At 37.6% G+C, this 279,257-nt stretch overlaps 2 protein-coding genes and 1 pseudogene across 4 annotated transcripts; 2 read left to right on the top strand and 1 right to left on the bottom strand.

The window, feature by feature from the left end:
* Window positions 1-72,484: 72,484 nt before the first annotated feature.
* On the top strand, window positions 72,485-167,586 carry ITGAV (integrin subunit alpha V). 3 transcript variants are annotated; one of them, XM_028122404.2, is made up of 30 exons: window positions 72,485-72,953; window positions 84,274-84,404; window positions 112,979-113,070; window positions 115,553-115,667; window positions 120,801-120,862; window positions 122,831-122,876; window positions 125,578-125,703; window positions 127,524-127,568; window positions 128,403-128,446; window positions 128,536-128,592; window positions 130,850-130,902; window positions 131,308-131,510; window positions 136,202-136,393; window positions 138,790-138,835; window positions 140,191-140,298; window positions 142,186-142,244; window positions 143,734-143,888; window positions 151,807-151,944; window positions 153,583-153,650; window positions 154,304-154,451; window positions 154,977-155,069; window positions 157,330-157,409; window positions 158,368-158,448; window positions 158,940-159,045; window positions 159,635-159,793; window positions 161,070-161,180; window positions 162,677-162,790; window positions 162,888-162,995; window positions 163,552-163,674; window positions 163,927-167,586. In XM_028122404.2, the coding sequence occupies exons 1-30, from the start codon at window positions 72,769-72,771 to the stop codon at window positions 164,020-164,022; spliced, it is 3,144 nt and encodes a 1,047-aa protein (XP_027978205.1). In that variant the 5' UTR covers window positions 72,485-72,768; the 3' UTR covers window positions 164,023-167,586. The 3 variants fall into 3 exon arrangements, with proteins under 3 accessions (XP_027978205.1, XP_027978199.1, XP_087877747.1); XM_028122398.2 differs by having other exon boundaries at window positions 72,731-72,953; window positions 84,277-84,404; XM_088021621.1 differs by lacking the exons at window positions 72,485-72,953; window positions 84,274-84,404; window positions 120,801-120,862 and having other exon boundaries at window positions 112,983-113,070.
* A 4,499-nt stretch (window positions 167,587-172,085) lies between these two features.
* LOC114225092 (tRNA selenocysteine 1-associated protein 1 pseudogene) lies at window positions 172,086-181,564 on the bottom strand (annotated as a pseudogene).
* A 209-nt stretch (window positions 181,565-181,773) lies between these two features.
* FAM171B (family with sequence similarity 171 member B) lies at window positions 181,774-240,935 on the top strand. The gene is made up of 8 exons (XM_028124672.2): window positions 181,774-181,996; window positions 218,298-218,531; window positions 224,246-224,338; window positions 227,187-227,345; window positions 230,942-231,112; window positions 233,654-233,770; window positions 238,353-238,476; window positions 238,724-240,935. The coding sequence occupies exons 1-8, from the start codon at window positions 181,774-181,776 to the stop codon at window positions 240,066-240,068; spliced, it is 2,466 nt and encodes an 821-aa protein (XP_027980473.1). The 3' UTR covers window positions 240,069-240,935.
* The last annotated feature ends 38,322 nt before the right edge of the window (window positions 240,936-279,257 follow it).

Raw genomic sequence — 279,257 nt, 5'->3', positions numbered from 1 at the left:
TTTGTGCTAGCACCTTTTTGTCATTTTATTTTCAAATATTAGTACCGTGTTTCTTTTGTTACCTGCAAATATAAATGGATTTTAAATGGATTTTAAAGCATTAGACTAAGTATGAACAAGTCAGGTAACCTGGGCCCTAATTTCATTTCTACCTCAGGTAAATTGATTTTTAAATCTGAATCTTAGTTTCTTCATCTGCATATAGCAGTTGAAGTGCTTCACAGTTGTAAAACCTAAGAAAACATGATTGTAAATCTTGTCAAATGATAATATCAAAGTTGATAAATCAGCTCGACTTCCTATCTACTCATACTTGTACTGTAATTGACACTTTTCAGATGTAGAACATGAACCAAGTTTATTTCCCACATGCAATGAAAGTATACTTATATAAAAAGATTGAGTTTCAAAATTTTGATCTATGAAAGATTTGTTCCATTCTTTATAAAAAGTTTAAAATGTTAGGAATTAGGGGCGCCTGGGTGGCTCAGTCGTTAAGCGTCTGCCTTCGGCTCAGGTCATGATCCCAGGGTCCTGGGATCGAACCCTGCATAGGGCTCCCTGCTTGGCGGGAAGCCTGCTTCTCCCTCCTCCACTCTCTCTGCTTGTGTTCCCTCCCTCGCTGTCTCTCTCTCTCTGTCAAATAAATAAAAATAAAATCTTTAAAAAAAAAATTCTATAAAATGTTAGTAACTTATATATTTTATAATGAAACATTTTCAGAATAATCCAAAGAGTTTAAATCTTTCTAAAGCTATAACCCAAGCAATATTTTTCTTTTTCACTTTTGAAACCATCTAAAACTTTACCAAATAATTGTATTTACTTTAGACCGTAAGTTGTGTGTGTGTGTTTAAATGTATATGGAAGGCCTATTTAAACAGAAGTATGCCTAAGGCTTTTAGTTCTTTAGTTCTTAAATTTAAAGTATTACTACCTTACAGCAAATATGTGATTTTGAAAACCCAAATTTTCTTTAATAAGTGAGTCAAAGGGAAATGCTACAGTGGAGGTAATTTTTGGTACCTACAATTCTTTAAGATGGCCTTCACCTATCTTGCCCTTAGGTTTCTTCCATTATAAATACAAATCAATATATGCTCAGAGAATGCAAAAGTATGAGATGAGAATATATAATATGAGAAAATAAAAATGTAAAATTAAATCTTCTAAAATAACATAGTATATTTCAGAGGCCATTCGATATAGTTTTGTATTGTTCACAGTACAGTTATCATATATTAGTACAGTAAATCTGAAAATGGCTCCTCTTCAAACCTGTTTACACATAATTCCATAGTTTTTTCTTACAAATTGTTCTTTTATATAAATCCCATTGTTAACATATTTCTGTAATCTAATTTCAGTTATGTTACTTACCTTCATTTTAAAAGGTTTGTGGTTTGGACATTCAGAAACTTACAGTGTAAGCCTTCCACAGGAGGGGAACTATGGTTTTGCACTTATTTCCTTATGGTCTATTAAATGAGATTATTTTCCCAAATGTAAAGAACTTTTCATTTTCCCCTTAATAGCTAGGAGATTTCATCAGCCTGTGCTCTTTTTATCCTATTTACCACTTTTTTGGGTAGTTAATCTCTAGGTTATACCAGTGTTCTCAAAGGAACGTATATCAGTTTATTCTACCTGTGAATCCTTGAAGCTATTTTTATCTAAGTCTTAAGGTTCTATGTATTTCAGTGACAAAGGTCATCAGTACCACTTTCACTACTCTACATATTTTAAGAATTTTGTGATGTTTCCATATTTAATTGATAATTACTAATTTTGAGTAATCCTGTTTATAGTATGTATAGAAATAGAGTAAGAATGTATAATTGAAAGTACTTGAGTTAATGGAAACCTCAATTTAAAAGTAGAGTGTGTAATACACTAATTGTGTGGATTACTTCATAATTGTGATTATTGTATATATTGTATGTATTTCACTTAGAAAAGTTCAATATAGGAGTAGAATTCACTGCATTAGTAGTAATGTTCATCCTTGAATTTAGTAACTAAATCCTTTTGATAATTTGTGAATTAACGTGTCTGAGAAGCCAGTTAATTTCTGCAGATAAGGCATAACTATACCAGCTGCTACCCATTCAGTTGTATTCAAGCTAATTAACTAACTACATTGGTGGTTCACTCCATAGATCTTTTTCTTCTACTATGCTAAGAATTATTAGGTATTCCAACACCTCTTGCATTGATTACCACCATAGAAGGAAAAGTAAATAATCTCTTTTATACTCCAGAACTATCTTCCACTCCTATTGGGGGGTGGGGCGATTAATTGCTAATAGCTTCAGCCAATTTTATCTTCAAGCAGGACTAAAAAGAATTATGATACCATCTAGTTAGAGCAAATCATTGCCATTTTTTAGTTACTTGGTCTTTTTAATTTTTTTCCCCAGTGCAGTCTTTTAATGGGAGGGGTGAAGACTCAGCTAGCTAATATGCAGCCTTCAAGGACCCTTAGATATGTGAAATGGCTTATATACAGGAGACCCCATTCATCCTTGACACTCATGCCCCCCCCCAAGATTTTTGACAGCAAAGAATACTTTTTAATTATTTATCATCCAATATTAGCGATAACTAAGATTATTTAATTGGTAGGTTTATTACACAGGTGGTTTCTGATGGATGATATCTTTAAAAGTCAAAACTATGAAGGATGAAAGTTGATACTCTATTTAAAACAGTAAGAATCACTATTAGAAGTGACAGAATTATCAACACAGATGAGTTGTCTGAAAGAAAACAGTGTTTAGAAGGCTGGGAAGGCATTCACTGGGACAGTAGTTTTATGCTAATCATAGAACCCTATGTCCATATACAGCATGCTACTGTACAAACATAATACTCTTTAAAAATACAGAAATGCAAGAACAAATGAACTGGTTTAGGATCAATTTTCTTGATAATTCATTTGCATAAAATCAAAAGGTTTCATCTGGGCAGAAACATAAATCTCTTCATCCTTTACATGTGTCATGCATATATAAAAGGAAGAAAGAAAGAAATTTCTTAATTTCCTAAATTATTTTAGGGGGGGAGGGTGCAGAGGGGGAGAGAGAGAATCTCAAACAGACTCTCCCCACTCAGCGCAGAGCCTGACCACAGGGCTGGATCTCAGGACCCTGAGATCATGACCGTAGCCGAAATCAAGAGTTGGAAGTTTTAACCAGCTGAGCCACCCAGGCACCTTGCACCTATTATAATTTAATACGAACTTTATATGCTGCCTAGAACTCTGCCAGTTTATTTCAAGTCAGATGAAAATAAGTGCAGATTTTTTTTAAGTTTTAGCAAGATTCTTAAATGCATAACGCATATCACTCGCTGCTCATTCTGAACAGAGTTGAATGGTGCTAACAGTTTTCAAAAGCCTGTCCATCTTTTTCATTTTCTCTTCTCTTTGATAGTTGAAGATCAGAAGACCAAGTGCAAAATTGATTGTCAGAACTTGTCCAGAGGCAAACAATAAAAGCACAGGAAAAAATTAAAGTGAGCCAATATTTCAGAGGCTTTGACAACAAACTTAGGCTGCTAACAGGTTTATTCTTGTACTTATGTTTTTGTATCTGATTTAATTTCATACATAAGTAAGAATCATCATACTTGTCTGTAGAACTAAGAATGAGCTTTTCTATGAGAAATAGAATAACACATTGGAATTTGCTGTGCAATGGCCTTCACATGGAGATTTTTGCCACAGCCTTAAATGGAATTTATTTTTCTAAACTGTGAGCTTAATACAGTGAGTTACTAACATTTAAAGGTGTAAAATAAGCCAAATTTCAGAGGTAAATTGATAGAAATTTCTGAATTCCTCTGATAAAAATAAACGCCTTTTCAGGGCGCCTGGATGGCTCAGTCGGTTAAGCGTCTGTCTTCGGCTCAGGTCATGATCTCAGGGTCCTGGGATCGAGCCCCACGTTGGGCTCCCTGCTCCATGGGGAGTCTGCTTCTCCCTCTGCCCCTCCCTCCACTCATTCTCCCTCTCTCAAATAAATAAATCTTTTAAGAAAAACTAAATGGCTTTTCATTAATCTTCTAAACAGATTTATTGAGGTATAATTGACACAATAAACTATGCGTATTTAAAGTATACAATCTTATGTTTGACAAATGTATGTACCTATGAAATCATAATCACAATTAGGATATATTGTACATATTCATCCGCACCAGAATATTCCTCTTGCCTTTGGTAGTCCTTCCCTCTCCAAGCAAGCACTCATCACCATAGTTTCATTTGCATTTTATATAACTTTATGTAAATAGAATCATATGTATTTTTTTAACTCAGCATAATTATTTGGAGATATATCCATGATGTTGGAGGTATCAATAGTGCATTCTTTTTTGTTGCTGAGTAGTATTTTCTTGTATGGATATAACAACTTGTTTATCTATTAATCTGTTGGTACACATTAAGGTTATTTCCAGTTTGAGGTTATTATAAAGTTACTGCAAATATTCACATGCAAGTCTTTGTATGAACGTACAGTTTCATTTCTTTTGGATAAATACATAAAAGTGGAATGTCTAGTTCATATTAACTTTTTAAGAAATTTCTACAGTGTTTTCCAAAGTGGTTGTACTGTTTTATTTTTCCATCAGCAGTTTATAAGAGTTCTATTTGCTCCACATTCTCACTAACACTTGATGTGATCAGTTTTATAGGTCTGTTATCCATTTAGTGTTAATTTTTTATCTGGTCCAAAGTATGGATATAAGTTAATTTTTTTGCACATGGTGAAAACCTGATTATTCCAGCACCATTTTTTGGAAGACTGTTCTACACTGAATTGCCTTTGCATCTTTGTTGAAAATCAACTAATCATCAATTGACAATTCAACTTTTTTTTTTAAGTATTTTGATTCATTTATCTCTTTGACTCTTTGACTATCATATCAATACCATACTTTCTTCATGGTTGTAGCTTTATACTAATAGAGTCTTGAAATCAGGTAGAATAATTCCTCCAACTTTGTTAATCTTTTCCAAAGTTCCTTTCGCTATTCTAGATTCTATGCATTTCCACATGCGTTTTAGAATAATGAGCTTGCCGATTTTTAACAAAAACAAAAAATACTGCTAGAATTCTGATCAGGCTTGCATTAAATCTGTAGATCAGATTTGCAAGGAATTGATATCTCAGTATTGAATCTTATGATTCTGATGAATATGATATATATCTCCATTTTACTTAGGTCTTTTTGAATTACAGTGTTTTATAGTTTTTAGTATATAGTTCTTACACATCTCATTTATCCTTAAGTATTTCATATTTTTTGATGTTATTGTAAGTGGTATTTCTTAAAATTTCACTTTACAATTATTGGTTAATATACAGAAAATTGATTTTGCATTTTGATTGTATTCTGCAACCTTGCTAAACTCACTTATTCTAGTAGCTCCTTTTGTAGATTTCACAGTCTTCCACATAGATGATCATCTAAGAGTCATCTGTGAATAAAGACAGTTTTCTTCCTTTCCAATCTGGATATGTTTTATTTCTTTTTCTTGCATAATTGCATTATTGTGCATGAGTCGGCAAACCTGTTTTTGTAAATGAAGTTCTATTCAAATACATTTGTTTATGTATTGTCTTCCCTGCTTTCATGCTACAATGATAGAGTTTAGTAGTTACTACAAAGATGAAATGGCCCCACAAAGCCTGACTTATTTACTACTTGACCCTTTATTTAAAAATTTAAAAAAATTAATTTTTAGAAAGGCCAAACTGCCTTATTGCACTGGCTAGAACCTTTAGTATGGTATTGAGTAGAAGTGGTAAAAGCAAACATTCTTACTTTGTTCATGATTTTAGGTGAAAAATATTCAGTCTTTCACCAGTAAGTAATGTTAGTTGTAGATTTTTCACAGATTCCTTATATAAGATTGAGCAAGTTCCCTTCTCTTTCTAACTTACTGAGAGGTGGAGGGGTTTTTGTTTTGTTTTAATCAAGAACAGGTGTTGGCTTTTGAATCCTCTGAAGTGATCATATGGCTTTTTTTAATTGTAACATATTAATATGGTGAAGCCAACTTTGAATTCCTGAGATAAACTCTTCTTGATCCTAATGTATTTTTTAATACATTGTTAAATTTGATTTGATAAAATTATATTTAGAATATTTATGGTTATGTTTGTAATTGATGAGTTAGTCTATAGTTTTCTTACAATTTCTTTGGTTTTGGGATCAGGGTAATATTGTTCTTATAGAATGAATTGGGAAATATTTCATCTCCTTGATTTTCTGGAAGGTGCTGTGTATTATATCTTCCCTACATATATGGTAGAATTTACCAGTGAAACCACGTCTTTGTGGAAAGGTTTTCAAATACAAATTCAATATCTTTTAATAGATATAGGAGTGTTTAGATTATTTCTTCTTGTGTGAGCTTTGTTAGTTTGTGTCTCTCAAGGAATTTGGCCATTTCATATGTTTTCAGTGTATTAGCATACATTACTTATTTCCCTCTAGTTACTGCTTTGGCTGCATCTCATAAGTTTTGATACATTATATCCCATAAATTGGCGTTTTTATTCAGATCAAAATACTTTCTAGTTTCCTTTGACCAGTGAGATATTTAGAAATGTGTTATTTCACAAATATGTGGAAATTTTCCAAGAATCATGTTACTGATTCCTAATTCTTTTGTGACTGGAGAACATACTTTTTTGACTTGGATCTTTTTAAAATCATTGAGATTTATTTTATGACCCAGAGTATGATTAATCTGGGTGAATGTCCCATGTGCATTTCTGCTGTTGTTGGTTGTTACGTTCTATAAATGTTTATTAGGTCAAGTTGGTCAATAGTGTTTTTTGGTCCTTTTGTGTCATTACAGTTAAGTGCTAGCATGACATATCTTTTCCATCCTTTTACATTTATCTTATTTATGTCTTTATATTTAAAGTGGGTTTCTTTTAGACAACATGTAATTGTTTCTTTTTTATCTAATCTGTGCCTTTTAATTGGGGTGCTTAGGTCATTTACATGTAATATGATTACACATCTGATTGGGTTAAAGTCTACCATCTTGCTCTTATTTCTGTTCTTTGTGTCCCTTTTTCCTTTTACTACCTTGTTTTTAGATTGAATATATGATTTCATTTTATTTCTTTTCACTTATTAGCTGTAATCTGTGTTAATTTTGATTCGTTGAGTCTTTTTCTCATTATGGGTTATATTTTCCTGCTTCTTTCACCTGATAATTTTCAATTGGATGATTAGACATTTTGAACTGTTCTTTGTTGTGTGCTGGATATTTTTGTATTTCTGTAAATATACTTGAGTTTTGTATGTAGTTAAGTTACTTAGGAACAGATTTAGTCTAGTTGTAATTTTCTTCACACGTGAGGCAAAACCTTTCTGAGTACTGTGCCAGATGTCCCATGAATTATGAGATCTTCCTCTCTGATTGGTGAGAGCAGGAACTATTCTGACTCTGTGTGAGCTTTGAGTATTATTCTAAAACTTGTAGGTGTTTTTTTCCTCCAGCCTTGGATAATTTCCTGAAATGCATGGGTTTGTCAGTAGCACTCAGTTGAAGCCACCCTCTAAATATCTCTAGAGTGGCTGTGTGTGTGACTTTCTTCTCTCTGGTGCTCTGTCCTGCAGACTCTAGTTGCCTTGGCCCTCCCAGGCTCCTCTCCTGGGTTTCCCCTTCCTGCCCTGTGGCCTGGAAACTCCACGCAGTTAGCTGGGAGCAATCACGGGGCCCACCTTTGTTTTCCATCTGTTAGGGACCACTACCTATTGTCTGATATTCAGTACCTTGAAAACCATTGTTTTATATATTAGATCATTTTTAATTGTTTCAAGCAGGAGGTAAATCTGATTTGTTGTGACTCCTTGGCCAAAAGTGGAAGTGAAGTCTAAATTTAGATTTGCATTACTTCTTTAATACAGGAAATATTCGACTGAACCTTCAAAATCTTGCAGAAGTGTGGGGGTTCACAAAGTACCAACCCCCCCATTAATTCTTCACCACAGATCCTTATGTTTACCGAGGTAGCTTATGTTTTTAGTCAGTACTAGTAAAATCTACTTGACAGAAATAGCTTTGTAAATATTAGGAATGTTCATATTCAAGAAAGAACAATTTGCTTCATTCTGTTAAGATTCTTTTTAATGGTTAAACATTTGAGTAGAAATTCTCTGTGATTATAGTGTGAAATATTAAAATCTCATGAAAACTCAGATATAAGTAAATGTCAAAAACTTCAAGGGAAAATTAATAAAGAGGTCTACTGGAGTGGCTGAAAGAATGATCTTGTTACATCTTTTAAATTCACTGTTAAAAAGATGTATCTGTATTTAAATGATTATGTGAAACAAAAGTTTCCCCCAAATTACTGCTTTCTCTTTCCTAAGACTTTTTATGTAAAAGCCACAATAACTAACAAATTCTTTAAAACTATATAAATTTATAGAAGCTGAAATATTCAATGGATTACCTTCTCAGAGAAGATACATATATATCTTTATGCTTTGTTTTTATTTCCATATAGTTAGGTTAAAAGCTGTTGCTTTAAATTGGATCTCAAGAAACATTTTGGACCACTTTTGGCTTCTTGGTTCATTTACTTGCCTATATGTTAATGATGAAGACTGAAGTTAACACCATCCTAAAAATGGGGAAAACATTTGAAGTGGTAGTAACAACCTGTTCAAGATCTCCACTTTAAAACTTAGGCTCCAGGGGCGCCTGGGTGGCTCAGATGGTTAGGCGTCTGCCTTTGGCTCGGGTCATGACCCCAGGGTTCTGGGATCGGGCCCCACGTCAGGCTCCTGGCTTGGCGGGGAGCCTGCTTCTTCCTCTCTCCCTGCTCATGCTCTCTCTCTCTCTCTGTATCTCTGTGTCTCAAATGAACAAATAAAATCTTTAAAAAATAAAAAAAATAAAAATAAAAATTAGGCTCTGGAAATTCAGGGAACACTACAACAGTTTATTTTGCTTCATCCTCTGAACATATCATGGATATAATAGTTTAGCTGTATAATCCTGAGAAAGAAAACTTCTCAGCCTCTGCATAGGCTATTCTTTACTAAACATATAACCAAAAATGTTTTACAGATTTTTTTTCTTAATGTGACTATTGTAGTCCTTTTTCAAAAAAAATCAAAGATGAAGCCATTAATGATTGTCAAACAACACAGCGTCTGGCTAGATTCTAGCCATTAATTGGCTGTTTACAACTTATTACTGAATGTGTTTTACCATCAAGCACAAGCTTCCCATGATGATCATATTAAAAATTTTCAGTTTTACGTGTGAAAGTCCTAATACCAACCTGGAAAAATTGGTTGCATTGATGAGTAATGAACTCTGCATATGGTAGATTACCATACTGCCTGAACTCATTTACAATATTGCCAAAGAATCTGAATTCTTAACTGGATACATACATTTTTTTTCCCCCAAGCAGGTATTAAAAACACATTGCTTTTCAGAGAGGCTTAGCAGAGTTGCTGCACTATTTGTCTTTTTGACAGTAGGTTAAGGTTTGGAATGTACTGAAATTGCTTGGAAAGATTCATTATACTCCCCTATTTTCTTCCTCATAAATTAACTCCAGTTGCCTGTGCCATTTGTTTTCAGATATATGGGAAAATATGTGGTTTACTTTAAAACTGTTTTTACTCCAAAAAGTGAATTTTGTTAAATGAAGGAAAAGAGCATAGTGGTTGCAAAGTCTCTGCTTTCAGTTAGACTTGTAGTTAATTGTAAATGTTGTTGGTACTTGCTGAAACATCGAAGTTTGTTTTTTTTTTAGAGACAAGCTAAAACCCATGGGGGTACTCATGTTTAATTTCAGCTTCCTGCACAGTACATGAAGTTTTGCATTTGAAGTGCTTTAAGGGCAAAAGAATATGAAATTGCCCTATAAAATGTAAACATTTTTAAGGCACCTTTTTCTCAATTTTCAAAGTGGTCTTAAAATTAAATTTAGGGTGCCTGGGTGGCTCAGTCGTTAAGCGTCTGCCTTCGGCTCAGGTCATGATCCCAGGGTCCTGGGATCGAGCCCCACCTCGGGCTCCCTGCTCGGCAGGAAGCCTGCTTCTCCTTCTCCCACTCCCCCACTTGTGTTCCCTCTCTCGCTGTCTCTCTCTCTCTGTCAAATAAATAAATAAAATCTTTAAAAAAATAAATCCTTAAAAAAATCAAATCTCTTTTTATCAGTGTTTATCAATTCTATATAGTAATTTTAAGGTGTACCTGGTCTTTCCTGGATGAGATTTACATCTCTAGATATAAATCAAACAGTAAGTTATGGGCTTTTACATATGAATGCTAAACGATTTGCCAATATACCCTGTAGTTCTGAAGGCACTGATAATACAGAGATGAATTCTGTTTTTTTGTCATGTACAGGAAAGTGAGTGACAGAGAATGTAGACACTTAAGTGACCCACATCTCCTACTGCAATATTTACCTTCTTATATCTGAAGGGGAGCAAAATATGCCCCTTCGGCATATTGATTATTTTGAATTAAAATTACTTAAGAAATAGCCAGGGGAAAAAGGACACTCTGGGGGCGCCTGGGTGGCTAAGTTGGTTAAGCGACTGCCTTCGGCTCAGGTCATGATCCCGGACTCCTGGGATCGAGTCCCGCATCGGGCTCCCCGCTCAGCGGGGAGTCTGCTTCTCCCTCTGACCCTCCCCCCTCATGTGCTCTCTCTCTCATTCTCTCTCTCAAATAAATAAAATCTTAAAAAAAAAAAAAAGAAAAAGACATTCTGATCCTTCTTTGTCCCCCTGAAAGCAGGAAATAAATCTCCCATGTGAAGGTATCCTTCCTATACCAGGAAGGTAGAAAGCATCTTTATTGCCAGAGATAGGGAATTCAAGGCCAAGAAGGCTGGATAAGCAAACTTTGTTACTTCTTCATTAATTTGTTACCTCAAGCCCAAACCTCTTTGCTTTGTCAGATCTTCACAAATATTGTTTCTTTGAAAGCTGTAAAGCTGCCTGCTTTGGTCACTTTTTGAAGTCTCTTATCTTTGGGACTCCCATAAGTATGAAATTAAATTTGTTTTTCTCCTGTTAATCTGTTTTATGCCAATTTAATTATAAGACCAGCCAAAGAACCTAGAAGGGAAGAAGGGAAACCTTTTCTTCCTCTGCATCTTCATCAATCACTCGAGTCCTGGGCTAAGAATATGTGTTATGGTTATAATACTTGGGAGGAATTCACATTCACAAGAAAAATGTTGATGCAAATGTCACAAAGTGATAACAAGCGGGAAAGTTTGTGAAGTTGCCCTTTGGTTTCTTGACCAGCTACTTTCAGACTCATTTTTCCACGCGGGGAGTTGTTGATCATTTTGACTAGGCTCAAGATGATCAAGCAATTGCAGAATTATCTATTAACTCTCTATTAACTTCATTTAGTATTTACAATTTGAGAGTTTTTCTAAATAGGCCTTCCTTGAGGTCCTCCAGGCCTCTTTGTCATCTTTAATTATTCCCTGTTCTTTGGCAATCTCATTCACTTTCATAATTTCAATAATCACTATCATATGGGCAACTGTATCTCCAGCCTCACATTTCTAATAAGCTACAGCATGGCTCAACATGAATATCCTGCCACTGCATCAGATTCTAAGTTAAAGTCATCATTTTTCTCTCCTTAAACGTTTCTTCTTTCTTTTCTTCTTTTTCTCCTTTTTCTCCTTGTTATTGAGATTTTATTGTCCATCTACTTGAACTAAGAAAATACCTATTGATTATTCTACCACACCAAGATTCTCTCACATCCATCCTCCTTTCTATTTACTATCCTCTGTTACTATTCTGTATTACTCAGGCTCCCAACTGCCTTCATAATTATATTATTTATCTTCCAAACTGGGACCTTTTTGTGAAAAAGACATTATGGGGAGTGAAGAAAGTCAATACTTATACTAGTACAACTGATATACATTGAAACTGCCCCTTACAAACCTGGGCATATGGTCACTGTGCTCTAATTAATCTATTTCCTTTCCTTCCTATAACTAATCATCCAAAGCACTACCAGACTTACCCTTCTCAAAGCCTTGCTTTAATCATGAGGTTTCCATCTTCCTAATTCTTCAATGACTCTAAATTGTCTAACAAAAAAAAATCTAAACATTCAGGCGGTATCTTCCAAGTCTACTTTGGTCTGGTTCCAACTTCCCTCTCCTACATTATCATTTCTTTTTTTCCCCCAGTTTTATTGAGGTATAACTGACATACAGCACTAAGTTTAAGGTCTACAGCATAATTACCTCACTTAAATATATTGTGAAATTATTACCACAATAAGTTAACATCCATCATCTTATATATATAACCGAAATTTTTTAATGTTTTTTTTTTCTGTAATGAGAACTCTTAGGACCTACTCTCTTAAAACCCTCTTTTTAAAGTTTTTATTCAAATTCCAGTAGTTAACATACAGTATAATATTAGTTTCAGGTGTACAATATAGTGATTCAACACTTCATGTAACACCCAGTGCTCATCACAAGTATACTCAATACCCATCACCTACTTAACCTACCCCCCCCCACCTCCCCTCTGGTAACTGTCAGTTCTCTATAGTTAAGAGTCTGTTTCTTGATTTCTCTCTCTCTCTCTCTCTCTCTCTCTCCCTCTCCCTCCCTCTCTGTCTCTTTTTCTCTTTCCCTTTGCTCATTTGTTTTGTTTCTTAAGTTCCACGTATGGGGGCGCCTGGGTGGGTCAGTCGGTTAAGCATCTGCCTTTGGCTCAGGTAATGATCCTAGAGCCCTGGGATGGAGCCCCACATTGAGCTCCCCCTCAGCAGAGAGTCTGCTTCTCCCTCTCCCTCTGCTACTCCTCCTGCTCATTCTCTCTCAATCTTTCAAATAAATAAATAAATAAAATCTTTGAGGAAAGAAAAAGGTTCCACGTATAAATGAAATCATATGGTATTTGTCTTTCTCTGAATTATTTTGTTTAGTGTAATATTCTTTAGCTCCATCCATGTCATTGCAAATGGCAGGATTTCGTCTCTTTTTTTTGTGGCTGAGTAATATTCCTCTGTGTGTGTGTGTGTGTGTGTGTGTGTGTCTCACTTCTTTTTTTTTTTTTAAGATTTTATTTATTTGACACCGAGAGAGAGAGAGAGAGAGCACAAGCAGGGGGAAAGCAGGCAGAGGCAGAAGGAGAAGCAGGCTCCTGGCTCAGCAGGGAGCCCGATGCGGGGCTTGATCCCAGGACCCTGGGATCATGACCTGAGCCGAAGGCAGACGCCTCACGATGAGCCACCCAGGCGCCCCCTGTATCTCACTTCTTTATCCATTCATCAGTCAAGGGACATTTGGGCTCTTTCCATAATTTGGCTATTGGTGATAATGCTGCTATAAACAATGAGGTGCATGTATCCCTTTGAATTAGTATTTTTGTATTCTTTGGGTAAATACCTAGTAGTAAAATTGCTGGATCATAGGGTAGCTCTGTTTTTAACTTTTTGTGGAACCTCAATACTGTTTTCCAGAGTGGCTGCACCCGTTTGCATTCGCACCAACAGTGCAAGAGGGTTTCTTTTTCTCCACACTCTCACCAACACCTGTTTCCTGTGTTGTTGATTTTAACCATTCTGACAGGTGTAAGGTGATATTTCATTGTTGCTTTGATTTGTATTTCCCCAGTGATCAGTAATGTTGAGCATCTTTTCATGTGTCTATTGGCCATCTGTATGTCTTCTTTGGAGAAATGTCTAGCCATGTCTTCTGCCCATTTTTTAAGTGGATTATTCACTTTTGGAGTGTTTAGTTTTATAAGATCTTTATAGATTTTGAATACTAACCCTTTATCAGATATGTCATTTGCAAATATTTTCTCTCATTCTGTAGGTTGCCTTTTAGTTTTGTTGATTGTTTCCTTCACTGTGCAGAAGCTTTTTTATTTTAGTATGGTCCCAATAGTTTATTTTTGTTTTTGTTTCCCTTGCCTCAGGAGACATATCTAGAAGGAAGTTGCTATGGCTGATGTCAAAGAGGTTACTGCCTATGTTCTCCTCTAGGATATTTATGATTTCTTGTCTCACATTTGGTTCTTTCATCCATTTTGAATTTATTTTTGTGTATGGTGTAAGAAAACTGGTCTAGTTTCATTCTTTTGCATGTTGCTGTCTATCTTATAACTTTCAAATATAATACACAGCAGTATTAACTATGGTCACCATGTTGTTACATTAAATCCCTAGTACTTATTTATCTTCTACTGGAAATTTGTACTTTTTAACCACTTTTATCCAATCTCTCCATCCCCATCTTCACATCTGGTAACAGGACATCTGACGACCTCTTTTTCAATGAGTTGGGGTTTGTTTGTTTGTTTGTTTGTTTGTTTTTAGATACCACATATAAGTGAGATCATACAGTATTTGTCTTCCTCCGACTTATTTCTCTTACCATAATGCCCCCAAGGTCCATCCATGTTGTCACAACATTATCATTTCTTTAGTCAAATAACTCAAAATGTTAATTCTTACCTTTCCTGATCCTGAGTTAAAATAGTAAAATAGGAATAAAATAGTCCTCAGTTGTGAGGCTAAAATATGGTATTATATGTAAAGAATGTAGCTTGGTACATAGGTACTTAGTACTTGCTAGCAAGTACTTAGTACGTAAGTGCTGAGGAATTGGTAGCTATTATGTTATTGTATTGTAATTTTGTATGTCTTATCTACCTGTTCCTACTTTGTGAAGTATTCTCTTGCTCTTCTCTAGTCTCCCAATCTCCACATTCCTAAATCCTTCCTAACCTTGAATATTCTGAAGACACATTCCCTTGAAATCACCTTTGATTCCCCCAAATTGGTGGTCTAAAATTCACATTCCAATCTTTCTACTTTGTTTATTAATGTATATATCTTTGCTTCCATAATAGAGTATTATTTGTTGGAGGACAGGAACTCTCATTAATTTTAGTGCTCCCCCCCAGTGCTGTGCTTTTAGGCAATGAATATTTATTCATTATTAAAATTTTTATCATTAAAGTGCTCATTCCTTTGTTAATAGTCTCTGAGACCTCTGGTTCTACATTTGTCAAATATGGCACATCCATACAATGAAGTACTATGCAGCTGTTTAAAAGAATGAGGTAGAGGGGCACCAGGCTGGCTCATTCAATAGAGAGTCTTGAGTTCAAGCCCCATGATGGGTGTAGAGATTACTTAAAAATAAAATCTTAAAAAAAAAAAAAAAGAAGTAGATTTTTCCACGTACTGACATGGAAAGAGGACCATGATACTCTGTTGACTATTAAAAAAGAAAGGCAAGTATGAGAACTCTATTGAAAAGTGTGTATAAGTGTAGTGTGTGTGTGTGTGTGTGTGTATCTTGTTAAAAAGAAAAGGTGTTGAAGCTATATACTTGTTAACAGTAGTTGTCTTTGTATTATGGTATTTATGTAGTATAATCATAGTAGGGAGAAAGTATAGTTACAGAGACCCTTGACTTTCAGATTTGTGTCTGTGTGTATATAGCAAAAAAAACCCCACATAACGTTAAATTTACCATCTTAACCATTTTTAAGTGTAACAGCTCAGTGATATTAATTATATTCACATTGTTGTTCAACAAATCTCTGGAACTTTTTCGTCTTGCAAAACTGAAACACTAATTTCCCCTTTCTCCTTTTCCCTGACCCAAACCTTGGGAAGCTGCCTTTCTACTTTCTGTTTCTATGATTTTGGCTACTTCTGATACTTCTTATGAGTGGAATTATACAGTAAATGATTTTTTTGTGACTGGCTTATTTCTCTTAGCTTAACGTCCTCCAGATTCATCACTGTTGTAGCATGGGACAGTATTTTCTTCTCTTTAAAGGCTGTATCATATTCCATTGTATGTATATACCATTACTGTTGCTCTGTAGTATATTTTGAAGTAAGGAGGTGTGACTACTCTAACTTTGTTCTTTTAGATTGTTTCGGCTAGTTAGGGTCCCCTGGGATTACATGTGAATTTTAGGGTTTTTTTCTATTTCTTCAAAGGATATTGTTGGGATTTTGATAAGGATTTCCTAAATCTGCAGATTCTTTGGGTAGTATGGACATTTTAACAATGGTAAGTCTTCCAAAGTTTTCCACTTTTTTGCTATCTCCTTCAATTTATTTTAGCAATGTTTTATAGTTTTTCGTTATATAAGGCTTTCTCCCCCTTAATTAAGTTTATTCCTAAGATTTTATCCTTTTCGATGCTCTTATAAATGGGGCTTTTTCTTAATTTCCTCTTCAGATTGGTCATCATTAGTGTATAGAAATGCAACTGAATTTTGCATGTTGATTTTGTATCCTACAACTTTGCTAAAATAGTTTTTAGTTTTAACAATTTTTTGTGTGAAATATTTAGGATTTTCTACATATACATGCATTTCTACATGTCATCTGAGAACAGAGATACTTCATGCTTTACAATTTTACAAATTTACAATTTGGATGCTTTTTATTTATTTTACTTGTCTAATTGCCCTGGCTAGACATCCAGTACTATATTGAATAGTAGTGTCAAGAGTGGGCATCTTTGCCTTGTTCTTTTTAGAAGAAAAGTTTTTAGTCTTTCATGTTTGAGTATGATGTTAACTGTGAATCTTTCATATATGGCTTTTAACATGTTGAAATACTTTCCTTTTATTCCTCATTTTTATCATGAAAGGGTATTGATTTATGTCAAATGCTTATTCTGCATCAATTGAAATAAGTATTTTCTTGTCTTAAAAACTATTTTCAGGGTGCTTGACTGGCTCAGTCAGAAAAGTATGTGACTCGGGGCGCCTGGGTGGCTCATTTGGTTAAGCGACTGCCTTCGGCTCAGGTCATGATCCCGGAGTCCCGGGATCGAGTCCCGCATCGGGCTCCCTGCTCAGCGGGGAGTCTGCTTCTACCCCTCCCCCCTCTCATGTGCTCTCTCTCTCTCATTCTCACTCTCTCAAATAAATAAATAAATCTTTAAAAAAAAAAAGAAAAGAAAAGTATGTGACTCTTGATCCCGGAGTCATGAGTTTGAGTCCCATGTTGGGTATAGAGATTACCAAAAAAAAAAAAAAACAACAACCACCCTATTTTCACATCATATCAATAGGTTAAGTGGGACAAAGTTTCCTTTTTATGAGACTATGCCTAAATTCCTAAAATATTTACAAAGTATGTATATAAATGAATATTTAGATTTATATTTTATTATAAATACATTATAATTATAAAAACAAGATATTAGAATTGTTTACTGGATACTTAAAGGTACTGTGAAGGATTTTTTTAACCTATTTGAATTTTTTTAATTACTAAATTTAGATGTGATTTTCCTCTACTTGGGATTCAAACCCTATAGACTTGAAAAGGAACAACACTCACATGATAACAATCACACATAGAAGCAGCAGTAGTGATGATGATGATAGCACTTTATATCTATGGAGTACTTACTGTATACCAGGCATTCTGCTTAATTCTTTGCATGCTAATCTCATGTATTCCTCACAAAAACTCTGTGAGCTGAGTACTCTTATCCCTCTGTTCCATAAAAAGCAAATGAGTTCCAGAGAAGTTAAGAAAATATCCCTGGGACACCTGGGTAGCAGAGTCAGTTGAGCATCCAACTCCTGGTTTCAGCTGAGGTTGTGATCTCAGGGTCCTGAGATGGAGCCCCGTGCTCAGTGGGGAGTCTGCTTGAGATTCTCTCTCCCTGTCCCTCTACCGCTCCCAATCATGCTCTCTCTCTCTCAAATAAATAAATAAATCTTAAAAAAAAAGAAGAAGAAAATTTCCCAAGGTCAAATAGCCACTAATGTCAGAGGCAGAATTAAATCTCATTCAGTCTTTTGGACATTATTTTATGAATAGTTCTTTATTTTTAACCTCAGCTAGTATACTATGGGGCTATTGTGATTATCAGGATAAAAATCAACATTACTGTGATTTAATTAGAAGAATATCTGAGTCTATTCAACTACTCACTTCTGGACAGTGGATCTGCAAGATGAATTAATTGGGCCAAAGCACAGCAGATCCATTCAGAATGAATACTGAACCCTGGAACCCAAATGATTATGCAATGATACCAGTGAACTTCGAAGGCAAAATCTTAGCCATTTAATGAATCCATTCGTTCCATTTTTTGGATCTAGTCATTCCCTTCTTTTCAGTGTAACATTATCCTCACAATCATCTTTATAACTAGAACTTTTTAATCAGAATGACCAAAACATCCCCATTAATAACGTGCTATTGTTATATATAGCATTAACTACTCAGTAATTCACTTGAAATCATTAGAGGAGGAGGAATCAGTATAGAAACTGACCATCTGGGTGCTGTGTTTACTTAGCAATGACTAGTTCAGTCAAGCTTGGAGGAAAAAAAATAGTCACATCCCCACAATTTTGTTCCTTTGTTAAGCATCCCAACTTTTTCCTTTATTCAACCAACACTGGCTGTTCAGGTACCATGTGCAAGCACTTCACTAGGCTTTAGGGATAACAGAAGTTAAATTAAACAGAACGAAACTCTTCACAAAGCACCAGTCCACTGGGGAAGATGGAAAATAAATGGATGAATTTAATAATAGTGTCACAGAGATATGCACGTGTGCTCTGAGAGTGTGTGAAAGGAACACCTAACTCAAAACAGGGAGGATCAAGAAGGTATCCCACAGAAAATAATACTTTAACTAAATCTTGTAGTGCAGAGGGACAGAAACATGAGTAAGTAGGGCTCATAGTTCGGTTTAATTGGAGGAGAGGTGGAGTCATGAGAGATCTCTGATTTCATGGCTGGAAACATTCTAGGCATAAGAAAATCATAGGTTAAAAAAAAACAAAAACAAAAAAAAAACCACATAGTTAAGACGTAGGGACTTAAAAATCCAAAAGCAAGTTTTCACAGTCAAATGACATTGCCAAAAGTAAAAGAATATTCTAGGTTTGGTATTTTTTCCAAAATAATCAAATTCTTGGATTCTTCTAAGGCTTTTAATGACTTAAGTCAATCGAGTACTGCTGACCTTTAGTTAAGGCCACAAAGTAAGATTTGAAGTCCTGAGGTAGCTTGTGCAGGAGAATGAAGATTGCAGAAAGCTCGTTCCTGAGATGGTTTGAGAAGGAGCACACACAGCAAAGAGTTAATCAGCTCGTTTTTTAAAATGGCTAAAAAGGCCTTGCTGCCTACTGAGTCCTGAATGTGACCCAGAGATGGTGACCTTTAGCAGTCAATTTCATCAAACCCAAGTAGTAGGCCTGTTAATTCTACTTGACTGTATTACACCATCGAAAAGGGTCAGATTCTGATCTCCAAAATGAGGACTTTTCCCCTTCCTTCCATATCCCGCCCACTCTAGCTTCCTCCAATCCTTAATGAATTACTCAGCAATAGCTTTTAAGCATAGTTGTTATTAATGTTTCAGTCTAATATGTTATAATTCAGTAGACATTAACCCATTTATAAAGCATAAATTAGATTTGATTTAACTACATTGATCAAATTCTCTTATATTTATTGAATTAGGTGACCCAGAAAAAAGAATTAAACAGAACTGTCCAATTAACTTGATAAATGAAAATTTTCAAACAATGGATTGTTATTCATGTCCGGTGTGAGAATACAAAATTTATTCTTGAGTTATTTCATATATTCAACATTACAATGAAAAAATTCTTATTTCCAGAGTTGACTTCAATTTCAAGTTAATTTCTAGCAACTGTGAAGGTCTTTCAACCTTTACCTTAGGTTTTTCTTTCTAAAAAAATAGTAAAGTGACATGTGAGAGCTTCATATTTCCCACTAAATTGGAAGGTATTATTATAAATATGTTTTGGAGTCGCATGTTTGAACATAAAAGAACATGTTTCTCTCTCCTTACATTCCTCCACCTTGTCCACCATATTTATGCACAGACCACAAACTGACAAAGTTGTATATACCATAACTGAATAAAGAAGAAAGAATAAGATTACCTGGTAGTCATGATTTCTCACTTCTTAGGGTCCCTGAAAACTGCCTCATGCCTGAAGACATTCACAACAATCATAGGTGCCTCACCCAATCTCCAGAAACCATATAAGCAAGGCATGGTAACCCCCACTAATAAGGGTTTCTTGAATCTGGGCCCTCAGAAGCCCAGAGTGGATTGAAGAATACAAAAGGGCAGGCATAAGGGCCCTCTTGGCTTCCGAAGTGAAAATTCATAGCCAGTGTGTCATCCCTCTCCTCCCCCAGCTGTTTTGTAGTTTTATTTGCCAAGTGGTTTTCCCATCCATGTACAGACACTGCTGCATATGTGTATTAAAAGGTGTGGCTAATTTGGACTTGAATACACTTTTTCTTGGAATATCTTAACCGTATGATATAACACCATGAACAACTTCCTTGTTATATAAAAGGAAAGCATGGTAGCACACTGGTGGCCCCAAATGGAGATTGTCTGCTATTGCAAATTCTTGAGAGAGCACACAAAAAAATGTTATATAGATTAAAAACTTGTTTTAATTGGCACAGCACAAAATGTTAATGGGAGTGAGGACATTTTCAACAACAGATGAATTAAACACTGGATCTAACAGGAAAAGTAGATACCAAACTGACATGGCTAGAGTATCAACAATAAACCTTGTAGGGCAGCTCTCCCAGTGAAAACCCCAAATGATGATTTTTTAAAAATATATGTTTTCATAAGAATTATTGGAAAATTTTTGTGTCCATTTGTCCATATCTCTGTACCGGGAATATGTAAAGTATTTTGGCATAGAGTCAAAGAATAGCAATAAAAGTAATTTATGTGCAAGGCAGATTAATTGAGAAGACACTTAAAGGATTAATTGTAGGTTGGTTATGCAAAGGATTTTGAAAGAATACCCTGCCCTTATTTCAGGTCTCCTACTCCATGAAGGAGGTGAGCTGGCCAATTTAAATGCCTGCTTTGTGCCCAGGATATAGCTCATCCCAAACAGCCTTTGCATTGCCTGGGAACTCACAAAAGAAGGGGCCCCTCGAGGATTTCTAGAGGCTATGGACTAGTTTGAGTACACCATGCTCTTTTTGTACATAGTATCCAACAGAGTTCAAAGCACAAATAGGCACTTAATAAATAATGTTACTTGAGTGAATTAACCTGATATCTTACGGTAGTTTGAAGTTAATTTCTCCTGGGACAGATATCAAATTATCCTCCTCTAAATGTTTCTCATGTGATACACTTTAAGCCACAATATAACAGTGAATAATCATAATTTCTTAGACATACACTATTCAAAAATTTTTGCTCACTAAAAAGCCAGTTCAGGGGGACTCTTAAACCAACTCTTTCCCTAGATACTAAATTTGACTGCATCTGATAAAAAACAGATGAGCTGATTTTTCTATTTGTGGTTAATTCTTATCTTTCTCCCTCATGAAATGTGTTCCAAGAAATAGGTGGATTATTGTCCCTATATGCAGTAACATTTTACCAATCTTTAATTCATTAAAAGTGCTGACGGAAAATTTCTTCTGTTCCTCATATTTTTACAAAAGGCTGAGTTACAAGATTTTAAGCTCAATGGTAAGAACACAGCCACATATTATCACCCTTGACATTTGCAGACTGAAAAGAATTTTTTTCTCCACTTGGTTTTTGGCTTCACTCACTGACTCGATAAACAGTACTTATTTATTGTAGAAAGATTTAAAGACCAAACCCAGCATGGTGAAAATGGCAAAAGGATAGGTTTTGGAGTAACACAGCCCTAGTCACAAGTGCTCACTACTCCTCTTAATAGCCAGATGACCTTAACCTTCTCCCCCTCCTCATCTATAGAGTGTGAAGGAAAATGTTTGCTCTGGGGATGCTGAGTTTTGAAGAAGAAAATGCATGTGAAGCACTTAGCACAAGGCCTAACAGTTTATAACTGTCAGCTCCCTTCCCTTTGTCTCCTTCCCCTGTCTTTTCTCTTTTCTCTTCATGTTGTACAACATAACAATGTCTTAGAAGAAAAGATTAAGCAATACATTTCTCCATCCTTTATTTACACAAATTCAATTTTCTTTTTGCTAATACTCATCATTATGCAATTCTACCACATTAAAATATGAACAATAATAAATTACAATTAAACTATACTAATGATAATGATATTTTTCACATCCAATGCCTTCCAAGTTGTTTGCCAGAAATGGTAATAATCTCTAAAGGGCATGGTTGCCTCATATAGCAGTCCAAGGTTACGGCTGTCATTAGGCAAGGCTTGATCTAGATTCTCAAAAGATATCATCAAGATGATGGTTTTGAAGTTTTAGCTTAAACTACAGGCTAGGTCCTCTCCTGGTGGCCATGATACTGCAAGAAAGAGGAAAATTTTTTGAGGGAGATACTACAGAAGGCAAGAAGGGATGAGCAGAGACATTTGAGCAGATTATCTGGAGGAAGGATATTCCAGGCAGAGGGAAATCAAATGCAAAAGTAATGGAGGGAGGAATATATTCGGTATAGCTGGGAAACAGCAAGGAGGCTAATGTGCTGAAGTATAGAGTGAACTACACAGAGAGTGATGAGATGAAATCAGAGGAGCACAAGGCCAATTAATCTAATCTTTTGCCCTGAATAAGATGTACAGCCCTTGGAGGATTTAGAACAAAAGAGAGACATGATCTGACTTACATTTTAAGAGGAGCACTTTGGTTGCTGTTTTGAACTAGACCAAAGGGAAATAAGAGAAAGCAGGGAGACTAGTCAGTAAATTTGCAGTAGAGTAGGTGGAAGGTGATGATTGTACCTTGGGCAAGGATATAGTGATGAGAATGGGAAGAGTTGGGTCCTGAATATATTTTGAAGCTAGAACCACCAAAATTTTCTCATAGACTAGATGACGAATATGATAGGAAGTAATTGATGTTTGGAAAAGTCTACAGGAGGGGGAAGCCAAAAGAGAAAAATTGGAAATTTGGTTTTGAACATGTAACATTTATGATGCCTATTAGACAGCTAGCAGCTTTCTAGCTGATTATATAAAAAGTTCTTACTCTGTTCCAGACACAGATTTAAGTGCCTTGTAGATATTAACTTACTTAATCTTCCCCATAGCCCCATAAATTGGGTGTTTTGAATTGAGGCATTCTCAGTTATCCATGGTAATTAAAACCATTAGTCTTGATGAAATCACCAAGACAGTAAGTGTAGATACAGAAAAGAATACCAAAGAATGAGCTCAGTCCACTCCAGTGATTAGCATTTAGGAATAGGAGGGAAAACTAGCAAAGGAGATTAAGAAAGAGTGGCCCATAAGGAAGGAGGAGAATATTAAACCCAGGAGCCAAGTGAAGTAAGTCTATCAAAAAAACAAATGATCACTGTGTCAAAAGCTACTCATATTTCAAGGAAGGTGAGGACTGAGAACTGATCACATTTTGGTGCAGTAGTGAGGGCAAAAGCTTGGTGCGAATAGATTCCAGAGAAGGGAAGAGGGGAAATAGAGAGTAAGCACAGGCAGCTTTTTTAAGACATTTTCCTTTAAAAGGGAGCAGATAAGTGAGGTGACAGCTGGAAGGGAATGTGAGGTCCAGGGAGGTTCTTTGTTTTGTTTCTATTTGTTTTGTTTTTGTTTTGCTTTGTTTTTAAATTAACTTTATTTTTTAGATGAGCTTCCAATTATGGCAAAATTGAGCAGAAGGGTCAGAGGTTTCCCACATACCCATTGGGCACACACATGTAGAGCCCTCCCAACTATCAAAACCCCACATCAGATTGGTACATTTATTACAGTTGATGAACCTATATTAACATTTCATTATCACTCTAAGTTCATAGTTTACATTGGGGTTACTCTTGGTATTGTACATTGTATGGGCTTAGACAGATATCCACCATTATAGCATCCTACCTAATAGATTCACTGACCTAAACATCCTGCGCTCCCCTTGTCCATCTTCTTCTCCCCCAAACCCTAGCAACCATTGATCCTTTTACTTTCTCCATAGTTTGACTTTTCCAGAACCAAATTCTCTAAAAATCCTCTGTACTCTGCCTATGCATATCCCCAACCTCCACCCCACCTCCCCACCCCAAACAACTGATCTTTTTATTGTCTCCATAGTTTTGCCTTTTCTTAGAAGGTCACATAGAATCATACAGTATGTAGCCTTTCCCAGTTGGCTTCTTTCACTTAGTAATATGTACTTCAAGTTCCTCCGTGCCTTTTCATGGCTCAATAACTCATTTCTTTGTAGCGCTGAGTAATATTCCATTGTCTGGATGTACCACTGAAGGACATCTTGATTGCTTCCACATTTGGGCCATTATGAATAAAGCTGCTATAAACATCTTTTTTTTTTTTAAAGATTTTATTTATTTATTCATGAGAGACAGAGGGAGAGAGAGAAGCAGAGGGAGAAGCAGGCTCCCAAGGAGCAGGGAGCCCGATGCGGGACTCGATCCCAAGACACTGGGATCATGACCTGAGCTGAAGGCAGACGCTTAACGACTGAGCCACCCAGGCGCCCGCTGCTATAAACATCTTTATGTGCAAGTTTTTGTGTGGGTATAACTTTTCCATTTATTTGAGTAAATACCAAGGAGTATAATTGCTGGATCTTATGATAAGATATGTTTAGTGTGGTAAGAAATAGTCAAACTGTCTTCCAAAGTAGCATTTTGTCCTACCAGCAATGACAATTCCTATTCCTCCACATCCTTACCAGCTTTTGGTATTTGTTCTGGATTTTGACCATTCTATGAGGTGTATAGTGGCTTCTTATTATTTCAATTCACAATTCCCTAGTGACATATGACGTTGAGCATCTTTTTATATGCTTATTTGCCATCTATATTTTCTTTGATCGAGTGTTCAGGTCTTTGACTCCATTTTTAATGCAGTTCTTGATTTTCTTATAGTTGAGTTTTAAGTATTCTTTGTGTATTTTGGAAAACAGTCCTTTATCAGATATGTTTTGGAAATATTTTCTCCTACCCTGAGCCTTGTTTTCTCATTCTCTTGATATTGTCTTTTGTAAAGTAGAAGTGCTTAATTTTAATGAAGTCCACCTTACCGATTTTTTCTTTCACGAGTCGTGCCTTTGGTGTTGTATCTAAAAAATCATCACCATACCTAAGGTCACCCAGGTTTTCTCCTGTGTTATCTTCTAGGAGTTTTATGATTTTGTGTTTTACATTTTGGTCTATAATCCATTTTGAGTTAGTTTTTGTGAAGGGTGTAATTATCCTTTAAATGTCTGTGGAATCTGTAGTGATATTCCCTCTTTCATTTCTCTTTATCTCCTCCTTCTGGTATTCCCATTATGTGTAGAGTCCACCTTTTATAATTGTCCCACAGTTCTTGGATATTCTGTTCTCTGTTTTGTTTTCTTACCTACAGTCTTTTTTTTTTTTTTTCTTTTTCTCTTTGTTTTTCGGTTTTGGAGGTTTCCATTAAGATCTCCTCAAGCTCAGAGATTCTTTTCTCAGCTGTGTCCAGTCTATCAATAAGCACATTGAAGGCATTCTTCATTTCTGTTACAGCTTTTTTGATCTCTAGTATTTCTATTTTTTCTTTCTTAGAATTTCCACCTCTCTGCTTACATTGCCCATCTCTTCTTGCATGCTATCTGCTTTATCCATTAGAGCCCTTAGCATGTTAAACATAATGGCTTTAAGCTCCTGGTCTGATAATTCCCACATCCCTAAGATATCTGAGTCTAGTTCTAATGCATGCTGTCTCTTCAAACAGTATTTTTTTGCCTTTTAATATGCTTTTAAATTTTTCTTTGATGGCCAGACATGATATACTAGGTAAAGTTAACTGTGGTAAATAGGCCTTTAGTAATGTGGTAGTAAGGCGTGGGGGCAGGGAAAGGGTTCTATCGTCCTATTAGGTCTCAGTCTTTTGTAAGTCCCTCTAAATTGCACACTCCACAAATGCATCTCAGTGTTTGCTCCCCCTGCGTGGGACAAGATGGCTAATGGGGGCTGGAGTAGGCTACTTCCCTTCTCCCAGCTCGAGGAGAAGGCTAGAGAGCTAGCTGGAATTGGGTATTTCCCTTCTGATAAAATCTCAGTATTTTAGGTTCTATAAAATAGTTTCTCTTGTGGGCAGGCCTTGTTAAAAAGAGAATACTCTTGCAAAATAGTCTCTTTTCTCTTACCCCTGCCAGAAGCATAAGCAGATTTTTCTCTGATATTCACTGTGAGAACCAAGTCAAGTTTCTAGAGATAAAACTCACAAAACTGTGGGGGGCCTCTGAGGACTGAGTCTCTCTGGAGTTTTTAACTCAGACTTGTCCACACCGAGCCTCCAGTAATTCATCCGTTACAGTTCAGGTTTTCCTATGGCAACAATGGTTCTTATGCAGGTTTCTGCTCCAGTAAGTTGTTACTTTCTATATTTGCCTGTCTGTCTCTCAAATTTGGAGGCAGTGGTTTGCCTGTGACCTTGCTTCTCTGGTGGATCTAAGAAAAGTTGTTGATTTTTCAATTTGTTTAGCTTTTTACTTATTTTTTTGGACAGACTGATAATTACCTACCTCTTTTTTAAAAAAAGACTTTATTTGAGAGAGAGCGAGAGTGAGAGGGCGCACGTGAGCCATGCAGGCACATGATGGAGGGGGCCGGGGAGTAGGGGGGGACCAGAGGGAGAGGGGTAAGCAGACCCCCCCTGAGCAGGGAGCCTGACATTGTGGAGCTGGATCCCAGGACCTCAAGATCACGACCTGAGCTGAAGGCAGATGCTTAACTGACTGAGCCTCCCAGGTGCCCCAGTTACCTACCTCTTTCCGTGCCAGACCTGAAACCCAGAAAGTCTGCTTCTGTTTTTAATATAGGAGGTATTATAGAATATCTATATACTGGTGGGAATAACTTAGGAGGTATGAAAATTGATACAGTAAATAGGATAAATTTGAAAGAAACCAATCCTAGAGAAGGTAAGGAAATGGGGTTCAGTGCACAATAAGAAGCTATTGGATTTAGACAGGAGCATAGACATTCAGCCACCGTAAAATGTCAGGCAGCGTCCGTGGGGCCCAATGCAAGCAGATCAGTAGATGTGTTGGTGGGAGCACCTGGAAGTTCTCTTCTGATTGTTTCTTTCTTCTCAATGAAATGGGAAATAAGTCCTCAGCAGAGTGAAGATTGGAGAAGTGGCAGCAAAGGTTTGAAGAGAGAGAAGATATGACATGATCCACAAATGAACTGATGTGGAAAGTAAAGTAGGCTTTCAGGGCTATGCCAAGGCCTGAATGTGAAGGGAGAACAATCAGCATGATCATTTTTTGTTCAATTATGTTCAACTTCCCAAGGACAGGCGGGGAAAAGTACAGAGTTGAATTTAACCAAGGAGGAGTTTTGCAGTGGTGTGTGAAGGCTAAGAGTTATGGACTCTGCAGTCAGACTGCTGGGATCTGAATCGTGATTCTGCCACTTTGCAGCTATGTGGTCTTGAACAAACTGCTTACTCTCTCTGTGCTTTAGGTTCCTCATCTGTAAAATGAGTATAGTCTGTTTCTCATTTACAGAGAGACTAGAAAGCATTTAGAAGAGATCTTTTATATGCTTCCACTGCGCTGACTTCTAACCTCTCTGCATTTAGACCCATATACTCTGCCATATACTGATAGGGTGTTGTTGAGTTAGTAAGTGTACAGTGCTTAGAACAGTGGTTGGCACATAGAAAATACAACAGAAATGCTTTATTATCTGCCAGGGGGGAGTAAGATCGAGGAAGAAAGTAGCAAGAAAGTGATTAAAGTGATGAGAGGAACTGAAATTCCTGCTTCTTTAGATCTCCACAAAAGTGGAGGAAACTCTTCAACTTCAGGGAAACCCCTTCTTCCAAAAGAACACTGTGGAATTTGATTTGAACCCAAATGAGAGTGAGGCAGACTTGAAACATGTGGCTTCTCATACAGTTTGGTGATGAAAGGAAAAACATATGCCAAGAAAATGACAAATGCTTAATGCAAATCAGAGAAATTCTGCAACTTTATTGAAAATAGCCCTTCTTTTTTCTACTGTAATTACTTTAGTGGTGTAGGATTAACTATAATCCCTGCTCAGAAGCAGGCTTGGAGTTGTTTTCACACTACCAATTTCAGGAATCTAGAGTTACATGGTAGACTGGTGCATATCTTCAGTATTTTATGTTCATTGGCCACAAAATGACTTCCATATTCTCATTTGTTGAAGAAAAGGCAATTTCAGTAGTTGTTCTTACAGAGAGGTCCACCAGATTTTCCCTGTTTTCCTCTTAATTCGGTGACTATATTACGTTTGTCATGAGGATCTTTCTTCCCTAATGTAAATAAGGGAGTCTTTTAGAGAAGGAAGAAGAGAATAATTTTAGGAGGTAGCAAGGCTTTGGCAGTCATGCAAATGAGCAAGTGATGCCTAGTGCTTAAGGGTGTGGCCTTGGAAGACAGACTGCCCTGTGGTGGGATCTGCTCCCACTTCCTATCACTGCTAATAGCTGTACATCTTTGGAGATTTCTCTTGGTTTTCTCATGTGTAAAATGGCCATAATAATAACGTAGGTGTGAAGATTAAATAAACTAGTATTTGAAAGTGTTCAGAACAGTACTTGGTACACTATGCACTCAATAAATACTATACATCACAACTAAATAAATAACATATGAATAGGATGTGGTTTTCAGTAGTTTTCTCCCTAAATCCCATGCCTTGGGACTCAGCATGAGCAAAACACATTTGCATACCCCTATCTTTTTTGTTTGTTTGTTTCTTTTCTCAAATAACCCTGGGCTTGTCCCTACAAAAACTGTCTGCTCTCTTAAGGATAGCTCCGTATACGAGGGGCGGAAAAGGTCTAAGCAGAGGTTTTTCGAGTAGGGTCCTGAATTCGTGTGTTCTACCACATACTCACTGGGCTGTCGTTGAGTCAATACATAGAAAGTGCTGAAACAATGCCTGGGTGAAGTATTCTTTGCTAGGAACGAAAGAGGGAGGAAGAGAGTAGCAAATAATAGGAGAGAACTCTCTCCATTTATCCAAATCATTACCAAGTCCTGTCTGTTTTCTCCTAACTACCTGGGGGGATGATGTACCTCCTTGCCTCCAAGCTCCTGAACACACTGCTTCCTCCTGCTACAGGACCCCTGTGAATGCTTTTGCCCACCCACCTTCTTTCGCTCTGTAACCCCTATTCCTCCTCAGATCTCAGCTCAGGTGTTGGTTCTTCCGGAGAGAAGCTTGTTGTGACTCCTTGGTCAGGTCTTCAGTCCTTTGTTACAAGGAAACTTCCTAGCACTGATCTTTATCTATAGTCATGCTTATGATGACTTGGTTAGTCTGTCTACTTGCGGTTAGTCCAACACATGGTAAGAAATCTGTAAGTATTTATTAAACAGTGAATGAATTGCTCTCATTCTCCCACTTTGAAAGTTTCTCTTTCTTCCTAAGTCCCTCAGTGTTAAAGTTTGAACAGTGACTTAAAGAAGTAGCCAGAGGAGAAAAGGGTCTGGGGGCAATATTATCTGGTAGCTACATAACAGGGGTAAAAGCAAAAAAGGCATAAAGCTCATTAAAAAAGTGTAGGATATAAGAGTTGGGAGTGTTCTTAGAGATCATCTAGTCTCAACTTCTTTGGTATTGACAGCACAGGAAAATCCACCATTTAGGGTTTTAGTTGAGGACTTCAGCCAACTGCCTTCCAAACAACAGCTCTACGTACAAATAAAACATGTGTTTCAAACTATAAGAGCTTAAATCTGACTCATCAACATCTGCTTTCTTTAAATATTTTTCCTCTCAGAGACTAAAACCACTTACAAGGATGGGATAAATTCTTGCATGTGTTAACATGGCAAAAGACAAAGCTTTTATGCCACTTTTTTTGGAGTCCCCTCATTTTCAATCTCAAATGATTTTCTCTATCATAGAACTCTTTTGTGAGGCATATTCAAAAGGATCTATTAAGTCATAATCGTAGAACTGCTTATTTAAGTTTGCTTTAATAAGAGAATAATCAAAATGCCATCTAATTTCAGTGGAAAACTATCACATTTTGATATTGATCAGCAAGTAGCCCAAGTATTAGAAGACAAAAAGAACTTTGGCTAAAGGGAGAAAAAAAAAAATCATAGTTTGTTTTGAGAGTATTCCCTTTTGTCTTTCTCCCTACCTGACAAAGAGAAAATGTGCCCTGAAGCTGCCTCTCGCTATCCAAGCCCTCCATAAAAGTGCTTCAATAACATGGGCCAGGCACTGTGTTTCAGATGTTCTTTACTTTCCCTGTACATCTTGCTCCCTCCAATAAAAATGAATGGCAGAAACTTGTAACCAGAAAACACAATCAATGTTAATATGTTAATAGATTAATATGTCTGAGCAGGATAATATCACCTTTTGCTCAGTTAAAATCCAAGTTCCGAGAAAGTCCCCTGGGAGTGACTCATGGGGGGAATTTTGATGGCATCAGACTCAGGGGTTGAAATACGTTTAAGCAGTTGAGTCTTTCTCTCCTTACCCTTCAAGTAACAATGTGTAGGGAGCTTCCTGGATCGACTTTGGGCAGGGTTGATCCTAAAGGAGAAATAACTAGTTACTGCCAGCAAAACAGCCTACGAACCTAAGAGTGCAAAAAGTTCTGTGCAAATGAAAAGTTGTTTCCTGCCATAGACACCCTCAACAAAGCGAAAAGACAAAAGATAGAAATAGCAATCATGGGTACCTGGGTGGCTCAGCTGGTTAAGCATCCAACTCGATCTCAGTTCAGGTCTTGACCTCGGGGTTGTGAGTTCAAGCGCCATGTTGGGTTCCACATTGGGCTCCATGCTGGGCTCCATGTTGGACTCCACACTGGGCTTCACGTTGGGCATGGAACCTACTTAAAAAAAAAAAGAAATAGCTATCAAAGGATTTCTATGTAGTATCCAGACTATATAAAGTATTTTTTTTTAAGATTTTTATTTATTTATTTAACAGAGATAGAGAAAGAGCACAAGTAGGCAGAGTGGCAGGCAGAGGGAGAGGGAGAAGCAGGCTCTCTGCTGAGCAGGGAGCCCAAAGTGGGGCTCGACCCCAGGACCCTGGGATCATGATCTGAGCCGAAGGCAGTTGCTTAACCAACTGAGCCACCCAGGCGCCCCTATATAAAGTATTTCTATAAATTGAGAAAACATGAACAACCCAACAGAAAAGCAAGTAAAAGTTATTAACAGGAAATTCATAGAAAATTAAGTGCAAATGACCCAGAAAACATTTGAAAGGATGGTCAACTTCATTAGTAACCAGGAAAATGCACACTGAAAGAACAATGTAATACAGTTTCATCTGCCAGATTAGCAAATATCTAAAAGTCTGATTTTATCAAAATTTGGACGAGAAGTATGGAAATTTTTACTTTTCTCTACCACTAATGAGAGTGAAAAGTAAAGCAGTAATGCCGTCTGTGAGATTCAACATTAAAATGTGCCCCCTTTGGGGCTCCTGGGTGGCTCAGTCGGTTAAGCAGCTGCCTTTGGCTCAGGTCATGATTCCAGGGTCCTGGGATCGAGCCCCACATCGGGCTCCCTGCTCAGTGGAGAGTCTGCTTCTCCCTCTCCCTCTGCCTGCCTCTCTGCCTACTTGTGCTCTCTCTCTATCTCTCTGTCAAATAAATAAATACAATCTTATAAAATAACATAAAATGAAATGAAATAAAATAAAATAAAATAAAATGTGCCCTCTTTGGAATACTGTATCTCCCTAATCATCCTAGAAAATACTTCACACATGTAGAATGAGACATCTACAAGGGTGCTCATTGCAGTATCATTTGCATAACAAAATATGTAATGGTGCTTCTCTGTTGTCTTACTCCCCGACCTGAAATCAATAGGTCCTAACCCCCTCACATCCTAAAGAGATCCACTAATGATCCCTCAAATTCATTTCCTAAAGATACCTGAAACCGAAGCTGCCGTTACTGGGTCCATGATGGAAAACAGCCTAAGAAGACTAACAAGAAGAGACAGAATCTAGGTGTTTCAGGATATCATTAAGCCAGTGGCACTAAACTTTGGAGCAGTTCTACCTGGGAATTTCTTGTTTTGGAGTAGTCAATCTCTCTTGTAGAAGGCATTTTTAGTTGGGCTTTCTAACCTTCCTTACCCAATTATCCACTTATCTCTAATACCTGATATTTTCTTCATTGACTTTAGTGCTCAATTCATAGTCTTCCTCTTCACCTTAAGCCATGTCATCCTCCCAAGGATTGACACTGATGTATGCTTCATGACAGTGTAGGAAGGCAACACTAAATATTAATAAAAACTATACTTTGAACCCTTATTAGGTGTCAGATGTGAGACACTTTATATATATTATCCCATTTAGTCCTCACAACAATTCTAAAAGTTGGACACTAATATGACCCCCGTTTTCCAATGAGAAAACAGATGTGGAAAGGCTTATGACTTCCATGGGGTCACCTAACTAGAGAGTAGGTCAGGCTGAGGCCTGGAGCCAGGCCGCTCTCACTGACCTACTGGATCATATTCTTACACTGCCTTTCCTCACTGCTTTCTGGACTTCCTAAAGCAGACTCCCACTCCACAGGGCCTCCCTGGACTTCATTTTACTTGTTGTTGCTCTGCTTCTAAGATCTTAAACCCTGAAAATCCACATTCTAACCTTAACTTCAGGTCCTTCCATTTCTTCATGTTCTTAACTTGTTTTTAATCCTAATGGTATCCATGTGTGTCCTGAACTCTCTCTTTTCTTCAATTTATCCTCTCTTTTCTGTGTTCACTTGTTGTGTCAATAATATACCAAGCCGTGTCAGGAATATACTGTTAGCCACCACATGGTGTCCTTGCCATTTTTATCTTCTCATTCCTGCCTCAGCCTTATCACAATTAACATCATGCAAAACAAGCTTTCTCTGCTCAAACTCCCTGGACACGAAACATTTCTAGGGAAAGTCAGTAGGTTGGGTCTACAGCAATTTAATGTATCTAATTTCAACTAAGCTCTCATTGCTGCCCAGAAATTATTACCTTCAGCTACAGTCAACTCTCCACAGCAGCTCTTCCATATGGTTCCCCTTCTCCCTCAGCTCCCACCTCATTCTTGGCAATCTCTCAGAATATACTAGTCACTTTCTCATTTACCAGTAAAATCCAGGATATCTGGTGTAGACCTCATGCAATTCCATTTGCTATATCTCAGTATTACTTGGCAATTTTAATCTGCCCACTCCTTTCTTTACTCTTGCCTCCAAGAAAGATGTATCTGCCTTTATAAAGCTCTGTTCCCATTCTTCCCTGTTTCCTTTAGGATCTTATTTCGTCAAGGACCTCTCTTGTTGGTGTTTTCAGTTACTTTCCCTGTTTGAATTCCCACATATATTCTCCCTTCTTATAAAGATCTTTCCCTTGACTTTACTACTGCCTAGGTTGCTACCCTGTTTTTTTCCTTCTCTTCTTTCCCAAACATCTTTCAAAATAGGCTACCATTATAGCTTCCATCTTTCCTACTACCCACTCACTCCTCAGTCCCTTGGAATTTGGATTCCACCCTTGATTCTCTTTCCAAAACTGTTCTCTCAACATCGCCAATTACCCCATAATTAGCAAATCCTACAGTTTTTCTCAAGCTTTTATGAACCATTTAGCAGTCTTGGACACCCCTCTCTTTGTGTAATTTTCTCCTTCCTTGGGATTGTAACTAGTAGCATTCTACTTTTGGATCATTAATCTTTCCTTATACGTCTTTTTCTGGCTTCTCTTCTTCGTCCTATGTGCTATAAGCACACACCTAGCGAGGATTAACAGCCCTCCATTCTTCCTGTATTCCCTCTGGATTCTCCCTATATTCCCTCTGGGTATTACCTCTATGCATATTATTCTAAAATTCACACCTTAAGCTCAAACACCCCTGAATTCCTAGTGCACAGAGTAAACTGTCCTCTAGATATATTCAATATATATTTTTAAAATATCTATCTACCTAATTTTGTAAGTAAGATAGGTATTGAGAAAATTCCTTTTTCTTTTTTGATGTCTCCAGATGGAAGTGATTTCTCCCTCCTTTGAATTGCCCATAAAATTTGTTTTTATTATTTTAAGTATTAATCTTGTGTTACAGTTATTTAAAAAAAGTTGTCATTCCTTTTACTAGATTCCAAGTTCCCTAAGGAAGAGAAAGTATCTTAATCATCAATGTATCATCTACAGTAAGCTCCTAGAACCTTACACATGATAGGTTTTGAGAATTTGGGGATCCAGTAAATAATGTTTTATTCTCTCTCTGAGTCAAAACCACCTGAGAAAAAGACATTGAAGTCATATTGGTGGAGAAATATCAGCTTCATTATTGATAAAAACTAGATTAGAAAATATGACCAAATGACATGATATTATATCTCTAAAATAGTAGGCTTATCATGGAAGAGCTAGATAAGTTCAAATCTTCCCCATAAGACCAAGCCTGAGTGGTGGAGAGCCAGACCAGAATGTACCAATTCAGCATATGACAGATGCATGGACCACACAGCCTAGGTCCTTCTCCCAAACCCTCCTGGGAGAGAAATGAATGACAAGGCAGAGACTTGAGATATTTGAGAATTCCCTCCACTTAGGGGCGCCTGGGTGGCTCAGTTGGTTAAGCGACTGCCTTCGGCTCAGGTCATGATCCTGGAGTGCCGGGATCGAGTCCCATATCGGGCTCCCTGCTCGGCAGGGAGTCTGCTTCTCCCTCTGACCCTCTTCCCTCTCGTGCTCTCTATCTCTCATTCTCTCTCTCTCAAATAAATAAATAAAATCTTTAAAAAAAAAAAAAAAAAGAATTCCCTCCACTTAGTAACTTGAGGATTGGCCTTGATGAAGATGATGAAATCTAAAAGGATAGTCTATCTTCAACTAATACCCAATCAGATTCATGAAACAAGGAATAGAAGAAAAATGATTTACATAGAGGAGTTTAGAGATGTATGTGAATGTAATAATAATGATAGTACTCGTGGCAATATACACTGAATTTTACAATGAGTTAGGGCATTGTTCCAAGATTTTTCATTGTATTAATTCAATTATCATCCCAATAACTCTGTGAAACATGAACTAATATTATCTCCACTTTATTTTTTTTTTTAATTTTCATTTATTTATTTGACAGAGACACAGTGAGAGAGGGAACACAAGTAGGGGGAGTGGGAGAGGGAGAGGCAGGCTTCCCGCTGAGCAGGGAGCCCGATGTGGGGCTCGATCCCAGGACCCTGGGATCATGACCTGAGCTGATGGCAGACGCTTAATGACTGAGCCACCCAGACGCTCCTTGTCTCCACTTTATAAAGAAACTGGGATACAGAGAATTTTAAAAATTCATCCAAACTCACACAACTAGTATGTAGTAGAGCTAGAATTCACACACAGCCTCCCTCTAGTACCCAGCTGTTCATAAGCTGAAAAATATTAATGGTCCTTTTCATATTGCTTTGCTATTGAAACCCTCCCAACTCATACTCTACTCTCCCATCCCTAGCAATTTCAACAACTCAGGGTTTCTCTTTGTCACAAATAGGTTATTATCGGTTTGGTAGCCTGCAAATGAAAACTATCTTATTTATTGTGTGATCAAACCATTATATGGTTGCATCAATAATGAAATCCCAGATTACTTTCCAGAATCTAGATGGCCTTCCGGAAGTGGCAAAGAGCATCCTTCAGTTGTTTTATTTTTCATTGACTTGATTTCCACTGTAAAATATGTATTTAAGTGATAGTCTCTTGTCTAGAGATGCCTCTTTTCCCTCACTCCTATTCCCCCAACCCAGGAATGTGTTGTATTTTCTTTCAAAATTTCAGTTTACTACTAAGACACTTTGCTTAGCTAAGGAAACATGATAGAGGCTGTGTGACATGCAGGCATTCGTGTGGAAATAAAAAATTCCTTGCTGCTTAAATGCAGGCCTGGCAGAATAAAGTGATGGTCTCTTGGGACATGCTGAGTTAACACGAATCAAGAGCAATGCAGTATGAGAAGTAGGTATATACAACACTCAGTTATTGAGGACGGTTGCCTCCATTGCTGCTACCCGTACGAAGCTCCAGAAGTACACCCCCACACAAGCCTAATACCAGCCAACAGACTCCACCCAGCATTACTGCAAGCAGAGATGTAGCGCACCCACTTTAGAATTCCCAGAATACCCCGGGATGCATGACTAGGTTGGGGGAGATTAGTGAGGGGAAGCAAGATACAGTAAAAATAAAAGCAACACGGGGACTGATTTTTATGATGTCACGTTCAGTTAGTTGCTTTTTGATGGCTGCTTTAATGAAAATCAAGGTTTAAATTATCTTTGGAACATGGACAAAATCTGGGTAGATTGTGACATGCTCTAACGCGCTTGAACAGTCCCTCCTCAGCCACAACCAAGCCCGGGACACCCTGTAGGAAGAGTCGGCAATTTCAGTTGGAGGCTCCGTGAGTGTCGCTGTATCTGCCCCTGATCCTCCATGCCTTACCCCACTTGTTTTGTTTTGGCAAATCCAGTCTCATTTTATTCAGTAATATTTACTGAGCAAAGGGCCCTACAAAAAATAAACACGTTCTGTACCCTCATTAAACCTGTACCCTAGGGTAGAGAATGTACATTCTTGTGTGAAGCACTTAGGTAGTTCTTCATTTATAGTTATGTGGAATCATACAGCCACTAGTACTGATATATTATGTGTGATACTAGTAGTAGCAGTGGTAGTAGTCGTCTCACTTCCTATTGCCCCTTGCTTGGATTCATCCTCTCTGTTTATTTCTTTTAGAGATTCTTATTTTGGTCAGACTTTGATTTTGCTTCTTAGCACTTTCTTATCTCGCCCTGAACTCCACGTTCCCCAGATGATTGATCAATTTTGATCATTCTCTGTCCCTGTCTCTCTGTCTCTATCTTTCTGTCTCTCAAACACCCCCCCGCCCCGGACACCCCGTAGCCAGGATCAGAGCTCAGGTTCAAATGCCCCAGGTTTAAATAAGTGTTTCAACCTTTAAATTGACTAATTGACCTTTAAATTGACTGACACCTTAGTTACAATTGAAAGGGAAAAAAGTTCATTTTCCTGCTCTAGAAAAATTGTCCATGTTCGAAAGAAAAGTAGCATGGGCCTAATTGCCAAAATCCAATTGGTAAGTGATCCAAATTAATTACTTGAAGTTTTGTTTCCATTTTAAATTGTCACTGTTGAATGAGCAATTGCTCTGTGGAGGGATTGTATACATCTTTCCAGTCAGCAGGATTTTGTTCAAAATGTGTTTCCAAGGAACATGAGTTACGATGATTTCACACTTGCCAAAAATAATTATAATTCCTGTTTTGAAGCCAACAGAAGCTCAAATGCTTCTGACTGTGTCAGATCTGACTGGAAAGAGAACCCTTAAGTCAATGAATCATTGAACAAAATCATGTATTGATACTGACATTACCTAGGGCACTGGGTAGACCCCAGCCTTCTAGAAGCTTGCAGTGAGAGAGGGAGACAAAGCTGTTGGTGAGAAACAGTGGCATCACCATGAAAAAACGGCCTGACTTACATGCCAGTGAGTGGGACAACCCTGCTAAGCATCTCTAAACTGGAGTGTTAAACAATTACTGGTACCCTTTAACTCTTAAGGGAATGTCATACCTAATGCGAAAGCAAGGGTATGTTTTCTCAGGATTCCCACTATATACAATACAGTAGCACTTAACCAATGCCTATGACACATGGCGACGGGTAGTATGGGAAACATTTTTTCTGGCTGCCCAGCAAGCATCTATTTACCCTACTTCTGGTGACCACCCACAAATTATGTTTAGTTAGGGATTGACCCCCTCCCCGTTCTCAGTCCATGTGGTTACCATGCAGCTAATTCCACTTTCAGCTCTGGAGTGCGTCATGTGACCCAGACTTGGCCAGAGCATTATTTTATATGGTGCCCATTACTAATTCACAAGCATGTCAGTCATGCTGAGACTCCCAGACTTGTTGGAGCTGTCAAGTTGGCAGTCTTATTCCATGCTGGACTCTAACCAGAAATGTTGTGAGGCTGGGGCTACTGCAACTCTCTTGTCACCACTAGGAGCCTTAGAATGAAGCATGAGTATGTCACATATGGATCTTCATATGCAGATTAGAGAGAGAGAAGTCAAGAGCTTCTGGGGCACCTCGGTGGCTTAGTCGGTTAAGTGTCTGCCTTTGGTTCATGCCATGATCCCGGGGTCCATGGATGGAGCTCCATGTCAGGCTCCCTGTTCAGCAGGGAGTCTGCTTCTCCCTCTCCCACTGCCCCTCCCCCCAGCTCGTGTTCTCTCCCTCTCTCTTTCTCAAATAAATAAATAAAACCTTAACAACAACAACAACAACAACAACAAAGAATTTCTTACCCCTGGATTTTTCAGTTATGTGCACCAGTGAATTCCTTTCTTCAACTAGTTTGTGTTTGAAAGTTTTATGTGTTTTGTTTTTGCCTACCACAACTTGCAAGTGCAGTATATTTTATCTTAGCCAAACAATGGCTGATTCAGGAGCCAGTCCTTAAGGAAATTCCCTTTCTCTTCAATCCATTGAGTCAGTGCTGTTTTTTTCTCCAGAACCCATGACTCACGTGGTTACAGCCAGGGTTTTTGCTCCCTCTATGAGGAAATTTTTAAGTCAGATTTTCTCTACCTTCCACTTAACCCTGGAAGTTCCCCAAGAGCCATTATGCGTGGGACTCCATCACCCTCTCCCTCCTTCCCACCTCATAGTACTGCCACTTCCTGGCTGTGGGACTTTGGAAAACCCTCTCCCTGCCTGCACCCTCTCCTGCCTTCTCACTGTCCCCTCCGCTACTGTCCTTTCTCTCAGCAGTTCTCTTGTGCAGCCACTGTTGAGAAGGGTCTTGCCTACCCATGGAAAGCGTGAGCGTCATCTCCTACCATTCTGTTTCTTGACCAAGTAGTAATTGTTAACATATGCTGAATGCAAGTGAGGAGACAATTACTGCTAAGAGCTTTACATGGATTACCTCCTATAATTCCTTCAACAATCTGATATGTGGGTTTATTATTCCCACTTTACAGATCAGGAAACAGAGGCATAGATCAGTTAAATAAATTTTCCAAGATCATACAGCCAGTAAGTAGCACTAATGTAAGATGGGAAGGAATATTACATCCTCCCGTGAATCTTGGCAGTGCTGCTTTGGACTCCAGTCAGGTAATGTTAATTTATCTATGTCACAAGACTGGGGCTGGGTAGGAGAGAATAGCCCGGGGTCTGGCAGAGACTAGATGATTCAAATAGAGATAAAGTAAAAGAATACATGTAAGATCTATCTTTTGGTAGAAAAGAACAGAATAATGTATAATTACAAGGAAACTGGCATCTTCCAATTTGCAATTGCTTATAGCAAAGATTATTCTGGAACAATGTGTTGCCTTGCAAATTCATGTATCTTTGATCTTCGAAAGGCACTGTTCCAGACCTTGTCATTATGCGTTCTATCAGCATTCTTTTCCTATCACTCTGTCTTCTACATATTCATTTCATTAATTCAGCAGATGCCTTTTTTTGGGTTTGTGTGTGTGTGTGTTTGTTTTTTGTTTTTTTTTTTTGCTTTTTTATTATGTACCAAGCACTACTCTCGGCATGGGGACATTATCACTGGCAAAAAAGTTCAGTGTGCCTGCTTTAATGAAGCTTATGCCGTCGATTTATACGTTACACAAATAAGTGCTAACTCAGGGTTGAGATAACTATTTCAAAAGAGAGATGATGGTCACCCCCGTGAGAGTCTACAATGGGAGAAGTGGCCGGTGAGGGAGGCTAAGCAAAAGAGAAAGAAAAAAAAAGGATATATTTTTGGAGCACATTTGTTCAGACCCTCAATCTCAGCATTTGTTCCAGTTGAGACCCTTCCCTTTATTCCTTCCTTTCTTATTCTTAACTTCTCAACACTTTTATGAATGCCCAACATACTGCCTAAGCCGGCCTGCCCTCCCTTGCCCTTTTCCCAAGCTCTGGCTCATTCTCCAATCCTAGGTTCTAATCAACATGTATATGCCTTTATGTCTCTGTCTCATTCCACAAGTTGTTTCTGTTTTAGAATCATATAGTTGTGGGGCACCTGGGTGGCTCAGTCGTTAAGCATCTGTCTTGGGCTCAGGTCAGGATCGTAGGGTCCTGGGTCGAGTCCCACATCGGGCTCCCTGCTCCGCGGGAAGCCTGCTTCTCCCTCTCCCGCTCCCCCTGCTTGTGTTCCCTCTCTCGCTGTCTCTCTCTGTAAAAATAAATAAATAAAATCTTTAAAAAATAAATAAAATAAAATCATATAGTTGTGATCATACTGTGTAGATGCGGCAAAGACAGCCAACTGCCTAGCTGATATCTATGGTCCTTTCTTCCACAGCAATAGAATCTTGATTTTATTTGATTTATTAATGCACTTGGCTAAAAATACTGTGTTTCTCCATCTCCTCTGAAGCTAGGTGTGGCCGTATGACTAAGCTCTAACAAATGAGAGATAAGCAGAAAGGTTATATGGGAGTTCCAGAAAACTTCCTGAAAAGGCATGTCGTGTGAGCTGTTTGCCTCTTATTCTTCCATATCTCTTTGTCTTTTCCGCTGGCTAGATTATAGATACGGTATGTAAAGGAAGAAACACTCCTGTCGCTCTTTCTGTGTCTGCTCTCAGTATTCTACCCCCGCTCAGAACACTCCACCTCAAAACACTTCTGACACCAGACGTGTGGGTTTCCCAAATACCAAGCGATTCTGCAACACCGGCTGGGTGTCCTATAATTTAACTCAACTCCGAGACTATCTACCTAGAGATAGTGCCAGATCCCACAGGTTAAGGGCTCGGTCCCCCAAGACTGCCCCCCAGCCCACCCACTTTAGATGGCAGTTGAAAGCTCAGGTTGTCACCTGTGCTTCTGACAGATGGCTATAAATCAGAGGTTCACAAAACACACTCCTTGGGCTTGATTAATTTGCTAGAGTGGCTCAAAGAACTCAGGAAAATAGTGTACTTACTAGATTAGCAGTTTATTATAAAAGGATATAACTCAGGAACAGCCAAATGGAAGAGATGCATAGGGCAAGGTATGGGGGAAGGGGTGTAGACCTTCCATGTTTTCTCTCGGCAGCTACTCTTCCAGCACCTAATTATGGTTGGTTCCTCTGCCAATAAGCCCCTATCTTTATGAGTTTTCAAAAAGTACCTCATTACGTAAACTCTGGTGTAGTTGAAAAGTGTTTGTTAAGAATAACAAAAGACACTTATATGGATCACCTGATCACTTAGGGACTTCCAAGGGTTTTAGGAGTTCTGTCCTAGAAACCATGAAGACCAAATATATATTTCTTAATACAAGTCACAATATCACATGGTGGCTGGAGCTAGAGCAGCTATTTTGATCCATGAGGTGATCCTGGAATGGCAGTCACCAAGAGATAGCCAACAAGACAGAAGGAGCCTGAGTTCCTTAGGGTGTTTTGGAGCAGAGGTGCCATATCGACCCTAGGCTGCCAAACTCCTCAAGGAAATAAACTTTGACTATACTTAAGCCACTGTTGTTCTGAGCATCTGTTACTTTCTGCCCAATTTCATTCTAACTAAAACAGTGAGACTTCTGGGAACACCCATTCAAAAGAGGACATGCCATTAGCATGAACTTTTTTTGCTCTTCTTTTTTTCTGCTTTCTGCCTGTAGCATGGATACAAGGGCCAGAGCATGGGCAACTATTTTAGCCAACTTTGAAGATTATAGAAAGAGATGGGGTGCCTGATGACTACGGAACTGCTTTGCCATAGATTTATTTTGTGTGAGAGAATTGCAACTTCTCTCTTGCTTAAGGACTGGCATTTTAGTTCTTTAGTATTAGCAGCTGAACACAATTACTAACAGATAAAATCTATAATTCTGTAAAGAATCTCCTTATTTGGGGCGCCTGGGTGGCTCAGCCGGTTAAGCGTCTGCCTTTGGCTCAGGTCATGATCTCCGGGTCCTGGGATCGAGTCCCACATCAGGCTCCTTGCACAGCAGGAAGCCTGCTTCTCCCTCTGCCTGCTGTATCCCCTGCGTGTGCTCTGTCTCTCACTCTCTCTGTCAAATAAATAAATAAAATCTTAAAAAAAAACTTAAAGAAAAGAATCTCCTTTATCCATTTGACATAGCAAAGCTTATTCTATGCCAGTCTTAGAACTTTAATTGACAATCAGCTGTTGGCTCTCATCTACATTAACTGTCAGTAGATTTTTGACAGTGGTGAGAGGTACATAGGTACCCAGCTATATAGCTTTCTGTGTGCACCTTCATCGTCATTACACTTCTGGAAAACTGCATTTGGACATGGCATGCAACAGTCTTTATTCCTCTAGCCCAGACAGCTTTGTTGAGCCTTGGTGTCAAAGGGTACCTCTGAAGATGGGTACCCCATCTTCATGGCAAATTTCTGGATCTTTTTGAGTGCCCACGGGGCACGCCTCTCTCTCTCTCTCTTTTTAAGATTTTATTTATTTATTTGACACAGAGAGAGAGAAATAGGGAGAGAGGGAACCCAAGCAGGGGGAGTGGGAGAGGGAGAAGCAGGCTTCCTGCCAAGCAGGGAGCCCGACGCGGGGCTCGATCCTGGCACTCCGGGATCACGACCTGAGCTGAAGGAAGACACTTGACCGACTGAGCCACCCAGGCTCCCCGGGGCACATCTCTTGAAACCCACTTCTTGATGTGCTTGTGGATGTTGGTGGTAGATTCTCCAGTCACTACCTCCTTGATGGCAGAATGGCCTTCTTTTCTCTCCACCCTTCTTTTTCTGATCCGTTCATCAGGGCTCCGGTTGGAAAGGAAGAACTTGAGCTATTGTGGGAGAGGGAAAGCAGCATCGACCAAGAGCATTTTTAGGTTATTAAAACTCTTTGTGATTATATTGTTAATGCCACCATTGTATTCTATTGCCTAGGTGAGCGGTTTTCAGATGTTTACAACCTTGCTTTCATTTAATTGCCATTCTAAGTCATACTTAGAAAGTATTCCACACTCAAGTATGATTATGATACATGTCATTTTCTACCAAGACTCACACTTTTCAGGTTTCTGTTTTCCTCATATCAGGCTATTTTATGAAGAATGTTCAATTGGGTCCGAATAAACTCAATGCTCTTCGAGGTGCCCCCTGTTCTCCCCAAGAGGAGGGCCTAGGTAGCCTTCTCTTCTAATAGCAGTGCAACCTAGCCCTTCATGATCCACCGCCTGTGTGCAATTTCAAACCCTCCGCTCTGACATTCTGGATTTCAAGCTTTCACCGGATGCCTGCATTTTGTCTATGTGTTAACTTTCTCCTGAATGACACCTCAGCGGTACTCTCGGCCTGGATTCTCGTTTTCTTTAGACCCCGTATCTCTGCTGCATTTCCTGTAGCCTGCGTGCCAGACCCAGCCCACTCCTGTGTCCAACCTGGGTCATTCCAGGTATAACGTAGAGTAATCTCCCTGAGGGCTTATGTGGTATGTTTTACTTATTTGGATGAATTTTGCTTGGGTATCTCAGGTGCTTGAAGTTTCCTTGCCCCCAGGCCTCTAACTCTGGTTATGATCTTCTGTGGGGCGTTTCACTGCTTTCCTATTGGCTGGCGATCCATATTTCACTTGTCCTGGTTGATCAGAACTACTTTTCAGAGGCTGGCCAATTTTCACATTCTACTTTGCCTTGTTTCTAGATGAAATTCCTGGAATATTGGGGCTATAGGACACTAATTTATGCTACACTTTGAAAGCTTCTTCCCATGCCTCCATAATATGACCCTACTTTGATTTTGGATTTTCGATAACGAGCCTTCAGTGGACTAAATTTGCAATATCCAAATTTAGCTTCTAGTACTTGGCCCTTTATCCTGGCCACTGAAAAACTGTCCTAGTTTACCACTAATCTTACTGGCCTTTTACTAATCCCCCTCCCTCCGTTAGTGTTAGTTTTCTTACTCTCAACTCTCCACCTTTACGGGGAGAGATACACTGGTAGATCCCAACCCCTCTGGTCTCTCTCGTTGGCTCGGAGCCAACCATGACAACCAAAGATGCTACTGCATCTAGCAGAGAGAGAACCACCAAGGTAATCCGGTGGATGGCAGTAGACCTATCAAAGTGTTGATCTCATCAAGTGTCAACAGTCATGCCAGAGATCAGTCCCAGGTAAGACCTGATGATACCAGCAACAGCATTCAGCCACTAAAAGCTTATATTTATTATGCAGTTACCTATGTACCTGGCACATCCCTAAGCACTTTAATCCTCATCTCATTTAATTTTTACCGAAACCATGCAGGGTACGTGCCATCATTATCCCTATATCTCATACACAGATATCCAGGTTTCAAGAGGTGAGAACACCGTTCTGGTGTTATGGAGGACTAGATAAGAAGAGCCCTCTCTACCAACACCGTAAGACAAAGTAAAATAAATTATTTTTTAAATACCCAGGTAACCTTGTAAAAAAGAATGGGAAACCACCAGGCATTAAGACGAAACTAAAACTTGGTGTGGTAAAGTGAGCTGACACTATGTCTGCACTGAGGTTCTAAGTTTTCAAATGGATCTTATAGGCTAGAGATTTGGACCTCACCATTCAACAGAAACAAGAGACAAGGTAGAGATTTGAAACGCAGATTTCTATATGCACCAAGACCCACCAAGGTTTCCATCCTTGGTGAAAGGAGAACGAGAAAAATTCTGTCAGTAGCCCCCAAAAGGAAACTTATCTCGGCCTAACGATTTGGTTCTGGACCAATGATGGTCAGTGATGTCTGGTAGAAACAAATGAAACAGCATTTTGAGGAGCACTTCCAGAAATAAAGCCACGGGGATTTCCCTAGCAAAAGCCACCCCTGATGAATTCTAGGATATGTGGGAAAATAATTTGTCATGAGTGCGGGTGAGCAGATACTTTAATTGGGGAGATGAGCACCTCCACGAACCTGAGAAAACAGAATAATAAGCAATAGGCTATGAAATAAGTTTCTGGGAAAACAGTAAACAGATGGAGGAGAAACAGAAGGAAAAAAATTACAAGGAAAAAAGGATAGGTGGATTTGAAAAATGACCAGATAGAACAACTAGAAAAGAAAAATAGTCGTGGAGAGGTTAAATAACTTGCCTGAGGTCACTCAGCTAGAAAGTGACAAAACTGGACCTTAAAACCCAGCTTTATGTGTCCCACACTGTGCTCTAAACATCAGACCGCCCTAGCTTCCTACAGGTCAAAATCTAAGCTGTTGAATTCCATAGAAAAACCTCACTCTGATGGCAAAACCTCTTTAGAGTAAGCTTATTACTAAAAATCACATGCAGGAGCTTGAGGTAAAACAAAACTAAACCCTTGCCTTTCTACAGGGATTTAACAAGTTACAACAAAAAAGGTTTTGAACTTAGTAAGGTCCACGGGAAGATTTTTATAAATCACTAAGTGACGAGATTCATCAGTGGCTTTAACCATGAATGACACAACCCATTCACTTTAGGTTTCTGAACTGCTTGTCATTTGTCCTATGTGGTTGTTTCAGTGAGTGGGAGAGGAGTCTGGGGGAGACTGCTGCGTGGAAGTGATACATAACCAAGCTTGAGGCTATTTACTGTTTTGAAAAATACAGATTCTGCTCCAGTGAGCTCTCTTCTCCTCCCTAACTATTCCACCAATCCAGACAAACAGGCAATTTACAGACGTTTACTCCAAACTGAACAACAATGGCAACTGAGGGTTTGCTGAGGTTGATTGCTCTAGAGGCCTGGCAATAACCCAGTTACGGAAACACTGTTACTGTGTCATATCCAGGTCACGGAGCTACAGTTCTTAGAGCCAACTTTTCTTAGGAGGTTTGTTGCATAGGACATTTAACAAATCCTTCACTGTTTTCAAGTAAGATAGTTTCCAGTGCCAGGACCCATAAAGGTTATTGTTAATGAAAAAGTCATTGCTTTGCCCTTCTTGTCAGATTAGCATTATTTTACAGGTATTTATCTCTGTGTTCCCAGGATCTCAATGTAGTTAAGTCTCATTCTGTTCTTTCCACATTTTCCATGATGTCTGGTGAAAGCCATCTCACACATAAAGTGCTCAAAATGTTAGTGAACACAAAGAACAATAGAACGGGAGAATTATGTGGTTGATGCCAAGCGGCAAACTGTAATGACATAAATGTAATGTGTCCCTTTTCCTAACTAATGCCTGATTATAGGGTAGAGTGTGTCTCTTCTCCTCCAAGTATGCTACAACTTTCAAAAAGGTGTGTATTGAAAGTTGAATCGTACAACTAGGGGGTTATGATCTCATACAGCTAACAAGGACTGGTCTTGTGTTTTCTGCCTTTTTGCATTTTCAGGCTGTAATTTGATTTTAGCTTTTGTCAGGCAACCAGAATCCGGCAGATTTAAGGGCACCGACTAAAATTGGGCCATCGAATCCAGAACATGGTCAGCAACTCGCTGAGCTGATCATGCACATAAGCAGCTCTGGAAAAGTGTCTCTCTGCAGTTAGTCATTCAAAAAGAGAAGGCAGTTTGGTCATCCTTTCAGGCGATAATTACATTCTGTCCCGGTGACCAGTGGTAATTAATTGTACTTTGTGCCCAACGTAAAAATAAACAAACACAGGGAAAAGGGCAGTGTCTGGTAAACGCTGCTGGCATTCTCGGAATTTAGGCGAGTTTCTCTGAACGGTGTAAAAAGAGAAAGCCTCACTTCCTCTCAGAATAATACCGGGTTGTAACAGGCAGACAACCTGTAAGAGCACCCTCCTCTCATCTCCAAATGAGCCTTGAAATCTAGTCATTTTTGATAAAAATGGAGGCTTGACAAAATTAAGCATCAACGTTGTCTATATCCTCTCAAAAAACGTAAGTTATTTATAGAGATCTACACAGAGATCCATTAGATAAGCACTTGGAAGGGTTAACCTTAAAAAGAAAACAGTTATTTTACCAGCAAAAATGGTCTCATTTGGGAATAGCATGGAATTGCAATTTGAGACATAAAAGCTATGGCAAAACCATAAGGAAGTCCCACAAACAAAGGAGAGGACTGTCAGGGAGAAGGAAGAAGTTGGGAGGGGTTGTTTTGAATGAAAGTCCGTTGGCGGCTTCTCATTAGCTGAGTTGCTGAAGTAGTGGATTTCTTGTAGAAGATTCAGTGTACAGCTTTGCCTGTTTGCCTGTAACTGGTGATTCTTTCCTGTCAATGACTCTTTCCTTAGAGTCTGTAACTTGACAATTCTTCCTGTAATTGACCGTGGAGTGGAAGAGTTCCCCCTTTCTCCTCTCCCTTTAGTGAGGTTTCCCTTTATTACTTTTTACAGAATAGGGGTGCGTGGGTGGCTCAGTCGGTTAAGCGTCTGCCTTCAGCTCAGTCATGATCCCGGGGTCCTGGGATCGAGTCCTGCATCGGCATCCGGCTCCAGGCTCAGCAGGGAGCTTGCTTCTCCCTCTCCCTCCGCCTGCCTGTCTGCCTACTTTGTGATCTCTCTGTGTCAAATAAATAAATAAAATCTTAAAAAAAAATTTTTTCACAGAAATAAAGGCAAGTATCTCTGCAGATCACTGAAACTACATTGACTGCAGCATCACAGATTAAAAAGCTGGAAGACAATTTTACCATATGTGTTAACTAACTAAAATTTAAATAAAAACTTAATTAAAAAAAAAGTCTAGAAGAAATAATTTAATTTGGGCCTTTATTTCTCGATGGAGAAACTGAATTCAAGGAGGTATTAGGACCTGCCTAAGTTTAGTGGCAGAGCTTAGACCCAACCTGTAGCCTCTGAACATGAGTCAAAAGCTCTTTCTACAATACAATACAGCCTTAGAGCACAGAATGAGAGAGGAATAATGAATTTTTCCATGGCTTAGAACCCTAAGGTCTAGCGACTAGGGGAATTCAAAAGCAGTTAACATTCTGTCTTCTTTAGGGCTAGGAATTAACAAACATTTTCATGCAGCTAGAGGAAATAAGACTGCAGAATCTATTTGTTTTTGTTTTTGTTCTTTTCTTATTTTGTTTAAGTATTCCAGACTTCAGCAGTTGAAGGACGAATGATGTGATTTTTAACAGATCTACATATCCACTCTATTATGTACTTTAAGAAAAAAGGTATTTAAGTTTTATTATAAGAGCATATACAGTCCTGCCATAAATGGAAAACAAAACAAAAGAAAAACATAATCACTTGTCATAAATGGAAGGTAGCCTTAGAATGACTATAAAATAATGTTACTAAATTTTCAATAGATACTATCACCTACTAAGTATCCCTACTCCAAGGCCCCGCCCTTCTTGGTTAAAAAGGAAGAATAGCGGGGCCCCTGGTGGCTCAGTGGACTAAGCATCTGACTTTGGCTCAGGTCTTCATCTTGGAGTCCTGAGATGGAGTCCCTGCCTGGGGTTCTGTGCTCAGCGGGGAGTCTGCTTCCCCCTCGCCCTCGCTCTCTGCCCCTCCCCCTGCTTGTGTTCTCTCTCACTCTCTCAAATAAATAAAGTCTTAAAAAAAAAAAAGGAAGATTAGCAAATGTGAGTGGGGATGTTAATACAAATTAGCACCAATCGGAGACTTGATTTTTGTTATACTCAGAAAAACTGAAAGAAAATCAAAAAGGAAATAAAATTATTACTGTGATTCACTTATATAACACTTCTAATAACCTCTTTAACTACTGGTTCAGTTTGGAGAAAACTACTACAGTTACTGCATTTATTAGCATCAGTACTTAAAGTCCTTGAGGACCCTGTTATTCCCTGAAAGAACTGTAAGAGGTGGTATGGCATAGCAGAGGCCCTGGATATATTCAAATATATGGTAGCTAAACTACACAGGGTTTCTCCTCTAACTTGATTTTTTTTTTTTTTTTTTTTTGATTCACATCCTGGCTTTACTGCCAATCATCTGTGTGACTTTGAGCAAGTAACCATTCTCTTAGTTTCGGTTTCTTCATTATCTATCTATCTATTTATTTGTCCCCTCCCCATAGGCTTATGGTTTTTCCCCCTCCTTTTTATTTAATTTCCAGCTATAGTTAACACACAGTGCAATATTAGTTTCAGGTATAGAAATTAGTGATTCATCAATTACATACAGTACCCCATGCTCATCCTTAATACCCAGCTCCTATTGAACCCATCCCCTCACCTCCCCTCCAGTAACCATCAGTTTGTTCTCTATAGTTGAGTCTGTTTTATGGTTTGCCTCTTTCCCCCTCTGTTCATTTGTTTCTTAAATTCCACATATGAGTGAAATCTTATGGTATTTGTCTTTCTCTCACTGATTTACACCCTGTAGTTCCATCCACGTCATTGCAAATGGCAAGATTTCATTCTTTTTTATGGTTGAGTAATATCGCATTGTGTATATATACCCCCTCTTTATCCATTCATCAGTTGATGGACATTTGGGCTCTTTCCATAATTTGGCTATTGGTGATAATGCTGCTATAAACATCAGGTTGCATGTATTCCTGCAAATCAGTATTTTTGTATCCTTTGGGTAAACACCTAGTAGCACAATTGCTGGATCATAGGGTAGTTCTACTTTTAACTTTTTGAGGAACCTCCATACTGTTTTCCACGGTGGCTGCACTAGTTTGCATTCCCAACAACGGTGCAAGAGGAGGGTTCCCCTTTCTCCACATCCTTGCCAACCCCTGTTGTTTCCTGTGTTGTTCATTTTCGCCATTCTGACAGGTGTGAGGTGATATCTCACTGTAGTTTTGATTTGTATTTCCCTGATGATGAGTGATGTTGAGCATCTTTTCATGTGTCTGTTGGCCATCTGTTTGTCTTCTTTGGAAAAATATCTATTCATGTCTTCTGCTCATTTTTTAACTGGATTATTTGTTTTTTGGGTGTTTAGTTTTACCAGTTATTTATATATTTGTGGATACTAACCCTTTATCAGATGTGGCATTTGCAAATATCTTCTTCTATCCCATAGGTTGCCTTTGAGTTTTGTTGATTTTTTCCCCCACTGCGCAGAAGCCTTTTATTTTGATGAAGTCCCAATGGTTCGTTTTTGCTTTTGTTTCCTTTGCCTCAGGAGACATATCTAGAAAGAAGTTGCTACAGCCAATGTCAAAGAGGTTACTGCCTATGTTCTCCTCTAGGATTTTGATGGTTTCCTGTCTCACAGTTAGGTCACTCATCCATTTCGAATTTATTTTTGTGTGTGGCATAAGAAAGTGGTCCAGTTTCATTCTTTTGCATGTTGTCCAGTTTTCCCCACAGCATTTGTTGGAGAGATATCCCCCCCCCCACTGGATATTCTTTCCTGTTTTGTCAAAGATTAATTGCCTATACAGTTGTGTGTTCATTTCTGGGCTCTCTATTCTGTTCTATTGATCTATGTTTCTGTTTTTGTGCCAGTACCATATTGTCTTGATGACTACAGCTTTGTAATATAACTTGAAGTCCACAAACCTTTAGGTTTGTGTTTCTTTTTCAAGATTTCTTTGGATATTTGGGGTCTTTTGTGGTTCCATATCTATTTATTTATTTAAAGTAGGCTCCATGCCCAACATGGGGCTTAAACTCACAACCCTGATATCAAGAGTCAGTCCCTGACTGAGCCATCAAGGCGCCTCTTCAATTTCTTCATCTTTAAAATCATAGTAGCAACAGTACTTGGGGTTGTTACAAAAATTTAAAGACCCAATGCAGGGGTTCAGTCAGTTAAGTGTCCGACTTTTGATTTTGGTCATGATCTCAGGGTTGTGAAATGGAGTAGGCTCTGCACTGGGAATGGAGCCTGCTTAAGATTCTCTCTCCCTCTCCCTCTGCAATCTCCACCTCCCCCTCTCAAAAAAAAAAAAAAAAGGCCTAATTCATATAAAAACACAATGTGCTTCATATATATTAGCTCAGTTACTATTTTGTTGTATTGTACACTGCTATACTATAGGCCAAGTTTTAAGAAAATGTCTATAAGTCTCTCATGACAGGAAGAATAAACTACCATTATTCAGAACAAAAATATTTTTAGGTGGCTACTTTGTATGAGGACAGATCAGATTAACTTCTTCCTCATGGGAGACTTCTGTTGCCTAAGAGCTGCTCTCCTAGGTTCTCTGAAAGGGCACATTAAGAAGAGAACCCACAGTTAACTGTTTGCAGAACAATATGCCACCCACCCCCTAATGGTCTTGTTGTGCCTCTTCTGAGCCAACTGTTCATGTTGGCAGCCTTTCAACCGGCTGCTCAGGCCACCCAGGGTCAGGGACATGTGTGAGCTTCTTAAGGTTGTTTCCCAGGGCATGATAACTTCCGGGGCTGGTGAGGGAGGCTGGTAAAGTGAAAAGTCTAGTCACAGACTCTAGAATGTTCGGACACAAGGTAGGAAATTGAGTAGAGAAGTGATGGAGGGTGTAGGTTAGGCATGAACACAAGAAAAAAATAATGCATGAGGAATGACATGGACAAAAATCCTCAAACAGGATAAAGTAAAAAAAACCCCAAAAACCAAAAAACAAAAACCTGTGGGATAAGACTCCAGTGTAAAGTACAGGAAACCCCAAAAGCATTCCTCAAGCTAGCAATACTGCAGAAAAGATTGTCATTTAAGGGAAGATGGGATAAAAAATGGATGACACTAACATGACAAAACTAGAAGATAAAAGAGGGAGGTATTTGGCTAAGAAGCCTTTTATAATAATTTCCCACAGCTAACTTTATGTTAGCACCTAGTTTGTGTAAATATGTGTTATATACATGCTACATTATTTTTTAAGATTTTATTTATTCATTCAAGACACAGAGATACAGAGAGAGAGAGAGAGAGAGAGCATGAGCAGGGGGAGAGGGAGAAGCAGACTCCCTGCTGAGCCAGGAGCCAGATGTGGGGCTCTATCCCAGGACCCTGGCATCATGACCTGAGCAGAAGGCAGACGCTTAACCATCTGAGCCACCCAGGCACCCCTACATGCTACATTTTTTATCAGCAACTTTGAAGGCACATTTTTATTTTTGCTGCCATGTCTTTATGTAAAAAACAACAAGAATGTAAAGATTTGATTTTCTTCCTTAAGTCACATTCCTTGATTCTAGCCAAGCCTCACGAAGAGTAACAGATGATAAATTCCAGTGTTTTCCAAGCCAGCCTGACTCTGAGGTGGTGGCTGTTTGGTTTTTATTAGAAATATTAAGAGAAATAAATTATTTTAGACTCACAGAAAAATGTGTGTTACAGACATAAAATTTCCAAATTTGGAAAATATTTAGTGATCTAACAGTTAATAAAATCTATTGCTTTTCTCAATTGCTTAGAAAGCACAACTCTAAGTGGACGCATTGAAAAGACAGTGGTGGCAATTCTTCGCATTTCAGTTTCTCAAGATTACAGTTAATGGGTAATAACCACCATGCAGATTTTTTTTTGAAAGGCTTCGCTTCCCAGGCAAGTGATAGTAAACATTAACCTGCGCAAAGTGGATTCATCAAAGACAGTGGTTCTCAACTTTAACTGGATGCTGGAGGCAACTGAGGAGCTTTTAAAAATACGGACACCTGGCTCCCACCTCTAGCAATTTGGATTTAACTTGGATGTGATGCAGTTTGGGTATCAGGTCATGATCTCAGGGTCCTGGGGTCAAGCCCCGCATCAGGTTCTCTGCTCAGCGGGAAGCCTGCTTCACCCTCTCCCACTCCCCCTGCTTGTCTTCCCTCTCTCGCTGTGTCTCTCTGTCAAATAAATAAATAAAATCTTTAAAGAAAAAAAAAAGAGTTTTCAAAGCTCCCCTGGGGGATTTGAATATGCAGCCAAATTTGAGAAACACTGAAAACCTTGCTACTGAAAAGGGTGGTCCATGGACCAGCATCATTACTATCAGCTGGGAGCCTGTTAGGAAAGCAGAATCTCAGGCCCCACCTCCGGATGCTGAATTAGAATCTCAATTTTGCCAAGATCCCAATGCGTGTTATATGCACATTCAAGTCTGAGAATCACTCCTCTACAGCATTCTTGTCTTTGATAACTTTTTCTTTCTTGATGTTAGGCAGTAATTACCTGAAAGAAAAAATAGCTCAACTTTTGTTCTCTAAAACTTAGGAAACAGACTTTCATTTCTATGACACTCTGCAAAGTAATAAATGGTGAGATTCATATATTCAGGGTGAGATTCATATATTCAGGGTTGCCAGATAAAATATAGGATGCCTAGTTAAATGTGAATTTGAGGTAGGTGATGTTTTTGGTGTGTGTGTGTGTGTGTGTGTGTGTGTGTTTTTAAGTAAAAGTGGGTCAGAAATATTGCATGGAACGTATGTATATTAAAAGTAGTATTCATTGTCTGAAATCCAAATTTAACAGGCATTCTGTATTTTTATTTGCAAAATCTGGTAACCCTGTTTATATTCCCAGGAGTGTCTCTTTGCTCTCTGGGCTGTTCCAGAAAAAAGAGGAAATGATACCATAAATGGCCAAGTGGCTGCCCCCTAAGCTGTCTAGACTGATTGATTGACTGTAATGTTTCTCATCCCACCCAGACAGCCAGGCCTCTGTGACTTTCCTAAACTGGGCTGGTGACTCACCCAACTGGGAGCGTAATGGGAAATTTACTTGCTGACTCAGGAAGACATAAACCTTGGCAAACTGTTCCTTCAGTCTAAACCAAAAGAAAAAAAATTCCAAAGCAAATGTTAGATACAGTACAATATATAAAACACTTCAACTTGAGGCTGCAGGCAAAGGCAAGTGCTTGTAATCACATGTTTTCTATTAGTTGATTAAAAGACATTTTCATGGTTTGTTCCACTATTGCGCTCAGAGGCTAGTATTTTTCTTAAGAATCACTTGCTATTTAAGCCCCTCAGAGGCCACTTTCCAAGAATACATTTTAGATCTGTTTTCTCAATACTGCATATAATTGGCAAATAAAGTAGCACATTTTTGAGCAGAGATGCGGGTGTGGATTTGATGTCCACCCTCCCTTTGTCACTGACTCACAACAGGCTTGGTAACTACAATCTGGTATCGCAGTCCTTTCTCCTAGAATGATTTAATTTTAAATTCTTGCACCTAACTTGTCAGGTTGGCTTCGATCCTTCACTCTGTCCTACAATTTTTCCATTTTTAAATAAGACCTCTTGCTGTTATCAAAAGCACTAAAGCATAAAGCTATATAGTAAAAGAAGAAACTAACTTTATATTAGCCAGTTCTGAAATTTTTAATTTAGAAAATTTTTATCAGAAAAACCTGAATAAAATAGTTATGAAAATTTTGCAATTCTGTATATTAATGACTTTCCTTAAATAATTCCATAGTTGATTTTGAATAGCTTGAAATTGGAAATCTACATACCAACTCTTTTTCTGAGCTGCTACATTTTTTCTGCCGAGGTTGGACCCTTACATTTAATGAGTCATGATACTGGCAATCCTGGTTTCCGGACCTGAAAACAAACCAACTTGTTCCTAGCAAATACAGGCTGAAACTTCCTTTTTCTATTTTTTACATTTCCTTTTTTCAAAAAATTTATTTTATTTAAATTCAACTAATTAACATATAGTATACTATTAGTTTCAGAGGTAGAGCTCAGGGATTCATCAGTTGCATATAACACCCAGTGCTCATTACGTCACGTGCCCTCCTTAATGCCTATCACCCAGTTAGCTCATCCCCCACCTCCCTTTCCTCCAGCCACCCTCAGTTTGTTTCCTATGGCTAAGGGTCTCTTACGGTTTGTCTCCCTCTCTGATTTCATCTTGTTTTATTTTTCTCTCCCTTCCTCTATGCTCATCTGTTTTGCTTCTTAAATTCCACATATGAGTGAGGTCATATGATAATTGTCTTTCTCTGATTGACTTACTTCACTTAGCATAATACCCTCTAGTTCCATTCACAACGTTGCAAATGGCAAGATTTCATTTTTTTGAGGGCTGAGTAATATTCCATTGTATATATATACCACATCTTCTTTATTCATTCATCTGTCAGTGGACATCTGGGCTCTTTCCAGAGTTTGGCTATTGTGGACATTGCTGCTATAAACATTGGGGTGCAAATGCCCCTTCGGATCACTACATTTTATCTTTGGAGTAAATACCTACTAGTGCAATTGCTGGGTTAGGCTAGCTCTATTTTTAACTTTTTGAGGAACCTCCATACTGTTTTCCAGAAAATTCCATTTAAAAGCAAAGCCCACAAGGGGCATTTGCCTGGCTCAGTTGGTAGAGCATGTGAGTCTTGCTCTTGGGGTCATGAGTTCAAGCCCCATGTTGAGCATAAAAAAAAAAAAGCAAAGCCCACAAATCCCATATTCTGGGAGTTTCAGAACCACTTCAATCCCTGCAGACATGAAGGCTAAAAGTATTAAGTACCTAATACAAACTTAGTAATATTTTACGGTGTGCTGAGGACTACAGCCACAAATGCTTCATCACTATCAAGAAGTGGAGTCTGTTTCCCATACTTTGAACCTAGTCTGGCCTTGTAACTTGCTACTGACCAACAGAACGTGGGAGAAATGATGTTTTATACAGGGCAGATTTCCTTCAGCACAGAGCCCGCCTAAGTCAGGTGGCCACATAATTGTGCATTGCACCTACCAGCAGGTTGCTCCTGGATTTGTGCACTGCACGTTTGCATCACCATATTCAGTGTCCAGGTACAGACAGAATTTTTTTTTAAATGTTGTATGAGAAGAGAGAGCCATATATAGATGATTAGTTTTATTCCTCTTCATTTGCCTAATATGGATTCATTGGTATGGGGTAGTAGTAACAGTCCTCCTCAGGAAACAAAGATTTAGTGGGAGATTTTCAGTGAAAGTGATATGGGCTAGAGTCTTGAAGTAAGAGGTCAGGTATAAGAAATGCAGCAAAGTTGAGATAGAAGCAGGAAAAGGGTGTGCAGATTTTCTTGAACATCATGAAAGGAGGAGACAGGACAATGGGGAAGGCCGATGCTTGGGGAAGTTTATTGAAGTGAGTGGAGAGCAGTATGAACTGTAGGTGAATCTTCTGTAGTCATGACAGAAAGGGGAAGGTGAATCTGCTTGAGAGAAACAACTCAGGCTTTTACTCTTGTGTCCACCTTCCTCATATCCACACGGTAGGGGCGTCATAACACTAACCTGGTTTGAGGGCGTCATGGCACGGCTCTCGGTTGTGCCGTGTCATGATCCTTGAAGTGTCTGGGTCCTGCTTTTATCTGTCCTGTTTCTGTGAATTAACATGCCACTGGGAGAGAAGGTTCCATTGCCAAGAAACATTTGAATAAGAGGGAGTTAAAGCTTGAAGGAGATGTTACTTAGTTTCAGATTGTGGGACTTTATTTGGGGAAGTAAAGAATACGGAAAACAATCATAGGTATGTCCAGAGAGTTGCTATAGAAGACCCTATAAGCTGGCGTTTATGGGTTTGAAGACTCTCTGACACCCACGGAGTTAGGAATTTTTTCTCTTCTCTGAGGGAAAAAAAAAGTGGAATTAACTCACTGTTAGGGAAATCATGCAAATGTATGTGTGTTTATGCCTAGAATGTAAATCATGCATATTGTAATAAGAGAAAAGTTACAACATTTACAGAATTATTGTGAGAATCTTTTTGCTTACAAATTATGATTACTTGCAGTCACATCGGTATTTGTCAGGATTACCTAGGATATATGACAGTATCAAATTAACTCAAAAACCTCAGTATCTTAACCCAACAAAAGCTTGTATTTCACTTTCTTGCATGTGAGACACATTTAGTAAAAATATATGATGCAAACAACAGGTTTTTTTTCTTTCTTTCTATATACCATGACAGCATGAGTAGAAAAATAACACAAATTATGCTTTCTAGCCAATAAAATTCCTATAAAAATAGTTTTTCTGTCAAGGCTAAAATAAGTTGTCTCTAAATATAGTAGCAACCAAAGTATGGCTAAACCAAGAAACAATTTTCAAACCATGGCAGCTACAAAACCAGAGTTAACTGAGGAAATGGCTTGTTATATTTGACATAGTTTCCACAATATCTAAAGATAAATTTATCATGTATCATCCAGAGAAAAAGTGTTAAGCCAACATTGCATTTTGACCACAAAAATATTATGCTAATGATCAGATAATTTTCACACTTAGTTTATAACTAACAAAAACAGATTTACATAATAGTAACAAGGACTGAGGGGAGATTTAAATGTTTTATAATCTAGATAACTGATTAATATTGGAATTAAAAGTTTTGGGCACAGGGGTGCCTGGGTGGCTCAGTCACTTAAGTGTCAAACTCCTGATTTCAGGTTGGGTCATGATCTCTGGTCGTGAGATCAAGCCCCGGGGGGCGGGGGGGGGTGCTCCATGCTGTGTGTGGAGACTGCTTGAGATTCTCTCTCTTCCTCTCCCTTTGCCCATCCCCCCCAACCTCCCACCCCCACTCGCATATGCTTTCTCTTGCTTTCTCTAAAAAGAAAAAACCAAACGTGTGGCTTCATCCCTTTCTTTGCAGAACCACCCTTGCTCCATCCTGAATGGTTAAGAACATCCTATTTGCCACAGTGCTGTGCCACACCCTTGCCACAGGAGTGATCACCTGACCACGGCATAGCCAACCATAATATCTTACTCCTCTGAACACAGTAATTGGTTCAATGGTGAGTAAGTATTATAAAGAGAGCCAGCAATTACTATAAAGAGAGCCTGGAGTCAATACACTTACTTGAGAGGAAGACAGCTTTTCCAGCTAGGATGGGATTGCTCAACTGTGACACAGAACCTAAGATTGCAGATAACTATCTGCAATCTAGCCTGAAGCACTAAGAGAGGATAAGACTGAAACAAAGAAAGAAACAGAGCTGGAAAAGAGGGGAAGATGAGGCAGGGCATGGGGACTGCATTCCTTGGGAATTATGCTGTGTTTGAAGCCAGAAGCAACCCTGAGTTTCCTGGTTATGTGAGCCAACCGATTCTCTTTTTGCTTTAGCTAATGTGAGTTGGGTTATGGGCACTTGCAACTGAAAGAATCTTAACAATCACTTCATTCTTGAAAGCCCTGAAGGATCTGCCACAGTGCCATGGTATCTTACCGGTAGTACCGTCTCAGGAAAGGTGTACACTCAGTGAAAGCATATGTGAATCTATTTTACGGAATCATTGAAAGGTAGCGTAGGTGACATGGCATAATGGTGTCAAAATTATTATTATTACCTAGTTGCTTGTGTAAGTCAACTTGAAGAAAAAAAATAATTTCTTTTCCTTTTAAAGCTCCATTTTCTCTATTTAACATTGCATCCTCACAGTATGGCTCAATTCTTATGTTATTTATTTTTTAAAAATTTATGTATGTATGTATGTATGTATGTATGTATGTAGGGTTTATGCCCTGTGTGGAGCCCAATACGGGGCTTGAACTCACAAGCCTGAGATCAAGACCTACGCTGAGATCAAGAATCAGACACTTAACTGACTGAGCCACCTGGCACCCCTCGAACACGTTTTAAATTCATACAGTTTTCGTTTTTATATGATTTGTTTTCCAAATATTTGTCATGCTATTTTCAAATGCTCATGAAATATTTCCTGTTGAAGACAATATTGAAGTAGTTTGTAAAATTCTCACACATGTTCACGAAATCTTACGTAGCCCACATTGGTTATGGCTATAATATAATGGAAACATAAATGCTCTTGAAGAGCCCTGCCTTACAGTCCCCATAATACCTTTTATTAATTTTATGACAAGTCTTCTCTGAAACTACTTTAGAGTAATATATAGTTATATAGCATATATAGTTATATGAAAGAGAGAAAAATTTATTTTAAAATCTGAAACCAGAATATTTTTTCGGGTAAGAAGATATTTTTTACTTGAAAAATTAAGTATGACAATATAAAGTCCCAAACATGGTTTGAAAAATTGGGCAAAACAAAGAAGCCTGAATTGCTGAGAATATAAAAATGAGAAAGATTTAGACACAGCCTTGGCCCAGAGGGAAGTAATCGGGGCCTGAGAGTGAGGAGAAAAGAGTGTCTGGTAGAGGTGGGTGCAAACCACATGATGGGAGGTCAGGAGTCTGAGAAGGAGACACACGCAGGAGGGGTTCCCATGGAGGGAATGCTGAGGGCTTTAAAGAACAGGTCTATCTAATATTCACCTGCAACATACCCTATCCACCATCACCCTCAAACTTTCTACAGAATTCTGTTGCATGTGACCAACTTGCTTTTAGGTTGCTTTGTGGAATCAATGTAAAAGGGACCATGTTCCATGTTTCGGTTGAGCAAGGGTATGTGCAGGTTGAGTGAACAGACCAGATGCAAAAACGAGGTGCAAGTAAGATCGAGAACTCCATGTAAGCTGAAGCTCCTTCGAGAATCCTGGGAAACGTTGGAAAGGATGACGGCGAGAGTGGGAATTCCAGCCCACCAGGAGCGTATCTCAGATGTGCAAATAATATCACCTTATTTACTTTAAAATCAACTTGAATCTGAGTCAGAACCCTTAGTGCTCTGCCATGAACCCATCAATTCCTGTGGCTTTGCTCTATCTGAGCACAGATATCTCTGGTGAATCTGGAAATTCCAGCATTTAGGTACGGTCTCCACGGCCTGCCAGCTAGTCATCATATTTGAAGATGAGAAAGGTGTCCCAGAAAGGCAGGGTGAATGAAGGCGGTGAGAAGGAAAATCAGGAAGGTTAGAAATGTTAATGCCAGAGCAGATTTTGTTTTTTTCCACCACACTTGGCACACTGCAGTTCCGTGATGACTAAATTAATGAATTATTTAATTCCAGATATTAGAAACAGGGAAAATTTGGTGCAGAATAAAGACATGGGGAAGAAATAAAATTTAACCACTCATTTTTGTAGCTGTGGTAGTATAAAGTTGAAAGAGACTTGAGAATCCAACAAACCCCATTCTTTCACCTCTGTGTGAATACACCTAGCCAGATAGAATTTGAAATTTAGTTTCTCAGTCATGCTAGCCACTTTTCAAGTGCTCCATAGCTACATATAGGCTAATATAGATACAGAATATTTCCATCACTGCAGAAAGTTCTATTAGATAAGACAGATCTATTACATCTCTATCAAGTCATCTCTATCATTCAACTTTAGTTTAAATTATTTTTAATGAATGTCATTCACCACTGCATTTTGGTTCAGACATAATTGTTAGGTTGTCCTTGAAGCTTTCTTCTATATCCTTAACCTGGATTTTTTTAGATGTATGAAAAGATTTATTCTCTATAGGGAGCATATTATTACAGTAACATTTTTTTAAGATATATATATATATATATATTTTTAAAATTTTATTTATTTGTTTGCCAGAGAGAGAGAGGGAGAGTACAAGCAGGGGGAGTGGCAGGCAGAGGGAGAAGGAGGCTCCTTGCTAAGCAAGGAGCCCAATGGGGGACTTGATCCCAGGACCCTGAGATCATGACCTGAGCGGAAGGCAGACGCTTAACCATCTGAGCCACACAGGTGCCCCTTATATATACATATATATATATATATATTATTATTATTTATTTGACAGAGAGAGACACAGTGGGAGAGGGAACACAAGCAGGGGGAGTGGGAGAGGGAGAGGCAGGCTCCCCACTGAGCAGGAAGCCTGATGGGGGCTCGATCCCAGGACCCTGGGATCATGACCTGAGCCGAAGGCAGACGCTTAACAACTGAGCCACCCAGGTGCCCTAAGATATATTTTTAAAGATTTATTTTTAGAGAAAGAGATAGAGCAGGGGGGAGGGTTAGAGAGGGAAGGAGAGTCTTAAGCAGGCTCCGAGCTGAGCACAGAGCCCGACATGGGGCTTGATCCCAGGATCCCGAGATCAGGGCCTGGGCCAAAACCAAGGGTTGTATGCTTAACCAACTGTGCCTCCCAGGCACCCCTACAGTAACTGTTTAAAAATTTTGTTAATAATAAAGGAATTCTAAACTGAAATAGATCAACTGACCTCAAATAGAATAAAAAACTTAGCCCAGTTTCTTAAAGAATCTCATTTATGCCTAGAGTAGCATTAATGTAACCATCCCCATAATAGTAATTATTTTTTCTAAAACTCAAAAGGAAAAAAAAAAAACTAACTGTAGAAATACCTTTAGGCTTCACAACAGTGCTGAACATGCACCAAGCCTTTTATTTAATTCTTTTATGTTTCTATGAGCTAGACCTAATGCAATTATGTGATTACGAGTTCTGTATCTAACTTCTTAGTGAATGTAATCATTTCCTATTAAATCAAAATATTTAACATTTCATGAAAATCCCCTGGCACATTTCCATAATGACTGAAAAGTGGAAATCCTTAATTAGTGTTCAAGTTTTCAGAGGAAGTAAGAGTGGAGAGTTTAGAAAACCCCCCAAATGAATCATTTAGAAGGAACAAAATTGGTGAAGGTACCAGCTGATCTAGGAGTATTGCTCATAAGAACTTAACTCATATTTGTTTTATTAAAAGCAACAACTGAAAGAGCTTTCATAGAGCATATAAACCTCTATTAGGCACTAAAAAGTGAACTGATTTGTATCATCAAGAAAACTGTTGGGGCACCTGGGTAGCTCAGTGGGTTGAGCATCCAACTCTGGATTTTGGCTCAGGTCATGATCTCAGGGTCGTGAGATTGAGGCCCATCATGTGGGGCTCCACACTGATCGTGGAGGCTGCTTAGGATTCTCTCTCTCCCTCTTCCTCTGTCCCTCTATATCTCCCACCCCCATACCCCCACCCCCACCCCCACTCATTCATGTGCACTCTCTCTAAAAAAGAAAAGAAAACTGACAATGATTCTGTTTTAGCTACTTGAAAAAGGAGGAAGAGTGGTCAATGTATCTAGAATCATTAGGGTAAAAATACAGATATTTGGTCCTCAAAATTTAAATCTATTCTTTGAGGAATTAAGGTGGATATATCAGTTAGGAATAGGTTAGTCAAGGTGTAACTGAAAACACCAGAAATATCTGCTTAAACAAAGATAGAGGTATATTTTTCTCTCATAGAATATAATCCTCACGTTTATTATCCAAGACACGAATGATGGGTTCATGGCTATCAGAAACCCAGACTTTCTGCTCTGTAATTCTTACACCATGACCTCTTTTGCCATGTATGCCTTCTTATGTTGTCATAGAGGCTACTGCAGCTCCAGCCATCACATCCATGTCCCAGGCATCAACTGTAAAGAAATTGCAGAGGAAAAAGGGCTCCTGATAGTTAAGCTAGCCCTCTTCTAAGAGGCTAGCAGCTCTACTGAACAACTTTTTTTTTAAGATTTATTTATGTATTCTAAAGAGTGGGGGAGGGGCAGAGGGAGAGAATCTCCAAGCAGACTCCCTGCTGAGCGCAGAGCTCAGTGACGACATGGGGCTCCATCCCACAACCCATGAGATCATGACCGGAGCCAAACCAAGAGTTGGACACTCAACCAACTGAGCCACCGAGGTGCCCCTCTACCTAATGACTTCTACTGACATCTTCTGGTCATCTAGAAGGGTGCTGGGAAATGCAGGGGCTTGGGGGGTTGTTTTTTGTTTTTTCCAGCTAGACACATTATTGCCACCACACAATATAAGAATTTTATTACCAAACAAGAAGTGAATCTTGGATAGGTAGCTAGCAGTCTCTGAAGGGCAGATGGATCATCCTTTCCCTGTACTTTACTTCTGGTGTTGGACTGGTCACATTGTATATACTTATTTATACAGGAGACAGAGTAGTGTAATAGTAAAGAGCATAGGCTTTAATAAGTGTGATCCAAGGGCGCCTGGGTGGCTCAGATGGTTGGGTGTCTGCCTTCGGCTGGGGTCGTGATCCTGGGGTTCTGGGATGGAGTCCCACGTCGGGTTCCCTGCTCCTTGGGAGCCTGCTTCAATCTCTCTCTCTGTCTCTCTCTGTCTCTCATGAATAAATAAATAAAATCTTAAAAAAAAAAAAGTGATCCAACCCCCCAGTTTCCCCTGGATAGTTCCAGGACATAGCTGTTTCACCATATAATTATAATCAGTATCCCTGTTACTCTCTACAGTGTCCCTGTTGGACAATAAATTATATGGTCACTTTAGCTATATAGACTATCTGGGACATCTTTAACACATTCTAATTCTGTGACCCTAACGACAAATGGCATAATTTCTCTAAACTCATTGTGTTAGTTATCTGTTACCCAGTAACAAATTATCCCCAAAATATATTGGCTCAAAGCAACAAATATTGATCATTTCACAGTTTCTGTGCATCATTAATTAAAGAACAGTTTAGATGGATAATGTCTAGCTCAGGATCTCTCTTGAGTTTAAACGTTGTCAGGGGATGCCATCATTTGAAGGCCAGACAGGGAAGAAGAATCTACTTTGAAGTTAAGTTACTCAAGTGGCTGTTGCGAGGAGGCCTCAGGTTCTCACCATGTCGGCCCCTCCCTAGGTAGCTTGTATGTTCTTACCAGATGGCATCTGGCTTCCCAACTGAGAGAGAGGGCCAAAGGAAGTCATGTGCCTTTTACGACCTAGTCAACAAAAATGCAGCCACTCCTTTATCCTAGTCATTAAAAGCAATTCATGAAATCCAGCCCACACTCAAGAGGTGGGGAGTTCTGTTCCACATCTTGAAGGGAGCATATTTTATTTTAGTTTAGTTTTAAGATTTTATTTATTTATTTATTTACTTACTTACTTACTTACTTACTTATTTGAGAGAGAGAGAGAGAGAGAGAGAAAGAGTACAGAGGAAGTGTGGGCGCAGAGGGAGAGAGAGAATCCCAAGCAGGCTCCATACCAGTGCACGACCCTGAGATCATGACCTGAGCTCAAATTAAGAGTTAGATGCTTAACCGACTGAGCCACCCAGACACCCTGAAGGGAGCATATTTTAAATATTTTTTTTAAAAGTAGGCTCCATACCCAATGTGGGGTTTGAACTCATGATCCTGAGATCTAGAGTTGTATGCTCTACCAACTGAGCCAGCCAGGTACTCCCAAAGGGAGCATATTTTAACATCACCACACTTAACTGTTCTCATCTGTAAAATGGGATAAATTACCCACATGCAGTAATTATATTTTATGAAGAGGCATAATCCATATACAGAATTTTAATAGAGCACTTGGCTCATAGTAAAATATGTCCCTTAATAAATTGAAGCTAGTATTATTTACTTAAGTATTTGTCTAATTAAACTGTAAGTTCCTGGCAGGTGTCATATCTAATTTGTCTTCATAATTCAAGCTCTAATTGCAGTGTTGAGGTTATAGGGGACACTTAATAACAAATATCCAATGAATAAATGAATGAGTAACATATTATTTAATAAGACCAGTATAAACGGAGTGAGTCAAAAGAAAAACAATGCAATAGTCATGTGAATAAATTTACGTTGTGTGTTAAAAATCAGATTTACATAGCTCTTTATATAATAGGGCATAAAAAAGTGAATACCAATGTAATGGAACTAAGTTACATAACATCAATAATATTCACTCGTATATGATACCACAATAGTATTACATAGTATCATACTTTAATAGTATTATACAGATATAATAATATCACCTTGTTATGTTCTTTTTTTTTAGAGATTTTATTTATTTATTTGACAGAGAGAGACACAGCGAGAGAGGGAACACAAGCTGGGGGAGTGGGAGAGGGAGAAGCAGGCTTCCCGCGGAGCAGGGAGCCCGATGTGGGGCTCGATCCCAGGACCCCGGGATCATGACCTGAGCCGAAGGCAGACGCTTAACGACTGAGCCACCCAGGCGCCCCTGTTACGTTCTTGATATTAAAATTTCTCCTGAAAAATCTGTTTTGTAGACATGTGTCTAGCTATGTCTTTTTGAGATATGGAGTTTATTTTTACTTACTAAAAAAAATTTCAATGATCATTTAGATGACATACTACCAAACAATAGTAGGATTAAAGCATGTATCTGAGGAAAAGAATTTCAGGATCTATGTACATATAATAGACATACATACATATACAGTAGAAAAATGTTGTGTTTTGTCATTAATGACGTTTTCTTGCCATTTTTTTCCCAAGGAAAAAAGAAATATATGTAAAACTTTGTAGACTATGGTTCTTAAAGATCTTCTGATTATGGCTGTTTATATTTATCATTCATCTGAAGGAAAAAAGAATTAAAAGTTTGGGGTTATAATCTCTCGTAACAGCAAGGCTACATTTATACAAAATGATTAGTAGGAGGAAGGTATTAGCAATCATTTATCAAGTGCCAGAGATATTTTAAATTATACCATGATTCCTTTTATGACTCATAATATAAATAAAACATAGTGTTCTTTTGAAACTGTTTTTTCAATGTATTATTTTTAAAAATGTGTTTGCTAATTCTGGACATACCACAAACACTTTGTTTCTATATCTAAGCCGGTATCTGAGCCTCTTGAATTTTCAGTGATAGAAGAGTAATTTAGACAGCATTACCCTTTTTCAAACATGGATTTTTTTGTATTACAAGTGCTGTACTGAGAAATGTGGTTGATGTCTTAGCACACATCAACACTGCAAGCCTTTAAAACAAATTAAATCCGGGTGCCTGGGTGGCTCAGTTGGTTAAGCGACTGCCTTCGGCTCAGGTCACGATCCTAGAGTCCTGGGATCGAGTCCCGCATCGGGCTCCCTGCTCGGCAGGAAGTCTGCTTCTCCCTCTGACCCTCCTCCCTCTCATGTGTTCTCTCTCTCTCATTCTTTCTCTCAAATAAATAAATAAATAAATCTTAAAAAAATAAAACAAATCCTTTTAAGTAGTTATAATATAAATGGATGCTATAATCTTTAATTAGTTTAGATAAAATAATATACACAATTTTCCATTTACATTTTTACATCATGTTGATTATTTGAAGGGAAATTCAGAAAACCACCAAACATGTCCTTGAAGTAAAGAATGCCTAGGGGTACTTGGTTGGCTCAGTTGGAAGAGCATGAGACTCTTAATCTTGGGATTGTGAGTTTGAACCCCACATTGGGTGTAGAGATTACTTAAATAAATAAACTTAAAAAAAGTGCCTATCTTGAGAGCGCAGTGGTTTTTTACAAGGAGATGCAGAGAACTCCAGGAATGCAGAGGACATTTCTTGCCATTTGTGATTAATTTTTATCTCCTTCATAAGCCCCAAGCCCTAATCCCAAAATGCAACCAGGAATGAAAAACAGCTACAAATCTTAGAAACACTATTCTAGATAAAGTTAGTAGTTTAATCCCATTTCTTGGCTAGTTATAAAAGGAACTTACTATATATTCTTGGACTTTGCTACTTCTTGAAAAAATATATTCATTCATTCATTAAGAATATTTATTTAGTTATTGCCTTCCTGTGTTCAATTTATAAAGTTGAAATTGCTATTTTATTCTTACATTTGTTTATTTATCCTTCAGCAAGTACTTCTTCGTTTCTTGCAATTCAGTAGGAACTGTGCTGGGCACTGAACATTTAATGATAGGTAAGATCAACATGTTTAATACTATTTTATTTGTCAGTCATGCCTCAGTAAAGCTGTGGGGGAGATCAACATGTTTGCTTCTCTCATGGAATTTTACAGACAATTCTTCAACAAGTTCTTTGTGATTTTTTGAAATATAAATTCAGCACTGTATTCAATGTTATGGAAGAATATATAAACTAAGAAAACAGCTTAAAAAAAGATTTTAAGGAACTGATAATTTTACTAGGAAAAAAATACTAGATGCCTGACAACATCAAGAATTAATTAAATAGAATTTTATTCAAATACTGTCAAAAACACCAGGAAATAAGTACAAGAATAATTAAATGCTAAGTTGTGAGTGGGTGAGATTTGGAAATACAAGTCATTTTATTTTTTTTAAGGATTTTTAAATTTATTTATTTGAGAGAGAGAGAGAGCGGTGAGAAAGAGAGAGCACAAGACGGGGTAGGGTCAGGGGGAGAAGCAGACTCCCGCCTGAGCAGGGAGCCTAATGCGGGACTCCAGGATCATGAACCAAGCCAAAGACAGTTGCTTAACCAACTGAGCCACCCAGGCGCCCTTGGAAATAAAAGTCATTTTTAAAGAGAAGGGAAAGCTTCTCAGGAACAGAGGAAGTGGTGAATATGGCATATTTGGAAGACTTGAGGAGACCTGCACAGGTACTTACCCTTACCAAAGCTTTCTGCCCACCATGCTCGGTTCCCTTCCGGCACAGAATTCCAAGTGCTTGTTTTCCTGTTTACAGGTATTATAGTTACTTTGTGTTGTGACTTCTGATTCTGTGCTTTGAATCTCAGTTTTCTACTATCTTCTATCATAGGTTATTCAAACCGTGAAAGATTGTTTGAAAAAGGACTTTTATGCATGAACAGATCTCACTCATATGTGGAATTTAAGAAACAAAACAGAGGATCCTCGAGGAAGGGAGAGAAAAATAAAACAAGATGAAATCAGAGAGGGAGACAAACCATAAGAGACTTTTAATCATGGGAAGCAAACTGAGGGTTGCTGGAGGGGATAGAGGGTAGGGAGATGGGGTAACTGGGTGATGGGCATTAAGGAGGGCACGAGTTGTAATGAGCCCTGATATTATATAAGACTGATGAATCACTGACCTCTACCTCTGAAACTAATAATACACTATATGTTAATTAATTGAATTTAAATTGAGAAAAAAAAAGGACTCTTATGGCAATAGGACCACAAGAAAGGTGCTCAATAATTGTACCTCCCCAGGAGGAAATATGGCTGGATATTTAAAATGTAAGTTTGACTCTAGTGGAAACAATATGTTTTATGTATAATTTCTTAATCCACTCACTAACTTTCTCTTTGCACTTGAGCTTATTTAGTGATATCATTATTAATTTTTAATATTTGCACTTATACATGTTACCTTCTTAGGATTTTTATTTTTTATTTATTTTTTTTAAAGATTTTATTTATTTATTTATTTGAGAGAGAGAATGAGGGAGAGAGAGAGAGCATGAGAGGGGGGAGGGTCAGAGGGAGAAGCAGACGCCCCGCTGAGCAGGGAGCCCGATGTGGGACTCGATCCCGGGACTCCAGGATCATGACCTGAGCCGAAGGCAGTCGCTTGACCAACTGAGCCACCCAGGCGCCCTTCTTAGGATTTTTATACAAAAGTTATTTTTGTCTCCCTCTTTCAACAGGAGAACTAAGATTTTTTTCACATTTTCCTCAGCATTTATCTGATCTTATGTTTGTAACTTTTGCTAGTACATGAAAGGAGTGTCTAATCTAAAGGCAACAAATGACTGATTTCTCACTGTTATGAACATGTTATGATGAGGATTAGATCTATAAATGAGGGTGAGAATGATTTCCCCTTTTCATTTCTAACTGTGAGCCAGTTTATCCTCAGTGGGCATCTTTATTCTGTTTCCTGTAGGGGAAAGATACATGAATGAGCTCAGATGACTTCATTTCATGGGGGTTATGAACAACCACCCTAGTTGGCCTGGGAGGTCACTGAAGGTCCAGGTTCTCAGGCATGGGGAAGACCTTGGAGATCATCACTAGCTCCCTTCCTTGCCCACAAGGATATGTGATGTTGGAAAAATTATTCAAATCCTAGAGAATCAGTTTCTTCATCTTTATATTTGGGCTACTAATAGAACCTATCTGATAGGATTTTATGACTAATAAGTGATTTAATATATATCAAAATGCTTAGCACAGTGCCCAGCACATAATGAGAAAACTTAATAGAATTGTTAGTTATTATTAAGTCTTTTGACAGTAGAATTAATTCCATTGTTGGGCTCAGTGTTGAATGCAAGGGATACAAAAACAGTTAAGTCATGGTTCTTTCTAGGCTTCCTAGAGAACATGATGTGGCCTGATACACATCTTGAAAGAAGAGGAGGAAATAGCTAGATAGAGGACCTTGTGTAAATCTGTATGTGGCAGAAGGAAGAAGGTTGGGGGAAGTAGTTGAAGAGGAGGGTCAATTTTTTCTGGGAAGAAAGAGCCCTGTGAACCAAGATGTCATTCTGGGGAAACTGGAAGTAATTAATTTAATATGGCTAAGGCTACTTTGTGAGGTGGGGTGTGGTAAGAGTGTGGTGATGAATAAGATCCTGCAGGGAATGCGTAGAACAAGAAATGCAGTGAACCAAGACCAAGACTTGGATAATCCTAACATGGTGGGGGTAGATTAGGAAGCAAAAACTCAAAAGGAAACAAGTTTTCTGCTTTCCTTCCCTTCCCTTCCCAACCACCCAAGGAGCACCCAGTGCTGGCTGAGAATCTTTTCTTATCTTTTCAGATAGGAAAAGGCTGCAATGGGGGTGGGAGTGGAGATGAAGCCCGCAAGGCCAAGTAAATCTCCCTCATTAATAGCTGAAAGAGGAGAGGCAGGAGAGAGTCAGACAAAAAAAGCAATGGCAACACTGTAGGGTTTAGTGGATTAAAGCCCATAGAGTAACGGAGAGTAGGAAAAAGGGGTTTGCAGAAGGGTTTGCATGAGTTATGACCAGAATCCACCTTGATGTTGAGAGATAAAAGTTTGAAATTTCTCTTACATTATTTTGGAGTAACAAGACTGTGCTTCTGTGTGAGCAGAGACAAAGCCAAGTAGAGTCCTAGTTGGATAATGGTTATTGAAGGAACTGTAGGATAGGTACTAGGAGAACTAAGAGAGTGTCACACATTAGTGTCACACAAATGTACTATTACTACTGTACTAAACTAATAGCAGTAAAAGTATTGATAGCAACAAGTACTGTTCAGTTCTATGGGTAGGTGCTATTGTCCTTCCCATTTTATAGATAAGAAAACAGAGGCACACAATATGCCCAGGGTCACAGAACTAGTACTGAATGAATTCAGGAATTGAACTCAGGCATTTGAATTTACAGAAACCAATGGAATCAAGCTTCTAATGAAAGGACAGCACTGGTAGAGGATAAAATTCAAAGTCAAAATTCTTTTATACTGTCTAATATTTCATTTCGTCTATAAGAAAGTGATTATATTTAATGCAGTTCTTTTAAGTTGGGGAATTGTTATGTCGTTAAAGAGCAGTGTCATTGGACTGGGTAGGGGAGGGAGAGCTTTTCTTCCATAGAATAAAATATGCTTCTCCCTCTCCCATGCACGCAGTACCTTGGCACATTGTTGATCGGGCATAAGTGCTGGCTGAATTGATATGCACTGTAATAAATTCCCTCACTTTGCAAGGTGCTAGGTAGCTGACTGCTCAAGCATGACTACTCTGGTAAAAAAAAAAAAAAAAAGCTTGCATTTATTTATTTATTTTTTTACTTTTATTTATTTATTTGAGAAAGCGCGTGCAGGGGTGCATGCTTTCGAGAGGGAGGAAGGGGTAAAGGGAGAGGGAGAAGCAGACTCCCTGCTGAGCAGGGAGCCCAATGAGGGGCTCTATCCCAGGACCCTGAGAACATGACCTGAGCTGAAGACAGTCACCCAACTGACTGAGCCACCCAGGTGTCCCAAGATGCCTGCATTTATAACCCAGAGTACTTTTTTTAAAAGTATTTTTAAAAGATTTTATTTATTTGACAGAGCGCTAGAGAGCACAGGTAGGCAGGGGGAGAGGGAGAAGCGGACTCTCTGCTGAGCGGGGAGATCAATGTCAGGCTCAATCCCAGGACCCTGAGATCATGACCTGAGCCGAAGGCAGACGCTTAATGACTGAGCCACCCAGGCGCCCCTGTAACCCAGAGTGCCTTAAGCACTGAGTTAGTCTGGTTCAGTCTCCTAATAGAAATGAGGTCCAGAGTTCACTCAATTTCGGTGTTGCCGAAATACACATAGATGTTGCTATTGCTTTGGATTCTTCCTTTTCCTGTTTTTCTTCCTCCCTTCTTCTGGTCTGTTGGATCTCTGTCCTGAATCAGAAGTTGGGGATTGGAGTGGGCGCCTGGGTGGCTCAGTCGTTAAGCGTCTGCCTTCCGCTCAGGTCATGATCCCAGGGTCCTGGGATAGAGTCCACATTGGGCTCTCTGCTGGGCAGGAAGCCCGCTTCTCCCTCTCCCACTCCCCCCTGCTTGTGTTCCTGCTCTCCCTATCTCTGTCAAATAAATAAATAAAATCTTAAAAAAAAAAAAAAGTTGGGGAGTGGGAGGGCTTACTAAAACTAAACTGTCTGCCAAGTTTAAACCTCTACACTCTTCTGCCCTTCTTGTCTGGATGGATTTCCAAGGGGATTGGTTATCAGGCTTTTAAGAAATAAAAGCCCCTTTGAGCTTATGCCTCTTAGGTGCATCTGGAACACAGTGAGGGGAAAGGTACATTAGTATCTTTGTGTTTTTGTGTAGGATCATCTGTCTCACATGGTAATTTCCTTTTAGACAAGTGCTAGTCCGTGGTTTGTGAAACATGGGCAAGGTTTTGCTGCATATTTTTTTTAGACAAATTTAAGAATCAAAATATATAATGCAATTAAGTACTATAAATTCAAAGTAGACATTTCATTTCTCCTTATATACATATTCCTTCACAGGATTAATTAAAAGCTATGAGATTAATGTGCATTGTGATTGATTTTTAATAGCTACTTTGGGAAAATAATCCAAAATTACTGTTCTAGTACTTGTAAGTTGTTAAGGTCTATACAATGCATTTATACTCTCAGTCTTGTTCACCAAATTCTTCAGCACATGATACATAATATAGGAAAGTCACGTCCCTGGGCAAAGTTTACTCATCATTTCAACTCCATTCAACATTTTATTGATGGCTCACTCTGCCTGGCAAGGTGGTAGGACTACAGAATATAAAGAAAGAGGTCAGGGATCCTGCTCTCGAGTCTCTCAGTTGAACTGTCAGGAGCCTGGACGCCATGAAACACACCAAAAGCAACATGTCCAGAGCGGCCTTACTTCACTGGGGCACATTCCTTCTCCCAACTCTAAAATGATACTTCTACCCAAATGTCTTAAATCAGTGATAGTTATTCGAAATCACACGTCAGCTAATAAACTATAATAAGGTTTCGACTAGTTTGCCTTGATTTAAAACTATTACTGCCAATTCTTTGCTTTGCCGATCCTTCAAGTTCAGCTTTAACACAACTCGCCTCCAAGAGGCTGTGCTAACATTCTCGAAGTTTATAATTAAGTTCAGTGTGTGTGGGAGAGTGGGGGAGGCAAACGACCATTAATTATAGAGTTTCGTTTGTGAGAGCCTGCCAGGGTTTTAAGGAGCAGAAACCGAGAGGCGAATAAAGCTTTCCTCACTTCTAAACAAAAGTCGCACGCGAGTTCCCGGCGGGACCGGGGAGCGTGGGGTGCCCTTGGACGTGAGCGGGTTGGGATGCTCGGCCACCCCTTCGTCCATCACTAGCCCTCCGGAGCTGGGTCTGAGGCCCTCGTCCGACAGCGCGGTCGCTGCCGGGGACTCTGAGGGACGGCGGCCTTGGCACAGGCACCTCGCTCCCGGGACAGGAGGCGACACCGCGCACGGAAGTGCGCTCAGCTCTCCCCAGTCGCAGGGCGACTCTCCTCCTTCACTTCCTCCTGCGCGGCGGCCCGGCCTCCCGGGCCGGCCCCTCCCCCTTCACCGCCTCCTCCCGCCGCCAGCCGCCGCACTCAGGCGGGGGCGGCGGGGGGGGTGCGGCGCTCACCCGCGCAGTCCCCAGCCGGAGCCCAGGCGCTGAGCGGCCGAGCCGGAGGGAGGCAAGGGGCCGCCAGCGCTGCTGTCCCCGCCCCGCGCGCCCTGCGCCCCACTTCCCGGGCGGCCGCTCGGCAGCTCAGCCCTCCTGCCTCCTCCGGCGCTGTCCGGGACTCGCCGTGAAGCGAGTGACGGGCAAGTTTCGGCGTGCGAAGACGGCGGCGGCGGGCCGCGGACTCCGTGCGCTCCGGGAGGGGTGGCCGCGGCTCCGGCCTCGGCGCGCCGCGCGCACTTCGGCGATGTCTTCGCCGCCGCGGCGGCGGCTACGCCTTCGCCCTCGCCGCCTCCTGTTCCTTCTTCCCGGATTCCTGCTGCCTCTTTGCGGCGCCTTCAACCTCGACGTGGACAGTCCTGCCGAATACTCCGGCCCCGAAGGAAGTTACTTCGGCTTCGCGGTGGATTTCTTCGTGCCCAGCGCGTCTTCGTAAGTGGCCGCACTTGGAAGGGGAATCAGCCCCCTCCCCCACCGCGCGCACCCACCCTCCGTTTCCCGAGGGAGAGTCTCGGGGAGGAATCCCGGCGTTTGTCTGTGCCCTCCCACCCCCACCGGGGGGTTTAGGTTCTGGGTGGATGAAATATCTGGGGAAGTGAACCCCCGCGGCCCCCACCACCTCCCCTCAGTTCCCCCTCTCTCCTATCCTCAAGAGAAACAGCTTTGAGGCAGACTTGTGCTTAAAATTCGGGGGAAGTGGGAAAGCAACAAAGGCGGGTCCCGCCGGACTCCGCGCCGTCCCCGCTGGTGTCCCGGACTTGGACCTTCTCATTTCCGAACTTCTTTTTCTCGGGTACCAGTTCGCCTTCCCCGTAGCCTGTCTGCTTCACAGACTTAGACACCAGTCCCTTTCGCTCTCCCTGCACGAGCCCTCCCCCACACTTTCCGCCTCTCTGATTCTGTTTCTCATTTACTCCTTTTACAGACTTTCTGATGACTAAAGTGACCAGACGGTCGTAGTGAATTCATTGTGTCTTATCTCTGGTACTGACAGACCTTTGCACATGTGAGGGTGAACAGATGAATTGAGTGTGTCATGTGTTCTTTTTATAGTGATTCATTATTTAGGTCATTGTTCAGAAAGAACAAGGGTGTTTGCTGAGTTTTCATTCACTCCAGGTCATTTGAATACTGCACTATTTAAGAATTCAGTTACGTTTTCAAATTGCCAGCGTTTCGCGTTGCAAAAGGCCGTCAGGATTTGTAACAGAGTTAATGTCATTATTGGATTCAAAGTTGTCTCTGGCTTTAACGAACGCTGACCTCATTGTCACCACCTCACCCCCATATTAGCGTTAGAAATACTGATTTAATAAATGTTCACTAGATGTCTTCTGATGTTTAAATCTTATTTTCAAGAGGCAAAACTTTTCTTAGGGCTCTTTACAAGCTCTTAGAAATTGTAACTTTTTCCCCCTTCTACATTTCTCTATATTGAGGGGGGAGAGGGAGGCCAATTTTGATGGTCAGTACTTGGATAAGACCATTCTTTCAACTCATTCGTTCCTAATTTGAGGATGATCTAAATATTATTTCATGACTGTTAGAAGGTTCAGCAGGATTTATTCTTATTGTGCAAGTATTGATTACCATTCATTTTGGTGACAACCTTTGCAGCAGTAAATTGGTTGGAAGCAGTTAGTGAAAACTAGACAATTGTTTTATGTAGTGAACTCAGTTTTGTTGTCTCCAGTTTCAGTGCTTTCTGTTGAGCATAAATTTTCCAGAATGATAAAAAAATAATTGTTCAGCCATCAAAAGGAATGAGATCTGACGTGGCTGGAACTGGAGGGTGTTATGCTGAGTGAAATAAGTCAATCAGAGAAAGACATGTATCATATGATCTCACTGATATGAGGAATTCTTAATCTCAGGAAACAGTGTTGCTGGAGTGGTGGGGGTTGGGGGGGATGGGGTGGCTGGGTGATAGACATTGGGTAGGGTATGTGCTATGGTGAGCGCTGTGAATTGTGCAAGACTGTTGAATCACAGATCTGTACTTCTGAAACAAATAATGCAACATACGTTAAGAAAAAAGAAAAAGAAGAAGATAGCAGGAGGGGAAGAATGAAGGGGAGTAAGTCAGAGGGGGAGATGAACTATGAGAGACCATGGACTCTGAAAAACAAACTGAGGGTTCTAGAGGTGAGGAGGGTGGGGGGATGGGTTAGTCTGGTGATGGGTATTAAAGAGGGCACATTCTGCGTGGAGCACTGGGTGTTATGCACAAACAATGAATCATGGAACACTACATCAAGAACTAATGATGTAATGTATGGTGATTAACATAACAATAAAAAATTTAAAAAATATTAGGGAATCAAAACTGAATATTAGAGAATTGAGCTCAGACCCTTGAGTTCCACTGTGGGATGAGCAGTAACTGTTACCAGAGCAGACAGTACAATGAAAGCAACTTTCTGGTAATTAGTGGAGCTTGCAGTAGAGTCTATTGTTCCTTTACCTTGTGCCCACCAGGTCAAAAGCAAAAAAAAAAAAAAAAAAATGTTAACTTGGGCAACATTTTCTACCTTGTCTTTTGACTTAATCATTTTGTCAGCCTTATCTGTTATTTAAAATGTTTTTTGTTTCCAGATTTTTTTTTTTTTTTTTAGATTTTATTTATTTATTTGACAGAGAGAGACACAGCGGGAGAGGGAACACAAGCAGGGGGAGTGGGAGAGGGAGAAGCAGGCTCCCTGCTAACCTAAGCTGGATCCCAGGACCCTGGGGTCATGACCTGAGCCAAAGGCAGATGCTTAACGATTGAGCCACCCAGGTGCCCCTGTTTCCAGATATTTTGAAGTGTGTGCCTTTATGGTACAGATTTTAGTTCTCAGGGGTGCTCTTTTAGATTTAATTAATTTAAGAAATTCTGATAGTTTTAAAAATATGTATTGTCCTTTGTCAAGAGTTGGTACTTAAATTAGCAAGAGTTAACACTTAAATACTTCATAGTTGATGGAATGTTTTGCAAATGGTGGGAGTAATTCTGTGGCAGTCCTCTGAGTTTAGTAGTATAAAGATAACGACAAGATGATAAACTGTAAGTGTTGTTACTGTGGAAAATGCAGTAATATCGAACGGTTGGCATGAGATGTTGACTAGTTTTGATTACAAGGCTGGATGGCTAATCTTTGACTAATCATTACAGTCATTGAATATATTATGAACCCACAGGTTACATGACCTCTCATGTGGGCCTTCCATGGTAAGGTAAAATTGAGTTGGGTTTGATTCCATATAGTATTTTGAAATGTTCATCGGTGACTTTGTTACTGATGGACAAGTGAGCTCTAGATGTAGCCTACCTTAAAAATATACATCAATTTTGAGACTTTAAAAAAAAAAAACAAAATACATAGAAACAGATTTCTAGTTACTGAACTTTTCAGATTTAACAAAGATTAATGTAAAATTATGCTTAATTTTGTAAAGGATGCCTTTAAATTTAACAAGCATTGGAATCCAAGGTATATAAGGATGCCGTTTATATTAGCAGCTGCATTTATTGTTGTTGTTATTTGGTGTGATTATAAACTTCTAAAAGAAAAAGAAGAAAATGTTTGCTAATTAAAGATTCCTTTCTCCTGAAGGAAGAATGCCTGGATTAATGAGGAAGCAACAGTAATGAAGTCTTCTCCTGTCTCTTCTGGTTTCTTTTGGTGTCGAAATACCCACAGCAGGGGGGCGCCTGGGTGGCTCAGTCAGTTGAGCGCCCAAACTGATCCCAGGGTCGTGAGATTGAGCTGCGTTGGGCTCTGAGCTCAGCATAGGAGTCTGCTTGGGATTCGGTCTCTCCCTCTCCCCCTGCTCCTTTGCATGCTCTTTCTCTCTCTCTCTCTAAAATAAATAAAAATCAAATTAAATTAAAAAATAAATAAGTACTCAGAGCAATTATTTTAGATCTCACTTTGTTGTTATTAAAAATTGGTATTGAATTATTTCCATATTGTTGTGAAAAGTAATGAATCACTGTTTATTAAAGAAAAAGAAAAATAAATTAACTAAGGAAAAATATTAAGGTGAGTCCTCAAGAAAATCCCTCCAGTAATGAGTCCTAGGTTTAAAGTGAAAAGTCACAAAAATTGTGATTTAAAATATGGAAAAAAAAGTTAGCATTCCATAACTTTTTGTCTTGTGTGTGTTAATTTACAGTGACTATATTGCCAAACTTACATAAAATTTAAAGATCATATATAGGCCATGAAGTAGAGTCACATTTGTCTTATGGGGAATAATTGGAAAAATTAAAAATTATACCCCGGGTTTAATTATAATAATGATATGTTGGTTAGCCTGTTTTATAAATTACAAAGCACTTTTACTTATGTACTTAATGATATCTCACTTCACTCTATAGCACAAACCACCAGGGGAAGTAGGGAAGCGGATAAACTCATTCTTATGGATGAGGACACTGAGGCCGGAAGGGTTTTCAGTCTTTTTTTTTTTTTTTTAAGATTTTTAAAATTTACTTGAGAGAGAGTGTGGCAGAGGGAGAAGAACACTCCCTGCTCAGCATGTGGGGCTCGATCCCAGGACCCTGGGATCATGACCTGAGCCGAAGGCAGATGCTTAACTGGCTGAGTGACCCAGGTACCTTGGGTTTTCAATCTCTGTTTGGGTGGATTGATGGATAGGGGGCAAGGTGGGATCAAAAGACAGGCTATGAAATTTAAATTCCATTTAATTTTCCTGTTCAAATTTTAATTTTTAAGAAGAAAGTAATTGGATGATTTTCTTACTTACTCTTCAAATATAAGTTATACGGTTCTCATTTTACCTCTGTGTTTATTTTTAAATAATGCTATAATGAGCAACACTGGATTAGAATTCTTGCCTTTTTCCCTGTTAAACACTAATGAATCCTGGGGCCCTTGGGTGGCTCAGTTAAGCATCAGCCTCTTGATTCCAGGTCATGATCTCAGAGTGGAGAGATTGAGGCCCCAGTTGGGCTTCCAGCTCAGAGGGGAGTCTGCTTCTCACCTCCCTCTCCCTCTGCCCCTCCGTGCACTCGCTCTGTCTCTCTCAAATAAATTAAAAAAATCTTTTAAAAAAATAAACACTAATGAAGACTTATTTACAGTTCATGTTCCTATGACCCCAAGGACAAGATGAGGGTGAGTGTGCCCTTGTCACAGAAGGTCTTGCAGAACATTCGGTAGTTCTCCATCCTAACTTCCTGTTTGCAGCACCTGGAGAGCTTTTAAAATAAAACTGCTTCCCTGGCAGCATCTTGGATTTAAAAATAGAGCTCCAACTTCATATTCCAGCAGCTTATGGATCATTTCTCCTTGACTAGCCCATCTTACCTCAACGAAAAATGAGATCTTTTTCACCAAGTGGGGTCAGTTGCACCTTTGTTTCTATTAATGGTGCCATCATTTTCTCTGTTGCCCTGGAAATAATTTCATATTCCTCCCTCTCATTTTCTATTTTTCTTTGTCTCTCCTCCTGTACTCCGCTAATATTAGTCAGTGATTAGTCACCAGACAGAAGGTCCTAGAAATTCTTGGTTGTTAATGTTTCTTGCATTCATCTCTGCTTTCCATTTCGACTTCAGCCTCCTTATTTCAGCACGGTCCTGAGAGTGGTCTGTGGCACTCAGATCCTCATCACTTTGCCCATCATTTGGCTCTTAGATCTTAAGTGTTCCTAATAGTTTTATCTTTCTGAAGCATCTTTTTGATCTGGTATTCTACTAAAATTTCCTCAGCAGTGCTCCCGTGGCTAGAGAGAAACTCCAGACTGCTTTCCTTGGATGACCATTTCAATCTGTCACAGTCCACATGTCCTTTTCAATGTTCATGCACCATTTCTCCCCCTCACCATTGTTAACCATCTTCATAACCCTTTATAAAGGTGATGCCAGCTCATTTTTGTGAACTTAGTGTGGATCTGGCTATATTGGTTCTTTATTCTTATCATAAATAATATACATATATAGACTACAGCCTTATTATTTAAAAAGCAAACTCTCTGTTAATTTTCCTGATTAGGACCCAGGGTTTATAAGATCTTATAAAAGAAAACAGAAAATGCATAGAATTTACAGTTACTGTGCCTGTTTTACATCATATATATGTTGACTCTGTAGCATTTTTTTTTTTTTATGAAAAGTAAATCTGAGCCTGGAATTACAGCTCTGAAAAAACATTCATGCCGTGCTATTTTATACTCATTTTTCATATATGTATGATAATTTTTCAAAAGTTGCTTTTGATGAAGTCTCATTCATTGGTCCATCCAGAGTCAGCCAACTATATTAAACATGCTTTATCTTGGAGAAGTCCGTGCTGAAAGCAGCCAAGTAACTTAGTTCATTTGGAGGGTTTAAAAAAAGGACTTGTCATTGTTTGGCTGGTTGCCTCTCCTTGGTACTGAAGGTCACATTCCCTGAAGCAACTGCTCTTAAAGTACACTTTGGGTAGGAAGTGCATCCGAAGGGCATCCTCCTGGTTGGTTTCTCTGATCTCTTGTCTCTCTCACTTCCTCTTCCTTCTCCCTTCTCATCTCCCCTTTATCTTTTCCCACTTCTCCTCTACCTCGCTTCCCTCTTCTTCTTTTCCATCCTCTGCCCCCCAGCCTTCTCCCTGACTTTCTCCCCACGCCCTCTACCTCTTTCTTCTACTCCTCCTTCCTCCCCCAGCACACACTCTGCCCTTTATCTTTTAGAATTTATTGGCATAATGTTAATTAATAGTGTGCTCATGTATGTAAACCTTGATGTTGAAATCATATAATGGAAATTTCTCAAGTCATTTGAGAAGAATGGTGAGGATGAGCATCCTGATACTGTTCGTGGGTAAACTTTTTGGAGGGAGATGGAGTCTAGCAGGAGAAGGCTGTAGGCATATGAAACTCAGCTTCAGATTTTTGCAGCCAAGCAGTGAAGTCTCTTGTCAGCCTCAAGTAACCCTGTGTATGTTCCCTAGTTCTTCACTGTTGTCAGGAAATGTTGCAAGTACCCTATTTGGTACTCTTCTTCCTTTTTTTCCTCTTGAGATCTTGCATTTAAGTTAATTAATGGTCCTTTGAGGAAACAGGGGGAAAAAAAGCCCTTTGAAAACAGATTTTGGCTATTAAATTTCCTACTTTTTAATTCCAGTGCCGTCATCTTGTATTTTTATGATGCTTTCAGATTTTTCTGTTGTCTACTATCCACATTCAGAAATTTTTGAAAGTAATTATAGTGGACATTGTTATATAGAAGAGGAAAGTGAGGCTCAGAGATTCAGAAGTGACTTTCTGAATTAATTTATATCAGGTGATTGTAACCTATAGTATCAGACTGTCTGTTAGTGTTGCTTATATTGCAGAATTTTTTCAGCGCTGTAACTTGTCTTATCCTAACTAAGCTGTTGTAGACATTAATTCTTAGATGAACTTAGAGTAATAATTACTTAATTTTTATAAAACATTTCATTAACAGACCGTTCTATTATTGTGGCAGAAAGAAACATGACATAGAATTCACCTTCCAAATACACATCAACAGGCTTTTGTTTTCTGTAGTATGTGTTGCTTTTATATTCATTAATTTTCTCAAATATCCTCTTTTATCATCCTATACCCTAGTCTCTACAAATATTTAATTTTTCCTCTATACAACTCCCTCTTAGGACTTAACATTTATCTAAGGTAGTTTACCTTTTCCGTCTTTCTATTTTTCTCTTTTATAAACTTTCTGTAATACTGTAAGTAACTTAATATCATGTTGACACTTCGGACAAAGCGCTTTTATTCCTCAGCTCCCCCCCCCCATTAACCTAGCATTTACAAATTGACAATGCTCACACATTCCTTTTATATTATTCGACCTTTTCTGTGGCATTTCACCAATGTGCAAGACTGCACATGAAGGTACGCTTAGGAAAACATGATGAACACCCATATTAGTACATCTAATTACTATCATTTCATGCCTACAATGTGAAAATGGTCTGATGAAAAGCAGCAGCCTTGTTCCTGGTCTCATCCAAGGAAGGTGAGCTTTGTGTTGCCAGTGGAGTGCAGTTTTCATTCAGAACCCTTCTCCTGTGTCCTTTTTCTGTCTTTGCCTAAGTCCACATCCACTAGTAACTTCCCAGCCCTCGCTCTGTCTTATAGTGCCCAAGTAAAGAAGGTATCTGAAATCCAAGATTAAGAGGAGATGTTACATAAATTATTTTAAGGGTAATTTAAATAAGTGGATGTTTAATAGAGGATGATTTCTGCATTCTCAAGGGGTTGGTGATAGTGGAAATGGCCTATTTATACATGGCTGTTTTAAGATTGAGACCTGTAACTATCCAATTTACTTACTACTTACCTGTCAATTTAAAAAACTTTTCTTGGGGTGCCATGGTGGCTCAGTCAGTGAAGCATCTGCCTTTGGCACAGGTCATGATCTCAGGATCCTGGATTGAGCCTTGCATCAGGCTCCCTGCTCAGCGGGGAGTCTGCTTCTCCCTCTCCCTCTCCCTCCACCTCCCGCCCCTCCACCCCCACCTCGTGCTCTCACTCTCTCTCTCTCAAATAAATAAAATCTTAAAAAAAAAAAGAAAAAAACTTTTCTTGAGTGTTGGTTATGTGGCAAACACAAAGATAAATTAGAGTCCCCCACTTTCAAGGAAGCAATTTATTATTAGGTAGGAAGAATAAGCTTTGAAAAAAAATTATGAAAGATTCTGTAACATGCGCTGTGATGACAGTCCAGAAATGAGTTTTGCTTGTAGATTTCTAGGCACATCCTGAGAACCACCTTTTCTGTCCTCATCTGGAACCTGGCTATTATCCATAGCACTGAAATCATATGCATACCTGTGCTTGTATTATGCTTATTAGGACTATTGCAGGAATTGATCCCATGTCTTTTCAGGTAAAGACCTTGAAAAGTACACTTGTCTGAAATACTCTTTTTCCCTGTCATGTACTCAAAAATCATTTTATCCAGATGAATGGGGGAAGTCTTATGATTTTTGTGGCCAAATTTTTTGACCTGTTGAAATGGAAAATTTCATACATATATATGTAATTTAGCTGTTACCCAGCTCTACTGCAGTAAGGAGAGTATGACAACGCTTAGTGCTCTCTTATTCATGGGGGGTAAGGGCTCTCTTACTCATGACCTTATTTTATTTTTCCTGCCGAATGAAAACTCAGTTGGCTATGATGAGAAAGAGCCAGCATTGATGTTTTACTGATGCCAGATATGACTGCATAAAGCTTTATTAAACAGGGTGTGGTTCGGTTGGGAGTTTTGCCTTTATTTTGAGTATGGAAATATCAGAAAGCAGGATTCCTGTAACCCAGCCATTCATGCAGCCAGCTCTTGACTAGTTTAAGTATGATTTAGCAAATACCACCCAGAAGAAATGAAATTGAAATTGATAAATAAAGGTTAAAATGAGTACATCCCATATTAAAATGTATGTTCATAACTTTACAAAAAAGTGAAAGGCAATTAAGTATTTTCTTTGCTAGAATTTAAGTGACTGTTAATAAGGAAATGAAATAATGGTGATAGCATTTATTTAGGGCCTTCTGTATATAACTATATCCTGTTTTCTTTTATACTTCAATCAATTTCTTCTCATTCTGTTTTACTCTTTGCTGTTTCTCTGCCTGACTCCTAAATGCCATTGCTCCTCAGAGCTCGCTCTTTGGCCATTTTCCTTCTGAAGCTTCTCTCTGTGTGAACCCATCTATTCTAAGTTGACATTCTCAGTACATTATCTCTAAGGCAAAACTCTCTTCAGAGCTCCTGACTAGCAATTAGGTGTCTCACAGATGTTTCTGACTAACATTGAGAACTGAATTCTTGGTTTTCCTGTAAATACTTAATCTGCCTTCTGCTTCCCTATTCTTGAAGTTTTTTTTGTTCAGGAAATGGTTCTCCTATTCATGCACTCCTGAAGGAAACCCAGGTGACATTTTTTAATCTTCCCTTTCCCCCTTATGCAAACCACCAGCGATCCCTGTTCATTCTGCCCTCAGATATTTCCCAAGTCTGCGCACCTCTCTCTTTCTTCATCTGCCCTCCCAATCTAGGTCACTATCATCTCTCAGCTGCTAAATCTCTTGCTTTCCTTGTTCCATTTTGCTCCCTTCCCTCCTTAATCCTATTCCCAGAAGGCACCAAATTTAGTTTTCTTTATTAGATTGTATCATCCTTTTGCTTAAAAAAAAATTCCAAGGCTTCACATGGACCTTATGATAAAATCCAAAGTTTTACCCTATCTGAATTGCCCTGCTTAATTTAGCTCTTGCCAAGCTTCCCACCTTTATCTTCTGTCACTCTCAGCTTGCTCTCTTGCCTCAGCCACACCTCTTTTCTTGAAACTCTTGGAGACTAAGCTCTTTCTTGCCTAGGGTCTTTGTCCCACTGCCTGGGGTGCTCCCATCTACCACTTCATGCCACTCCCTGATCCCACCTTTCTCTGCTTGCCCCTGACCGCTGACACACAAACACTACTTGGTGACTTTCTAATCCTTTACATCTCGGTTTATTTAGAAATAAATTTCCTTGCTACTTTATCTAAATGAGGTCTCTCTTCATTCTTTACAGGAAACTTCCTTAGACTTTTCTTTATCTAAAGGAGGTCTTTCCCCTCCATTCCTTAAAGATAACTTTCCTTTATCTAAAGAAGGTTTCCTCTCCCTATTTCCAAATAATCTCTCTCAGTCAATTGTTGGTTTCCTTCAGAACACTTGTAACCATGACTAATTTCCTTGGTTATATTCTCCCCAAATGGAATGTAAACTCCACCAAGAGCAGAAACCAAGGTTGTGTTATTCATCTTGGTGCCTCCAGCACCCAGCACTGTGCTTTATGTAGAGCAGACACTCAATCCATTTCTTTTTCTGAATGAATAGGAAAAAAACTAAAGAAAAAGTCTCTTTTGATTAAAAACTCAACTCCTGATTATTCTGTCTTCTGCTCATTTTATCCTGATAAGAAATTGAATACTGATCCTATTCTTTGGCCAGGGATTGATTAATCCTCTGAAGAGAGAAATCTGATAGTCACTTAAAATGAAATAGAACAGTTCTGAAACAAGTTTTCCAAAAGGAAAAATATTAATATTTAGAATTGCCATACTTTATTTTTTTTAAGATTTTATTTATTTGACAGCACAAGCAAGGGGAGTGGGAGGCAGAGGGAGAAGCAGGCTCTCTACTGAGCAGGGAGCCCTACGTGGGGCTCAATCCCAGGACCCCAGGATCATGACCTGAGCAAAAGGCAGATGCTTAACCTACTAAGCCACACAGGCATCCCATAGAATTGCCATACTTTAGAATCATTTATATATATATATATATTTTTTTTTGTTTAGCATTCAAGATATAGAAAGTCTATAGCTGACCACAAAAACAGACAAAAACGCCCAAAACACAAAATATAAAAACCAAAAATCAAAACAAAATGTTCCAGACTCCAGCCAGCATGCATTTTTCACAGCTTTTTTGACATGTAATTGACATACAATAAACTGTATATATTTAAAGTGTACAGTTTGACCAGCACACATTTTTAAATGAGATGTAACCCTGGAGTTTGCCTTATGTTTTTAGGATGAGTAACGATGTTAAACAATGTATGTATGTAAGAACACCAGATGAATCTAGAAGATTGGTTATGCGCTCCGTGAATGGTTTTAAACAACGTTGTGAATAATAGCAAGAGAATGATTACTCTTCCTAAATTAGAAGTTATTGTTTATGCTTTCTGCCAGTTAAAATCTTATCTTCCCCATTCGTGTTTTAGCAGGATGTTTCTTCTGGTAGGAGCACCCAAAGCAAACACGACCCAGCCTGGGATTGTGGAAGGAGGACAAGTCCTCAAGTGTGACTGGGCTTCTCAGCGCGGGTGCCAGCCAATCGAATTTGATGCAACAGGTAAAGGTTGAAGCAGGGGTCCCTTTTCTTAAATTTATACTATTTGATATTTCTCCCCCTTTTCCCTTCCCTCCTATTGGGGAGCAAGAACGCTTGTCTCCTTTAAAGGTCCTTCTAGCTGGACTAAGAATCAAATTGATAGGAGACAGATTAACAGGAAAGAATCAGATTTAATAGGTGTAAGTGCCAGGAGACCACAGAGACATGGAAATTCCAAAGATAGTCAGGCAAAATGAGGTATATACGTCATTCTGAACTAAGAAAAGGGGGTAGGGGTCTGGAATTTCAGAGGAAAGGAATGCATTTCATGGAGTGATAAGAAAACCAGATGTTTGGGGTGCCTGACTGGCTCAGTCGGTTAAGCTCTGCCTTTGGCTCAGGTCATGATCCCAGGGTCCTGGGATGGAGCCCCAAGTAGGGCTCCTTGCTCCGTGGGGAGCCTGCTTCTCCCTCTCCTTCTGCCCCTCTCCCTTGCTCATACTCATGCTCTCTCCCTCTCTCAAATAAATAAATAAAATCTTAAAACAAAACAAAACAAAACAGAAGAGCAGATGTTTGATAATTAGATGTTTCCCCTACCATACGTATGGGTCAGCTAAAATTTATCTCTGTTAATAACTGTTATTCTGGGAAAGACCTTCAATTTAGCTTCTTCTGTGTGGTTAAGGGAAGGACAAAAAAGTTTCTTTTGAACCTGCAGGATCTCAAGTGCCTTCAGCTCAAAATAATCCATATGCCAGAGTGGTACATTCGGCAGTGGGGGGACAGCTGTCCTGAATCCTTTCATTCCACCCATCTGATATTTTTTAATATCATTTAATTTTTGAAAGAACTTACTTTAACTGAAATGTAACTACTTAATAAAACAATGTATATAAGCAACTCACATCCCCAGAGAAAGTTACATGAAGACAAAAGACTTAAATTATTTTCTCTTACAATTTTGTGGTATATAAAAGCCTTAAAAATACATTGTATTTTCACTGTTTTGGGTGTCTTCAATTTCAAACTAATAGTGTTAGTCCATAGAAATCTGGGGAAAATCTATTAAAATGTTTTTGTACCTCTTCTAAGAAGAGGGAGCAAGGCTTTCTGTCCTTTTCTCTGTCAGAAAAATTAAAGAATGACTCTCTGACAATTGTAGATCAACTCCCTAATCATGAAATCTAAGCCTTGAGTGGTACTACCAAAACCAGTTGAGTCTTTTATATTCAAGGAGATTTGGTTGACTTAAAAATAAAACTTACCCCACATTTATTGGGTAAATTATACATTATGGTTTGGATAACATTAAAATTTTATCTACAGAGATAAATTTCTGTGTCAGTCAGGATTATGGTAGAGAGGAGAAAAATTGCGCAAGGAAGATGAGAAGAAATAAATTGAGTTTTAATTTATATCTGTGAAATAAAATATATATAATCCTGTACACATTTGTATTGGTATATTTATCTACATTTGTGAAAACTTAGAGAATCTTCGAAGAAATAATGTGACATTGATCTGGTAAAATAGTTTTACAAAATTTTTTTAGCAATTTGGATTTGCTGGGCTTTGATAGAATACTTTAAGGTAAGCCTGAAGATAACTAATTTTTTTTTCCATATTATTTCCTGCTAGTTCTAAAATATATTAGTTCTGGGAATTATATTAGTGAAACAGGAATCATGATGTAGACTGTTCCGTTTGACATCCTGATCAGTGCCAAAATGAGTGTCAGTCATTAACTAACTCTTAATAGAAATCAGGTCATGTTTGTTTTTTTCCATTTGAAATCATCTACATTAAACCCTGTTGTTTTTTCCATACATGGCTGACATTTGGAAAACCCCAAGAGTATGTAAATAGGCTTAACTTTATCACAAATGGAGAAATACCAGTGATTCAAAATATTAATGGTCAGGGCATTTATATTTTCTAACAAAATGGAAATAATAAAATGAAACTATAGTTCAGTTGTTATAGGTTGTACTGTTCAGATATAATTCTGTATTCAGCACCATAGGTTTTTATGCAGTATAAGATAATTTATTACTTTTTTGAAATCCAGCTTTATATACTATTTTGTTTATTGAAAAAATAATATATGTACTTGGTCAAAAAATTTCAAATAGTCCAAAAGGGTATACAGTGAAATATAGGAGTCTCTAACATCAGCCTGCTTAGAGGCAATTGCTCTCCACAATTTTTTTTTAGAATTTTCTTATTCTTACATATGTGTATATCCTTCAAAAAAAGAACCCCTCGCAAATAATAATATACTAAATATTTCTGGTTGGCACCTGACTCTTTCCCACCCCCTCCAGCAATATAAATCTTTTGTAGATATTTCCTTTCCATATTGATATATATATAGATTTACCTCGTTCTTTGCAAATCACTGATAGTATTTTATACTTTAGTATATATAACCTAGTTTATTTAACTCATATTTCCCATTGCTGGACATTTAGGTTGTTTCTAGTCTTTTGTAAATATAAACACTGTAGTAGTGAAAAATCTTGTACTCATGTATTTGTGCAAATGTGTATGTTAGATAAAGTCCTAGCAGGGGATTTTTAAATATGTATATTTAAAGTTTTGATAGATACTGCAAATTACTCTTCACAGAGGTTTATGCTCCTTCAGTTATGTTTTCTGATATCCACGACAGCACCATTTATCACCATATTTGGCTTTGGTCAGTTTATCTTTGTCAATTTTATATTGTATGTTCTTTTATATATTATGTATCTATATCATATATTACATTTGTTATATTGTTTTATATGGTTATGTTAGTTTGCATTTCTTTAACAGAAAGAGAAGCATCTTTGCATTTGTTTGTAAGCCCTAGTGTTCTTTGTCCTGCATGCCAATTTTAATATATTTGCACATATTTTCTATTGATTTGTGATTTTAAGAAATGAATCTCAGTTGATGGCATTCCATCCTTTTGGTTGCTCAGGCCAAAAACTGGAGTTATGCTTGACATTTTATGTGTCGGCAAATCAAAATCTAACTGCTTCTTGACATTCTGTTGCTGACATCCTGGTCTAAGCTACCATTGTCTCCCGCCTGGACTGTTGTCCTGGACTCCTGAATTAGTAGGGGTGCTGCCAGGAAAGAGAGGGTATACTTAAATTGGGATAGTTTGAGGAGCTTTTAAGTAAAAGGACTATTTACAAAAAGTACTGTGCAAGGTCTCATTAAAATTGGGCCTTTAGGCCTGAGGGAGATAGGAAAGGGAGCAGTTAAGGAAAGGGAGCAATTAACCCAGAATCCAGATGATTAGGTGGAGAGAGCCACAAGACAGGAGTTGTGGCTTTTGTCAGAGGGCAGTGGCCAGCCCAGAGTCACTGGAAGGGAGGAGCAGGGTACTGAAACCCTGACCTCACCCTCCTTCCTCCCTGTGATCCTGCATGTGCTCCCCACTGTGATCCCTCTGGGGGCCAGCAGGGGGGGCAGCCCGTAAGTTCCCACTGGCCAGCATCCTGGGCAAAGAGCAGGGTGCATAGGGAACCTGGAGGGGCAGTTGGAAGAGAGCTGGCACATCTCACTGTTCGCCCCACTTCTGCCCTGGATACCCCCGGACTGTTCTCTACAGCAGCCAGAGTGATTCTTTTGACAAAAACATTCAGATTATAATGCCCCTGCTCATATTCCACTAGTATCTTCCTATTTGTCTCGTAGTAGCTGAGAGGCCCCTGAGTATTCCAGCCCACTATTTGTATCTTCACCTTCATCTTCTATTCTCCCCTCCATTTTCTTCCAGCCTCACTTCGCAGGGGCTCATAAACAAAAGACACATTCCCACCTCACCCTTGCGTGGGCTCTTTCCTCTGCCTGGAACATTGTTTTCTCAAATGTCCGTTGGGTGCCCGCTCCACCTTTAGCTTCAAAAATTGCTCAAATACCATCTTCTCAGTAATTCCCTGACCATCTTATTTAAAATTGCAATTGCCCCTTTCCCACTTTGTACTCTGTCCTTTTTTTTGCTTTATTTTTCCCTGGAGTGCTCACATTGCTATATAAGGTATTTATTTTTAGTTAATGTCTCATTCTCTCAATTAGTTTGTATGTTCCATGAGGACAGTTTTTTTTTGATTTTTGTTTTTTTAATCTCTTTTATTCACTGCTGAAACCCCAAGGCCTAGAACAATGCCTGTTGCCTAGAACAATGCCTGTTGCCTAGCACAAGTTGGGGCTCAGTAAACTGGATGGGTGAATGAATGAATGAATCATAAGAACTTTTACTATAGTTAAATAAAGTTCTTTAGCTATATGTGTACAGATATGTATTTTTGGTCTGTTTTCTTTTTTCCTTATATTTCTGTAATCATTTTATATAGAGACTTCCCTCATGAAAAGAATATACAAATTAAGACTTCATTTTTTACATTCGAATACATTCACTTTTAACATTAGAATTTTTGTCCACATAGTGTTCATTTCAATTTAAGAAAAGAGGACACTATAGTTTGCAGTAATCTAGTCAAGATAATGTGTATCTAGAAACAGACTGTGTCTTGACTGTGGAAGAAATGCTTATAATTTAAGCGTCTCCTAAACTTGCCTTACACCTCTCTCCTGAGGAGCTCTCACTCCATCCAAGCCCAGACACATAAGCATCTCTGCACCACAAATGTCTTTTATCTTTTCCAGCGTCTCAAAGAAGATAGTGGCTTTTCTGTCTGTCTTTTGTCATCTCAGTCACATGTCAAGGGAAACAGTAGCTGAGGGGATGAGTGTGGTTTCTTGAGGTGGCCGGCCTGGGCTCAAACACTGGTCCTGCCATTTGTAGCTGTTTAACTTGCACGGGTTACTGTCTTCTTCCTGGTGCAGTGTCCTCCTCAGGCCTTCTCCTGGGTATGCGTTAAACTGAATGAGTTAAAAATGTGTGAGTTCAGACGTGTAAGGTGCTTGGTACAGGGACTGGCACATCACAGTGGCTCAGTAAATGCAAGCTGCTTTGTATTGTTATCACCTGCTCCCTCAGCCCTTCTCATGGACCCTGCCTGTTCCTTCGTTTATCGCTCTGTCCCTGCTTTACGTTTGCCCTTTTTCTTTTTTTCTTTTCTCTTTTAACTTTCAAACATGTTTAAACTGTTTCTACCTGAAAAACTAATCAAAACAGCTTCTCCTTGAACATTATCTCCTCTTATTTTCCTTTCTCTTCGTCACATGCAGGATATTGAATCCTCTTCATCACTTCCCATGTCCAGCCACTTTAGTCTGGCAAACCATCTGTGACTCCAACTGAAATCATTAGTGGCTGCCTACTCAGTGGGCCCTTGGGATCCCTCATTTTATTGCACCTTTCACAGTTTGCCCCACTGACCACTCCTTCCTTGTTTTAAAGTCTCTGCTCTTTGTCTGGAACTATCGTGTCCCCTTATTGTTCCAAACCTTCTTGATGCTATAGTTGAGTTTGCCCTGTGACTCTTTTCTCTTCACTTACTTTATATTTGCTATATGTTGTAGTGTCTTGAAAAGAGAACAGGCCTTTCCAGTGTTGGTTGGAAAAATTACCTCCCTTTCTGACATTCTGTAATACATTCCTGGGGTGATCCTGAAGAATTTAAATTAGGTAGTTTATCTGCTACTTTGTTGTGTTTCTGGGTGCAAAAGAGACCTTAATGCTTAAAACGGCTCCATCTTCGTGTTTTTAATATTTTGAAAATAAAATTCCTAAAATCATTTTATTTAAATTAGCTCTGGTTTATATGATGTGGTACACATTAACAACTGTTCATCAGTATCATGTTTCTAAAACTCTGGGGAAAACCTTTGAATTTGGGTACACTCATGTGACTTTTTCTAGCCAATAAAACATGAATAGAAGTGTATCATTTGTGGGTAGAAGTGTGTAGGAGTTGGGGTGTTTTTCTGCCTCTCCCCTTACCAGATGCTATAGTGAGTAGTGATAGTTTAAATGCTAGAGCCTCTATCAGCCTGGGTCCCCTGAGTGAGGAAGCACAGATGCTTACTAACCTACAATATACATGTACAAAATAATTCTTTGTTATTTTCGACTTACGGATTTTAGGGATGCTTGTTACTACAGCATAATGCAGCCTAACTGAATAATACATAGAGGGACAGTAAAATTGCATATTTTAAATAGTCAGCTATTGAAAAATGGTTGTTGAAACCCTTTCCTACTCTACATGTCAATTTGATCTTACTAAGTTTTTTGTTCTGTTTTACTGCATCCTGAGTGGTTAAGTGCCTAGATATAATTGCTTATGCTAAAAATGGTCCCTGGTTGGTAAATTGCATTTAGACTAGTTGAAATTATCAGTAGACTGAAAGTACATGATGGGGATGCCGTACGTAGCTTTGGGGTTCCCTGAGTACGGTTAACTCATAAATGGCATGTCCTCTGTGGGCATTCTGAAACCTTTGGCTGTGGAGTCATTACAAGAGATACCATTCCTTTGGGGCATGAAGCTTTGACCCAGGGTAGCTCCTCTACCCACCAGATCTTGTTTCTTCATATCTGAACTGTCATTTGGTGAGGCCAAGAGAAGAGCTCTGGACAGCTGTATGTATGTACTTCTGCACGGGCAAGTTCATGTAAGCACTCTCATTCGGGAGGTATGTCTGATTCTGTCCTATGTCCTCTAAATAGACTGCTGGTATGTGTGGCCTTCGGTAATTTTGTGAGTCTGAAAGTTTAGTTGAACCTTGGAAAGCCCCCCTGATGATTTTTGCTGCAACATTTGATGTTTGTAACTACGTGAAGTACTTTAGGCTCCTTTGTTTCCTGGCTGTTTATCCTTAAAAAAAGCAGAATAGTGACTTTATCCCTTCCTGTAAAAAGAACAAACCTCAGCTAGCTCCAGAATCACTATAAAAATTTTTACAGAAGGGTGCTTTTTGGGGATGTATAAATGCTTGCTGTTAAATAGTATATTTTGAACAGCCTTTGCCATTTTCCCTCCTCTTCCTTTTGGTCAAGTTCTGCTATACAAGCAGTCTTAGTGCATCAAACACAGCTCTTTTTTTTTCATTAAGCTAAAATTTACATTGATTTTTCTTTTCTTTTCTTTCTTTCTTTCTTTTTTTTTTTTTCCTGGTTATGTTATGATGTATTTGTTTTCCTGGCCAGACTAAGTTCTCCAAACCGGGAAACAAACTTATTTTTGCTCCCTGTTGCATGGAGAGATACCTGGCATTAGGGTAGAATGCATTAAGTGTGTATTTTGCATATAGGTGTTGGGTTCTTTGTGAAAAGCAATAAAAATTGACTGGCTAAATTTAGCTGAACAGAAATTTATTAGAAGGATATTGGTAACTCACTAGTTTTCTGAAAATGAGCAAGAGAAGCTAGCAGAGGAACTATTGGTACTGTGTTTTATTGCTGCTGGAATTGCTATTGTTGACCATGGGACACCATGAGAATAATTTCTTATCCATCCCTGCCTCTTTGCATCACTTGCTAGAGATTCAAAGCTTTTGTGGTAGTATTTGATCAAGGGCTGAGTCTAAGTCTCATGCCTATGAAAGTCAGGAAAAGCCTGGCTTCTCTCACATAACTAAGAAATGATAGGTTATCAGCTTGTATAGAGAAATAAAAGTGTCTTTCAAAAGAAGAAAAAGCACAGAAGCAAAAAGGTGCATTTTTCTCTTTTTGGCTGGAAAACAAGGTAATAGAAAGCATTCTTTACAAATACAAGATGTCTATATTACTGATCAATAAATAATTTGGGGGCTAATTTTCCTTTTAGTGTTTACCAAAGATGTCCCTGGATATTTAGGCAGTGTATAATCTATTAGAAGTCAGTTTCACTGTAGCTGGTCACATGCATTAAGACATGTAGTAGTAGCTAAAGGAAGGAAGTCTGGATTTTGATTTTAAGATGGCATAATACTTAAAGAAACTAAAGAAACTCTTACAGAAGAAAGATAAATATGTTTAGTGTGCTTTTCTTCCTACTTGAGGGCATGATTTTGGGTAGTGAGGGAAGGAGGGAAGATTTCAAAAATATGGGTGGAAGACCAATCTACATTTATTTCACTTTAACTTTGAGTAGTAGACACGAATACATTTATACCGAAATAAAGAAGGCATAACTGGGAAGTATCGAACTCTGCTGGCACCTTTGAAGAAGGCTTCTCAGCAGTTGGTGACATTTGAGCTAGCTAATGAAAAAGGAGATGGAATTCACCAGATGTAGAAGAGGGTTCCACGTAGAGGAAACAGTACGTGCATAGATTGGTAAAAGATGTTTATAAATGAAGAGTAATTCTGTGTGGGGACGCCTAGGTGGCTCAGTCAGTTAAGCTTCTGCCTTCGGCTCAGGCCATGATCCCAGGGTCCTGGGATCCAGTCCCACTTCAGGCTCCCTGCTTACTGGGGAGTCTCCTTCTCCCTCTTCCTCTGCCTCTCCCCCTGCTTGTGTGCACGCACACACACACACTCTCTGACAAATAAATAAATAAAATCTTAAAAAAAATAAATAATTCTGTGTGACCCACATACGTGGTATCTGTGTGAGTATCAAGTTTCTATGTATAGTGTGAGGGCAATAAGGCATTGAGGACATGATGAGAAATGAAGTTGAAAGTAAGCTGAAGAAACATCTAAGTGAATTTTAAAGAGGTACTCTAAACTAGCAGCCTAACCAAATCCAGTGACCATAAAGCCTAACACATTATAGAGCACTGTATTAAAAATAAAAGGATCAAGAGCTCAGTGGATAGATCTTGTTCTTTGCCATAGTACATAGGTTTGATATGAACATTACAGAGAAAATAACACTTTTCAGTACCCGATTTATTTAATTTTATTAGTCATTTTTTTAGTAGAATTATATATGTTATATGAAATAATGGATATTATCATGGATATCTTCAAAATATGTACATAATGCCTTTTAAACAGTAAGGGAAAACATAGGGTTCTGTGATTGAAAGTTTAATTTAGTAGAAAATTCAGTGTAAGATGGCAAGCTTAATTGCTACTTTGATTTTTGAATGATATTTATGTATGACTAAGCCTGCAGAAACAAAAGGAAACCTCAGTCTAAAATTTCTTATCTCTTGGATTTGTGAAATTTAGCTCTCAAACGTGTTATTTTTTCTTTCAAGCTATTGACTTTTGCTTGCCATTTTTTATTGCCGTTGTTAACTTCTAAGCATAACCTTTATTGCATTTCTAGTTGTGTCCTTTTGTGTGACTTCTTTATTTTTCTTTTTCTTGCTGATTTTCTTGACGTTATATGTAAACAGAGTCATGACTGGGATGTAAAAAGAAAAACCTAGTGTCTTATTTTACATACTTGGATAATGATTGAAATAGTACAATTTGCTTTGAAATAGTTGCCCTCTTGGATTTTTAAACCAATTGATGTAATGACTGCGCACCATTTGTAGGCTTTAACCAATGTCTGCATAATGGCTGAAACGGATTTTTCCCTAAATTGGCAGAATAATATGAACTTTGAACCATTGTAGAATTAGTGAAAATGAAAACCTAATTTTGGGGTGTGATTTGTTTGTCTTACATGAAGATGATTGATATGTAGAAAACATGGTTAATTTGATATGTAGAAAACATGGTTAATTTATCTGAATGTGGATGTGGAAAAGTAGGACTTAAGGAAAGCTTAACATGCTTTAATTTAAGATTAATATATTTTAGGAAATAAAAATATTCTAAAATATATTGGGATGCAAAACAATATCTAGAATATTCATGTAGCCCACTAGATATAGTCTGTTTCTCAGTTTTGTCTTCATGCCCGAATTAGTTTCTTATTGTTACTGTAACACATTACTTTAAACTTGGTGGCTTAAAAATAGCACAAATTTATTATCTTCAGTTTTGGAGGTCACATGTCCAAAATGCGAATTGGGCTAAAATCAGGGTTTTGGCAGTACTGCCTTCCTCCTGGAGGCTCAAAGGAAGAATCTGTTTTCATACCTTTTCCAGCTTCTAGAAGCTACCCACATTCCTTGGCTTGTGGTTCCTTCCTCCATCTTAAAAGCCAGCAATGGCTAATCTGATCTTTCTTAGGCTACGTCATCTGACACTAACTCTTCTGCCCCCTCTTGTGATTACCTTGGGTCTACTAAAATAATCCAGAATAATCTTCCACTTCAAGATCCTTAATTTAATCACATCTGGAAAGTTCCTTTTGCCATGTGAAGACACATTCACATGTAAAGTTCTGGAGATTAGGACGAGGAGATCTTTGGGCATAGGGGCATTTTTCTGTTACCCTTTTATATATTTTGTTGTTGGATACTGGTTATACTGCAAGCTACTTTAGGGCAAGAGCCATGCTTGTATAAGTTGGTCTTATTCCCTCTCTTGTTCTTTTTGCTTTGGCTCTGTGAATATGAGGAATGCAAATTTGACTTAGAAGGGGTAGGCTCACACACCTTAGATGTGACCTTGAGCAAGTGACTTATTTGCCAGCCTCAGTTTTTCCCATTTGTTAAATAAACATATTACCTTTCCCTAAGGGTTATCCTGGGTATCAAAGGAGATGATGTCTGTGAAGGTATTTTGTAAACAATGAAGAGGTACACAAATGAAGAAAGGGTTGTTATGTCATGCCCATACAACAGCTGTGGGGAAGTGAGTAATTACAGAAAATGAAAGAAATAAAGATAATTGTAGATACTCTTAAATGGATTATACTTTGGTTTGCATTTTGACCCGTTATGGTGACATTTGGGAAAATCCTCTCCTTGCAACATGCTTCTTCTATAAAGCAGATGTTGTGAACAGACTGACTACTGCCTAATTTTTCTCAGTTCTTCCAAAAAGATTAGACTGGGGATTTGCACTGAAGGAGGAGAACATGTAGCACCTGGCTAAAGTCTCTGTTAAGAAATATGGACTTTCCTTCATGATTTTTAAATATGTCCCTTAAAAGAAGGAGAAGCTCCTATGTTTATATTCCAAATTCAGTGAATGAATGTCACCCCTCACTAACAATATCTGACTTAGAGAAGGTCAGAAGTCAGTTTACTCCCTTGCCTACCCAAAACAGCTTGCTGGAACACTTAACCACTTATTCCCAGAAGGGCTTGGGCTGTGGGCAAACCCACAAACTGGCTTTGCCAGTTCTCTGGTCAAGAAGAACGCTGTGGAGTATTTTCTGGATATTACTACACTTTGTATTTAATAGAAAATAGAAAACTTTTAGCTGCTCTCTGGCCTCTGTGCCATTAAGTTTGTAATTCATTGCAATTAAAATAATCAGGCAATCTCAAAACAGCCTGTTTGACTTTGTTCTCTTTGTGCATTTTCTTTCAAAGTTCTGTCTAGGTATCTCTACAGTTGTGACAAGACTGCAGATTAGAAAGTTAAAAACACAAAAAAATAGTCTTCCTTCCCTGGTTAATACAAAATACATTTATTTTAAGGCTTTATTTTATTTTATTATTTTTTAAGGAAGCCCAAAGCCTAAGGTGGGGATTGAACTCATGATCCTGAGATTAAGAGTTGCATGCTCTGCCTACTAAGCTAGCGAGATGCCTCTCAGGAATTTTTTTTTATTTTTAAAATTTATTTTATCTTATTATTTTTTTGAGAGAGAGAAAGAGTGTATGCGTGGGAGGCAGAAGGAGAGGGAATCTTAAGCAGGCTCCATGCCCAGTGCAGAGCCCAAAGCAGGGCTTGATCTCACGACCCTGAGATCATGACCTGAGCTGAAAACCAAGAGTTGGTTGTTGGATGCTTTACCAACTGAGCCACCCAGGCGCCCCAGAAATTTTGTTTTTTTAAATGAAATTGTTTCTTCTGATATCACCTGTCATTCCTTGGTGCATTCCTTTCTGCAGTTGGACAGCTGGGAGGCAACCTAGAAATCATTTAATCTAATTAATCCATTTCCTTTATTACTAGTCAATTAATACACATGCAGTTAGTTGTTATTTTAACACTTTGAATGTTTCACCAAAACTAAATTTATGTGAACCTTTAAAACCCATTTTATTCCTGACTCATACCCATTATTTTAAGACTTAACATTGATTTGGCTGCTCTTTTTTTTTTTTTTTTTTAAATCTTCAGTAAAGAGTTTTTGTTTTAAACTGTTAGATGCTTTCAGGATCATTTCCTTCTCATTGCTAGGAGGAAACAAACCAGCATTGATAAAGCAATAGATGTTTTCAAAGGGCCTGTATTCTTTGTGCTGGCTCCAACAGAACCATCAGAATTGCTCATGGAAGAAGGAGATTTCGATTCTCTGTTCCCTGTGGTAGTCATAACTCAGTAAATAAATAAATACAAATCCCAGTGAAACAAGCCTTATCATGTTTTCTTCTCGCTCTGCTTTTGACTCTTGTTACTTTTGGAAAACAGTCTAATTTTATATAAGATGTTTCTTGACACCTCTGTGTGAATTAGTAACACTTTCTCATGTTCATAGATTGTGATTTCAGAACTTACTTTTATATTCACAAATAATTATTTTTCAGTTGTCTGCAACTCCAAACACTTTGAGCTTAGGGATTTTTATCTTGTGTCATTTTAAGTGAATACAGATTGCTTCTAAAGACTTTTAAAGACATTTTGAAGTTTATAAAGCAAATCACCCTTTAATACTAATACCTAACTGCTACATATTATCTATAAGAGTTTCTTTTTTTTTTAAAGATTTTATTTATTTATTTGAGAGAGAGAGAATGAGGGACAGAGAGCACGAGAGGGAAGAGGGTCAGAGGGAGAAGCAGACTCCCTGCTGAGCAGGGAGCCCGATGCAGGACTCGATCCCGGGACTCCAGGATCATGACCTGAGCCGAAGGCAGTCGCTTAACTGACTGAGCCACCCAGGCGCCCTATCTATCAGAGTTTCTTAAATTAAGAAACTTTTGTTACTAAATCAGAGAAATCATTAACCTCCATTTTGGTTGTCAGTACTATCTAGAATTTTGATTTTTTTAATGAATTATTTTTTACTATATTCTGCTCTATAGTTTGACTCTAAAACAGAATTTAAACATAGAATAGAGGAATAGGAATAGGAATGCTTAACTCAATTTACTAAATGTTCTTGAAGTTTTTGAACTAAAACTGCTTTATGTGTGGGAGATGAAAATGTAAACATAAAGTTGATTAAGAGGGGTTGTAGGGGGCACCTGGGTGGCTCAGTTGGTTAAGCATCCAACTCTTGATTTCAGCACGGGTCATGATCTCAGGGTGGTGAGATCAAGCCCTGAGTCAAGCTCCATGCTGAGTGTGGAGCTTGCTTGGGACTCTCTTGCTCCCTTCTCTCTCTTTGCCCCTCTCCAGCCTATGTTCTCTCTCTCAAAAAAAAGCAGGGGTGGGGGGTTGTAGAAGCTCCTGACTAAAGCTTTTATATGTGAAGATTAATACATATCCACACTACTTTTTTCTCCACCTTTTAAAACATATAAATAATTCATATTCATTGGTTGAACAAATGAGAAAACACCAAGAGGCAAAAAGAAAACAAAATCTCTGAAATCCCAACCACCTGGGAAACTAGTGGCCATAGGATATACTTGTATGTGTGTGTATAGTATGTTTTTGTATGTACCTGTGGCCTGTGTATATACTTGTGTGTGTGCGTACACATAAAATTATAATTTGCTCAATCTCCTATTCTGTGGGGCATTTTGTTGCTTTTATAAAACTATTATAACAAAGCTTTGAACATGTTTATTAAGTCTTTGTTCGTATTTTTATTTATTTAGGATTTCTAAAAATGAAACTTAGAAGCCAGTGAGATGTTTTTTAACATACTTCTATACATAATTTGCTAAATAGGAAAAAATGATACAACCTATCCCTGAACCAAGCTTTCTTAGTCTTGCTTAGTCCCACAGGTGAAACATTTATGTTTTAATTTGTATTTCTGATTTCTAGGGAGGTTAAGTCTTTTCTCATATGTTTATTAGCTCTTCCTATTTTTTTTTGTATTCTCTATTCTTGTTCTTGATCTGTTACCCTACTAATGCATCTTTTTATTTCTGTTAATTTTGAAAAGCAGTCTTTATTATATACATATATTTTTGCTCAGTATTGCAGTTATCTTTGCACTTGACAAGTTTGTCATTTGTTTTTTTAAAACAGCTTTATTGAGATATAATTTACCATAAAATTCACCGGTGTGCAATTTTTAAGTGTACAATTCAGTGAATTTTACCATATTTATAGAGTTATACAGATATTATTATAATCTAATTCCAGAGTATTTCCCTCACCTAAAAGAAAAACAAACCTCATGTTCATTGTTAGCCACTCTCCCATTTGCACCCCTAACCCCGAGCAGTCACAAATCCACTTTCTAGGTCTATGTGTTTCCCTTCTCTGGATATTTCATATAAATAGAATTATACACTATGTGGTCTTTTGTGTCTGGCAGCTCATCCATGTGGTCACATGGGTCAGTTCTCCTTTCCTCCTCTATTGCCCAGTAGCATTCCCTGAACCCTTGTTTATTCATTTACTAGTAAATGTACATTTGGGTTGTTTCTACGTTTTGGTTACTGTAAACAATGTTGCTGTGAACATTCATGTGCAAGTTTTTATCTGGACATACGTTTTAATTTCTCCTGGTTGGATATCTAGGAGTGGAATTACTGGGTCATATAGTAACTCTTTTTAACTTTTTTAAGAAACTGCCAAACTATTTTAAAAATTGGCCACACCACACCATTTTACATTCCCACTAGCAATATGTGAGGATTCCAGTTTCTCCACATCCTTATGGACATATGTTATTTTATCTTATTCGAGCCATTCTAGTGAATGTGAAATGATATTTCATTGTGGTTTTGATTTGTGTAGACCTGATGGCTAGTGATGTTGAGCATCTTTTCACGTACTTACTGGCCATCTCTGTATCCCCTTTGGAGAAACATCTATTCAAGTTTTTTGCGTATTTTTAACTGGGCTGTTTTTTTTTTTATTCTTGAATTGCAAGGAGGAGGTGTGTGTGTATGTGTATGTGTGCGTGTGTTAATTATGGATACAGGTCTCCTATTGAATATAAGCTTTGCAAACATTTTCTCCCATCCTGTGGGTTGTCTTTTCACTTTTCTTTGTGATGTTTTTTGAAGCTAAAAGTTATAAATTTTGATTAAGTCCAATTTATCAACCTTTTATCTCTTGGACTTTGGTTTCCTAAATCTTGTCTAATCTAAGATTTGAAGGTTTATTCCTATTTTCTTTTTTTTTAATTCCTATTTTCTTATAAGTATTTTATAGTTTTGGCTCCTACATTTAAGTGTGTGATCTATTTTTTTTTTCTTTGTATGGTTTGAGATAAGGTTTCTCATTAATCTTTTTGCCTATGTAAGGATATGCAATTGTCCCGGCACCATTTGTTGAAAACACTATTTCTTTCCCATTGAATTTTCTTGGCACCTTTTTAAAAAATCAGTTGACTGTAAATGTAGTAGTGCCATTGATGTTAAAATGTACTATATGTATTTCTAAAACATGCTAATTTTAAGTCACCACTGACTGTATATAATGCTTAGATTTCAAAGATGTTAATAGTGTCTTAATATTTGCAACTCCAAATCAGTGAAATACATTATTTCACAATAGCATTAGGTTACAAATACCAGCACTGTCTGACCACCTCTTCATTGTTTTCTCTCAAATATCTTTTATAGCATTTGTGACTCCCTGAAGATACCTTATATAATTATTTGCTTATTATTTCTCTAGAAAGCCAGGGGCCTTATCTTTCTCATTTACTGCTATATACTCCTTGCATTTTAGATGTAGGAGGTACCCATGATTTATTTAACTGAATGATCAAAGAGATTTCTTCCTCTGGCCTGTTAATTTTCAAAATAAGTAAGCAATATTGGGAGATTTTTCTTTGAGGCAAATTTGTGTGAAGTGCAGCTGAGCAAAAGTTATGTTTGAGGTAAAAAGCTGCTTAAAAAAGCTTGTAAATTGTTTATTTTACAAAAGGATGACTGTGGGGTAGCGTTGTTTCATTTTCTTTTGTTTTTATTGAGGTACGATTGATACATGATACTCATTTCAGCTATACAACATAATGATTTGATATTTGTATATATTGCAAAATGATCACCACAGTTAATTAACATCTGTCACCATACATAGTTACAAATTTTTTTTGTTAGGAGAACTTTTAAGATCCACTGTCTTAGCAACTTTAAAATACACAATACAGTATTATTAACTATAGTCACCATGATGCTATATATTAACATTGTTATAGTAGTCACTTATTTGAGCAAATAATAAGCTCTCTGAGGACCTAAATAATTTCTTTATCCATAGAGTCATATAGTTATGAATAGGAACCAAATGAGTAAAAACACCAGGTAACTTCCAAATAGAAGTTTATTGCCTTGGTTCATTCTTTCTGACTTTAGCCTTTTCAAAAAAGATGATATAATCTTGTTGCTCCAAAGGATATTCTTTAGGTATGAAAAGAAGAAACAACAACAAAAATTAGCTTTAGGGTGATAAAGTAACTTTGTCTTAAAAAAAAAAATCCCCTGTAGAGCAAGTTGAATTTTCAACAGTGTCTTTTGAGACATTCCGAGGAAATGAGAAGAAATGAGAAGAGCTGGCTACTAATCAGGGGGCAGAGTCTAAAGCTGTGACACTCTGCTCTGCTCAGTATGCTTCTGTCCTGAAGTATTAAATCATGGGAGTCTGACAAAATGCAATTGACAGTTTAAAAGCAGGCAAAAAAAGACATTACATTTTCAGCCCTCTAGTGACTTACTTGCTAATTAACATCAAGTTTCTCTAGCAATATTTTCCTCTCTGTATTTTTGAAAGTGATAGTACAGTTTTATGTTAATTTATGTAACATGGGGCGGTTTCTTCTCATTTTTACCATTGTGAGATACTCTTTTCCCCTTTAATTTATTTGGAAGATCAGAGCTAGTCTTCCAAGGTGTTTTCTAGAACTATGGATAGAAATCTTTGTTCTTGGGGCACCTGGGTGGCTCAGTCGGTTAAGCGTCTGACTCTTGGTTTTGGCTCAGGTCGTGATCTCAGGGTCCTGGGGTAGAGCCCTGTGGTCAGCGGGGAGTCTGCTTCAGGATTTTCTCTCTCCCTCTGTCCCTCCCCCTCCTCTAAAATAAATCAATCTTAAAAAAGAAGAAAAGAAATTTTTGTTCTTTTTTGACTGTTGCCTGAGGAGGCATTTCATCTAGCACTGCGATTTCTGCAGTTGTCTGTGTGTAATTCCCCTTTTAAGGTTGGTGGTGTGGTCCAAGCAGCCTGTGGAGTTCCAGCGTCACTTGAAAGGGTGACTTTCAGGGCTGTGACTCAAAATATTTACTTCACTCAGGCTCCAGAATCGCTGCCAATTTCAGCCAGGTTATGAATGAACTTCTTGTCAGTTTGTTCAGAAAGTACACTTTCCTTTTCTTTCTTCCCACCCTCCCCTCTATTCACGCTTCCTCTGAATGAAACTTCTGCCTGAATCAAGTATTTTAAGGCTTGATCTCTGGGAATAAAGTTCTGATTGGTAAAGGAAAACTTCCTGTTGAGTAAACTTCTTGAAAATTTGTTAATCTGAGGTTGTGACCTTGTTGAAACTGAAAGCAGTTAAAGCAATGGGTAATACATATTTTCTTGAAGACTCTTGCCTAAGTTTTTTTTTTTTTAAAGATTTTCTTCATTTATTTGAGAGAGAGAGAGAGAATGAGCAGGGGAGAGGGACAGAAGGAGAAGCAAGGAGCCCAATGTGGAACTCGATCCCAGGACCCTGGAATCATGACCTGGGCCGAAGGCAGACGCTTAACCGTTGACCAAGCCACCCAGACGCCCCGACACAAGATTCAAAGATCATATCTTCCATCGGGTTACTGTGTCTCATTCTCTTTTAATCTTGAATCTTCCTTACTTTTTTGTTTTCCTTGACATTGACATTTTTGAAGAGTCTGGATCAGGTCTTGTAGGCAGGAATAATTGTATTGGCAAGAATATAGTGATTTTGGATAGTCCAAGATGACAGAGGCATAGGAGACCTTAATTTCGTCTGGTCCCAGGAATTCAGCTAGATAGCTATCAAATCATTCTGAATACCTGTGAACTCAACCAGAGATCTAAGAAAAGAATAGCTGCAACTCTACAAATAGAAAAGCAACCACCTTCTGCAAGGTAGGAGGTATGGAGAACTAAATCCGAGGCGATATATGGGAAGATAAACTGCAGGGGGAAGGAGCCTCCGTAAGCCAGCATCAGAAAGTAATATAGCAGCAGAGTGTAAAATCAAAACTTTCAAAAGTCTGCTCCAGTGAGGGACTTCCCTGCCTAAAAGGTGCTCAGGTGGCAAAGTGGGACAGAATCCTAGGTGGTACAGTGTGGTCTCAGGATCCCTGGGGTCACCGGAAAACCAGGGGTGCCTGAGTGCAGCAGAGTTCCCAGGCATTGGAGCAGGGAAGCTGGCTGTGATCAATGACCCTAGAAGTGGGCTCTCAGCTCGGGGTTGCTATAAACCTGGAACCATGGCTCGGTTGGGCGACTGCTCTCTGAGCAGGGGCCCAACAAGTGGCAGAACCCCAGCAAGACCCCCCTCCCTCCCCTGGGAGGAGCTGTGCAAGTGCACGCCACAGGAGTTTGCAGGGTTTGGAGATTCAAAAGGGGGTCCCATGCCTGAGATAGAAACACTTGGTCACAGGCTGGGTGAGCATGGTGTGTGGTTGGAGACCAGGGAGACCAGAGTGATTGCCTGCTTTTCCCTGAGGGCTCACTGAGGAATGGGGGCCCTTTCAGCTCTGGGGCTGGCGATTGGGAGGCCGCCATTCTCATTCTTGTCCTCTATAGTGGCATGGAAAGCTTTCAAGGAACAAAAGCCACATAGAGCTGCTTACTTAGCCTGGTCCCCTGGCAAGGGCAGTGCAGTTCTGCCTAGGGCAAAGACACCTGAGAATTCAGTGCAACATGTACCTCCCCGCAGAAGATCAGCAAGAACATCCAGCTAAGACCTAGTTTCTGATCATAGAGAGCTGCAAAACTCCAGTGCTAGGGGAAAAGAGTATATAGAATTTATGTGTTTTTTTCTCACAATCCTTTAGTATTTTAATTTCCTCTTTCTTTTTTCAACCAATTTCTTATATTATCAACCCTTTTTTTAAATTTTTTAAAAAGATTTTATTTATTTGAGAGAGAGAATGAGAGAGAGAGAGCACATGAGAGGGGGGAGGGTCAGAGGGAGGAGCAGACTCCTTGCCGAGCAAGGAGCCCGATGTGGGACTCGATCCTGGGACTCCAGGATCATGACCTGAGCTGAAGGCAGTCGCTTAACCAACTGAGCCACCCAGGCGCCCTCAACCGTTTTTTAAAAATCTTTTTTAATTTTCATTTTTACACTTACATTCTATCCTTTCTTTGTATTTAATTTTATTTTTGTATTTATATTAATTTTTCTTTTTTTACACTTTTGGGATACAGTTTCTTTTAACAAACAGACCAAAATACACCCAGCATCTAGTGTATTGCTCTGTTCTCTTCACCTGACTGATCATATTCTCTCTTTCTTTTCTTTTTCTTCTTTTTTTTTTTTATTTAAGTCTTTTTAAATTTTCATCTTTACAGGTACATTCTATCCTTTCATTGAATTTAATTTTATTTTTATATGTATATGTTTTTCTTTCTTTACAATTTTTTGATGTAATTTCTTCTAACAGACCAAAATACAGGATCCAGTGTATTCCTCTGTTCTGTTCACCTATCTGATAATATTCACTCTCTTTTTTTAATTAATTTTTTTTTTTCTTTTGGGTTTTGGGTCTCTTCTGATTTGTTTAGTGTATATTTCTCTGGCGTTGTTGTTGCCATTTTAGTTTTTTGTTCTTTCATTCATCTGTTCTCTGGACAGAATGACAAGATAGAAGAACTCATTGCAAAAAAGAGAATGAGAGACAGTACTAACTGTCAGGGACATAATCAGTATGGATATAAGTAAGATGTCAGACTTAGAGTTAAGAATAAAGATTATAAAGATATTAGCTGGGCTTGAAGAAAGCATAGAAGACACTAGAGAATCCCTTTCTGGAGAAATAAAATAACTAAAATCTAATCAAGTCAAAATAAAGGCTATTGAGATGCAATAAAAAATGGAGGCTCGAACTACTAGAATAAATGAGGCAGAAGAGAGAATTAGTGATAGAGAAGACAAAATGATGGAGAATAAAGAAGCTGAGAAAAAGAGATAAACAACTACTGGATCACGAGGGAAGAATTCGAGAGATAAGTGATACCATAAAGTGAGACAATATTAGAATAATTGGGATCCCAGAAGAAGAGGAAAGAGAGGGGACAGAGGTATTTTGGAGCAAATTCTAGCTGAGAACTTGCCTAATCTGGGGAAGGAAGCAGGTATTCAAGTCCAGGAGGCACAGAACTGACCTCAAAATCAATACAAATCAACACCCCAACATCTAATAGTAAAACTTACGAGTCTCAGAGACAGAAAATCCTGAAAGCAGCTTGGGACAACCTTTACCTTAACCCACAAGAGTAGAAACATTACACCAGCAGCAGACCTATCCACAGAGACCTTGGCAGGCCAGAAAGGCCTGGCATGATATATTCACAGTGCTAAATGAGAAAAAGATGCAGCCAAGAACACTTTATCCAGGAAGGATGTCATTCAAAATAGGAGAGAGAAAAAGCTTCCAGGACAAAGAGAAACTAAAAGAATTTGTGATCACTAAACCAGTCCTGCAAGAAATATTAAAGGGGATCCTCTAAGTGAAGAGAGAGCCCAAAAGTAACATAGACCAGAAAGGAACAGAGACAATATACAGAAACAGTACAGGGAATATAGTGGCAGTAAATTCATATCTTTTAGTAGTTACTCTGAATGTAGATGGGCTAAATGCTCCAATCAAAAGCCACAGGGTATCAGTTTGGATAAAAAAGCAAGACCCATCGATACACTGTCTGCAAGAGACCCACTTTAGACTTAAAGACACCTCCACATTGAAAGTGAGGGGGTGGAGAACCATTTATCATGCTAATGGACATCAAAAGAAAGCTGGAGTAGCAATCCTTATATCAGACAAATTAGATTTTAAACCAAAGACTATAATAAGAGATGAGGAAAAAACACTGTATCATAATTAAAGGGTCTATCCAACAAGAAGATCTAACAATAGTAAATATTTATGCCCCTAACATGGGAGCAGCCAGTTATATAAACCAATTAATAACAAAATTAAAGAAACACATTGATAAAATTACAGTAATAGTAGGGGACTTTGACACTCCACTCACTGCAGTGGACAAATTATCTAAGCAGAAGATCAACAAGGAAACAAGGGCTTTGAGTGACATACTGAACCAGGTGGACTTCACAGATACATTCAGAGCATTCCATCCTATAGCAACAGAATTCACATTCTCCCCGAGTGCGCATAGAACATTCTCCAGAATAAATCACATACTGGGTCACAACTGGTACCAAAAGATTGGGATCATTCCCTGCGTATTTTCAAACCACAGTGCTTGAAACTTGAACTCAATCATAGGAAATTTGGAGAGAACTGAAATACATGGAGCCTAAAGAGCGTCCTACCAAAGAATGAATGGGTCAACTAGAAAGTTAAAGAAGAATTAAAAAAAAAATCATGGAAATAAATGAAAATGAAAACACAACTGTTCAAAACCTTTGGGATGCAGCAAAGGCAGTCCAAGTATATAGCAATATAAGCCTTTCTCAAGAAACAAGAAGGTCTCAAATACACAACCTAACTTTATATCTAAAGGAGCTAGAGAAAGAACAGCAGATAAAGCCTAAACCTAGCAGAAGAGAATTAATAAAGGTTAGAGCAAAAATCAATGAAACAGAAACCAGAAGAACAGTAGAACAGATCAGTGAAACTAGGAGCTGGTTCTTTGAAAGAATTAATAAGATTGCTTAACCCCTAGCCAGACTTATCAAAATGAAAAGAGAAAGGACCCAAATTAATAAAATCATGAGTGAAAGAGATCACCAGCCAACACCAAAGAAATACAAACAATTTTAAGAACATATTATGAGCAACGATATGCCAACAAATTAAGCAATCTGGAAGAAACGGATACATTCTTAGAGATGTATTAACTACCAAAACTGAAACAAGAAGAAAGAGAAAACCTGAATAGACCCATAACCTGCAAGGAAATTGAAGCAGTGATCAAAAATCTCCCAACAAGCTAGAGTCCAGGACCAGATGGCTTCCCAGGGGAATTCTACCAAACATTTAAAGAAGAATTAATACCTGTTCTTCTGAAGCTGTTTCAACAAATATAAATGGAAGGAAAACTTCCAGACTCTTTCTGTGAGGCCAGCATTTCCTTGATCCCAAAACCAGACCAAGACCCCACCAAAAAGGAGACTAATATCCCTGATGAATAGGGATGCAAAAATTATCACCAAGATACTAGCCAATAGGATCCAACAGTACATTAAAAGGATTATTCATCATGACCAAGTGGGATTTATTCCTGGGCTGCAAGGGTGGCTCAACATCTGCTAATCAATCATTGTGATACACTACATAAATTAAAGAACACTACATAAATAAAAGAAAGGACAAGAACTATATGATCCTCTCAATAGATGCAGAAAAAGCATTTGACAAAGTACAGCATCATTCCTGATTAAATCTCTTCACAGTGTAGGGATAGAGGGAAGATACCTCAATATCATAAAAGCCATATACAAAAAGCCCACAGCAAATATCATTCTCAACGGGGAAAAAAACAGAGCTTTCCCCTAACGTTAGGAAATGGCAGGGATGTCCATTCTCACTACTGTTGTTCAACATAGTACTGGAAGTCCTAGCCTCAACAATTAGACAACAAAAAGAAGTAAAAGGATCCAGATCGCAAGGAAGTAGTAGTCAAACTCTCAGTCTTCTCAGAAAACATGATACTCTATGTGGAAAACCTAAAAGACTCCTCCCCAAAATTGCTAGAACTCGTACAGGAATTCAGCAAAGTGGCAGGATATAAAATCATTGCACGGAAATTAGTTGTATTTCTATACACTAACAATGAGCTAGAAGAAACAATTTAAGGAGTCAATCCCATTCACAGTTGCACCAAAAACCATAAGATACCTAGGAATGAACTTCCCAAAGAGGCAAGGGATCTGTACTCAGAAAACTATAGAACACTCATGAAAGAAATTGAGGGAGACACAAAGAATTGGAGAAATGTTCTGTGCTCATGGATTGGAAGAACAAATACTGTTAAAATGTCTATGCTACCTAGTGCAATCTATACATTCAATACAATCCCTATCAAAGTACCATCAAATTTTTTACAGAGCTGGAACAAATAATCCTAAAATTTGTATGGAACCAGAAGAGACCCTGAATAGCCAAAGGAATGTTGAAAAAAAAAAAAAAAACCAAAGCTGGTGGCATCACAATCCTGGACTTCTATTACAAAGCTGTCATCATCAAGACAGTATGGTCCTGGCACAAAAACAGGCACATAGATCAACAGAACAGAATAGAGAACCCAGAAATGGACCCTCAACTCTATGGTCAACTAATCTTCAACAAAACAGGAAAGAACAGCCAATGGAAAAAAAACAGTCTCTTCAACAAATGGTGTTGGGCAAATTGGACAGCCACATGCAGAATGAAACTGGACCATTTCCTTACACCATACACAAAAATAGACTCAAAATGGATGCACGACCTCAGTGTGAGACAGGAGTCCATCAAAATCCTGGAGGAGAACACAAGCAGCAACTTTTGTGACCTCAGCTGCAGTAACGTCTTGCTAGTCACATCTCCAAAGGCAAGGAAAACAAAAGCAAAAATGAACTATTGGGACTTCCTCAAGATAAAAAGCTTTTGCACAACAAAGGAAACAGTTGACAAAACCAAAAGACAACTGACAGAATTGGAGGAGATATTTGCAAATGTCTTATCAGATAAAGGGTTAGTATCCAAAATCTATAAAGAACTTATCACACTCAACCCAAAGAACAAATAATCTGATCCAGAAATGGGCGGGCAGAAGACAAGATCAGACACTTGTCCAAAGAAGACATCCAAGTGGCCAACAGACACATGAAAAAATGCTCCACATCACTTGGCATCTGGGAAATACAAATCAAAACCACAGTGAGATACCACCTCACACCTGTCAGAATGGCTAAAATTAACACGTCAGGAAATGACAGATGTTGGTGAGGATGCAGGGAAAGGGGAACCCTCCTACACTATTGGTGGGAATGCAAGCTGGTGCAGCCACTCTGGAAAACAGCGTGGAGATTCCTCAAAAAGTTGAAAATAGAGCTATCCTATGATCCAGCAATAGCAATAGTAGGTATATATCCCAAAGATAACAAATATTGTGATCTGAAGGGGCACCTGTACCCCAATTTTATAGCAGCAATGTCCATAATAGGCAAACTATGGAAAGAGCTCTGATGCCAGTGGACAGATGAATGGATAAAGAAGATGTGGCATATGTATACAATGGAATACTACTCAGCCATCAAAAAAATGAAATCTTGCCATTTGCAACGACGTGGATGGAACTAGAGGGTATTATGCTAAGTGAAATAAGTCAGTCAGAGAAACGATTACATTATCTCACTCATATGTGCAATTTAAGAAACAAAGCAGAAAATCATAGGGGAAGAGAGGAAAAAATAAAACAAGACAAAATCAGAGAGGGAGACAAACCATAAGAGATTCTTAATCATAGAAAGCAAGCTGAGGGTTGCTTGAGGGGAGACGGTGGGGGGATGGGGTAACTGGGTGATGGACATTAAGGAGGGCATGTAATGTAATGATCACTGTGTATTATATAAGACTAATGATGGGGCGCCTGGGTGGCTCAGTCAGTTAAGCATCTGCCTTCAGCTCAGGTCACGTTCCCAGCGTCCTGGGATCGAGCCCCGCATTGGGCTCCCTGCTCAGCGGGGAGCCTGTTTCTCCCTCCTCCTCTCCCTCTGCTGGCTGTTCCGCCTGCTTGTGCTCTCTGTCAAATAAATAAAATTTTAAAAACGATGAATCCCTGACCTCTACCTCTGAAACTAATAATACATATGTTAATTAATTGAATTTAAATAAAAAAATAAAATTTAGAAAAACAAAAAAATAAAGACCCCCCTCCCCCAACAAAGAATATAGTGATATTGGTTCTGTATCCTTTTGTTTTTGAAATTGGCAGTTGTAGAGCTTATGAGGAAATACATGGAGCCTTAATTTGAACCTTTCTGATGTGGTATAGACAAAGATTTCTTCTAACAAAGAAAAGCTTTGTTTCTGCTTGGACATTATTTAGGGTCTTGCTGAAAAGGCTTTGTTTTAAATGAAAGCAGAAGCAGGAAGTAGCAATTCTGAGAATGTTACACTTTTTGTTCACATGCATTATTAGCTCATAAACTCAGTTCCCTCAGGCTAAGATTACCTGAATTTGTCTATGGTCTCTGGACAATGAGTGAAGGTGAATCTTTCCAACCCCTGTTTCTCAGTCATGCTGCATTTTACCTCCTTCATTAATGTAAGGGGGTGAGGTAAATGCCTACATTTCCTTTGTAGTTAGGAATAGAGTAGAAAGTCTGTAGCACAGTAAGAGAACAGTTAGGTTGCAGTGGAATAAAAAAATCATATTTGTAACCATAAATTTTATGGTTTAAAACATTGAAAATTATCAGTTGAATCTCATTTCGTCCAGAGGCTAAGCTTCTTTGTAATTGTTGGTCAGGCACTTTTGGAAATAGCAGAATGTGTATTACTCAAGCTGCACTAGGCTATACTTCAGTCATGCTTTATTTCCAAACAAAACCTCAAATTTCACTTAAAAAAAAAAGGACTATTTCTTGCTCATATCGTCATCTAGTGTGGGTCATTTGGCTGTTCTTACAGTTTCAAAGCTTGGGCCAAAGCTGCTTGTATCATGTGATTCTACCGTCTTATTCTAGCCTTATGGATGGGTAAGAGAAAACATGGAGATTTCATATCGACTTTTTTTGTTTTATTTGTTTTTTAATGAGTTGATTATTTCGGATTCCACATATAAGTGATAGAATGGAGTATTTGTCTGTGTCTAACTTATTTCTCTTAGCATAATATTCTCTAGATCCATCAGTGTCTCAACTGGCAGGATTTTCTTTTTTTATGGCTAACTAATATTCTCTATACTCTCTGTTCATGGGTCGGTAGATATTTAGGTTGCTATCATATCTTGGCTATTACGAGTAATGCTGCAGTGAACATGGGAATACAGATACCCCTTTGAGGATAGTGATTTGATTCCTTTGGATATATACCCAGAAGTTGGATTCCTGGATCGTACAGCAGTCCCATATATAATTTCTTGAGTAACCTCCATACCGTTTTCCATAACGGACGTATCAGTTTACATTTCCACTTGCAGTGTGCAGGGGTTCCCTCTTCTCCACGTGCTCTCCAACACTTGTTAGCTTTTGTTTTCTTGTTTTGTTTTATTTTGTTTGTTTTTGGATAATGTCCGTCCTAACTGGTGTGAGATGATATCTTATTGTGGTTTTGATTTGCATTTCTTTGATGATTAGTGAGCTCATATCCACTTTTAACTTACTTGAACTGTTGGAAGCGACATCTGCCGCTTCTGCTCTTAGCTTATTGGCAAGCACTAGTTATGTGGCTTTAACCTAACTGTAGGAGGATGGGAAATATAAAGGAGTCCATTGACAGATGGATTAGTGATCTATGGGTCATTGACATGTATTGTTCCCAGTGGTGATGGCAAGGTGAACATAGGCTTCAGGGGCAAGCCAACTACTGTTGCGAAACCTTGGTTTTCACGGTGAAGGGCATATACTAGCTAAGTTCCCTTTCTCCTTCCTTCTACTTAAAAAATGTGTCTTTGTGACCACTGACAAGGAACAGCTATATTTAGACTACAGATAGAGGCCTTTGGAGATTGACACATTAAAGAAAATTTTTTCAAAATAATGAAAAGGGGGGCTCCTGGGTGGCTCAGTCAGTTAAGCATCTGCTTTTGGCCCAGGTCATGATCCCAGGGTGCTGGGATCGAGTCCCACCTTGGGCTCCCCGCTCAATGGGGAGTCTGCTTCTCCCTCTCCCTCTGCCCCTCCCCCCTACTCATGTGCTCTCTTTCTCCCATGCTTTCTCTCTCTCCCTCAAATAAATAAATAAATAAATAAATAAATAAATAAATCTAAAAAAAAAATGAAAAGGTAAAAGAATAGTATAGTGAACAGTATTATACCCTTTACCTTGTCTGTAAGACACCTGGCATAATTGAAATTCTCATTAATTATTTATGACTTCAGTTGGTCTTAAGTCTTCAGAATGGAACTAAATAACCATAAGCACTACCTTAGATGAATGAAATTTAGGGAATGGATTTAACACAAACCTTTTGATGATTTTTACACATTGGCTGGCAGTCTTAAAATTGATCCTTGTCTGCTGCATTTGTCCAGTATAGTTCTTGAAATATATATTGTTTTTTTTTTTAAATATTTATTTTTAGATTGAGAGAGTTGCATGCGAGTGGGATCGGGACAGGGGGGAGGGAGAGAAAACTCTCAGTCAGACTCCAGGCTGAGTGCAGAACCTGACGTGGGGCTCCATCCCGGGACCCTGAGGTCGCCACCCGAGCTGAAACCAGGAGTCAGACGCTCAGCCCGCTGTGCCATCCAGGTGCCCCTCGGAATATATGTCTATAAAGAATGATTATTATAAGTAGATTTTAAGGAACAGACTAGACTTTAAAAATAATTAGTATCTTTCTCAAAAAAAAAAGTCTCTCCCCAAATGCTTTATGCGTATGTTTCCATATTTTTTTTCCTTGACCAATTTTAACAGCTTTTCAGTGAAAGGATTTTCTTTCCTTTTCCTTTTCCTTTCCTTTTTCCAGTGCTTTACACGAGTGGCTGATACATTGGGAATAATTTTCTCACTAATGTAAACTGAAAATAAATGCTTGCATGCAGTATGCCAAATCTAAATCTTTTTCCCACCAGCCAAATCATGTCTTCTAGATTCTAACTCCTGTGTTACAGTATCATTCTCAATCTCTTAGTCTTTTACTTTAGTCTTTTGCTACTGGTGTTTTATAAAGGCAGTAGCTTTTTTTTTTTTAGATTTTATTTATTTGTCAGAGAGAGGCAGAGCACAAGTAGGGGGAGCGGCAGGCAGAGGGAGAGGGAGAAGCAGGCTCCGTGCTGAGCAGTTGAGTCAGATGTGGGACTCGATCCCAGGACCCTGGGATCATGACCTGAGCTGAAGGCAGACGCTTAACTGACTGAGCCACTCAGGCGCCCGGCAGTAGCTTTTTGTTTTCATAACATCTTTAAATCACAGAACTTGCGGGAGTACAGTAGGTAATTATAAGTATTTGTTTAATAATTATCCTACAACTTAGCAGTTGGGAAACTTAGTATTATTTTTTCACATCTGCATTGTAATAGTTAATATAACCCTGACACACTTCTAGTCATCCTGTGTTTTATTTTTTGATTAGTTGAAAGTTCCTGACATTCATAAAGTACATGAGATAAATAGCTAATGTGGTATTTGATTAATCAAAGGCTATTTGATCACACTATTTGTACACCTGGCTGATTTGAAATAAACTCTGTTATACTAAGAATATATATTTTGTTTCTCTCCCCTCACATTATTTTTCTTAGGCAATAGAGATTATGCCAAGGATGATCCATTGGAATTTAAGTCTCACCAGTGGTTTGGAGCATCTGTGAGATCAAAACAGGATAAAATTCTGGTAAGTCTTTTGGCTACTTCCTTGTAGGTGAGTTTAGTCACTTGGGTTCTGCTACTTTCTACCTTCATTCCTACGTTGTTCCTTTCTCCTGCCCCTGTTGATACTTCCTGTCAGTATGTTTCTATCCAGCCAGGTTTAGGACTAGTGGGCCTATGATTAATCAAACACACTAGTACCTCCTCTCTTTAAAAATACAGCAACCTTCCCTTTGCCTCTTCCCCGCTGCTATGCCTCATTACTTGGCTCCTCTTTTCAGAAACGTTTTGAAAGTGTTTTCTACAGTGACCATCTCTACTTTCTTCACATTGTCTTCCCAACCACTGCAGTCAGGCTCAGGTAGGCATGGCCAAAGTCACCCTTGGCTATCAGGTCACTGAAATCATTGGTACTTGTTCTTATGTTTCTTGTCGTCTCAGCACCATTCAGCAAGGTCAGTTAGCCCATTGTTTTTGAAATGCTTTTCTTCCCTTGGCTTCTGGAACACTGTATTTTCCTGGTTTTCTCCCATTTCTTTGCCTGCTCCTTGCAGTCTCCTCTTCTGCTCAGTCTCTAAATATTGGGTTGTTCCTAGGCTGTGTTCTGGACCCCCATCTTCTTTAAGTACACCTTTTACCTGGCTGTTCCTATTCTGTCTCATTGCTGTAAATAAAATACAAATGTCATAATTCCCAAATCTATCACTCTAGCTCTTAGTTCTCCTTGGATTTTCAAAGTCATATTTCCAAACAAGCTATGTGGCATTTCCATTTGGATATCTCCTATATTATTACTCAAAATGAACATGGCTAAAATAGAACTTTTGTTACCCGCTATCAAAAAGGAAAGAACACAGGGGCACCTGGGTGGCTCAGTTGATTGGGCATTTGCCTTCGGCTCAGGTCATGGTCTCAGGGTCCTGGGATCGGGCCCCCTATTGGGCTTCCTGCTCAGTGGGGAACCTGCTTTTCCCTCTCCCTCTGCAGCTTCCCCTGCTTGTGCTCTCTCCCTCTCTCTCTCAAATAAAATACATACATACATAAATACGTAAATAAAAATTAAAAAAAGGAAAAAAACACAAAGATAACTGTTTCCATATAAAACTTCCCCAACTTGTTTAGAGGCATGACTTCCTACCCCATCCACCAGTAAGCTGTATCAATTTTGCTTCCAGAATATATCCCACATCCATCAGTAACTAATCATCATCTGCACTGTTTCCACCCTGTTTCAAGCCACCATCATTACCCACCTGGGTTCCTGTAGTGCTGTCCTCCTCTTTCTGCTTCCTCTCCTGCCCCAACTACAATCCATTCTCCAGAGGAGGACCAGAGTGAATCAGAGCATTTCTTCCTGATTAAAACAGTCAAGTGGTTTTCCATCACGCTCAGAGGACAAATCGCTGCTTCTTCTGGCTTGTGAGCATCTCCATAATCAGGTCACTGGCTCTTGTCTCTGGCATCATCTTACTCCACCTCACATGCTTTAGCTACACTGGTCTTTATTCCTTCCACATGACAAGTCACTGCAGTTAGTATCTTAGTGTTTTTGTTCGCTCTGTGTTATGCTCATTTTGTTGATTTTCACTTGGCTAGCTCCTCATTATTCTGATTTCAGCTTTAATTTCATTTCCTTAGAAAGTCCTTCCCTGTTTTAATGATCTGCATTGTGTTTATTACTGTTTTTAAAAATCTGATTGTGGGGCATTAGGAAAGAATTTGTTTAGGAGCTGAAATTTCAAAGGAGCTTTAAAGGATGTGTCCAGCTGGAAATAAAAGATGGGGTTGAGAGTGGGGGCACTCTAGGCAGAAAGCAAAGAAGCAGAAATAAGCAGAAGGAGAAAATAATCCTTGTATGTGAAACATCAAGTACATGTAGAAAAGTAGCAATAATCATCTCCTTTCACTTTTTTCAGGATAAATATAAAATAACCTACTATTAATGTCTGCAGTGTTTGTGTTAATGTTTTGCTTCAAAAAAGTATTACAGAAAGTTAATTGAACCTTTTTCCAGAATTAAATTGTCACATTTTGGTAAATTACTATGTTATTGTTCCGCTTCTTGTACATGGTGTTGAAATCTGTAACTCTGAAAACAAAAAAGTCATAATTTATTTGGAAAGTACGTAAAGTAAGCACTGCAAAGTCCTTTATTTTTTTCTTAATAAATCATTTGCTTTATAATTTAGGGGTATATTCTACATGCATGAGAATGTTATTTAGTTCAAATGTTGATTTAATCTGTGACCATCAGCTTAGTGCAAAACATCAAGAAAAGTGCTACATGAAATAGTTTTGCTAACTATTTTGAAAAAAAAATATGTGAGGAAAGTACTTTTTAAATCTGTATCCACTGTTATGATAAGGAATTCTTGGTATAAGACAGGCTTGATTAATTTTTATTAATGCTTAGAAAGTGTTTTTGAAATCTGAAGTTGTACAGATTGTCTGAAACACTAATATTTTCAGGGAATTTTTATGCCATGGACCATCCCCTTTGATTTCAGGCCTGTGCCCCGCTGTATCACTGGAGGACTGAAATGAAACAGGAGAGAGAGCCTGTTGGAACATGCTTTCTTCAGGATGGAACAAAGACTGTGGAGTATGCTCCATGCAGATCAAGTATGTATAGGAAGTTGTACCAGCTTTTAAAGAGGGTTGGGAAGCCTAGTTTGTTAAAAATGTGTGTGTGTGTGTCTTAAAAATTGTAGACATATTGTGTGTGAGTCAAAAGATGCTCCATTGAGCTTCTCTAACACAGATGTGGGACTCCCTAGAACAAAACGTTCTGATGCAGTACGTTTTTGTCAGGCCTGGGTACCTTCCTTTTTAGGAAACTCTACAAGGGAATTTAATGGATACCAAAGTTTAAGAACTAGAGCTTTATATTAATAATGATGTTAAATGTAAAAAAAGTATGTCTTAAAGAGCTAGAGTTTATATAGGAAGGTGAAACATTGAGCTCAGGACTTTGAGTCAGAATTTTCTTCCTTTAATTTTATTTTTAATTAAAAATATTTTTTTAAAGGTTTACTTTTTAAGTAATCTTTACACCCAACCTGGGGCTCAAACTCAAAACCGACTGAGCCAGCCAAGCACTCCTGAATTTTTCTTCTTTTAAATCAGTTTCTCTGTCAATCTGTTATCAAGCTTACTCCTCTTCTGATGATCCAAAAGATCTCACTCTGTTGTCTAATATTATTTGAAATTTCAGATGAAATTCATATTGTGACTAAAGATGATTTTGAGCACTTAAAATTTTGATAATGCTTTTCCAAAGGAGATTCCAGTTCCTTTTTTTTTTTTTTAAGATTTTATTTATTTATTAGAGAAAGAGCACGAGCAGGGGAGAGGGGCAGAGGGAGAAGCAGGCTCCCCGCTGAGCAAGGAGCCCGATGCGGAACTCGATCCCAGGACCCTGAGATCATGACCTGAGCCGAAGGCAGACACTTAATTGACTGAGCCACCCAGGTGCCCCTTTCTTTGTTCCATTGGTCACCAGATAGTTCAGTAGAGAGAATTAGTAATAGAGGTATAACATATAGGACTGTTACTGCTAAATTCTTTTTTTCCATGTTAGGTGACTTAAGACACCAGGCCAGAGGAACTGTTCAGTCTTCAAAATTCTAAGCACTTGAACCTCTAAGCAATTGCAAATGATTATTATTAATACTTATTTTTTAACCTACCAACTTGACCCTATCTGCTGTACATGAGAGGTACACATCAGAAGAATGATACCTCCCCAGAACTGCATTATTTATTAGGATAGTTCAGAAAGCACACCTTACGCAGGACAGAGGAGGTTGGCAGCCCTATACTCAGTGTTTGATACCATCTGTATCATCACCTTTATGTTGCTGTTTTGGTCACAGTACTGTTGTCTTTGTGGTATGTGGAAAATGCGAGAACTAAATTATGTTTTTAATTGTATTGTAAAAACGATCTTACTGTGAAAAGATAATTTTATAGCTGTGAGGAATGAGCTAACTCTTTCATGCCAGGTTTGTAACTTACCACTTACATGATGGACATGCATGTAAAAATCACCCTTATTCTCACATGATAGATGTGGGGGCTGAGATTCAGACAGTTGCAAGTAATTTTTTTCCTACATCTTATAGCAGTGAGTGGTCTAATGAGGATTTGAACCCAGGTCTTACTCCAGATGAATCCTTTCCTTGTAATACTAACAACGGGAATTGTTTTCCATTTCAATGGCCTCAGTGTTAACCACAGCTTATCCATAAAAAATACACCCAGCTTTCATAAATACAGGTTTGGATTATTCTGGATGTGTAAGAGTACTTGGTACCCTTCTGAAAGCAAGCATTCTAATGATGATCCATCGTGGATATACTGCCAGGTTAGGCTAATAGTTTTTGTCATTTTGCCTCTTCAGTGATGACCAGTTACTCAACATGTGTTTAAAGGATGAAGGCAGTATTTACATGATGTATTTGTCTTTTGTTTATTTGATTTAGGCACAGAAATTTTACATATAGGCACAGAAATTGTAAAATCATTTTAAACCTTATTTTTTAAAGTATTTAACAACCAAATCAGGTCAGCGAACTGTCTTGTGAGCCTCTTTTTGTAAATAAAATTTTATTGGAATATAGCCCCACCCATTTGTTTACATGTTATTTATAAAGGGAGAGCTGAGTAATTGCCACAGTGACCATATATCCCCTAGGTCTAAAATATTTAGTATCTGGTCTTTTACAGAAAAAGTTTGCTGATCCCTGATCAGATAATAAAACCTCAAATCTTAGAAAAAGCAAAAGAATAACTTCAAAAATCAAAGTGAAAGCCTTTCTTCCTAATAAATCTGGCTTTCAGTATCCCTTGATTATTGTACATGCTTTTTGGCTCAACCTTTGCAATATGAAGCTACCTACAGGCCCAAATTACAAGGGGCAACATGACCAGAGGGGGGAAAAATGCTCAGGAGTGGGAATCTGAGAACCTGGGTTATATTCTCGAATTTTGTCAACAACCTGCTGTCGCTATGCGTGATTACTTAATCACTCTTTGTTTCACTCTTGGTGTAAAACACTGATTCGGATAAAAGACTTTAGAGGTACAAATTTTGTGTTTTGTATTTTCTTCATGCTTCAATAAATTATGCAACCAATGATTGATTTTGCATAGGAATGCCAATTTTGAAGGGCTACATTGCTAACTTGATAATTTTGCTTGTTTTGGTAGTGGTAGTTTGTGGGGCATTTTGTTTGTTTTCTTGCTTTTGTTTTCAGCATGACCTGTGTGGACACCTGGGCATGAAACTTCACTGTCTGTAAAAAAATTCTTTATTCCTGATTATGTTAGCTTTTGGCTTTTCATAACTATCTGTGACCTAATGGCTTTACACAATAGGCCAGGTGTCTTTCTTAAAGTTCCAGAGCCACAAATCATGTAACTTAAATACTTTCAATTCCTTGCTCAGGCTGCGTTCTTTGTTCCTTCTACTTTCTGGTGACGTTATTTGTACATAGATTTTTCTCGGTTATGAAAACTAATTACCTTTTCTTTCCCCTTGATAGTTACTCAGGAAATTATAAGTACACTGTTGATTTGAGATAGTGCAGGTTAGTGGTGTGGACACACTGGGCTCAGATCCATGCTCTCTTATTTACCAGCTGGCTGACTATGGTCAAGGTACTTCATTTCTGTAAGCCTTTATTTCCTTATCTGTACATTGTGAATGATAATAGTATCTCTCACAGGACTGCATAAGATTTTAAAAGATAATGTCTTGGAAAATGCTTTAGTATAGTACGTGGCTCATGGAAGGGGCTTAATAAACATAAGCTGCTCTTACTATCAAAATCAGTAATATTATAATGCTGTCAGGCTTGACAAGTAGGAGAAATATTCATCTATAGGAATAAAAACATCTATAGGAATAAAAATAAATTCTTCACTGAAATAGCTTGTAGTTACCATAAAATTCTTAAACACTCAGTTTAATACGTACCTGTTAAGAAAATTTTAAAGGACAGTCCTGTTTTCTAGCTGGACATTCTGGGAAACCAAATAAAGCAGATAAATATGCAGTATGATAATCAAAAAGAGATGTCTTTATAAATGGCCTGAAATAGTTCTCCTGAATACAAGTTGAGTAAAGGAAATAAACGGCTGACTTGAGGTCAGAGCAGAATTCCTCAGTATGATTCACTAGATGCTGGAAACCCCAGCCCACATTTTCCCATTCCCTCTTGGTTAGAAAAATTTACATTGGGGTAGCATTACACTCTTGAGGCTATTTTCTAAAACAAATTCTAAATTTAGTTATTAAGTGTGTAATCTTGGGACAGTTCCCAGGTTTTTAAAATGTGTTCAAAATTTTTGATGGGAGTATTTGACAAAAATTTTTGGAAATTGTCCTTTCAGTTGTACTGAAAATAGATATTTTTGGTTCCTGTGTTTGGGTGGGAAATATAGTAATACTATTGCATAATTATTTATGTATTGTAACATTGGCTACAAGAATTCCTTGATAACTAAAGAGTAGTGTTTTCGTTGTTCCTTGTTATCCTCAAAATAAAACAAGGGAGAGTCTTCAGGTTCATCTTTACCTGTATTCTAGGTACAGTATTACTCATGATTAGAGTTAATTTAAATTAATTGGCTAATTGTCCAGAAATTGTCCCCTTCTGTGAGAACTACCAAATAAAAGGTAACTATCAAAGAGTCTAACTACTGAGTCTGTTACCATTTGGAAAATAGTTGAAAGTGTCATGTTTAAAGGTGTTCACATTCATTAGACTGCAGTTTTAAGTATGTTGTGAAGATAGTTTCATATTTTGCTTTTTGCTGAACATTAAGTTAGGGTCTGGCTCTCTCCCAAAATTCTGAACTACGTTTTCAATAGATTTTTTATGGTTGTTGGCTATAAAATATATGTGTAGTAAATATGTATTAGGAATGTATGTATCTCTTTACTAGTATTCGTAATAAATTTGTGAAGACTGTAGGCTAGCAACTGTAGGGTAATAATAGGAATTTAGGATTGGAATTTTTCTTTTTTTAAAGATTTTTTTATTTGTTTGACAGAGAGAGACACAGTGAGAGAGGGAACATAAGCAGGGGGAGTGGGAGAGGGAGAAGCAGGCTTCCCACTGAGCAGAGAGCCCGACATGGGCCTCGATCCCAGGACCCTGGGATCATGACCTGAGCGGAAGGCAGACACTTAACAACTGAGCCACCCAGGTGTCCCTAGGATTGTAATTTTTAACTCGTAGATCACAGCTCATCTTTGTTTTATGAAATCAAAATAGTGGTTCATAACCAGTAATTAAAAATGGAATGAAATAAAATAGAAAATGTCAGAATATATTGTACATGGTAATACTGATACTGTTTTGTGAAATTTTGTCTTATTTATATATCTATTATATACACACTTAATATGTATATGTTGGGTTGTTTGGGTTACAGAATATAATCTTGCTGTGGGTTGTGGTTAAAAATAAGTTTTAAATCTACCATTTTAGGTGATGTTTCTGTTTCCTGGTGACCATTCCAGGTACTTTGATCTCTCTTGCCATATCTAAGAAAATGGTGCTGATAAAAATGCATACTAACTTTTTCAGAATGTGAGAATAACTCAGTAAGTGCTTGAGTGAATGAACATTCCCAATTCATGGTACATTATCTTATGATTATAGTGATACAGATTTTTCTCATGTTTTGTTTTATGTTATTTGTTTGTTTTTGGGTTTGTGTATATTTCCAATCTTTTTATTTTAGAAAATATTGATGCTGATGGACAGGGATTTTGTCAAGGAGGATTCAGCATTGATTTTACCAAAGTAAGTTCTCATTTAAGACTGAATGAGATTCAGATCTATCTCATTATCTAAACCATTGTTAAAAATTAATTGCTCAATAATACTTCAGCTTCTTTATAACTATTACCTGTTTTATGAAAACAGCTAATAAAAATGACCCATGCATTTTGATAATCTTTGCCTTATATTATTTTCTCCCTAGCAGACCTTGGTTATTTGAAATAGACATCAGAATGGGAATGGAGGACAGTAGAAAGTCTCCTCAGTAGATACAGATAACCATTATGACTTAATATTAAAATTTCCAGTTAGATAAATTTATATAATATTAAAGTTTTTCCTGTTTGACTGAAATTGATTTTTCATAAAATCTTGTCAGTGGGAGCTTTGTTACAAAATTGTAGTTTCGTTACATAAAAGTTGAGAAACATGCATGTTTGCCATCTATTATGTGCCTACAGGCACCAAGTAAAGCTGGAGCAACTTAATTATTTCTAAAAAAATTCATATGTGTGACTCTGTGTATTTTTCACTAAGCTAGTATGCTCTCCAGAGTTGATAGTTTTTAAATCTGTTTTCCTAAAATAACAATTCAGTGTATGTTTTCAAAGGAAATTTTTCTTAGGTATTTTTCTTTCTATAATTTTCTTTTGTATATGTGTTTTTTTTTTGGGTGGGATATATGAACATTTTGAATATCAAATTGAGAATATTAATTACTCCTAGAGAAATCTTACATATATTGATTAAAAGTAGAGCTTCCTTAGAAAGCTTAATATGGCTTTCTTAGAAAATACCTTAAATTTATTAAAACAGTAGAAACTATGTAATTATGTGATTCAGAAAATTAATAAAGCCTTTTCTTATTTTTTAAAATTTGTATTTTATCTTTACTAAAAATTTTTTTTTCTAGACTAGGACTATAATTATAGTTGACTTTCTTTATTGCATAATTGATTTAAATCACTCAATTCGAGATTCATAATTCAATATTTATTCACAATTACTAATAATTCAAAATTTGAGGAAGCAAAACAAAGAGAAGTATATTAATAAATATTAGCTTTAAACTTTCATGAAATATTTTCAAATAGGTGTTGTTTCAAAAAAAGTATCCATGTTTTCTGTACCTATGCCCATGCAACTATAACCCCAGAAATATTCTCGTACATGAATATTCATTGCTAAATTAACTGTTTACTTTCTTCAACTCATTTCTAAAATAAAAGGTATCCTTTTAAAGTAGACAATTTAGAAGTATCTTTTTCATAGCCAGTGCAGGAAAATTGTCTGTTGAAATCTTCCTAAGGCTATATGTATGTTTGGAGGGGGAAAACTTTTTTTTTTCCTCTCCAGACAGAAGAAATTTCCAATATATGCTAAAACCCTAAATACAGTTTCCTTAAATTAGATACTTACAGTTTGTTACAGATATAAGAAATACTAGTCAAGTGTAATTTGTATATGTAATACACCCTGAAAAATTTACCCTCTAACTTCATTTCTGTTTAGATCTGCAGGACATGAAAAATAATTTTTTATCAGCTAAAGAATTTTTAATGATTATTAGAAAGGAAATTTGCCTATGTAGTCACAAATAGACAAAATCAATGACTTTTTGTCTTTATTGTAACTTAAAAGTATTTTGTAGTAGTACTTCATAACAAGTATGTGAAGCAGCCAGATTTATAGAATCAATGTCTGTATGTATTTGTGTATTTTTGTATATTTCATATATTAAATGCATTATAACTCTTTTTGATTTGTATTGTATTTTGTATTTTAGATAAGGTGCAATGAAAATTTATTGAGAATGAGTTAGAGAAGTTTAAGAGTTATGATTTTGTTGTATGGGTATATATGTGTATATATAACTTTTATGTATATTAGATGTGTATGTATATATAGTTTTTATGTGTATTACATTGCTTTCAGTTTTCAAACTACCTGTTTTTAAATATGTATTTTTTGTTGTTTGATTTAATCTAGGCTGACAGAGTACTTCTTGGTGGTCCTGGTAGCTTTTATTGGCAAGGTAGGTTAATATTTTTTTAAATTACTTGGTAATGATTGTGTTTAATGCTCCCTTGGCTTAGATGCCTATGAGATTTTTCAAATTATTTTAAAGAAAGAAATTGAAAAATGCAATTTAAATATGTAATCACTATCTGTTACACAGTATTCTTTTTTTAAAAGGACTGTAGTATCATATATATTTTGATGTATAGAAAATAAAATATATGGCATATTGTAATATATAGAGATATATATTCCTAGGAGAAAATAAACAATATTTTTAAAGTAAATTATAAAGTAAATCTATAAAGTAATTTAAAACAATTTATTTTTATTGCTTGTGGCATGTGCTTCTTCATCTCTGTACTCCAGAGACTATGCTATAACCATTAGGAAGTGTGGAACTGATTTATGACAGGCAAATTGTGGCATTCTGAGAGCTCATGGTTTTAAAGTATTTCGAATTTGCTCATTAGAATATTTAAATGGTTATTTTCTCATTAATTACTGACATCAAGAATGATTACTTTGTGTTTGGGGAGTTTTTAAAATAGAGGATCTTATTAAGTTCCAAAAGAATGTAATTAAACTGGCATCAATATAAAGATAAAACACATTCTTCAGTCATTCTGGGAGGCCCAACAAAATTACCATTTGTAAAAATGCATAACAGATCATTATTTGCTGACAGTTTGAAAATAGGTAACTAAATTTGCTTACTTGCTTTACTTTATGTTTCCTGTATCATTAGGTACACATGGTTATTTATTTAGCTAATATATTCACATGTTTGTTTTCTGCTAAAAAGTGGTGTTTACAAGGTCAGAACTTTTGTTTTTTGGTAATCTGATATTTAAGCATTACCAGTATTTGGAAGAACTGGAAAAATCTATGACTATATTAATGTGCAAGTACTTTCTAATTACGAATTTTACTTCTGTACTCTAACCCACGCTTATTACTTTTGCTTCATAGAAAAGGAAACTAAAGAAAGAGATTTACTGGAGAAAAACAGTAAAGAAAGAAAATAAGAAGGGATGAGAAATGGGAATAAGTGAAAAGTTGAAAGGGATGGCAAAGGAGAAATGAAGAAGAGAAAAATCAGGGAAAGATGGGTCAGCATACTAACTGAAACAGAAGAATTGAATTTCTATTAATTATACATCTATTGGAAAATGAAATGATTTAGGAAAATTGTATTGGGTTTTACAGTTTTAAAATGAAAACAAAAATAGCAGTTTAATTGCATACAAGATTAAAGTAGGAGATATTAATGCTTTCTAGTAAGATAAAAAACATGGATTTGTTTTTTTGTTTTTTTTTTCTTCTGTGCTGGTTATGTCATTCAGTGGAGGGGAGGGAGGTGTCTGTTGGAAATGCCTGGGAACCAAAGATTGATTCTGTGATTCTCAGTCAGGACCGCTTCTTACCTCTGCCTTTTTAAGAGACACAGCTGTGAACATGTTTAGATGACTAGTTCTTTTTTTTTTTCTTAAAGATTTTTATTTGAGAGAGAGTGTGAGAGAGAGCACAAACGGGAAGTGGCGAGGGAGAGGGAGAAGCAGGCTCCCTGCTCAGGCAGGGAGGTTGAGGCAGGGAGTAGAGTTCGATCCTAGGACCTCAGGATCTTGACCTAAGCCGAAGGTAGACGCTTAACCAACTGAGCCACCCAGGTGCCCCTAGATGACTAGTTCTTTTAATACCTTGAGTATTATACCTATTTAAAAACTAGGACTGGTATAGACAGTTGGTACTGTGTTGATTGAAATTTTATTATAAATGGTGTAGGATATGTAACTGAAAGGCTCAGTGGCTGGGTAGAGAATATTTTGTTCTAATAAGATCAAAATCAGCAGGTTTTATTCTGAATTAATAAGTATGTCAGAATGAATTTTTCCATAGATCTCAGAATTATCCCTGTACAAATAGATAAAATTATAATGTTTTATTCAAAAGAGATGATGAGATTTTCTTGTGTTCTTTGATTCAAGAAATAGTTATTGAGTTCTTGCCATGTGTTAGGTACTGTTTAGGTACAGAGGATAAAGTAGTGACCCAAAGTGTTCCTACCCTATAGACTCAACCTTTGTGACTGGACAGATTGGAACAGACTGATAAACGTTAGCTATGAATTTTTTTCCGAAACAGCAGAAATGAAGAGATTATTTTCTTCATGTATGGAGATGACTTTTAATAAATTACCCAACCTTTCTTGGGGTAGGGAACAATCTGATTTTTGTGTAGTGCTTTAGATTTCTTGTCGACCTGATAACTTAAGGTTGTGAGGAAAAGTGAACTCACCCATTCAGGCCTCTTCATAAAGGTGTATCCAAATAATTTGTAGGGGGGGAAAAAAAAGTTGAACCAAAAGTAAAAGTATTTAATTATTTCAGTAGACTTTTCAAATTCTGATGGATTTGTTTGGGAAACAGCCCTTGATTTTATTATTCCAGTTATTTAACATCATTTTGTGAATTAAGACAAATCCTGTATTCATAATTTTTGTTTACTAGCAGTGACTAATTTTAAAGAACTAGCTTGACTAGAAGTAATTGTGACTTTAAAAATTTTAAATTTCAGATTTAATATTATGGAGAGTTATTTAATAAGGCTAATGATTGGAAATTTTCATCTCTAATGCTATTTTTGTGTGTGCAAGTGCCATTTATCATCTGCATTATAAATTCCCATTAGAAACCTATTTTATATATATTTTTCAGGTCAGCTCATTTCGGATCAAGTGGCAGAAATCGTATCTAAATATGACCCCAAAGTTTACAGCATCAAGTATAATAACCAGTTAGCAACTCGGACTGCTCAAGCTATTTTTGATGACAGTTATTTGGGTGAGTAAAACCAAAATACGGATTCATTTTATGGAGTTGCAGTGTTATTTTTCCTGTATTTGCATATGCTACTTTAAGCAGGAAAATCTTTTATGTTGAAATAGATTAAGATTTTTTTTTAAATATAAAGAACAGGAACATAACAATTTCAAATTGTTATTGAGTACTTAGGTTATGTTATATTTCAGTAGTTGAAATTTAAGAGCAGTTATTTATACAATGATTAATAATAGAAAGCTCTTATTTTTAAAAATTTATTATTTTTTATTTTTTAATTTAATTTTTTTTTGAGAGAGAGAGTGCTCAAATGAGGGGTGCGGCAAGGCAGAGAGAGAGAGAGATTGAGAGAGCCTTAAACAGGCTCCAAGCCTAGCACAGAGCCTAACATGGGGCTCAATCTTAAGACCTTGAAATCATGACCTGAGCCAAAATCCAGACTCGGATGCTCAACCACCTGAGCCACCTAGGCATGCCAATAATAATAGATAAGTTTTAAAGTATGCTTACATATTCTAGGCATTGTTGTAAGTGCTTCACCTGTAATAATTTACTTAATCATTGTAACAAGTCTGTGAAAGTATACTGCTATTATTCCCATTTTGTAGGTAAAGAAACTGAGGCACAAAGAGTCAAAATAACTTACCTAAAGTCACTCACTTAATAACTTGCTGTTCTAAGGTTCAAACCCAGGCAGTCTGACTCCTAGGCTTCTGTTAACTCTATTACTCATGGTGTTAAACTATGGTCTTTAAGATTTATTAAGTTTTGTTACCTCCCTTTAAATTTCTCTTATTAAACCAAGTACATATGACAGAAGTAGTATTTTGCTGATTGAGGAAATCTGTTATTTGTTGCTCCTTTAAGATGAATTACAGATTTACCATTTTTTAAAAATTGAGATATAATTGACTTGTAATATTATATTACTTTTAGGTGTACAACATAATGATTCGGTATTTTTATATATTGTGAAATAATCATCACAATTCGTCTAGTTAACATTTATCACCACACATAGTTACAAATTTTTTTTTTCTTGTAATGAGAACTTTTAAATTCTACTCTGTTACAACTTCCAGTATACAATGCATTATTATTAATTATAGTCACCATGTTCTCATTACATCTCATGACTTATTTATAAGGGGGTGTTTGTACCATTTGACCACCTTCATGCATTTTGCCCATCCCATCACCCCCTACCTCTGGCAGTCTCTGATCTCTTCTCTATTAGAAATTTACTGTTTTTAACTGACTTCTTTGTAAAATTGATAAAACAGTCTTATTTTTCTAATAGAGATATACTATTTGAGTGTTTATTTCCTTTAGATTCACTTACTGTATACATGTGAATCTATTACCCCTAGAGAACAAAATATTACATTGCTAAGGGAATTATTTTGACCCTTGCACAATGCAGGGCTTAGGTGCATCAACCCCTTGTGCAGTTGAAAATCTGCATTAACTTTTGACTCCTCCAAAACCCAAGTGCCTATTGTTGACCAGAAGTCTTAGCAATAACATAAAGTCAGTTAACACATATTTTGTATGTCATCTATATTATATACTGTATTCCTCCAATAAAGTAAGCTAGAAAAATGAAAATGTTAAGAAAACCATAAGGAAGAGAACATACATTTACAGAACTGCACTACATTTATTGAAAAAAAATCCATGAATAAGTAGGTCTGTGCAGTTCAAACCCCTTGTTCAAGAGTCAGTCCTACTTGAAAATATTTTCAAGGAAAGCCTACTCAGCAAGTATGCTGTAGGTAACTGTTCGTGCCCTGATGGTGTTTCACATTTTGTTCCCCCTTTAGGTTATTCTGTGGCTGTCGGAGATTTTAATGGTGATGGCATAGATGGTATGATGCACTTAAACTATATTTAATCCTTCTTTAAAAATATAGACTAAGCATTTGAAACAGGTGGCATTGAAAAACCTCAGCAGTTAAAGTTTGAAACCATTGCTATATAATGTAACAAGAGAAATGTGGGAGATATTAGTACATTGACTTGAGCTTGGCCTATGTTAAACTTTCTCTAGCAGCTGCTGAAGGTTGTTGCTGGGGACCCCTGTGTCTTCCCCGTCCGTTCCTTTCCAGCCCCAGGCATCGTAGTTTTTCTTCAGCTTCTTCCTTCTTGCTTTCAGTAGTTTAAATCCTCGTGGAAGGGCTTTAGTTTCTTCTTCCTGTAGACATAATTTCTAACTTTCTGGGCTCTGCCTTTAAGATTGTTACCCCATTCTCTGTCCATCCATCTTCCTTCAGAGCTCAATTTAGAAATCAGAGACCTCACCTGATTTTGATCACATTCCTGTGTCACTGCCACCTCTACCCTATTTCACTTTGCTCCGAGATTACAAATGCCTGAGGGCATACATGCATTTACTTGAGGGTTCTCAAGAATCTTTCTGTATTTTGTAAAGATTTGATTTTTTATTAGTTTTTTTCTCTTTAAATTTTTTATTGTTATGTTAATCACCATACATTACATCATTAGTTTTTGATGTAGTAAAGATTTGATTTATGTAGTTAAAAAATGTTATGGTCATTTATTCTGGAGTACCAATTTTTAAGATTTTTAAATGTTTTCTACTGAAATAATAAAACAGAACTTAAAGCTTTCTGATATACCCATTTCCTCCTGCAGTTTTCGGTATTGGTCTTGAAAATGAGTAATTATGTTTTTCTTTTCAGACTTTGTTTCAGGTGTTCCAAGAGCAGCGAGGACTTTGGGAATGGTAGGAAAATTAAAAGGAATCTAAAAAAAGAATCTCTGGCTTATCTCATATTTTACTGTGTTCCATATGCTTTTGTTTTTCCTCCACAGGTTTATATTTATGATGGGAAAAACATGTCCTCCTTACACAATTTTACTGGTGAGCAGGTATGCTTTTAAAATGTTTTTGTTTATTTAACATTTTAACATCAGCATTTTAAAACTTATCTTGATAATATCATAATGGTTTACATTGAATAGATAGTAAATATTGGTTTAATATTCAGTATTGTAAATATAAAATAAGCTTTAAAGAATTGACCTTTAACCAAAGTAATTTATGTAAGCAGAGCCTTTTGTAATTGCACATTATGGCTTGTTTTTTAAGGAAATACAGAAATTGCACACATACATGTCATACACACAAAACCATAACACTTCCTTTTTCTTTGCTGATGACATTAAATTCTCCTTTAAGAAATGATCTATGCTTTTTAATTTTATTAGCTGCAAAACAAAGCATGGCACAGATGTGTAAATTATAGATATTATAAGTAAACTTCATATGTAGTAGATGAAATAAAACATTTCAGTTAAAAATTAATACTTTAATTATAAGACTGATGAATCACTGACCTCTACCTCTGAAACTAATTAGTTAATTGAATTTAAATAAAAAATACATATATTTTTTTAAGAAAAAGCAGTACTTTTAGGTAATAGACATTCTCTGCAGGTACAGGCATTTTATAGCATTTTGTATTGTATATCTCAGAGAATTAAATGACAGGTTAGGAATGACAAAGGGAAAATTAGCGGGTACAGGAAAAAGAAATGACTCCCAGTTTGCAGATCTGGGTGGGATTAAAGCCCCCTTCCTGTTCAGTAGAGATTATTGGGCTTTGCAAGAGAATCGATAGGATAAGGAAGTAGACTCATGGTCCCCAGAAACCTCTTCCCATGTGTGGTTGTCAGGGCTGCCGCACAGCATGGAATGGCCTGCAGCTGACGGGCCAGTTGTGGCAGGGGTGGTTGTCCCTTTGTGAGGCTGTGACTTCTTGACCTCCAGCAGCTTCTCCTGTCAGATGCCCATGTGTGTCTCTGGATCATGTTGTACACAGTCCATGATGCTTTCTTTATTACTCCTCAGCTGTTTTGTGGTTGGGGGGGAATACGGGCTTTGCTTTAAGACAGAGCTAGGCTCTAAATTCTCAGTCTTACTGCATCCAACAAAGGTATATGCCACTGTAAATCCGGTGGATCATTTGTAAAAATAGGGAAACTGGTAACTTCCATATGGGGTTGTAGTAACAATCAAATGAAAACCTTTCAATCCTGGTGCCCAGGATAAAATTTGTCACAGTAAATGCCCTGCTTTCTTTACAGTTTCAAGTAGAGCACCCTGCAAGACTAGGACCTGACTGTAGTATTCTGTTAAATTGCAGTGCAAATACAATACACTTTATACACATGCTCTGATCTTGTAATTGAATGCAGACTGCCCCTTTCATTGTCTTAGTTAACTGAATCAACCCAAAATAGATAATGTAGGAATCTCCTGTATCATTCCCTCCTAATAGCTCCACTAATCAAATTTTGGAAGCTTTGCTAACTTTCCTTTTTTTGGTTTGTTGACTCATTCCTCACCTTAGTTCATCTTTAAACTGTCATCTCTTTTAGTTTTGCTTTGCATGTTGGGCTATCTTTAGAACTTTTCTTTTCACATTTATTTCCAGCCAGGCTGCTCTGTCTGTGATGGTGATGGCCAGTAGTAGTCTCCTGTAGTGGGGGAAAGGACGTTCCTTCTCTCTACACATAATCCTGTAATAAATCCAAAAACATTTGTACTGTGTATAATTCAAAAGCAAAGCCACGGGCAAGTAATCAGTTGAGACGTGAGACAAGAACAGAGTCATTCCAATGTCTTTCTAAAGAGTGATTTCTTGAGAGTAGCAGTGTTTTCACATAGGAAGAGCCAGTTATGATCTATTAATAACTATTGTCTATTATGTTTACTGCATAAACTCCCACTGATAACTTCTTGGGCTCATTTAAAACTTCTGTCCATGACTGTATGTCTTTCTGGTAGTGTGTCTATGTCTGGCACATGTTGGGTAGTAGAGAGAAAGGGAGATAGTAGATTAGGCCTGGGAAGGAGGACTGGTTATGCGTGGACTTAAGTGGGATGTGTTGAAGACACTGTAATGATATACATGGGATATGTTTTGCCCATAAATCTAGGAACATAAAAAAGCCTCATTAACTTGATAGTGTTGGTAGAATAAACAGAAGAAAAGAAATTAAGATTGAAGCACTTTGTGCAGAGAAAAAAAAAACCTTTCTGGTTGATAAATATACCACAAATATTAACTGTCCAAACTAGTTGGATGAAATGTAAACATTTCATTTTCTTTTTGTTATCCAGATGGCTGCATATTTTGGATTTTCTGTCGCTGCCACTGACATTAATGGGGATGAGTAAGTTTAAAAAGATGTTTCCAGGAACAGTTTTCCTCTCATGTTTATGAATGCTTTACTAAAACTAAACATTTTTTTTTCTTTTGTTTCTTTGTTCCCTTCCTGCTAATCTTTCTATTTAAGGAAACAATTTGAAGCAATCTTATCACGAATACGAGAAAACCTCTATGTTGTTCATAATTTCTTTCAGTAGCTTTTATGATGTGAAGGAATAAGATAATTTTTTATGAGTTACTCACGGTTTCTTAAAGGAGTTGGAAGAAGGTTTGAATTTGAAATGATTTTATGCTTCAGTTTGGTTATGAGAGATATGGAAAGAGGGAGACTGAGTTTTGATAAGAAAAAAATTGTTATTAATACATGGAATTTGATCTTGCTTTGGTGACAAAGATTCTGTTCTTTTAGTTACGCAGATGTGTTTATTGGAGCACCTCTTTTCATGGATCGTGGTTCTGACGGCAAACTCCAAGAAGTGGGGCAGGTGTCTGTGTCTCTGCAAAGAGCTTCAGGAGACTTCCAGATGACCAAGCTGAATGGGTTTGAGGTCTTTGCGAGGTTCGGCAGTGCCATAGCACCTTTGGGAGATCTGGACCAGGATGGCTTCAATGGTAAGATCAAAGTTCAGCAATGGTGTGTTCCTAATTTTGTGTCTACCCTCATCTACTGAAGTTCATACTAGCAAATCTTCCTGGAAAGAAGCATGTGATTTACAGTGACACACCAGGTTAAACAACAGTTGCTCTCTTCCGTTAAAAAGCAGAGAAAACTTAAAAAATGGATTCTCCTGAGTTATTATTCATATAGCCTCAAATTAGAATTTTGCAATAGTTAATTTCTGAGAGGAAATCTGCCTTCCCAGGGAGCCCAGTGTAAGGTGGATGATTTTCTCTCTGTCCTGCTTAGCAGCAGCGCCCTCTACCGTCCTGTTTGGTTACAAATGTAAAAAACGCACCCAGGTACGTTGTCAAGGCCATGTTGACTATAATTGTATCCCTCAAAGGTACGATTTGCCATTCATATTTTTAAAGGCATAACTTTGTTGTGGCTGTCTAAGAAACTCTGGAGGAGGTTATAACTCCCCTCGTGGGGGCAAGTAAAAAATATAAGTTCATTGTTTTATTATAGTCCCATTTAATAATTTAATTAATATCTGTAAGTATCTTTAAAAATCAAAGTTGACTTTTATTTTAGAATAAAAGCTAGATTACAAATTATCAAGACTTTTTAAAAAAGAAATACAAAACTCTCTAGAGATCACAGAATAGAGTTGAACTCTTGGTTTTTTGAATAATCGGTAATATATAGGAATATGCCCCTTAAAATTTAAAGAAAGTTATAAATTAAAGAGAAAACTTCAAAAATACAGTTGACTCATATCTTCCAAATAGTAATGGAAAAGTAAAACATTTTTTAGGCTTCAAGACCACTCCACTCCTTCCTCTCAGGTAGTTTTATATCATGCACTGGAAGTGTCATTTCTGAGATTAACCCTTAGATGTTTTCACTGTTAGTGAGAACTACTCACAGAGATGTCTTGCTTCCTAAAATAGAGTCCTAAAGATTTTTACGACCAAGAGAACATAAACCAAATGGAACTGGTGTGAAGTTTAAAATAGAACTTGAAAAGAATAACATAGAACAGATTAAGCTATTACTTATTGATAACAAAACTACCTAGAAAACATAGGGCCAAATTTAAGGTTCTATCTTGAATAAATGTAATGAGTTCCTTTCTGTAGTAGGACCTTTGTCTCTGGGTTTTCTGGGAGATCCTGGGCATGTTTGCTGTCACTTTGTCTTAAGGGTATTCCAGCCACTTTAAAGCAAATTTCCTCAATATCATGATCTGGCCAACATCTCATTCTGCTTTCTGTATTTTTATCAAATGTGTGATCTGTGACTACAACAATTAAAATAACAGATACAAAATACTGAAGTTTTACAAAGATTTTACAAACAGATTTTACTTCTAGAAATGGATACCATAGAGGAGGATTTTGTTCTCCCCAAGTTTCTCCTGGAATCTTATTACCCCAAATAGTAGATTGTGAATGATCTGAGCTGTGTTTATGTAACTATATATACTTACAGATTACATATATATATAGTTTATATATATATAATGAACTGTTAGTTATAACCTGGATCTTTTCTTTGTTCAAACCTTATGACATTAGCCCTTTGTTATGCCCTTCATCTTATATTCCTCCCTTTCTACCGATACCCACTAGGAAACCCTAGGTATCATCAAGAGGGATACTGAAAACAAAACAGTAAAGTTATGTTCTACGATAATGTGCAGTTTTGTCAATACCCCTCCAGAAAGAGGGAAAAAACAAAATAAAAACTGAAATGATCAAAGGAAGAAATCACTTGAGTGAAAAAGTAGGACTTTCCAGACTGAACAGATGTCATCCAAGAGAGAAGATGATTAGAATAAATAAAATAATGAGAAGTTTAGAAAAGTTAAAGATAATTTTTATTAAATGATTTCTCAACACTGGAGTTGTCTTCTGTTGGGAAATTATATTTTGATAAATACATTCTTTTTTTTTTTTTTTAAAGATTTTATTTACTTATTTGGCAGAGAGAGACACAGCGAGAGAGGGAACACAAGCAGGGGGAGTGGGAGAGGGAGAAGCAGGCTTCCCGCGGAGCAGGGAGCCCGATGCAGGGCTCGATCCCAGGACCCTGGGATCATGACCTGAGCCGAAGGCAGACGCTTAATGACTGAGCCACCCAGGCGCCCCTGATAAATACATTCTTAATGCTTATGTCAAGTTAGAAGTTATGCTTACCTTTGAAACTTACAAAAGATAAAAGAAGGACTCTTACATAATTTAAATACTACTTTTCTTTTTTTTTTAAGAATAACAAATTCTTGGCGCTTACTGCAGGCCATGCACTGTTCTAAGGGCTGAAAAGGAGAGGATAAATTAGAGCTCATTCATGTCCTTAAGGAATTTAGCATCACCAAGGGCAATTTTTATGTAAACAAGTAAACATTAGAATGCAGCTGTGGCAGTGTTTGAGATATTCCGGGGCATAATGTTCTTACATAAAAGACGAGCGATCAGCATCGAGGAGGCTGAAAGCAGTTTGTGTATGTTAAGGTATAATTAAGGCAGTTTGGAATGGCTGGCACCTAGGGGCTGTCACAGGCAAGGTGGACACATCCTTGCTCTTATGAAGGTTATGTTTTGTAGAGGAGCCATAGAGTAAACACATAATGGGGAAATTCAGACAGTGATAAAGGCTGTGGGTTAAAACAAACAACAAAAAAAGGCAGGTTGATGTGATAGTACCTAGACAGTGTGAGAGGGAAGAGTGCATGGGTTCATTGTCAGGGAAAAACCTCTCTGATAAGATGATATTTCATCTATGATTTGGATAAACAGAAGGAGCAAAGCTTGAAAAGCTTTGGAGCAAGAGCTGTTAAGGCAGAGGGAGCAGCAAGTATAAATCCGGAGATGGGGACTAGCTTGGTAGGTTTAAGGAGCAGAGGAAAAGACCAGGATTGATAGGAAGGGTGAGTGAGGGCTAGAACTGGGCGGTGGGGATGTGGGGAGTGGTGGTGGGATGGACAGACCAATCAGGTTGTGTTTAAATGCTCTGGGAAACAATTGAAGGGTTTTCAGAAGGAAGGTGACATGATATTAACCTTTGGCAGATTTGAGGAGAGTGGGTCTTAGGGGCAAGAACAGAAGTGGGAGCCACGTAGGTTGCTTTAGGGATCCAGGGAAAGGATGAGAATGGCTTGTCTAGGATGGTACCAGCAGACACAGGGAAGTGGACATAATTATAATATATTTCAGAGTTAGAAAAGGTCATGGTGACCATTTTTTTTAATAAGAATTTCAAACTTCTTAATTTGTGTTATCTTAATACAAGTTGAGCAAGATTGAAATGAAGTCATAACTTTCAAATTTCCTAGCCAGACTGACTTCTACTTCAAAAACAAAACCATGTACATAACTAGAATTTTGAGAGCTGGAATGAACCTTAGATGAACCTTTTGACGTGTCCCCTTCTTTCCATTTTAAGAATGAGGTATTTTGAGGTCCAGAAAGGTTAAGTGATTTATCCAAGGTAAGACCCAGAATATCTGACTCCAAGTTAATGTCATTTCCACACAGCTTTGCTTGAATCTCCTTAAATTAGGTTGTTGCTTTTGAATAAAGAATATGCTACTAAACTTTAAATCAGTATTTATTGTGATAAATGGGTTGTATGAATACAGGTTCCCCCACCACCACCACTATCCTGAAGTGTAGAACCTTCCCACGAAAACCTTTTATAAGCAGAGGGGCGCCTGGGTGGCTCAGATGGTTAAGCGTCTGTCTTTGGCTCAGGTCATGATCCCAGGGTCCTGGGATCGAGCCCTGCATCAGGCTCCTTGCTCAGTGGGGAGTCTGCTTCTCCCTCTGCCTCTGTCCCTCCCTCCGCCTTGCTCATGTGTGCTCTGTCTCTCTCAAATAAAAAAATAAAATCTTTTTTTTTTTAAAGATTTTATTTTTATTTATTCATGAAAGAGAGAGAGAGAGGCAGGCAGAGGGAGAAGCAGGCTCCCAAGGAGCAGGGAGCCCGATGCGGGACTTGATCCCAGGACCCTGGGATCATGACTTGAGCCGAAGGCAGACGCTTAACCATCGGAGCCACCCAGGCGCCCATAAATAAATAAAATCTTTAAAAAAAAAAACTTTCATAAGTAGAAATGGTGTAAAGTGAAGAAGCAACTATCATTAATTTATATGGAAAATTTTTCCAGACCCAAAAAATTTCCCAGACCCGAAAAGGAACCTGTCCCAGGCTTTTGTGATACCTTAGGACACACCTTGCTAATGGATGCAAAGAAAAGTTGAGCTAAAGTACAGATGCTCACACAGTTCAGTGCTATGGTGGTTTGAGGCTGAGATGCTGGATGTAATTCCCCGGGAAAGAGCTTAAGGGTGCTACTCTTGTTGCTTAGGGTGCACTCAGCCTCTAGACAGGTTCATTGCAAAACAAACGCTGAATGCTATTTTGGCTTTTCTTTGTAAAAGCGAATCCTCTTCAGATTTCTTTCAATTAGCAAAACAGGTACTAATGTAGGTCCTACCTAAAAGCAAAGTGGTGTTAGGGGAATGTTTGGAAAGCACAATATGTCTGTATTAAGATCTTCACCATGTAAATAATAAGTAGTAAGACTTCCTTCCCTCCATCCTTGCCCTCCCACTCTCCGTCTTCTTTCCTTCTCCTTCCCCTTCTCCTTGTTTTTACTCGTCCCAAATCCCCTCTCCCCTCTTTTTTTCCCCTACAGATATTGCAATTGCTGCACCATATGGGGGTGAAGATAAAAAAGGAATTGTTTATATTTTCAATGGAAGATTAACAGGGTTGAATGCGGTACCATCTCAAATCCTTGAAGGGAAGTGGGCTGCTCGGAGCATGCCACCAAGCTTTGGCTATTCAATGAAAGGAGCCACGGATATAGACAGAAATGGATATCCAGGTGCTTTCCTAGAAATATATAGAGTTTCTTAGGTTTTTCAGTCCTAATAGAAATAGTTTTAGTTATTGCTCTCTTGATTTATGTTATGAGTCATTTCAACTAAATACGTCAAGTATTGTTCATATCCCTGCTATACCGAAGGTACTGTTCTCGTCACTGAAGGGGGTTTGAAGCAAAGATAGCTCTATTTCCTGGCAGCTTCCAATATAAAACTCATACTCTGTTTCGTCTTTTGTTGTTCCTAAAATCTGTAATGAAATGTCAGAGAAAAATGTTGTAGAAGCTAGAAACAAAAGCTGAATGTTCATTCTAACTTTTTAAATGTCTTTTTTTGTTTGTTTTTAATGGTCTAGCATTTTTATGGACTTGACTAATCATTGTCATTTAAAAAAAAATACATTATCTCATTTAATTCTCCCAGTAAGGCTGGTGAGGAATATAAGCCAGCTCATCTCTTTATTACACCATTTTATGGATGAGAAAAGAAACTGAAAAAAGTGATTTGCCTGAGGTTTGCCTGTGGGTTTGAACCAGGACAGGAAGGGAGGCCTTTTTCTTTTCTTTTTTTTTTTTTTAAAGATTTTATTTATTTATTTGAGAGAGAGAGAAAGAGAGATAGAGAGCATGAGAGGGAAGAGGGTCAGAGGGAGAAGCGGACTCCCCGCTGAGCAGGGAGCCGGATGCGGGACTCGATCCCGGGACTCCAGGATCATGACTGGAGCCGAAGGCAGTTGCTTAACCAACTGAGCCACCCAGGCGCCCAGGGAGGCCTTTTTCTAGCTCTTACGTACGTAGGAGTATTATAATGGATCTGGATCATTTTGGGTCCATTCTTTAAATGAAATATAATGCAGAAGAATTGGTTACCTTTATTGTTGAAACAGTTCATATGAGCCCAATATACAAGTGTGTTGAAGTACTTTTAGAAATAGGACAGGAAGTTCATTTTTACTTGTTAGTGTTATTTCAAGAGATTTTTTTGGTTATTTATGTAATATATTTGTTATGGAACATTTAGGAAATACAGCAAAGCATATCTTTCAATAATTTTTTCCAGTGCATTCATACAGTTTTTTAAAAGAATAGAAGTATGCCTTAGGCACTGTTAATAGCATATTTTATTCACTTAAAATCAGGAATATTTCCCCGTACTATTAATTATTCTTCTGAAGATGAATTTTATGTTTCCCATTCTATTAAATGTCTGTATCATATCTTATTTAACTTTATGTTTGGACATTTATATCCATGCATGCAATTCCAGGGCATATCTCTGATTATTTCCTTAGGACAAAACTCTAGAATTGCTGTCAAAGATATGCACTTTTTTAAAAAAGTCTCTTGAAACATATTGTCAAATTACGATCCCACTCCCTCCAAAAGAAGGTTTCACAACTTTTTTAAGCACTCACCAGAGTGATCATTTCCCCATATTTTTGCCTACACTGAGGGTCATCTGTTGTTTCTTTTAAAATAACTTTAAACTACATGATAGGTGGAAAATGTTACTTTGTTCTACTTTATAACTTTTAATTATTAGGGAGGGTAAGCTTTTTTATTTATTTGTATATATATTTACTTTCGTGAATTTCTTTTTTTCCTTTTTTTTTTTTTGCTTTGTTTCTGTTGGGATGTTTTTTTCTTTCCTTTTTTTTTAACTTGTGGCAGTACCTTCTAACTCCTTAACATGTATATATTTTTCAGTTTGTCACATTTGGTTTTTGTGCATAAAAAAGTTCTTAATTTTTATGTAATCCAGTCTACCGATCTTTATGGTTTCTCATGTATTTTTTGCTTAGAAAGGGTTTCTTCAGATTTACCTTGGGTATACTATGAGATAGAGCTCTTATTTCATTTTTTCGTAATCGTGAACCTGTTGTTACCAGCTGCATGTAAAAATTAATGTATTCTGTTCTTGTTAATTTGAATGCTACTGCTATTATTCTGGTATTCTACATATATGTAATGTGCTCTTTTTGGGTTTTTTGGAACAGTGAAAAAACTTATAATGAAATTTAAATTTATAATGAATTTTATAATGAAATTGTAAAATCCATAGGCACCTATAAAACTTTTTCCTCTGAGGGGTATATATATTTGGTTGACATGCACTTCCTTATTGTTGCTAATGTTTACGAAGTATCTATTAAAAAAATACTCATCTACCCAGATGAAAGATTAGTTTTATGATGAGTGTTTGCCATTCAGTGATCGCTTATTTAGAGTTTTCATATGTTTTCACCTTTTCGATATTATCTTACAACCACTTAATGAAGAATAGTTTTGAAACTATATCTAAATCTTTATTTTATGCACTGAAAGTTTTATAGAATGGTATGTGAATTAAAAAACATTATTATTATTATTATTTACATGTTTTTCTACTCTCTTTTAAGACTTAATTGTAGGAGCTTTTGGTGTAGATAGAGCTGTATTATACAGGTGAGCATGTTTCCATCTCCTGTAATATAGGAATATTCTGAATTATTTGGCAGTTTTATAGTTAAGTCCAGTGTTTGAATTTAAATTTAATTTTCTTGAAGTAATGATGAAATTTGTTTATTCTTTCAAGTCTTGCTGCAGGCAAGTAGCATTTATACAAGGAAATCCCAAAGTAGAGAAAGTTGTAGATTTTTTTAATTTAGAAAAGCATTCAGATTTTTCCCACTTTGTTCTTTAAATTGTGTTAAAAAATATTCTCCTGCATTTTAAATCTCTTTAACATTTATATGAGTTTACATTTTCTTCTAAAGAGGCAAGAAATTAACTTGATGTTATGCCACAGCATTCTGTGACCACAAGGGCAGTATGTAATGACTCCCCAAAACAGTATTTTTATTATTAGAGCAATATGTATAAATCCACATACCTGTATTTCTCAGCTTCATCTATGTTCCCAGTTATTCTCTATATTTAATCAATTCCCCATGGTTTAGGCTACCATCTGGCATCACAAGTAGATTAAGGTGTTTACACTTCCATGGGATGTGTTTAGACATGCCAGGATAACTAACATTAGTTCTGGGTAATGGAATTTATGTTGGCCAACTTGGCGCCACCTGTGCGTTCATATCGATTCCAGGATTTATCATGATTGAGATAGGCACCCTGACCTGAGCCTACTCGAGTTTTATACAGTGTTTAAATCTGTGCATCTGAACTTTGGAAAACTATTTTATCATTTCAGTTTTTTAAATTGTTATCAAAGAATTAATAATGCATGTAGTAAAAGCTCAAGTAGTACAGAAAGGGCATAAACAAAAAAACAAACTTTATCTCATGTCAGTTACTAGTTTATGAGTATACCCTACCAGAAACATTCTGTGCATTAAAAAATTGTGTGTGTGTGTGTGTGTGTATGCATCCTTTGTACATCGTGGGTTTTTTCTCTCTCATATAAAAATGATATCTTGCATATATCTTAAAGATTATCTCATATCCATCCACACAGATGGATTTATGTTACTCATTTCCTCTCCTGTATTGCGTTGCATTAGGTAGACGCCCCACGACGTGTTTAACCATTCTGCTGTGGTGGACTGAGTTCAGATAGGTTGGCCAGTTGTCCCGCTTTGCCTGGAACTGAGGGATTTACCAGGTCATAGGACTTTCAGTGCTAAAATCAGCACAGTCCCTGGCAAACAGGAATAGTTTGTCATTCTGTGTTTAGGTTGTTTTTATTCTTTTTGCTATGCTTTAGTAAACATTGCACTTATATATGCAGTGAATGTAAACCTAATAAAATGCTTAGGTCACTCTAACATTTCAAATAATTTTTTTTTCTTTTCTTTAACCAGGGCCAGACCAGTTATAACTGTAAATGCTGGCCTTGAAGTATACCCTAGCATTTTAAATCAAGACAATAAAACCTGCCCACTGCCTGGGACAGACCTCAAAGTTTCCTGGTAAGGGCATTAGTTTAATAATAGTTATTATTGTGATTATTGGTGTGGTCATTATGAAAACAATTGAAAATGAGGTGGGGAGCTGAAATGTTGGTACAACAGTTTCTGTGAGTATACTCTTTTCATAAATTAGATTATGGAAATATTCTAAAGTAGATATGTAGAAGGCTCTAGAAATATGCTACAAACTAGTATGAATTTCATTTTAAAAAAATGATGCATGCTCAAAGGAGAAAAAGCTAATAAGATCTCCGAACTCATTTATATTTAATTCTAAACAGGCCCATGAACATTTTAATTTTTAAAAGATATCTTTTCCAGATTTAATATCTGAATAGCTGCATGAAAAGTATTATATATATTTAATCTATTGTATAAGTAATATCTCATCAGTATAATATGCTTGTTCTTTTACTTGTTCCCTTACCAGTTTCTAAAGGAAACTATAATTTTTTTTGTAAGTTTCACGTCAGAATTCTTCTCTAGTCCAGTGTTTTGCAAGTCTCCATTATTTGTATGCTATTTTTTGCTACATTATATGATTTTTGCTGTATTTTCATTCTACCTGTATTTATAATTTTAAGTTTTTTTCTTTTCTTTCTTTCTTTCTTTTTTTTTTTTTAAGTAGCCTCCACGCCCAGCATGGAGTGCAACGTGGGGCTTGAACTCATGACCCTCAGATCAAGAACTGAGCTGAGATCAAGAGTTGGACTCTTAACTGACTAAGCCACCCAGGCGTCCCTAAAGTTTTTTTTTTTCTCTAAATTGATTCATGTTTTACTTAAAAACATTTAAAAATAAGATAAACCCAGTACCTTTCTCATACATATCGAAATAAGTATTAAATTAAAAAATCTGACCCATTTACTAGTAAAATTACCATGAGTACTCTACTTTTGGAGAACACTGTTCTTTATGTTCCTTGGTTACACAGGAAAATCAGAGAACTTCTGACAAATGCAGGGTGGAATGATTGGAAGCTGGGAAAATTTTACTTCAGAAGAGCTAATGAAAAAATATTTTTCCTGATTTTGTTTTTGAATTATTATAGTTTTTAAAGACATTTTTCAAAATTTTATTTATTTCATTGGATTGCATTAAAAATTTAGTAATATTTTTCTTAATTTATATTGATTGGCAATGAAGTTGTTTTCAGATTTTGGCTTTAAGTTTTACTTTCTTCCCCTCACTCTGCATGCCCCTGTGAAGTTGCTAATAATATATTTTAAATTATGCAAATAATTCAAAGGCTTTGAATACACTAAGCAGTAGCTTTCATATGTTTTCGATTATGGCACATAGTATGAAATACATTTTGCATCATAATCCACTAAAGACATGTATAGAATTAAAACAAAAGTTCCATGAAATCTTATCCTTCAGTCAATTTTATTTATTTGCTTTATTTCTTTAAGATGGTGGCTAACCCAACCCATTAAACTAATTTCATAACCCATTAATAAACCCACTCACAATCCATTAATAAATCATGACAGACACTGTTCAAGAGGAGCTCTCTAATTAAAGGAAGCTTTGGTGGAGATTTTTAGTAAGTGAGATGTTATTTTAAATCTGGTTGGTCATTTCCCTCATTGAGATTTATCAATAGGTTCTCTAAATGTGAGAGGAAGTTAGGAGATTCTTTTCTTTTTCTTCCTTTTTTTTTTCATCAAGGTACCATGAAAGTAAATGTGCTTAAAATACCGAAGCATGAGTTAAATTATTCTATATAGTTTCATGTTTCAAGAATAATGTTAAGACATGAGAAAAGATATAAAAGGCTTCACTATATAAACTGTCTTAGAAATGGGAGATTTGGGGGTGATTTATTCAAAAATATGTCTAAACTGGATTATAGGATTTGTATATATTTTTATTTTTCTGCAGTTTTAATGTCAAGTTCTGCTTAAAGGCAGATGGCAAAGGAGCACTTCCCACGAAACTTAGTAAGTGTTCTATGGAAAAATTATATAATGATTCTGTATCTGTAGCTCAGAAAGTATTTTAAGATATTTGAATAGTTAACACAAGTAGTTGTTATTGTTGTTCTTTGACTATTATGTTTAAAGACACTTAACATTGCCACATAATTAACTTATTGACTTTTAAGTTAATTCAGATAGAATACATATTTATTTATTGACATTGTGAACAAAGTAGCCCACTGAATGGTAAATATGGCCTTCAGAAAGTTAAACAGTTACCAGTGAGAGATAAATGAACTCTAGGGGAAATGGTATTACTGTTTATAAATAGATGATCTACAGAAGAGTTGGTATTTTATGTCTTAAAGAAGACCCCAGCAATCTCAGGAGTAAAGGTGCTTTAGAAATGATGGAAGAAGAAGTCTGGGCCACTAAATTTAACCCACATGGCAAACTTCTAACTTGACTCTTGCTTTCCAAAAAATGGTTTATGTGGTCCAGAGAGCAAGGTAGGAGAGCTAGGTGATAGTTGCCAAAATTTGTCATTATGTTACATGTGACAGTGCTGAGAAGTAATGATAAAGCAGGGGAAGAAGACTGAATCTTTTGGGTATGTGTCTGTGCATGAAAATTCACATAGAGGAGCAAGGTGATGACTTTTCAGTAGTACAGACCCGAAGGAAGTGAAGGACCTAGGGGATGTCCAGAGGAGTATTTTGCAGAGGAAATGGCAATTTCAAGAGGCCTGAAACAGGAGTCTGCTTACTGTGTTTGAGAAACACAAGAGGGCAGTGTGGATGGGTGGAACAGAACTGGAAGCAAAATAACCCTGCGTTCTCACCCAATTTTGGTCTGCACTCTTACCCACTTTGAAGAAACTATTTAAAGAAGGACTGAATCTTAGAAGGAAGTCCCCCTAACAGCTGTGCTTCAGACTATTGGTTGTACATTCGTTTTAAGATAATTCTTGATCCAGTCAACTTTGGTCACCCACTTCATGAGGGACATATTTGATAATCTGATATGGCAGCTTCGATAGAAGTAGTAGTTGCAGGTGATGCAAACTGTTTATTCATCATAATGTCTAATAAAATGGTATGGGTACATATTAGTAAATATTTCTTAATTTCAATCAGCAAGAAATTGCTGCTACTTGCATTAATGGTGGAAGTCTTAGTTCACATACATTTCATACTCTGAACTTCTTCCTCGCAGCTTAAAGTAAAAGAAAAAATTTCCTTTTCATCTGATAGTTATTTTACTACTATCATTATCTATTGTCTGGATTAATATATGACATTACTTTGGGGATTATTGGATTGATTATTTACTCTTAAATATTCAGAATTAATGTTATAGTCTCACTACATTGTATAGACATTTTTAGTGAATTACAAGGAAATTACTTCTTAAGTAATAAATATCTCTGTTTACATGAAAACTCTAGGTATCTAGGAGAGATAGGTGTCCATAAAGATTACGTTAGTTATAAATCCTTTGGTTTGTATAGACTTCCAGGTGGAGCTTCTTTTGGATAAGCTCAAGCAAAAAGGAGCAATTCGACGAGCACTATTTCTCCATAACCGGTCACCAGGTCACTCTAAGAACATGACCATTTCAAGGGGGGGACAAATGCAGTGTGAGGAACTAATAGCATATCTGCGGGTAAGAGATACTTTTCTGTTTCATTATCTTTTACATTTTACTATTTTTTTAATCTAAATGAGTTTCACTGTGTATAAAGCTTTTGGTATTAAATCAAAAAGAAAACACTGAAGAACACACTTGAGAAAATTTGACTTTTTAAAGTATCAAACCTGAGTAATGGATTTTTGCTCATGGCAAACTGGATATTCCAAATGGCTGTTCTACAACAATCCTACTGAATAAATTATAACAAACATATTTCTTAAATATCACTAGATTTTCAAAACAGAAAAAAAATCTCCAGGGTCCAAAAAAAGAAGCAGTCAGTTAAAAAAACTACATTGGCAAAATTTGACTTGTGAGTTGTATGCGAATATGTGAGCCAGAGTGGCTGGGGAAAGGATGAGCAGTAATTGCCCCAGAAGAAACAATTTTAAACCTGCAAAGGCTTGAGGTGTTGGAATTATCAGTTACAAAATACGAATTTTTATAAAATGTTTAAAGAAAGAATAAAACTTTTAAAAAGAATACAAAAACTAACGATGTAGGGTGATTAACATAACATAATAATAATAAAGAATACAAAAACATCAGTGGAGATTTGGAAGACAACATAATTAATAGACTTACATAGAATTTAACAGACTTATATAGAATACAAAAATTGACCATATATGGGTCACAAAGGAAGTTTAAACAAATTTCAAAAAGTTGGAATCATAGAAAATACACTGTTTGATCATGGTGCAATTTTTAGAAAGCAATAACAATAAAGATAAATTGGGAATTAGGAATTGTGATTTTAAATAACTTACGGATCAAAAAAGATCATAATGGAAATTTACTTAGAAGTGAATCATAATGAAAATTTTGCTTATCAAAATGTGTGGGATGTCACAGAGGCAGAAAATAAAGTAAATGTATAGCCTTAAATGCTGTTTAATTTAAATGAAAGATTGATCAAGAAAAAATTGAAGGAAAACAAAAAAAATTGTAACTCCACAAAATAAGGAATTAAAAAGGGACATAGCTACAGGTGAAGAAGGGATAACAGTAATAGAATATTATAATAACCTTGTGCTAAGACATAGAAAAACTTAGACAAAACAAAGATATTCTTAGAAAATTATAACACAACTGCCATAAGAAGAAATAGAAAACCTGAAAAAGCCATTTAACCATATAAACCATTCTAAAAATTGAGTTGCCAGTTAAAAAACTTTACACCAAAGGAAACACTAGTCCCAGATGGTTTTATAGGCGATATCTACCAAACCATGAAGAACGAGACATTCCAATATTAAGCTCTTTGAAGGGATAGAAGAATAGAAAATATGTCCACCTTAATTCTATGAAGCCAGTGTAATGATACCCAGAAAGATGGGGGATAGTCAAGCAAGAATTTCATGCCAGTCTTTCAGAAAGACATAGATGTAAAATTACTAAATCAAATATAAGCGAACTAAATCCTAGCAGTTTATTAAAAAAGATAAAATAAGTAGAACAATTTTGATTTATTCTAGGGTGGGTTAACTCAAAAATATAGAAGTATAGCTTAACACATGAATAAGACTGAAGAAAAAACACGAACGTCTTAAATATAGGAACAACTTTTGATTAAATTAAATAGCTCTTCATGATTTAAACAAGCTTCAAGCTGGAGGTTTTCCAAGATGGCAGAGGAGTAGGAGACCTGAGTTTTGTCTGGTCCCAGGAATCCAGCTAGATAGCTATCAAATCATTCTGAACACCTGTGAACTCAACCGGAGATCTAAGAAAATAGCTACAACTCTACAAATAGAAAAGCAACCACTTTCTGCAAGGTAGGAGGTGCGGAGAAGTGAATCCAAGGCGATATATGGGAAGATAAATGGGGTGGGGGTGGGAAGGGGCCTCCGTAAGCCAGCACAGGAAAGTGATATAGGAGCGGAGTGCAAAATCAGAACTTTTAGAAGTCTTCTCTGGTGAGGGATGTCCCTGCCTGAAAGGTGTTCAGGTAGCAAATCAGGGTAGAACCCTAGGCAGGGCGGTGTGGTCTCAGGATCCTCGGAATCACAGGAAGACCAGGGGTGCTGAGTGTGGCAAAGCTCCCAGGCATCGGAGTGGGGAAGCCAGCTGCAACCAGTGAGCCCAGGAGTGGGCTCTCAGCTCGGGGTTGCCATAAACCACAACCACAGCACGGTCTGGCAACCACTCTCTAAGCAGGGGCCCAGCAAGCAGAAGAACCCCAGCAAAAGTCCCTTCTCTCCCCAGGAGGAGTGGAGGGGAATGGTGCAGGTGCATGCTGCAGGAGTCTGCAGGGTTTGGACACTCCAAACAGGGTCATGTGCCTGAGATGGAAATGCTCAATCACAGGCTGGGTGAGCACAGAGGGTGGACAGAGACCAGGAAGACAAGGGTGGTTGTCTGTTTTTCCCTGAGGGTGCACTGAGGAGTTCAGGGTGCGAGCTTTTGGCTCAAGGGCTGGAGATTGGGAGGCGGTGTTTTCATTCTCATCCTCTAAAGCAGCGCAAAAAGCCTTAGGGAACAAAAGCCACATAGAGAAGTCGAGAGCCACTTACTCATTCTGGCCCCCTGGCAAGGGTGCTGTAATTCCGCCTCAGGGAAAGACACCTGAAAATCAGCACAACAGGTCCCTCCCCCAGAAGATCTGCAAGAACATTGAGCTAAAACCAAGTTTACGCAGATCACACAAACTGCAAAACTCCAGCGCTAGGGGAAAAGAGTATATAGAATTCATGTTTTTTTCTCATGATTCTGTAGTCTTTCAATTTCAATTATTTTCTTTTTCTTTGCAACCAGTTTCTTATTTTATCAAGTCTTTTTTTAAGTCTTCTAATTTTCATTTTTACAGTTACATTCTATCCTTTCACTGTATTTAATTTTACTTTTGTATGTATATATATATATATATATATATATATATAAGTTTTTCTCTCTTTACAATGTTGGGATGCTGTTTCTTCTAACAAACAGACCAAAATACACCCAGGATATAGTGTATTGCTCTGTTCTGTTCACCTGTTTATATTCTTTCTTGTTTTCTTTCCTTTTCTTTTGTCTTTTAATTTTCATTTTTAGTTACACTCTATCCTTTCAATGTATTTAATTTTATTTTTGTACATATATAAGTTTTTCTTTACAATTTTGGGATCTAGTTCTCTAGCAAACAGACCAAAATACATACAGGATCCAGTGTATTGCTCTGTTCTCTTCACCTGTCTGTTTATATTTCCTCTCTCACTCTATTTTTTTAATTTTTTTTTTCAATTTCAGGTCTCTTCTGATTTGTTTAGTGTATATTGCTCTGGGGTCGTTATTGCCATTTTAGTATTTTGTTCTTTCATTCATCTATTCTTCTCTGGACAAGATGACAAGAAGGAAAAACTCAACTCAAAAAAGAGAACAAGAGGCAATACTAACTGTCCGGGACCTAATCAGTCAGGGACCTAAAAAGTATCATCTTACAATAAGTAAGATGTCTGACCTAGAGTTCAGAATAATGATTATAAAGATACTAGCTGGGCTTGAAAAAAGCATAGAAGACACTAGAGAATCCCTTTCTGGAGAAATAAAATAAACCTAATCAAGTCAAAATAAAAAAGGCTATTGAGATGCAATAAAAAATGGAGGCTCCAACTACTAGGATAAATGAGGCAGAAGAGAGAGTTAGTGATAGAGAAGACAAAATGTTGGAGAATAAAGAAGCTGAGAAAAAGAGAGAGAAACAACTACTGGATAACAAGGGAAGAATTCGAGAGATAAGTGATAGCATAAAGTGAGACAATATTAGAATAACTGGGATCCCAGAAGAAGAGGAAAGAAAGAGGGGCAGAACGTATTTTGGAGCAAATTCTAGCTGAGAACTTGCCTAATCTGGGGAAGAAAGCAGGCATTCAAGTCCAGGAAGCACAGAGAACCGACCTCAAAATCAATACAAATAGGTCAGCACCTTGACATATAATAGTGAAGCTTGCAAATCTCAGAGACAAAGAGCAAAAACAACCTTAACCTTAACCTACAAGGGTAGAAACATTAGACTGGCAGCAGACTTATCCACAGAGACCTGGCAGGCCAGAAAGGACTGGCATGATATATTCAGGAGCTAAATGAGAAGAGCATGCAGCCAAGAACACTTTATCTGGCAAGGCTGTCATTCCAAATAGAATGAGAGATAAAAACCTTCCAGGACAAACAGACACTAAAAGAATTTGTGATCACCAAACCAGCTCTGCAAGAAATCTTAAAGGGGATCCTTTAAGCGAAGAGAGAGCCCAAAAGTAACAGACCAGAAAGGAACAGAAATTTGAACTCAATCACAAGAGAAAATTGGGAGAGAACTGAAATAAATGGAGGCTAAGGAGCATCCTACCAAAGAATGAATGGGTCAACCAGGAAATTAAAGAAGAATTAAAAGAAATATGGAAATAAATGAAAATGAAAACATAACTGTTTAAAATTCTTGGGATGCTAAGAGGCAAGTATATAGCAATACAAGCCTTTCTCAAGAAACAACAAAGGTCTCAAATATACAACCTAACCTTACACCTAAAGGAGCTGGAGAAAATACAGCAAATAAAGCCTAAACCCAGCAGAAGAGAATTAGTAAGTATTAGAGCAGAAATTAATGAAATAGAAAACAAAAGAGCAGTAGAACAGATCAATGAAGCTAGGGGTTGATTCTTTGAAAGAATTAATAAGATTGATCAAGCCCTAGCCAGACTTATCAAAACGAAAAAAGACCCAAATATAATCATGAATGAAGGAGGAGAGATCACAACCAACACCAAAGAAATACAATTTTAAGAACATATTATGAGCAACTATATGCCAACAAATTAAGCAATCTGGAAAAATAGAATGCATTCCTAGAGATGTATTAACTATCAAAACTGAAACAGAAAGAAATGGAAAACCTGAACAGACCTGTACCTGCAAGGAAATTGAAGCAGTGATCAGAAATCTCCCAACAAGCAGGAGTCCAGGACCAGATGGCTTCCCAGGAGGATTCTACCAAACATTTAAAGAAGAATTAATACATATTCTTCTGAAGCTGTTTCAAAAAATAGAAATGGAAGGAAAACTTCCAAACTCATTCTGTGAGGCCAGCATTACCTTGATCCCAAAACCAGACCAAGACCCCACCAAAAAGGAGAATTACAGACCAATATCCCTTATGAACATGGATGCAGAAATTGTCACCAAGATACTAGCCAATAGGATCCAACAGTACATTAAAACGATTATTCACCACAACCAAGTGGGACTTATTCCTGGGCTACAAGGGTGGTTCAGCATCCACAAACCAATCAATGTAAATAAATAAATAAATAAATTCACTACATAAATAAAAGAAAGGACAAGAACCATATAATCTCAATAGATGCAGAAAAAGCATTTGACAAAGTACAGCATCCTTTCCTGATTAACTCTTTTCACAGTGTAGGGATAGAGGGAAGATATCTCAATATCATAAAAGCCATATACAAAAAGCCCACAGTGAATATCATTCCCAATGGGGAAAAACTGATAGCTTTTCCCCCAAGGTCAGGAACATGACAGGGATGTCCACTATCACCACTGCTGTTCAACATAGTACTAGAAGTCCTAGCCTCAACAAAAAGAAATAAAAGGCATCCAAATTGGCAAAGAAGTCAAACTCTCCCTCTTTGCAGATGACATGATATTCTATGTGGAAAACCCAAAAGACTCTATCCCAAAATTGCTAGAACTCATATAGGAATTCAGCAAAGTGACAGGATATAAAATCAATGCACAGAAATCAGTTGCATTTCTATACACTAACAATGAGCAGAAGAAAGAGAATTTAAGGAGTTGATCCCATTTACAATTGCACCCAAAACCATAAGATATCTAAGACTAAGCCTACCCAAAGAGGCAAAGTATCTGTATTCAGTAAACTATAGAACACTCATGAAAGAAATTGAAGAAGACACAAAGAAATGGAAAAACATTCCATGATCATGAATTGGATCATGAATTTCTGCAAAGAAGACACACAAATGGCCAATAGACACATTAAAAGAAGCTCAATAACATTCGGCATAAGGGAAATACAAATCAAAACTACAATGAGATACCATCTCATGCTGGTCAGAATGGCTAAATTTAACCACTCAGGAAATGACAGATTTTGGCGAGGATGCAGAGAAAGGGGAACCCTCTTACATTGTTGGTGGGAATGCAAGCTGGTGCAGCCACTCTGGAAAACAGTGTGGAGTTTCCTCAAAAAGTTGAAAATAGAGCTGCTGTATGACCCAGCAATAACACTACTAGGTATATACCCCAAAGATATAAATGTAGTGATCTGAAGGGCACCTGCACCCCAACGTTTATAGCAGCAATGTCCATGATAGCCAAACTATGGAAAGAGCCCCAATGCCAGTCGACTGATGAACAGATAAAGAAGATGAAGTCTATGTATATATCAGAATACTACTCAGGCATCAAAAAAAAAAAAAAATGAAATCTTGTGCCATTTGCAATGATGTGGATGGAACTAGAGGGTATTATGCTAAGTGAAATAAGTCAGAGAAAGACAGTTATCATATGATCTCATTCATGTGGGATTTAAGAAACAAAACAGAATCATAGGAGAAGGGAGGGAAAAATAAAAGAAGATGAATTTCAGAGAGGGAGACAAACCATAAGAGAATATTGATCAGGGTGAGGGAATGGGTTAGCCTGGTGATGGGTATTAAAGAGGGCACATTCTGCGCGGAGCACTGGGTGTTATGCACAAACAATGAATCATGGAACACTACATCAAAAACTAATGATGTAATGTATGGTGATTAACATAATAAAAAATTATAAAAAAAAGTATTGATCATAGAAACAAACTGAGGGTTGCTGGAGGGGAGATGGTGGGGGATGGGGTAACTGGGTGATGGACATTAGGGAGGGCATGTGATGTAATTAGTTCTGGGTATTATATAAGACTGATGAATAACTGAACTTACCTCTGAAACTAATAATACACTACATGTTAAATAATTGAATTTAAATTAAAAAATGTAAAACAAAAAATAAAATTTAAAAAAATAAATAAGCTTCAAGATGTAACTATGAACAAATACCATCATCTTACATTCAAACAAAGTCTGCCAATACCTATTTATTGGTGAAGATGCGAATTAATGGAATTTTTACACATTGCTGATGGCAGTGTAAGTTGTGAAGACTTAGGAAAATAATACGGTATGATTTTCTAGAGCTCAGAAATCTACTTGCCATTATGTAGAATTGTTTGTTTGTTTTTTTGTAATAGCAAAAACAAAAAGCCCAAAACAATCCAAATAACCTTTGACAGGAGAATGGATAAATATATTGTGGATTTAATATATGATGAGATACTACTCAACAGTAAAAATTAACTTCAGCTCTTTCTAACACCATGGATGAATCTTGTGTTGAACAGAAAGCAAATCACAGAATACATATGACCTCACTTTGAAGTAAACAAAAAAGGAAAAGCAAACTGAAAAATATATGTTTAAGGACAAATATACAATATAGTGAAATACTGAAAACAAGGGAACATTGTACTTAAAATTTAGGATGTGGTTACCTGTGAGAAGGAAGGCTTAGGGAAGAAACCAGACGGGAACATATAACCTTAAGCATTATTGGTAATGTTCTAGTTATTTTAGGTGTGGAGTGACTGTTTTATTAACATGCCTTGCATATTTTTGTATGAATCAAGTATTCTGTTATAAACAAAAATTGATTAACGGTTCTCACTGAATAACAAATCTTTTTAGATACTCATATAAGTCTAGTTTTTCAGAGTTTTGGTAGAATTGGATCAGGGTTGAATATGGCTGGCTTTGTGTTGTACACTTACAGATTTCTCTAGATAGTTTGATGTCAATAGATTGATGTTATTATTGATTGGAAGCTTTTCTGTTTCTAGGATGAATCCGAATTTAGAGACAAACTCACTCCGATTACTGTTTTTATGGAGTATCGGTTGGATTACAGAACAGCTGCTGATGCAACAGGCTTGCAACCCATTCTTAACCAGTTCACTCCTGCCAACATTAGTCGACAGGTATTGGACTATCTCCATTTATCACTAATTTTATACATTAATTTTTTTAAAGTCTTACAGTTCATCTTTTTAAATATCCTAAGGGATTGCTTTTAAAATGTTGGGTTTCTAGTCAAAGAAGTAGAGGAAGGAATCTGAATTTTCAGGTCAGAGATATTTGAAGCCACTCAGAACTTAGTTATATGCAGAGAAAGACAGGGTCATATTTCATACACATAGAACAATAAAATAGTTCAAGGAAAACAAAGTGCCAGTGTATTTTCATACTATTTTACTATTTTGGTAAACAAATTTTATATCTGTGTTTTCTTTGATTTACATTTTAATTGTAAAAAATAGTATATGTGTACACATATGCAAGTGCTTATTTATTACATCTATGTCATTTAAGTAATTCATGTATATTGTTGTTTCATTCCGGTTAAATTGACAGTTAAGATCTGTATCGTGTAATTTTATTCTGTGTAGCTGCATATCCCTTGTGACTTGGAAGAGGAAGTCTTTCAGTATTTTTCACCTTTAAATTTTCTCTCTTCTTTTTTCTGCCCCTGGGCTTGAAGCTTTTTGAATATTAACAATAGACAAACCAAGAATGGCTTCCTCTTTTTCTTCTTTCTTATTTAAAAAATTTTTAGATTCCTTCTTTCACATTCTGCCCAACCTCCTCTTCTACTTCCCACTATTTCTCTCTTTTGGATTTTCCATTCTGCTCTAGCCTCCAGATCTAAGGGGAGAAAATTCAAGTTTTTGCTTATTTCATCCATCCTGGATTGGTTAACTTCAGTGCTTCTAGTCCCTTTTCCTTCATCTCCTTCTAAATGGCTATGTATATGCTGGATTCATTTTGTCCAGTTTCCGTTCCCTTTGGTGTGCCTGTCAGAATTGCTTCTGTGTACCCATAGCTATTTATTCTTTTACACTCTGTGGCCATATTTCCATGATGTTGGCAGAGGCATAGTCTGCAACAAGAAATTCTAAAAGGGCAATTTGTTTTGCCCAAGATCACACAACTTAGCTAGCAGCAGCAGGTTCATGCTGAATCCTCATTTCTTTTCTTCTTCTTTTTTAAAATCTTCATTTCTTGACTGTACTTTCTCTTCTATATGACACTTCATTCCAGAATCATAACAACTTAATTTGAGATAGAACTAAAAGGTTCCAACTAATTGTATTATATCCTATGAATGTTTTTCTTGTTTTTCATTCTTGACTAGCTATACTGACCTATTTAAAAATAAGCAGCCATGGGGCTCCTGGGTGGTTCAGTCGGTTGAGCATCTGCCTCTTGATTTCGGCTCAGGTCATGATCTCAGGGTCCTGGGATCGAGTCCTGTGTTGGGCTCTGCGCTCGGTGGGGAGTCTGCTTGAGGATTCTTTCTCTCCCTCTCCCTCTGCCCCTTGCACGTGTGTGTGCATGCCCTCTCTCTCTCTAAAATAAATAAATCTTAAAAAAAAAAAGCAACCATGATACTTTTTACATTCGGGTATGCAAACAAATTGATAAGTGTATATAAATATATGTGTGTTTATGTATATTCACATACATCCACATACACATTGATTTATATTGATTTACACTGCATATGTGTCCTATATTGGTATTTTTTCATGTAGAAAAAATAAAATGCTTTTTTCTAGGCCCATATTCTGCTTGACTGTGGTGAAGACAACGTCTGCAAACCCAAATTGGAAGTTTCTGTAGATAGGTAAGTTTTGCTCCAAACAATAAACAGTATACAAGAAATTTAAATGGAAGAACACACTTTTCTATTGAAAGCAGTAGTATATTTTAATGTGAACTGGTTATACTGGAGGATAATTCATGATTTTCTGTAGTAGTAAAACTATCAGTATTGAACTTTAGAAAAATATGCACTGTTTTCACTACTTGCCTGGGTTGACAGATCTATTTCCATGCAGGATGAGTAGTGTTACAAAGTAACATTATATCCTCTTAAAGATATATTTCATTGTAGATACCCTGTTAACTAAAGGAATATGATTAGTATTTTATGATACATAAATTTTAAAGAATATTTTGAGAATCATGACAGTGATTAATTCAGCTTTTAGAATCAGGGAATTAATAAGTACCTACAAACAGATATAAAATTACTTCAGTAATAGATATGACTGGTAGTGATATATTAGTGGCATTAATGCTTTTTTTTACTGAGAGAAGCATTGGATTTGCACCCAGTGTGCTATTTCCAGCTTTCTGTTGAGCTGTGAAATAGGCTTAAAATATCTTGAGACACTGTTGAACATGTCAGTGCTATGTACTTCTCTTGTTTCTTTGAACAACCATGCTCTCCCTGTGCAGTTTTTTTTCATTGTCTAGATTTGTATTAACTTGTAGTGATCAAAAGAAGATCCATATTGGGGACGACAATCCTCTGACATTGATTGTTAAGGCTCAGAATCAAGGAGAAGGTGCCTATGAAGCTGAGCTCATCGTTTCCATCCCGCCGCAGGCTGATTTCATCGGGGTTGTCCGCAATAGTGAAGTAAGCAAGCTGCCTCTTTAAAAATCAAAATGCACTCACAGGTCTCATTAACATTAATGAGTTACTCCCCTATTTAGTGTAGTACAAGCTTACCCATTCTACTTAAGGCTAAATTGCTAGGCCGTAGAGTGCCTGTCTTACATAATTCCTTTCAAGCCTAATACTTTGCATAATGCATTGATAGTACATTTTTAGAATTGCTAGCTAAGTGCCTGAAACAAGGTCAGATAGATAAAGTGTCTTAGCCTGTCCATCAAATAATTTGTTAGGGGTAATAAGGTTATGTATCTAGATCCTCAGGGATCTTTCAGAAATACCTTTACATTTATATGTGGCAATTGTACACAATTCTGGCTTCTCCCATACTCACCCCCCATTTGCTCAAATGGATGGATATATTTTTAAAACAAGAAACTTAACTATCCAACTGCATGATATTGTCTGGGAATTTTATAGTGTATTTTTTTTTTGGTCATTAATTTATTTTCCTTTCAATCTTTTTTTTTTTTTTTTGGTCTATCAAAGGCCTTAGCAAGACTTTCCTGTGCATTTAAGACAGAAAACCAAACCCGCCAGGTGGTATGTGATCTTGGAAACCCAATGAAGGCTGGAACTCAAGTAAGATATTTTAACTAAGTGGAATTTTTTTTTTAAGAAAACAATTTTTTTGTGGATTTTTCCATAGAAATTTTTTTAAAAAGATACTTCAGAATAGTGTCTTTAAGTTGGTTTTGATTTAGAATGTAATGATTAGCAGAGTTTGATTTTGACTAAGGTAATAAAATAATGGATTGTGCTGTTACGCTGTATTCAATAAGCGGTATTTACACTGCCTTCAGCTTGCTAAATGGATTGAGAACATGGGTTAAACTAAGAACTAAAATTGTAACTCTGATATTTTTACCTAATGCTTTAATGAATCCTTAAAGCTATTCTGACAAATACCAAGACTGTCATTATTAAGTGTGGTAGAATTATCTCATGAATTTAGAACTCTATATTGTTGTCCCAGATAGAATCAAAGAGCATCTTAGTTGGATCAGGTTCCCCTTGAGGTGGAGAAGGGAGCCCAGGAGCTTGAGAAGATGCACTTAATGGGTCGCTTCTGAAATGCTCTAAAAGTAAACAAACATGTATCTGGAGAATTTTTAGTGTCAAGGAAAAATGGGAGTATATTTCATCTTATGTTTTTTTTTCTTGTTACTTTTTCTATAAAATTTAATTATAGCACAAAGACTTTGGTAATTTGAAGATCTGTGGTAATATGGGCTTTACATAGTCCATATTTATCTTTCCTGTTAGATATTGTTTAAAGGAACAGACTTGCAACTAATAGTAAAATAAGTCTTAGAGATCTAATGCACAGCATAGTGAATATAAACAATATTCTATTATAATCATCAGCCTTGTGGGGGCGCCTGGGTGGCTCAGTCAGTTAAGTGTCTGACTCTTGTGGTTTTGGCTCAGGTCATGATCTCAGGGTCATGAGATCGGGCTCTGTGTTGGGCTTTGCACTCAGTGTAGGGTCTGCTTGTCCCTCTCTCTCTGCTCCCACGCCCATGCTCTCTCTCCCTCAGATAAATAAGTAAATAAAAATCTAAAAAAAAATCTTTAACCTTGCTAAGAGACCAGATTTTTATTCCCACCATAAAATAGAAATGATAATTATGTGACATGATAGAGATGCTAACTATAGCTACAATGGCAATCATATTATAATTTATAAATGTATCAAATCAACATGTTTTATGCCTTAAGTTTACACCGTGTTATATGTCAAATATGTTTCAGTAAAAGTTGCATATATTTCTTCAGGTATATTTTCCATTAAATGTCATTATTATTTCTAAATGCATGGTCTTTTAGGAAGGAGGACTTGAACAAAGTACCCTGAATTGAGTTTTTCCACATGTATTTAACAATGTCTCATTAACAAGTGGACCTATTTTTCTATGTTCTCATTCTCTCTAGCCTTCTCACTCACAGCTCATCCAGTGTAGATAATTTCAAGTTATTTCAGGTGGCCCCCTCCAGGCTTTATAAAGTGAGAGGCAGTTTGATGAAGTCCCCCAGAAGTTTCATTTTTGTGTATCATAAATGATCCCCAAAAAGCCTGCTTTCTCTTACCTTGTTAGCTCAGTTATTTTCTTTAAGAACAATTTTCCCCTGCAGGAATTAGGATGATTGTTGTCAGTGGAGTTGTGATACACGAGAGAAGTTCTGGTTCTAGCCCTACCTCTCATGCCTTGTGTAGCCAGGTTCTCTCTCTCTTTAAACCCATTCATTCTTCCTTCCTGCTCCATTAACACAAGTTCAGTTGTTAATTTCCTGTCACCAAATCAGTGTGCAGAATTGCTGTACCTTCATTCAATCAACAGATACTCACTTTTGCATTTTTTTATAGTTAATATTAGGTATCATTATGAGGAGATAAAATTATGTTAATAATTGTTAAGTAGTCTCCTTTATGGTTGGCCCATGTATCTTAAATAAAAGAGATTCAATAGAAGATCAGATTTAATTATCTTTGTTAGAGTGTTTTCAGTTTTATAAGCTCAGAAAAAAACCCTATTTTGGAATGACTTTTTTTTAAAGATCTTGTTTATTATTTATTTGACAGAGAGAGACATAGCAAGAGAGGGAACACAAGCAGCGGGAGTGGGAGAGGGAGAAGCAGGCTTCCCGCCAAGCAGGGAGCCCGACGCAGGGCTCGATCCCAGGACCCTGGGATCATGACCTGAGCCGAAGGCAGATGCTTAACAACTGAGCCACCCAGGCACCCCTTGGAACAGCTCTTTTTTATTTGGACATTGGAATTTAAATTTCACTGATTAGACATTGTTTTAATTAACATTACTATCCTTTCCTCCCCTTCTAGCTCCTAGCTGGTCTTCGTTTCAGTGTGCACCAGCAATCAGAGATGGATACTTCTGTGAAATTCGATTTACAGATCCAAAGGTATAGAAACAACTTTTTTCAGTTCGTAGTAACTATTGAGGAAATGTTATTTGTCGTAAATATATTATGTAACATATTCTAAATGTTATGGAATAGAATAGGCTAAAATTTCAGTACTTGATTATATCATTTTTTATTATTTTATTTTTTATTTTTTAAATTTTATTTTTAAAATTTCACTTACAATGTTTTAAAGGTTGATTGTACTGTTTTTAAAAATAAAATAATATTCATTGTTTTGTATAAATATTAATGTGTAAGACCTAAAAATATGGAAATCTAGAAACGTATAGAAAGAAAATAATAATTAACCCATAGATACTCTTGTGAATATTTTGTTATATGTTGTATCAGTTTCTTTTACAGAATAAGATTCTTTTTTTACCTGAACACATCTCTATATGTTTAACCATTTCCTTATTGGTGGACATTTAAGTTGCCTCTCATTTTTTTTTAAGATTTTATTTATTTTGAGAGAGAGAGAGCGCCGACAAGCAGGGGGAGGGGCAAAGAGAGAGAGAGAGAATCTCAAGCAGACTCTGCACTGAGCATGGAGCCCAATGTGGGGCTCTATCTCATTACCATGAGAACATGACCTGAGCTGAAATCAAGAGTTGGACACTTAAGCCACCCAGGCATCCCTGCCTCTAATTTTTTTTCAAATTGTATTGAACATCTTTGTGGAAAATACGTTTTTCATTTTTTATTATACCATTTTTAAAATCAATATTTCTAGCATAAGAATAATTTATTGTTAGTTTTGAGTTTATAAAACAAAAGTAAAAGAAGTAAAATTTGGTCTTCGTGGAATTAAATGCTAATGAAAATTATTTTAGTAAGTTTTTCCTTTCTTTGTTGCATTTAATTTGTTCATTTTTAGTTTCACTGCATTTGCCTCTGTATGTCTTTGTTGGTGATCATGCTCAGTTCAGGCCTAAATAATTTTTTTCTTTTTCAGCTCCAATCTCTTTAACAAAGTAAGCCCAGTTGTATCTTACAGAGTTGACCTTGCTGTCTTAGCTGCTGTCGAGATAAGAGGGTCAGTATGATAACTGAGTTGAGTGTCTCATTCTTGTGAGTTTTAAACTGCTTTAAAATGCAATTACTTTTTAAAAGCAACTAGGAGGCTCAGTATCTTCTTTTGGGAAGTATCCCTCCAAGTATCATGGTAGTTTTACTAGAGCTATAGCTTCTGTAGAGATAAGGTCCTAGGTGTATTCCAAAGCCCCAAATATTTATTTGGTAACTCTCTGGAAATAAACCAGATGTGGCAACAGCAGGCACAAAATAAGTGTGTTGAACTTTTATGCAAATTCATTTACCAATTCACCTGTTACATTAGATTCAATAAAGAGTAGTTTCTGTGCAGGTATATGTGCATGTTCACATGTACATATGGCTTTTTTTCTTTTAAATATATATATTTTTAATTAGTCTGATTTGATTCATTTGGTTACAGGGTATTTTTGAAAATGAACTGACCATATCATTTTTGGTATTCATGGTAGGTTTTCTTTGGTCATTGTTTAGAGTCTCAAGTCCTGATCATATCTTTCTTCCAATTCCAAACTGGGAGCATAAGGAGAACCCCGAGACTGAAGAAGATGTCGGGCCAGTTGTCCAGCACATCTATGAGGTTTGCAGTTGTTAGCTTTAACTGATACATGGTAGAGAGACTTTACAGAGAAGAACAGATAGGCTACTTATAAAAAACAAGTCTCTTTAATGATTATGTAAACTCTGCATTGTTTAAGGATGTATCAGAGATTTCTTTGAATTTGTTTCCCTATTCATAATTTCCTTTCTTTAAGACAAGTAGGTTCAAGGGGTTAAAGAATGCACTTTATACAAATTGTTGTCTAAAACTAATTAGTTCTACTTGAACAAAAGCAATAGGTCATCGTTGAGTATTTTCATATGGACGTTTTGCAGTTCTAACTAAAAATTGAAAGTGCCTGTAGCAGATCATCAAAATTTTAAGAAAATTTTCTAAGCCATCTTTCATCAAAAACTTTTTTGTATTTTCCTCTTGTTTATATTTTTATCCTGACACATACTGACTGCCCTATACTAGAGACGAATGTGATCATATTATAATATCAGAGTAACTATGGAACCTCTGCTGTTATTCAGATCCTTTGCTTATGATTCCTAAAGTTGATGTAGGAGGAGGATTCTGGAATAGACTTTTGCTTAAATTATTTACATTTTCTTTTCCTCGTTAGCTGAGAAACAACGGTCCAAGTTCATTCAGCAAGGCAATGTTAAATCTTCAGTGGCCTTACAAATATAACAATAACACTTTGTTATACATCCTTCAATATGATATTGATGGGCCAATGAACTGCACTTCAGATATGGAGATCAACCCTTTGAGAATTAAGGTAATGTGCTTAATAGCAACTCTTTATTATGATGTTATTTAATGCTTTTCTTTCTAAATCTATGAGAGAAATGCATGAAATAAAACATTTATTTTTAAAGATTTTATTTATTTATTTGACAGAGAGAGACACAGCGGGAGAGGGAACACAAGCAGCGTGAGTGGGAGGGGGAGAAGCAGGCTTCCCGCTGAGCAGGGAGCCCGATGTGGGGGCTCGATCCCAGAACCCTGGGATCATGACCTGAGCCGAAGGCAGATGCTTAACGACTGAGCCACCCAGACTTCCCCGAGAGAGAGAGAGAGAGAGAGAGAGAGAGAGAAAGAGATCTTGAGTAGGGGGGAAGGGTAGAAGGAGAAGCAGTCTCTCCGCTGAGCAGGGATCCTGATGCGGGACTCGATGCCAGGACCCTGGGATCATGACCTGAGCTGAAGGCAGACGCTTAACCAACTAAGCCACCCAGGTGCCCCAAATAAAACAATTATTTTAATACACAAACCCACTCTACAAAAATATTTTTCTTCATAACCAGTACACTAAGGATTACATTGTTTATTTGTATAACAAGTAAGGATTAATTCCTTACTCAGAGAAGTCCTAAGGAATCATGTATTTATGGAGTGACCCAGTTTGACTTTGGTTCCATTGCATTGTGCTTTATCCACATATGATATTGTGTCAGGGGTGTTTTGCTGTTGAAATTTTTGTCTTTGGAAAAAGATCTGACACAAGAACCTTTTGTTCTGTTTTCTTGACTTTCTATACCAAAAGTATAGAATTCCACAAATTCTATGACATTTTTCTAAGTCATGGAAGTCAAAAGACTTCTGGCTCTTTTGACTTCCATGACTTAGAAAAATGTCATTTTGTGGAATTCTATACTTTTGGATATAGTCCTCTCCATCCTAGCACACATATTTGGATAAGAAGCTATTGCCTAATTTGGACTAAAGAAAGTTAAGAAAACAGAACAAGAGGTTCTTTTGAAATGATATATACTCATGATTGACACTCATCACAGATGTGCACCGTGGAATTTCAGACTGTTTCCTGTGTTTTATCGGTCTCCCCTCTAGCTGTGCAAGAAAATCCTGGCTAGGCAGAGGTAACTTTCCACATATTAAGGACTCTGTGCTTACTTTCCGCCATATATCAAGTGGTAAATTTGTCCTAACACATTTTTAGTCACCGTGTTTTAATCACATATAACAGTTTATGCCAAAATGTCAATGCAAAATGTTTCCACTATTATATACCACCAGTCTCTCTGTAACCCTAGATCTCAAATTCACAAACTGAAAAGAATGACACAGTTCCTGGGCAAGGTGACCGGAACCATCTCATCACCAAGCGAGATCTCACCCTTAGTGAAGGAGATGTTCACACTTTGGTAAGCGCCACTTCAACAACAAGCACTTTAAACATTTGAAAATACGTGATTATAGAATTGATGCCAAAGAACATTTCAAAAATAACAACAGCTGTGCTTGGAAGAACTACATATATTTTTATACTATTCACTCCTCTAACTTCCCTTGTTCCTAGTCAAATTAATGCCAGATTTTCTTCAAATGATCTATCTTTGTAGATTATTAATAAAAGTAATTTATATTCCCAGTTTATTTTTCTGGCTGTACTCTAACTGACCTCTTTCTTGACCTCATTTTAATCTTGGAGCCTTTAGTGCAATATTGTAAGAAAAACCCTGAAGGCCTCAACAAAAATATATTACAAGAATAATTAGCATTATGATCAACTTTTATTGAGTCAGCCTGTGTAATGACTATAATGTTATAAAGTGGTTTATCATTTAAGGTTTTGAAATTTAACAGATCTGCAAACGATCACCTAGCGGGGAATCCAGCATAGTGTTTATATTCATTAGCGAGCACCCGTTAGATTCACATTACCAGATTCCATAGGTCTTCTTAGTTTTCATCCACCTTAACTCCCAGTGACTTTTGGCACAGTTCATCACTTCTTTCTTTGTGCAACACTCCTCATTCACTTCTAAGACACTACTCTCTTGGTTCTTCATGTATCGCAACTAGCTACCTCTTAATCCTCATTTCCAGACCTTTAAATCTACAGAGTGTTCCAGGGCTCACATCTCAGATTTCTTTGTCTGCCTTCCAGTTACTGATAAAAACACTGAATGTATCAAGGACCATCAGCATGCCACTTGATTCTTACAGGTCTGACATGGACTAGCTATTCAAGATTCATTCTGTTTCTTTTTCTTTTCCATAGGCATATTATGATCTGATTTTTATGTCCTACTATAGTCATCATGCTCTGGGTTTACCTAAGAATAGTAACTTCTAGAAGAATGTTGACTTCTAGAATCTTAGATTGTTCTAGAAGAATGTTGACTTCTGGCCATAAAAATAACATCTTTTAATATTATAGATCTTATCCTTATATAACAAATCACATTAAAACCAATCCCTTTATGCAAGTAACGAATCGTTGAACACTACATCAAAAACTAATGATGTACTATATGTTGGCTAACTGAACATAATAATAATAAAAAAAAACCCAACCCCTTTATTTTTATTTTATTTATTTTTTTAAGTAGGCTCCATGCCCAGTGTGGAGCCCAACATGGGGCTTGACCTCACAACCCTAAGATCAAGATCTGAGCTGAGATCGAGTCAGACACCTAACCTACTAAGCCACCCAGGCACCCCTAAAACCAACCCCTTTTAACAAAAAGCATTCATAGACTCCACTATTAGCCTATCATTTTAAACATTATTCTTATAAGGCAAAAGAATCTGGATCATCTCTTTAGCCTTCACATAAAATAAAATGTCTAATTTTCATATGTTGAAGAGATGATAGAAAGACCTTTTCTTGTAAGTAAAGAATTTGTTTTGGCAGGGTTGTGGAATTGCTGAGTGCTTGAAGATTGTCTGTCAGGTTGGGCGACTAGACAGAGGAAAGAGTGCCATCCTGTATGTAAAGTCCCTGCTGTGGACTGAGACCTTTATGAATGTAAGTAGATAACAGCATTCACCAGTCTATCCATTTTCTCCAAGATATGCAAAAGGCCTCACATCTTGGAAATCATTTCATTGTTATTTCCATACAGAAAGAAAACCAGAATCATTCATACTCTTTGAAGTCATCTGCTTCTTTTAACGTCATTGAATTTCCTTATAAGAACCTTCCAATTGAGGATATCTTCAACTCCACAGTAGTAAGTCATTGATTTGGGGAAATGGAATAAATGCACTTACTTCAATGCCACAGATATTTTTTTATTTTATTTTAAATAATGACACCTTAACTGTTTTGATAATTTAAAAGTTGATAGGCCTTTAACCTAGTTTAATATTATTTTATTCCCTCACCCCAGAATTATTAAATGTAGACCTTTTACTTTAGCATCCCTATGTAAGAGATTTCCTGGGAGGGAATTTAGGGAATTTTTCCCCACGAAGTTAGAAAGTTGGAAATTAACTATAATAGGTGAAAGCTAAAGATTTTAAAGATCTATAATTTGAGGATGAAAAATGGGACCAGTACATCAAAGCTGGATTTGATTATTTAAAAATCACTTCAGAGGTACCTTGAAGTTAACCTGTTGTTGGGAATTTTATGTGCATACATGCATGCTGTCAGTACCAAATATATAATCACAGATTATCATACACAAGAAAAGAAAATGTGAATACCATTAAAACAAAATGTAATAGGCATTCAGACATTTGTTGAGTGATTCAGTGAACTCAAAACCTTTCTTCCTCCAACAGGTTACCACTAATGTCACCTGGGGCATTCAGCCCGCACCCATGCCTGTGCCCGTGTGGGTGATCATTTTAGCAGTGCTAGCCGGATTGCTGTTACTGGCTGTTTTGGTATTTGTAATGTACAGGGTAAGTAATGGACTTAGGAAGAGCAGTGGGGGAGGAGAAGCAGAAGAAAAGGGTAAGGGAGGAAGGGAAAGAAGGAAGAATAGAAAAGAAGGAAGAAAGGAAATTTTAATGATGCATGATGAGCACCGTATATTTGAAGGGAGAAAAGTTGTACCAAGTGCCACTCAAATTTTAAGTGATAATACAGTCGCTTAGTACTTTTAATTTTCTTAACTGATGTGGCAGTAATGTTAGTTTTTCTTCAACTAACAGATGGGCTTTTTTAAACGTGTCCGGCCACCTCAAGAAGAACAAGAAAGGGAACAGCTTCAACCTCATGAAAATGGTGAAGGAAACTCAGAAACTTAACTGTGATTTTTAAGTTATGCTACATCCTGACCCATTAGAATTACCGACTTCATTGCAGGTTTCAGTTTCTTTCGTGAGGAATAAAATTCCAAGACTCTACTGCTGATGGTGCCCATTGGTACTAACCACAAAACGAGAGCAATATTTGTCAACCTTTTTGTAATAATTAAGTTCAAACGTACGTGTAATACACACCCACTGACTTGTGTTTTTAGGTATTTAAATAATAAAATTTCAAGTGATGGTTCTTCAATGTACATAAGACAGGTAGTGCCTAAGTTACCACTTTATATAAAATAGTACCTCCTAGAATTATTGTTTCTGATTTTGTATGTTGATTTTGTTTGTTGTTGCTTTTGTTGTTTTAAAGCAATCCATATGTGGACCTTAGGATCCACATCTTTTGTACAGGAACTTATTGTTAATACACATTACACTACAGTTGAATTTTTAAGCTACTAACTTTATAACTGCATGAACTTGGATTGTAATATTACCTATGTGGTAGAACTTAAAAAAAAAGCATGATCCATCCAAATTCTTGTAATAACAAAGATACAGTATTTTTAATATGAAAATTGGGTACGTGCTATTATATTTTTATTTTTGTTTAATCCACAGTCCATTTCCTTACATTTTAATTTGTATGTTTAGGTTCTCTTTCAAATCCTTTAAGCCAACCTATACTAAAAATTCTATGATCAAAAATGCCTCTTTTGTGTAATAGATAAATTTCCGCTAATCATCATCATGCTTAAAGCCATATGCAGTTGGGAATCATTTCCAAAGTCCATGTATTCCATTGTTTTAGTCTGGCTATTTACAATACAAAAAAAAGCATTTAAGTTAAAAGACTGTAGTTCTTTGATAGAGTTGCTTATTAGTAGTATGCTCTTAGAGCAAGAATTTTTAGTTGGGATTAATTTATTTTCTTCCTATATATGTATTCTTCCTTATATTTCCAAAACTTAACTGAGAATGGGCTAAGATCAGTGAAGAATCTTTACAAATTACAAACTCCCAACCCCATGAGAAATGCTTGGAATTGAAATTCTTAAAGTAGCTTCCTGGTCCTTCTAACAATAGCATGATGCTACTCACATGGATATTACCTTAGTTTAAGCAAGGTATCATGTGTAAAACCAGTCTCAGCTATCAAAATAATGTATAAAAGTTCTTTTATAAGCAATTCAAGTTATTGGGAGCCTTTTAAAACTTTTGTAGTTTTATTAACATAAATTACTTTTTTAGGATTTTTATATAAAAACTGCACAGGTGGCACATTGTAGTTTTATATGCCTGTAGGGTGATGATTCTTCTAGAGGAATATGTGATTTATTCACAGTTCCTCAAGGTCTAGGAATGACTTAATTATACCTATTTTTGTGCAATTACATCGTGTTATGCTTTAGAAATTGAGAGTTTAGTAGGTTTTTAACTGCTGTCCTCATTAGGCAGTGATAAATATTTCCCTTAAATAATTGAATATTTTTCTATGTTTTAAAAATAATTGAAATTTATCTTGCCATGTCTTGTGTTCTAGTTCCTTACACAAGTGGCTAAGCTAGAATGTATTCATAAAACAGAGGAATGTGAGTTATATACATTAGAACATGACAAGACCCTGTATTTAGCTTTAATGAATCTCAAAATTAATAGGTTTGTAGTATAGATTTTACTAGTAGCTTAAAAGATCTTAGTCATATGCAATAAGTATTTTTATTACCAGTAAGTCTAAAGTTTTTTAAGAAAAAATATTTTTATCCTAGGGTCTGCCACCAAACAGTCACTAAGTTGACAACTTTCACTACCTGTTTTCCCACCTAATAGTAGTCATCCCTGAAAGTATATGTTGGATAGAAATTCACTCTTTAAAAAAAAATGTTACTGTTTGCTTTTGCACAGTCTGTTCTAAAACTTTTATGGCCTCTCTCTCAAGGTGTATAATCTTGTATGGGAGACTGAAGGATGTTGTTGGAAGCATGATGTTTTAAGTTCCCTTTTATGAAATGTAGTTTTAAGCAGTAAGCATTTTCTTTTAAAAAATGAAAATGTATATCTCTACAAAAATGTGGTAGAAGAATTATTTGGAAGCTTACACTTTGAGGAAAATGTTTGGGAAAATGTTGGGATTCTTTTTACCCTAAAGCAGCATGTGAATGTATTTGGTTAAAATGTCAAACAGTAGTTCTATGAAAACTGTTTTAATTTTCAAACATTTTAAATACTACTGTGTTTATGATTTATGGAGAATTAAAATCCATTTTGAGTGTAAAATTTTAATAATCTGATCAGTTTTTAAAAATATGAGTGAGATAGTATTTAAAGCATTTAATATTGGTAAGAAATATTGATACTGTTGTCGATTTCTTATGTAGGCATTTATTTCAGAATTGATATTTTGAGAAACATTTGTGCGAGGGATATTCTTTTTTTTCCCCTTTACCTTTCTCTTGTGATGAATTATTATTATTATTATTATTATTGTGATATAGGTCTTCATAATTCTGAATTATAAAACAATTAAAACTTCAGTGCCACAATTTTACCTGTTATGAAACTACTACTTCATAGTAAATTCCCATCAATACTTCATATAACAAGAAAATTAAAGTATTAGTAAAAGAGGGCTGTGAAAGACTTTTGATAGTTAATGATGACCCCAAGAGAGATTTAAGTGGCAAAAGTACAGTATATAATAGATCAGCTGCTTTTTATAAGGCAAACAATCTATTAGTTGATAGATACTTCTTTGTTGCAGAACATAGTGCCAAGCTTGGGTAAGAATAAGTCATTTTTGAAATACATGTGTATGACCATTACCTATCTTAATGTCATTTTGTATGTACTCTTGGATAGTTTGTATATGTGGTAGTTTGGTAAATAAAAAAATATAAAATTCAGAAATTGAATATAGGATCAAAAATGGCAAATAAAATAATACACAGTGTTTTGGAGACTAGCCCTTTTAACTTGTTGATAGGCTAATTTGAACAATAAACCCCAGGCATATATGCTTGTATTTCATTATAATTTCTGATATGTAATGAACTTCTTGGGAGAGGTACCAAATCCTTGATTTTTGTTGTCATTGTTCTCAAGTGCAATATAACAATGTAACCAAACCTAGATAATTTTCAGAGTCATTGTTAATTTAGTAAACCTAATCTAAACAGAGTTTTAAATTTATTAGAATTTTGGTTAGTAGGACAGAGGGATTCTGCTGTGGATATACAAATGAAGTTATTTACCCCTAAAAGGTACATTCTGCATTTTGTTTCAGGCTGGACATGACCTATTCCCTACTAGTTTTGAAACATTTTGAAATATCTTAAGCTAACTTGAAAGCTATATATATCAAATTAATTTGCTACCTAATAACACAGTAATTTTCTTTGTTTAGCTTCTCTTATGATCACCCACATTGGGTGAGACATAAAACGTGTGTCTTCTAAAATTTGTCATTTGCTGACTTGATTTGAGTTAGTGAAACTGGTACAGTGTTCTGCTTAGTTTCCAATGTGTAACTTGTGTCTCTTCAATAAACTTGAGCATATGGTGCCACGTTTGTGTATGGGCTTTATATTTTCCCTCTGTGACTTTTTGTTTTTTAATCACATGAGCCAGCAATAATGTGATAAAAGGATGACCTCAAAGAGGTGCCTCTCTGAAAGTCTGAATTCCTTAAGAGTGTTAGTTATTTGAGAAAAAGTAACACAAAAAGAGCAAAAGGAACCTAATGTTAAAATACACCAATTACAAATCACAGAATCAGACATTTTAAAATGTAAAAGGGGTTTCCAATTCCAGTAGTGGCAGGAGAGCTTTTATCAGATAATAATGGTAAGTGATGAACAAAATAAGAAGAAAAAAACTTTTTGAAAACACTGAAGTTAGTAAAAGCAGGCAGAAACTGGAGGGAATTTGACTCTTACTAAAGAGGGGAACCACCTTTTTCCTGGAAGTTACTTCCTGTTGTTGGACAGAATGCAAGCAGAAAAGGGCCCTCATTTCCTGGAATGGCGGGACTGCCATTATGGCTAAAAATTGGGGAAAGAAAGGAGCCACATTGTGAGAGGGAGGAATGTTTTCCCCTCAAATCCTTTTCTGACCCTGACCATGACCCTACTCTAGTGAGACTTCAAGGGGCCCAAAAGGAAAACAGCAGATGGAAGTTTGGAAGAGCTGAACAGTTATTTCAGCTACTGTCTACTGTAGAAGAAATGAGATTGGAGTTTGAGTGTTACCCAGCGACAGAGCTTGGAAACACCCAGTCTTTCCATCGAAACCTTGGAGGATCTATGCCTTAGGAATAAGTACTATATACCAAGATTGATTACCCCTAGGATGAAGAACAAAGCCATTGGCCCACCCTAACAAAGCATAAAACCAAGCTTCCACAAATTTAAGGTGATCCACATGTAACTCCTTTGCTCCTTTAGGCCGTTACTTTGAGAAGAAGATGACACCACCTATAAAGACTGCAATGTTCCATCCACAATGTCATGTGTGTGTGTCTGTGTGTGTGTGTGTGTGTGTGAATGGGAAGAAAAAATGCTACCCATAGTTTGAAGGGAAAAAAAAAGAGTCAATAGAAACAGACCCACAAACAATTTAGCAGATGGGACTTTAAGTAACAATGATAAATATGTTAAAAACTAGAAAAACATGAAAATTATGGACATTTCAGAAGAGATTGGAAATTAATAAAAGACTGCGGAAATTCTAGGACTAAAAAATGCAGTACCTGAAATCAGAAATTCATTGGAGGGGGATTAAAAGTAGGCAAAGAAGGAAGAATCAGTGAATTTAGAGAGCAATAGAATTCACCTAAACTGAAGCACCACATGGGGGTGAAGCAGGGGTTTGTTAGTGGTGTGGATTACAAAATAAACAGCCTCAGTGACTCTGGGTCAATCTAGGTGTAAAACAAAAGGAGTTAGGAGAAAGAAAATGGGGGAGACTAACTTGAACCCAAAAAGTTGCCAAATATGGTAAAATGTAGCAACTGTACAGTTGTGGAAGCTCAGTGAACCCTAAACAAGACAATCACAAAAAACACCATCTATGTGCATCATGGTCTAACAGCTAAAAACCACAAGTTAGAAAGGATTTACCTCAGCCCTACATACTGGTAATGATGCCCAGAGTTCATTTCTTGTCCAAATTCTTACTAGCAGGATTGGAACTAAAGCTTATATATTCAAATTCCTAGTCCCGTGTGCTTTCTGCTGTGCAAGACTGCCTAGATTACTAGTGACCCTTTATAAAATAGATTTACTATCTAATGGATAGGCTGGGATGCCTGAATATTAGTTGGTGCAACATCAATACGTTTCCAAGTAATATTTTTATTCACTTTCTGAACTGTTTTGAATTGCCTAGAGTTACATGGTGTGATTTCCTTTTGCACCCTGGTTCACTTTCCTTGTCAGCCCTATTTCCTGAAAAGTAACAAATATATAAATTGGTGGTGTTTTAATAAAAGGAGCATTTAGATTTTGAACTTGAACTTTACACAGTAACTTACCTTCATGTTATTAAAAAAAGACCTAATTTGTTCAAAGTAATTAATCTCAAAGTTCTTCTATACCATTTTTCAGATATTAGAGTGTCAAAATGGAATCTTTAGGGATTACTTTTTAGCCAATTTTGTATTCAGAATATTAATTAAGACTACAAGGTTATTCACAAAAAGTACTAAATGATATATATTAGTAGTACTTAATTTGGAGAATTATGCTCTCCACCTGAGTAATAGGAATTATTCTTGATCTTGTGTAAGATACATGGTAAATTTCCCATGGAAGAGAAGAAAGTTGGTGTCTTATAAATTTTCTCATCTTTGAACAGTGCAGTGAAAATTGTTCTTGAGATTATAAGTGACATAATCACCGTCAAAATTCAGAGATATTATCACCTAACTGGCAGAGAGTGAATGATTTTGAATTTCTCAGTATAATTTAGTGAGGAAATGAAAGGGAAGACTTTATTAAAGAATAAGTGAATTTCCTACTTCTTAGTAATACCAGCGTTGACTTTGACTTGAACCTTGACTACTAAACCAAAGCCAAGCATTTCACCACTATGTGGTATTAAATTACTAGCACAAATTGAACCTCAAGGGTCTTCCCACAATCATCCCACAGGTACTCAGTGATCCCCAAGGAACAGAGATGACATAGTGGTAACTAATTTCACCTTATTCCCATTGGACAGCTCTAGCCTCCCAAGGGAACTCTAAAGCAGCTGTGGTGGAGCAGTGGTTCAATTAACAGACCTGAGAGTGTGGTTTGCCCACCATACAGAGATGGTCTCTTCTTCTCACCTCTAATTTTCTAAATCCAGTTCTTCACCTTACCCACTCCACATCCTCTCCTAGATCCATTCAGGTTTGGTCATTGGATGAGCCTCATTGTTTTATCATAGCCTAGATAATAAATTAGTTTTAAATTACTGTGTAGTCCTTTTGCCATGAAGGGTAATATATTTACAGAATCCAGGGATTAGGTCATAGACATCTTTTTTCTGGGGGGAGGGGGTTGCTGCATTATCTCCACCACAGTCCACCTCTGGCCCTCAAAGATTCACTTCAGTCTCATGTACAAAATACATTAAACCATGCCAAAGTCCCCAAAAGTCAAACCATTACAGCATCAACTCAAAGTCACAAAGCCCTCCTTAATCTCATTAGTTTGAATGTCCCGAATCTCATCATCTAAATCATCTAAATTAGGTATGAGTAAGGCCTGGGTTAGGATGCATCCTGGGATACAATTTCTCTCTATATGTAGACCTGTGAAACCAAAGAAACAAAGTTATCTGTTCCCAACATACCATGGTGGGGCAGGCATGTAACAATTATAGACATTCTGGTTCAAAAAAAGGAAAAGAAGTAGAAGGAAAAAAAGAAGTTACTGGTCCCAAGCAACTTCGAAATCCAGCTGAGAAAACCCCATTTGGTTTCAAAGTCTGTGGATAATTGTGTCTCACAGCTCCACCATTTGAGTTGTCCTTTACCACCTCCCACACCCCCAGCCCCCACCATGAAATGTAGCACAAGTTTACAGTTGAGTATTATTATCAGCTTATTTCCACTGGGAACACTTTGTGGGCCCAATAGCCTTTTTCATTTTGTACTTTATCCCTTTTAGACAAAGCCGACAGTGCTTCTGCTGATATAAAATTTTCAGGAACCTAGTGGATCTCCTGTGTACGTCAAGAAGATTCATTCCATCACCCAGACGCTACTCCACAGATCTTTCCTAAATAATCTTGTTTCTATTTTTGGCTTCTTTTGAGATGTTTGAGGAGATCGAGTCACACATTTAACCTCTTCAAAGAAAATTTTGAGATATTAGCAAAAGTTTGTGTAGTCTCTGTGTTCTCTGTACAGCAAACTTGACAGTGAATCTCTTAATTTTGGCATCTTTTGCAATCTGGATATGTTGAGAATTTTCCAAATCATAAAGTCCTGGTTTCCTGAGTTCTCTTTTTTAATTTATACTTACTTAATGAATTTATATAATTAAGGTCAAGATACACAAGAGTGGGGTTGGAGGGCTTGTACATAGATGGTTACCTGAAATGCCACAGATGAAATTGCCCACTCTTTGACATATGGCAGATAATACAGTTTTCTGACTGTAATCTTAATGGCTTACATGTCTGTCACCTGAGAAGCCTTCTGAACCTGAGCATTAGTAACTGTTTAAATCATATGATCCACTTTGGTTAATAATTCTAAACTCTCTTTATCCCCAGGAGTGTGGGTTGCACTACCTGGATAAATGATTCTTGTTCCAAGAAATACAAATGTCAACCTTGTTCAACCCTCTTCAATAATTGGTCCCTTGGTTTTCAAACTCAAATGAAATGGTTCATTATTAATGAAGACAGCAGTATTGCAGGAATAGTCATAATTTAAGGAACAGTTGATTACTGACATCTTAAAAATCATATTTCCAAAAAGGTAAAAGTTCTTCTTGCAATAATTTGTTTCAAAAGGATTCTGTCTTCTCCCTCACATCATTTATTCTGGCTAGTCTTTTGTCCTGGCTATGTCATGGTGGGCTCTCTGAAGATACAATGTACAGGGACTACCAGTGACAGTCCATTAGTGCTCATACAGCTCCTCATTCTGCTCCATGAACTCCCTGTTGGCCTCAGCCACACCCAGTTGTGGCCTGGGGTTATTGGGTGCATATCTCCAGCTTCTTCCTATGTCTGTGTTGTGCTCCGGGGACAGCCATTTGGGGAGTAACTATAGCTGTTGTTGTCTGTGTTCTAGTCAAACCTCCACTAGACACAGTTCTGGTACTGCTGGTAACACTGGTAGTAGCTCTAAATGCACATCTGATTATATTCCACTGGCTTCATATGGCTCACTTTAGTGATTGCCATGCTCAGAAGCACTGGTTTAGACCCCAGTCCCACTGTTCCCTGGCATGCTGGGTTTGCTTCTGTTGCAGTTCATCCATGAATTCCATAAAACCAAAACCCTTAGACATACCTGTCTGATCCAAGACCACCTTGTCTCCCCAACAGGAGGGGTGGATGCTGACAATCAACCATACAACATACCACCATCCACATCTGGAGTCAGCCTCCTACCCAGAAAAGGGAAGTACACGGGGCTATTATCTGGTTATTTCCCATAAGTGGCAGAGTTTAGTTTAAAATGTTTTGCAGGTATGGCTCCTGGAAGACGTTTCCCATTAATTTTATGCAAACTCATTTCAGCTGTGGCCAAATCTATGCATTCTACAGAGCAGTAGCCAGCTGGGATGCCAGTGAGCCTATCTGCTTACTTGATTCTTATTTTTCAAGACTGTTGTGCCTCCATGGGGTCCCATGCAACTCCAAGTGAATTTTAGAATCAGTTCGTCAATTTTTACAAAGAAGTCATCTCAGATTCTGAGAATGATTGTGTTGATTCTGCAGGTCAATTTGGTTTACTTTCTTTTTTTTTTTTGCTTTTTTAAAAAAATCAAGGTATAATTGACATTTAACATTATATTAGTTCCAGGTGTACAACATAATGATTGGACATTTGTATATATTGCAAAATGATCATCACACCAAGTCTAGTTAACATCTGTCAGCATGCATAGTTACTATATATATTTTTATAAATATATATATATAAAGGACTTTTAAGATCTACTCTTTTAGCAACTTTTAAATATGCAATACAGTATTTCACTATAGTCACCATGCTGTACATTATGTTCCCATAACTTATTTATTTTATAACTGGAAGTTTGTACCTTTTGACCCTCTTCATACGTTTCTCCCACCCTCCATCCCCTGCCTCTGGCAACCACCAACCCATCCTCTGTATCTATGAGCTTGGTTTGTTGTTGTTTAATTACACATATAAATGAGATCATAAGGTACTTCTTTCTCTATCTGACTTATTTCATTTAGCATAACACCCTCAAGGTCCATCCATGTTGTCACTAATGGCAAGATTTCATTATTTTTTATGGCTAAATAGTATTCCATTGTGTATGTGTGTAACACATTTTCTTTGTCCATTCATCCACTGAAGAACACTTATGTTGTTTCCATAGCTTAGCTATTGGGAAAAAAATGCTACAAAGAACATAGAAGTGCAGTTATCTTTTTGAATTAGTGTTTTCATTTTCTTTGGATATCCAGAAGAAGAATTGCTGGATTGTATGGTATTGTTATTTTTTATTTTTTGAGGAAACTCCCTACTGTTTTCCACAGTGGCTGCACCAATTTACATCCCCATCAACAGTGCACAAGGGTTCCCTTTTTTCCATATCTTGTTATTTCTCCAACACTTGTTATTTCTTGTTTTGGTAATAGCCATTCTAACAGGTGTGAGATGAGATTTCGTTGTGGTTTTGATTGGCATTTCCCTGATGATTAGGGATGGTGAGCCTCTTTTCATGTACCTGTCGGCCACTGGCATGTCTTCTTTGGAAAATGTCTATTCAGATCCTCTGCCCACTTTTTTATCATATTGTTTGTTTGTTTGCTATTGATTTGTGTGAGTTCTTTATATATTTAGGATATTAACTGCTTATTGTATATATTACTTGCAAATATTTTCTCCCATTCCATAGATTGCCTTTCATTTTGCTGGTGGTTTCCTTTGCTGTGCAGAAGCTTTTTAGTTTGATGTACTTATACTTTTTTTATTTTTGGTTTTGTTGCCTTTGCTTTTGGAGTCAGATCCAAAAACTCACTGTCAAGGTGTGTGTCAAGGAGCTTATTGCCTATGTTTTCTTCTAGGAATTTGACAGTTTTAAGACATATTCAAGTCCTCAATCCATTTTTTTTTAGATTTTATTTTTAAGTAATCTCTACACCCAACGTGAGGCTCAAAATCACAACCCTGAGATCAAGAGTCGCATGCTCCACCAACTGAGGCAACCAGTAGTCCCTCATGTCTTTAATCCATTTTGAGTTAATTTTTGTATTCGTGTCAAATAGACGTTTCATTCTTTTGCATATGACTGTTCAGTTTTTTCAGCATCATTTACCGAAGAGACTGTCCTTTCCCCATTGTATATTCTTGTCTCTGTCATAAATTAATTGACAATTTTTGCATGGTCTATTTCTGGGCTATTTTATTTGCCCATTTTTAAATTGGATTATTTGTTTTCTTGCTATTGAGTTGTTTAAATTCCTTGTGTATTTTGGATAGTAACCTTTTATAAGATGTGTGGTTTACAAATATTTTCTCCCATTCCATAGGTTGTCCCTTCACGCTGGTGATTGTTTCCTTTGCTCTACAGAGGCTTTTAGGTTTGATGTAGTCTCACTTGGTTTTTGCTTCTAATGCTGGTGCTTTTGGTGTCATGTCCAAAAAATCACTGACAAGAGTGATATCAAGAAGTTTTCCCCTCTGTTTTCTTCCAGTAGTTTTATAGTTCTTAGGTAGTGCAGCTAAGTCTTTAACCCATTTTGGATTTTTACTTACTTACTTACTTATTTATTTTTTATTTATTTATTTGAGAGAGAGAGAACATGAGTGGTAGGGAGGGACAGAGGGAGAGGGAGAAACATATTTCCCACTGAGCAGGGAGACTGATGCAGGGCTCAATCCCAGGACCCCAAGATCATGACCTGAACCAAAGGCAGCCACTTAATTGACTAAGCCACCCAGGTGATCCATCTTTAACCCATTCTGAGTTGATTTTTTGTTTATAGAGTGAGATAAGGTCTGATTTCATTATTCTGTATGTGGATAACTGGTTTTCCCAATAGCATCTATTGAAGAAACTGTCCTTCTCCATTTTGTGTTCTTGACAACTTGTTAAAGATCAATTGACCATAAATATTTGGATTTATTTCTAGGCTCCTCATTTTGTTCCACTTGTCTAATGTCTGTTTTTACACCAGTACCATGCTGTTCTGACTACTACAGCTTCACAGCAAAATTTGAAAGGTAGTATAATGTCTCCAGACTTTTTTTCCTCAAGATTGATTTGGCTAATTCACATTCTTTTGGGGTTCCATATGAATTATAGGATTATTTTTTCAATTTCTGTGAAAAATGCCACTAGAATTTTTATAGGTTTGTATTGAATCTATAGATGGCTATAGGGAGTATGGACATTTAAACAATATTAATTTTTTCATTCATGAACAAGGGATATCTACCCATCATTTTTGTGTCTTAATTTCTTTCACCAATGTTTTACAGTTTTCAGTGTACAGATCTTTCATCCCCTTGGTTAAATTTATTCCTAAGATTTTTTTGCTTATGTTTTTGAGGCTATTGTAAGTGGAATTGTTTTCTTAATTTCTTTTTTGAATAGTGTGTTATTAGTGTATAGATATGCAACTGATTTTTTTATGTTAATTTTGTATCCTACAACTTTACTAAATTTGTTTAATAGTTCTAACAGTTTTGATGGAGTCTTCAGGATTTTCTATATATAAGGTCATGTCACCTGCAAACAATTTTACTCTTCCTCTCTGGCTTGGATGGTTTTTATTTCTTTTTCTTATCTAATTGCTTTGGCTAGAACCTCCAGTACTGTATTTAGTAAAAGTGGTAAGAGCGGGCATCTTTGTTTTGTTCCTAATCTTGGAGGAAAAGTTTTCAGCTTTCACTATTGAGTATGATGTTAGCTGTGGGCTTGTCATATATGCCTTTATCATATTGAGAGATATTTCTTCAATATCTATTCATTGGGAGTTTTTTTTAACATGAAAGAGTGTTAAATTTTGTCAAATATTTTTTCTGCACCTATTGAGATGATCATATGATTTTTATCCTTTATTTTGTTAATGTGGTGTATCACAATGATGGATTTGTGGATGTTGATGGATGTTGGTGGAGGGAAGTCTGGTGTATGAGTCCAAGGAGCCAGTCCTGGACCTTGGGTCCACTCGAGCCTGAGTCCATGGGCGCTGGCCTAGTGTTGTGGTGGGCCTAGACTGGGACCACACTGGCCAGCTGGCACTGGAGCAGGCCTGGAATTTGGGGCCACAGGGGCTAAACTGGAGGCTGAGTCTGAAGGTGCTAGCCTGATGCCCAGGGGGCTAGCCTTGCACTAGTGCAAGCCTGGATTCTGGGGCTGCAGGGATGGATTCTTTCTTAATTCTTGAGAGCATCCATGATTTTTTTCCAGAATTATTTGGTTTCCCTATAATTTCTTTTATCCAATCTTTCTTACTTACATCAAAAGAAATGTATTATATATAGATTACACACACATTGGCAGTAGCTTTCATTATTCATGATTCCATATTTGTGAATTAGCCTATTTGCTGAAATGTATTTGTAACCCCCAAATCAGTACTTTCATAGTTATTCATGGAAATGTGCAGAGCAGGGAAAAATTTGAGTTACACAACATTCACATTCCCAGCTAAAGTCAAACAAGGTGATGCTCTTCCCTCTTTCAGCTCTCATATTAAGTGTCCCTTTGGTCTTCTACTTAGTGCCAGTTTTTTTTTTTTCCTGCTTCGTACTTTCCCTTGGTTATTTTGTTGTTTCAAATGGCCGCTGATTATAGTGCTGAAGTGCTCTGTTGTGTTCCTATGCCCAAGAAGGCTGTGATGTTCCTTACAGAGAAAGTACATATGTGCTATAAGCTTCTTTCAGGCGTGAGTTATAGTACTGTTGGCTGTGAGCTCAATGTTAACAAACCAGTAACACATAATAAATAAGGGGTCTTTAAACAGAAATACACATAAAACAAGTTATGCATTCATTAGTTGATGAAAATGTTGTGACCAGAGACTCACAGGAACCTAACTCTGTATTCCTCTTGGGAACTATGGTTCAGCAGTTGTTAATTTAGTATTTGCAGTCAATTTATAGAACATAACTACCGAGTAAAATGAGAATTGACTACATATAACATGAAATTTTACATGCATTATAAAATATATAAAAATAAAACAGACCATACCTAATATTAGCAAAAGAAGTAGTGTCTGACATTTACTAAACAGTTTCTATAGCAAGAAACTAAGTATTTTTATATATGATTTCATTTTGTTACCTCTTTGAGGCTCTATTATTTCTCCCATTATACAACTGAGGAAATTTAGGCCTAGAATATTGTGTAAATCACATATCTGTGAGTGGTGGATACCAGAGCAGTCTGATTTCAGGGCCTTCTTCCATTAACCAACAGTTTTGCCTCTTAACATTGATTTATTGTTTTGGTTAAGCAAGCAATCCACAACCAGTGTTAAGCATTGGGGTAGGAGCTGGAGATGGAGCTGGGAACTCGATGGCCCTGGTCCTGTGTCCTGCCCTAGCCTCACATATACTAATGAGGATACGGCAAGTTAGTATCCATTTTAAATAATAAAGTTCTATTATTTAGAAAAGGGGAAATATGAGGTGATGTGAAAGCTCATGGTAGGGGCACCTAATCAAAGCTAAGGGTGTCAGGAAGTGTATTCTGGAGGAAGTAATATCTAAACTAACTCTTCACGCTCTATGGAAGATTACCAGTAAAAGAGGTGAGGGAGCAGAGTTCCAGGCAGAGGAAGTCAATTTGTGAAAGTCTAGGGGCAACCCAAATAAGTCTAGTTCAAAGTAATAAAAGAAATCCCTTTTCTCTCTCTCTCTGGTTCTCTCCCTCTTTGGAGTGCTGTGTGTGTGTATTTATGTGGCAAATATTAAAAGATGAGCCTGGGTCATTGGAGGATAGATTATAAATGGTTTTGTAAGTCTATTTAGAGATTATGGACCTCATGTTAAGAGAAATTGGGAGGTACCAGTAGATATTAGGCAGGGAAGAATTATTTTATTTATATATATATATATATGGTAGTGTACTTTGCTTTCTGATGGCACTGGCATCTTCCATTCCTTTGTAAAACACACTGACTGACAGGTAATGCACACGCTGTTAGCGGGATACACGTTCCTGAATGTTTGCTTGGTTTGGCTCTCCCCAGTTGGTTTGTGTGTGTGCCAAAAGTCAGTTATGTTTGTTCCTAAACTTGTTTTTGCCAGTTCTATGTATTTTAAGGAATCAATGAAATATAAATTTGAAAAAAGTGTATTTTTCTATGAAAACAAAGTTTAATACTAAATGGGTGAAAAATTGTAAAATTTGGGAAAAATTTTTAATAGAAAGATCTGGCACTCAGATTGCTTGTCAAGAGTGTTTAAGAATTCCTTCCACTTAAACTGCAAGTAATAGAGGTGTATTATAATTGTGGTTTATGACTTCAAACCCTAAAATGTGGTTAGATACTTAAAAACAATCTTGGTCCTACCTCAGAAGATGGGTAAATAAATGTACATTTGCTTATGTTAAGGTAAAATAAGCAGTTTAAAACATACTTAAGATATATTGATTTTTTTGTGTGTGTCTCTTGACCAACATTTTTTTATTCATTACTAGCCCTGGTTGCATCAGATAATATAGTTTTTGTATATTGCACAGAAATTAGGCATAAGCTATATGAGTAATGAAGCACTTAAAAATCATCTAAAAACCATCTTGATAGACAAAGCTTATTTCTTTAAACAGTCCATAGTATTGAAGGATTTGAGGTCCACCCTCTACTGGGGCCGTGAAATCAGTGGCTTTGCCCCTGAAAGGTCAATTTCTAACATATTAAAGAAGACTTGGCCACCATAAGGCACATAATAGAAATCCTGGCCACATTCCTTTCCTTCTGATCTGCCAGTCAGGTTTTTGGAGCTGTTTCCATTTTCTCCTTTCCTCTCTCCAGGAGCGGAGGTAACTTGGAAGAAAATGCAACAAAAACAGCTTGATGAGGCTAATAAAGGCTCTCTGCATTCAGCCTCCCACCCAGTAGCTCCTGATCACATAGGCAAGGCAAAGCTGTGATGGAACAATGGTGTTTAGTGTGAAGGGCCTCACTTTTTGCATCTATTTTCCAAAACTTACATAGCTCACATGGTTCTTTTTGTCTAAAAATTACTAAAAAGCAATGCAAACTTATGTAAAAGTTTTCAATGGTGTAGAAAGATGAAATCACATATTACTAGCTCAGCCTTGACAAGACAGTAGATATCCTCTCTGATTCTCAGTGTTTCCATTTGCTAAACAGGATAATGAAAGCTCTTTTGTAGGACTGCTCTAAGGACACAGTGAGATTACATACATAAAATGCCTATTTTTATTATTATTACTAATATTATTTTCTTTGTGGTTATATAGGTACTATTTTCATACCCTTGAGCAAAGAATAAATTTCCACTACTGAGAAGTTTGGTTTTCTTTTTCCAGGAAGTTGGAAACAGTGGGAGGACCACGCAGAAAAATGGTGAGTGACGGGGTGCCTGGGTGGCTCTGTCATGTTCCCAGGGCCCCTGGGATCGAGCCCCGAGATGGGCTCCCTTGCTGGTGGGGAGCCTGCTTCTCCCTCTCCCTCTGCCGCTCCTCCTGCTTGTGCTCTCTCTCCTCTTTCTCTCTCTGTCATATAAATAAATAAAATCTTTAAAAAAGAAAAAAAATGGTGAGTGTGGAATGGGACAATCCAATCAGCCAAATCAACTTATGATGGTAAATGATGTGATGTCACCATCAGATCACATTTGCATTATACTAGGAGATGTCCGGAGTGTCCACAGGCACTCCAAAAGCAAAGAGGCCACAACTGAACACGCATGGCCTCTCATCTACTCTGAACGTCCATATAACCAGTTAATCTTCATGATGCCATTAGTAGCCACCCAAGATCTCAGTCTGACAATTTGGATGTCTTTCTCCTCTCTTCCCCACCCAAACAATCAACTGTCTGTTGATACTAGCCTTAAATACTGAATCTGCCATGACTTTCCTCTCCTTTCCAGGGTCACAAGACTTCAGCATCTCCTCACCACTTTGGGGAACACATCTAAATTGGCCTCCTCTCCTCCAATCTATCCTTCTGTAATCCATCTTCCATACTGATAGCAAAGTGATCCTGCTAGGCGGACTGGTACCAAGTCCCTTCCCTGATTGATTTCTTTCACTACTTCATAATCACCTGCAGCCTGAATTTCAATTTCCTTATGTAGCCACTGCAGTTATTACAGGAGTTAATGTAGATGAAGTGCTTAAATAGTGCCTGGATACAGTAAATTCTATAGAAATGTCTGCTATTATTTTTTTTAATGACCTCATTTTCATACTCCTTTTCAATCTAAAATATTGTCACTCTGTCACAATCATTGCTCACAACTTCCAAGCACAGGGTGGGTGCTATTACACACCTCTGGGCTTCACACACACACACACACACACACACAAACACACACACACACGCTGCTCCAGTTTTTAGACGACCTGGTGGCAACCATCTATGTGTGGAACTCTTAACTATTTATAAGCCAGGCCGCCTCCCCTGGTGTTTCATAGTGCGCTCCCATACACTACATAATTTCTTCCAAATTCAGTGCAACCTTCGCACGTTGTAGTATGTTTCCAAGGGCAACCACCACACTGGATAATTTGCTTATGTATTTCTCTGCCCTAACAGGTAGGAGCTCCCAGAACGCAGGGATTTATCTTGCTTATTTCAAGCCCCTGACTAAATGCCAGTACATAGTAAGCACCTAGTACTCATTTAGGAAATGTTTTTTTGAACAAATGAAAAGTGTATGCTACAATCAGACAAAATGTAATTAAGAATATTCGAGAACATAAAGAAATTCCCACTTGAGCAGAAAGAGGAAGTTTAGTTAAAATCGGTAGAACTGCGGTTTAATTGTTAATCAATCATGGCTGTGATGCAGCAAAGCCCGTATGGCTAATTGGTCCCGACTAATTGATCCGTGGGCGCTGCGTTAAGTGTTTTAGGAGAGTAATCCATACACCACCTTCTCCTCTACTTTGGGGTCAGGTGGTGAGAATTTTATTCACATTTCTGCAAAATTTCTCGGTGTCTCCGTAGGGCTGGAGGATCCAAACGCCGACCAGCGCCCGGAAAGGCTCTTCTTTGTCATGTACCCTCGGAGGCCGCCACCCGGCCCAGCGCCCCAGCACTGCGCGGAGCCCGTGGCCCCGGAGCAGCTCGGCCGCGGGTGACAGCTGAGCCGCGGCCCCGGGCTCCCGGCGCGCCCCGCCCTGCGCATCACGTGCGCCAGGATGCTAACTTCCCCCGCCTCCGCCGCCCCTCCCCCTCCGCCGCCTACCCGGCCTCCTCCTCCTGGTGAGGGCTTGCGAGGCAGAGCGCGCGAGCGGGAGCGAGGGAGCGAGCGGGCGCTGCCGGAGCCCGCAGCCCGGGCGTCCGCCGCCGCCGGGAGCCCCGCAATATGCCGCCGCGGCCCTCTGGCTCTCGGCCATGGCGAGGCTCAGCCGGCGCGTCCCTTGTACCCTGCTGCTCGGCCTGGCCGCGGTGCTGCTGAAGGCGCGGCTGGTCCCCGCGGCCGCTCGAGCCGAGCTCAGTCGCTCCGACCTCAGCCTCATCCAGCAACAGCAGCAGCAGCAGCAGCAACGGCAGCGGGAGGAGGCTGAGGAGGAGAGGCCAGAGGTGCCGGGGGCATCCTCCACCGTCACTGTTCCAGGTAGGTACCGGCAGCCCGGCCCTGCCTTCCCATCACCGCGGGGGATCTCGGCTGGCGTCGCTGGCCTCCTCGCCCCTTCCTTAGCCAGCTCGCTTCCCATCGCTTGTCTCTACCCATTCCCGTCTCCCCGATCTCCCCAGACTGCCTGCCCAGGACTCGGGCTATGCTCTGGTTTCGGGAAACTGCCCTCTGGGTGGTGAGCTTTCTGGGAAGCGCGGAGCACTGCAGTAGGGTGGGGAGGAGTCGGGAGGAGTAGGGGTGAGTGACTGCCTCGATCGATCTTTTTCTTTTCCCTTTCTTCTTCCTGAATTCTTCCCTCTGCCCTGAGAATGACACACGCGCGCGCGCGCGCACACACACACACACACCTCAAATCCCTTTCGTATTCTGTTCTTTATCCTTTTCTTTCCTAGAGACTGAAAAATCTTGCAATAGACACCCACACGCCTTTTCATCATCTCGCCCCGCCTGCTCTATTTAAATTTAGATCTGGAGAAAGAAATCTTGATTTATTTTATTTTTCATTTCTGGCTTTTCTTATCCCAGGAAGGGTTTAAGTCAGTTTGCAAGAATTCCTTCAGTATAATAAGATGAAATAAAATGGAACAGGTTTTGTAATCGAAGGAAAAGGGAAAAGAAGAGGTGGACAGATAAGATAAAGTCTGTAGTGATTTTAGTACAGCAAAGGCTGCTTCCAGAGAGGGGAATCTCCTTACTTGTTAGTAGAACTTAATGAGGCAGATTCTTGACGCTATTCAGTGAGGGTGCGGAAATATACTGTAGACTATGTGGCCTGTTGTAACAGTCCCTCAGTTCCCGCCCCCCCCCATTAAAGCTCCATCGGTAAAGAGAAAGCTGGACTATCCATTTTAATAACCTCTCCCCACCCCCACCCCAGTTCCCTTCCCTGCCATAGAGGCTGCCTGCTATTTAGAAAGAAAAAAAAAAGCCATCAGGTTTTTTTGGCAAGTGGGCTTAGTTTCCTGCAAAACCAAAGTGAATTATATTTTAACATTTGTTTTTGTTTTAAAATCCTGCCTGGTAATATACAAGATGTTGAAAATGAGATTTCAAAGAGTGGAATCAGCCTCTTATTTTGTACCGCTTTCTCATCATCAAAGAGCACTACTCAGGCATGGCAGCTGCGGTCCATGACAGGATGATTTAATTTATCAGAGTGCTCTGAGCAGAGGATGAAATCACCAAGTGTGCAGGAAAGCGTGTGTTTCTGACACCCTCTTAAACCAATTAATAACACTCAAGCGTGGTTAGAAGTTCTGAAAGATATGCAGTATATGATGGTTTTCCTAGGTAGCTTTTATAACTGAAAGTGCTACCAACATGGCTTGGGCGAGGCTGTTGTTAGATGCGCTGTTTGCTAAACTTAAGGAAATTAAAGATACAAGAGCAATTGAGAACCTGTCTTCATTATGAGAGGAATTTCAGAAACCAATGACAAAACAGAATTCTGAGAAAGTGTTGATGGATTCTGTGGTTTGCTGTGTATTTTTATTTTGATATATCTTCTTTCAGGAATATTAATTAAATGGTTTTTGACTACTGTGGTGTATGTTGTGATGCAGGTTATGAAAAACTGCAATCATAGGACACCTTTTGTATTGAGCTGCAAATTAAAATACTTGTTTTCTGATATTTGTGAAAATATTTTCGAAAAAGGTTGTTTGGGAAACTCGCAGTTTTTGTCTTATTTATGTATGAGATTAATCAAAATAAAGGAATCACTGTCTAGCAGATGAAACTAGAGCCTGAAAAGTAACGGATTATGACTCTTGCTTTTCCCTCAAAAACGAACTCCCCAAAGCCAGTGGCAAACAAGAGAGCAATTCAGTTGATTGTGATTTTAGTTACTGGAATATTGTGTCGTATAACGAAATACAACCAACAAACAAACGAGTTAAAATATTCCTCTGAGCACATTGTGATCCCTGGATTGAACTGGTCTTCCTGTTTCAACCTTTGTTCCTTTAGTGTCTGTTCTCTCACAGCTAGTGATCTTTTGAAAAACATTCCATAGGATCATTTCTGCCATCATTCCTGCCCACAGTCCTCTGGTGGCTGCCCTGCTCTTTCACACTAGATGCCCAGACGCTGAAAATGGCCCATCGAGGCTTAGCTTCTCCCTGTGCCCCTCCCTCTCCTATCTCTAACTTCTTGGACCCTGACTCACTCCAGTACATCCACACCACACTGGCTCCCTGTGTCTTCGTTTTGCAAGTGGGCTCCCGCATGGGGCCTTTGCACTTGCCATTTTCTCTGCCTGGAATTCTGGAACTTCACTTTCTTCAGGTTTGCTCAATGTCACTGACACAAAGAAGCCTTTCCTGACCAGCTCTATTAGATAGTAATCTGCATGCCCTTTTGTATTACTGCTTCTCCATGGCACTTACTACCCTCAGCCCTTCCTGTAAACCTGCCTCGGCTCCCCCTAGAATATAAGCTCCATAAGGACATGAACTTGGTTCTGTTCACTGTTACGTTAAATTATCCATATATTTCGAGGACCTAGAAAAGCATCTAGTGCACATAGGCATGGATAAATTTGTTGAATGAGTGAATGAATGAATAAATGAATAAACAAAAATTCTGGCATCAGGGATCTTTCCGAGTGTTTGCTATTTCATTATCTTGTGAAATTCTGCACTGGAATGTAGTGGGGGCTATGTAAAAATAAATGTTAGGTAGAAATATTTGTAAGTAGAGGTTGTGAAGTTTAGATCTTTAGTTTCAGCGAATTTCAGTGTTTATCCTATTCTGACTATAGAGAACTGATTGATGCCAATACTTGAGTCCACTTATTACATCCTGTCAAGATTCTTCGCCCAAGTGCACTTATAATCCTCTTATGACCTAGGAGGTATTAATATACCTTTAAATAGCTGTTATGGAGCTTGAGTTAATTCTTTGACTCTGGCGCTTCTGATTCTTTGGACACGTTATGTGAAGAACTATAGGACTTGTCACAGGCAAAACTTCGAAAACTAATACAGCATATTTAGTGACTGGTACGTGACTGAGCCTTGTCAGTCCGTAGTAGAGAAATTGAGCATTGACTTTGATTCATATTCTCTGGATATTATTAATCTAAAAATTTATACTTTTTTGTATTCCTGAGAAATGAGGAAGTTGAATATGAGATTGAAATAATCAGGACATAAAAAAAGTGAATTTTCCTTTTCTCATTAACTTATAAAACACCATCTTGAGAGAGCAGTGAGAATAAAGAGAGATCTGTCAAATCAATTGTTTTCTCCAGTGTAGGCAGTAGCTCGGGTTTCTCCATCTGCCCCAGTGTTTGTTAGAAATAAATATTTGAGAGATTGGGGAGAATTAATTTGGGGGCTGGTGGTAGCTGAGAAACCATATCCTATTCACTCTGATGGCCCATTAGATGGGAGGCCTGCTGGGGGTGGGGTGAGGGGAGCTGGAGAAAATAATGAGCTCCGTTTCAAATTCTCCACATGAAGTGCAGACACAGGGCACCTCCATGCATTTTTATAAATGTCTTCTAGATGCAGAAAAAGCTTCTTGAGAGATACATATTCATGGTATAAAATTTTTGATTGTACATTTCGCTGATATATATTTTTAGCCTTTTTATTTTGGAAAATGTCAAATACATGGAAAGTAAACAGAACAGCATTTAAAAAGCCCATACTGGTCTCCCAGCTTTAACAGTGGCTGAATGTTTCACCCACACATCCACCCATTTCCACTGTGTGGGGTTTTCTTTTGGAGGGGGGTGTACATACATTGAAATGTACATACCTTAGGTGTACTATTTTGTTATGTTTGACAAATGGGTAGGCTCACGTGACCGTCACCCCTATGAAGGTATAGAACCTTTACATCACCGTGGGAAGTTCCCTCCTGCCCCCTTCCCAGGCAATCCCTGTCCCTTATCAAGAGACAACAACTGTTCTAATTATTTTTATCACAGATTAATTCTGCATTTTCTAGAGCCTCATAAAATAGAATCATATAGCATGTACTCTTTTGTGTCTGGCTGCTTTAGCTCCGTCTAATTTTCATAGGTTTCATTCATACTGTTCCATGTTCAGTAGTTTCTTTCATTTTACTGCTGAGCCATTGTCCATCCTAGGAATTACTCCAGTTTGGTTTATCGCTTCCTTCTATTGATGGCTATTTGGGTTATTTCCAGTTTTAACTATTGTAAATGCAGCTGCTACATTCCTGGACAAATCATTGGGTGCGCACGTCTTCGTATCTCTTCAGTAAACGCTCAGGAGTGGAATTGCTGGGCCAAGCGGTATGCTTATGAAGTTAAAACATTTCCCCCCTATTCTACATAGCTGGAACCCACCACACTTAACATTTACTTTAAAAATTATGACATTTGATATAGAGTATTACTGTATACTTTTTATTAAATTCAAAGAACTTGATTTAAACTTGTTGATTTAAACAAACCTGATTGAAATCTCCCATCCATGAAAGCATTTATTTACTTTTTTTTTCCTATTTCAATGAATCTGAAAATCAGGAGAAGTGGGATTAGAAATGGACTGTTCTATCTGAAGTACTCATGCTTTAAAGGCCATATTCCCACATGGGGTAATTATGATTTCTTTCCAGGATTTTAGTAACCAAAGGGAGCTATTTCTTGGTGTTGATTACTGGTTGAAAAACACATGCCATTGTGTTGAATTTGAGTTCAGTTTGTTTGGGTGGTGGTTCTGTAATGTTTTTAATGTGATTGAACAGAAACGGCCAAATATTTTTTTTGACACAAAACTCTCATCTCCCCCCGCAGTCAAGTATATAAATATTGAACTCGATTCTCTTTCAACATTCTGTCTGACTAGGTTAGCTGCAGCATTGTCATTCATTCCCTGGGCTTAGTGTAATGTGTCTTAGTTTCCTTTTGTCCAGATTGCTTTAGCTAGGACACAGAAACAATGTTTTCCATCTGCTATTGGTAAAAAGTATACTTTGTAGTATTTACCTGGAAAATTCTAAAACTTTGAAAGCTGTGTGTTGTGATGCAGTACATCATAAGCTTCAGAAACAGCTTCTGTTTGCTTTGCAGATTGTTTGGAGATGTCTTTTTAGTTCGCCTTTTGTGTAAGCACAATCCATATGTCTAAAACATACTAGATTCTATGCCTTTTAAATTCTCTCACGACTGTTTGTGTCATCAGAACCAGGCAGTATTCTTAAGTACTTGATGATAAGGTCTGTGACTATAAAGGCCAGTTCACTTGGGCCTAAAATGAGTGATTCTGAGTAGCGTATTTATTTCATGTAGGGTAGAGTGTGTCAAGGAAATGGTAATCCTTTTCTGTCCTTAGTAACATGTCAAATCTGCTGCTGGAATCTGGTGAACCCAGACTAACACGCCCCAATCCTGTATTATGCTTCTATGAAAACTTCAGCTGATAAGGTTTGTTAAGATCTCCATGTTAAGGTTCTAAGTCTTGCACAGAAATTAAGATTTAAAATGAATTTTTTATATGTGAGTGAGATCTCGATTTCTGTTTAATGTGCTTTTTTTCTAAAGGAGGTTTCTATATCATAATAATTTAGAAAATAATTGCATTATCAGTTATTGTACTTAGTTCAGTTTTGTTTCTGTTCAGTGAAGAAATATTATTTGAAAACTATATAGTTTTAATTCATTTGTTAGCTCTGCTGACATTTAGAACACTTACACAATACCAATTCATTATCTCTGGCCCTAAATGCTGGTTGGCTTAAAGTGTCCAGTTAGTTGGAACCTGGTAGAAATGTCCAGGCTCAAACCAGAGTTCATGTTGTGAGAATGGTGGCTTATCTTTGTCGGAAGTACTCTAGGGATATTATATAATTCCATATCCTTTGGCCTTTCTGAAATAATGTAAATCCAGCATCCGTGGTTTTATTCCCACCTACCTACTCCTCTGCTTTATTGTCACAGAAAGAGAGACAGGATGGAGAGATGGATGATTTGTTTTCCCTAATGGATTAACTATAGCCAGGAGTTGAATAGAAGTTGGAAGTGTCTTGGAGTTTCTGACTTACTGGATTTTGTGACCCATTCCACCCTTGGTTGAACCCCTGTTTTTGGAAAGGATGGAAATTAAATCGTCAAAATATGCTCAATATAGTTAAATGGATTGTGTTTCTTCAAAACTTTGAACATGTTCTTTCACATTTGTATGAGTAGAGTTTACTTATAAATGTCTAGGTGACTGAGACAAGATTACCAAAGATACCAAAAGAATGTCTGTTTATTGTAAAAATGAAAATAGGGAGGCCGTGCTTTTTATGTAAGGGGAAAAAAATGTCACCAAAAGTAATGGGAATAGTAGGATATATTTCACTAAGTAAAATGAACCATGCATGAACCAGTGATAAGAGTATGTCATGAAACATAAATTATGATTAATTCAATTTGTATGCCTGAAGTTAGAAAAAAAATCTTATCTACTTACTTATGTTTAAATGAATTGGTGTATTCCAAATATTTGCATTTAAAGACAGACACCTTCTCTTCATAAAACAAGTACTTCCCAAAGTTTAGTTTCTAATATATTTGTGCTATTAGATTTTGGACTTAATACCTCCTAAATTAATCAGAGTTTAACTCTCATTCCTGATCATAAACAAGAAAAATATTTTTTTAGTAATGTATGAAACAACTAATCTGATCTTCCAATGCTATTTATGTGTCTAATATCAATGAAAATATGTAATAAAAATACAAATTTTTCACTTTGCAGATTATAGTAAGCCTTCTTGAAACCCTGTGCTCTTGGAACTAGGAGGTAGAAATGACCTTCCCCTAAGCGCTTTGCCCTGGCAGTGTTTGAAAAGTATGTGACATAAGCTGGAACACATCTGTATCTGAAAAGATGTTGTGGTATCACCTGGTAGTTACAAAGTCAGATAAAGCTGAGAGTTAAGCATAATCTGATGATTTCCCTCAAAGTAAATATGACTAAGATGAGTGAGTGTTTTTATCATCTAAACTTTCCCTATCAACGGATTCAAGTTTGTGAATGAGAAGAATCAAAAGAATTTGTATTTTAAAATTCCTTCTGTGCCATAGTATTTCGAAGAGGCAAGGCCTTGTGAATTAATAAAGCTTGGTTATGTGTGGGATGTGAAAATGTAGGAGGTGAGGTCTTCGGAGTTTGAAGAGAAAGGAGTCAGAAGTAATATAACTTACTGTGATGAGTATGAAACGGGGTCAGGTAAGTAAGTTCATGGGAGTGGGAAGTACTCACAAGTTGTGAGACCCCCCTATGTGTAGAGGGGACTCACTGTCCTTTATACCTTATAAGACAGGTTCTAAGCAGTTAGTGGAAGGGTGTAGGGGGTTCATGGATAGTCTGAAATTAATGATGCAGTCTGCAATTATCTAGTATTCAGAGTATCTGAGAGATTTTCAAGGGAATCCTTGACCCCAGAAATGTTAAGAAAACCCGCCATGGTTAATTAGGCCTTTGTGAGTGGACTCAGTAAGAAGAGGACAAAGGTAACATTCAGACTCAAATAACAGTTTTGTATGTTAACATGTGAAGTTTCTCTGTTGTGCACACATGATGGGTAAAATTAGTAAATGTGACAACAACATAACTAATCCTGCCAGAAGGCTTTAACCCTTACAAGAACTGGTTGCTTGGGATGCATGTGCCTTCGTCAATTCTTGCATCCTTTGGCTTTCCATCCCATTTGCAGAGTGGCTACCAATATGCAACAGATCTCTTTGGGTAAATCTGGATTGCTTTGTATCCAGGTTTTGTTATACAATAAACGGGTGGGATACCTTATACCCGAAAAAACACTCTGTTCAGAATTCTTTGGCAGTCAACCCAGAAACTCTCTGCATCTTGGCTTTTGGCCATCCCATGGAAGGATAGGGTCACTGAGATTAATTTAATAATCTTAATAAGGGCTCTGATGATTTTGTGAGTCCTCTAATCCTTCTAGGTCTGATTATAAACCTCAGTCAGTTTTAGCAGATGCGGACCTACCTTGGTTGTTATTAATTCCCCAAGAAGGCATTTGTAGAAACCTAAGCCTTTCCCCACCCACTGAAACGTATTAATCTTTGGTCTTTAAATAGTTTGGGGGTCAATATCATTTTGGCTTACAGCGATTTAAGTTGGCCAGCAGTTGAACTTGCTGCATTCATTACCGGCGCTGTTTTCGGCTTTCAAAATTAATAGTATTCCTAAAACTCACTGAAACCTGTATTATTCTACTTTTTTGATTCATGCCTTTCCTGGTTTCACTAATAACTGATTACATTGGAAAAGTTAGATGCTATGAAGAGTGCATAACAGAGTGAAGAATTTTCTTTGTTTTGAGGAACAACTTTATATTGCAGAATTTTTCTTTCATTTGAAAATCCAAATGGAGAGATTAATATTTCAACACATTCTGATGTTCCAAAGATAAATAATAGCGTGTGTTGCAACTTAGAAAGTTGCAGCTTCAGAGAACAGCATGGGGCACAGACAAGAAAGAGGCACTCCTGCCGAATCCACGTCTTACTGTGACCAATGTGCCCCACATACATAAGGAGCTGCTCATGGTCCGGAACTCCTGGCAGGGACTGCCTGTGGGGCCCATCACAGATCCAGCAGCTTGAAGATAGGTCTCACAAAGGCACGTGAAAATCGGCTGAGCCAGTTTACTCACCCGTCCTCCCCGTCGGCATTTCTTATCAATAATAGACAATATCAAGTCTATAGCTTTGAATAATTGGCTATGCAATAATTACGTTATTTTAAAAAAGTGATGCTTAAGTATTAGTATTACAACTGTAAACTGATACTGTAATATGGAGGTAATTAAAATATCTTTATATTCTAAAACATAAAAATAGAAAAGAGAGTATTTTAACATTTTATTTAACATTCTCTCTTCTCTCTCTTCCCTCTCACGAGGTGATCTCATCCACTTAAGTTGCTTTAAATACCATCTCTATGCTAAGACTCCCCAGAGCTCACTCCTGAATATATCCACCAGTTATTTTGACAACTTTATGTGGATATATCACAGGTATTTCAGTTTAAGCATGTCTAAAACGAGACCCTTGATTTTTTTTTCACCACTCCTTCCAGAATAGAAAAATCTCCTTTATTGTTTTTTTTTTTTTCTCTATAATCCCCAGAATTTATGTATCTTATAACTGGAAGTTTTTAACTTTGACCACCTTCTCCAACCTTCCTTCCTCCCTTATTGCTATTAAAAAACAATGAAGTGCCTCACTGGCCCTGGTTATTCTTATGCTCTACAGGTTAGCATACTAGCGGGCTCCTTACGTCCATTCTTGATGCTCTAAAATCCGTATTCCCCAGAGCAACCATGGGGATCCTCCGCTCCCCCACCCCCATAGCGGTTATTTTATTTTTAAATCCAAATCTGATTGAACTTCCCAAGACATCGAGAACCAAGTCGAAGGTCTTAACGTGACCTACAAGGCTTTGGGGGATTTGCTATTCCAGTCTCAGCTCCAGTTCTCTGTGCCTTGAGTGTGACAGAGTTTGTGCCTCAGGGCCTTTGATACACACACACACACACACACACACACACACACACACACACACACACACACACACACACACACTCTTCACCTGGCCAGTTGTATTCAAACTTCAGATGTTAACTTAAATGCTTCTTTTAAAACAGGTTTTCTTTGACTTTTCCAAACTGAGCTAGGTTCTTCTGTTATGTGCTCTCATAAGCACCTCCTACTTGTTCAAGGTATGTGATTGATTTGTAGTTAGGCACCTATTCTGTATTTCCATATTTGTCTTCTCAAGATTAGAAGTCAGATGAGGCCAGGTGCAATAATTGTTTTGGTTGGGGTTGTATTCCTATATAAATATTTATTGAATAAGTGAATGACTCCATATAGAGAAATATTTGAATACCTTCTTTCATTCCCATGCTTGAGCTGGCTTCTCTGGAAAGTATATATAGGAAAAGGATATTATATAGGGAAAAGGCTGTAGGACTTTCAGAATGAAGTGGCCACAGTATATATATTTGGGATCAAGAAAATGCCCAGTATCAAAAAATTATCTGGGAAGAGGAACGTATTTACTCAAACTCAATACAACATATGTTGGTTTATATATGGGGCCAGAGATAATAAGATTCCTACAGTGACTGATTTCATTCATCTTCTTTTTTCTTTTTTTAAACAAAGCTCACTGAGTAGCTACTATTTGCCAGGCACTCCATCACCCCTGATTGCAGAGTACACCCAGTGGGGCTGTAGATAAAAGAGACCATAAATGATGATAGAGTGTGGTAAGTGCTATGTTGCAGGAGTGTAGAGGATACTGTGGAGACACAGGTTGGGGGTAAATCATTTGGCCTGTTTCCTGGAAGAAAGCACACTTAAAGTGAGTTTCAAAGGGATGTAAAAAAGCAAAAGAAAGACATTATTTTCTTATTTTTGATTTAGATTTTTTTCCATTTCCTTCTGTGCTAACAATATAATAATTCTATTCCCTTTTACCTTTGGTATTCTCTAGAATTTTATTTCCTACCTCTATGGCTCATCATTTTGAGATTTTTAGAAAAGAAAAAAAATAACGTAGCTTCTTTCACAGTGCCCACAAACTTCTTAGACACTGGACTGATGATATGCACTCCTCTCTTAAAGAAAGGAATTGAATCCAGAATTCAAGCATAAGCCCATTTCTTTGAGTGTAGATCTGCTGTGACCTGGCAGTCAGTCCTTTTTGCCTTCACGTTGACATACAGCAGAAATACTTTGCCATGAAAACAGTAGGGGTGTCACCACCTTGACCACATTGTGCTATTTTCTTAATATGTCAGTCTTCAACATGAACACAACAGACCAGTGGGGTCTCGATGTCTCCTAGAACCTCTCTCTTTCCTATCTGTGCCAGCCTGGTGGCCATTTTCCAAATATGTTGTGAAAACGACTTGGCTCCTCTTCTTTCCCCTTCAGTGACCCCAAATTTCATTTCCATACCTCACCAAAAGAAGTGAATGATTTAAAGTATATCCTGTTAATGATTGTGGTTGACCATCCGAATTGAGACTTAAAAAAAAATGTAATTACACAAAGCAGTTGCTTGGTTTGTTGCTAAGTCAGAAAGTTTATGACACCTAATAGGAATTTTATGTATTCATGAAGTTTTTCTCCGTTAAGGTTAAGCTAGAGCTGGACTCCTAGCAAGAGGCCATTTAGCTGAAAATTGCTAAAGCAAGAGAAAGGGCATCACATTTTGTCATATTTTCTTCATCTCTATTATAATTTGCTTTATCTCTATGCGGGGGTGCACGCACTCATAGGGCCTTCAGTATTGCAGAACCAGTTGAAACTTAGTCGTATGCATCCTGACCTTCACCCCTAAAAGCTTCAGCATGCCTCTCTTTTAACATCTAGGTAAGCTTTGGTGGACAAGTGATCATTTTTTTGAAATGGTAAAATAATTAACTTTTTAGGGAACTATATAAAAATGAGGAAAAAGTAGAGCTTCAAGTAACAAATGAATAAATAAACTTTATAGATTGTATGTGGAAAATTCTTAAGAAGGGTTCACTTTGCTGACTTGTTATATTTGTGCAAATAACATTTTATTTATATTGCACATACACCACATTTGGTAGGACTGTGCTTTGTATAAAGGTAGCATTTTAGTCAGATATGGGACTCTCCAAAATGGGAGGTTCTGCTAGGTCGCCAATTTATTTTCCTTGGTCATTTCTTACTGATCAAGGTCAGTTGTTTGTATGTAACTTCTACGCGGTCATATATAGAATTGTCTGGTACCTCTCTTCCCCTTTCTTTTGCTGCCCTCATCCATCCACGTTTGATGGTGGAAATGGTTAAGACATAAAACCGAAGAGTTCTCATCAGCTTTGCTCCCCACTGTGTGGATAGAGCTAGTAGCCTGTGAGTGGAAAGGGAGAAGCCAGTAACACGGATTCCTGGTTTCAGTCATTCCCAAGATCTGGCCAGATAGCTGTTAATCCTCGTGTTTTGCTTATATAGCCTTTCCTTGTATGAGTTGATAAATTCCCATTTTTGCCTCCGCAAATTCTGGTTGAATTTCTGTTAACATTTTGAGCCTGCTATGGCTTTTTAGTTATTTCTTGCACTAAGTCCTAACTCCAAGCAAATTTTAAATTTGTTGACATTTTTCTCTCCCCAGTGGCCCTGCCCTACCACTGTCTTATCCAAAACTCTCCCCAAAACCTAGCTCCGTTCTACTTTGTCCATGGAGCTTTTCCAGTCTGTAATTATTTTTCTCTTACAATATCACTTACAATCTCTATTTGGTGATTCAGTATTTGATAACATGTTTTAGATTAGTCTGGAATTGTTTCTGGTGTGTTTATTTTGTCTTTCTCTTGAGTTTCTGAATTCCTTCAGAGCATAGATATCTTCATTCACCCATTTTACATCCCGGAATGCCTAACATTCAGTAAGTGCTCAAGGAAAGCGTGTTGATTTGTAACATGTTATGACTATGTATGTTAAGAGAAATATCTAAGGAACTCTAATAGTTTTTTGTTATTTATGTATCTACTCCTCCTGCCTATCACAGTGCTGGACACATAGTTGGTACTCCAAAATTCATGGTAATTAAAAGTGTGTTTGTCCTTAGACTTATGAGTAAGGGGCAAATGCTGATGGTATTAAAATGAATTTGAAGACGGTGAATTGAATAATACTACATGATGCTTTAAGATCGAGAACCATCATCAGTCAGTCATGATGTTAATATACCAAAGTATAGTGCTTAAACCTGTAGCACTTTTTAGAGTCCTTTCCTTTCCCTGCCCTATATATTTGTTTCCTTCCATTTTTACTTTTATTTTTTGTCTCTCATTAACACTTAGTTTTGTCACTTTTTGGTCCATGATGATCACCTCATGCCTCTCACTTGGGCTCCCCTCCTTTTCCCACCTTCATTTTCCCCGCACTTCACAGTGCTAATTTAGATGTAGGATTGCAGAAAGAACCTTTTCATCTCCTCAGGATACTGCCCTAGGGCCTCTGAATTATAAAAACAAGTTTCCAAATCTACACTGCAAACAAGTACATTTAATTAATCAGTCTTCAATAATTATCAAGCAAAAGTCCTCTTTGTCACAGAAAGTATGATACATCAGAGCAGTCATTAAACTTTTTTTTTTTTAAGATTTTATTTATTTGACAGAGAGAGAGAGCACAGGCAGGGGGAGCAGCAGGGAGAGGGAGAAGCAGGCCTCCAACCGTGCAGGGAGCCCGATGTGGGACTCTATCCCAGGACCATGACCTGAGCCGAGGCAAACACTTAACGACTGAGCCACCCAGGCACCCCTCATTAAACTTTTTTATTGGCACTTTAAAACACTGGGTGACTAGCTGATTCTTAGTTCATGACTGTAATGTTGGAGAGGAACGGCCTTGGTGAATTTGAGACGTAAAGGAAGGCCGGTATGGTATGGCTGCCTTGGAGAGCGTGAGCCAAGCCAGGCAGGGTTCAGGTGTGGTTGGTTAGGGGGGAAAGTCAGCTTCTGTGCACTCACACCCGTGCTTCTGTGGTCGGTGGTTTTACCAGGAAAGGCAGCATTCCAGGGCTGTGTGGTTTGCTGGTTAGAACATGGGTTTGGGAGTTCGGTTAACTGGGATTAAACAATCTGCTCTGTCTTCTTAGGTGTGGTTTTGGGCCCAGGTGTGCCTTGCAGAATGTTGTTAAGTATTAAAGTTGATAGATGTGAAACACCTGGACTTAATAGATACTTATCAATTACTGTTATTAGTAGGGATTATTTTTAATAAATGAAACATTTCAGAAGTACGAATACTCTGTCTTGATTTATATTCTTTGTAGTATGTTCGTAAGGGTTGAGTGGGTACACAGAAAAGATAAATATGCCAGTTTCACAACTTTCTAGTAAGTGAAGCTGGATTTGTTTTCATTGTTATGTTTCTTTGTAAATTAGACTCTAAAAGTGCATATGTGTTTCTGTAATAAGAAATATTGAAGTATATGGGGGAATAAAATTACTGTTTTTCTTTTAAAGCAACCTAGAAACAACATTGTCTTTGGAATGTTACCTAAAGCAAGCAAGCAAGCAAAACATACTTGAAAGCCAAAAATCAGAGTGAGGTATTCATCTGTGAGCTTCAAGTTTTCACTATTCTATTGATTGCTTTTGTTTCGCTGAGAAGACAAATTGGCTTTTAAGAAAGACTGAATTCAAACAGTAGTTTTTATTCTTTTTTCTGTCCAGAAAAATCTTAACATGAGCTAGAATATTCTCAGCATGCAAATAAGCCAATGAATACTGGCTCTGGTCCTTTGGAAAACTTTGTATTCAAAGGATAGTGTTTTTTCTTTATGGAAAAAACAAGAATGTTTTGCAGTTCTCTTTTCTCTTTGCTAGCCTTGGCATTGTGCTGGGGAGTATTATTTGTCCATTGAAATGGTGTGCTTGAAACACTCTCCTTAGAAAAGAATTCTGCAAAGCAGATGAAATCTTAACCTATTTTTGAATACATACTCAGAGGAGTACTAAAGTGTGTTTCTCTCTAGTATCACCAGTTACTATTCCACCATAGAGAGGGCCATTCACATCCTGATGGAGGCCGCTGATTGATTAGCATATTGACTAGATCTAGAAGCTTGCGTTCTGTGAAATTCAAAGCTGATGGAATTATTAAATTGGTATGGCAGCTGCACCTAACCAGTTCAGAATTTTCTAATGTTGACAGTATTCACAAAACACATTTAAGCAGTTTTCATTAAGAGATGGGATGAAAGAATGGAATAGAATTATAAACTCCATGTTAAGAGAAAGGTGTTCAGAAATTATTTGCCATTCTTATTTCTCTAGGAAGCAAGAGAAAGTCATGAGTTATAAAGGCCAGATAGAATTCATCAGGACTTTATTAAAAATTCCTAGTCATGATAGGGGTTGTGTCCAAATTAAAATCAGATGAGTTTTGCAAAGTTGGTAGGACAAAAATAAATCAGAGCAAGTAGTTTGGGAATTATTTTTTGTCCTCTTTGAACGTAACTGAAAACAAAGGAATGAGCATGTCAAACTGATCTTTTTCCTCCCTACTCCCAGAGCCCGGCAAAGGGTAGGAACACAGTAGGAACCCCGGACTTGTGCAGGGTTGGCAGTAATAGCTTCCTGAATGGTTGGGTCCATGGATAAATGTTTGCTTCTTGATTGGTTGGATGAAATTGATTGACACGTGTGGCAAAGGCTAATAAGACAGCTATGTCTAAATTGATGGTTAGCTAAATAGAAGATTTGACCTCTATCATTGTTTTTTTAATCTTTTTTTTTTTAGTTTACTTATTTATTTATGAGAGAGAGAGAGGTAGAGGCAGAGGCAAAGGCAGAGGGAGAAGCAGGTTCCCCGCTGAGCAGGGAGCCGGATGTGGGGCTCCATCCCAGGACCCTGGGGATCACCAGCTGAGCAGAAGACAGACAACCAACTGAGCCACCCAGGCACCCTATCACTCAGTTTTTAACCTAAATAAAGCAGGTTATGCTATTCTCTCAGGCTTTGTTGTAAGAGAAAGAATTAGAAAACTTTAGAGATGGTAATTTCTTAGTCTATAAAGTCCAATAATTAAAAATTAAATATACTGAGATTCTAAGATGGAAAATTATTCAAATAGAGATGGGCATATAGTATAACACTCGAATATAGCGAGTGCAGATGATCATTTATTTTGCAGTCTCTGACTTTTTGCAAAAACTTTGAAGAGCAGGTTTTCTACTCTCAATATACCTATCATTTATAAGTGGAGAGGACATAAACATATAATACAAGGCAAGATGTTATAATATGCCCATTAGAGTTTTAAAGTGCTGTGGGAACAGGAGGTAAGGTGAGACAATTATTAAGGGGCTGATTTTCTGATTGTTTACAGCTTAATTACCTGCTATTTGATCAACACAGTTTTAGAACCTACATAATAAAGGGGTGGTTGGAAAGGAATCAGTTTCTTTTCTTTTTTCTTTTTTGCCTATTGTGTCTAAAAGGAAGGTTAGCTGGTAGAACTTAAGGCAGGATATAGAAACTAGGATTTTGGTTTGTATTTTTATAATTCATATCTTCACTGTAGGAATAAATTCCTCTACTGTTTTTATTTAAGACATTTTCATCTTAATTATGAAATATTTCAAACATAGACATATAGTCTATATAATGGATATCCATGTACTCATCATGGAATTAATCCAATATTAGCTTTCTGCTGTATTTGCTTCAGATTTCTCTTTCCCTAAGGAATAAAAATTGAAGATGACTCAAGCTCCGCTTTCATTCCTTTACCCACATTATCTGGAATTATTACATTATTATATATTTAATAATTATTCTGAAGTGGGGGTCAGTCTTTTTGTCTGAAAACTATAATAGATGTATGTACATATTATACGTATCCTTTTGCAGTTTGAAATTTTTCTTTTTTTTATTTTTAAAGATTTTATTTATTTATTTGAGAGAGGATGAGAGATAGCACGAGAGGGAAGAGGGTCAGAGGGAGAAGCAGACTCTCTGCCGAGCAGGGAGCCCAACATGGGACTCGATCCTGGGACTCCAGGATCATGACCTGAGCCGAAGGCAGTCACTTAACCAACTGAGCCACCCAGGCGCCCTGATCTTTTTCATTAACAGCATGTTTGGGGGACTTGATACATTCACACTTCATTAATTGGGTTTAATTGCTGCATAATATTCCATTATATAAATAAGGCACACTGATGTACAATTAGGTTTTATCTAGCAATTTGCTATTCTGTGTACAGTGGTCAAACTAGCAGGTGTCTCCTTTTAGATGAGTCTAAGAATTTATAGTGTTCATACAGAGAAATGAAATCACCAAATTATATAGTATGTGCATTTTTAGTGTTTCTAGGTCTAAGTTGCTCTCTAAAGTAGCTGTACAGTTTGCATTTTCCTGATTAATGATAGGTGCCCAGCATTTTTTTCAAAATTTTCTTCTACTTCTCTGTGAGCTTTTTTATATGCATTGTCTGTTTTTCTCTTTTTTTTTTTTTCTTATTGATTTGGTAGTTTTCCATCTCTTTTGAATAGCAGTCTTTGTAGTTTATATTTTTTGCAGATTCCTTTTTCCAGTGTCTATCTTGTCTTTTAACAATGGTTTTTAGAGTCTTTTGTGGAAAAATTTAAATATTTTGATGTAACGAAATTTCTTAATCATCACAATTATGTATCCGGCTTAAGAGTTCTTTCCCTAATCTGATGTAATTTAAAAAAGCCCTCTGTATTTAATTCTAAAAGTTTTTCTGTTCATATTTAAGTGTTTAACCCATTTGGACTTTATTTTTGTTTAAGGAGTGGGGTACAGACATAGATGAAATAATTTAAATCTTTCAAAAGTCCTTCAAAATCTGTATATATTACATTCTTTATTCTGTTCTTAGTGAGCTTCAAGAAACTTAGAACATTTAAAAACTACCTATACTTTTATGCAAGATGTACAGTTATTTGAATTTGATGCATCATATTTATTTAAATATGTATTCTTTTCTCCTGAATTACTTTATTTATGAAGTAATATTGCTTTCAAAGCTTTTAAAATGAAAACAGTCCTTACAGACGTAGTACTGGTGTGAAGGATGCAGCAGTACTTGGCTTAGAAGAGTGTTAGTGAAGTTATTTTTTAATGTGGAAAATACTGTGTTCAGTATCTGCTAAGGCTGAAACAGCATGGTGTGTATCAAGGGATGAGACTACCATTTGATATCTGAAAGAAAAAACAAAGTGCTGAATTTAGTACTTAATGATAGGGAGAGCCATGCTGGCCAGGCAGAGATTTTCTCAGCAGAGGAAGAAACTGAAGTTATTCTGGGCAAGTATTGAGTTCAGAGATTGGAGAACTTGCAGAGGTGGTGATGGGATGATATTAACCACAGAAGCTGGCTTCCCTGGCTTGCTGTTCGCGGGGTGAGTCCACTTCTGATTGGCTGATTCTCGAGACTGTCGCTGATTTGTTGCCTTATAGAGAGGCGTTCAAAGAGGCAAGTTGTCAGTGATTTATTGGTTAAAGGGGGTTCAAGCCAGTTCTGTGGTTCTAAGGCTATAGAACTATATACTGATTAAGCATTTTTATTTAATGTTTGTTCTTGTGCCTACCTATTACCATGGTTACAGAACAGTCTGTTTTAGGAGTGGAATACTTCTTTTATTCTTGCATGTATAATTTGTTTTTAGAGTTGACTGCTTCAGAAGTTGGGTTATATAGTTTCTCTTCAGAGAAGCTTGTATTCAGATTTGGGAGGGGAAAACAGTGTATCTGGTTGGGTAATAAATTTGCTTCTGTACAGCTTTAGCATTGCTTGAGATAGGGAAAAGAATTATATATACAAATTCATGTACTGTTCTAGAATCTTTCATAATGGCTGATATCACATCTTAGATGCCTCAACTTTCTGCTTGAGAAAGTATATCTTTAATTGAGCACCACACTATCTTCACTACTTTCTTGCAATGAGACGTTGAGTAGTTTCCTATTTGAATCCTATTTTCTCATTTTTAAAATGGGAAGAGTACCACTTAAAATGGGTTTGTGATACTTGAAATGAATTAATAGATACGAGAAACTTAGAACAATGTAACTCGATGGGCACCCAGTGTTAACCTCTTTTGCTTAGTAATTGTTTGTTGAATACATAAAATTTTATTTGAACTGGACTTCCTTTTATATCCAGTTCATTCCAGATCAGTTAAATGAAGGTTAAAATGTATGATTAATGTCTTTGCCTAATAGAAGTAATAAAAACAAATGAAGTCTTTTTCCTAATTGACAACTCACAAATATGGATCATTTATCAAAATTTGCTCCAGGACTTTTTAGTAAATATTAGTTATTCTGTTCCATTGTATTTATATAATTTGTCTTTCATGTGAAAGTATCTTATTGTGATTGTTTAGTTTCATAGAAATAAATAGACTTCTTATAAACTTCTTAAAGTAAGAGAAAGATTTCCAGAAAGGCCAAATTATACAAGGTAAAACATGTATAAAATATGTGCTAACTTTATGGGGGAGGTTTTGGTGAAGTCAGAGCATTTCTTCAAAAATTATCAGAAGAGACTTATTTTCAGAAGCTAAAAAAATATTTACAAGTATAGGGAAATAAGACTAAACACTAGTATAATGTTCATGGCCAAGTGCTACTTTAAACACTATATATTATTTCATTTAATTCCCCAATAAAACCAATGAGGCACATCTCTTAGGTGCTGCTATTGTTCTCATTTCATAGATGAAATTGAGGCACAGATTGGCTATATAGCTTGTCATAATCACATAAATAATGAGAGATGGAGCTGGGATTGGAACTCTGACTGTCTCTGGGGGAAAATGACTGATGTATACCCAAAAGTTAAAACACAGTTTTGAAATTGGCAGTATGATTACAACAGTGTTCCTTTTTTTTTTTTTGGCTTTAAAAAAAAAAAATTGTTAATCACCATACACTACATTATGGATGTAGTGTTCCATGATTCATTGTTTGCGTATAACACCCAGTGCTCCACGCAGAACGTGCCCTCTTTAATACCCATCACCAGGCTAACCCATCCCCCCACCCCCTCCCCTCTAGAACCCTCAGTTTGTTCCTCAGAGTCCATAGTCTCTCATGGTTCGTCTTGCCCTCCGATTTCCCGCCCTTCATTTTACCCTTCCTACTATTGTCTTTTTTTTTTTTTTTTTAAGATTTATTTATTTTAGAGAGGGAGTGTTCATGGTGGAGGGAGGGTTAGTGGGAGGGGGAGAGAGAATCTCAAGCAGACTCCCTGCTAAGCCTGGAGCCCAACTCAGAGCTTGACCTCAAACCCCACGATCATGACCTTGAGCCAAAAACAAGAGCCAGATGCTCAACCAACTGAGCCACCCAGGCACCCCTACAGTAGTCATTCTTGTTTTTAAAAAATGTGAAACTGGGAACATGCTGATGACCTTAGCAATATTTAGAATCTTAGTTTATGGGAATCTTTGAGCTCGGTGAAATTGCATGCAAAATTTTTGCGTATTTATGGGTCCATGCATTTGTATATGTGTGTGTTGGGGGGGTGGAGGTGAAGAGAGATCATTGATCCATCAGATTGTCAAAGGGATTAAAAAATGGCTGACTCTGGTATAAAGAGAGGAAGCCTCTTTAGTGGAGTTTTATCCTAATGACCAGGATGGGCAAATTTGAAAGTTCATTTAATTTATATTTCTTTCCAGAAGGAAAGTAGCTGAGTCTAGTATTAATGGGTGCTTCTGTTCAAATGCCCCTCTTTCTTCTCTGTCTCCTTTTCCCTTGCATTCTGTGCTCTCTTGTCTGTAGTTCCTGCCCTCTCCCGGCTTAAGACTCAGCATTTTGGCTCAGTCTACCTAGAATTTTCTCCTGTCTGCATAGTTTCTATTGTTAAGGTAAGAGGAGCTTTCTGGTATCAGCTTAACTTTCACCTCTGTCAAGAACCATTCTGAGAGTCCATAGTCTCTCATGGTTCGTGTCCCCCTCCGATTTCCTCCCCTTCATTTTTCCCTTCCTACTATCTTTTTTTTTTTTTTTAAACAATGAATCATGAAACACTACATCAAAAACTAATGATGTAATGTATGGTGATTAACATAACATAATAAAATAAAAAAAAAAACGGGTCAAGAACTGTAAAAAAAAAGAACCATTCTGGACCCTTGAGGCCTGGCTTGGTGTCCCTGCTCTGTTTTTCCGTAGCATTTGATGTATTGGAGCACTTTGGGCTCTCAGTTGAAATGGCCTGTCGACTTGTCCGCTGGACTTCCTGGCCCCTGTCAAGATCTTGTTCTGTTTGGCTGAACATCAGTGCTTATCACCTTGATCAACAAGTATCAGGTACTCAGTTATTATGAAATAAGAGAATATTATTTCTGTTCTCTTAATCATTGAGGCTCAAAAATTTCCTATCATTTTAAGTTGCCCTCAATCTCAATATTGTATCAGTTGCCACATGATGTTTTTGCTTCTGATCCTTCTTTACACTGCCTCTGCCCTAATTTGGACTTTTACTTGATCCTGAACTATTTCAATAGCTACCTTCCATTTCTTACTATCCAAGTCCATTTTACAAATAGTTCCCGGTGAGATGGTCCACTCCGCGCAAGAAAGTTCTTGTCACCCTGTTCAAACTTTCATTGCGTAAACAGTGGAATGCGATCCAGTCATCTCCCGTTGTTCTCAGACTCCTTTTCTCTTGCTTGTTACAACTGACTGTCATCCCCTTAACACTGCATTTACTTTTACTTTTACGAATGCTTTACTTTTTTTTTTTGGCAACTTTGGTGCCCTTTCTTATCTGTTCCTTCTTCCTTACGTGTCTGTACTTCAACTTCATACTTTAAAATTTACCCCTTCCTTCAAGATCAGCCTCAATTAATTCTTACTTGAAAACATCCCTCCTTTAGAATTCGTATTTCCCTTTTCTGCATACCCATAGTACTTTGTTCATATTATTTTTGTACGCCTTTCCTGCTGGATTTTCAACTACTTCAGACTTGAAACTGGGTAATATTACATATAATAACATACATAAAAATTTGGCACAGTTTCTGCACATGCTCCCTCTGGACCTGGCACTTTACCTGATGCCTGATCAGTATTCAGTGCATGTTTACTCAAGTGAATTTAATTGATACCTGAAGTTTTGAAAATATTGCCGTGCTACCTATGGACCTTTCATATAAAATGCATACTTCGTATGCATTGTCATATCTGTTTTGTCTTTTAAGATCTTTCAATTTCATGTTACTTTTTCCACCCAGAAAATAAATTAATGAATGATTTGTTTTGCTTGCAATTTCCGGGTATGGCAATATATTGGTTATCTACTAATACTAGCTGCATCTTGTAAGTGTCAGGGAATTGATGCTGTGCTAATGCTTTCCGCACTCAGTGTTCTCTCTTGTAGCACCTGAATTTCTGTTTACTGGTCAGTATTCCTTTCAGATGTCTAATGACAGGGAAAAGGCTACATTGTACTAAGGTAGCAGAGAAGCATTGGAGAAAAAAAGGCTGGGACTCGATCTGTTTAACCACTCTCCCAGCAGGGTGTGTCTGATCTGCTTTAATGAAATGCTGACAGTAGGTTTCAAACCCTTTCTAAAAGACATGCTGAAGCATGTGTCTGGCAGTTTCTAAATAAATTCCATTTTCTCTTTATTGATTTAAACATACTTTGCATGTAGAAAGAACAAGGGAAGAAAGCCTCTGTAAAAGAGAAAATGGATGTTTTATTAAATTCTTTCCACTTGATTTTACTGTGAATTCACCAGTGCAGTCCCAAAACAACCAAAGAGTATATATGTTGGGCTCTTACTGCTCTTTGTTAGGCTGTTGTTTGTGTATTTAATTTTCTTCATATGAGACGCTCTCACCCTATCAAGAGGTATGAAGAAAAAACAAAACAAAGCAACTAATAATGTTGGGAGTAAAAGGTAAACTTAAAGGACAATAGAATGATTTCAAAACTTTACTGAATGTTGTTTTTCATATTAACTCCCTGGGGAGATGGGAGCAGTCGTGTTGATATATTGACTGCAGCAAAATAAAATACGAATGCTCTCCTGTTCATAGTATAAATTGGTAGCACTCTCTGGAAAGCATTTTAGTAATACAAATCAAGAAGCTTTAGACAGTTTATACTGTTGACTTATTATTTCTCCTCCCAACGAAATAGCTGAGAATTCAGAGGAACATTTATGTACATGGATTTTTAACTAAAGCATTGTTGGCAAATATGAAACATAGAAATGAGTAAACATACACTAATAGGAGAAAGTTAAATGAATAGTAACGCATAGGATGTTCTTCAATAATAAAATGTGGTAAGTTAAAAAAATATTTTTTAATACCATGGATACATGTTCATGATATAATCTTAACTGAAAAAAACAGCTCATAACAGTCTTCATTGGCTTCCTTTCTTTGTTCCTTCCTACCTGTCATGCAAGCTCACTGTAGTAAATCACATCACATGTTGTGGCAAGTGAAATGGTATCCTGCTGCCCCCTCATGACCCAACTGATATAGTCAATATTAATTTGGTGAGTTTCCTTCGCACCTTACTTCACACTTAAATAACCATATACACAGGTACACACATATATACAGTATAATCTTAATTTTGTAAATCTTTTTTTTTTCAGTATGCTTTTCAAAGTACTGGATGGAATCCAAATGACTTTTGAGAAATTGAATTAGGAAATAACTTTTATTCTCCTCTATTTTTTCTGTATTTTCTAAATTTTCTATATACAATGTTAAAAAAAAAAAACTAATGAAAAATATTGAGTGAAGCCAAACCCTTTTAAACAGGAGGACACGGAGATAAGGACTAACAGTAACGATTAACAGATGCAGCCACTCAGGTCAGGTTTGTTTCACATCAGTATCCTACAACTGTGATTCTCTGGGGTGCTTGTGCCTTTAGGTCTGTGCAACAGAGGGGCCACCAGCAAGCCACGGACTAAATGGGCACTCCCACTGCAATCCAAGAGAAGTAATTTAAATCCTTTTATATTAAAAGAAATAGAACAGTTGAACTGAAGAGGATGGCGTTAGGTCATATCCCTCTCCCTTTGGGATATGCTTATTTTTTATCCTAGGTCAGTGGTTCTCAACCTTGGCTGTGCATTAAAATCATCTGGGACCTTTTAAAAATGTGATTCCCTGGACCCCATCTGCAGTGATTGTGACTTAATTGGACTGGAGTGGGGGCTGGGAATATAGCAAAAGATCCCTCAGATGATTTTAATGTTTACACAGGGTTGAGAACCACTGTCCTAGGCTAAGGGAGTTGAGTGTACTAGAAAAGGTAACAATAGTAACACATTATACAAACTGATAATCTTGAGGTTTTGTAAGAGGTTCATTTAATATTTCACTTATTTGTTCATTCAAACAATTAGTAATGCATTCAGAGAACAGTTAAGTAGACACATGTGTTTATAACACATGTGTTTTTGAAAAACAGTTGTTTCCTGGAATGTTTATACTAAGACAATAAAGTGAACAGGCACATTGTAGAAAGATGTACATTCAGAATTCATCTATGACTCATTTCTTGCTTAGCATTGTTAACCAGAGTAGTCTAATTCTACACTTCCCTGAGCTCAAGCACTTTACATGCTCTCTTCTTGGTACCATGTCTCTTTCCATTTGACTCTTTCATATACATACTTGAAGGCAACTAATGTCTTTGCATCTCTCACAGTGACTAGGACAGACCTTACATATAGTAGGTGCTTAATAAAATTGTGTAACAAACAGATACAGAGGCTCCTAAACTTTCTTGGTTCACAGACCCTTTAGTGCCTCAATAATTTGTGTGTGTGTGTGTGTGTGTGTGTGTGTGTGTGTGTGTGTGTACTAACAACAACTTAGTAGTCATTTGAAAAAAATAATAGATACTTGCTAATTACATTATTTGCTAGGCAGGGCACAACTTCTCAGCCCTCAGAATGAGCTTGAACACTGCTGTCTTCATTTCCTGTTTGACATTCATTTTCATGCAATATTTGCTTTTTATCAGAGCCATCACTGAACACCCAACTTCACAATGATGTAATGTCATTGATTTGAGGGTAGTACCTTGAATTATGGACTCACCCCAGTTTGTGTGATGTCCGACAGATGTTATCATTGTGCCTGAATGAAAATTTACCCCTATGAATTTATGTCCCCATTGATGGCTTTGAGCATCAGTGACTGTGGTCCCAAACCTCAGGCTTTTGATGTTTTTCTGTTTTAGGTATTACAGAAGATTTGTTTACTAAATATTCATTGATTAGCTCATTGGCTTTAGATACTCAACTGCTAAGCATAGGCATACATTTCAAGAGAGGAGATTAGTCACACTATTTCTTTGCAGCATTAAGATATGGTAAAAATAGGCACTTAAAAAGTGCTTCACTAGATTCAAGGTGCTGTACTAATAAGCACTTTACAGCACTGTATTCTTTGATTCTGAGTTGTCTTTAAAATTTGAATTTGTCTTATAAACAATGGTAAAGAAAACTTTCCTGCTGCAGGATAGAGTAGGCTGTCCTGTTACATGGGGTTTAGAGATGCCAGTCTTTGGTTGGTGCTAGATAGTTCTCCTGGCAGGAAGTGGAGGCTGCAGGCCATCCTAGTTGGTACAGACAGGTGACCTACCTTAAAGTCCAGTTGAGAGAAATGTGTTAACGTGGACTTCAGCAGTGAGTTCTCTCTTACTCCAGGTCCCCTGGCTTGGAATTGTGCAGCTCAAAATAGTAATCACACTCTACAGTTATTTGCTGTTTGGAGATTTTTACATCCTTTCTGGACACTTGGTGGGAAATATTTCTGGGGGATAACTTTTTGGGGATATTTTTGGTTTGGTGTGCTAAATCCTTTTTAGGATGGCATATAAGTAACAATCACTTGATTCTCCTTTTGGTCTGGATGACATAGTCCTCTTTAGACTTCATAAACTATACTAATTGGGAATACTTAACACTGAGTCATTAAATTGCAAAGGAGGCTCTAGTACTCTGTGTCCAAATGAAGTAGTAACATACTTAAATCATCCCCAGCGTGTTAGAGGTATTGTACCCTAGCTAACACATCTAACCCAATTTCCATTGGTACATTTGTGAGAGTGAACAGTGATCATTCTCCAAAGTTCTTCTTGTTTCTCCCATATACCATTATCAATGTATCTGAAACACCCAGGGGAAAACATGAACTAGTCAGATTCCTAATGGTTATTCCTTTTAATAGCAATTTATTAAGAAACATAGGTCTTTGTGAAATAGATTTCATAAAAACTTTATATTAAAAATGTTCTTTAGTTATTTTCCCAAATGGGGCTTTTTTCCCCTTATAGCAGTCTTTTTGTTTTCATCTGTATCACTTGTTTCCATTTTTATTTCCAACTTCAATTTTGGTTTCTTGGTGCTATGCTAGAGTATTATCCAACAAATTACTTAAAGTTGAGTAATAATTGGTGGAACCTAATCTTCACATAATTTCTTTTCTTTTTGTTTTTTTAAAGAACTATTTATTTGAGAGAGAGAGAGCGGGGGGTTGGGGAGAGGCAGAGAGAGAGACAGAGAGAGAGAGAGAGAATCCTCAAGTAGACTCTCCCAGAGTGTGGAGCCCAAGGTAGGGCTTGATTTCAGAACCCAGAGGTCATAACCTGAGCTGAGATCAAGAGTCAGACGCTTAACCAACTGAGCTACCCAGGTGCCTTTATAATTGCTTTCCTAAAGAAAAGCAACAATGGTTGCTCTAATCTTGTTTCTTGAAGTTCTTTCTCAACATTACAAGAATGAATATATCTGTTGGAAGAATGAACTGCAGGAAGAAGTGGTAAAGAATCAAAGAATTTGTACTTAGCGTGAAGTATGTAACTTACACATGGTCTGTGCACAGAAATGGTTGCTTACGCATCTCCTTGTCCCATCCTCTACTTCAAGGCTCATCTACCTTATTTCACACGTTTGCATCCTCCCTTGCAATTATTAAGTTCTTCTGAGCCAGTGGTCTTACTTACTGGTATCAGAGTAAATGTATTCATCCACTAATTCAGTCATTCATTCAAAATTCAGAATTGTTATTTGAGGATATAGAAGTACATAAGACAAGTCCATGATGTCATAGAGCTAACATTCTAGAAGGGGAAACAGAAAATGAACATGAGTAAATTATGTAGTATGTTAAGAAGGGATTATGGCAAAGTAGGGTGTGGGAAGAGTGTTAACACAAGATTTTGTTGCTCAATTCTTGCAGGTGTCCAGTGGGGCCTTCGCATCATGGCTCCTTGGCTAGACCCTGGGAATGTGGCCCTTGGAATGTTTTTTATGTTACGGATGAATGCTATTGTATGTGCCTGGAACAATGGGGCATGCCGTTTGAGCTTGTCAAGCCCTTTCCTTCACCTTCGTCTGAGTTAGGTGCCTAGTACTTCTGTGGCAGCCAGGACCAGTGCTTTTTCAAACAAGTGAAAAACTGATCCTTCACTTTTCTTTTCTGGGCTCTAGGATCTTCTGTTGCCACATTTAGTGCCTCCATGTATAGCATAGTTTATAAAGGAATGTTGAGTGAATTTGTGAGTGAGTGAAGGAGTAACTCTCAGTGATTATGAGGCAGCATGAAAAATTGGGAAGAAAAGATAAAAATCAGGATGTGAAATGACTCTGGAGTGAGCCTGGACAATATGTTTTAGGAGCTAGGGTCTGACTGACTGATTTCCATTGAGGAAAAGGCCTTTTGGGTTGGGCAAGAAGGAACTGAGTCCAAGCGCTAAGGGCCCAGCTCTCTCATTTGTTCCCTCTTGAGTCGTTTGCAATGTGCTTATTTTTATTTTTTTAAATAGGCTCCGCAGCATGGAGCCCAGCATGGGCTTGAACTCATGACCCGGAGATCAAGACCTGAGCTGAGATCGAGAGTTGGGCGCTTAACCGACTAAGCCACTCAAGAGCTCCTGCTGTGTGCTCTTTTTATGTTATCCATGTCGTTAGTTTTGGAGAATCATACTCGTTTAAGCCTCTGGTCGTAATGGAGAATATGTGTATTTTACTTGCTTTGTAACATGTTTCACCTTTGGAGATAATGTCCTCATTCTATTTCTCTGGTTTCTTCTTAGATTTGACATTTTCTCTGTAATATTAATTTACTGCAAATAAATTTGTTTCTGCTTCAAACAGGAACAGTTTTTTTTGTTTGTTTGTTAAATTCCAGAGCCAAGGGGCGCCTGGGTGGCTCAGTCGGTTAAGCGTCTGCCTTCGGCTCAGGTCATGATCCCAGGGTCCTGGGATCGAGCCCCACATCGGGCTCCCTGCTCAGCGGGGAGCCTGCTTCTCCCTCTCCCACTCCCTGCTACTCCGCCTGCTTGTGCTTTCTCTCTCTGTCAGATAAATAAGTACAGAATTAAAAAATTCCAGAGCCAATGAGAATTTTGGATCCAATCTGGTACTTAAACAATGAAAAGGAGGCTTTTCTATTTTAGTGAGGTTTGGTTGTTTTTTGTTTTTAATTCAGTAGTCTTTTGTTCCTTTAAAAGAAGGCTATGTGTCCATGTTTGAAATGCTGTGAAGATTAAACTGTTGCAGCCCTTTCCACTCTGCTTTATAGAATGTGAATAATATGGTCCTTTTCTCTTTACAAGCTTCTTTGTTGTCCTTTGTTCCTAAACTTTCAACCCTCCTTCCAATTAAAATAGGGAAATTGTGCTGGTACCCTAGGAGAAAGACTTGTAAAACTATGTTGGTATTGTTTTGTAATAGTACAAGTAAAACTTTTAGATTTAATCTTTGCCGTAATACAATTGCATTATATTTAGCAAGTTTTGTTACTTACATATTATTCTCTAGTGAAAATTTCCAAGTTAAATATTCTTATGAAAAAGAGGGAATAGTATTAATTTCCAAAAGGAAAAGGAAACTTAATATTTATTCGTTGTTGTGATTGTTGCAATAATATATTTCTCACTGATAACTGTGGGATTAAACTCAAATTTTACCTGATATGGGGGTTGGAAAGCCAGCTGTAACTTCAGGCAGCCTCTGTGGAAATCCTACGGTTATCGTTCTTTGGCCATTTCTGATCTTCTCTGTCTTCCTCTCTCTGCTTCTCTTCCTTCATTTCTCCTTTCTCCTGCTCTTCTTCCCACTTCTCTTCCTGACCCTTGTTCCATTCATCTAGAATACATATTCTGAACCCTTTCCTAAACTCTGACAAAACACAAGGTTGAGTTTGAAACAATATTGGCTGTAAAGAAACTTATTCTCAAACAGAAAGCAAAACATAGACCAGAATGTATCGTGTGCCATTAGACTAGTAGGTACAGAAGAGAAGGTCCCATCTGACTGAAATAAGGGCAAATTTCTTTAAGCTAAATTTTGAAGAATGGAGTAGGATTTTGATGGGTAGAGATGGAAAAAGGGTGGATTTTCAGATAAAAGAAGGAAATGAATAATGTAGCAGGAAAGTGGGTCAATCTTGGATAGTGACCTTTGACCCATTTATGTGACAATATAGAGCAGAAGTCGGCAAACTTTTTCTGGAAAGTGCCGGATAGTAACTGTTAATCTTTGCAGGCCATGTGGCCTCTGAGGCGACTATCCACTCTGCTGTTGTAGCAAAAACAGCCATAGGCCATACATAAATGAGCACTCTAGCAGTATGACAAGAAAACTTTATATACAGTATTAAGTGGTGGGTCAGAATTGGCTGTAGGCTGTAGTTTGTCAATCCCCAGATAGATAAGGCTAGAAAGGAAGGTGGTGGCCAGATCTTAGATTTTAAGTGCCAGGCTAAAGAGTTGGGAATTAATTTATATTCTCTTTAGTGAAACCATGATTGTTATGTCTCTACTAAAGGTTTTAAATAACACAGACATTTAAATTTGGGACCAGATGTTTTCTGTTTACAAGATTTTTGTATGTTTACATTACAAGGTATTTGTATAGTTAGCTCTAAATTACAATTTCTGTGACTAGATATCTTATATGAAAATGGTGAAGAGGGCGCTTGGGTGGCTCAGTTGGTTAAGCGACTGCCTTCGGCTCAGGTCATGATCCTGGAGTCCTGGGATCGAGGCATCGGGCTCCCTGCTCAGCAGGGAGTCTGCTTCTCCCTCTGACCCTCCCCCCTCTCATGTGCTCTCTCTCTCTCCCTCTCATTCTCGCTCTCTTTGAAATAAATAAATAAATAAATCTTTAAAAAAAAGAAAATGGTGAAGAATGAATAAAGCCTGATTTGGGTCATAGCCAGAAGTTTGTCATCTTGGGTTCTCACCACAAAGTCTCTACTATAATGGACCAAAAAGTCAGATTATGGAAAACAGGAGAGAATAAATGGGCAGGCACTTTGGAGATCTGAAATAAAAATGTTGACATTCTCCCTGTTCAAAAAATGATAGTGGGAATTGATTCTAAAGTAAATATTAAATTCACATATTTTTTGATATTTTTAAAAAACTACTTTATCAAGATATAACTGACACGTAAAAAGCTATATATATTTAATGTATACACTCCATGAGTTTGGCATATACCCATGAAACCATCACCACCATCAAGGCCATAGGCATATTCATCACCTTGCAAAGTTTCTTCCCATCCTTATTATTATTATTATTATTTATTATCAATTCTTTTTTGTGGTAAGAACACTTAAAGATTTTCCCTTTAGCAAATTTTAAATATGTAATGCAGTATTATTAGCAATAGGCATTATGCTGTGTAGTAGGTCTTCAGAACTTATTTATCTTATGGAACTGAAACTTAGTACACTTTGACCACCACCTCCCCTTCCTCTCAGCCCTGGCAATCACCATTCTCTCTGCTTCTATGAATTTGATTATTCTGGATGCCACATATAAGCGAGATTGTAACATTATTTATCTTTCTGGTCAGGCTTGTTTCACTTAGCATAATGTCCTCCAGGTCCATCTATACTGTAGCAAATGGCAGGATTTCCTTCTTTTTTTAAGGTTGAGTAATAGTCCACTATCTGTATATACATTTTTATCCATTCATCTACTGTTGTGCATTAGGTTGTTCCCATATCTTGGCTACTGTGAATAATGCTGCAGTGAACCTGGGAGTGCTCTGTCTCTCTTCAAGATGGATACTTATTCTAGGAATTGTTATATACAGATTCTAAATTAATCCTCAAGGCAAAACTGCGTCTTTTTAATGTTTGTATTCCCAATACCTGCTAGAGCAGATCTGGCTCAAAATGGGCAGTCAATAAACATTTGATGGGTGAAGTAATGTAGGTGAATATTTCTTTCTTTCTTTTTTTTTTTTAAGATTTTATTTGAGAGAACACGCAAGCGGGGTGGGGGAGGGGCAGAGAGAGAGAGGAAAAGCAGACTCCCTGCTGAGAGGGGAGCCTGTCATGGGGCCCCCAGGACCCTGAGACCATGACCTGAGCCAAAAGCAGATGCTTAACTGACTGAGCCACCCAGTCACCCCTGTAGGTGAATATTTCTAATTGTTCCCAACTAAGTATTTCATTTCACTCTATTTTTATGCTCTTCATTTTTAGTCTTGTTCTCATTAGAATGCATAAACCTTAGTAAAGTTTTAAAATTTATTTGTTAGAGTGTCGTATACTTAACAATTTGATCTGTGATCTGTCTATAAAAGCTTTATAAACCTCACATGTTTTTAGCATTATATTCCTAGAGGAAAAAAAATGTATGTTAAATGATTGTACATGCTTGAAATATAATGGGAAAGAAGTAGGCTAGTTTTTGTACTGGAGAAATCTGAAAATAAGCTGGCTTTTCTGTGGGCACAGTTGTAACCTATATAATGGTAACAACATAATAAGATGATGTCAAGTTCTCTTGAAAAGAAGTGGGTTATAATTTATCAGCCCACCCCACTTGAAGCTCTAGATGATAGCCAAACAAATAGCTAGCTTTACTTTTCTAAAACCCTTCCTCGACTTTGAGTCACCTGTCTCTATCCTATAGCAAAACTATAATAGTGTTGGTTCTAATATGCTCTTTCAGGAGCACTTCTTTATGTATACATTAGTCTTTTGAATTATAGTGATTCTAACTACTGAACAATACTTTTAATCGTGTGATAGTTAAAATTTTCCCCAGCAACCTTAGGACCATGCTCATTGATGTGTATTTTGTTTTTGTTTCTCTCAACAGCTAGATTATGTGTTTTCTAAGGGTTCAGTTGAAATCATTTGATATTGAACTGTTTTTTAAACTAATGGTGACATATTGAAAAGAAGATTATGTGGGCAAGACATAACGATTATAATTAAGTGACAGAAAAAATACCAAGTGCAGGGAAAGCTGAAAAATGCAGTGGAGAAGAGTAGATTGATGATGGAGACAAAAGCACCTGTGGTTGAAAATTATATATTTAACCACAAAATCTGCCCCATCTAAATGCCAAAGTATTTTTGTTGGAGAGAACGAGTAAGGGGGATTGTTATGGAGATTATATATATATATCTGGATATATATATATCTGGAGATTTATATATATATTATATATACATATATAATATATATATTCTGGTTGCCAGGCCTGTTTGCCTGATCAACTGTTGACATCATGAAGTCAGAAGCATCCTATTTAAGTCACGAGCAGGCAATCTTTATAACTTTTCCTTTTATTTGGAGGAAAAAGAATTGTTCATGCTCCTTTAATTGCGGTGAGCAGGCCTCCAGCTGAGACTTTTTGTTTTTGTTTTCAATGCTGGTTTTGCTCTTGCTTATGCTGGGGCCAGACAAACCAGGTGGGAGGCTGGGGTGAGAGGCTCAGAGGGTCAGCAGCAAATCAAGCTCTTCCTTCTCTGCACTGGCTGGAAAGAAATAAGGAAGCTACGGAATATGCTGGAAACCCGATCTAAGTCTTTTCAATGAGAGATGTGGGGAGTAGAATGCATGGGACTTGGGGTCAGATGAACTTGTCCGTGAATCCTGCCTCTATCCTTCTTGATTTGTGCAATTTTAGCCTTGCCTTAACACTGGAGAAAAGTCTTGCAGGTTTGTATTAGGATGAAATTGGACAACATGTATAAAGTTTCTAGCACTGGGTTTGGGGGGTGTGTGTGTGTGTGTCTCAAATACCATTAGTTTTTTCCAGTTTGAGCTGGAGAGGACTCTGCTGGTCAGGGTTACATCCTGTCCTGAGGCTACGAGATCCAAGGTGCACAAAGCCAAAGTTTGACCTTGGCAAGTCGTTTTTTCCCCTGAATTTGATACTCATTTTCTCATCAAATTTAGTCTTTAACATAACGATTACATGTGGAAAAATAAAATTATCCTGGATTAGAAAATGTTTTAGAAACACTTATTAACCAAACCCAGCTTCAGAATGTCAGGAGGCTTTAGTGTATCTTATTTTGGCAACTGTTATTTTTACAGGATGAAACAGATGGAATACAGAGTTTTTTTAATGAATTTAGCTTAGGATCTTACTATACATTGGAATTTGTCTATAAATCAAAGGCTCTGAGAATTTCTGAAATTAATCTTTGGAGCAAATGATTTAATCAAAATCCCCATTCCTGAGTGAGCTGTTGTAGGAGCTGTTGTAGGTACACTTACTTGATTGGAATAAGATCCATTATCAAATTTTATCAGAGAATCTTAATGCCCTTTTAGTTATGTGCCATCTCCTCATATGCTTTATCCTATTTCTGGTGCATAACATTATCCTTCCTTCCTTCACCTTCTCTTATGAAAGATAGGGTAGCCCATTAAATAACACATCCTATGTTTACAGTTGTACCCTCTATCATTTAAGGTGCTTGCTTTGGAAGCAAGCAACCATGTCTGACTCTGGCTACAAGGAATAAAGGGCCTTTGGGGAGGGATTATGGTACAGCTCATGGATCAGCAGGAGGGGCTTGTATGACCAGCCTTGGGAAAGAGGGGGCAGGGAGACGTGGGAAAGCACAGTGGGTAGGCACGCATAGACTTTCTAAGATGTTTCCATGCCGGAAACCACTAGCTCTTGTGTATCTTCAGCCACATTTCGAGGTCCTCACAATCTTTCTGGCCCCCATTAGTTAGGCGCTTTGTGCCAGTGGTTCAGTGAATTTCATCGAGGGAATTAGGAGGTAGGAGGCTGGGGGAATTATTTTGAATGGGGCAACTTCTTGTCCTCCACACATAAATAGCTATTTGTACTCGGCAGACCTATTCACGGATGTTTGGTTTAGGTGGCCATCATGTCACATATATTACAACCTTTTATTTATGTTTTTACCCCAGTTATATTTCCCACTTGAGTTTGAGGCCATAGTTTAGCGCGTGTGTGTGTGCTGGGGAACACCTTTTTTTTCTTTTTAATTGATGTCATGTAAGCATTTCTCAGTAATTGCAACACCATATTCCTTGAGTTAATTTTAGTAGTGTGACCCCAAGACTCTGTTACATGGCGTAAAGATGGCTTTGGAGTCATTCATGGGGACACTGAAGGCTGACAGGGCCTCTTAATATATGTGAACCTTGGGGCAGTCCACATTACCTGTCTGAATCCTCATTTTTTCACTGATAAAGTGGACTTGATATCACATATGTTACAAAGGTATGTTGAGATTTTTGTGATAATATACATGTGAGGCTTGGCATTAGGAAGATGTTTATACTCAGCCCTTCTTCATATTTTGATTTTAAATGTTACAAACATGATTTTTTTTTTAACTTTAGAGTAATGGGGTGAACTTATAAGATGATGTGAAATGATGCCTTATCTATTCTCCATATATATATTTGAATATATATGAGATTGTTGTCCTGGAAATTAACAGTGTTTTAGACAGACTAATGGAACCTCATTTCAAGCTATGACTGCCTAGGATCTAATCCTCCCTTTTCTTTTCCCAGTTCACTCTCCCCATCCCTGCACTCTAAGCTCTGGCTGGAGTCGCCTGAAGAGTTCAGTCAGGCAGCTGTAGTGCAGTGGCTCAAGAGCACAAGCTGTGAGGACAGATGGTCCCAAGTTTGTGTCCTGTTTCCTTTCTCTGCTGTGGGTTGGCCATGGCTGATTAATAAACCTCTTTAACCCACAGTTACCAATATATGTGACGAAGAAAACAATAACATTTCTGTAACGAGGGCTTTGAAGAGTAAATGGAATGATGCACTTAAAAATTAACACAATGCCTGGCTCATTAATGCTGAACATATTTTAGCTCTTGAGGTTATAATTAGATATAGTACTAACATATTTTATTAAGATTCATGAGGGGAAATACACTAAAAATGTTTGTGTCTGAATATATATAGTATAGTGTTTGGATAACATTTGACTTCAATTTTAGATTCTTGAAAGGATCAGAGCTCTTTTCTAGCTTGCTAGATTATATCTTTCCTAGGACCGGGTGATTACTGTGGTGGTTCTACTTGTCCTTAAAATGTCTTTGTTATGGTCCAAAAACAATTTAAAGTCTAGTTTATATTAATAAAGTTAGAATACATAAGTTGTAACAGTAATTTGGTAGCTGATATTGCAGCTCAGTGTTGACAAGGATTTTTTACCTGACATCCTGTTCTTGCTAAAAATTTTGAGTAAAATAGGTTTTTGTAAATGTAGAGCCACAAAATAAGTCCTTGTGAGGTATTTTTTTAAAAGATGTATTTACTTATTTTAGAGAGCACATGTGCAGGGGTGGGGGGGTGCAGAAAGCGAGAGAGAAAGAGAGAGAGAGAATCTCAAGGAGACTCCTTGCTGAGTGGGGAGCCCGATGTGGGGCTCCATCTCAGGACACAGATCATGACCTGAGCGGAAACCAAGAGTCAGACACTTAACTGACTGAGCCACCCAGGCACACCCTCTTGAGGTATTTTTACTGATGACTCTGATGTTTGTGAAATGGTCTCCAATTATGGAGTAATAATTTTTATTAATAATGATATTAAGTGACAACCAACCACTGTGCTGAGCACATTATATGCATTATCTCATTTTATTACCTCAAAGTAGTTATTCTCCTGATTTTACAGATGAGCAAATGGACTTTGAGAAGTTAACTTCCCCCAAGTCACATATCTAGGGAATGGCAGCGATTGACCTTGACTGACTCCAAAGCCCATTAATAGTGGAAGAGAAGTCATCTTTGGCAAAGGTGTTGTGATACAGGCTTTACAAAGGCATTTGCATGGTGATACAGGTTCTTTTTAAACAAGACATTAACGTTGGGGAAATTCATGAACATATCATCAAGATCTATAAAGCTGGAGGTTTAAGTTAGAAACAAGTTAATTTTGATTTTTCTCAATTTATTATCTTACTATGCTTTGTTATATATTTAACAGATAATACTTTTTGACATTTTAAGGATATTGTTTTGATACTTTGTAATTTGAAACACATCCCTTGCTTCCAGACAACAGAACAAAAAAAAAAAAAGGAGCCAACCATGCCCTAGGTTTGGTGAGATTGCATTTTATTCTAGGAACTTTGACTATATTTTGAATTAATTGGTAGCATTAGGATTAGTGAGGCCAAGTAAAAATGTGTTTTTCTGAAAAGCAAACCTCCCTTCCCCTCAGATTCACTGCTTCCTTTTCCTTTTTTTATTGGCAGAAAAAATTGGAATAACAACACTGTCTTATTAATAATAAATTTAAATTCAGTTTTAGAAAGAATAATGAACTTGTTGGAATGTTTTTATACCTATTTCTATCAATTCATCCATACATTATGTATTTCTAGATTTTATCAGCAGTTTTGTACTGTTCAGATGTTTTGAATGACATTTTAAGGTATAGCGACATAGACATTCTAGGATCTAACCTGCCATTTCTGGCTTTTTTTCTTCTCCAGTGTCTGTATTTATGCTGAAAGTGCAGGTGAATGACATCATCAGTCGTCAGTACCTGAGTCAAGCAGTTGTAGAAGTGTTTGTAAACTACACGAAAACAAATTCCACAGTAACTAAAAACAATGGAGCAGTGTTGATAAAAGTACCCTATAAATTAGGACTCAGCTTAACCATTATTGCTTACAAAGATGGCTATGTGTTGACACCTCTGCCTTGGAAGACCGGAAAAATGCCAAGTAAGCACTTACACAGTGTTTTGCCTTTACTAAATGTGAAATGTTTTTTGTTTGTTTTTTGTTTTTTTCTTTGGGAATCTTCTGCTCTGGTGAACTGAAAATGAGAAAACCTATGTGAAATCAATACAGAGAGGTTAGAAGGAGTGCCAGTTTGAAGAAAACATGTTTTTATTTATTTATTTATTTTTCCTACAGAGGTTTGAAGGAATCCTGAGCAAGAGCTCTGTTCAGGTACAAAGCTTGTCTGCAGGTGGCGGAGAGGGGCTTGGCATGCCCAGAAGGTTAGCCAGAAGCAGGGTGGGCCAGATGAAGAAAGGATGCTCTCAAAAGAGGAGGCACAAAGTTTAGATATATGTGCTGAATAATAAGGCAGTTGTTACAGATTCCTGAGTACCATAAGTGTAAGTTGTTTGGAAACTGAATTTATTTAACAGTGTATGACATTTAGGCCAAAAGCAGGGAGGCTTGTTCCAAAGCTGTGGTTGTGCTCCTGGTGGGTGGTAAGCACAGTCTGATGCAAGAGAGGGAGTGAAAAGAAGGTGAGTACCAGAGGCCTACTGAGCAAAGAATTGGTAATTACTGTGTAACCATTTCACGATATATACACATATCAAATCATCACGCACACTGTAAACTTACACTGTCATGTCAATTATATCTCAATAAATCTGAGGGGAAAAAAATAAGAATTGATAGGACTTAGTGTGACTAATTGGATATTGGGAAGTACAGGCCATATAAGATACTAGAATGCAAGTCTGGCTGATTGGAAGTGTGATACATTAGGTAATCTTTTTTCTTAATTGTGATGGTTCTTATTAGAATTTAGATACTTTATTTGGTTTCACAATGGAAACATTTAAATTCTTGAACCACTGTTCAAGTTTAAAATAAGAAAGAAAATGAAAAATGAATTAGATAAACTAAGATTCCTGTGAATGAGATTTAATAAAATCATGACTCAAAAGTCTGAATAGGGATATGTCTAAGGTGAATTCATGGTCTTACATGCTTTAGTTTTTTTAAAAGACAGAAATCAAGCACAATTAATCACTAAATGAAAGTTAGAAGAATAATGAAAGAAACCAAAAGTAAGATGGGAAAAAGGAAATAAAGAAGAAACTAGATGAACATTAATTAGAAAATATAAAGAAGAGATAATTGACAGAATGCTAGTTCTTTGAAATAAATTACACATGCATCTGGCTAATCTAAACAGGCAAGTAAAAGAAAAAAATATATATAAAATTTTAAAAATCATAAAAGTTCTATATCAAATTTGATGGCAATAATCTTAAATAATCTTAAAAAACCTAAAACAATTTTGTGATATTATAAATGATTATGTTCATTTTAGGTGAGGTAGACTAATAGTCATGGATAAGATATCCTGAGTAAAGATAGCTTGAGTCAAAGGCTATTAAAAAAAAAAAGGTACTCCAAATCATTTTATAAAACCAGTACAGCCTTGATTCTGAGACCTAACAAAGGTAATGCAAAATTAAATGCTCTAATATGTGCTCTCTCTCATACACACAAATACTCTTCTATAGACCAATCTTATAACTCTAAATCCAAAAATCCTAAACAGAATTGTAAAGAATTTCACCATTATTTAAATACAGATTTCTGTTAAGACCAAGTAGGATTTTTCTTTATAGGATTATAAGGATGTCAAATGTGTCATTCTGTTAATTTTACATATCATATTAGAACTATCAGATGATAACACTAACAGCTGTCTGAAATGCATTTTATGAGTTCACCATCTGTGCATAACTAAGAACATAAAAGCACCATAAAAACTAGGATCACAAAGATCTTCTTAACATGGTAAATATCTCAAAATCATACTATAAAATATTAGAGGTGATCCTAATAAAATAAACTGAACACATGTCCATATTATTTTACATTACAGAAGTTCTTATCAGAGCAAATATATATCAACAGACCAAAAAAGGGGAATAGCTATTAGAAAGAATCAAAACATTTACTATTTCCAGTGATCATATCCCTGGAAAATTACAAAGCATGAATCTTAAAGTGCTCAAAATTAATGGAATTTGACAGAATTACTGAGTGTGGAATAAGCACTGGTACAAATCAATACATATTCTTATATACCAGAAGTAGTCAGCAGTTATGGAAATAATGAAATCCCTCTCAAACAACAAGGGCAAACAAAATATGCAGGGAAACCTAAAAAAAACTGTGAAATAACCATATGTTGGGGAAAATAAACTACCAAATGTTACTGATAGACCTTAAAAAAAGAAAACTAAAAACTAAAACCCTGGATAAATGACAAAACATTATAATTTCTTTAGAAAGCCTGAATATTGTAAAGATTTCAGTTCTTCCTAATTTATAGATTTAGTGCATTAAAAAAAAAATCCCGGCAGAATAATCCTTGGAGAATAAATGTATAAAAATACCTGGAAATCATTTTAAAAGAATATTTATTAGAGGCAATTTGCCATTTCAAATAACTAAAATATTATATAGCTACACAATTAAAACTGATACTGTGGTACAAATCAGATACATGTATAAGAAACTGTAATCTATGATAAGGTACAATTATAAATCAGTGAGAAAAGGCTGAATATTCAGTAAGTAGCGTTAGGATGTTTTGGTTAATTATCTGGAGTAAATGAATTTGGTTTCATACTCCAAATATATTTCTCATAGAGTTCAAATGTGGAAAATCAAATCCTATTAAACACAAGAAAATTAAAAAAACTACCTGATTTTTTAAAAATTAGGATGGTCTGGGGCACCTGGGTGGCTCAGATGGTTAAGCGTCTGCCTTCGGCTCAGGTCATGATCCCAGGGTCCTGGGATCGATTCCCGCATCCGGCTCCCTGCTCCTTGGGAGCCTGCTTCTCCCTCTGCTTCTCTCTCTCTCTCTCTCTCTCCGTCTCTCATGAATAAATAAATAAAATCTTTAAAAAAAAATTAGGATGGTCTGCATAAACTTTAATGAAAGAGGTCATAAAAAGCAGATTTCACTATTTTTAAAAAAGGTACCATATAGCATGGTGACTATAGTTAATAATACTGTTGCATATTTGAAAGTTGTTAAGAGAGTAGATCTTAAAAGTTCTTATCATAGGGAAAAATGTAACTATGTATGGTGGTGGATCTTAACTAGACTTACTGTGATCATTTTGCAATATATACAAATACTGAATCATGTTGTACACCTGAAGCTAATAAATTGTTAATTATCTCTAAGAAATAGGGCCAAGGAAAAATATGAGACAATAAGAAGTAATATATTTTTAAAAGACCTGAGAGAAGGCAAGTGAAAGAGAGTGCACAAGGAGGGGGAGGGGCAGAGGGAGAGGCAGAGAATCCCAACATGGGGCTTGATCTCACAACCCTGAGATCATGATCTGAGCCAAAACCAAGAGTCAGATGCTTAACCGACTGAGCCACCCAGGTGCCAGTAGGAGGAATATTCTGGTTTTTTTTTTTTAAGATTTTATTTATTTATTTGACAGCGAGAGACAGCTAGAGAGGCAACACAAGCAGGGGCAGTGGGAGAGGGAGAAGCAGGCTCCCGGCTGAGCAGGGAGCCCGATGGAGGGCTCGATTCCAGAACCTGGGATCATGACCTGAGCCAAAGGCAGGCCCTTAACAACCGAGCCACCCAGGCGCCCCGGAATATTCTTATTATGCAAATAATTCATGCAAATTAGTAAGAAAACACCAAGGCCCTGGCTGAATAAGGTAAATGGACAAAATTATGACATAGCAATTTTCAAAAAGAGAAAAACTAATGATTTGTCACTAAGTGTGACAAAATGTTTTATCTTCCTAATAGTCTCAGATTTGTACACCAAAGACATACACATTTCTTAGATTCTTTACCTTAGAAACATTTTTAAAAAGTGCATACTCAGTGTTGACAAAGTGAGGTGTGATGAGTATCCTCAAACATGGCTGGTGGGAGTACAAGTCAACAAAATGATCTGGATAACAATTTTGAAATGTGTGTGTCAAAAGTCTTTAAAATCTTCATAACCTTTGACCAGTATTCCGCTGCTAGTAATTTCTCCTAAAAACAAATAACTAAAGTTGACAGATATTCATATATAAGGATGTTGATTGTTTTTGCAATAATAGTGAAAATGAAAACAATCTAAGTATATAGTATAGTGGTTCAGTAAGTCTTGATACTTCAAGAAATGAAATATGTGACCTTGAAAATAGAAATAGAAAAGGTTTCTATTGAGGGACAGAAATGCTTATATTACCTTAAATGAAAAAGTAGGGTAAAAATATTCTGTATATAATATTATTTTTTAAAAAAACTCAGGAAAAAATCCATAAAGAGTATACTGAAATATTAGTACTTATTGTCTTTGTTGTGAGATTGTGATGACCATCACTTTCTTCTCCTTTATTTCTCAACCTTTCTCTTTTTCCAAAGAGAAAAACCTTTTATATTTTATCCATATAAAAGTGGATATTCATCCCTTTTATAATGAGAAACATTTTGTCAGTGAAAGGAAATCTACATGTAAATTTTAGTGAAGTTCAGAAGTTTTTCCTCAGGTTTCATAACAAACTGTCAGGGCTGCCCCCATTTTAAGCTACCTCTGACTGAGAGAGTAGCCAAATACGGGAAAGTGCCCTAATTATAATCATCTCAAGGTCCAAGCTACTACCCTAACACTTTCTCTCCAATCTGATAAAGCCATTAAAGTCTATTAATGGCTTCTGAATTAAAATTACACTTTTGCCTGGTAGTCTTCTTTTTCTGTTGTAGGAAAAAGTATATTTTGTTTTATATCCATTCATATCTTTTTATGTTTTATCTTTTTTCTATTTCCTTTACAGCTCTTTGGAATATCTTAAAACATGAAAAGTATTCCCATGCAAATCTGTTTTATCCTGTCCTAAGTGATTTAGGGATATTATGTTATTTCTATTAAATTCAAATACTTATATTGGATAGAGGAGAGCTATCAAATGAGAACTCACTTTTAGTAAGTTTATTTGATCTCTTCTTATAAAATGGTCTTTTGTTCCTGCTGCTTCTGACCTTGAAATAATGTAGTTGTCTTTCAGGTCCTCTGCACTTGTCCCACCAGTTACTGAAGGCGCCTACTCTTGCAGGCAGATCTGGCCTCCTCCTGCATTACTACCAGTGGTTGCCTGTGGATCATTTGTTCATTATGTGTTCAACTGTTTTCCTGCTCTGCCAACCCAGAGGCTGGCAGACCCTACTGTGTAATGAAGCGCGCTGCGCCCTTATGCAGGAAGTTTGAAAAAAAAACAAGCAAGCAGTGGATGTAGTCTCTGTCTCAGAGAACCTTGAATTGTGGAGCCAAGATTTTGTAAAAATCATTAGAAGGACCTAATAAGTAACCATTATATAGAGAAAATAGCAGAGGATTTTTCAGGATTATTCAAGCATTTAACCTGACTGTTTATAACTGGGGTTAGGGACTATCATTAGTCACTTTGGTACAAACTACTGGAAATAGGCTTAAGTAAAATAAAATTGACCCCTGGCCTTTTTTTCTCACTTTACTGTATCTTCTGTTTCCCCCCTCCATCGTACTTTACATTTATGTTTCCTTGTTTCCACAGTTCCCCCTCCCCTCGCCCCCATATTTTAGAGACTGCCGGAATAGACTATATTTACCTAGTTTTCCCCCACATTTAATAAAACATTTTAATTGTGCTGTATTTCACAGTATATTCATCAGTTACACTTTCACTGTTCCCGCAAAGCCAAGCAAATATATGGCTCTTTGAAGACACTGTTTTAATTACTGGGAAATTAGCTGGTAAGTACAACTCTTCTCAGTGATAATAATCACTTTAATTATGTAACTGTACTTCACTAGTGAATCAATGTTGGTTATCCCTTGGAAAAAACCCTAAATTGATCAGGGAGGATTAGTACTGCTCTAAGTTGATCTGAACTGGTTCTTATTTCACTGTCAGACTTACAGTGTGGGGTTTTGTGCTCGTCCTTTACTGTTTTAGCACCACCACCACCACCTCCCACCCCTGCCCGAGTAGGTACATTTGACTTTTGGAAATGTTACACAGGGATTCTCAACTTCTTTTCAAAACACCTCTCTCACTGGGCTTTAGTGGTTAGTGAAATTGGTTTGCAGGCACCTTCATCCCTGCATCTAGCATTAAGCCTGCTGCCTGAGCAGGGAAAAGCCCGAGACCAGGTAAGGTCTTTCCTCAGCAGATGGGATTCACCCCACTTGCATATCCCACAGGAAGCCTTATTTTAGGTCTGATTCAAGCTGTGGTCTCCAGTTTCACTTTACCAACCCTGAGAAAGACTGTTTCAGGCTTACCTCTCCCCCCACTGCCACCCCCCCATCTTCCTTAATAGTCCTTAGGGGGAAACCCCAGCATTTAGTCACTCTTTTACTGCATATTGTATAAAACCTCTATAGATGACGACAATTTGCCTTTTTGGGGGGGGGGTAATTAATGTTTAGGATTGAGCATAATAGGAATGACTGGTAGAAGCAGAAAATCTTCAAAAATAGAGTCCAATAACAGTCACAGTCAAAGAAATAGTGAAAGTTCATTTTCAGAAGGTTATCTTATTTATTTCTAAAGTATTAAAAAATATCATTTGGGAAAAAAAACTCAGGCATGATTAATTTTGGAGTCATTTACTGAGGAAAGTAGCAGAATCTCTTACTCTTGAACTCGAATGCATTTAACAGAACTGTGAGCTGCTGAGTTTGCTGGTGCACGGCCAAATGGGTGCACGTGGCATTGTGCGTAGACGGATGACAATTAAATCGGAACTACTGACGACAGAGAGAGGCTACATTTTATGCTGTTGGGACCTTAACAAAAACAGTCCCTCTTCAGCAATTTGTTTTGGTTTTGTTTTGACACCTTCCTAGTTCTTACTGTCCTCTTCAAACTCCATTACAAATTGTAATTTCCTTCAGAATATATGAAATGGATTAGTGTGAACATGCCCATGGGCCACTCTTTTGCATTTTACCAAGCAATAGTGAATGCTCATTTGTCTGGAAAATACTAGCTATGTCTTGGTGCGTCTCCATAACACGGAGCTCTCTTGAGGTCTCAGATCACTTTTACTGCCTCATTTCCTTAAGAGTTGAGCTATTGATAGGGCTAATGAGGAAGGGATGGATGTTTCTGCAGATGTTAAATCCTTCCTTAGAAAATGCCCATCTTCATTTCTCAACTTCCATAAAACGCTTATATTTTTTTTTCCAGGATTTGATCAAAAAAGTGTATGGTTTATGCAATGAAAATGTGTTAGGTTTGTGTGTATTTGTGGGAAAGGGAGCGGGAGAAATTTGAAACTTCAGGAATGTACAAACCTTAGAGAAGCTCAGCCAGACATTTTACTTAGTGTACATGTTTTCAATTGTAAGAAATTTGGGGCTTCAACATAATTAAGGCATATATTTTAAGTTTTTAACTCTGTATTTGGAAATAACTTCAAATATAGAAATAATTTCAAAATACAGAAAAGTTGGAAGAATCAGAGACAAATAACTCCTGTATACCCTTTACTCAGATTCACCTATTAATAACATTTTATTCCATTTGCTTTACTATGTGTATTGTGCTCTGGGTATGCCTTTTTTTTTTTTTTTCTGAACCATTTGAAAGTAAGTTACACATATCATGGTGTTTTACTTCTAAATACCTAAGCATGCAATTCCTAAGAATTAGGGTTATTAAGTAGCCATGGCACAGTTCAGCAAAACTATTTTGTTAGGATAACTTATCATCCAAATTCCTGTTTTGTCCACTGACACATTTTTTTTTTCTGACTCCATTTTAGGGTCAGGTGTTACATTCAGTTTTCATGTCTCAGCTTCCATTAATCTGAAATTCAAGACATATTTTAAAAGAGTAAGGTGTAGATAGTATGTGTAAAGTGATCAGATGGAAGGTATAAGAGTACTTAAACAATTAATGATTAAATTTAACAATTTAACCAAACAAGAATAATGTGTTTTTTTATTTATATCCCTTATTTTCCAGGTATTATTTTTCTAGCTTCATATGTAAACTATATACTGATTTTGAGAATTATATTACATTTTATTTATCATGTACTGGTACTTTTAAAATTCTAAGAATTTAACTGATTGCTTCTGTGTTTCTCAGTGACCTTTAAAGTCAAAGCAATAGTTGATGTTTTTGATAAGTTTTAATGATTTAAGAGTTGACCCTTGGATTGTTAAAAATGCATTAATTACAGAAGTATCAATATTCTGAGTTCTCACTCCCTAAGTTATATTAAAGGATAGTGAATTCAAAGTTATTAACATGAGATAACATTTATAAATGGAATGATACTTGGATTGGTTCCAGCCCATTCTGGAATGCACCATTAACTCTTACAGAAATGAAATCCCAAGTGAACCATATGGACTAAAATGGTATGTGGGTTCCTGGAGTGAAACCCAAAAAAAGGGTGAAGAAATTCTGGACAGAAGAATCAAGCAGTTTCTAGGGTAAAGGGCCTTGTGTGATCTAAAGAAAGGAAGATTTATTTATTTCAGTTTTGAATTTAAAATAATGAGATGTTAAAGTGTCCTAAGCAATGATGCTCTGCTTGATATGCATTTGTTTTGTCTATTTATTAATGAGGTTTCCCTTTTCCAGATGCCAAATCTCAACCAAGTGTTCAGTTTTCAAAAGCCTTAATTAAACTACCCGACAACCATCACATTAACAATGTAACAGGCTATCTTACAGTTCTACAACAATTTTTGAAAGTGGACAATTTCCTGTATACAACTGGAATTACTCTCAATAAATCAGGTATTACCTACTTTTTACATAATCATAGTTATAAGAAATAGTACATAAAGCTAGTTACTAAAATGTTTATAGGAAATTCCCTTTTATCCAATGAAAGAAAGGTTATACTAGAATCTTCTGCATACATTTTATTAAGTTAATGGAAAATTTAAGTTGCAGGATATTACTATCCAAAGGAGGTAAACAAGGTATAGGAAACAGTAATATGTTGTATAACTTTGCAAGTTAAAAAATGTATTTAAAAATGAAAATTTGATTTAAAGAAGTTTATACATATTTTTATAATTTGACCTTCTAGTCAATCTTACCAAATTAATTATCAATAATTGTTAGACATAAAAAAGTTTGTCTACGGCCATACCACCCTGAACGCGCCCGATCTTGTCTGATCTCGGAAGCTAAGCAGGGTCGGGCCTGGTTAGTACTTGGATGGGAGACATAAAAAAGTTTATAGATTAGAGTAAGCAATTGGGCGTTTTTCTTCTCAAATATATTTGATATTCCCTATGAGTAAAATTATAAATATTTTAAAAATATATACTGTTGACCCTTGAACAATGCAGGGGTTGTCCCCCCCACTGTTAAAAACTTGTATAACTTTTGATTCTCCAAAAACCTAACTACTAATAGCCTACTGTTGACCAGAAGCCCTACCAGTAACAGTCTATTAAAACATATTTTGTATATGTTATATACTATATTCTTACAATAAGCTAGAGAAAGGAACATGTTAAGAAAATCATAAGAGAAAATACATTTATAGTACTGTATTTATTAAAAAGAGCCCACATAAGTGGGCCTGCTCGTTCAAATCCATGTTGTTCAGAGTCAACTGTATCCCAGATTCAACAGCGTGTACGTACCTACGGCTGGTCATGACCTAAAAGGTAAGAGGATGATGGAATGTTACATTTTATTTAATACACCCATGAATAAACCCCATAAAAATCTCTTTCCTCTGTACATCCACATTTGTGCCACCAGTTCTGCCACTTGTTGCAACATACACTGTTTTTAAAAATCACCTCAGACGGTCTGTAATTTTGGTGACTTAAGTTGTGCCATATTTTGGTCCATTTCCTTTGGGGAACAGCCGGAAAGTAAAGTAATAAACACATAGATGTTTGGGTTTTGTTTTCTTTCTTACCTGCTGCAGCGATGCTTCCTTCCTCCTTCTCTGTACTTTTCCACTCCCTCAGTGATGGGCACTTCCTTCCAAATTGTTCTCTCAGGGGTCAGCTTCTTGAAGAAGCCAATCTAAGATACCTGCCCAGATTTTTCAGACGCGTACAAACATTTACAAGAATACCAGTGTACCAGGTCACAGATGAAGCTCATGTAGCACTGGAGAGCTGGAGAGTTTTTATGGACGAGACTCATTAGGTTCAGTGAGAAGGGGACATAATATACTCTCCCTTCCAGCATTCCTCTACCACCTGCTTTTGAGATTATTCATTTAATGTTTCAGTATCTTGAGAACACTGCTAACATTTTAAAAGTTCTAGAGCAGTGCTGTCAAATGGGAATGTTGTGCTCTATCCAGTATGGTAGCTATTAGCCACATGTGCCTGTTGAGCTCCTGAAGTATGACTAGTGCACTGAGGAACTAAAGCACTAATTTCCTTTAAATTTAAGTTGCCACATGTTGCTGGTGGCTTACTTCTAGAGCTCTGTGAATATGAAAGTGTTTTTTAAAGTTGCCTCCTTTTCATTATCTTTAATCCTTTTCCCTGCCCCATTCTCTCTTCCTTGAGTTGGCCTTATCCCAAGTGGTGGTGGTGGGGTTGATCTTATCAGCTTCAGCTGCATTTAGTATGTGAAGCCACTGACTGCAAAGAACTGGGGGGGTGGGGGTGGAGTTAAAAGCAGTCACCTCAGAAAGCCAGCAGGCTTTACCAAGTAGTTTGATACAAGAAAATACAATTACTAACAGATTACTTGATAATTTCTTTGGGCTTACATTGGACTTTTACTAGTGTAACTAGTCTGTAAAATATGTATGGCATTATTTTGCTCATCTTATGATTAGTGTTTCAGGAAGCTTACAAAGATGTTTAATTGAAGTTTTTCATTAAGCCAACAGTTGCTCTGTCTGATAACTGAAGATATACACCAGGTATAGTAGAAGTGATAATGAGAATTCCTTTCCACGGACTCAAAGGCCTTCTGCTATTTCTACCTCTCTGCCCCTCAGCCTTCTTTCATCCTTGCACATACCAAGATCACTTCTGATTTGGGGGCTTTTCACTTTTCTGAGGTCTTTGCATGGATGGCCCCTTAATCATTTGGCCACGGCTCACACATCCCCTCCTCAGAGAGGCAGCTTTTATGACCCTGCAATTACATTGCCTTTCCAGAATTTCCTCAAAGCCCTGGTAAGGTACCTTCTACCACACACTTACATTTGAATGGGGGGAAAACTGATAATGGGCAAAGAAATGGAAAAAAGCATTTTTGATAGTATGAGGATTGTGAAAAAAATATTGCAAGCCAGTGTAAGAGATCATGTATCCACTGCATCTCTGGAACCAAGATGAGTATGTGGTGCCAGTAGGGGCTCGTTACAAATATTTGCTAAATGAATGAACAAAACTCTAGCTTTTAAGCTGAAGATTCAAGTTTATCCATGAAGAGCAAATAATATGTAATAAATATACCTTAGTCAACTCTTTCTAATGTATTAGTAAATTTAATTGGGAAATCTAAAATTACCAAATTATTTGTAGAAAATTTATATTAAATTGTAACATCCTTAACCATGTTACTTTATTCATTATAAATATTCTGGTTACATTATTACTTTGGCATTGCTAATATTTAAAAACAAAACAAATGCATTTTCTACTCTTTTCCCGTCAGTGATAGAGAAATATAGGTAGCTCCTGATATTTAAGAAGGCATGTTATAAATTATATGTATAATCATACTTTAAAACCTTAGGCAAAACACTATAACCAATTCTATTAATCTCACTTTCCCTGCTTTTCAAGCTTTGAAATCTAAGTAATATTTTAATGCTTATATTTAGCCTATCAAATATACATCAAAGCTTATTACCTTTATCAGCTAACAATATTGCTGATTTTGTTTCATGTTTGTCAAACCTATCAAATTTGCATTTTGAGTCAGAACGTTTTTTACACAAGGTAACTTTAAGGAGTATAACTGAGTCTGTTGGTCCTAGTACTTGAAACAAATGCTCTTGGAAGCAGGAGAGACCAAGTTTTAGACCCATATCTGTATTGATGATGTGATATGGTAGAACCTTTATTTGGGTAGTATACTAGTGAGATGTATTTTTGTTGTTGTTTTGTAGGTTTTTAAAACACTGAATTAGATTCCAGTGACCTTAAACCACATTACTCCGAAAGACTTAGATCTCTAGGCTCATATTGATTTGTCAAGTTATATAAGTATAACCTGTATTTATGATATATTTTAAAATTCTTTAATGAGGATCCAGTATCTATTTGATATTAAAATGGATAACCCTAGGTGAATAAAGGACTTAAATATTTTAGGCCCATATTACTTTTATTAGTATGTAACGACAACCTGTATTTTGCATATGATTTTTAATAAACTGTCTTTTTTAGGTTTTGAAAGTCTTGAATTGACTCCTCTTGCTGCAATATGTGTGAAAATATATTCTGGAGGAAAAGAATTAAAGGTGGATGGCTCTATTCAAGTTTCTCTCCCCCTTCTACATACAAATGATATAAGTGCAGGGGATCACATACCTGCCTGGACATTTGATATGAACATAGGTATGTGAGCTAGGTGAAAATATTTTGGATATTGCCCTTTTTGAATGTTTGAATGTTAGCTCTTAGAAATATGTTTATATATTACTGTTAGAATTTTTTCAGCTTTATTGATGTATAATTGGCAACTTTTTATGTTTACTACAGAATTAAAATTTGTCTTATTTAAAACATTAAAATATATCATTTATATTTTGAATGTTTTATCTTTAGTAGATCACCAAATCAGTAATGTTACTATTTTAAGCACTTTAAAATGACTAAAATTGGCCCACTTTGATTAGTATAATACAACTGTGGGGAAAATGATGTCAATATACTACATTAAAAAATGGCATTATTTACTCACATTCCCATGCCTTTTTTTTAAAGCTCTATGCCCAACATGAGGCTTAAACTCACAATCCCAAGATCAAGAGTCATGTGGTTGGCCACCTGAGTGACTCAGTTAAGTGTCGAGTCCCCACGTGGAGCTCCCTGCTGGGCAGGGAGTCTGCTTCTCCCTCTGCCCCCCCCCCCAGTTGTGTTTTCTCCCCCCCTCCAAAAAAAGAGTCGTGTGCTCTACTGACTGAGCCTCCCCCAAGATCTTGAATAGAAAAGTAGAAATACATTTTAAAAAATTATTTCTACTCTTACAGGCTTTTGTTTTGATAGACAATATGAACTTGTATCTAAAAGGTTGGTTAAGGCAATTGAGAAATGTATGTTAATTTCATGAAAATAAGTAACATTGTATTATTAAGATACAGAGTGCTTATTTAAAAAAAAAAAAAATCCCAAAACAAGAAACTCAGATACCAATTTTGGTCCCTGAGTTTAGCCTCCTAAATAGACGCAGGTTTTCCTCCTCTGCCTCCCTTGGTTTTGTTCTTGTGTTTCTATATAAATAAGATGGGAGTCTTTAAGTTGCCAAAACAAAACAAAACAAAAGGGATATGATCCATAATTGTTTTGGATGAGTCAGGATACAGAGCCTAGACAGTTTCACAGGATTTGATTCTCTCATCTGTGCTAATACTTTCTGGGATAGGATTTACCTTCAGAGTGGCAAGAAGGGTGTAGGTGCTCAGACTTTATACCTACCCAGGTTAAAGTCTAATGGAAAGAAAGATTCTTTCCCTAGTAGCAATTGCACAAGCTCTTGGGTTAATTGCAATTATAGAATGGAGTTTTCGTGCCCATCGCAGAACCCACGTTTGTGATCTGGGCTGGGGACTAAGACCAAATATAGTATGTTGTAATCACTGGAGTAAAAGCTCTAAGCCCTGGAGTCTAGTCCATTTACCAGCAGTGGGATTTTAAACCACTTATTTGAGCCTGAATTTCCTAATTTGTTGAGTAAAGAGTTGTTTTAAAACATTTCAAAGAATAGCTGTGTTGAGTTCTGATTGTTCATCCTGACAAAGGCCTTTGTCTTTAATGTACCTTCCAGTAACAAAATTTTTGAATTCATATATCAGATATGTAATGCTTAATGTGACTATTTAAAAGCAGTAAGCTGATCCATTTCCATCAAGTTTGTCTACCTTATTAAAAACAGTTTTACATACTGTAGATCTATCATTACAGTGAATTAACAAACCAAGTACAAATATACACTGAATTTATAAAAAAGCGTTGTTATGCTGAACTCTATAAAAAGAACTGGGTTTTACTGAATTCTTTGTCTATGGATGGCATTTTATCAGATAGCATTTTATTTTACCTTTTTTTTTTTTTTAAAGTAGGCTCCACAGCTGCCCAGTACAGGGCTTGAACTCATGAGTCTGAGATCAAGACCTGAACTGAGATCAAGAGTAGGATGCTTAACTGACCCAGGCACCCCAGAGCAGGTAGCATTTTAAAAAATATTCTTAAAAATTTGGTTCTAAAAGAGCCATGCCAGTAGTAATAGACCCAAACAGTATTTAATAAAAAAATTATTGAGGCCATAAAATATACATTATAAGTGTTTAATCAGAATCCCAGAACAGGGGACAAATAACCACCTATTGATAAATTTGGATTTCACTATTCACATCCTTAAGATATACCTCAATATGAACAATTTAAACATTACTTGGAGAAGCATGATTTCTCTAAATATGTACACTTTCTTATTTATAATGACTTTATTTAGTCATAACAAGCATTCAAATCATTCTATTGTGTATATTATTATAATATGCACTATAAATATATTTTAAAGACTTTATTTCTTTATTTATTTAGAGAACACATGTGAATGAGGGGAGAGGGAGAGAAAGAATGCCAAGTAGACTCCATGCCAAGCGCAGAGCCCAACGTGGGGCTCGATCTCACGACCCTGAGATCATATCCTGAGCCAAAACCAAGAGTCAGACGCTCAACCGACTGAGCTACCCAGGCACCCCAATATGCACTCTATTATGATATAATCTCTATTATCCCATGATAACATATTGCCAGAGTTTTCATAATCTTTGAAAGAGTTCTGCAAAGTATTCTATACATGACTATCAGCAAACTCCTATCAGCATTAAAGACATATAAACTAACTGGTATTTTTTACTTGCCTTTTTATAGGTGCTTGGGTAAATCATGGCCGAGGAACAGTCAAGGCGTATAATAATCACTTAATTTGGACATATGATGCACCACATTTGGGCTACTGGATAGCAGCTCCACTTCCAGGAACTAGAGGTATTGTAAAAATGAAAGAAAAGTAATTTGAAAAGAAATCCAAATAGGCAAACTGGAATTGATATTGCTAGGTCTTGATTTTATTGTAAACATTGCCACTTACCGACTGTATAACGTCAGAAAAAGCTTCTAGTCTCTTGATCTCAGCTTTATTTTAATATTTTTTCATGTGTATAAGATTAAGCTCAATGAACTCTAAGGTCCTTTATAGCTATGGTGTCTGATGAATCTGTGAAGTATAAAGTTTGTTCAAATCAAATGTTTACTTTTCAAGAATAAATTCCATCCACATCAGTTAGAGCCTTGGGTTGTGAGCAATAGGAACAGATCTTGGATAATTACATAAAAATTACATAAAATTAGGATATAGGGAGTTCACAGGATCCCAGGAAAGACTAAAGAACTAGATTCTAAAAGCCAGGAATCCTAGGGAATCCAGTTAGCAGGACGATTTGATTGTCTTTGCAAGATTGCTGTTGCATATATGGCTGACTCTGATCCTTTGCAGTCTTTTCCTCACACTGTTCCTTCATTCTAGGGATGAAGAATTTGGTTGGCCCAGACTTGGGTCATGAGCACACTCCTGGGGTTGAGGGCTGTTGAAAAATAGTGTCCCCATACTGTTTCCAAGATAAGACATGCGATACCCCAAATGAAAAGTTTGGCCTGACATAGGAACTGGAGGTGGACAAAAGCTAAGACACGTCCACTAGGAACCTTCTGTTCATATTCTAGGACAAATGAGTATTTTACTTTTCCTAGATTTAACATGCTATCAGATTATCTGTATGATTTGTAGTAAGGAAATCACACATGCATCTTCAGTTGTGTAAATCTCTCAAAATACTCAAACATTGCATGTTTTATCCATTAAATCTTCTTAAAGTCTTCTAACCTGTGTCGTGTACACTGGTTGCACCACAGGCCTGCTCCCACTTTATGGGCCTTCTGGGTGCTCACTGGGATCAGCTGAGTTGCTTCTTGGCTTTCCCTCTTGCCAGCTTTGCTAGGTCAGCCTTCCAGCCTTCAGCACCTTCTTCCTCCTTTATCTTGTTCTCCTTTTCTCCGTTAACCTGTGAGCTGGTTGATTTAGAAAAACAAAACAAAGCAAAACTCTGTGTCATTTTAGTGAAGTTTTTGTGGGGAGTGTGAAGGTTGAATGCATAGGTCATTCCTACATCTTTAATCATGTGTCAGAGAGTTCTTTTGGTTTATTGAGGGTCTGGGCTCCCAGCTGAGGTGCTAGTCGGGAACAGTCCCATGCATACCCCAATCCAGGATGTGGGTGACATTTTACATACATACATTTTACATATATTTACATACATTTCTCTATAGCATTCAATCACCTAACTTTGTTATGGCTGTCTATTAAACTATTAAAAAACATTTTCAGAAAGAACAGCCTTCAAATTATTAATTTTTTTCATTTTATATTGACAACCTTTGAATTTTAAACCATGCAAGATAACAAGACTTTCCCCCCCCCAATGAAACCCAAATTTAGGATTCCAATAGAAGAAATATATGAGCCATTAACCATTATGATCAAGGGGGATGTTCTCCCTGTTTTTGTTTGAACTTAGTGCTTACGAGATTATTTATTCAGAAACCAGAGGGTGGTTACTTTTGTTCTTCATGATGCAAAATATCCTGCAGTCCCGCCAGCTGTCTGGCCTTATTTCATTCTAGATTTGCAACTATAATGAAATATTGATGAAAAAGAACAATTAATATTTAATACTTCAACTCAACTAAATGCAAGTTATTTCATTTCTAATAAACATAACCTAAAGAACACATGAGTTTTATAGAGAAATGTACTTTACACGAAAAATATACCTGAAATCAATTTATATAAGATGACTATGAATTATAAAAGTCAAGTAATTTTCTAGAGTAGGTGGAAGTTTTGTTTTAGCTTATATGTCGGAAAAGATTTTGTATGAATCAGGGTACTAAAATACAAGTGTGGGATTCCCATTTAGTTTGAAGTAGATAGCTTCTGATGCTTTTGAAAAATCCACCCACAAGTATATCACAGTCAAAGGAACACTATACTAGAAATACAGATAGCTTGATTATAGCTCTGGCTTTGCCAGTAAATATCTGGCTGACCTTGAAATAGGTACTTACCCATTTTAGTATTAGTTTTCTTATTTCTAAATTGTAGGAGTTGGATATGATGATCCCTAATGTCCCCCCTGCCCCAAGTGTAGATTTTGAGTAAAATCACATTTTGTAAAATCAAGGTTGGTCCTCTGATGGACTAATGTCTGGTGTGCTGGAGCTACTTTACTTAAAATTTGGTTAATAACATACTAAATCTGTTTTTTAAATAAGTCTTAAGTAGAAGTCTAGAATTCCTTGGAAAATACAAGAAATTAAAATCAAGTTGTTTTTCATAGATTTCTCTAGTAGAGTTTAAAAAACAAGTACTTAGGACTCTTTTTAAATACACATTTTCAAATATTTAAGTGAAAATATACTTTTCTGTCTTTGTCTTTTTAGGTGCGTGCACACACACACATACACAAACACACACGCATACTTTTTGCTGTTGTCCTACATATAAAATTTTGGGGAAACCCAACAGTATCAGCCTCTTATTTCCAAAAGTGTGTTCCACTGGAATCCTATACAGTGGTTCTATTGTGGAAACATATATTCATATATCCTTAGAAGTTGAATTTCATCCAGTTATTATCAAACTTTACTCCATTGCAGCTCTGGATCCTGAATAAGAATCTGCAGATAGAATTGTTACTCTTATTTCTTTTCTGTTTGAAGAAATTGCATATTGTGCAATGCTATACTTGGTTGTCTATTATTACTTACCATATATATAGGAAAGTGTGGCCAATACTGGAGTGCCTGTTCCTTTATAACCTTGAAGTTTCATTCAGCAACAATGGTGTCATACAGCTAACACTTTCTGACTGCTTCTCATGTGCTAAGCACTAAGTGTTTTAGTAAGTATTAACTTTTAATCCTTGTAACAACCCACATAGGTGAGATCTGACAGATATGAACTGAGATACAAAGTGAGGAAACTTGCCCAAGAAATAAATGAGAATGTTACGGAGTCAACAGCGATGTTGGGGTTTGAGTACAAGTCTAGAGGTCTCCACACTCAAATGAATTCCCAGGGACTTTTTCTAAAGGAGCAAAAGGGTCCTGTGGGGATGAGGGATAGAGGTGTCTGAAGGTTAAGGTAGCAACAGATACCTTCTTCCCTTTTGTAAATACTATTTTTATACTTCATCCTCACCATATCAGGCTTTATACATGGAATCTCCTGAATGGACGGGGTGGGGGTTTTCTGTTCCTCCCCAGAATGGGTGAGTGTGGAAGAAATGTGTATATTTAAAGAGAATTAAATTTTAATAGCAACTTTCTCTAAAAAAAGAAATAGACTAGGATTCTAATTGAGGCACACTGGCTCCAAAGTTTGTATGCATAACCACAATACTGATTCTCCAAAACCTTTACTACTATTCATTATTATTTATTTTTATCAAATTAGATGAAGTGAAAGTTAAAGAATCCAAAGACCTTGTGATCCTCAGTCTTTTATTCTGGACATTTCTCATGGTAAAGTTTGCCAGAAAACCAGTTGTCTCATCACTCTTATCACCTTATCATCCTGAATACATATTAGACTCTAGTTAATAATGATCAGGAGACTTGTTACATACATTTGTGAACCAAGTGCAGTCTTAGTGATATTAAAACAGGTTACCTCAACATTAGTTGCATTTATTTTCATGCAGAATCTTCATAGCCTACAACTGATCATGCCGGTGCATTAATCCACTTTTATTGCAGTTAAGCTGATTACAACAGCAGTGTATCTGTGTGTTCTCATACAGGAAGATAGTGGGTCATTTGTACCTCTGCGTGGCATCTTCTTAATCTAGAGGCCAGCCTGAAAGAGTTGCAATTTGGAATCCTTCAAGTCCTCCAATTTTCCTTTCTAGAAAACCCTTCCTACCTACTTACCTTGGCAAATTCTTTTTTGAATTTATTTTTAAAATTTCTTTTAAAATTGATTATAGCTAATAAGTCAACCCTCCCTACCAGCATTCTATCCCCAAACCTCTGGGCACAGAAATATTTTCTCCTAGTTTATTCCACCAAATATTTTGCTGCCATACAACATGGGTCAGTTTTACTGCCTCCTGAAGCAAGTTTCCTCACTGCTGGGCCTGGAAGCCACTGTCATGACTGTTGGGCTTGGCTTGGTTCAGTTCAACATTTGTTCTCATTCCAGAACATAGGCTGAAGGAATGGCAGTACTTTGGGATACACTGTTCATATATTAGAGGATCTTAGCAAGAGGGCAGGGCCATATCATGCAGCCTCATTTAAGGGGCTCACATTTCATTGAGCAGAACAAGTCAACTGATTAAGCCCAAAGTGTGGGGGAACATATGCTCCACCCACTGGGAAGCCTGCCATTGAGACCGGAGCAACCAAATACAACCGTGTACGCATACTTAATCTGCCTTCCCCAAAATAGGACGTGGTTGAAAATTTGATCTAAAATAATATATTTTCTTTGTTTATATTGACCATTTAGGTTCAGGTATAAATGGAGACTCAAGGGACATAACTGCCTACCACACGGTGTTTCTCACAGCCATATTAGGAGGCACAGTAGTCATTGTCATTGGATTTTTTGCTGTGCTTCTTTGTTATTGCAGGTAAGAGAAATATTAATATGTACAAACACACAAAACTATCATTATAGTATGTCACTGTGTTCTGGGTATTACAAAGTTTATAAAAATAAGTAGTTTGATCTTTACAATATGTAGATTAAAATAAAAGTAGATATACTCAAACAGTATCATTGCATATATAATACACATGTCATGGGATAGTTTGTTTTTTTAATGACTCTTCTGGATCGTAAGTTTTAAACACTTTTTGCCGTCTCTTCTACTCTAGGGATAAGTGTGGTACTCCACAGAAAAGAGAAAGAAATATCACTAAACTCGAAGTCCTCAAGAGAGACCAGACAACTTCAACCACACACATAAATCATATCAGTTCAGTCAAAGTTGCATTAAAAGCTGAGGAAAAGTCACAGTTATTTAATGCCAAAAACTCCTCATATAGCCCTCAGAAAAAGGAGCCATCAAAGGCAGAAGCAGAAGAAAGAGTTTCCATGGTAAAAACTCGGGACAATTTTAAAATCTACAATGAAGATGTTCCATTTCTATCAGCCAATCAAAACAATCACTCAAGAAACCCAGCACAGTCTTTGGAGCCCACTGTAGGGTCCAAACAACCTAAACATTTTAACAACAATCTATCTTCATCTCTAGGTGATGCACAAGAGGAAAAGAGATACCTCACAGGTAATGAGGAGGTGTATGGACATTCCCACATTCCTGAACAGCTTATGCATCTCTACAGCCAACCCATTGCCATTCTTCAAACGTCTGACCTTTTCTCCACTCCAGAGCAGGTACATACTGCTAAGTCAGCTACTCTGCCAAGAAAGGGACAGTTAGTCTATGGCCAATTGATGGAACCAGTAAGCAGAGAGAACTTTACACAGACATTGCCCAAAATGCCAGTGCATTCTCACGCGCAGCCCCCAGACGCCAGGGAAGAGAATATCCCACTCGAAGGGCAACAGAGCCTGCCATCGCAAACTTCAGATTGGAGCCGGTATTCAAACAGCTTACTAGAATCGGTTTCTGTTCCTGGAACACTAAATGAAGCTGTCGTAATGACTCCCTTCTCATCAGAGCTTCAAGGAATTTCAGAACAGACCCTGCTGGAGCTGTCCAAAGGAAAGCCTTCCCCCCATCCCAGAGCATGGTTTGTGTCTCTTGATGGAAAACCAGTCGCACAAGTGAGACATTCCTTTATAGACCTGAAAAAGGGCAAGAGAGCCCAGAGCAATGACACGAGTTTGGACTCTGGGGTGGACATGAATGAGCACCACTCAAGTAGAAAACTCGAGAGGGAGAAAACTTTCATCAAAAGCATGCATCCGCCTAAGATCCTTTACTTAGAAGATTTAGACCTAAGCAGTAGCGAGAGTGGGACCACTGTTTGCTCCCCTGAGGACCCGGCTTTAAGGCACATCCTAGACGGAGGGAGTGGGGCTATCATGGAACACCCTGGGGAAGAGTCTCCAGGAAGAAAAAGCACTGCTGAAGATTTTGAAGCCAATATATCCCCCACGAAGAAAAGGGGCAGACCACCACTAGCCAAAAAGGATAGCAAGACTAATATCTGGAAGAAGCGCGAGGAACGCCCACTGCTTCCCATAAATTAACACCGAGGGTGGTTGTGTCTCCGCTGTCTCGTGTTGTTTATTCTTTGCTTCTTGTAAATTGCTGTATGAACTTTTTAAGAAGTTGAGACTGAGCAAGCTCATGGTCCCTGGACATGTCTCAAGCAGAGTAAATAGTAAAATGGCAATTCACTAATGAAAGAGAAAGATACCAAGAAATACTTTTTCTGCCCTATTCTTTTCATTTATTTTTGGGTGATGAATTTGAAGTATCCAAGAGCTCGAAATGTAAAGTAGTTTCAGGCCGTTAGTTATCTGAAAATGTTGCTCATTCAGCCAGTTTAGCCCTCTTAAGAATAACAGTGAAATGTGTACTCCCCTAAAGTTGCTTTCAGAAATGTTGCCTCTGCTTTGATGCCTGCCCCTGTCAAACATTTAGAAATGAAACTGTATTCTTTGGGCATCATAGTCTTGTGAAATATTACTGTTACGTTCTCCTCTGCCTATAGGTGAAAATAATGATAAATGTTCTCTATTGGTGTTACTCTAGAATTTAAAGGCCAAACAATATTTCCTTTCTGCAGTAAACGGCATGTGCACTGTATCAACCCCAAAATAAATCCTACTCCTGTAAGATAGGAAGCTGCTTGGTTGGTAGAGAGGGAAACAGCAGCTCTTTGGTTGTTTTTGGATATAACTTCACAGAATCAGATGTTAACTTGTTATTTAGAAATCTGAAAAATGAACGCTCTGATACTTTAATTTTTATTTAAAATTTTTTTTCCCTGCTTCTACAGTGAAATGAGCTTAGCTGTCAAGGAAAACTTTTAGCAATCTGGAAAAAAAAAAACCTCTATCTTTAAGACTCACTGATACATGTAGGCTAAAATCAGCTTTAGGATATTTTTTCTATCCCCCCGCCATTCATTCATTTTAAACTTGATTTAAAATTTAATATTTAGGTGATCATAGGAAACTTTCAGTTTATTAACAAAATATGTGAAGCTAAAGGAAATGAACGTTTCATTTTTTTTGAAATGATGAGCAGGAAAATAAATTCTATTTCCCTGAGACTCAAAAAAACCTTCAGAATATTAGGGTATATATCCAGATGTTTTTCTCTTGACATTCATAAAAGATGTTTTAGAAAATGTTTCAATTTAATGGAGAAGTAAAAGTTTTTTTAAATCACTTACAGCATTTGCAACTTTTCTAGTTTTGAAAGTAATATACCCATGCTCTCTCCATCATGGAAAAGAATTCAGAATGAATACATTCAACAGCTGTTTTTAATTATAATTGTCTTCAACTCTGAATTATTCATATGTCCTAAAAATAAAGCTCTTTGTTAATTAAAATCAGCTCATCCCATTTTTCTTAAAATTTCCATGAAGGCAAATGTCTGAAGCAGCTTCCCCTTTCCCTTGGGGGAAAAGTAAAACTAAATTACTTTTTCTCATCCTCTTCTATTCAACATGGGAGCAACATAGAGACCCAAGGCACATAAACAATTTGAAAGAAGCAAAATTAGCCATATTAGCTTTAGTCAAATTATAGATGGATAGTCAGTGAAAGACAACCGTTTTTTTCCCCTAAGATAGTCAACTTCAGCCAATTTTTTTCCTGTAATTACTTTAGTTTTTCCTATAACACCTAACCTGTCAGATAATACTCCTTTCTGAATTAACCCAAAGAACTTAAAAACATAGACAAAAGTTTGCCATATTTTACCCAATCCATAGGAAAGAGAAATATTTGGGGTAATACCTAGGTTTAGTTTTTTGAGTAGGAGGTTTCTTACTGGTCTACAGAAAGATGCATTAAAAGTGGCATAAATGAAAATGACTTGGAAAAGGTTACAGAGTTAGTGCTCTGCTGAAGTGCCTTTGATATAGACTTGCTTTATTGGAAGGATATGCTAACATCTTTCTTTAATGTGCATTTTCTTTGTGTTAGCCAAATTAAACAGATGTGCAGTTTTTGTTAATTAAAAAATATAGACCTAGTGTTTCATGTTGGAACAATGAATTTTGCATGCAAGTAACATTTCTCTTTTGTGTTTTTTTGACTCCAGTTTATATTGATAAGTTATGTTGGAATGAAGTGAGAAACTATGTAGTAAAATGGTGCACTTCAATATTTTAAGTTTATATTTTCCCTACCTTTAAATAAAAATGTTTCATCTTTTAGCTTGGTAATGGAATACACATGTTGATATAAGGGTATATCATTCAAGTATGCCACTTATTCATTCTTCTGTAAAGGAAATGAGGTGTATCCCTAGGGGCTTTTCTAGAAATACTTTTTTTGGTTTCAGAATTTTTTTTTTAATACACTGCACATTCTGTTCTCAATGGGAAAGTATAGGCAATTTACCTTTTCTAATCAAAAATGTGTAACTTCTCATTTGTGAGTAGTTCACAAATTTCCTGTTAAAAAGCTGAAGCCATCTACTTTTTCTTAACCCACGTAATAATTACCCTACAATATTCACAACTTTCTTAAATTTTTAAATTGAAAACCAACAGTTTTTTGCAAATGTAACTCTTGAGAATTTTGATCACAAATTGTTAACATTTGTGGATCCTTTGTATATACTTTGGATATATCTTAAAAGCAAAATTATCCCTCAATAACTGATGGATTCGTTTACTAAAGCACAGCGATATGTATTTTTGAATACATATTATGATCTTGAGACTTTATAAAATCAATTTTTATGATATTTATGCAGTTGTATGGGGTTTACACCCTTTTATAATATGCAGTATACCACGAAGGTCACAAATGTTGAGGAATAAAAGCACTTCTTTGCTTTGGCAATCATTTTCAGATCACTTTCTGTGTTTGAATCCTCTGATATCAATACATACAGAGTTTTAGGAATCTGTGGGTCAAATAATGTCCCTCAAAACTTCCCAGAAAGGTGAAGCTCAAAGTTTGTATTCATTTATAATGAATGACTCATTTACCCATGTTTTGGCATTGTAAAGAATTTGACCATGTTAATTTCCATCTCAGACCTTAAGTTGACATATTGCCCTCTTGTTTCTAAGTATTTCTATGTTTTGTATTTCAACAGAGGAATCTCACACTTCATTGTATTTATTGCCATTATTACTATATTTACTGCTGAAAACTGTAACAATCTGAAGATTTGTAAAATGTTAAACATAGTTCATTAAAGATAATAAATTTAAAAAGTACTTGGTGCATTGATTTAAAAATTTACTTTTTTTAGAGAGTGGGGAGGGGCATAGGGAGAAGAGAAAATTCCAGGCAGACTCCATGCTGAGCATGGAGCCTGACTCAGGTCTCAATCCCACCACCCTGAGATTACAACCGGAGTGGAAACCAAGAGCTGGATGCTCAGCCATTTCTGCCACCCAGGCATCCCCTTGATGTTCTTTAATTTGGGGTAAGCTAACAGAACATTCCTCCCTAAACTGTCACTTAATCTAGTAAATACTCAATTATTACTTCTTCCTTTATTACACTCCCTGTGGCAAAATAAAGATATTTGAGTACCCTTTGTTTATATAATGAACTTGATTTCTCTTTGGAGAACATGAAATACAAAGTTCACGTTTTTACTGTTAAAGCTGAGTAGAGACAAATTATCTTTCCATTCAATGAGAAGACTTAAGATAATGTGATAGAATGTAAAATAAAATTGCAGTACCCAAAATACCTGAGAAAATGATACGTTATCCCCTCCCCCTCCACTTAAAATTATTTGGACTTTAAACATAAGACAATATAATCACACAAAGGCTATTCATATTTAGGGTATTAGATCTCCTTCAAGAGCCCTTCTCACCTAACTGAACCATACTCAAGTTCAGACAGTTTCTTTTTGGGGTTTTAGAATATCTTTAAATTTTATTTTATTTATTATTTTTTAAGTACACTCCATGCCCAGTGTGGAGCCCAACACGGGACTTGAACTCACAACCCTGAGATCAAGACCTGAGCTGAGATCAAGAGTCAGACCCTTAACTGACTGAGCCACCTAGGTGCTCCTATTTTTTTATTTTTAAGTAATCTCTACACCCAACGTGGGACTTGATCTTAAAACCCTGAGATCAAGAGTTGCATGCTCTACTGACTGAGCCAGCCAGGTGCCCCTAGAATATCTTTTAGAATCGTTATCTTGGCTGCCATGTTTTCAGACATTTTGTATAACATATAGATTAATATGGTAGTAGAAATACCTTTGGTTAGTTCTAATGGGAACTGGGCTCTGAATCCACTTACAAATACACTGCAGATTAAGACCTCAGCACTATTGTTTGAGATAGACACTCCCATCTGGATCCCTGTAGAGTGTAAGCCAGGCTGTGGCTACCTTTGTTCCAGGGCCTGGTCTCCCACTGGGATAGTCTATACTAAAGTCTTGACGGAAACAGTGCAGTTTCTAGAGTTGTCACACAGGACCCAACCTAAGCTCACATGGAACTGATTGTAACAGAAAATAGATTTCATAAATCACAATCAGAAACATAGCTGCCAAACAGATGATGTTCATGAGCCAGTCATCACATTCTCATCTCAGAAGGGAAATTAATATGGGAAGACTAATATGTAAGAACTATAGGAAAGTTGGATGGAGTCAGGAGATTTTTTAATGAAATTTATCAGAAGTGATTCACCTATCAGTACTTGATACTTGTGACAGCTAATTAAGGACCTTTCCCTAAACTACATGCTATTGGGATATAGTACCAGTTAAAACTATACCACAGGGTTGCTTTATCTAGACTCCTTAAAATCACTTTTTGGCCTTTTTATAGGTAGATTTCGCTATTATGGTTTACAGGGAGCTAGATTAATTCTTATCAGTAAGCTCTTTGAAGCAATTGTGGGGTTAATTTCTATTGAGAACTCTGTTCTATTGTCTTAGATTTGGATTTGTTTGCTCCATCAACATAAATTCTTTCCTTGACTTTCTTATCTTTTTCCTTTATTTTGAGCCTCTTTTTTGGTGGGGTCTGTGGACTTCTGCCCAACTGGATTTTTTTTTTTTAATAACATTTTCAGAGTTTGACTAGAAAAAAATCATATTGATTATAATCAATTTATAATGTTAAATACCAAGAAGGTAATAAAATCAATTGCAAATTATGGAAAAACATTTTCATTAAAATATATATGGCAAATTTCTTATGGAGAAAATAGTGATAACCATTTTCTTTCTAAACTAGATAGACTTAGAGACCACATTTTAAAATTACCTGGGTTTATCAAAACTGCAGTAACACTTCTTCCCACTTTGTTAGCTACAGTAGCTAAAGACCTACCTGCTTCTGTTGGGAAAGTTTACATGTTGAGAAGTATATGATTTCTTTTTTCCCAATGACAAAAACTTTCTTGACTGAATCTTACATTTCCTGTACTTACTATGGTTGTAAATAATATACCACAGTCCTGCAGGGATACCCAATTTCCCACATGATTTAGCCTTTTTTTTTTTTGTCTGTACTTCAGGTTGACTAGAAGTTTCATAATTCATATGTTGACTGATTCTAATCCTTATAGGCCTTATTAAAACACTAGACTAACTGCAGACAGTCTGATTCAAAACAAACCAGATAATTACATTCCCAGGAGTCTCGGGGCTTATTACACTTGAACAGCTTAGTTAAAAACCTTTCCTAGATACAATATTGAAAAGTATAATTGTGGCTATTAAGCAACATGGAATAAATAGTGCAAAATAATTTTTATTTTATATATTTCTATATTTCAGTCTAGAAAAAATAGATTTTTGTTTTACATAGGAAGTATTTTTAAAAAGTATATTTATTCAGCGTATCTACCCCTAATATCCAGCTTTCTGTGATAAATACTATTTCAAAACCCTGATTTCTAACTTAGATGACTTCTGAAAGATTTGTGTTCATTAGATACAGAAATGTTAAATTATTAACATGTACTTTTATAGTACATGTTTTTTTTCATTTAGTGTTTATTACTGATTATTGGGGTAACTGGGTGTCTGGGAGAGATCAGTCTTTTTCTTTTAGATATTCTGAATTATAAGAATTGGTGAGGCATCTAGATTTCTCATGCACTTCCCTTACATGGCTGATGGAAAACTTAAATAAGGTAGTATAGAGGAAAAAACACAGGCTAGGCAAATATTAGTTATTGGTTTTTTGACACTACATTTGATGAATTTAAATTATAAGGGGTTGCTTTTATGGCTCAACCTTCTTAAACCAAGGTTATCTCCATTTAAGAACCCGTGATCATCACTGCAAACTAACTGGCACTTGAAGGCTACATTTTGATAACTGAGTTCTTACAGCCATTATTGTTGTGCTTTTTCATCAGGATCACTAGGTATTGGGAAAAAAGAGGACCTGTAAAATTAGGGAGGAAGGGGATCCAAGACAGTGGTGTAGGAAGACCCTGAACTTACCTCCTCCCAGGAACACAACAAATTTAAGCTATATATAGAATGATTTTCCTCTGAAAGGGAGGAACTAGAGAATTAGATGAACAATGTATTTACAACAATTCAATATATTCACAACAAAAGACAAGAGATGCACTGAGAAGAATAAAAGAAGCAAAGACATGACCTTTCTCTGGACTCCACTGCTGATGTGGTGACCCCACAATAGGAAAGGATCCCCAAAATATGGGATTCTCTTTTGAGGAGTGAAGGGACTATTCCCCACACTAGGCAACCCAACCGTTTGAGCTGGCACTGGAAAGATGAGCCCCCAAAATATCTGGTATTGAAAATCTGGGCAATAAAAATCAGGAGAATCATAGACCTATAGGGTACAGAAATCCCACTCTTCTAGGGCTTGTGCACAAACTCATTTGCCCTGAGATCCAGCACAAAAGCACAGATTGAAAAGTGTCTAAGCCGTAAGCAAGGGAGACCCACTTACTAATTTTAAAGCAGCTATTGGCAAGACAGGAATCTTCAGGGACTTTATCCAGGGACGGAAGTTCTGGCAGACCACAGTTTTACAATCTTGTTCTAACATGCTGGTGACAGAGCCAAAGGGCACCATTTTTGGAGCCTTCCCTCTAACCTGCTAGCACCAGAGAGCATGATCTACCTACCCTGTGCCATAACTGAGCTGGGTGAGCATCCTGAGCCGCACCCATACAAGATAACACCCAAACCACAACAGGGCCAAGTGAGTGTCCCGAACCCCATGCTCCTTGCTCAGCAGTGGAGAGGCAAACACCCTGGGTGAGAGTCCTGAGCCCTGCACAACCCTCATAGATACCAAGCTACAACTGGCCAGGGGAGCACCCTGAACCCCAGCCATCCTGCACAGAAGTGGGATGGGTGAGTGCCCTGGGCCCCACGTCCCTGAACAGCAACTGCAAGCCTATCATAGCTAGTAAGAAATATAGCCCATACAAGGGATGCCCATAGAGTGTCTGGCTCTGGTGACCAAGGGTGATTGTACTTCTGGCCCACATGGTACAACTCCTATACAAGACCACTCATTAAAGGCTAGAACTTGTATGGAACCAGAAAAGACCTCAAATAGCCAAAGGAATGTTGAAAAAGAAAACCAAAGCTGGTAGCATCCCAATTCCAGACTTCAAGCTCTATTACAAAGCTATAATCATCAAGATGATATATTACTGGCGCAAAAACAGACACATAGATCAATGGAACAGAATAGGGAACCCAGAAATGGACCCTCAACCCTATCGTCAACTAATCTTTGACAAAGCAGGAAAGAATCTCCAATGGAAAAAAGACAGTCTCTTCAAAAAATGGTGTTGGGAAAATTGGACAGCCACATGCAGAAGAATGAAGCTGGACCATTTCTTTACACCATACACAAAAATAGACTCAAAATGGATGAAAGACCTAAATGTGAGACAGCAATCCATCAAAATCCTAGAGGAGAACATAGGCAGCAACCTTTGTGACTTTGACCATGGCAATTCTTGCTAGATACATCTCCAAAGGCAAGAGAAACAAAGGCAAAAATGAACTACTGGGACCTCATCAAGATAAAAAGCTTTTGCTCAGCAAAGGAAAACAGTTGACAAAACCAAAAGACAACCGACAGAATGGGAGAAGATATTTGCAAATGTCTTATCAGATAAAGGGTTAGTATCCAAAATCTATAAAGAACTTATCAAACTCAACACCCAAAGAACACATAATCCCATCAAGAAATGGGCAGAAGACATGAACAGACATTTCTGCAAAGAAGACATCCAAATGGCTAACAAACACATGAAACAGTGCTCAACATCGCTCGGCATCAGGGAAACACAAATCAAAACCACAATAAGACACCACCTCACACCAGTCAGAATGGCTAAAATTAACAGGTCAGGAAGTGACAGATGTTGGCAAGGATGCAGAGAAAGGGGAACCCTCCTACACTGTTGGTGGGAATGCAAGCTGGTGCAGCCACTCTGGAAAACAGTATGGAGGCTCCTCAAAAAGTTGAAAATAAGAGTTACACTATGACCCAGCAATTGCACTACTAGGTATCTACTCCAAAGATTCAAATGTAGTGATCCGAAGGGGCACCTGCACCCCAATGTTTATAGCAGCAATGTCCACAATAGCCAAACTATGGAAAGAGCCTAGATGTCCATCGACAGATGAATGGATAAAGAAGATGTGGCATACACACACACACACACACACACACACACACACACACACACACACACACACACACGGACTATTAACACAGCCATCAAAATAATGAAATCTTGCCATTTGCAATGACGTGGATAGAACTAGAGGGTATTATGCTAAGTGAAATAAGTCAGTCAGAGAAAGACAATTATCATATGATCTCAGTGATATGCAGAATTTAAGAAACAAGGCAGAGGATCATAGGGGTAGAGAGGAAAAAATGAAACAAGACAAAACCATAAGAAACTCTTAATCTTAGGAAAGAAACTGAGTGTTGCTGGAGGGGCGGCGGAGGGGAATGGGGTAACTGGATTATGGACATTGGAGAGGGTGTGTGTTGTGGTGAGCACTGGGTGTTGTGTAAGACTGATGAATCACAGGCCTGTGCCCCTGAAACAAATAATACATTATATGTTAATTTAAAAAAATAAAAAAATAAAGGCTAAGAGAGGTAGCCATTTTGCCTAATACATATAGACGGAGAAAAAGGCAAAATGAGGAGACAGAGGAATATGCTCCAAACCAAAGAACATGACAAATCCCCAGAAAAAGACCTTAATGAATTGGAGATAACCAACCTATGTAATAAAGAATTCAAAGTAATGGTCATAAAAATGCTCACTGATCTTGGGAGAATTGGATGAACACAGCAAGAACTTCAACAAAGAGATAGAAAACATAAGAAAGCACCAATCAGGAGTCATAACTAGACTGAAAAATACACTAGAGGAGTACAACAGCAGAACAGATGAAATAGAAGCACAAATCAACAAGCTGGAAGGCAAAGCAATGGAAAACATCCAGACAGAACAGCAAAATGAAAAAAAGAATTAAAAGAAGTGAGGATACATTAAGAGACCTCTGGGACAACATCAAGCAGAAATAACTTTCATATTAGAGATGTTCCAGAGGGAGAGAGGAAAAAGGGCCAGAAAAATTATTTGAAGAAATAATGCCTGAAAACTTCTCTAATCGGGGGAAGGAGACAGACATCCAGGTCCAGGAAGCCCAGAGAGTTCCAAACATGGTGGACCCAAACAGAAACACAATGAAACATATTATAGTAAAAATGGTAAAAGTTAAGGATAAAAGGATAAAGAAAACCTTAAAGGCAGTAAGACATAAGCAACACATGGCTAAGAGAATTTTCATAATCATATCCAGGCAGGTGTCCACAGACTATTTACAGGCCAGAAGGGAGGCAGGACATATTCAAAGTGCTGACAGGGCACAACTGCCAACCAGGAAGTCCCTCCCCAGGCAAGGCTGTCATTCAGAATCCAAGGAGAGATTCAGAGTTTTCCAGACAAGCAAAAGCCAAAGGAGGTCTTCACCACGAGACCAGCTTTGCAAGATATGTTAAAGGGACTTCTGTAAGCTAAAAAGAAAGAGTGCTAATTAATAAAGAGAAAATATAGGAGAGTAAAAGTCTTACCAGACGAGGTAAATAAATAAAGGTAGTAGATCAACCACTTATAAAGCAAGTATGAAGGGTAAAAGAAAAAAGTAGTAAAATTAGTTTAAAAAATATAATAGTTAAGAATACATGAGATACATAAAATAAAAAGACATAAGACGTGGTTCCACTCCAAGATGGTGATGTAGGAAGACCCTTAACTTATCTCCTCCACGGACACACCAAATTATACAGTTATTTATAGAGCAATTCCTCCTGAAGAAGAACTAAGGCTGACTGCACAGCTTCTGTACAACAGAAGATAGACCATACAGAGATAGAGAATGGCAAGGCAGACAAAGACACAGTAAGGAAAAGAACCAACTTCCTGCTGTGAACTGCAGTGGGGAGAAATAGTACTGCAGGACCATGAGCAGATTTGTTTGCTCCGGGACACAGGAAGAAGAAAAAAAAAAGCTGTGGTTTAAAACAACTTGAATATAAAGGAACTAACCCTAGAACCCTCCCAAATGGCAAGGGAGCTGCTGGAACTCTTCCCAGGTTGGAGGAGGTGGCAAACACCACAGTTTACATTCCTTCTCCTCCTTGATATCATGGACAGGAGCAGGGTCCAGGTGCTCTGGTTGGTCTACTGCCTCAGTGAGCTCTAGGCCCCTAGCCCACACCAGCTCTAGCCATCCCACCAAGGTAATTTCAGCATGGCACACACCAGGACACCCCTGGTCAGGGCTCACTACAGCTCCAGCCATCTTGCCAAGGTGACACAGGGGCAAAGCACCCTGAAACATTCCAGGCCCACCCCACTTTGGCTCCTAGGGCACTCCCAATGCAGAGTGCTCTGAGACCTCCTAGCTCATGCCTGCTTCAGATCCAGCTACCCTGCCAGGGTGCTTCTTGCAGGGATCACCCCAGAAAACACAGCTGGGGCCCTCCTCTGTTCCAACTGTCCCACCAGGGCACACCCTGCATGGACCACTTTGGGATACCCTGGCCTGCACTCCACCATGGCTCTAGCCACTATGCCAAGGTACCCCAGCACAGAGCACCCTGGGATACTCTGACTTGCCCTACCCACTTCAGCTACAGCTGTCTTGCCCAAGTGCCCCCTGCACAGGGCACCCAAGGACCCCATGGCTGGTGCCTCACCTAGGCTCCAGCTGCCCTGCCAGAGCAACCCCTGCACAGAGCACTCTGTGACCCCCCCTGGCCTGCACCCTAGCTTGGCTCCAGCCTCTCTCCCAGGATACCCTGTGTGGAGCACCCCAGGACCTTCCGGCTTGTACCCAATTCAGCTTTAGCTGTCCTGACAGGGCATTCTCTATGTGAAGAGCCTCAGGACCACCTGAGACATGTCCACTTCAGCTCCAGCCATCCCACCAGGGCAGCCCCAGCATGAAGTGCTTTGGGACCCCCAGTCTACACCAGCCGCAGTTCCAGCCAGCCAGCCAGCCAAAGTCACCAGGCACACATAATAGGCACAGAGGATGACTATCCAAAAAACCATTCCTTCAGGTTTAGGCAAAGTAGCTGTTTTACTTAATTTATAGAAACAACACAGAGAGTCAAGCAAAATGAGACAGGAATATGCTAAAAATGAAAGAATAAGATAAAAGTTCAGAAAAGTAACTAAATGAAATGGTGATAAGAAATATGCCTGATAAATAGTTTAAAGTAATGATCATAACTATGCTCACTGGACTGGAGACACAATTGGAAGAATTCAGTGAGAACTTCAACAAAGAGCGAGAAAATATAAAAAAAAAAGGCAATCAGAGTTGAATAACACAACTGAAATGAAAACAAAACATTAGAGGGAATCAGCAATAGATTAGCAGATGCAGAAAAATAGATCAGCTATCTGAAAGACAGGATAATAGAAAGCAGTCAGATGAATCAAAGGGTTAAGGGATCTCTTGGACAACATTAAGCAAACAAACATTCACATAATATGAAAAAGAGAGAAAGAAGCAGAAACCTTATTTGAAAAAATAATTGAAAACTTCTCTAACCTGGGGAAGGAAACAGAAATCCAGGTTCAGGAAACAAACAGAGTTCCAAACAAGATGAACCCAAGGAAGCCCACACCATGACACATAATTAAAAAGTCAAAGATTAAAGATAAAGAGAGAATTTTAAAAGAAGCAAGAAAGAAGCAAAATTTTATGTATTAGGGAAACCCCATAAGGCTGTCACCTGATTTTTCTGCAGAAACTTTACAGGCCAGAAGGGAGTAGCATGATACATTCAAAGTGCTAAAAGAAAAAAAAAAACCTACAACCAAGAATACTCTACCAGGCAAGAATGTCATTCAAAATGGAAGGAGAGAGAATTTCCCAAACAAAATTTAAAGGAGGTCATCACCACTAAACAGGTCTTATAAGAAATGTTGAAAGGACTTCCTTAAGTAGAAAAGAAAAAAACATAATTAGAAGAAATTATGAATAAAATGATGTAAAATATGACAACATACACATAAAACATGGAGAAGGGAGTAAAAAAGTTTAAGAATGTGCTCAAATGGGGGCGCCTGGGTGGCCCAGTCGTTTAAGCGGCCAACTCTTGGTTTCAGCTCAGGTCATGATCTCAGGGTTTTGAGAGCAAGCCCCATGTCGGGCTCCTGTTTAGTGAGGAGTCTGCTTGAGATTCTCTCCCTCTCCCATTGCCTCTCCCCTTGCTGGTGTGTGCTTTCTCTCTCTCTAAAATAAGTAAACAAATCTAAAAAAAAAAAAAAGAATGTACTCAAATATAAGTAGTCATAATATAAACTTAATATAGACCATCACATACTTAGGATGCTATATAAGAACCTCATGGTAACCGCAAACCCCAAACCTATAATAAATACACAAAAAGTAAAGAGAAAGAAAGCCAAACATAACACTACAGAAAGTCATAGATTATAAGGAAAGGGAGCAAAAGAAGAAAGGAACAGAGAAGAACTACAAAAACAACCAGAAAACAAATTTTAAAAATGGCAATAAGTATATACCTATCAGTAATCAGTAAGTGATCTAAATACTCCAATCAAAAGACATAGGGTGGTGAATGAATAAATAAACAAGACCCACCCATCTATATGCTGCTTACAAGAAACTCTAAGATAATATCATAGAAGGATTGAATGTGAGACTAGGGATTGGCCAGATTCGTGGGCCTCTAGGCCTCTGGGTATATATCACAGGAGTCTCCTTTGAATAACAGGCGTAGATCTCCAACCAGCTTGCAGCTGTACTCGCAGCTGTACTTGGTGGAGGGTAGTCTTGATTTTGGTAAGATGGATCCATGGGGAGAAACCATTAAGTTTTACTGATATTGGAGTAGTCAAGAGAACTTGATAGGGCCTGGTCTGGACAGGTTCAAGTGGATTTTTGTCCTGCAAAGAATCTTAAACTATACCCGATCCCTGGATGTAAGTTCTGGTTATATGTTTCCTAAGAAAGAGGGGTCAAGTTTTGGATTGTACTAGTTTGGGTGGTCCTTAATGGCAGAGAGAGTCTGCTCTAGGGATATCCTTTGATAGTTGAAAAAAATCTTCCTCCAGTCCAATTTGGCTGATCATTAAAGGAGAGGGATCAGTTAAAGCGCCAATCTGAGCATTCATGTCTTCTAGTAACCCTGTCACATTTTTGTGGTAATCTGGAGTATATACATAACACTGTTTTAATAAAGCATAGGTACCTCCTTGAGCTACAGTCAGGATATCAAGGGCCATTTGGTTTTGGAGGGCTATCTTTTGAATTTGTGCATGACTGCATGTTGAGCTTAGTTAAAGGTAGCTGCTGTATGCTTGGCTAAAGCCTCTATTTGCAACTTTACATTAGTAGAGGTGGCCCCTAGGACAAATATGGCTAAAGGGTAAAACCATCAAGAAGCCCCTCTTTGATGTTTAGTTGTAACAGTATCCTAATTATGAGGAGTCACTGGCAACTGAGAGAAGACTTGTCTCAGGAGGATAAGGGTTTCCTCAAGTGTATCACCTAATCCAATCATAGGGAAAGTGGGGCCATTCATTATTTCTACAAGTCCATAGTTAACTCCATGGAGTGGGGTACACCCTGGGTTTTAGGAAACGATTTTGTCATTCCAGTCACAGAGAACTGGTCAAGGTGCTAGCTGAATTATACAGTTGTTGGGGAACTGATCCCATTTTCCAGATGTTCAAATAATCATAAGCCAGTGGGATCCTGCTATTATCCCCATAGAACAACAAGCACAGAGATAGTCTGTACATGAGCTATTGTGGCAATTTCCCTGGTTTACCTCAAGTTGTCTAGCTTAGGCAAACAACATTCCAAAGACAATCAGAACTAGAATTTAACATCCACAAAGGCGGGTTATTGAAACATAATTTTTCTCTCTAAAGTCACCATGATTTCCAGAGATAGCCAAATTAAGACTAATTTGTTTATAAAAGAAGTCCAATTTTAACAAACTTAGCTTACATAATTGCTAATTGCTTACATAAACTCAGCAAGAATAGTGATTGGCCATATAGAAAACCAATGTTTCCAATGTTGTCCTATTACAAGGAGAACAGATTCCTATTGAATTTATGCAAATGACTACAATTGCCATGGAAGAAAGAATATTTACTGAGACTTTTTGAATGTCACAGGGTTCAGAAAGGGAGAAAAGTTAAATGCCTCAATTTTTTTCACAAATGAATACTTTATCACATTTTTTAAATCATACATATCTTAAGAGAAAGTTTCCTTAATCTGGAAGAGCAGAGGACCAGCAATGTTTCAAACAAGGGTCACAATAAGTATAATCATTTTTCCCAATTTATTTAGTCCCATGTTACTAATTCTTATTTGATTTGAATGCAGCCTTTTAGTTAGTTCTGGAAAACCTTACCCATTTTATGATCTTAAAGATATTGAATTCCTGTATTTGTCCTAAAAGTCCTTTTTATGAATCTCTTTTAAGACAAAACTCATTTTACAAGAGAACAAGAACAATTATAAATGACAAAAACTCAGAAATGAACATTGTAACAGAGTTCATTATGATGTAATTGACAAAGAAATTCAGTTATTTCTGTGACACATAACACTTCAATAATCAGTAAATCAAGTAATGACCTTATACCAGAACATAACATACCAAATAAGCCTAATTAGTCCAAGAGACTTCATTTATGATTTAAATCTTGGAAAAGTTTGTTAAAACCTTAGAAAGTTTTAAAGCACATGCTTAAATAGGATTACGGATCATTAAAGACTTGATAAAGACAAAACGTAGAAACTGTTTTTTTTGGGCAAAGAAAAAGTAACTTTGTCTACATTTTGTTCTCTAGAGCGGACCATCAATTCAAGAAAATTTTGTCTTTTTAACAGAGAGAAAGCAGAATTTCAATCTTATTCCAGCGTACTTTTAAATTCCATACATTTTAACCTTAGTTAATCCTGACCAACACACAAAATTCCTTTCCAAAGATTTCCCTTCACAAACCTACAACTTTTCTTTTCCTTCAACAAAAATGTATTCCCATTCCTTATATCTTTCTTACACATAGAGTTGCTTCCCTTATTTCCATCTAAGTACATGTATCCGAATTTTAACTCTCAGAAACCTTAGTTTCCAGTGAAAACTAAGTAGTAACCAATTGTGAACTGTCACACCAGAATTCTTTAGACGGCAAATTTATGAATCAATTAAGCACAAAGCATGTTTTCCAACAGACCAAAATATCCTGTTTCTTTGCAATAAGAAGTCAAACGCACAGCCCTACGTTCAGTAATCAATGGCTTTAGCACTTTATCTTATTTGGAAAAGACCTAGATGTCCAACGAATTCAATCCTATTTATAATCCAAGCAAAGCTTTAACATCTCAGGTTACTAAAGACTTTAAAAGCTGTCTTAACATGAAACTTTGAGACAGACAAAATTAACCGTCATTTTTAGTCATCTTTTTGCTAACAAGCTGCAACAGAGATAACACGAGTTTATTTGACCTTCAGTAATCATTGGTAGAATAAGTTTCAATTAGTTTAAATACCGAATTATGTTCCACCTGGGTCCACTTAAAAGTCAATCAATTTGTTACTATTGTCAATTTTTACCTGGGGCACCAGTGGGGAAATCTGAAGTGGGCACTGCTATGTCCAAGTGGGTGCTCTTTGCTCCTGGACAGTGGGAGGAGGAGGAGGAGCTAGGGTTCCTGAGGCACCCAGAATGGTAGGGGAACCAGTTATACAGGTGGCACCCAAGGTGGTGTGGAAACGGGAGGAGGCAGGAGAGGCAAAGTGCTGCCAGAAGGCAAAGAGGATTCCCAGCTCCAGACCTCCTCAGCTCGGACAGAGGAGCAGAGCCATGGTTTTTTCCACCGAAGTGGAAATATGCAGTCTGTGTAGGGCCAGAGAAGACAGGGAACTTCCCTGAAACAAAGGGAGTTTCAGCTGCTGCTTGGGAATACTCCTTTAAGCCTCCATCCGGAGGTAGACTAACCATAGTCATTAAGCCGGGAAATGAATGAGGGAGAAGCCTCCATATCTTTTAGGAGGAGGAACAGCTAGAGACCATCCAATAGATTGGGAGGCAGCTAATAATCAGCCAAACAGGTTCTGCAAGAGGCTCTTAGGTCAGGGTCCTGATTTAGGGCCATGAAACTCAGCAAGACAGAATGGGACTTCTGAACATTTGGAGGAGTTCTAGCAAAGGAGGTCAAGCTGGAAAATAGTACTAGAAGAGAGAGTTCCGTGGGAGGGGTAGACCAGGATCTAGGATTTTGTACTGAGGCCGTGAAACACCAGGCCTTAGGGGTCAAATTTGTTCCAGCTTTTAAGAAAGCAGCCCAAGGATGAGTTTGAAGAAGAGAAGGGCTGGGAAAGACAAGCTGCTGATTCCCAAAGGGCTTCCACCAAAGGGAATGGAGCTCTGACTCCTGGTTGCAATTTAGAGCATCTCGCTGACGTGAAAGAGGACCGGACCTATACTAGGCGATGGACTCTTCTGGTGGCATCCCACCACGGAAAGGAGTCACGGCAAACACAAGCCCACCAAGAGGGTCCCTGCAAATGGCTTGGCACTTCCTGTTGGGGTGTCTCCTGGCAACAGGTAGAGCGGGACAACGGATTGGCCACACACGAGGGGAGGACTCACCACTCAGACGCACGGGAACACGCTTGCCAGCAGATGAAGATGGCTGCTGGATCCTCAGGAACAAAGGGAAAGGGGCGGAGGTTGAAAGAAGTTAGGAGGCTGAGAGTCATCCAGGGTCAGGAAGTTCCTAATGTGTGTGAATTCCCCGGGCGAGCTGCCAGTTATGACGGGCTTTGGGAGCAGACCTGGGGGATGTAATGAGAAAGCAGAGGAAAGGGGTCCTTTGCCCTCACAGAGCCAAAGAGTCTGACCTGTTCACCGTTAGACCTTCAGACAACCCCAGAGAGCTGCCCTGGCCGGAGGCCTTTAATTGTCTGAAGAGTACTAGGGTTAGACTGCTGAAGGGCAGAAAAGAGAAAGGAGAGGGAGGGAGGGAAGAGTCCCTCGGAAAGGCAGAAAGGGGAGTGCCTCACCCTCTCCAGCAAGAGTGGTCCATCTCGTTCCCCTCCAGGCTTCAGATCCTCACTGAGGAGTAACCTCAGCGGAAGTTGTCAGTTCTCCAAGGAGTACTGAAGTCAGCCCACCAAGGGAGAGTCCCGAGAAATCCCGTAAATTCTGGGGAGAATTGCCGACAGCATAGGCAGGCTCCTCATTTGGGGTTCCCCCAAATGTGGAGGGCCGCAAAGTCTCCAGTACAGGCCACCAAATGTAGTGCCCAAATGGAGTGTCTCTTGATCATATGGGGGCCCCCAAATGTGGAGTGACCATCAGGTGGAAGTTGGTGGCATAGGCAGTGAAAGAATTCACCTGAGGCAGAACGAAGGAGATAGAAGTTGTTGAACCCACCTGCAAGAGAGCGGTGGGCGGGACAGCAGAGGGGGGAATGTCTGCAACGAGGCAGCGGGTGGGGGGCTCGTTTTTTTTTAAAGTGAGAAGATGAGGAAATAGGGCTACATATGGAATCTTTCCTTTTTTTGGGAACTGTGCCTGGTTGTAAGTAGCCTATTTGTTAGTTAGGGTCTATGGATATTTTGAGGTGGGCCGTCTGATGGGTCTGCCTGTATTCAGCCAGGTGGTCGCTGTGGGCCTTTCTGCATTCCATTGCTCAACCCTGTTTGCCTAAAAGCAGCCTCTACAAATTACAAATTATAAATCAATAAACATTATTTATGGGATTTAATAGGATGGGCGATACAGCTCAGCTGCTCTCATGCAGAGTTTGCCTCTCATACTTCATATTGTCTCATAGAACTGTAATAATTGTTCAGCTCTCTAGAATGATTTAACAATAACTGTTGAAAAGGCATTAAAAGAAGGTTTTAATGGGCCTGTTATCCAGTGACTCATAAATCAAAGGAACCTGGGTTATGTTTGACATACCCTCGCCCCAGTATTTTTTTCTAAATTTTTATTAATCTGAAGTATAAGTTATAAATTTTAAAGTAATTATACAATTTTCTTCGGAAAAAAATGCTTCTAGAAAATTTTTCTTGATCTCTTCACTCATATTTTGAATATATTCTAAACTTTTAAGAGAATGTACCAAAATATAGGAGCTCTCCTGTTAGCCATAGAAGGAACAAAAACATGTGTCTTAAGTACAGAGAATGCTCAGTTATCAGGCCAACCGTCTCTTCAAAGGAGTTATTGAGCTCTACTCTTTTGCAGAATTGGTGCAAATTTCTCACTCCCTATCCCTATCTTATTAATGTAAGAGGAACACCGGGAAGCAGAGAAGCACCCTTTCTAGAGAGGGTGTGTTTATTAAGACAGCTATCCCCTCACCTCACCTTCTATGATGGTGGTGAGGAGAGTACTGGTATTCCTTCCAGAAACTTGGGTGGGGAATAAGGATCATTGATGAAGTTTTGGGGTGTCCACAATAAGGGAACACAGATACCTTTTTCCACAATGGTGAAAATGTGCCCCAGAGGGTTAATGGGTTTATAACTGTCACCAGCAAGACCCCAACTGGCCCCCCTTTGTCTTCACAGATATATTAACCTTATCTTTTAGAGGCAATCAACAAGAAGAGCTCCTGCTTGCGTTTGAGACCAATTTGAGCTTGACCAGTGACTCACATCTGCGCAGATAGACCATGGAGCGTCTGACAGTTACTTCTACCTTAAAATCTGCCCCCAAGGAGGAGAACGAGTTTCATTAACATAACACAGGATACATGTATAGGCATGTTTTCTAAGTATGCCTTTGCAACCTTATGCCCACCTCTATATATGATGACAGTACTCCTTTTTCTGAATAGTCATCCTAACCCTAACCTCCTCACCCCCCACATGAGTCATGGCTTTGGAAGTTATTCCCTGTGATCTCCTTATTTGCTGCAAATAAAATGTCCTTTGTTTGACACCTCCACCTGGTCTCCATCTGTAATGAAGGGCTTCAGGACAGGTCCCCCCGACCCTAAATGTGCCATTTTGGTATGTGGACTATTTTGAGATGAAGGCAGTTGAGCTCTTGTGGGCTCAAGAGAAACTTCTGTCCTTCCCTTAATCACACAGAAGCAGCTAAATTGGTGGTGTTTCCCGGAATAATGGCTATTAACAGAGATAAATTTTATCTGAGTGATCCATCTGTAGGGCAGGGCAAATATCTAATCACCAAATACCTGCTCTTATCACCCTATGAAATGCATTCCTTTCCTCTAAAGTCCCAGACCCCCACTCCCTTCCCCTTAGTTCAGGATGACATATGTACCTCATTTCGCCTGTCTTTGGAATTTCCATGTCTGTGCAGATTCCCTATATATACAGGAATACAACTGATACAAATCTATACAATTTGATTTTCTCCTATTAATCTGTCTCATGTCAATTTGATTCTTAGTTCAGCTAGAAGGATCTTTGAGGGGACAGGAATTTTTACTCCCTGACAGTAACTCACCAAGGAGTGAACTCAGGTTAGTTTGGTTACAAAAGGATTGCTGCCCAGTCTCAGTACAAGAGGGAAAAATGCCCTAGGGGACATGGCATTGTAATTCCCACCAGGCGGGAATGAGAATTATTTCTTTACTAGAGAAGCCTAGAGTTTAAACACTCAGAGAAACATCAGAGATCTTATTTTATGATAAAGTGTGGGTTAGAGAGTTTCAGTGACTCACCCCAGGCCACAGAGCCAATTAGAAGCTGAAATCTGACAGGAATCAAATTTCCTTAGTTTCCAGTCCACTTTATTCTTTCTCTCAGCAACTTGAACCCTTTCTCTCTTGATCTTTTAATCCAGAGATCATTATGTTATCCCATTTTAAAGTAATCTTTGGTTGATTTTAGCTGGAGAATATTTTCTGAAGTCTACAACAGTAAAACACCTTTCTAACAAGAGCGTGTGGCTAACTTGCATTTACGTATTTGTACTTATAGACAATACCTTCCTACTCACCATATCTTGTCTCCTTGCCCTACAGTATCTTAGCTCCTTGCCCTACGGTATCTTACCCCTTGCCCTATGGTATCTTAGTTCCTTGCACTACAGTATCTTATCCCCTTGCCCTACAGTATCTTAGCTCCTTACCCTACAGTATCTTACCCCTTGCCCTACAGTACTTTATCTCCTTGCCCTACAGTATCTTACCCCTTACCCTACAGTATCTTAGCCCTTGCCCTACAGCATCTTAGCCCTTGCCCTACAGTATCTTACCCCTTGCCCTACAGTATCTTACCCCTTGCCCTACAGTATCTTACCCCTTGCCCTACAGCATCTTACTCCTTGCCCTACAGTATCTTACCCCTTGCCCTACAGTACTTTATCTCCTTGCCCTACAGCATCTTACCCCTTGCCCTACAGCATCTTAGCCCTTGCCCTACAGTACTTTATCTCCTTGCCCTACAGTATCCTACCCCTTTCCCTATAGTATCTTACCCCTTACCCTACAGTATCTTACCCCTTGCCCTACAGCATCTTACTCTTTGCCCTACAGCATCTTACCCCTTGCCCTATAGTACTTTATCTCCTGAGTAGCTTAGTCAGTTAAGCAGCCGATTTTTGATTTCAGCTCAGGTCATGATCTCAGGGTCCTAGAATTGAGCCCTATCTCAGGCTCTGCACTCAGCGGGGAGTCTGCTTGAGGATTCTCTCTCTCTTCCTCTGCCTTTCTGCTCTGCATGCACATGCACACCCACACACGCTCTCTCTCTGAAATAAATCTTTTTTTTTTCAAAGATTTTATTTATTTATTTGACAGAGAGAGACACAACGAGAGAGGGAACACAAGCAGGGAGAGGAAGAGGGAGAAGCAGGCTTCCCGTGGAGCAGGGAGCCCGATGCGGGGCTCGATCCCAGGACCCTGGGATCATGACCTGAGCCGAAGGCAGACACTTAACAACTAAGCCACCCAGGCTCCCCTCTCTGAAATAAATCTTAAAAAAAAAATCTCTGCTGAATTCCTTAGACCTTCTCTTACCCCATCTAAGTTGGCTTCTGAACCCTAATCCCTAGACACTTCCTATCATATTATCCTGCCCTTATTTTTTGTTCATTTTCATATTTAAAATTACATAGGTTGTCTACCTATCTCCCTTCCCTGGTAGATATTAAGCTTCTGGAGAATGAGGACCTTCTCTGTTCCTTGGAACAGAAATTCAATAATATGGTGAGTAGTTAATTTGTTTTCTGAACAATTTATCAAATTTGAATTGTTTCTGTAGTTATTCATTTACCTCTTCAAACTAACATTTCCTGAAAGCTCCTAGTAGTTTCCAAAATAGACATATCTGTGTACATACAAACATATATATACACACACACAGTCTCTTGGATTCTGTCAAAAGCATAGAACCTCAGTGTGATATATTGAATAAAAATTATTTTTGAAAAGAAATATTTTTCTGAGTTGAGGTGCCTTTTCAAAAGAAAAAGAATAGACCTTCAATGGAATAATATTTGTAGAAGAGAAACTCTTTAAACTTTCAGAATTTATAGTAGGGGTCTAACCACAACAAAAATTTTATAAAATTAAAAGAAACAAAGGAACCACAAATAACTCATTTTGTAATTAAAACAATCCTTGGAAATATCTTCTTGTATAAAGAGGAAGTTTGGGAAGCAACCAAGATGTCCTACATGGCTTCTGTAGGTGAATGTATAAAACAGACAATGGAATGTTTTTCAGAGCTAAAAAGAAAGGACCTATCAAGCCATGAAAAGACCTGGTGCAAACTTAAGTGCATATTACTAAATGAGATGTCAACCTGAAGAGGTTACATATAATATGATTCCAACAATATGACATTCTAGAAAAGGCAAAACTATGGAGGCATTGTGGTGGGGGGATAAACATGCAGAGCACAGAAGATTTTTAGGACAGTGAAAATATTCTGTATGATGTTACAATGATGGATATATGTTATTACATTTGTCCAAACTCACAGAATATACCATATCAAGAAAGAACCCTAAAGTTCACTCTTTATGGGTTTTGGTGATTTGTGGACTTTGGTGATTATGATATGTCAATATATGTCCATCCTTGGTAAAATAGGTAACATTTTGGTGAGTGATGTTGATAATAGGAGAGGCTATACATGCATGGGGGCAAGAGGTATATGATAAATCTCTGTACCTTTCTCTTGATTTTCTTGTAAAACTGAAACTGCCTAAAAAAAAAATAAAGTCATCAAAAAAAGGAGACAAGAACTTCTTGGAGTTTTGATCCAAGATGGCAATATAGGAATCTTGTGAATTAACTTCTTCCTAAGCACACAACTGAATCTACAGCTATACATGGAGCAAGTCCCCCTGAAAGAAATTCAGAGACTAGTTGAGTGAATCCTATGTATCAGGCAAACAAGAAAAAACCCACATCATCTACCCTGAAATGGGTAGGAAAGGCTGAGACACACTTTTGTCATAAATTCACTCCTAGCATAGAGCCAAACAATCATGAGGGAACTCTCAACTCCTAGCTTCAACCTTGTGGGAAACGGAACGCCACAACAACCACTGGTGCATGTTCACTCAGACTCCGAGATCTCTGAGAAAACTCGAGACTGCAAGGTTAAAAATAACCGGAAAGGATCAGAGTGAAATGCCCTTGGAACGTGTGTGGTCAGTTCTAAAAAGTACTAAAACAAGAAGATGTTTAGTAGATAGGAAGCCAGCTGTAAACAGCACACTGTGCACTCCCCTCTCTGTTCCTTTATTCTGTTTTAAAGATTCTTCCCTGCTTGACTAATCCTGTATACACAGAAGAATGTGTCTTACTATGCCCCTGCTGTAAACCAACCATTATAGTTCTATATCGCTGTAGAAGGTATATAAGAGTATGGGAAATAAACCTCGGCACCTCGGGCTGTTAGCTCGGGGTCCCCTGTGCCTCACTATACTGTCATCTCTTTTTCTCAGTCCCTTCGCCACCCCAGGTGTCCGACTCTCTGAGGTCGACACAACCTGAGGAGCAAAATGTTTGGATCCCAAATCTGGTGCCCCAAGTTTTAAGACTTCCAACTGAGGGACAGGCCCCCAAATAACTAACTCTGAAAACCAATGAGGTTTACATCCAGAAGGACCAACAAGACTATAGCAAACAAAGAAATAGTTCTTAAGGGGCTTGCAAGAACTCACTGCGGCTATGCCCCCAGGGCTCAGCACAGAGACAGTGGGCAAAAAATGCCCACCTTCATCTTTCCGTGAAAGAGGTCTATTTGTATACCTTAAAAGCTACTGCTGAGGGTCAGACTTCTAATTTAACATTTATATAGAGGATGACTGTGTGGACCTCTCTCCAGACCAGGGAAGCCTGTGGATATTTCCATTGACCTCTTCCTCTAACCTACTCCAAGTAACCAGTTTTTCCAGGGAAGGAACTTGTACACATGTCTGGTACCCCAGCTGTTGGGGCTGCCAACCAAGAGACAGATGCCTAGATCATCTGGCTTTGCTAGCAAGCAGGACTTAAATTCATGAGGATTCATACATGACTGTAGCAAACAAAGAAATAGTTCTTCACTGATTGTTCCCCCAGGGGTTGCATTCACAAGTCCCCCAGGATGGTAGCAAACAAGGAAGCAGTTCTTAATGGATGCAGGAACATTCCTTGCACTCCGCCACCCCCACCCCATGGCTATTCCCCAGGGTCCAGCACAGGGAGAGCAGGAAAAAAGCTCATCTCCCAGTTTCTCCATGGAAGGCACCCAAACACATACTTGCCCAGCTGCTGCCTGAGGGTCTTGCTGCCAAACAGGTTTCATCTAGGGGTTGACTATGATCCTCTCCTTTGGGGCACTGACAGTCTTGGTACATTGTTAACTACTGTGAGCCACAGAACAAAGAAGGCAACTTGGAGAATCACACAAAATTGAGAGACAACCAAGAGCTCAGACACAGCTAAACAATAAAATTCATCTTATGCACAGGATTGTTCCTCAAAACTGGGAGAGGTGACTAACTTATCTAATGTGCAGAAACCAACACAGAGATTCAAGGAAAATGAATAAACAAAGGAATATATTTCAAACAGAAGAACAAGCTAAAACTATAGAAATAGACCTTAATGAAATGGAGACAGTGATTTATCTGATAGAGTTCAAATAACTGTCATAAAGAGATGCTTATGGAGCTCAGGAGAATGATGCATGAAAAAGTAAGAATTTCAACAAACAGAAAATATAAGAGAGCACCAGCTGAAGTATACAATAATTGAACAGAAAAATTAAATAGAAGGACCCAACATCAAGTTAGATAAAGCAGAAAAAAGACTCAGAGAACCTGGATACAGGGCAGTAGAATTCATCCAGTCAGAGCAGCAAAAAGGAAGAATTTTTTTAAAAAGGGGGAAAATAGCTTAAGGAACATATGGGACATCAAGAGGAACAATATTTACATTGTAGGGATCTAAGACAAAGAAGAAATAAGAGAAAGGAGCAGAAAATTTATTTAAACAAATAATGACTGAAATTGTTCCTAACCTGGGGAATGAAACAGATATCCAGATCTAGAAAGCCCACAGAATTCAACAAGATAAATCTAGAGACCCATACCAATACATGTTATATTCAAATTGTCAAACATTAAAGATAAGGAAAGAATATTAAAATCAGAAAGAGAGGAAAAAAAAGACTTATGTACAGGGAACTTCCATAAGACTTTCATCAGGTCTTTCTGGAGAAATTTTACAGGGCAAAAAGACGTGGCATGACATATTCAAAGTGCTGAAAGGAAAAAACTGCCAACCAAGAATATTCTACTTGGGAAAGTTATCATTCAGAATTGAAGGAGAGATAAAGAGTTTTCTAGAAGCTGAAGGAGTTCGTCATCACTAGACTAGACTTAGAAGAAATGTTTAAGGGAGTTTTTCAAGCTGAAGGAAGAATATTAGTAACAGGTAAACATATGACAGAATAAATCTCGCTGGTAGAGGAAAATATACAGCTAAATTCAGAATAGTGCAATAATATCATGATGATGGGTAAATCACTTATAACTCAGGTATAAAGGTTAAAAGATAAAAGCATTAAAAATAACTCTAGCTACAATAATTTGTTAATGGTTAAACAAGGTAAAAAGATGTAAATGTGACATCAAAAACACAAAATGTGAGGATTGTAAAAATGTAGAGCTTCAGTATGCCTTTAAAGTTAAGTTTTTATCAGCTTAAAATAGACTGTTATAAATGATGAGGGAACAGAAGGCAAGCTGGAGACGAAGCAGAAGCTGGCACCCCACAACACTCTTGCCCCCAGGCACTTCTGGCTGCCCTAAAGGAAAAATAGTTAACTTATAGAGATCACATTCCTGCAAGACCTGAATCTCCCTCAGTTTACTTATAAAAGCCTTAGCAATAGCTTCCCTAAGGGAATGTAAATACAATAAAATGTCTTTATAACCTGCAGCCCATCAACAGATACTTGAAGTGGGCAGAGTGTAATGTTCCTCCAGAAAGCTCCCAACTATCCTACTGTTAATGCCTTACTAGAGGGGTAAACAACCTTAATTTGACAATGGGGAGGACTTCGGTATCCTGTGAGTCTTCTTTAGCATATGAAAGTTCTTTGGAAACCTCCCTTTTTCCTTACCTCCCCCAACCCCATAGTATATAATCAGGCACCCCTCACAAACTCAGTGCAGCAGCTCTTTCTGCCCACGGGTCCTGTCCCCAAGCTTTAATAAACCACCATTTTGCACCAAAGACATCTCAAGAATTCTTTCTTGGTTTTTGGCTCCAGACTCCACTCCACTGAACCTCATCTATATTCCAAAACCGCATCAATAAAAACACAGCATTTTATGTCAGCCTCATGGTAATCACAAAGCAAAAACCTATAATAGATAAAATGTAAAGAGAAAGAAATCTAAGCATATAACTACAAAATCATCAAATCACAGAGCAAGAGAAGAAAATGAAACAAAATAATTACAAAACAGCCAGAAACATTTTTTAAAATGGCAATAGAAAGTCCATACTTGGGGGCGCCTGGGTGGCTCAGTCGGCTAAGCATCTGCCTTCAGCTCAGGTCCTGATCCCAGGGTCCTGGGATCGAGCCCCACGTCGGGCTCCCTGCTCAGTGGGGAATCTGCTTCTCCCTCTCCCTCTGCCCTTCCCCCCTGCTCGTGCTTTCTCTCTCTCTCTAAAATAAATAAATAACTTAAAAAAAGTCCATACTTATCAATAATTATTTTAAACTTAAATGGACTAAATTCCCTACTCAAAAGATGTAGAGCATGAGGCACCTGGGTGGCTCATTCAATTACGCATCTGACTCTTGATTTTGGCTCAGGTCATGATCTTAGCATCATAAGAGTGAGCCCTGCATCAGGCTCTGCACTCAGTGTTGAGTCTGCTTGGGATTCTCTGTCTCCCTCTCCTTCTACTCCTCCCCCAACTCTTGTGCTAAATAAGCAAGTAAGTAAATAAATAAATACATAAAATCTTTAGGGGAAAAAAAGATGCAGATCAGATGAATGGATAAAAAACCAAGACAACTATATGCTGCCTAAAAGGGTCTCACTTCAGCTTTAAGGACACACAAATGAAAGTGATGAGATGGAAAAAGATACTTTATGCAAACGGAAACCTAAAGAAAGCAAAGATATATGTACTTATGTTAGACACAATAGAATACCAGCCAAAAATTGTTATGAGACAAAGAAGATCAATATACAGTGATAAAGATGTCAATCCAATAAGAGTATATAATATTTATAAGCATTTATGCACCCAACACAGGAGAACCTAAATATATTAAGCAAATATTAATACAATGGGAGGGAGAAATAGACAGCAAAACAATTATAGTAGGGAAATTCAATCTGACACTTTTATCAATGGATAGTTCATCCAAACAACAACAACAAAAAATCAATGAGAAAACATTGGATTTAAATGACATGTTAGACCAGATGGACTTAACAGACATTTATAGAACATTCTGTTCAGCAGGAGCAGGACATACATTCTTCTCAATCACACATGAAACATTCTCCAGGATAGATCATATGTTAGGCTACAGAACATCTTATTATTTAAGAAGACTGAAATCATATCAACCATCTTTTCTGACAATAGTGTTATGAAACTAGAAATCACAAAAATCTTCAACAGGAAAATGGTATCACCAAGATGGCAAAATAGGTTGTTCCTAACTTCATCCACCCTCACAAGAAGAACAACTAATAACTATTCATGGACAAAGCACCGCCAAGAGAATCCTAGAACACAAGGGTGAAGCTGAAGCACCTCCCTGTACCACAAAGACCAAGACAGCCTGCATTAGATGGGTAGGGGGAGCAGCTACATGTTGACTACATTGCCTTTTCCCCAGGCTGGTGCAGCAACACCCTGAGAGATCTCCCCTGAGAAAAGAGAACCCAGGGTGGACAACCAGCTCCTTCAACATTGCTGTTTACTTCTTGGGAGCCCTAATTCTGGCATCCCCAACAAGGACTGCAGAAGAATCTATAGGGCTTGAAAATTAGGAATATGACTGTAATATAGAAGGGAAAGGGGCTTGCCTCCACTCAGATCTTGGAGGACTGAATTCCTAACTACAGCATGCAATTAGTACTTATAACCAGCAGCTTTGCTCATTGGTAGAACAAAGTCAGTAGCACAGTCTGAGCAGAGAACAGTTACAGTTCTCCCTGATTCAGGTCCTCAACTGAAGAGTTTTGCTGGTCCTGTAGCCTGGTCTGCCCCAGCACACACAGGGGAGCTGAGTCATAACTCCTTATACTGCTGAGTAAAGCTCCTAGCTTTGACCGACCAGAAAGGCTGGCAGGAATATCTGGAAGCTGAATAGCCAAGTAAACCTCAAGTCGAGTAGGCAGAGTTGATCACCAACAAAGCCAGTGGCAGTCATGGAGGATTCCAAAACCCCACCCAGGTGGGGAAGCTAATTCATAGTTTTACCCATTGCTCAATGAAATTTTCAGCCCCATTCAACCAAAAAGCCTGGCCAGAGGGCAGAGAAAGTTACAGAACCCAGCAATGCTTGAATAGAGTCCAGCAGGCAGAGCTGATAGTCTGCAGACCAAAGCGAGTGACTCTAGCCAGGGAACTTAGGGCACAGCTTGGCATGAGTCAAGACTACAAAGAGCCTTACTGGCCTTGGAGCTGGTTCTCTCACTGTGCTCAGGCAGGGAATATTTGTAGTACCACCCATTGCTGAATAGAGCTATCTGTATATCAGGCCAGGGAACATAATCAGAGCCCATGGGAAGCTATATAGCCTATCTAACAGCCCTATTTACAGTGGTACTTGAATAGAGCCCAGCCCATGGCTTTCCTTTTCTAAGCAAAACTGGTGGCCCCATATGGCCAGGGAATTCAGTATACAGTCTTGCCAGATTTCGTTCACCAAACAATGAGCTGTGCAGGCCCTGAGGTACATCCTGCTGCCCAGTCATGGCAAGAAAGCTAATTCATAACCAAACCCTACTTCTGAGTATAGTACCCAATTCTAACCATCTAGTAAGCCTGATCAGAGAACCCAGGCATCCACGGAACCCATCCTATAGTCTCACATAGGCTGGAACCAAGCTAGAAATCCTATCTAACTGTTTTAGGCCAGTGGCACTCCTCCAACCTCAGAATTTGGGCAGTTAACTTGACCCTCAAAACAGAGATTAGCAAGTTCCACCTGACCAAGGACATTATCGGCAGACTTATCCAGAAATCCACACTGAACTGACTGATGAAGAACTGTCTCTGCAAAGGCGAACTTGAAAAGTCTAGATGAGAAGACCACTTACTCATCTATGCAGATACTAATGTAAGGAATCAAGGATCATGAAATATCTGGGAAACATGACAGCACCAAAGGAAACTAATAAAGCTCCAATAACTGACCCTAAAGAAATGAAGATCTGTGAACTTCAAAAGATTTAGAATAATCCTTTTAAAGAAGTTTATTGAACTATAAGAACAATTAGACAGACAACTAAACAAAATTAGGAAAACAATGCATGAACAGAATGATTTCAACAAAGAAACAGGATCAAAAACAAAGAAACACAAACACCCTAGAGCTAGAAAAATACAATAATTGAGAGGAAGAATTCAATAGAGAGCTTCACCTGAGGACTCATCATATGGAAGAAAGAATCAATAATCTAGAAGATGTGTGAAATTATCTAGTCAGAAAAATGAAAAAAGAAAGAGTGAAGAAAACCTCTAAGACATATGGAACACAATCAAAAGAAAAAATATCCATATTATGGGAATTCCAGAAGAAGAGAAAGGGACAGAAATATATCTAAAGCTGAAAACTTTTCTAACGGGAGAGAAATGGACATCTAGATCCATGATGCAAAAAGGACCCCAAATACATTGTACTCAAATAAATCTACACTGAGACACATTATAATTAAATTGTCAAAAGGCAAAGACAAAGAATTTTGGAAGTAGGAAGAGGAAAAAAAGTAATTATATACAAGGAAACCCACACAAGACAATCAGTGGGTTTCTCAACAGAAATGTTTCAGTCCAGGAGAAATTGGGATGATATAGTCAAAATTTTGAAAGAAAAAAAAACTATCGATATAGATTCTATACCCACTAAAGCTATCTATCAGAAATGAAGAAGAGATAAAGATTTTCTTTTTTAAAATTTTATTTATTTTTTAAGTAATCTCTATACCCAACATGGGGCTTGAACTCACCACCGTGAGATTAAGAGCTGCACACTCCTCCAAATGAGTCAGTCAGGTGCCCTGAGATAAAGCCTTTCTTGAACAAACAAAGGCTGAAGAAGTCTGTAGGACTAGACCAGCCTTTTAAGAAATGCTAAAGGAACTTCTTTGAGTGGAAGTACAATATGCTAAGTCACATCACCAAAACTTAAGAAATAATGCAAAACTTATGATAATGGTAAATATATAGTCAAGATTAATTCTATAATATAGTAATGGTGGTATGCAGTTCACTTAAAACTCTAGTTTATAAGTGAAGGAACAAATACAGTAAAAATAACCAAAACTACAATAATTTGTTGTCACACAATATAAAAAATATGCAAACTGTAATATCAACAACATAACATGCAAGCGGGAGGAGAAGTAAAAGTATAAAGTTTAGGAATTTTATTAAATTTCTTATCAGTTTAAAATGGGGTGTTATAATTTTAAGCTATTTTATATAGTCCTCACAGAAACCACAAAGAAAAAACCTGTGGTAATTACACAAAAGGACATGATAAAGAAGCTAAAGCATACCAATAGCAAAAGACACCAAATCTTAAAGAGACAGCAGGACCAAAACAATAACAATGGATACACAAAACAACCAGAAAACAATTAACAAAATGGCAATAGCAAGTCCATATATATCAATAACTACTTTATACTTAGATTTAATTTTCCAGTCAAAAGACATAGAATGGCAAAATGGATTATAACTAAGATCCAACTACATGCTGCCTACAACAGCCTCACTTTGGCCTTAAAGATCGAAAGCAAAGGGATGGAAAAAGATATTTCCTTGGCAAATTTAAGAAGATTGAAATATAAAAAAAATGAAACTGGACTTGTATCTTACACCACTCAAAAAATTAACCTGAAATGGATTAAAGACTTAAAAGTAAAACCTGAAGCCATAAAACTCCTAGAAGAAAACAGAAACAAAACTCATTGGAATGGGTCTTGGAAATGATTTTTTGGATATGACACCTGAAGCACAAGCAACAAAATCAGAAATAAATGAGTGAGACCATATCAAACTAAAACACTTCCACACAGCAAAAAAATCAATAAAGTGAAAGCTTAGCCTATGGAATGGGAAAAAATATTTGTAAATCATATATCTGAAAAGTGGTTAACATCAAAAACATAAAAAAACTCATATAACTCAATAGTAAATAAACAAATAATGAAATTAAAAATGGGCATAGGACCTGAATAGACATTTCTTCAAAGAAAATATACAAAAGGCCAACAGTAACATATGTAGTTATTAGGAAAATGCAAATTAAAACCAAAATGAGATATTACCTTATGCCTGTTAGAATGGACACCATCAAAAAGACAAGAGATAACAAATGCTGACATGGTTGTGAAAAAAGGAACACTTGGGCTCTGTTAGCAGAAATGTATATTGGTATAGCCACTCTGAAAAACAGTATGGAGGATCTTCAAAAAATTAAAAATAGAACAACCATATGATCCAAGCAATTTTACTTCTGGGAATATAGGCAAATGTAGCAAAAACACTAACTCAAAAAGATATCTTCACTTCCATGTTCATAGAAGCATTATTTACAATAACCCAAACAAAGAAACAACCTAAGCTTCCTTCAATGAATGAATGGATAAAGAAGTTTTTTTTTTGGTGTGTGTGTGTGTGTATATATACACACACACAATGGAATATTATTCAACCATAAAAAAGAAAAATTCCTACCATTTGCAACCAGATGGAAGGACCCTGAGGGCATTATGCTTAGTGAAATAAGTTAAGACAGAGAGAGACAAATACTGTATGATCTCATTCATATGTAGAATTTAAAAACAAAACAAAACAAAAACCACAAAAAACAAAAAAATACCTCACCCCAAACTCATAGGAAAAACTATTAGAGTTATGGTTGCCAGAGGCAAGTAGTGGGGGAAGGGGGAATTGGAGGAAGGTTCTCAAAAGTACAAACTTCAGGTTGTAAGATAAATATTTGCGATGCCATGTACATGATGATTATGGCTAACATTGCTGTATGATACATATGAAAGTTGGTAAGAGACTAAACCTGAGTTCTCATTACAAGGGAATAATTTTTTCCTTTATTCTTCCTTTTCTTTTCATGTTATCTATATGAGAATGGATGTTAACTGAACTTATTGTGGTTATCATTCACAATATATGTAAATCAAACTGTTATGTTATATGCCTTAAATTTATTCAGTGATGTATGTCAATAATTTCTCAATAAAACTGGAAAAAAAGATTGAAATTGCTTCTCTGACCACACTGGTATGAAACTAGAAATTAATAATGGGAGGAAAACTGGAAAATCATGAATACATGCAAATTAAATAACACTCTCATGAATAACCAATAGAGAAAAAAAAGAAATGAAAGGGAAATAAAAAAAAATCTTGAGACAAATGAAAATAAAAACACAGTATGTCAAAACTACGGAATGCAGTAAAAGCAGTTCTAAGAAGGAGGTTGATAGCAATAAATACCTACTTAAGAAATAAGAAAGATCACAAATAAATAAACTAACTCAATGCTTAAGAAACTAGAAAAAGGAAAAAAAAAGCCCTAAGTTAGCAGAAAGAAAAATATTTAATAAAGATTAAAGTAGACATAATTGAAATAGAGAACAGGAAAAAATAGAAAACATAAAACTACAATGTGATCCTTTGAAAAGATAAAAAAAAATGGACAGACCTTTAGCTACACTAACTAGAAAGGGCTCAACTAAAAAAATCATAAATAAAAAAGAAGATGGGCGCCTGGGTGGCTCAGTAGGTTAAGTGACTGCCTTCGGCTCAGGGCATGATCCTGGAGTCCCGGGATCGAGTCCCACATCAGGCTCCCTGCTAAGCAGGGAGTCCGCTTCTCCCTCTGACCCTCTTCCCTCTCGTGCTCTCTATCTCTCATTCTCTCTCTCTCTCTCAAATAAATAAATAAAATCTTAAAAAAAAAGGAGACATTATGGGGCACCTGGGTGGTGGAGTCAGTTAAGCATCTTGACTCCTGGTTTCAGCTCAGGTCGTGATCTCAGGGTTGTGAGATCAAGCCCTGCATCAGGCTCCACATGGAGTCTGCTTCAGATTCTCTCTGCCTCTCCCTCTGCCCCTCCCCACTGCACTCTGTCTCTCTAAAATAAATAAATAAATCTTTAAAAAAAAGGAGACATTACAACTGATACCACAGAAATACAAAGGATCACTAGAGGCTACTATGAAAAACTATACAGCAATGAATTGAACAACTTAGAATAAATGGAGACATTCTTAGAAAAGTATAACTTACTGAAACTCAATAAGGAAGGAATAGAAAATCTGAATAGACCAATTATTAGTAAGAAGATTGAACCAGTAATCAAAAATCTCCCAATGAAGAAAAGCTCAGGACCACATGGTTTCACTGGTGAATTTTATAACACTTAAGGATTTAACACCAGTCCTTCTCAAAAAAAATCAAAGAGGAGGAAACACTTCAAAACTCATTTTATGAAGCAAACATTACTCGGATACCAAAGCCAGAAAAGGACACCACCAGAAAACTACAGGCTAATATCCTTGATGTATATAGATGGAAAAATTATCAAAAACAAACAAACAAAACCCAAACAAACTAGCAAACCAAATTCATCAGGACATTTAAAAAATCATTCACCATGAAATGACGTGGGATTTATCCTTGGGATGCAAGGATGGATCAACAGTCACAAAATCAATGTGATACTTCACACTAATAGAGTAAAAGGAAAAAAAATCATATGAGCATCTCAGTAGATGCAGGAAAAGCATTTGGCAAAATCCAACATTGATTCGTGATGAAAGCTTTTTTTAAGATTTATTTATTTGAGAGGGAGAGAGAGAGCACAGACACAAGTGGGAGGGACAGAGGGAGAGGAGAAAGAATCCCAAGCAGACTCCAGGCTGAGTGCAGAGCCCAACGTGGGACTCGATCCCATGACACCAAGATCATGACCTGAGCAGAAACTGAGTCAGATGCTTAACTGACTATGCCACCCAGCCGCCCCTGATTCATGATGAAAACTCTTTTAAGATTTTATTTATTTATTTGACAGAGAGTGACACAGCAAGAGAGGGAACACAAGCAGGGGGAGTGGGAGACGAAGAAGCAGTCTTCCTGCTGAGCAGGGAGCCCGATGCTGGGCTCGATCCCATCATGACCTGAGCCGAAGGCAGACGCTTAATGACTGAGCCACCCAGGGGCCCCAGTGATGAAAACTTTTTTTTTTTTTGAAAACTCTTAACAAATTACATATAGAGGGAATATATCTCAACATAACAAAAACCATATATGACAAGCCCACAGCTAACATCATACTCAATGGTGAAAGGTTGAAAACTTTTCCTCAAAGATCAGTAACAAGACAAAGATGCCCACTCTCACCACTGCTATTTAACATAGTGGAAGTCCTAGCCAGAGCAATCTGGCAAGAAAAGTAAAATGCTTCACAATTAGAACTGAAGAAGTAAAATTTCTCTATTTGCAGGTGATATATTTTATATATATAAAATCCTAAAGATCCTACCAAAAGACCAGATCTAAATGAATTAAGCAATTTGCAGGATACAAAATTAAATAAAAATCAGTAGCATTTCTATACACTAACAATAAATTATCTAAGAAATAAAGAAATTGATCCTACTTACATCAAAAACAAAATACTTGAGATAAACTTAACCAAGGAGGTGAAAGATCTCTATACTGAGAACTGTAAGACATTGACAAAAGAAAAAAAGACACAAATAAAAAGTTATCCCATGTCCATGGATTGGAAGAATATTGTTAAAATGTCCATACTATGAAAAGCCACCTATATTCAATGAAATCCCAATCTAGATTCACATGGCACTTTATAAAAAGTAGAAAATAATCCTAAAATTTATGTGACCACAAAAGACCTAAATAGCCAAAGCAATTCCAAGAAAGAAAAACAAAGCAGGAGGCATCACACTTCCTGATTTTAAGCTATATTATAAAACTATAGTAATCAAAACAGTAAGGTGCTGGCACAAAAACAAATATATAGATCAGTGGAATGCACAGACTAAAAGTGTCACAGCAGAAATAGATATTCTGTGCAAATGGAAACTAAAAGAAAGCTGAGGTAGTTTTACTTATTTCAGACAAAATAGACTTTAGGAGAAAGTGATAACAGAAAAGGAATTGAAAATTGATTCTGAGAAAATCTCTCTGATGCCAGTGCCTGGACTTGTTCTATTGTACCATGATGTACTTGACTCTTGCCTCACCTGGGCTATAGCAACAATCTCCTCACTGGTACTCTTATCTCTTATATTTTTTTCCCAACCTATTCCCCAGACTCCAGCAAGCCGAACTTCCTAAAATACTGCATTATTTACCTTGATTCAACGTTGGTTGGTTTCTTTTTAGTAACAAGGGTCATTTAATGGTGGCAAGAATCAATTTATGTGACCTTAGGTATATCATCTTCTCTCTTGTAAACTGATCTAAGTCAATTTGCTTAATTGCATCATATTAATTCCTAATAGTATCAATCATACTTTATTAATAAATATTTATTTAAAAATAAGGTCATTATTATCCCTGATGAACATAGATGCAAAAGTCCTCAAAAAAATATTAGCAAACTGCATTCAAAAATACATTAAAAATGTCATTCACCATGATCAAAAGGGGATTATTCTGGGGATGCCAGAATGGTTCAATATTTGCAAATCAATCAATATGATACACCACATTAACAAAAGATAAAAATCATATTATCATTTCAATAGGTACAGAAAAACGTGATGGCATTTTTGGAAAGAGGAATTTTTGTCACTATATCTTAATGGTCTTATCCAGATACTATTGAAATATCACTGAAATATACTTCTGGTCCATTGTTGACATTTTTAAAATAAAAGCAACTACTTAAAATATTGCTATTTTTTGGCTACTCCTTTGTACTGTAAGAATAATATACCAGCATATTACTACTAAATTAAAGTTGCATCTGAAGCACAATTTGATCTTTAGTGTTATATCTTCTAGTCCTTTCTCTCAGGATTTCAAATATTTGAACAAGTATACATGTGACAAATGTGTTTCAGTATGGAACAGATGGCCACAAAACGGTACAATTTATTCACAAGCTGAAATCCAACTTTCAAACACTAGAACCTCTCCAGTGATTTAAGCTTCTATGATATGCCAAATTGTCTTATACAAATCAATGTTTCCTATTCAGACTTGAAAAATGCTCCCTCTGCTCCAAAGAGATCACTCATTCAACCATAATGACATTTTAACTTAAAGAAAATTGGTCATCCTCTTCAAAGAACATATTAAAAGTAGAACTTGTTTCACAGTAGACATCACTTAGAAAACAGTTCCATCAATTTTTAATCTTCTAATTGCTTTTGGAAATGTTCCTGCAAATGTGTACCTTTGAATATTTCATTATAATGGCTTCTTTGAATAAAAATATTTATTACCATATGCACAAGAAACACATTATATATGTAGTAATTAATCATGATAATATGCATGAAGGTATTTGCTCAGTACAATACTAATTCTACAACTATACTTCACTGTTAAGAATGATATTCTGCCTTTACAAGCTCCAGAAAACATTCTCTAGCCAGAATCAGAAAAAGATTTGTTTAAAATGGGATAATATAATATTCCCTCAATTAAAAGCTGAGAGAGACTCAGAGAAAGAGGCGGAGAAAGAATACCACTGTGTTCTAGTGTCAGACTAGGAGCAAGAAAATGTGAATTTTTGTTTTTGCTTTGACTTCTCACCTTGGGTGACATTAAAACCCTTTAAACTTTATTTTCCTCATTAAAAAAAAACCCTAGGGGGATGCCTGGGTGGCTCAGTAAGTTAAACGCCTGCCTTCTGTTTGGGTCATGATCCTAAGACCCTGGGATTCAGTCCCACATTGGGCTCCTTGCTCAGCAGGGAGCCTGCTTCTCTCTCTGCCTGCCGCTCCCCCTGCTTGTGCACGTGCGCCCTCTCTCTCTGACAAATCAACCAACTAACCAACAAACCAACCCCAGGATCTCCAAAAATTCATTCAGCTCTTCCACTCTGTGATTGTACTGCAGGGCTAGGGGAGATGAAGAGACACAGAAAAGGGTTTGAGCCAACTGCCAGCCTCCTTTCACCCAAGTCTCTCACCATGTCCCCCAACCCTCACTGGGTTCTGGGTTACTTTTTCCACCAGTGCACAGCCCCACTGCCCAACAGCCTTCTGTTGATTTAGACTCCTGCTGCCTCACTATATGCCTTTGTTGCCATGACACCTGGCAACACGATTGGGCATCATATATTTGCCACTGAGAAACTGAGTGTAAGGAGCATCCTGTGCTGAAGGTCACATCCATCTGTGAGTCTCTCCACCTGGGGCCACAACCAAGCAGCAACTAAAACTTTGAAATAACTTGTTCACTCTGCCTTAAATTTCCATTTGTTGGTCACTTCTTAAGTGAAGTCCCATCTTCTTTATTCTCACCTTTATCGCTATAAGACTTTGTGTTTCCTTTCTTCCCTAACAGCTCACGCCCCTTCCCATCCCAAACTCCTGTATTTTTTTTCTCCGGACTTCTGATTCCACTACCATGTGCTCCCTACACCTGTGATCTTTCCATAAAATGTTTCAGTCCTTCCCACCCTTCCTCCCCTCTTGTCTTAACCTGTATTGCTTCTAAGGACTTTACTTCCCTGCAGCCCTGTCAGAAAAGCATATTTATTTTTTTCATACTGTCCTTGCATCAGGATCAGGGGGTGGGGTCAATTTCTCTGTACTCCTTGACGTTTTCAGATCATAGCTCCAGACTTTCTTATAAAAATGTCAGTTCCCTTCAGGATTTACCATTTCTAGATTCCTCTCCTTTTCTACCCCCTCCTCTGTAGACCTTCTTAGACACATTCAGCTGAGGATTTTTGGCAATAGATTTACAAACTTTCTTCCCTCCCTAACTTCTCTTATAAAGAAGGATATTAATGTCTATGAGGCTGATTCAGTTATTGCCACTGGTTCTCTTTGGCTTCATATTTTCATTCTTGCAGGCTTCTCTCTGCCTCATCTACCAACCTATGGCCATACTTGGAACCTGCTCCCTTCTGAAATCTCTTCTTCAGGCATTACTTTCTCAGACCCAAACTTCCTATTTTTTTGCAGCATGCCTGCCTAGTACTCCTGTTTGACCAATCTTAGTCTTCCAATTCATTAACTCATTTATCTTGCCTTAGAGTCAACCTTTTCCTATAATCTCTTCTAATTTGTTCAGATTTTGAGTCTATCTCTTCTTCGATGTCTCCCTTGTTGAGGCCCCAAACTTGCTTGCTCATTTTCCTTTAATTGTAACTACCTACCAAAGCTGCAACCATGATGAATTCAAGGCTCCATCTTCTCTACAGTGGCACATAGATTGTGTTGTGCAGCTAAACATCATCCAAATGAGTCAGATTGGTAACATTATATAAATTCATAGCTAGCAAACTTAAAAGGACCTTAAAATTGCCTGAAAGGCTATTATGCTTTACCAGTCAGTTCACTTTCCATTTCTCTCAAGAAAATAGTTTCTTTAATTCTTTTCCAATGACCTCAAACATCTTTCTTCTTTACTCACTCTCTGCTTATTTAGACTACAATTTCATTACCTCTTGCATCTAAATCTATAATATATACCCCCCTTCTGTTATAGTGGATAAGTCCCTGAATCCTACTATAGGGTATCCTGACACTTATGCTCTAGATCCTTCTGTTATTAACAATTATCACACATACCAGCTGTATCTGTCTGATATCACTTATCATACACACCAGGTATATTTTTAATGACATTTAAATAGGTTCAAGTCTCAGCTTAAAAAAAAAAACCAAAACCCTGAAAAAATCTTCCAGTTACTTTTGTCTCTTCTTTCATTTATAATCTCTTGTCCTGAGTTTTATATATATATATATATATATATATATATATATATATATATATATATACCC

This window comes from Eumetopias jubatus, unplaced genomic scaffold (genome assembly GCF_037043125.1).
Source record: "Eumetopias jubatus isolate StellerSeaLion01/CBP00866 unplaced genomic scaffold, mEumJub1_p1.0 scaffold_3, whole genome shotgun sequence".
Taxonomy (NCBI): domain Eukaryota; kingdom Metazoa; phylum Chordata; class Mammalia; order Carnivora; family Otariidae; genus Eumetopias; species Eumetopias jubatus.
The sequence above is the reverse complement of the archived record's forward strand: the minus strand, read 5'-3'. Positions and strand labels throughout refer to the sequence as shown.

What these genes read in the sequence shown, in the direction of transcription:
- ITGAV (XM_028122404.2), top strand. Translation starts at nt 72,769, where the DNA reads ATGTCTTCGCCGCCGCGGCGGCGGCTACGCCTTCGCCCTCGCCGCCTC. An exon ending in GCTGCTGTCGAGATAAGAGG is followed by an intron (nt 158,449 to 158,939) that starts GTCAGTATGATA and finishes GTCATTGTTTAG; the next exon opens with AGTCTCAAGTCCTGATCATA. An exon ending in TCAACCCTTTGAGAATTAAG is followed by an intron (nt 159,794 to 161,069) that starts GTAATGTGCTTA and finishes CTGTAACCCTAG; the next exon opens with ATCTCAAATTCACAAACTGA.
- FAM171B (XM_028124672.2), top strand. Translation starts at nt 181,774, where the DNA reads ATGGCGAGGCTCAGCCGGCGCGTCCCTTGTACCCTGCTGCTCGGCCTG. An exon ending in AATTACTCTCAATAAATCAG is followed by an intron (nt 227,346 to 230,941) that starts GTATTACCTACT and finishes TGTCTTTTTTAG; the next exon opens with GTTTTGAAAGTCTTGAATTG. An exon ending in GACATTTGATATGAACATAG is followed by an intron (nt 231,113 to 233,653) that starts GTATGTGAGCTA and finishes GCCTTTTTATAG; the next exon opens with GTGCTTGGGTAAATCATGGC.